Source organism: Lithobates pipiens, unplaced genomic scaffold (assembly GCF_037356315.1).
Source record: "Lithobates pipiens isolate NorthernLeopardFrog02 unplaced genomic scaffold, aLitPip1_a1.2 Scaffold_1, whole genome shotgun sequence".
NCBI lineage: Eukaryota > Metazoa > Chordata > Amphibia > Anura > Ranidae > Lithobates > Lithobates pipiens.
This window is the reverse complement of record NW_027507685.1, coordinates 58,091,533-58,379,890: the sequence shown is the minus strand read 5'-3', so window position 1 is coordinate 58,379,890 and position 288,358 is coordinate 58,091,533. Positions and strand designations below refer to the sequence as shown.

Below are 288,358 nucleotides of genomic sequence, written 5' to 3'. Positions count from 1 at the left end.
GGGATGTAAATGGCTGACAGGGCCGGAATGTGTCGTTCTTCCCACCGAAGTATGTGAGCGACCTCCCGAGCAGCGGCTGAACTTCTTGTTCCCCCTTGGTGATTTATATATGCCACAGCCGTGGCGTTGTCTGACTGAATCCTGGTCGGAAGCCCTTGAAGATTCATCGACCAAGTGTGGAGGCACAGCCTGATCGCTCTCAATTCGAGCAGATTGATCGGCAACTTGGATTCCTCCCGCGACCAGAGGCACTGAGCCGACTGAATCCTCATCACTCCGCCCCAGTCGGACAGACTGGCGTCCGTAGTGATCACCGTCCAGTTCAGAGGAAGGAACGATTTTCCGGACTGAATCACCGGGGACCTCAACCACCAGATCAGGGAGTCCCTGACTGGTTGGCTCACCTGGATCTGCCGATCCAGGGACAACGGAGATTTGTCCCATTTTGTCAATATCTCCTTCTCCAGGACTCTGGTGTGGAACTGGGCATAAGGTACTGCCTCGAAGGAGGCCACCATGAGTCCCAGCACTCGCATGCAAAAGTGGAGCTACGACCACTTGCGGTTCATCAGTAGATTGACCGCAGACCTGAGAGTCAGCAATTTGTCTGAGGAGAGAAAAACCCTCGCTTCCCTGGAGTCCAACAGTAACCCCAGGTACTCTAGACGCTGAGTTGGTACAACCACCGACTTCTTTAGGTTCAACAGCCACCCAAATTCTTGCAGGGTCTGCATGGTGATCGCCACATCCTCCTCTAATTCTGAGGCAGAAAATGCTCTCAGGAGGAGATCGTCTAGGTAACCCACGATCGCGATCCCGCGCTGCCTCAGCAACGCCAGTACTGGAGCCAGTACTTTGGTAAAGACTCGGGGGCTGATGCCAGGCCAAAAGGAAGAGCACAAACTGGTAGTGGGCTTACCCTACTGCCAAACGCAGAAATTTCTGATGCTGAAGGCAAATGGGTATGTGCAGGTAAGCATCCTGGAGGTCCAAGGATGCCAGGAAGTCCCCTTGATGGAGTGCAGCGACTACTGAGCGAACTGATTCCATTCTGAACCTCTGCACCTTTATAAAGTGATTGAGGGCTTTTAAGTCCAACATTGGACTACCCCTTCCTTCTTGGGAACCACAAACAGATTTGAGTAGAACCCCTGGAAGCGTTCCGATTCCGGAACTGGTACAATCACCCCCTGATTCAGCAAGTCCCTTACTGCCCTTAGCAGAGCCTCCTGGCAAACTGCGGACACGGGTATGCTGGAGGGGAAGAATCTGGTTGAACGCCAAGAGAGAAACTATCTTGTAACCGTTGGAAATCAGATCGCAAACCCATTGGTCGGAGAACCGGGAGGTCCACCTGGTTGTAAACTCCTGAAGACGACCCCCCACCCAAACCTTCATGCGGTTGCACTTTTGTTCGCAGGCTTGTTAGGCTTGCGGTTCCAGGGATGCTTCTGGCTGTCCGTGAACGTTTTGCCAAAGCACCGGGCAGAGGAAAGAGCCGTTTGTGAGTGGAAAAGGAGGGCCCTTGCCTACGCCGTGGCGCCTTAGCCTTCCTGGCCTGTGGGAGTAGTGTACTCTTATCACCCGGGGCATTTTTAATAATGGTATCCAATGAAGCTCCAAAGAGCCGGTTGCCAAGGAAGGGAAGATCCGTCAGGGCTTTCTTGGATGCCTGGTCAGCAGCTGCTGCTCTCCCAATTCACGGTGAAAAAGTTTTGCCCACTCCGTCAGTGTCTGAGACACCAGTGCGGATGCGAGTACTGGTCGCACAGCTGACCCCACAACCATAAACAAGGAATGAGCCACTGCCTCAGCCTTCCTGTCTGTGGGATCCTTGAATGCAGGAGTCCCCTTTAACCTGGACACGAGGAGCCGACCATTTTTTGAGAAGGCTTTCCTCAAAGGGGGTAACGCACCGCCAAGTTTTTGGGGACCGAAAAGGCCTGTTGCGGGCGACCCCATTCCCTCTAGATTAATTTGTCAAAATAAGTCAAATACGGGAACACCTTAGGTGAACGTGCTGGCTTGTGGGACCCAAAAGGGACCGGTACATCAGCAGAGGGATCCGCTGGCTCCTGAATCTTCAGGGTATCACGCACAGCTGTGATAAGTGCTTTGTCGTGCCCGGTCCCAGGCGGGGAATCATCCTCACTGTCCGAACGGTCCTGGTCAGCCTCGTCTGATAGGTCAGAGCAGGGGTCACCAGCCGCAGCAGGGCCCGAGTCTGCATCAGAGCTCTCCCCAGAGGACGGGGAGTAGGGGCCTCTTATGTGCACCTTTCCTTCCACCCGCCGCCTCTATCTTAGCAACAGGGTGTCCATGCGCACCGCGCTATGCACAGGTGACCCGGTTGCTATAGCCTGGATTTCGGGGGAAGAAGCAACAGTTTCTGAAGCCATGCTGACCCTAGCCTGTCTGCTACCTGCAAGGGGACTTAGGACAATGAAAGGTCCCACCCTCCTGCTGCCGCCACGTGGGGGAGGGGTACTTAGTGCCAGACTCACCACCCTGGGGTGTTCTGTGAATGTCACTAGCACTGCCTGTAGTCCCTAGGAGGTTACCCAGATGCAGAGTGGAGAAAACTGTGTCGGCAGCAGCTGTCTATAATACTGGTGAAACATTCTGCAGAGCTTGCTCCAGCATTCAGAAAAGAGCCATCCAGCATCCTGTACACACATAAAACAGCCTGGGAGAGCACATGTAAAGCTGTCACAAGAGAACTGCGGTGAAAAAAGCGCTTGGGCTTCAGAAAAATGGCTGCCAATGCAACTAATGGGAGAAACCCATAGAAGATGGCTGCTGAGGTTTACAAGGGAAACTTGCGCCGACAACACCAGGTTCAAATCCCATGGGGGTAACGGAGGACGCACCGGAGGGACTACATGTTGTACCCCCTGAACAAAGATACTCACTAATGAGTGAGATGCCAGGGGTCGCTGAAAAAAGACAGTCAGGGCTGAAATTTGCCCCTTAATGGTGCTCAACGATTTCTGGTCCACTCCATGGTGAAGAAACAACAGGATCCTGGATATAGAAAAGGAGCGCGGATGCCACCCTTTCTCCTCACACATGGAGATGTAGGCCTTTCAGGTATGATGGTATATCTTCCGTGAAGATTTCAGCGCCCTCAGCATCGTTGGAATCACGAGTCCGACATACCACGGTTCCTCAGCACCTGGCTCTCAATAGCCATGCCGTTAAAGCCAGCAATGGTAAAGCAGGGTGAAAGATTGGACCTTGAGATAGGAGGTCCTCCCTCAGTGGCAGTTGCCAGGGAGCGTCTGCCACCAGATGCACCAGGTCTGCGTACCAGGGCCACTGAGGCCAATCTGGGGCAACCAGGATTACTGGAATCCCCTCGGCTTCCACTCTGTGAAGCAGACGTGGCAACAGTTTCAGTGGAGGAAAGGCGTAGATCAGCTGGTACTGATCCCACGGATCCACCAGCGCATCAGACGCGTCTGCCCATGGATCTTTTGTCCTGGACACGAATCTCGGCACTCTTCCGATTGAGATGGGAGGCCAAGAGATCTACATCTGATGTGCCACACTTCAGGCACAGCAGCCTGAATATCTCCGGATTCAACTCCCATTCCCCTAGGTCCAGCATCTGACGACTCAGATAGTCCGCCTGCCAATTTTCCACCCACGGGATGTAAATGGCTGACAGGGCCGGAATGTGTCGTTCTTCCCACCGAAGTATGTGAGCGACCTCCCGAGCAGCGGCTGAACTTCTTGTTCCCCCTTGGTGATTTATATATTCCACAGCCGTGGCGTTGTCTGACTGAATTCCACTTTTGTTCGCAGGCTTGTTAGGCTTGCGGTTCCAGGGATGCTTCTGGCTGTCCGTGAACGTTTTGCCAAAGCACCGGGCAGAGGAAAGAGCCGTTTGTGAGTGGAAAAGGAGGGCCCTTGCCTACGCCGTGGCGCCTTAGCCTTCCTGGCCTGTGGGAGTAGTGTACTCTTATCACCCGGGGCATTTTTAATAATGGTATCCAATGAAGCTCCAAAGAGCCGGTTGCCAAGGAGGGGAAGATCTGTCAGGGCTTTCTTGGATGCCTGGTCAGCAGCTGCTGCTCTCCCAATTCACGGTGAAAAAGTTTTGCCCACTCCGTCAGTGTCTGAGACACCAGTGCGGATGCGAGTACTGGTCGCACAGCTGACCCCACAACCATAAACAAGGAATGAGCCACTGCCTCAGCCTTCCTGTCTGTGGGATCCTTGAATGCAGGAGTCTCCTTTAACCTGGACACGAGGAGCCGACCATTTTTTGAGAAGGCTTTCCTCAAAGGGGGTAACGCACCGCCAAGTTTTTGGGGACCGAAAAGGCCTGTTGCGGGCGACCCCATTCCCTCTAGATTAATTTGTCAAAATAAGTCAAATATGGGAACACCTTAGGTGAACGTGCTGGCTTGTGGGACCCAAAAGGGACCGGTACATCAGCAGAGGGATCCGCTGGCTCCTGAATCTTCAGGGTATCACGCACAGCTGTGATAAGTGCTTTGTCGCGCCCGGTCCCAGGCGGGGAATCATCCTCACTGTCCGAACGGTCCTGGTCAGCCTCGTCTGATAGGTCAGAGCAGGGGTCACCAGCCGCAGCAGGGCCCGAGTCTGCATCAGAGCTCTCCCCAGAGGACGGGGAGTAGGGGCCTCTTATGTGCACCTTTCCTTCCACCCGCCGCCTCTATCTTAGCAACAGGGTGTCCATGCGCACCGCGCTATGCACAGGTGACCCGGTTGCTATAGCCTGGCTTTCGGGGGAAGAAGCAACAGTTTCTGAAGCCATGCTGACCCTAGCCTGTCTGCTACCTGCAAGGGGACTTAGGACAATGAAAGGTCCCACCCTCCTGCTGCCGCCGCGTAGGGGAGGGGTACTTAGTGCCAGACTCACCACCCTGGGGTGTTCTGTGAATGTCACTAGCACTGCCTGTAGTCCCTAGGAGGTTACCCAGATGCAGAGTGGAGAAAACTGTGTCGGCAGCAGCTGTCTATAATACTGGTGAAACATTCTGCAGAGCTTGCTCCAGCATTCAGAAAAGAGCCATCCAGCATCCTGTACACACATAAAACAGCCTGGGAGAGCACATGTAAAGCTGTCACAAGAGAACTGCGGTGAAAAAAGCGCTTGGGCTTCAGAAAAATGGCTGCCAATGCAACTAATGGGAGAAACCCATAGAAGATGGCTGCTGAGGCTCACAAGGGAAACTTGCCTTTCCCACAGTCAAGATGACCGCCGGACAGTGCCATGCGGTGACAGGACAAACCCAGAACAATGCTGCCTGCCTACAGCCAGAACACCTCCACAGACACTTTTTGGGACCCCCCAGACCGGGACCAGGACCAACGCTAGCCGCACCCCGTCCCTCAGGTGAGAGACCCAGCAAACCCCCTACACACACACAGTCCCCGCAGCGCATGCAGCCACCCCCCTCAGAGGGGGGAAGGAGGGGAGATAGGGACTAGGGAGAGAAGATAAGGAGGTGAGGTGGCCCCCGAATTGACCCCCCCAGGAAATTCCCAGCTGCTCACACCACGAAGCAGGGAGAGCCATACTTACCAGTCCTGAATAGCTGGGAGACATTCCATCACAGACCTACTCCTGCGCAGTTACAGGGTAGCTGTTGGCCCGGTATACTGTGATCCAGACATCAGTAGCCCGGTCATATGTATACCCCGGAGCATTGAAGCTCACCGACCACCTCTGGAGCTGAGGCATGTTGTGGCCTGCCGAGCCTTAGCTGCGGTCTGCACACGCTCGATGGCCGGACTGGGGAGACTACAAGGATAATCATTAACCAGCCTGTCACCCAGCTGGCAGTTGATAGATGATCCCAGGATCTTTCATCTTGCGCTAAAAACATCAAACCTGCAGCAAAAACATGGACCAAAGGGGCCCGCAGGGTTCCTAGGTCATTCTCCTTACTAGGCAAAATAAAAACTGAATCTGCTGGGAGCAGTGGGGAGGGTTGTTAGCACAGGGTCCGCCCCCCCCCCAGGACGGGACTAAAAGTTCTGTGTATTGTATAACAATTTTGCCTAGTTCTCCTAATGGCAGGCTAAACAACCCATTTGGTTACAAAGAGGAGCTGTGTCGGTCGGTGAATATAAGAGAAATAAACGTATATTCCAGTTCCAGTCTAAATTTGGAGAAGGGGAGAAAGTGGGTCGCATGCTTTCCCTCTTGGTTAGAGCGAATACTCCCCCCTCAACGGACCCAGTAGTTAGAACTCTACAGGGAGGAATCTCTTCTGATCCTATTGATATAATGCATACACTCAGAGAATACTGTGAATCACTATATAAATCTCCTAAGGGAATGGAGAGGGGGGAAATGGAGGAGTTCTTCCAGAAAATAAGAATGCCCACCCTCTGCGAAAAGAACAAAACGATTATGGATGCACCAATAACTATTGATGAGGTGCGGAGGGCAGTAGCTGAGATGCCAAATCATAAGTCACCAGGTCTGGATGGGTTGCCCATTGAGATATACAAACGCTATGGTGAGGTTCTCCACCCAGAGTTGTTGAAGATGCTGAGTTGGGCACTAATCAATGGGAGACTCCCAGCTTCGATGTCAGAAGCTACCATTGTTGTTGTACTCAAGGAAGGGAAAGGTTATATGCAACCCTCTTCATATCGCCCGATATCACTACTATGTGCAGATATAAAAACATTGGCCAAAATATTAGCAACCTGGTTTAACAAATTTATCCAGAATCTCATCCATCCCGACCATTCGGGATTTATACTGAATAGGTCCACTAGCATCAATATTCAACGAGTTTTTATGAACATCCAGACCCCAACGGATAATGGCGGCTCCAGGGTTCTTGTGGGCCCTTGATGCAGCTAAGGCTTTTGATAGCCTTGAGTGGGATTACCTACTGGAGGTGCTTATGAGATTTGGCTTTGGGCCAAACTTCATTAGCTGGGTGAAGATACTCTACACTGATCCCAAGGCTAAAATAAAAATAAACAACGAATACTCCGACCAGTTTCAATTGGATAGAGGCACGAGGCAGGGGTGTCCCCTGTCTCCTTTACTGTTTTCTCTGGCAATGGAGCCATTAGCCATAATGGTTAGATCCAATTTGGAAATGAAGAGTTTTCAGAGGGGCCTAGAAGAAGATAGGATAGCATTGTTCGCGGATGATGTCCTCTTTTTCCTTGGGGATGCTCAAACATCCCTAGAAATTGTGACACGAATAATCGGAGAGTTTGGTTGACTCTCCGGTTTAGTTATCAATTGGGACAAATCTGCCCTACTTCCGATAGACCCATTTGATTGCCAGATCCCATTGAAAGTTCCTAATTTAAAAGTTGTGGATAAATTAAAATACCTGGGGATCGGGATTTCTAGTGATATAAATGCATATCTTAACCAAACTTTAGCCCCCTTATTAATCAAGTTGAAACATAAGTGTGATATATGGAGCCGACTCCCATTGCCTATTTCAGGACGCTGCAGCCTAGGTAAGATGATATGGTTGCCCCAGCTATTATCTTTTCCACAACTCTCCAGTTTGGATAAACCAGAAATGGTTCAAGAGAATAGACTCCCTGTTAAAGGACCTAATTTGGAAAAAGGGACAATCTAGAATCAGTCTCCAAATGCTGCAGCTGCCTCTTAACGAAGGGGGTATGGCGGTTCCGCATCCAAGACTGTATTTTTTGGCATCCCAGCTACAGCACCTTGTAGGGAACGCAACATTGAGGGGTGACGACGCCAGTGGCAAGATGATGTTAATGGGGTCACCACACAAAACCTTGATCGAGGCCCTAGAGGCCGAATCGTTTAAAACTTCGAGGTCCCCAACGATAACATGAACTATGAAAACCTGGCAGACATCAAAGGCCATATTGGGTTACCAAGGAATATCAGAGTTTGCACCCCTCTGGAATAATAAAAAATATCCAGAAATAAGTAAAATAATGAGATCCCAGCAATGGGAAAACCAGGGTATCAATCGAATATGCCAATTATACGTGGGCACCAGCATGAAACAAGAATATGATTTATCTAATAAATCATTTTATAAATATCTTCAAATTAGATATGCGATCCAGACCCAGTTTAGATCCCAAACTGTTGAGTGGTCCCAGATTTCCCCATTGGTACATATGATGAATCGGGATTCAACCAAAGGGTTGATATCCTGCTTATAAAATAGACTGCAAGATAGAAAAACAGATCGCATGGGCACTGTCAAAAGGAAGGAGAGCTGGGAGAGAGACGTAGGGCCATTAACTACAGGAGAGTGGGATCGGATCCTTACCCAAGGGACTCTGGTTTCCATTTCCCCCTCACACAAGGTATCCCATCTGTTCTTGATTCATAGAGTATACCATACTCCCAAAAAATTTTTTACATTTGGATGGTGGATGAATGAACAATGCCCCAGGTGTGGGGCAACTGGGGATTTTATCCACATGATATGGAAATGCCCAAAACTATTCCGGTACTGGGTAGAGATTATCTATAATCTAAATAACATCTTCAATATTGGAATAGAGGCGACGGTTAAGACTTGTATACTGGGTCTAATAGAGGGAAGAAATGTAAACCGTAATATTACTGAAGCAGTGCTAAGATGTCTATTCCAGGTGAGAAAATTGATCACCCAATATTGGCAAGCACAAAATCCCCCCTCAGTAGAGAACTGGTTCACGACTGTTAATTTAGTAGTAAGAAATGAGCGGGTGTTTTACATTAGACAAGGTAACCAAAGTAAGTTCAAGAGAATGTGGGGACAGTGGTTGGATAACCTGGGGTTACCTTTATAGAAAGCGAGGGGTAACTTCCCTCCCCTTCCCCCGTTCGATACCTAATAGGTTTCTTTATCTTTATGGGAAATGTTTCCTTTTTTTTTTTCTTTTTTCTATTTTGTTTTGGGTGCTTTCTCCTCTTTTTTTTTCTCTCTCTTTTCTTATCTTTCTTTCCGATTCTTTTGCTTACTCAGTGCTGACATTAAACAATTTTAGTCAAAGTGGTGTGCTGAGGCTAGGGAGGGTGGGGGGTGATGCTTATATTAAACAAGAGACAATGGAATAGCAGCTATAAGAATAGGATTTTTTTTATCTTTCTTTTTTAGATTTCTTAACCAATATGATGTATTACTCTTACTATGGTTTGGATATTTGGAAAATGTAAACGCTATGTATGAATAAAAGGAAAAAATAAAGCAACCTTAAGTATGCTATCCAGTTCTGGGCACCAGTCCTCAGGAAGGATGTGCTAGAAATAGAGCGAGTACAGAGAAGGGAAACAAAACTAATAAAGGGATTGGAGGACATTAGTTATGAAGAAAGGTTACGAGCACTGAACGTATTCTCTCTGGAAAAGAGATGCTTGAGAGGGAATATGATTTCAATTTACAAATAGCGTACTGGTGACCACACAATAGGGATAAAACTTTTCAGCGGAAGGGTGTTTAATATGACACGTGGCCACTCATTAAAATGAGAAGAATAGAGGTTTAACCTTAAACCGCGTAGAGGGTTCTTTACTGTAAGAGCGGCAAGGATGTGGAATTCCCTTCCACAGGTGGTGGTTTTAGTGGGAGGAATCGATAGTTTCAAAAACTATTAGATAAGAACCTGAACGACCACAACATACAGGAATATACAATATAATACTGACATAAAATCACATACATAGGTCGGACTTGATGGACTTGTGTCTTTTTTCAACCCCACCTACTATGTATCTATGTATATTATGTTACAAGCTAATCAGTTGTCCAAAATTATTTTAACAGGTTTTTTTTTTCCCAAAACATGTCTCTGTGGTCAAAATTAAAAATCATATATATTAATTTCCACCCTAAATTTCAGTTATTTCTAGTCTACTTTTAATCTGTGCCCTCTGTATATACACTGCCATGCCACACATTTCACAGAGCCTGCTGTCTGAGCTATAGATGCTGACCGGAGGAGTTTCCTGAGGCACAGTCAGTACAGTAATCACAGCTTCCTTGTAAACTGAAAGCAAATCAGAGGAATGAGAGACCACAAAGCATGCAGGGAATGTAGGAAGTTGCTGAAATATATTGGCAGCAGAACAGCAGCAATCAGAAAATGAAAGAAGATTTCTCGAGTAAGCTGATTTTTGATTGTCAAAAATAACTGTATTGCATAATTGCCAGCATTTCAAAAATGTTTTTCGGGACCCCTTCTTTTTCAATGTCCAAAAAGCCACTGTCAGCTGAGCATGTACTTTAATTATGGGTAGATCATTCATTTAATGTGTGCTTTGCTCTACAAGAAGGTTATTCATGTGCTTCCATCAGGCATCTGACATCAATGAAATAATTAATAATGTCCACCCACCAGGGATCTGCTACCAATAAAAGGGTTAATTATGTACAGCCAGCAAGAATCTGCTAGCTATAAAATAATGAATCATTGCTGGCTGCTGTACATTCTGGACAACTATGCAATAGTCTAGTAAGATCCCTGTGGTGGCTAGAGACATCATGTCTCTAGCCACCACAGGGATATTCCTGGCTTAGACCCGGTTCACACAGGGGCGACTCATCAGGCGACTTAGCCACCTGACAAGTCACGTCCCATTCTGTGCAATGGAACCGTTAGAAAAAGGTTCCTGTACAACTTTTGGGGCGACTTGCATTGACTTCTATACAGAAGTCATTTTGCAAGCCGCCACTAAAGTCGGATCCCGGTTGCCTGAGGCAGTCGCGCTGCAAGTCGGAGTGACCTTCTTTCACCGCATTGTATATAGCCACCAGGTGAGGGGCCAGCACAGCAGCCAGTTTGCGGTAATATAAAGCGGTAAAGCCATCTGGGCCCGGACGCTTCCCCACCTTCAGCTCCTTAATGCATTGCAGGACCTCCGAGACCTGTATGTCACGGTCCATAAGTGACATTTGGATATCAGATAAAGAGGGCAAGGATAAGTCCCTGAGGAAAGCGTCCAGGTCCAGAGTCAGGGCTTGAGCCAGGGCAGAATAAAGCTTGGCCAAACGGTGGCGAAATTCCTCCAAGACTAATCGGGGATTACCCGTCAAAGTGTTATGGCGGGTTTGCCCTCGCATACCACTTCTGACAAGCCCAACGGAGGGTGCGTTCTGCATCATCCGTTAGGCATAAGTCCAAATCTAAGCGAGCCTTGTTTAGTAGCCTACGGTTTGCTGCAGAGGGGGAGTGCTTGAAGGCCTTGGAGAGAGCCTCCAAACTGTCCCCAAGTTTGCGGCGGGTCTGAATCCTCTCCCTCTTCCTCTGGGACGCTATACGAATGACCTGCCCCCTAAGGACCACCTTATAGGCCTCCCAAAGCGTCACTGGGGAGGATACCAATCCAGCGTTCATCTTAAAATAGTCCACAGAGGCCTCGTGGAGGCTCTTGAGTATCGGTTCCAGGGAAAGATGAGAGTCGTTCATGACCCAAGGGGCACCCTGTGGTTTGTCAGAGAGGGAGTGGCATATAGTCAACACTGGATCATGGTCAGACCAGGGAACCGTCAAGATAGAGACAGAGGCTACGATAGGAAGATGTTTACGTAGCAAAAACATATGATCAATCCTGGAATGGGAATGATGAGGGTGGGAATAGTGAGTATAATCCCTTCCGATAGGGTGGTGTTCCCGCCAGACATCAATGAGATCGTGGTTTTGTAGAGCCTGTGAAAAATTTTTAGCTGATGGAGAAGGGGATTTATGGGCCGTCGGATAATTATCCATAGAGGGGTTTAATGTCACATTTGAATCGCCCGCCAACAGGAGGACCCCTTTCTGGTGGGCCCTCAACAGGGAGCAGACATGGGTCAGAAAGGGGCTCGGATTAGTATTCAGGGCATAGTCACTCATAATTGTGATCTCGTTATCCTGGATGGTGCCCTGAAGCAAGAGATACCTGCCATCGGGGTCAGCTAGCTGCTTACTACAAACAAATGGGAGTGACTTATGAATAGCAATAAGGACCCCCTTCTGCTTGGTGGGGCCATTCGCTAAGTAAACTTGGGGATAATGCGCAGAGAAATACTTAGGGGAGGAAGAGGAAGAGAAGTGGGTTTCCTGTAGACATGCTATGCCAATTTTAAGATGTTTGAGGTATTTGAATATTTTAACCCGTTTCTGGGGGGAGTTCATACCCTGAACATTCAGGGAAAGCCAATGAAGCGCCATCACGGCGGCAGTATGTAACAGCGTGTCTCCTGTTCCCACACCCCAGGGAGCGAAGGGAAAAGGGGAGGGGAAGGGGGGAGGGGGGGAGGAGGGGAAGGAGAAGAAGTAAAAAGGAGAGAGAAAAGAATAGAAATAAGAAGAGCATAGAAAGAAACACAAGCTCGAAAAGGCGAGCTCAAAGATGTATAACAACATGGGCTAAATGGCCCACTTAAGGGTGTGAACATGGCTAAGAAACCAGTCTCAGCCAGGTATACACACATCTGGGGGAGCAGTGGTCCGTCAGAACCACCGGCCTGTATTAAACACATTGAAACAGTATAGTTAAGTAAACATAGAATAGAACTAACATAAACATGGAACGTAAACCTAATTGAGTGCAACAAAAACACGGTAACAATTTTGGGTAAACCACTTATACAATGGCGCGGACGCAAGGGCCCGCCGAAGCCCCCAGAGAAGGCAGCCAAAGCCACCAACTCCAGGAGGTCGGGCGCACCCCCGCAGCCGAGCCACAACATCCCCCCCACTCCACCCAACACCCCAACCGGGACGGGAGGGAGAGGGGTCCAGATTGCGGTGGAACCAACACCCCACCAAACCAACAGTGGGGGAGGAGCCCCCCGTCAGCCGCCCCCGCCCCTCCCAGTGTTTAGTTCTTCCCCAAAATCCCACCCGGATGGAGCCACCAAGGAAAATGGGATACAAAAAATCAAAAAGAAAAGGGGGAAAGGTCCAGCTGGTGGGTGTCCAGGTGTCAGTGTCACTCCCGGCCGCCTGTAGAACAACAAGGTGGCCTGCACAAGGGTGTTCCCACACGGGCTAAAGTAACAATCCAGTAATGAGTAACAGTCTGATGGGGGGGAGCCCTGGGGCATTGCACCAGTACTCCGTGTTGAGAACAGCGAAGGGAAAAACGTAAAGATTGTACCAGTACCAAAAAAAAGGCAGAAATTATGAAGTACCATCACAACATGGGAGCAGGTGGACAACAAGTGAAATAGGCCAACATAAAGGGGGGGGGGGGCCGACCTCTTCATCATTACCTGACGGCTGGAATCTTTGGGCTTGCAAGTCCCGAAGTGCCTGGGATCCAGACTGGGACTGCTGAGAGGTCTGCAACGACTGGCGGGGTGGTCTGGGGGGTCCCAACCTGGAGGATGCAAGTGGAGCCTCAGGAGGGACGAAGGGATCTGCAGCTGAAGGTCCAGGAAATGACGTTTCATATCCAAAGGAGATGAAGCCTGGAATTGTCGACCCTGATGGGAAAAGGTGAGTTTGAATGGGAACCCCCACCTGTACTTAATGCCCTGTGACTTGAGGACCTGGAGGTAGGGCTTGAGGCTTCGGTGTCTGGCAATGGTGGCCGGAGCGAGGTCCGCAAATAACTGGAGGGGGTTACCTTGGAAGGAGAGGGTCTGCTGTTCTATAATCAGTGCATTTTTATAGCACTGATCACTGTATAATTGTCAATGGTCCCAAAAATGTATCAAAAGTGTCCGATCTGTCCGCCATAATATTGCACTCCCGATAAAAATCGCAGATCACCACCATTACTAGAATACGCTAAAACATTTGCGCAAACCAATCAATATATGCTTATTGCGATTTTTTAATACCAAAAATATGTAGAAGAATACATATCGGCCTAACCTAAGGAAAAAAATAGCATTTTTTTTTTTTAATTGGGGATATAGCAAAAAGTACAAAATATTGGGGATTATTTACTAAAGGTAAATCCACTTTGCACTACAAGTGCACTTGGAGGTGCAGTCATTGTAGATCTGAGGGGGGCATGCATGGAAAATAAAAAACACAATTTTTGCTTGCACATGATTGGATGACAAAATCAGCAGAGCTTCACCTCATTTCAGAGCTTCCCCTCAGATCCACAGAGATCTACAGTGACTGCACTTTCAAGTGCACATCCAAGTGCACTTTCAGTGCACTTGTAGTGCAAAGTGTATTTGCCTTTAGTAAATCAACGCTATTGTGTTTTTTTTCAAAATTTTATTGTTTTTAGCACAAAAAATAAAAACTGCAGAGATGATCATATACCACCAAAAGAAAGCTTTATTTGTGGGAAAAAAGGACGCCAATTTTGTTAGGGTACAGCGTCGCATGACCGTTGTCAGTTAAAGCAACGCAGTGCTGTATCACAAAAAATGGTCTGGTCATTGAACAGCCAAATCTTCTGGTGCTGAAGTGGTTAAATATAAATTCATCAGGGATTCATCTTTATCTTAAAACAAAACTCTTGGTTAAAGTATAATACATGGGATAATATTTTGTCCATGTGTTTCCAGTGAGTAATTTGAGCTTGCTAGATCTGGTTGTCAGAGAGAAAGGTCACGTGTTCAAATCGACACCTTGTTATTTTCATAGTCTGTTGAGCCACTAAGAAGCCGTTTACAAAGCGGTTAAAAGTGTTGAGACATTGGTAGTTTGTAACAAAAGCTTGTGATTGTGGTTATCTTTTTAGCATCTGTAATACCCATATTGTTGATATTTGAATTTATTTTCTGTTTTTCACCAGTTATATTTTGATATTATTTTGCACTGAATTTTAGTCTTCAATTTAGCATGGAAAACTAATTTGAGTTAATTGTTGATTTGTGGAAACAAGTGGAAATCTCCTTAATCACATATTTTTGCTTATTTTCATAAATATAAAAATGTTTAATATTTCAGTACAAACATTTGCAGCACTACTCACACAGGAGCCATTGGAATACTGACCAGGTCTTCCCTACGAGCTTCACCCCGCAGCCAGGTACACAATTACAGCCACACTTTTATTTAATAACCAGTTTAGGGGGTGTTTTTATTTTTGGAGAACTTGGATAGGGTTGAGGAAATTGAGTGGCATTCTCCAAAAACAAACTACTGTATGTACAGGTTGAGGACAGTGAACTCCTTTCTACTAATTGGAAGCAAAAGTCCTTTGCTTGTAACAGAAGCAAATAACAGTCAACTTCTTTGTTTTAGAGCAATAACAGCAAAGTACCTTCACAAGGTATTAGATAAACTAAGCTCTTCAGGACACCAGCCGATGTTCCCTTTAGACATACATACAGCTGACTCTCTAGCAAATGAAGGGTGGCAACAGCCCAAAAGTCTCCAAGATCTCTCAGCAGTCTGTACTCACAAAATGTCCAGGGAAAGCTGGTTATAAACTATCCAACAAACACTGCGCTATTCTTATAAACAAATACAGAGCAAAAACCAAAAAAAAAGCTGCTAACACACCATGAGGATAAAAAGTGCAACGTTATAAATTCTATATAAAAGTGTAGCGCTTTAGAAACCAGGCATGTTATACCATCCTTACATAAAATGATATATACTTATATGTGAAAACTTGTGCATATATATTCAATAAATATTAACAACGTGAAATAGTGCGATGACATATAAAGTCTTACTGTAAATCACATATAAATATTAATTGCTGTATATATATATATATATATATATAGCTATAAAGTGATTTTAATAAAGAAAAGAAAAAAATTCAAGCAAAAGAGAAGTCCAAAAAAGAGAAAAATCCAAAAACAATACAGATGCAGAGTCGCTTGTATATAATGTCTGTGTAGAGTCTACAAGTGTGCAGAAAAAACCATACACCTTCTTTATATATAAAAAGTCATGCAGGCACCACGTGGTATTCCCTTCACCAAGCGAAATGGATGCTTACCGAATTTATTGGATCCACACAAATTTACATTTGGAGGATCACAAAAGCTCATATGTTTGTATGCAGATTCCTTCAGCAGTGCATTTTCCTAGGGGATTTCAAATGTAATTATTCCGTTCTTGTACTGGGAAGTAAATTATCTCCAGCCATACACATCCATAAGAGTAGTTGAACACATATAAAGGAAAACAGGGACCAAAATAGTGTAATTCCGTTTTATAAAAGAAATTTTATAAAAAAGTATTAAACTCGCATGTGTACAACAGGTTAAGCGCTTTTTAGTAAAAAACACGGCTGCAGTGGAGTCTCGACACGTTTCGTCCTAGAAGACGTCATCTGGGGTACTACTCCACCGCAGCCCACTTACTTATATATCCAGACCCCCAATTAGGCGCAAATTCGGTCCATCCGTGTCACCGCATCTTACTTCCGGTAAAAAACATGGCCGCCGGCGTGCGTTCCACGCCTCGTTATGATGTTATTCCTTAAGGACGGAACTCATCATAAAAATGTTATGTTGTATATTAGCCCCTAATTGGTAGCAATACTGGACCACCTTTAAAATACTTAACCTTCTAACTTATTGGACGCATATCCACTCAAGAAGCTTCACAGGGCCACACCGCATCGGGAAGCCGAAAAACCACTTCCGGGTTGTGTCCTGGGTTGTATCCAATAGAGAAAGAAGAAGGGGAGCCTGGCGCGAACGTTATTGCGCCTGCTCTAACAATCATCTAGCCAATCGGTGCCTAGATACGGCGCCGGTCAGCAAAAGAGTCATCTTCCACCGACGGAAGTGAGGCAAATATAATTACATCACTTCCGGAGTCCGTGGAATGCAAATAAACGTAAAATGGAACGCACCGCCTAAAGGGAATATTATTCAGACTAAACAAATATATTTCATCGCGGAAGTGACACGGATACAGTCACGTCACTTCCGGAGGTCAATGAACCGCACTCGAACACACGGTGGAACGCATATGTCACAGGAGACCTCCCTACGGATGGATGCATATATTGTGAAGAGTGCTTATGTAAGCAAACACTCATCTAATCTAAATCTTCAACCAAAGGGGGAAATAAACTTTTTAAAAGAAACCACAAAAATTATGTTATATTTAAAAGGAATATGTCACTCCCAATCTCTATACAGGGGATTGAGACCCATTTTAACCTTCATATATTGTCAAAAGGTGACTAATATATGTTGTACTGGAAACTTTATTAGACATGCATGCCTATTTAAACTGTAGGGTAGCAGCTCAAACAGAGCCGGTCCCCCATAGTTATGATATTTCAAATTCAACATCGTTCTCATTTTATTGATTCAGGCTATATTTAAATCTAACGCACATGGGCAACCAAGTATGCAACCACGCCCCAATCCCAGACGTGACAACATACATGGACTTACCCGATACGTTGACACACAGGATGGACGAAATCATAACCCAAAAGGTGTTAACAAAGTAACAGCAACAAATACAGGGTGAATTACAGTACTAGCCTAAAAATTTAATACAACAGAGAAAATACAATAAATCCATTCAAACCTGAATGTCCCTACATTACCCATCATTGATAAACGCATTAATATCCCACTCCACGTTCAATCCGAACGGGGAGTGGGATTTAATCGTATATATCCAGTAGGTCTCTAGTCTGGAAACGCCTCTGGTCATGGCAACCCCCCTCCATGGTGGTGTATATTTATCAATGACCAGAAACTGCGTTCCTGTAGGATCACTGTTATCACACTCTTTATAGTGTCTCGGGACTGTATGTTTAGGATCCCTACCTTTTATCAGAGCTATATGTTCTCCTACTCTGATTGCAAATGTTCTAGTTGTCCTCCCCACATACTGCTTGCCACATGGGCACGTAATTAGGTACACCACGTATTTAGTGTCGCAAGTGCAAAATGGTTTGATAGTGTGTGTCCTATTGGTAGTTGTTGATATGAATTCGGTCATTTTATGTCTCCCAGATGTATTGTATCAACATACGATACATTTCTTGCAAGGGTAAAATCCTGTCATGTTGTGAAAAAATGTCAGACGACTAGGTGGGTCCAAGACATTGGGGGCGATATGGCTCTGTAGAGATGGAGCTCCCCTAAAGAGCACCTTAGCCCGTTCAGGCAATCTGGAGCCTAAGATGGAATCGCTCTTTAACACCCCCCAATGCTTATTTATAATGGTCTTGATCTGTTTGTGTTGTAATGAAAAAGATGTATATCTATAGGTGTCATCAGATTCACGTTGTGATCTATCTGCAACAAGGTTTTCCCTATTGGTATCAATGGCCTTCTGTATTTCACCATTTAGGATTTTAACATCATATCCTTTATCCTGAAATTTTTGTTTAAGGATTCCTGCCTGTATTTTAAATGTATTTAGATCTGTACAATTCCTTCGTAAACGTAAAAATTGACTACGTGGGACCAAATTTAACCAGGATTTATGATGACAACTATCAAGAGAAATAAAACTATTGCGATCCGTCGATTTAAAGTGTGTTTTAAACACAAATTTGTTGTTCACTATTTCTATCTCCAGATCTAAAAAGTTAATCCTAGAGGCACTCATCTCAAAAGACAGCGAGATACCTCTATCATTATGGTTCAAAACTTCAAAGAATTCTCTCAAAGAGTCTGATGTGCCATTCCACAGGAGGAGGATGTCGTCTATATACCTTGCCCACAGAACCAATGAAGGGTTCTGTTGGGCATAGACGACATCCTCCTCCCATTTGGCCATGAATAAATTTGCAAGGCTGGGGGAAAATTTAGCCCCCATTTCCACGCCTCTTTGTTGTAAATAATAATTCTCGTTAAACCAGAAATAGTTATGCTCCGTGGCAAATTCAAGGAGTTCAATAAGATAGTCGCGTTGGAATGGTGCTAGAGAATCCTCAAGGTTTAAAAAATGTCTGACAGCCTCTATGCCTCTCCCATGTGGTATGCAGGTGTAGAGAGAAGCCACGTCCGCTGTAGCGATGATACATTGTTCATGGAGTATTACATTTTCAAGTCTCCTAATTGTAGCACCAGTGTCCTTGAGGTATGAGGGTTTTTTTTTAATAAGGGGCTGTAAGTAGAGGTCTATGTAGCGGCCTATACGTGAAGTGATAGAATTAATGCCGCTAACTATAGGCCTACCGGGAGGGTTAACTACATCCTTGTGGATTTTTGGCAGGTAATATATTGTAGGGATCCTTGGGGCAATAGGAATCAAAAAAGATTTTTCTTTATTGTTCAGGATTTTTAAATCATGCCCTTTCTTAACGAGATCTTTAAGTTGTCTTTTGTATATACTCGTAGGATTATTAGAGAGTCGTTTGTAAGTACTTGGTTCATCCAGGATTCTATGCATTTCGACCTCATACTGTTCTTTGTCTAAGATGACAATCCCCCAATGTCTTGGACCCACCTAGTCGTCCGACATTTTTTCACAACATGACGGGATTTTACCCTTGCAAGAAATGTATTGTATGTCGATACAATACATCTGGGAGAAATAAAACGACCGAATTCATATCAACAACTACCAATAGGACACACACTATCAAACCATTTTGCACTTGCGACACTAAATACGTGGTGTACCTAATTACTTGCCCATGTGGCAAGCAGTATGTGGGGAGGACAACTAGAACATTTGCAATCAGAGTAGGAGAACATATAGCTCTGATAAAAGGTAGGGATCCTAAACATACAGTCCCGAGACACTATAAAGAGTGTCATAACAGTGACCCTACAGGAACGCAGTTTCTGGTCATTGATAAATATACACCACCATGGAGGGGGGGTGCCATGACCAGAGGCGTTTCCAGACTAGAGACCTACTGGATATATACGATTAAATCCCACTCCCCGTTCGTATTGAACGTGGAGTGGGATATTAATGCGTTTATCAATGATGGGTAATGTAGGGACATTCAGGTTTGAATGGATTTATTGTATTTTCTCTGTTGTATTTAATTTTTAGGCTAGTACTGTAATTCGCCCTGTATTTGTTGCTGTTACTTTGTTACCACCTTTTGGGTTATGATTTCGTCCATCCTGTGTGTCAACGTATCGGGTAAGTCCATGTATGTTGTCACGTCCGGGATTGGGGCATGGTTGCATACTTGGTTGCCCATGTACGTTAGATTTAAATATAGCCTGAATCAATAAAATGAGAACGATGTTGAATTTGAAATATCATAACTATGGGGGACCGGCTCTGTTTGAGCTGCTACCCTACAGTTTAAATAGGCATGTATGTCTAATAAAGTTTCCAGTACAACATATATTAGCCACCTTTTGACAATATATGAAGGTTAAAATGGGGCTCAATCCCCTGTATAGAGATTGGGAGTGACATATTCCTTTTAAATATAACATAATTTTTGTGGTTTCTTTTAAAAAGTTTATTTCCCCCTTTGGTTGAAGATTTAAATTAGATGAGTGTTTGCTTACATAAGCACTCTTCACAATATATGCATCTATCCATAGGGAGGTCTCCTGTGACATATGCGTTCCACCGTGTGTTCGAGTGTGGTTCATTGACCTCCGGAAGTGACGTGACTGTATCCGTGTCACTTCCGCGATGAAAAATATTTGTTTAGTCTGAATAATATTCCCTTTAGGCGGTGCGTTCCATTTTACGTTTATTTGCATTCCACGGACTCCGGAAGTGATGTAATTATATTTGCCTCACTTCCGTCGGTGGAAGATTCTTGACTCTTTTGCTGACCGGCGCCGTATCTAGGCACCGATTGGCTAGATGATTGTTAGAGCAGGCGCAATAACGTTCGCGCCAGGCTCCCCTTCTTCTTTCTCTATTGGATACAACCCAGGACACAACCCGGAAGTGGTTTTTCGGCTTCCCGATGCGGTGTGGCCCTGTGAAGCTTCTTGAGTGGATATGCGTCCAATAAGTTAGAAGGTTAAGTATTTTAAAGGTGGTCCAGTATTGCTACCAATTAGGGGCTAATATACAACATAACATTTTTATGATGAGTTCCGTCCTTAAAGAATAACATTATAACGAGGCATGGAACGCACGGCGGCGGCCATGTTTTTTACCAGAAGTAAGATGCGGTGACACGGATAGACCGAATTTGCGCCTAATTGGGGGTCTTGATATATAAGTAAGTGGGCTGCGGTGGAGTAGTACCCCAGATGACGTCTTCTAGGACGAAACGCGTCGAGACTCCACTGCAGCCGTGTTTTTTACTAAAAAGCGCTTAACCTATTGTACACATGTGAGTTTACTACTTTTTTATTAAATTTCTTTTATAAAATGGAATTACACTATTTTGATCCCTGTTTTCCTTTATATGTGTTCAACTACTCTTATGGATGTGTATGGCTGAAGATAATTTACTTCCCAGTACACGAACGGAATAATTACATTTGAAATCCCCTTGGAAAATGCACTGCTGAAGGAATCTGCATACAAACATATGAGCTTTTGTGATCCTCCAAATGTAAATTTGTGTGGATCCAATAAATTCGGTAAGCGTCCATTTCGCTTGGTGAAGGGAATACCACGTGGTGCCTGCATGACTTTTTATATATAAAGAAGGTGTATGGTTTTTTCTGCACACTTGTGGACTCTACATAAACATTATATACAAGAGACTCTGCATCTGTATTGTTTTTGGATTTTTCTCTTTTTTGGACTTCTCTTTTGCTTGAATTTTTTTTTCTTTATTAAAATCACTTTATAGCTATATATATATATATATATATATATATATACAGCAATTTACAGTAAGACTTTATATGTCATCGCACTATTTCACGTTGTTAATATTTATTGAATATATATGCACAAGTTTTCACATATAAGTATATATCATTTTATGTAAGGATGGTATAACATGCCTGGTTTCTAAAGCGCTACACTTTTATATAGAATTTATAACAGGGAAAGCTGGTTGCCTCCTTCCAACTTCCAAGCAACACCTTTGTCTAGTGATACCAGACCAGATTTTCAGCAGACAGCCCCTCAGTCAGTTCTCAGTAGCTTTAACATCTAGGCCCTCAGGTCTCCCACCCGAGGCCTCTTGAACAGCAAGCACATAGCATTACTGCCCTGGAGGGCAACAACCGCCCTTCAGGCTGGACTAATCCTCTCCAGGAAGAGACCTCAAGCCCAGTGTTCTCACAGAATATATACAGTCTCCTAACCAGAACACAGCTACAGTGAGCAGACTATGCTTTTACCTAACAATTCCAGCCACACTGGCTACAGGGTGGCAACTAAATTCACCTATCAAAACACATACTGTATTTTCTGGCGTATAAGACTACCTTTTACACTTAAAAAAAATGCCCAAAAATCGGGGGTCCTCTTATACGCCGGGTATACAGGTACACAATTCTGCTCGATGGATGTCAGCCCCCAAATGTCTGCTAATACTGTATGTGGCTTCAGCTACAAACAGTATACACCGTTGAGCCAATCCCAGCGAGCGATGTATTCTATTAATGAATACAGAGCCTGCTTGGATTGGAGTAACAACCTATGCCAATCCGAGCAGGCTACATAGAGTAGCCTGCTTGGATTGGCTTTGAGAGAGAGAGAGAGAGAGAGAGGCAAGGGCTGATGATGCTACAGCCTCTGTCAATCCAAGCAGGTGTTGTATTCATTAAAATAATACACCGCTCACCATACTTCCCTGGGTAAATCCATTCACTGATCTCCTACTACTATACATCCTGCTATTTGCCTTTGAGGTCCCAGGCACCCAAGAGGGACAGGTAAATCTGGGACATATGACGGGGGGGTTATTAAATGCATTTTGGTGGACAATTCCCATAGAATGTAACCCAAAAGTGGTATAGGTTTGGTTAGTGAAAAATTCTACTTTCCAGAGTTGTGGCATTCAATAGATCTCTGTGTTATTATTGTTTGATTTACTTTATGACATATCACAGCATGGCGGATGAGTAGTTGGCATTCTTGCTTTGTGTTTAATGGTTCTAATGTTTTTTTAAAATGGTGTTGCCTCAGAAGGGGGGTAGTCTTATCCCGTGAGTATTGTCCAAAACCTATGTTTTCACTTGAAAAATAGGGGGTCATCTTATACGCCCAGTCGCCTTATACGCCAGCAAATACAGTACTGATTCTATCTAAACCTAGCACCTATCTAGATGGGTGCTACACATTAAATAAAATAATTCGTTTCAAATTCCTTTGTTCTAAACACAATGATAGCAGGGTCTATTGAACCTCAAACTATTTGGTAAGATTTGGAAAGTAGTGATCAACACTGTTCCAGTTCAACTTCCATTTTCCCAAGAATTTGCAAGAAAGTTAACTATCAGGGTCTGCAAAGAACTTCTGATGAAGCCTTGTTGTAAACACTGGTATGGTATGCAGTTCAGAAATACACATCTGTGATCATTCTGACTGTATGGAGTTACATTCATAAAAAATGATTCCACTAATGTATAAGAACATAACAATCAAACATGTCAACATTACAAGGCGCAGAAGGCTAATAAGACATATTGGACCTCCTAAGAGAAATATACATGTGAGCTCTATAGAATTTGGTATGTAAAAATTAAAGTTCAAATCAGCAAAATAATATGCTGCTTTTCAAATTGTGAAACTTTGTCATACTCTCCAGCACATCCCTTGAAATCTTAGATGAATGTCTAATGATGTCTAATTTTCTTTTCTGTAAATATTTTCTGCACTTTTTTTCCCCTTTTATACCAGAAAATGTACTACTATTTTTAGGAAGCATTCCAGACTAAATTGAGATTTTCCAGGGTAATACTTAGGCAAAATTTGTATTTTTAAATGTTCTCTATAACATAGCAAATCTTCACTTTGAGTTCAGCTCCACTTTAAAATATATTTCCTAATAAAAAAAAAATAGGATATTTCATATTTTCTGCATCAGGTGGTAACACATCCAATTGTAAACAAAGTAGATCATGGTCTTGAGGTAGAGATGCTTGTCGTCCAGTCTGTTTAGACATAGTTTAATACTGTATTAAACCCAAAACCAAAAATGTAAATTTATTGCAGCTTACCAATTACAATTTGTAAAAAAAACTGCAGCTAACACTTTACAGTTACAGTAACCAGGGCTGGGCAAGTCAGGTGGCTGCTCTGGGCACTGTGGTATCGTGTGAAGGGTGGGGGGCACCACAAGGAGATTGGGGGGAGAGGGAATTTTTGTTTAGAATGGGAATTTGTGGAGTGGCAGGGGGTAAGAATTGTTATGGGAGGGCAAATTTGGGGGGGGGGGGGGGGTTTGTGTTAAGAGGAGGGATGAGGGAACAGAATGTATTCTAGGATGGGTGATTTTTGCTCTAAAAGTAATATGGTGGAGGAGAAATGTTTTTTAGTGGGGGGGGGAGGTTTGTGCAAGTAGGGTTGATTTGTACTATGATGGGGGATTGGAATTTGTGCTGGAAGGGGGGATTTGGAATGGGGAAATTTGTGTTTGGAGGGGAAATGTTTTCTTTTGAGGGGGGCATATGGGGGTGAGAGAGGATTCGAGCTGGGAGGAGGGAGATGGGGGGGGTAAAGATTTTTGCCGGGAGGGAATGTTTCAGCAGGGGGTGGATTTGTACTGGGAGGAGGGGAATTTATGCTTAGGGGGTGAACATGCAGATTAGTGCTTGATTTTTTGTTTTTTGGGATGGGGGGAGAGGATTTTTGCTGACTCCTAATGCTCATGCATCTTGGAGGGAGGGCGCAAATTAGCATGCTCACCCTGGGCTCTAGATGACCTTGTCCTGGCACTGATAGCAACAGTTTTGTTTCTTTTGGGATAAATGATTTACTGTACACAAATAAATAAAAGTTGATCATTGTAACTTCCCTTGTCAGTATTAATCTCAACCCTCTAGCTACTACAGCTGCAGGACAGCTTTTGTTAAAAAATAACATACTTACTAGCTGGATGATTCCAAAGTCATTGTGTTTTTTTATAAATCTCAAATTTTTTTCCAATATACAGTATACATTCAGTATACAGTATACAGTATACATTCACAACTTTCATCATCTGAGCTTACATAAATTTTATATGGTGGTATTCAAATAATGTTCATATTGAGAACCCCCTTAATTCTATAGGTGTGGATTACACCCTCTCTGTCCTTAAGCCGTTATAGGATTCCCTATCCAAATCTTTCATATTTCTCCTCATATCCTCTATTACAGTATGTCTCCCTATATAGTGGTATGTTACTGTTTACTATGTTTTTCCAATGAACTAATGAGGGAGCCTCAGCCCTTTTCCAGTTTTGCACTATTGTCTTTCTTGCATAGTAAAGTAGTAAGCCCACCTGTGTTCTTTTTGCTATAGAGACGATATCCTTCGCTATCCATCCTAGTAGGCAGATCTCCACCTTTTGATCTAATGGAACTGTTGTTGTTATAGCAATTACTCTTAACACCTCCCTCCAGAATATCACTTTCTTTGGACAAGAACAAAATATATGAATAAAATTGCCCAGAATATCAGCGGATTTGACTGAAATATCCTATGCAGTTTATACGTTGTATAATAACTGTGCATTATCTTAAATTGTATCAGCCTCACCATCTTGAAGACACTAATATCTGAAATGGAGTTCCCCAGATCTCCTCCCAGTTCTCTTCTACTAATTCTGGGACATTTCTTCTCCAGCATTCCCACAATTTACTCATATCTGATGGTATTGTCCAGGGGTCAAGTCCTGGGGAAAAAAGTTTGGGAACTCCCACCCAAGATCCACTCGCCCACCAAAAAAAAAAAAAAAATTATACGCTCATATACACGAACACTCACTTCAAAAGTGGTATTTTTCATCCAATTTTCTTATTGTGTGTATGAAGCTTAACTGTTAGTACATAAAAAAACAATCCTCAATAAACATAATTACGGTAATTCTCTGAATAATCAGCATTCATTCAATTGTGCTTCCATGCAAATGTGAACATCATGTTCTGCTCTTTATTGGGGAATGTTATTTTGTATATAGAATGTTTATGTGGTGAGTTTACACTTTTCATTGAACAGAGTTTGAATAACACAGGGTTAAACGAAAAAGGTCAGAAATTAACTGCACATTATCTGGACAGAATGCTTGGGAAGATAGTGAGGTGTTCCTGCTTAGGAAATGTATGTTAGCTTGGGGGGCTGCAAACTCTACAGGGCTCCAACACACACTCGCTGCTATTCCAACCCTTCACATAGTTCCACATAAACTTCCCTCCTGGCATTAAACTTTGCCAGGTATTGTGCTCAGCTTACCACCCCAAACAGATGTTCCTACCTCAGCTCACCTTTCTCCCTGCATGTCCTGTGAGCAGAATAGCTGTGCTTCTCCTCTGGGTTCTCTCATCATATGGCACTGAAGATAGAGGAGGGGGGGGGATTCAGCGGGACACACAGAGCAAGTATGCAGGAGACTGGAGGGGGGGGAGATGAGGAGACAGAAAATCAGGAGGGGCCGGCGGGGAGGAGCGGATCATGAGAGGTCTGACTAAATACAATCTCTTAGCAGCAGGGACCTTATCTACCCTTCAGCTAGCTGTGATTGACAGGTAGATCGAAGCGGAAGCTGTCATGGGGCCCCCTACTGGCAATGCCTGAATGGTCAGGTATGCAGCACTTACTATTGCGTGCTGTGTCGGCAGCTGCTGGTGTAGCACCTGCCACACAGCTTGCATACTTCAAAGTCTTGCAGAACACGGCTGCTAACGGGAACCGAGTTCCCGTTGTGGAAAAAGTACAGGAACTCCGTTCCCATGCGTTCACGCAGGACTTGAGCCCTGGTATTGACTTTCTAGATGGGTGTACAGAAGTGAAATTGAATTTTTTCACATTTTTTCCCGACTATGTGCTCTAGATCTGATTAATTGGAATACCCTCTGGGAACTGAGCAGATAGAGCATGTGTAAGCTGCCTGTATCGGAATATATAACTCTGATATATTCCAGCCTTGCTTCCTTTCTGCCAATTAAATGATTTTATCTTAATTTATTACAGGGGTGCCCAACCTTTTTAAGAGCGAGGGCCACTTAATCAACTTGGTAACCAGTCGCGGGCCACAATGAGCGGAGCGGGCGGATGACAGGTCACGGGCACTCTATAGGCCCTCCAATCCGCTCCACCCAGATTTTTTTTTTTTTTTTTAGAGGATCGGAGGCAGTCGGGAGTAAACAGACAAAAGTCTGTTTACATCTGCCGTTCTGTAGAAGTGAATTGAGGGTCCGATTGAGTAGGGCCAATCGTGTGAAAAGGGCTTAAGACTTTCATACTGATGTGCTGTGGTTTACCCACACCGTGGGTGCAGCTTAGTGCACCTGTGTCTATCCTGCGGGTTAACTGGAGTTTGCCATAGACTCTGCCTGTGGCAAAAGCCGGCGCTGTACAGGAAGCATCGGCTTATGAGGCTCTGCTCTGCAGCCACTTTCTTCCTCTACCACCAGCTTCATTCACAACACTGATGCTGTGGTATGACGGGTCGGCAACCTGCGATCTGGGCTTGCTAACCCGCCATTCCAGAGCAGGAGGTCACGGGCCACATCAGAGGACTCCGTGGGCCACATGTGGCCCCTGGTTGGCCACCCCTGATTTATTACCTGGGATAGCTTTTTAACCCCAAATTTAGTCCAAGCCTGAATGGAATCCGTGTGGAAGCCCTGGGATCCTCCATAATGGAGTATTTGGAGATAAACTAGAATCCAAATGTCCCTCTTTTGCTACCCCCGCTCTCCATGCCTTAACTGTTGTTCCCATCGAGGGGGTCAGGTCGTACCTGGATTTTAACCCACGAAATGGCAGTGCTTGGAGTGCTTCTACCGATCCGACCACTGAGGCTTCCAGCATTGAAGCAGGGTTATATTTATCCGGGGTTCAACCATCCCCTCACTACCACTAGCTGCGCTGCTAAATAATATCCATACAGGTCTGGGAAAGCCAGTCCCCCCTGTATCATCGGTCTCATCAGTGTAGTTAATTTAATTCTAGCTGGATTGTTATTCCACATAAATGCAGAGAAAATGCTCTGCAGCTGTAGAAAAAAACCTTTAGGCAGCCATTGTGGGGAGTTTCTAAAGAAGTATAGCAATTTGGGAGAATCTTAATTTTTATTAGGGTTATACATCCCAGCAAAGATAGGGATAATGCCTCCCAAACCCTTCATTTTTTTCTTAAACTCCTGTATTACTGGGTCTAAACTCCATGTTCAAAATTCTTCAGCCCGTCAGGATATTATTATACCAAGGTATTTAAATTCTGTTAATGGTATATTTACAGAAGCTCTTTCTCGTGCTCTTTGATCTATGGGAAATAGTATGGATTTACTCCAGTTTACTTTAAGCCCTGTAAATAATGAGAAAGTATTTAGTAATTCTAGAGCTCTCTCCAGTGATGGGCCCACATCTCTCAAACAACAACAAATCATCGGCACAGAGGGCTACCCTCTCCTCCAGCCCCACTATACGTAATCCTTGGATATTTGGAGAGATCTTAAGTGCCTCTGCCACCTGTTCTATCGCAAAGAGAGCCAGAGACAGAGGACAGCCTTGTCTCGTTCCTCTATGTAGTTGAAAAAAAGCTGAGTCTTCCTCTCAATTTAACTGCTGACATAGGTTTATCATATATAATTTGGATCCAGCTAATAAATCTTAATGGAAAGCCCATCGGTCTGAGTATTTCCCATAGGAAATGCTATTTGATAGTGCCAAAGGCCTTTTCTATATCTAGGGAGGCCACCATCCTAAATCCCTCATAAACATGATGAGTATGTATATTTGTGTATAATCTTTGTAGGTTGACATCCGCTGTTCTCCGTGGCATAAATCCTGTTTGATATGAATCTATAATAGTTTCTAATAGATGCTGTAATGTCAAAGTTAAAATTTTTGCCAGTATTTTAAAATCTATGTTTAATAATCCTATTGGCCTATATGATGAGCATAATTTTCGATCCTTCATTTCTTTATATGTAAGAGTTATATGTGCCTGTCTCATTGAATCTGGCAAGGTCCCTTTTAATAACCCATCTGCATATACCTCTGCAAGCTTTGGAGCTAATAAAGCTCAATTTTTTTTTTTATAAAATTTGACAGGAATTCCATCTGGGCCTGGCAATTTCTCCCCTGGAAACGTGTATATAATTTACATAATCTCCTCACTTGTAACCTGGCGGACCAATGCCTCTCTCTCCCTATCTGACAACCACCCAAGGGCTACCCAGTCCAAAAGGTCACTCATAATCCTTGGGCGGAAGTTGGAGGGGCGAGAGGAGGTATATAGCGAACTATAATACTCTCTAAAGGCCTCAAAGATTTCCTCTGGTTCTTTTACTGTCTCTCCCCCTATAGTCTCTATTTCTGGTATAATTGTAGCTTGATACTCTTGTTGTGCCAATCTTGCCAAAAACCTCTCACTTTTATCCTCCTGTTCAAAAATGTTTTGTCTATTCCTGTGTAGTTCTAACCTTGTTATTTCCTAGATGGAGATCTCTTTGGGAAGCCATCATTAATCAAAATTCATTATACTGGGGTCCTGCCCATATTTTCCCTTCTGAAATTCTATCTGTATTTGTAGCTCTTCTAGCCCTAGCTTTCTGTTTCTTATTAATCGCTGCAATATTTGAAATATATTGTCCTCGAAGATATGCTTTAAATGCATCCCAGACAAAATCTACTGAGGACGAGCCTGCATTATTCTCCCAGTATTCTTTTATTATAAATGTCACTTTTTTCCACTATTTCCAGATATAACACCCTCTGTGGGGCCAGTCTCCACAGTGATGCATTTGTCGGATTAGGTGTACGTATTGAAAGATATAGGGGGCAGTGGTCCAAGAGACCGCTTGGCAGATATGTAACTTCTGCAATATCTACCAATATTGTTGGATCTGCAAAGGCTAGGTCTATTAGGGATGCTGTTTTGTAGGAGGTAGAAAAGCAAGAATACGCCCTTTTTTCTGTATTTCTCGATCTCCAGATTTATGTTACCTCTGTCGCCTGTGCCAAGTTATTTAATTCGGCAGAGTGTTTCTGAGGAGGCCTTGGTCTATCCAGCCCTGCAGATAGGACTGCATTAAAATCTCCAATAAGCAGTAACTTTGCCCGAAGATTTTGAATGATTTTCTCTATTATCTCATTCAAAATACCAAAAGAAAAAGGGGGTGGAATATATACTGCCACTGTAACATCTCTTTGTTGTCTAATAGTATATGGTAAGATTACATATTTCCCTTGTGTATCTATAAAGGCCTTTTCTATTTCCCCAGGAAAGGATCTATTTACTAGGACTGATACCCCTCTAGCATAGGAGGAGTAAGTAGCATGATATGCTTTTTGTATCCAAACTTTTTTTTAAAGTTGCCAATTTCCATCCCATTTAAGTCAGTCTCCTGGATTATAATCAATTGGGGATTATATTTCCTTATGTATTGAAAGATTAATGCTCTTTTAAACTTAGAATTTAGGCCTCTAACGTTCCAGGATAATACAGAATAACAATTATTTTTACCCAGAATTTATAAGAGCATACGAGAATATTATATATTTCTGCTCTATCCTGTACCCTCTGGCTTTCCACAGAGACATCCATAGAGTACCTAAACCACATCTTTGCTAAACCTTTAAACCTAAAATCTGGACTCCCCCTTTCCCACTCACCTCCCGTCCCGCCCTATCCCCCTCCACTCCTTTCCCTAATCTACAACCCCATCTATTGATGGATGGGAGTGGAAAATAATTTCTCCCACCTCCCTCTTCACTGACTATGGTATCTCTCCTATACTCAGTACCCAACATTCTTCAACTAACCCCTATTACAACAGAAAAAGAAGAAAAAAAAGAACACAGTCACCTTCCTGTCAAATTGTGGACTCAATTCTCAAAACAGAATAAAATATTATTTCCAGTGCTATTACTCACTATATTCCCCCCCCCCCCCAAAAAAAAAACCCCAATAAAGATGTTATTTTCTGTACTATCATATCATTCATATTATTTACATTACTCATTGCTTAATAACTCCTTATCAACTCCGAAAAAAAAGGGGGAGGGAGAAAAGAACAAATTTACACCTTCCATATTATTCAATGCTATTGTATCATTTACATTACTCATTGTAACATAAACATAATTTTTCAGTGCTATCATTACTCATATTCCCCCCCCCCCCCAAAAAAAAGAAAAAAAACAGGTTGTTATTTTTCAGTGTTATCGTAACATTCATATTATTTGCATTGCTCTTTGCTTATTGACTCCTCATCAACTCCAAAAAATAAATCCACAGAGGGAAGAGGGGAAAAAATCTGTTCATCTTGTTTCCAGACACTCTGCAGCAGCACTTGCTGTTTCTGAAAACCGTGTGTGTGTGTCCCACCAATCACTCTCAGTTTACTGGGGTATAACAAGCTAAATTTAATCCCCCTTTCTCTCAGTCCTTTACAAACTTCCATATAGGCTCTTCTTTGCTGCTGAATCTCTGGGGGATAATCCGGGAAAAATTTGTATTTCTGTACTCACCGTAAAATCCTTTTCTCTGAAGTTCATTGACGGACACAGCATCTTCATCTTGACCTTTGGGTTATATCGCCACCTTCAGGAGAGGACTAGGCAGAACATGTAAAAACAGCAAAAACTGCACAATAACGCACAGGGAGTGGTCCTACTGTTTATAACCACTCACATTGCATCTAGCAGCTCAGTTTGTCAAAAAGCAGCACAAACATACATAGGAGGGGTGGGTGCTGTGTCTGTCAATGAACTTCAGAGAAAAGGATTTCATGGTGAGTACAAAAATCCTATTTTCTCTTTCGTTCATTGACAGACACAGCATCTTCATCTTGACCTTAGGGACGTCCCCAAGCAGTGTCAAAAAATGAGGGGTGGGAACAGCAAGAAAATACCACCAATAACAACCAGAGCTCCTCAACAGAGGAGTTGCAACCTTAAACAGCCGCCCGCAAAACCTTGTGGCTGAAGCAAGCATCCGAAGATGCGCTCACATCAACCTTGCAAAATTTAGTGAAAGTGTGAACAGACGACCAGGTTGCCGCCTTACACACCTGGGAAATGGACACTTGATGTCGGAAAGCCCAGGAGGCACCAATTGCCCTGGTCGAATGCTCCATGACAGGAATGGGGGGCCCCTTAAGACATAAGTTTGAACGACGATCTCTCTGATCCACCGAGAAATGGTGGCCGATGAAACCGCCAAGCCCCTCTTCGGACCAGCCACCGATACAAACAGCGAGTCCGACCTCCTAAAAGGAGCCATAGCAGACAGATACACCCACAGAGCCTGGACCATGTCCAAGGAATGCAGAGAAACATCTTTGGGGTGTGACGCCCGAGGACATAAGGATGGAAGCACAATGTCCTCATTTAGATGAAAGGTCAAAACCACCTTTGGAAGAAACTAAGGCTGCGGGAGCATCATGGCCTTATCCTTGTGGATGACCAAGTAGGGAGACTTGCATGACAAGGCCGCCAACTCAGAAACCCTCCTGGCAGATGTAGTAGCCACTAGAAAAACTACTTTCTGAGAGAGTGTCAATAAGGGGATCTCCCTAATGTTTACAAACGGTGGTTTCTGAAGTACCGAGAGCACCAGATTCAAATCCCACGGAGGCAGCGGTGGTCGAACTGGAGGGGTTACATGTCGAACCCCCTGAACAAATGTACTCACCAATGAATGAGTCGCCGAAGGTTGCTGAAAAAAGACAGCCAACGCTGACATCTGCCCCATAATGGTGCTTAAGGCAAGTTTCTATTCCCCTCCTCGCTGCAAAAACAGCAGGACCCTGGAAACTGAATATGTATGTGGACGCCACCCCATCTTCTCACAAATGGAGATGTAGGCCTTCCACCTACAATGATAAATCTTAAGAGAAGATAACTTCCGTGCCCTCAGCATAGTGGAGATTACCAAATCTGACAGACCTTGGTCCCTTAGCACCTGGCTTTCAACAGCCATGCCGTTAAAGCCAACAACTGTAAAGCAGGATGAAGTATTGGACCTTGCGGCAGAAGGTTCGCTCACACCGGCAGCCGCCAAGGAACATCTGCCACCATTTGTACTATGTCGGCGTACCAAGGACGCCAAGGCCAATCTGGGGCAATTATAATCACCGGAATTCCCTCGGCCTCCATTCTGCGAAGCAGACATGGTAGAAGTTTGAGTAGGGGAAGGCATAAATCAGCCGATAATGCCCCCATGGAGCCACCAGCGCATCTGCTGCATACACCCAGGGATCTTTTGACCTGGCCACAAACCTCTGTACCTTCTGATTGAGTCGAGAAACCAGGAGATCCACATCTGGCGTGCCCCACCTTAGGCAAAGGAGCTGAAATACATCCGGATGTAGCGACCATTTCCCTTGGTCCAGCATCTGACGACTTAAGTAGTCCGCTGGCTAGTCTTCTACGCCCGGAATGTACACAGCCGACAGAGTCATCACATGCCACTCTGCCCACTGCAGTAAGTGAGCGACCTCCAGGGCTGCAGTCGAGCTCCTTGTTCCTCCTTGATGGTTGACATATGCCACCGCTGTGGCGTTGTCCGACTGGATCCTGACCGGACGCCCCTGCAGCCTCTGTGACCATGTGGAGAGGCCCCGCCTGATCGGGATTCCAGCACATTGATCCTTTCTGCGTCCAGGGCCGACTGTATGCCCACAAACTCCCCCCCCCCTCAACCGGTCAGGCTGGCGTCTGTTGTGATCACTGTCCAATGAAGAAGGAATGACTTCCCGGACCAAAGGGCTGGAGACTTCAGCCACCAGAGCAGGGAATCCCTGACTAGCTGGCTCACCCGGATTTGACAATCCAGAGATGACAGAAATGTGTCCTCTTTGCACAGGATCTCCTTTTGCAAGACTTGGGTGTGAAATTGAGCATACGGTACCGCCTTGAAAGTGGCTACAATGAGACCCAGGGCTCGCATGCAAAAACGCAGCTATGACCACCTGCGGGACACCAACAACTTCACCGCAGCTTGAAGAGTCTGCAGCTTGTGCGAAGGGAGAAAGACTCTCTCCTCTGAGGAGTCCAGAAGCAAGCCCAGGTATTCCGGGCATTGATTCGGCACCAACACCGACTTCTGGTGGTTCAGTACCCAACCAAACTCCCAAAGAATTTGCATGGTGATTGCCACATCATCCCTTAATTCTGAGGTGGAAGCTGCTCTCAGAAGGAGGTCATCCAGGTAACCCACAATTGCGATCCCTCGCTGCCTTAGCAAAGTCAGAATTGGGGTTAACACATTGGTGCTGACGCCAGGCCAAAAGGGAGAGCTACAAATTGGTAGTGCTCGTCCCCGCCTGCAAATTGCAGAAACCTCTGATGCCTGACGCATATGTGGACATGCATGTATGCGTCATTGATGTCCAGGGATGTCAGGACATCCCCCTAATGGAGTGCAGTGACCACGGAGCGAACCGATTCCATCCTGAACCTTTGTACTTTCACAAGCTGTTGAGCAGACGGACCCCTTCATTCTTTGGGACTACAAACAGATTGGAGTAGAATCCCTGAAACCTTTGTGGCGTTGGCACAGGCACTATCACCCCGCGCAGCAGCAGGTCATGTACTGCCCCGAACAGGGCTTCCTGATGAGCTGGAAGCAGATGAAGGTTGGAAGGAAAAAAATCTGTTTGGCGGACAAGAAACTCTATCTTGTATCCTGATGAAACCAGATTGCAGACCCAATGGTCGGAAAGTAGGGAGGTCCACCGAGCTGCAAACTCCCAAAGGCGACCCCCCCACCCGAGAGCTGGGCGGGGGCAAACCTTCACGCGGCAACAGATTTGCTTGCAGGCTTGTTTGGCTTGCGAAATCAGGGACGCTTTTGTCCCTCAGCGGGCACCTTGTCAGACTGGGAACGCTTACCTGCCGACCCGGGCGGACAAAAAATCCGCTTCTGAGCAGGAGGGCCCTTGCCTACGGTGTGGCTCCTTACCTTTCCTTGACTGTGGGAGCAACGTACTCTTACCCCCAGTAACATTCTTAATGATGTCATCCAGTGAGGCTCCAAATAGCCTCTCTTCCTGGAAGGGCAAATCCGCCAGACCAGCATTTTTGCCAAATCAGGAGATGTAGCACCACAGTTGATACTAAGGCTCTAGAGAGCAAGGGGGTTGTATCTAAGGCCGCATCACAGACATAAGGCCCTGCACCAACTGGTCCGCCAGCTCCACGCAGATGGGGAAGCCTGTTTCTTCTCCAACTCATGATGCAACAATTTAGCCCATTCAGTAAGCGTCTGGGACACCAGAGCCGTGGCTATCACTGGCCGCAATGCTGACCCCACCACCGTAAACATGGACCGGGCAACCGCCTCAGCCCTCCTGTCGCCATGCCAAACGTCTCGGGACTGAAAAGGCCTGCTGCAGGCTGCCCCACTCCTTGTAAATAAAATTATCAAAATAAGTTGGGTAAGGAAACACCTTGGCCGGCTTGTGGGACCCAAAAGGGATCGACACCTCTGTAGATGCCCCCGCCGCATACTCCATCTTTAGGGTATCTCGCACCACTGTGATAAGTGCTTTCCTGCGCTGATCCGGACACAGTTATTCTCACTGTCTGAATGGCCCTGGTCCGCATGCTCTAAAATGTCAGAACAGGGGCCGCCTGCCACAGCGGGACCAGAGTCTGAATCAGAGCTTTCCCCAGAAGACAGTGGAGGGAGGGGGCATTTTTTTACCCCCCTTGCGCCCACACACCGCTTCCACCCTGGCAACAAAGGACTCCAGGGCCGCCAACAGAGTGTCCATAGGCACCGCAGGTGCCTAAGAACTGGTTGCCATAACAGGGATGTCTGGGAAAGAAGTGCCAGCTTCTTACACCATGCTGACCCACACCTGTCACCCTTGGGGGCCTAAGGCAAGTCACACAAAATGCCCACCCTCCTAGCTCCCACAGGACTCACCACCCTGAACTATTTACTGCACTGTGCTGCCGCTGTCCACTCTCCCCTGTGTCAGCTACGAGGTGTTCTGTGTGAAAAGCGCACTGCTCTAGAAGGAAACAGTCACCCAGCGCTAGATGCAAAACAAGTCGAAAATGGTCGGAAGGGAAAAAACTGGCTGTGGCTACAGGAAAATGTCCGCAGCCTCAGGAAAATGTCCGCGGCCCGCACAGCGGCCTCCCCGCATGGTGTACACACCAAAACACCCCACCATGGCCCAAGAAACAGGGAAGAGGATGAGTGGACCCCCAACACCCAGCGCAGCCCCCTGCCAGGACTCAGAGCCCCCCCTGAAGACCCCCAGCCAGGTACGTGCACCGCACCCCCATATGCCCAGTCACACAGCGACCCATAGCATGGGGAGGAGGGAAAGGGACAGGGAGAGAAGAAAGGGAGAGTGAGAGACCCCTTAGTCGACCTCCCAGGGAATGCCCAGCTGCTCCATCCTGCCGAGATAGGTGGAACCATACTTACCCCTTCTGCAGGGACTGCTGGACGCATTCACAGGAATCAAAAATGCAGAAAAAATTTAAAAATTGCAGGACCAAAAAGGTAGCCAAGTCCTTCTCCTACACTAGGCAGAAAAAACGGAGCTGCTGGATGCAGTGTGAGGGGTATAGCCAGTAGGACCACCCTCTGGGCGGTACTGTGCAGTTTTGCATGTTCTGCCTAGTCCTCTCCTGAAGGTGGTGATATAACCCTAAGGTCAAGATGAATATGCTGTGTCCGTCAATGAACTGAAGAGAAATAATAATTTGGCATTTTCATATTGTAAATCTTCCCTCATCCTGACTGCCGATAAAATACAATCTTGATCTCTGTAATTCATTATATGTATTGCAAAAGTTAGACGGGGGATGCCCCTGGTCTGAGGGAGCGGAAGGAGATTCTATACACTCTCTCCACTGCAAAGGTTGTGGACATATCTGTAAGGCCAAGAGTTCCTATTAATAGTTTCTCTGAAAATTCAATCGGATTGTCTCCTTCCACTCGTTCTGGTAGACCTATAATCCGGATGTTATTTCTTCTCAAGCGACTTATCAATTGCTCTGTCCTGCAATGCACTAAATTGTTTCTTCAATATATTCCATTCTCTATTCTCTGCTTCTAGTTTATCTTCTACCCTTGAAGCACGAGATTACATTTCTAAAAACCTTTGCTGGATTTTATTGAACTCATGTCTTATTAGACTGACATCGACCGCCAAGGTATCAATTTTTTTTGTAAGGGTTTCACTATTTGTTCGAATAGCTTCCATAATATCTTTACCAGAGGGTGTTGTCTCTACCACAAATATTTCCATCACAGTCTGAGTCTCTGTTGATATACCGCCTGTGGGGATTTTATTACGGACTTTCATGTTTTTGCCACCGCTGATGTGGGGGAGGAACAAGAGGTGATAGTCTGTGGTTTAATGTGGGGCCTATCTCCAGCATATAAATAACCTTCACGGTTTCTCAATCCTCCACCACTCAAAGAAATTAGAAAGTCCACGTCTCTCCCTTGTCCAAGCTTCCCTCTCCTTCTTCCTTACAATCCTTCTTCCCCCTTTCACTGCAGGTAGTTGAAAAAGAGATAGACAGCCCACCGTTTGTCTGCTAGCACTGTGCTGTCTTCACCTTGGCTACTAACTTCTTCTTGTGTCTTAGGGTCCTCATTCACAGGATGATTGTCTGCTCATCCAACCTGTTCAGTATGGCCAGAATTCAAGGAGCATCAGCCACAGCAGCCCTCCACTGTCTTCTCCTGCCGCTCCACTGCCTCACGTTACCGTTTGGATATCCTCTCCGATCCCCGCTGACATATGGAGCATTTGGAGCCTCCAGTGCCACCACAGAGGGAAGGCATTTAGCAGGGGTTCAGCTTGGAGAAGGCACCGGCGTCTTTTGGAAACATTGCGGAGACAAGGCCCGCCCACCACTACGTCACATGCTCACACCATCACGCTGCCCCTGAAACTGAGCTGCAGCCCAAAATCATTAATGTTTAATTCTCTGTACTTTTAATAAGTCCTGGTAAATTAGAGTTTTTATCATTTAAGTACAGGAACTGCCATTGTCCGTCTCCTACAGAAAATGCTAGTTGCCTGGCTTAGCATGAATTTGGTTAGCATTAAACAATGATTTTGTTCAGTAATGAGATGCCTATAGTTTAAGCAAACACATCAGTTAGTTTATTGTTACGCCACACACAGCGCCTAAAGGCGATTCAGTTCGCATTGTGCACTATACAAGTATTTCATTCATTCATACTTTGATTTCTGTATGCTATACACATTTACTGGTGCTCAACAACTTTAACAAATAGAGATGGGATCAGGGAATACCAAGGAACTGTTTTCAATTAACTAACCTTGTACATATGTATGCAGATTGGAAAAGTTAGAAATCTGACAGTGATTCTAATTAACAAAGGAAGAAGATCAGTATGACAGCTAGGCAATTAGTATTTTCAGAAGCAGATGTCAGGCTGTCTATTGCTCTCATGACAGTTTTAGTCTGTATAGTGTTAGGCAGGCCACAGACAGTGTGCTGACAAGGGCATTCCTTCTGCTGAGACATTGTGTTCTCTTGGCGCAGGAAGTCATCCCTGCTGGGAAAAGACCTCTATTATTGCTAAAGGCTAGCCCTTAATGATAATCGCATGTTAAATTCAGCAGGCTGATTGTACCCAAATTGATCAATCAACTTGGTACATTCAGCCTGCCCATACACGTTTTGAACCATATACGGCAGACCTTAGTTTACCTTTACAAAAGCATTGCCTGATGATGACCACAAAACAAAACATGTTGGGCCGGGCCTGGTGATGTCACATCTGCTGGAAATACTGCAGAGGCCATCTTGGATTTTTGTCTACTGGCTTTTCTCTTTATGCACATGTTTTTTCAATAAATCCTCCTTTATTCCAAATTACTACATGGATCTGAGGCGGAAAAAAATGCTTTGCTGATCATGCATATATTGTGGTACTGCTATACCTTATCATATAATAGTGAGTGTGCATATTTCTGGGTCAAATATATTGGAGTTGCTTTAACTGTAGAACCCTGGGAGCTGCTTTTTTTCTTTTCATATGGTATAAATACGGGAGAATGTGTGAGCATTTCCCAGGATGTGTTGGTGTATTTGAGACCAGGTGCATTTACCCTTTCATGTTCTATTTGACCTTTGATCTAAATAGTGGTTAAATCCATCTGGTAAGAGTCTTTTGGAAATAGTGTGGGGAGGACTGATTGCTGGGTGTTGTTTCCTGTTAACCAACCATGAGAAGCAGATTTGTCAGATTTTTTTCCAGGCCTAAAATACTTCTACGAGCACAGTACTTTAATTCTTTGTTGTATGCACAAGGACATTTGTGGACGCTTATAGTGGGTCATGTGTTTTGTTGGACTTTTGGCAAAGTTCTTCTTCACCTTTTATAAATAGATTTTTCTTTCTTGAGTTTTATGAAATTTATTTATGTATGGTGATCGTTTACCGATATATATTTATGTACTTAGAGAGGAATGTATTCTGATTTTATTTTTTGTGCTCCATTATATGTGTTGGTGAGCTCAAGCTGGTGTTGCTGGGTACTATAGGCTGTCAGGGCTGTGTGTCAGCTAGGTGTTCTTAGACATCTTAATTTAGAGATCCTATGGTCACCCCCCCCCCCCCCCCCGCATAGCACTATCCTCTGCTTCTTCCCCCTCAGTCAGTAGTGTCCTCTGTCATCCCCAGTGTTCACAACATGCAGCTGTAGGTAGCCCTCTCCTACCATACAGCGCTTGTACAACACAGAGGCGTGAGAGGCACAATCGTGCTGAATGGAGGGTAGGACCAGGAGCTGCTTTAGTTAACTTTTTATGTAAACATGCTAATGATTGGTTGCTAGGACCTGCTAGTTAACTTGCTAAGTTAACCAAAGCAGCTCCCAGGCCCGCCCTCTGTCCAGCATGGTTTTGCCTCCCATTCTGCTCTGCTAGTGAAGGGAGTACCATGCCGGAGGAGACTGGAGGAAGCATTGTCACAGCCCTGATGGTGATCGATGGGTTGTTGACCCTGGTATGAAGCACTGTCTTTTATGAACATTGTCACCAATATTTGCACATAAAGCATGTTATTTATGTGTTTTCACTTATATTATTTCCGTAAATTCATTGTGATTTGATATGATTGTTAGGACTTAGATTTTATTGTTGTTTGGGATTGTTGTAAATCAACCAAGTTTTATTAGCACACCTGTTTCACTGTATTTGTATTGGAAAGTATAGCAATCACTACAGGACTTTATAGTTACCAATAAGTCACACCTGAGATCAACAATTTTATATTTACAAAAAAATCTATATTAAAACCTGTTACTGATGCAATACAACAATACAGATTCAGACACAGTATACTGTATATACAATACACGAATGCCCCCTGCTAATCTCTCCCACCCAGTGATATATCAGTATAAATACAGCATGAGGGCTGTAGAGGCGCGATGCAATTCCTTCTCAAGATGTTTTTCAGTACTTACGCATGTTCATGAGAACAAGAATGGGAGGATCTAATAAATGTAGCATCAGATATATAGCACAGCTTTGTTAAAATCTTGCATTAGTGTTCCCACGCACCAATATCAACCCACGCAGAGGGGACCCTAAAGGATATAATTCCAGAACACGGTTTACTAAACATCTTGCTAACCTAAGATGAAGGGCTTATAAATTCAGATAACACTGTGTATAACTTCAAAAGTCTCCTGTAGTGCTGTCCACAGATGAGGGAAAATGTTGGTGGGCATGTTCTCCTGAAGAACCAGACTATGGGCTGGAGAAAAAATTGAGAATTAATTGCTTAATTTTTCCACTACCACCCTTCTGTACTGATTGCATTATATTAGTGCATCCATAGATATAAGTAAAACTCGGGATAATATTTTAATGACTGGTTGAGCGAGACATGAAAATTTATACTATGAGATATATATATATATATATTGACGGTATGCGAGGTGAGATACACAATAATAGGTACATTTCACCTCATATTCATTCCATTGTAAGGGACTAAACTGGAATCCGGCCCCGTTTTTCCAGCCACTGTGGCAGGCTGGGTTCCAGTCCGGATGTTCGGGTCCACTGGAGTCCACAGTCAACTGGACTTTAAATATCCCAGAAGAGAGCACAGCAGGGCTCTGGTTTTGAGACTCAGGAAGGAACCTGAGTGAGAGGAGCTCTGACTGTTGGACTAAAAAGGTTTGCCTTTCCATATGTTTTGTGGATGACAGGGACCAGCCCCGCACTGTATAGAGAGGAGACTTATTTCCACAGATTTGTTTAGTTAGCGTTGGACAGCAAGGATTTAATTTACTGTTCGTTTTTTACTTTACAAACCTCCTGCAAATAAACCTGGAATCCGCCAGATGTTTAAGAAAGTGCCTGTTTGCTGACAGTCATTCAGAAAAGATCTCCACAAGTTAATTTCCCCACAATATATATATATATATATATATGTATGTATGTATGAATGCATTTATTGTTGTAAGCATCAGTAACAAGATGATTTTATTATGGAATTTTGTAGCTAAACAATTGATGATATCAAATGTTAAGGAGATATTTACTGTACCTACAGGTAAGCCTTAGTTTTGGGTTACCTGTCGGTACAAATGAAAAAAGGCTTTACTACCACTTTAAAAGCTTTGTATGTTCCACAATCTGGGTGAAAGTCTGCCTTTAGTGGACCCAATTTCAAAGTTAAACTCATGGAAAATCTGCTATTTAATGAAGGCGTATTCCACCCACAGGCACAGGAATGACCCTTAACCTCAGTCTTGCATACCGTTCTCTGTGGTTTGGAGCCCAACCAGCGAGGTAAAAGGATTACAGTAGAGAACGATTGTTTTTTTTCCCATTTATCAGATGTGCCAAAAAAGTCCCATAGTGGTTACTGTTATATAGTTATTTATGTATGCCAAATGTACCGTGTGCACTGTAACAACTTGGACCTGTGATAATCAAGTTCTGAAAACATCCCTTAGTGAAAAGAAAAGGAAAATGGGACTTATTTTAATTTGTTTCTCCTGAAACACCAATTGTTGCCACTGCTTATTAAAGCTTTCACTCTTTCCGTTTTTTTTTTTTTTTAAGAACTTTTACAAAAAAAATATTTTCTGAGGTTGTGCTGGATTATTAGGAACCATGAAGGCCAAGACGTTCTTTTTGTGATTAGAGTCAGTCATGCATAGTACTGTACAACACTGAACTCCAGGGAACAGCTGAATACACAGGTGCAAAACAGTACATGCTGTCAGGAACATTGTGGCCGCCATCAGGCTAATACATCTCTGTCCACTGCCACCAAGTGGGTTATTCAGAACTAAACTCTGCACAAGCTCTTGGCTGAATGGTCTTCAGTCCTGTGTTTTTGATCCCAATACCTATTTTGATTCCATGATTAATCTATCCACCTGACTTTGCTTTCTAATGACCCATTTCTGTTTTGTTTGCTGTCTAGCTATGCTGCTGACCTTGGCCTAGATTACTGGAAACTCGAAAATGATGGTTTGATTCTCCATCAGGCCAATTGGTTACTTTAAGAGCCCCTACAACCATAAAAAAAACATGCATAATCTACCACTTCTGAAGTATAAAATCAAATCTAAGAACAGTGGTGCGACCAAAAAAAAAAAATCTGTATGCCCTTTCTGTCTCTAACTCTACATACTGTATACCAACACAAAGGGGATATATTAAGGGCACATAGCCTGTTTTACGTTTCAAGGGATTTTTTTCCTTTAGTTTAGTGAACCTCAGCTGCCTTCCATCATCCAAGTATGTGCGAACACAAAGTCTTTTTTTTTTTTTTATGCATGTGATTGGGTATTCTTTGCAAAGTGACTTTTGACCACAGTCACTAGGCTAAAGGAGAATTCCATTGCAAAGCAAACAGCTCATTTGCCTTTAGTATATTAACTCCAAAGAGTATCCCTTTCCTAAATCCCTTATTTTTTCAGAGATGTGAATTTACATATGTACCCCGCTGCTGAAATTAGACGTCATGTGACCATAAAATACAATCATTCTCTACTGTAATCCTTTTACCTCGCTGGTTGGGCTCCAAACCAAAGAGAACGGTATGCAACACTGAGGTTAAGGGTCATTCCTGTGCCTGTGGGTGGAATACGCCTTAATTAAATAGCAGATTTTCCATGAGTTTAACTTTGAAATTGGGTCCACTAAAGGCAGACTTTCACCCAGATTGTGGAACATACAAAACTTTTAAAGTGGTAGTAAAGCCTTTTTTTCATTTGTACCGACTGGTAGCCCTGAACTAAGGCTTACCTGTAGGTACAGTAAATATTTCCTTAACATGTACTGTTTAGGAGATATTCACACTGCATGCAGTCTGTGACATCATAGCACTGTGCCGTGGGCATGACTCCTGTGCCCATGCTTGGAAGTGACATAATTGCGGCTTGGCCAAACAGACTGGAGTACGCAAACCCAGAAGATCGGGTGAAGATGGAAGCCCTGTCAGCGGTGACAGGGCACCGCTGGAGGGCTTCCTTCTAAGATAAGCATTTCATAATGTGCTAGTTTACTACCGCTTTAAGGCTGCAGAAAGACATGTGTCCATCCAATTCAGTGTGTGTGTGTGTGTGTGTGTATACACTATATTACCAAAAGTATTGACACCTGCCTTTACATGCACATGAACTTTATTGGCATCCCAGTCTTAGTCCATGAGGTTCAATATTAAGTTAGCCTTCCCTTTGCCACTATAACAGCTTCAACTCTTCTGGGAAGGCTGTCCACAATGTTTAGGAGCGTGTCTATGGGAATGTTTGTTTGGCCATTCTTCCAGAAGTGCATTTGTGAGGTCAGGCACTGATGTGGAAGAGAAGGCCTGGCTCACATTTTCCCCTCTAATTCATCCCAAAGTTGTTCTGGTGGAGGGGGGATTATGGTGTGGGGTTGTTTTTCAGGGGTTGGGCTTGGCACTTGTTCCAGTGAAGTGAACTCTTAAGGCATCCACATACCAAGACATTTTGGACACTTTCATGCTCCCAGCTTTGTGGGAACAGTTTGGGGATGACCGCTGCCTGTTCCAACATGACTACGCACCAGTGCACACAGCAAGATCCATAAAGACATGGATGATCGAGTTTGGGGTGGAAGAACTTGACTGGCCTGTACAGAGTCCTGACCTCAACCTGATAGAACACCTTTGGGATGAATTAAAGCAGAGACTGCAAGCCAGGCCCCTCTAATTCACATCAGTGCTTGATTGCAGAAATGCGCTTCTGAGTGAATGGTCAAACATTCCCATAGACACACTCCTAAACCTTGTGGAAAGCCTTCCTAGAAGAGTTGAAGCTGTTATAGCTGCAAAGGGTGGGCCAACTCAATATTGAACCCTACAGACTAAGACTGGGATGCTATTAAAGTTCATGTGCGTGTAAAGGCAGGCGCCCCAATACTTTTGGTAATCTAGTGTACGTGTGTTTGATTTTTATTCTCTAACAATTCCCATAGCCCTCTATATTTTACTTCCTGAGGAAGACATCCAAAAGTTTGGTTCTGTTTTAATGAGTTGACACTCCATCTTCTGACCTCAAATTGCGATCGCATGGCCTCTGCAAGGATCTTAGTGTAAACAGTTTGTAAATTACTAGAATCACCTTTGGTATATTTGTACATTGTAATAATATCCCCTCTTACTTGCCAATTCCCCAGAGTGAATAACTGTAATCGATTTTCATAGCCGATTCTCCTTCCCCCGTATTCATTTGGTACCCTTTGCTGAACTCTTTCTGATTTAACGTCATCTTTCCTGAGGATCAGTGACAAAAACTGAACTGCATATTTAGGATGAGGCTGAACAAGAGGTAGCATGTTTGCTTTATCTCTAATGATGCTGTATCCTGAAGTTATTTCCCAGCAAAATGTGATATCATCAGCAAACACTGAAATTTAACTCCTAATTCTAACCATCAATAATAAATTGAACAGCATTGGACCCAAGAGAGAACCCTAGGGCACACTAACCACAACTTTAGACTATTGAGAGAATTAGTCATTTATCACTACTCTCTGGACCAGTTCATGTAATCAGTTTCCTATCCATGTACATACAATCTCAAGACCTTATTTTTTAGATTTACCATTTATAAGTTACAGTATCCTATGCTTTTGGAAATCACAACATGTTTTTAATATCAGGTATTTCTGGACTGCTTACATGTGGTCTTACCTAAGCCATCTGGACACCGCTGGGGGTAATCTTGGGATGACAGGGAAGCATGATTACCCAGCAGGATGTGTGTAACAGAAGAGTACATACAGTATCAGGATTCTTCATCTGGAAAAAGGATTCACAGATACCACATTGGTGGGGTATGGTTATAAGAGCCTTGCCTCAGACCTTCTGGGGATGAAGAGGTTAAAGTGTCTGCTTTCTACCAGAACATTAAAGGGCTAGCTGGTGCTGGATTGCTGCAGTATGACCACATCGTCTGCTGGAGGGCAACAACATACTTCTCATTAGACAGGGGACTGGAAGGGGGCGCCAATGTGGAGGTTGTTTGTGATTGGTATAAAATGTGAGGGCCAGCTATGGTCCCCTCTCTTCTTCCTGGAGCCCAGCCAAGATACAGGACGTTGAGGATAGACTCCCATCTCTGACTTTTACCTATAGGTAAGCTGGCTTCTAGCCCTATAGGTAGAGTAAATATCTCCTAAACATGCATCATTTAGGAGATATTTACTGTGCATGCAGCCAGTGGCATCAACGGCGCATACACTCTAAAGCTATGGCCACCTGGGCCAATCACGGGAGAACATCAATAGACACTCTCCCGGCAAAGCAAGCCCACGATGTTGCGTTCATACGGCTATAGTGCGGGTGAGAAGGGCTTAAGAATGAAAATAGCAGCTTGGCTATAACTGAGCTAAATTCCCTAAGGGCGAGCAGGTGTAAGCTATCTGGACCTGGTGACTTGTTCACATTAAGATTTTCAAGTCCCCTTTCCATTTTTTTCATTCAACCACAGGGGTAGATAGCAATAATATTAATGTTAAGACCATCAAACCTACCTTTTTCATGTGTAAAATCCGAAGAAAAAAATCATTTAATACACCTCTGGCTTTTTCTTTTTTCATTTGTGGTCAGCTTCCTATGTTCATCCATTATGGGGCTTATCTATTCTTTCATAAACTTTTTCGAACCTTTTTGTTTGTGATTTGTTTTATTGCTGTGACAATGTGTTTCTCTTATTCTGTTTATTCAGCCACTGATTGCTCCTTTGCCTTTCTTATTGCATTCATTGTAAATCTGGAATGCGGAGGGTGTCCCTTCTACTTTTTAAAGGTTTGTTTTTATTTTATTTTTTTCTTTCTCATTCATTTGGTTTTGCACACTACAATTTAGTCACATACAGTAAGTTTTAACATTATTCTTTCATGCTAATTACCCAATGGAACACAGTGACTAATGAATTTGTTTAACCACTTGCTTACTGGGCACTTAAACCCCCCTCATGCCCAGACCAATTTTCAGCTTTCAGCGCTGATGCACTTTGAATGACAATTGCGCGGGCATACAACACTGTACCCAAATGAAATTTTTATCATTTTTTCCCACAAATAGAGCTTTCTTTTGGTGGTATTTAATTACAGCTGGGAGTTTTATTTTTTGCTAAACAAACAAAAAAAGATGCAAAAAAATAAAAAATAATTATGTTTAATAGTTTGTTCTAAAATTTTGCAAACAGGTCATTTTTCTCCTTCATTGAAGTGTGCTGATGAGGCGGCACTGATAGGCATAGTTAAGGCGGCACTAATAGGCACAGATAAGGCAGCACCAATGGGCACAGATAAGATGGCACGGATGGGTGGCACTGCTGGGCACTGGTAGATGACACTGATGGGCAGATATGTGGCACTGGGGTGCAGCACCTTTGTTGAGGCAGATTGTGGGCACTGCTGGGTGGCACTGTGGGCACTGCTGGGTGGCACTGTGGGCACTGCTGGGTGGCACTATGGGCACTGCTGGGTGGCACTGACAGGGGGGGACACATTTTTTATTGATGTGGCACTGGCAGGAGGCAGGTGGGCACTGGCAGGTGGGCACTGGCAGGGCTGGCCGTGATCGGGACTGATGTCCCGATCACGGCTGCCGGTAATCGGCTTTTTTTTTTCCCCTCGCGCTGTCAGCGCGAGGAGGAATAATAGCCGATTACCGGCTCCGTTGTATCACATGATCAGCTGTCATTGGCTGACAGCTGATCACGTGATAAGGAGTCGGTATCGACCCCTTGCTCGGATCGGTGATCAGGCGAGTCTCAGACTCGCCGATCACAGAGCGCACCGCGCGCACCCCTGAGGGGGCACGCAGGCCGCTCATGCACAGGACGACGTCAATAGACGTAGTCCTGGCAAAGGAGATCTGCGCTGTAGCCGTCATTCAGCTATAGCGCTGGTCTCAAGTGGTTAATCATTAAAACACTACCACTCACCTTGTGTGATTCTTGTTGTAAATATTTGGTCCTATTGAGTGTCATGCAGTAAGGATTGCAGGCTAACTCTTTAGAATTTTAGCGTTCATACCAACATGCTCCTCTTTCCTGTAACGTATAGCAAATGTGAATACTCCATGATTACCATTACCCACGTTGTCTCTAACTTGCATATCTGTAATAGGTTCCAATTTGTTTGGAATTAAGTGATCCAAGAGAGCATTTTTGAAATTTGAATGTATTGCAGGACAATTTCAATTTCCAAGAAAATATTCATTTCCATTTGTCCAGTCAATATCAGAATAGTTAAAATTACCCACGCTTTCCCACCATTTCAATCTGTGAAAGGAGCAGAGACTCCTCCTCAGCCTTTATGTTAGAGGGTCTATAACATACCCCTACAAGTAATTTACTATTTGTTCCACTCTTAAGCCACAAAGACTCTGCACATCAGTTCTCATTCGTGATATCTCTCAAACTCACTTTCAGATCATTCTTCACATACACATACTACACCGTGTCTTCTGCCAATCCTGTCCATCAGAGAGATTACCCCTCATTATTTGCAGCCCAGTCATGTGAACTGTCCAAACAGATTTCTGAGATTCCTACAAAGTCAAAGTGCTCCTTTGAATAACAGTTCTAGTTCATCCATTTTGTTTGCCAAGCATCTTCAACTTGTGAACATACCTTTTATATTTTGAATTAGCATGTAATATTTTATTACTACTCATTTTGAGCAATAACTTGATGCTACTACTTTTTTTGTATTTGATTTAGATGACATAGATGGATAGAGAGATTAATTGAGCTATAGGTTCTGAATTTTCCCCAATTACCCATCCAGCCAGTTGTTGGAGTTGAGACACCAGGAAATACATTTTGGAATGTAGGACTGCTAATCCACCAGTCTTTCCTATTTATTTGTGACCTCATGAGGTGATGGAAGCACGTCCATTATTGCATGGTCAGTTTGCTTCTTCACAAAGTGTTTTGGCTCTCGAAAACTTGTAAACGCATGGTGACAAAGTCTTTATTGAAAGTAAAGGAATACTCTGTACACACAATGCAGAGCTTTCGTGGGTAAACTCTGCATTCTGCCTTCAGATCACATGACCCCCTAACCTGACATGACCTGCAGATTCCAGCTGACAGGTAAGTATTTAAATTGTACGCGTGGGGTTGTTAAAGATACTGCTTTCAATAGTTTAAATTGACCATTGTGCAAGCAGATAGAAAAAAATAATAATCAGGTCAGGGCTTATCTGTTTAAAGCATCAAAACAATTAGATTAGTAGGACAGCCAAGCAACTAGCATTTTCAGAAGCAGAGGTCTGCAAATATTTTTCTACTAGTCATTGTTTTTTTGGGAAACTAACTAAAGAAAAACACAATATTCATTTTGAACATGCATACAATTTTTTTTATTTTTTTTGCAGTTAACGTACTTGTGTTCCATGTAAGTTTTTGGCAGTCTCTCTTAGGAAATCCACAATAAAAAGAAAAACACTTCCAAAGAACTGTCAGGATATCAGAATGGTTTCCTCTAAAAATGGAAAAAAACAATAACACTAAAAATCCTTGCATCATGCAGATTCTGACTTCCCACTGAACATTTAGTTTGGAACTCGTCCATTATTTTTCAATGTCTGAGTGATCTCCTTCATGTACTCTGGATCAAAAGAAACTATGCAAGCATAGAAATTGGTAACGGTCAACTATTTGTCACACTTAAGACAAAAATGCTCGATTCACTAAACTAGAAAAATTATTATTTGCAATATTGACCACATGCTTTAGCAATGATAGTGAAAAATAATCACAGAAGCTGTAAATATTTATGAGATTGAATGAGACAGTTATAGTTATGGAGTTGAAGTTGTTTTAAGTATGCATCTAATATTGAATTAGAAAACTAAAATAGACTTTGAGAACATTAACTTTTGCGTCAAACACAAGTCAAAATTTTCCGAAAAAGTGTTCCGAAAAATGATCAGTTTGTGCAAATAAAGTATCACTTCCTCCAACCATACACTGTAAACCCTTAGTTAACCCCAAGTTGTCAATTTCTCCCCCTTATTTTGTTGCTTTGCCATTTCTTCCAAATTTTCATTTATTTTGTTACTTAATTTGTTTAGGGATATTTAATTGTCTGCAAATGTGGGAGACTATTTTATTTGGAAAAAGTATTTGATCCCCTGCTAATTTTGTATGTTTGCCCACTGACAAAGAAATGATCAGTCTATATTTTTAATGGTAGGTTTATTTTAACAGTGAAATACAGAATAACAAAATTATCCAGAAAAATGCATTTCAAAAAAGTTATATGTTGATTTGCATTTTAATGAGTGAAATAAGTATTTGACTCCTTCACAAAACATGACTTGGCTGTGTGTTTTGGGTCATTGTCATGCTGGAAGACCCAGCCACAACCCATTTCCAATGCCCTGGCTAAGGGAAGGATGTCTCACCCAAGATTTGACAGAACATGGCCCCATCCATCATTCCTTTGATGCAGTGAAGTTGTCATGGCCCCTTAGCAGAAACCCCCCCAAAAACATAATGATTTGCACCTCCATGTTAGACAGTGGAGATGGCATTCTTGGGGTCATAGGCAGCATTGCTCCTTCAAACATGGAGAGTTGAGTTGATGTCAAGAGCTTGATTTTGGTCTCATCCGACCACAACACTTTCACCCAGTTCTCCTCTGAATCATTCAGATGTTAGCAAACTTTAGACGGGCCTGTACATGTGCTTTCTTGAGCAGGGGGACCTTGCAGGAGCAGCAGGTTTTCAGTCTTTCATGACGTAGGGGGTTACCAATTGTTTTATTGGTGACTATGGTTCCAGCTGCCTTGAGATCATTGACAAGATTCTGCCATGTAGTTCTGTGCTGATCACCTCACCATTCTCATGATCATTGAAACTCCATGAGGTGAGGTCTTGCATGGAAATCAAATACCAAAAAGAAATACCACGCTAAATCTAAAGAGAAAAAAAAAGTGATCAATAAGTATAAACAGCAGCGACAGAACTCTGAGATATCTTCACAGTAAACAAATATAAATAACACAGTCACACTTGTTCAAATTGTGCATCAGCAAAGCCAAGGAACAATATACAAAATGTGTTGAAACAAGTAATGCGGGGCCATACAAATCGACCAAACACATTTTCGAAAAACAGACATTCGGCCGTTAGAGCAAACAATAGTGCCATCATGTAATGACTGATAAATCGTTCAGTGGACATAAATTAGTAAATTTTTTATATGTTTTTTTTACATATACCTACTACAAACAGTTCGGACAGGAAACGCATTAACCTTTCAATTTATTGTTCATTCGGCAGAACATTTTCAAACTTGTCCTTTATTTTTTTTCAGCTCAAAAACGTCCCAACGATTATTGATTTTGTACCCATTAACTGGCCGAAAAAGGAAGGAACTGACCAAATTTCAGCCGATTTTTCGTATAGTGTATGGCCAGCATTAGTATTAAGACACAAATATGTGTGACAATATGGCAAGTGTCTCTGTAGAGTAAAAGTGACAGTGAAATCTTGAATCGGAAGTGCGGGTGATTTGTAATTTTTGTTTGCCGGCAAACGTTCAATTTAACGTGGAACTTTTTTATACTACATGCTTTTTAAGCAACAATGACCCGTTTTTATGTTAATACACTATTGGAGCATTTTTTCTACATACATACTTTACAGTACTGAGCTAATGGAGACCCCTAGATGAGATTCGGTTGCATGCTTTACATCGAGGAGGATCTCTAGCAAGTGTAAGGGAGCTCTGGGATGAGGCGAACCATCCGACCCTGCAGAGGGCTATATCTGCAAGAGCATATTACCTCGCTCATAAGGAAGTCCAAAGCTTCTGGTAAGAGTTCCCACTCGAAAACTTATTTTTCCCTCGGTGGTGGTGGAAAACTTTGGAAAATATTCTGTTGGAACAAGAGTTTATTTGTGGATTCAAGATTTCACTGTCACTTTTACTCTACAGAGACACTTACCATATTGTCACACATATTTGTGTCTTAATACTAACTTGTTTCAACGCATTTTGTATATTGTTCCTGGGCTTTGCTGAGGCTCACTCTGAACAAGCGCAACTGTGTAATTTATATTTAGATCTTGCATGGAGCCCCAGACTTGACAGTTAGTTTGCATTTCTTCCATTTGCAAATAATCGCACCAACTGCTGTCACTCTCTCACCAAACTGCTTGGCGATGGTCTTGTAGCCCATTCCAGCCTTGTGTAGGTCTACAATCTTGTTCCCGACATCCTTGGACAGCTCTTTGGTCTTGGCCATGGTAGAGAGATTGGAATCTGATTGAGTGCTTCTGTGGACAGGTGTCTTTTATATAGGTAACAAGCTCCTAATCTCAGCCCTTTACCTGCATAGAAGATACCTAGGAGCCAGAAATCTTCCTGCTTTATAGGGGATCAAATACTTATTTCACTCATTAAAATGCAAATCAATTTATAACTCTTTTTATATGTGTTTTTCTGGATATTTGTGTTATTATTCTGTCTCTCACTGGTAAAATAAACCATTAAAATTATAGACTGATAATTTCCTTGTTAGTGGACAAATGTACAAAATCAGCAGGGGATCAAATACGGTTTTCCCCTCACTGTAACTTCACCATGCATTCTGATAAAGGTATGCATAATTTTAGTGTCATTATAAATGGTACATATTTTAGAATAAAACATGCACTTATGGTAGTTAACACTAGTTGTAAATAAAACTCAATTTTAGTGTCCTTATATAAACAGGACAAATTATACAATATTATGCATTTTTCTAAAAAGTAACATTTGTTTATAAAATGACAGTGGACCATGAACAGTGCTTTTTTTAATTTGCTTGTTTTATCTATATTGCAAAGAAAATAAAACAATTTTTGAAAGACAACATTGCCAAGAGCAAGCCTTACTAGTATCAAAAATAATATACAATATGTATTTATTATAATTACTATTAACTAAAGACAAAGCTATTGTCAAATCTATAGACTTATAACTGAAATGTAAAAATTGCTCTGGACCATAAGGGGATATACAGTTAAAGGGACTGAAGTGGTTTTGCCAGGTTTAAAGCTTCAGCATACTAGTCTAGCAGTATTATTTATGAATATGTGCTAAATAAGAGCCATTGGTTTCCAGAACTACAGTAACTATTTTACGGTCATTCCCCAACTACCAACATACAATTTAGGCAAACATTTAGCACATTTGTATATTATTTCCTATTAAGAGTCAGAACTACATAAGTACCATAAGAAATATGATACATTATTGTTTCATTTTAACATTTTGTTTGTTTTAGGGAACACAACTTATTAAAGGAAACTGAACATGAAAATGCTAGTTGCCTGTTGTCAATAGAACAGGCCCTAACTGCAATTATTGTTCTTGTTCCTTATATTCTTTATTCTTGAATACTTGTTTGGAGCTCAGTGAAACCGAACTAAATGATCAACATGATTGCCAGGTAATTTGCATTTTCAGAAAGACATCTGCAAAAGCATTTCTCTTAAATCAGGTTTTGTATAATTGAATCTCCAACTTGCTGTAGCAGCATAACAAAGACTCCTTACAACTTTGTTAATGAAAGTTGTATTTTATTCATAGAATATATACAGCTTTAGGCAAGTTATTCATGCAAGATCAGTAAAAAAAAACTATTTACAGTTGCAGAAAAAAAAAAAGAAACAGCTCTGAAGACTAACATAGAAAATCTGGAAGCATTCACAAAAAATGGCAGTTTTTTTTTTTTTATGAAAAAGTTCAAGATTTAAAAGTATTTACATGTTCATTATGTTGTCGGTATTTCAAATATTTACATAAACAAATTGAACAAAAATCTGCCAACAGTGATCAAATTAAAAAGAAAGTTAATGCAGACACCATCCTAAACCGAAATTAAGCGGGGTACACACTAAGTTTTTTTTCGTTCAACCCGGCGGGCTGAACAAAACAAAAACCTTACAGATCACTCTACAAACACAATTGATGTTCATGTGGCAACCCCCCCCCCCCCACTTAGCCTTTTGAATTCTGACGGGGCCTGCCTCCCCACCAGAACTCACTGATCATTGTTTACAGCCATTGGCTATTAGCACGGATCAGATGCTGGTTTTCCAACATGCTCATTTGACAGAAGTTGGTCGTGAGACTGGCTTCGGTCAGACTGGGACCTATACACACGGGCCAAAATGTGACCAGTCGCCCAGCGTGTACACAGCCCTATTCTCAAATAACAGGCATGCAGGAATGGAAGAGCAATAGATAAGACTGACATTAGTAAAATAATTGTTTAACTACTTATCCTTTCTAAAAAGATGCTGTTCCATGCTGCTATCAGTGTTGGACATGTGTGAAGTCCTAATATTTTTGTCACATGATCTCTAGTGAAGGGGAGGATTGGTCAATTCGAACTCTGATGCTTTCATTCAAAGGACACCATATTCCTAACTCTATCCAGGCCTTCTAATATGTGGCCAGCACCAAAGGCAACAAGCATTTTGTTTAGGAAAAGCATTTCAGCCCGTCTACTAGTTCAAATAAATCCACCCTAGAAAGACTGCTAACACAATATCTTAATAAGTCCATTTTAAGTCAGCACACTGAATGCTATTCCAGAATTTCCCTCTCTAGTTTCAAGTAATAAATATAAAATGGAAAAGCTCTGTCTTATCAGACACCTTAAAAAGAAAACTTAGTGAAAATAATTTCCTTCAACAAATATGCTGTAATCATAGCAATTCTTTGAGATTGTTATTGATTTGAAATTCACTGGTAGAAGTGTTCTACATGTTCTCTTGCAACATCTACAAAATTCTTTCATGTACACAAAGATGATTTTTGCCATATATAGGTATATAGTATACCTACTTAGCAGCTGGGAAAAGTGACTTGTTTTGTTTAGTCCATATTATTCTTGGTCATGTTAAAAAATACATGACATATCAAAGTGTTACTAAACCCTCAACAGTAAAATCAGTCAATATATGCAGTAAAGTATGTCTGTTATACTCACTGTGGAACCTAAGGGGTTAATCCTCTGCATCTTTTAAACCTGTGTAAAAAATCTGTTTGATCCTGTCCTCTCTGATCCTCTACTACTTCAAATGTCCCCTATCCATCCCCTGATACTACAGAGCCTTTGCATTCACTCTTCCCATGCTCAGTTCGGTGTGTATTGCTAGATATATATATATATATATTTTTTTCCTCAGGAGGGGGTGCCTGTGATCAGCACAGGCCAAATCAGCACTGTCCAGACAGAGGGTCAGGGGTCCTGCAGCCTCATAGGACAGTCAGAGTAGAATGAAAGCTCCTCCTACAAGCTTTAATATGACACTGATTGAAGTCACAAGACTGCTAAATACGGCTTATGACAAAAAGGTACTATTTTGCAGTTTATATTTACTAAAATGATTGCATGTCCTGTGTACTGTGGGAGACCAGATATAGTGAATGCAAGGGTTTAGTAACACCTTAAGAGTTTACAGGTCAACTTTGAAAGCTGCAGTGTTAAAGTATGAAAAGAATAGTTATGTCTTCTGCAATATTATGTTTTTTGCTGGCCATAAAGTACTAGTTTCCTGCACCCTGCTTTACATATATTTAGATTGTCTTTTTCATCCCATTTACAGGTTTTGAAGTGTATCCAGAGCTTCCAAGCATAGACTCTTGTGTAAGAGAAGAATTACAAAGAAAAACACACATAGGCCAAATCAGAGTAACAGTTTGAATACAAAGTGCTTCTCAATCTCCATCCCGCATGAAATCTACAGTGGCGTTTCCCAAGGATTTGCTGTCAAGCCATATAAGGCACCAAGCTCACTTTGAAGAACTTTAAACATAATCACTTCCATAATTTCAGTTTTAAAGATGTTTAGATCTCTCAAACTAGTAACAAATATGTCTCAATTTTTCAACTAAATTTGCATACCACTTAAACCCACATCCAGAGTAATTTTGTCAAGAGGATGCATGGCCACATAACGGCTATATTTTTTGATTCTTTCAGATGTGTATGCCTGTAAGGACCATGCAGTGCAGAACATTTAAATGCACATGCTTAATTATTGATATACTCACACCCTCCAGTCAGAATTTTCCTGCCTCTACATAGTCTTCTAATCTCCTCACCAGAGATCAGGTTTTCCAGCACAGAAAATAAATACAAAAAAAAAATAGAATTCAATTATTACAGGGCTAATAACCCACTAGGGTACCACTCGTCTCCAGTATGTCACGTTAGTCAATAGTAAAAGCAGGTGCAACCACTCTTCATATTTAACCAGGCTAAGCACAGACACCTATTTATTCTGGGTATCTTGTTCTGGACAGCAGTTAATTTTTTTACTAATAGCTTTGGAAACAGACAAAATTATAAAAAGTTTATTTAAGAAGATCCAAAGAGTCTCATTCTGTCATAAGAAAAACAAGGAAGAAAGCAAGGAGGAAGCCAATTTAGAGCAGAGTTCCTTTTTACCTTATCTTAGGAAAAATATTAGGAGACAATATGATCACGGATTGTGAAGATCAGGCACTGCAGGGAATTCTGAAAGGGGTGTCCTCATCCTTCATCGAAATTGTTCTATATGAATAAATAAGGTCTGTGCAACTGTTAACTGATTATGGTAAAAAGAAAACAAGTCTTTATGTAGGAACTGCAGGTACATAATCACTAAAGCTATAAAGACTACATGGCAGTTCTGTGATGCAAGCATTGATATGCAGGCATCACATTCCTATTGCCTGATCCCTCAGTTTATGGACAACCAAATTCTAATTGTGGACAAAGACAGGCAGATAGCAGAGAATTATGGGCAGTGAAACTTCTTCACTTAAAAGTCCTGAGTTTTCAGGTCTTCCTGTGATATTCTCACGCATGTGGCCAACAAAATATAGAAAAGATAAAGAATAACACTTGCAAGTTGGAAAATCTGCATGGAAAAGATGAATAGTGGTGGTACATTCTCATCAACTTCTATGGAAATTTGACAGGATGCAAGCCCTGCAAGAGGTGTGATTTATTAACACTTAATTAAAATATTGGCAGGTGTGTAGTCACCTTATTGCTACAGGCACCTGGCACATCTGTCTAGTCACAGAACATAGGCAAGTACTTGTCATTGTCAAAAGCTTTGTTAAACAGATGTCCTTTGAACAGAAACTTTCCATTGTTGAGGGTTCCTTACTTTTGCAGAATTACTAAAAATAGATGACAAACATTTCAAAAGAATTTCACCAATAAGGAAGTGCTTAAGACAATGGAGCACAAAAGATTACATAAAGCAAATTCCCGTCATCTCAACTAAAAGAACATTCTCTATCTTCCAAATGTTGTGGTCAGGTCAGTGCAGTTCAATCTTGCAAAAATGAAGCCCACATACAATACTGCACTGCAGTACACCATCAAGGGTGTAACACTATCTATAATAGACCATGCAACTATTTTATAGGGCGCAGGACAGTAAGGCTCCTTGCATGACATGAATGTATATAAAATAGTTTTGAAGCAGATTGCTAAGAAGTTATGCGCCATGGAAAAAAAATAAAAATAATGACCTCCAGGTAGTTGCCCACGCATGTGCAGAGTATTGGCTATGGTCCTAGATCTTCTCTGCCTAAATTCTGTCCATAAATAGGTTATTCTCAAACTCTGTTAGATTGGTTATCCACAATGACACTCAACACCTTGGATGAAGGTAGTCATAAAAGACATGAAAGTAAGAAACTTTCATATACCGTATTTATCGGCGTATAACACGCACAGGTGTATAACACGCACATTCATTTTAAGAGGGAAGTTTCAGGAAAAACTTAAATTTGTGTATTGGCGTATAACACGCACATGCCATTTTTCCTGATTTTCATGGTGAAAAAGTGTTATATGCCAATAAATACAGTAAATGCTTCTATTGGCAACCCGCAATATGGCCATTTGGTACATGTTTATCACTTCAATTGCCGAGGTGGTTATATTGATAATACAGTTTTAAAGTATGAAGTGGGTATGAAACAATACTAAATTTGTCATGTGTTTCGATAAACTATTATAAACACTATTTAAAAGCACAATATTCACTATCGCTAAAATGCCTTCACACTATTTTTTATCTGAATAAAGTCAAAAGAAAGGCAGCCTTAGGCATAAACAGAACACATAGGTTTGTAATACATGAGAAAAAGCTTTCAAAGATTGCAAGCAGTGTTGTAGTCATGCAGAGCCAAACGATGTGGTGGAGTTCCAGAAGTGTAGCAATTTCTGTGCTTGAATTAACATTTCAAAACTCTCACCCTTCTGCTGGCCCCTGTTGAAAGTCTCATGGCCTCCACAGGTTGCTAATTGACTCAGGTAGGTAGCCCATGACCTCCTTTTCATAGAGCAAACACTTAAAGGGTTAGTTCAACTTTACCAAAAAACTGCCTATGCAGATAAGGAGCATCTGTAGATAACACACTGTGCAGCTTGACGAACGTGGAATAATACCTTGTTATAGGTGTAGGCCATTTTTGTACTTGGTGACCTGAAAGCTTCCAGGACATTGCTAAGCGAGGTCCAGCTATTACTGTTACTTTGACCATCACAGGAGTGAGCTCTCAAATTCTTAGCTCAGAACTACAGTATTGGGGGTAAGAAAGTGTGCATAACTTAGTTTGAATCAGAGAAAGCACTCGTTCCTGTGATGGGGAAGGTGAACAGTATTAGGTAGGCCTCTACCCGACCCAAGGTCCGGGGAATTTTCAGGTTAAATCTCATGAGGTATGTAAATGACCTACAACTATAGCAAGGGTATTATTCAATTTCGGTCAAAGTTGCACAAACTTGTTTTCATCTACAGATGTCCCTTCTCTGCACAAGCAGTTTTTTGGTAAAGGTGAACTAACCCTTGAAAGAAACTGCATGGGAATATTATATGGAAGAAACTGAATAACACAACCACTTAACTGCAGCACACACACAAAAAAAAAAAAGTAATTCTGCAGTTACATGTGTACACTTGTTTCTTTCTTCCTTTGAGCAAAGTTTCTACAAAAAGTAATAAAATAAGTAATGAAAAAAAAACAAAAAACAAAGAACTAAAATAGCCTGCTGTATCATTAAAAGAAAATACATTTTACCCGGAATCATACTATAACAAGATGTTATTTTTTTTTATGTTTGCCAAAATACAGAGCTTCAATGTTTATACAGAGGTAGTAAAAGCAGCTTTCACCTTGGCTGTGCTAAAGGGCATTGTATAAAATACTGCAGGAAAAGTGGATACCAACTTCAAACAACTGCCTGCATTTATGATTTGACCTGCAATAGAACGAGGACACATAGATTCATCACATTACACTCCATTCATTGTCCTCCAGTTTTTACAGGGCCCTTTGTTTTTCAATATGGCTTTAAAAGTAATAAAAGTAACTGCTTATTATAAAAAAGTGTATGTGTGATATACAAAACAGGATTTGATAAATGATGAAAGTTCGTTGCAATGTTGTAACATGAGAAATTTCTTCAAACATACACTTTGGATGCTACAGATCCTAGACCGTTTTTGCTTATTACCACAAGGTCACCAGGAGAATTGCTTGAATCACTCTCAAAAGCTTACGACTCTCTCTCAGTCCTTAGTATGTGTGTAAATATCTAACGGCACAAACACAAGGATCAATTTACTAGGAACACCTGCTAATTTGTGCAAGTATATAATCACTCAATCAGGTGGCAGCAGCAAAATGCATAGTCATGCGGATACGGGTAAGGAGCTTCAGGTAATGTTCACATCAAAACATCAGGATAGGAAAAAATATGTGATCCCAATGTTTTTGACACAGCTTGATTGTTGGTGTCAGATGGACTGGTTAGAGTATTTCTATAACTGCTGATCTTCCGAGATGTTTACCCACAACAGTTTGTAGAATTTACACAGAATGGCACAAAAGATAAATATCCACGGAGTAGTAATTTTGTGAACAGAAATTCCTTGTTGATGAGAGGTCAGAATTAAAATACAGACTGGTTTGCGTTGACAGAACAAAATGTAGCCTGATCTGATGAATCTTGACGCACAGATGGTAGGCCAGTCACTGGATCTGAATTCAATAGAACACTTTTGGGAGGTGGCAGAAGTGAGGATTCACAGCATAAATGTGCAGCTGACAAACCCATAGAAATTGTGCGATGCAATCATGTTACTATTTATCAGAATCTCAAAAGAATATTTGTGGAATCCATGCCATGACAAACTGAGACATGTTTCAAATCTGATCAAGAAAATTATACAGCCTATTAAAACATTTTCAGATTAACGCTGCAGAAAAACAGTCAAACGAAAAACCTCTTAACGCCCTCCTTTTCCCTACATTGGAAGACATGAACTGGGCTTGCTGTATAAACCAAGACTACAGTAGGCAACGGTAGATGGCCATGTGATCTATGATGTCAGGAAAACAAGCACTGTTGGTAACTAAGGATTTGTGTTATACAACACCTCCAAAACCTAGAGGATCCTACCCTGGCCAATAAGATGTCCGATTGAAGTAGATACAGAAACAGCGAAGAAAACCAGAATGCATTGGAAACTAGAACTTTTATCTTCTATCAACAAACTGCCAAAAGGAAAGCACAGAGGATCCCTATGCAGACTTTTGAAAATGCTACTTGTTGGGGTAGTTCTGCTGAAATACTGGTTTCATTATCTTGGGTCACTGACCCAGAACAAATACTCTGATCAGGAAAGTCAAAAGTCCTTTTCTTTGTACTCTTTCCTGGACACCAACTTAAAATGGGGAAGCAGGGGGGTCATTGTGACAGTCAGGCAAAAAGTATTTTCAGCAGTAATTACCAAAAGCAGTATGTATGCTTCTCTCATAACAAGTTTATTTCTCCTTTCAGAGATATAAGTCCACTACCTGTCCTTCCATCCCTGTCCCCAAACACCTAGCTCCATGTCAGGACTCCAGTGCAGCCTCCAGCTTTCCTCCCTTCTGGCTATCACAGGAGAAACTGAGGGCGGCTGGGCCATAGGCTGCTGCTGCCGCCAGTCAGACTTCTGTGAGGAGGGATTGGGGTAGTGGTTTACCAGGGCTGTATGTGTCCAAGGACACACACAGCCTGACTCGGCACCCAACAGGAGCATGCACCTGTAGGAGGGAGGAGCTGATAGCGCAGGTGGGGTCTGCCAGAAGAGAACATAAATCTTTCTGTGCAATATCACGTCATGGACCAGGTAAAGTATAACCTCCTCTTAAAAAAAAAAAAAAATTGCCTTTAGTTTTACAATGATGAACATTTTACAAAACCACTGTAATTTTGTAATACCCCATTGACAGCATAGGATATTTTCTGGAAACGTGATCTTAGCCTTTAACCTCTTTCTACAAATATATTACTAAGGAAGGGGATAGGCACGCAAAAGGTTTCTGGGTGTTAAGACATTGGACTGCACAATATCTGCTCTGGCTTTGGAGAGGAAGTGATAACGACTCACTGTATATTTAGTGACTTTATCTGCTCCTTATTTGAACACAATATCCTGCTCCAAGTAGAGCATAGTTGTTTACTTATATTTAAGGCTTTTGACTCAGAGATGCATCAGCTGTAACCCCAGCATTGCTTTACTGCTGTAATTCTTATTCTCTGGTCCAATCCAAAACCAGGAGATAATCTTCATACATATACAGCCAGAGACACTGAACGGAGAAGTGAAAGGAAAGAAGAACCCCAACAAGTTTTTAGAAAGGACTATGCTGCACGGATACTATAAAATCAATTGCAATGCATTTTGGCAATGGTGGCTGATTGAGCCTCTGATAAGAAAGGAAGAGACTGCTGCAAATGAAAACCATCAGATCCCATTCTTCTTTTAATTTTTCTAAAGCAAGGGAGAGAAAGATAGCAGGTTCCTAGCTAACATTTTTTTTCTTTGGGGTACTTTAAAAAATGTGACTCAATGCATTTTTTTTTCTCTTACACAGCAGATTCCACCTAGGGTTGAACGTACAAATAAGCAAGAATGTCACTCTTCAATGCACACTGATTGTTGAGTATTTATATAAAAAGATCTTTACTTTCAATAATGAAATGCAATAAGAATGTTTACCCGAGCAAATCAAAGATCCAGTCTTCAAACATAGTCTTAGCTTAAATTCAAAACTAAATAAAAAAATATTTACAATGGAAATCCAGTGCTCAGTCCGCAAAGTAAATCCCACATTACAAAGTAACCTAAAAAATGAACAAAAAACATAATATGTGAAACCCTGTTAAATTCTTGACATTACAAAACTGACATTGGGAAGTCTCAGTTCACTTTGTGGAAATTTGGACTCTATAAAGGTCAGTTACACAGGCACTTCACATGTAAACAGTCTACAACAGAAGAAGAAGAAAAAAAAAAAACAAACATATTTTGGCACCAACTCAGATTATAAAAATACTTAAAAAATTACAAATATATACATATATAAAACCCAGAGAAATTAGGTCAGTTTCCTTTTTTTGCAGTCACTAAAATCACAAAATTAAAATACCCAAGATGCCAAAAAATAAAAAACAAAAGAAATAATAATACATATATATAAATTACCATAAGTGCAATAAATAATACCTCAAAACAAATCATTGTTAAACTGATTTCACTGGTGAAAAATAAACTACAAGGACTAAATTGGATTATTTACATTGTTCTACAGCACTATATTAAAAGAAATCAAAAAAGAATCTGTCAGTTTCAGTCAGAGCAGCCCTTTATATTATGCATAGTGCACTGACTGGGCGGAAATAAGGAGTTGTCTGTATATAAGAAAACAAGCTTTATATCCACCTTTCTGGCAGGGGTGTGTGAAACATTTGCTCTATTGAAGAGCTCTGAGTGTTGCTGGTATTGGACATGTCCTGGAGTTTCTGGTTGCATGTCCTCCACCAAGTGCCTGCATTTCTCTCATCAGCTCCTATGTTACTACAGAATTTAACACACCGCCCCAGGAAAGGTAAGTATTGGAGCTGTTTCTTTTACAGGCTAGCTTCATCCCCCATGCTTCTAGACATATTTTATACAATACAACTTCAAGGTTAAGCTGATAAATTCTAACACATCCCCTTGGATGAGGACACTGGTCCAAAAACTGCTGTGCATTTGCTTGACTGCAAAGGGCATTATGCTCTATACAAGGGAATATTATGGCCAGAACTAACAGGTTCACTTTAAGGTGGCTTTTCATGGTGTTAAAACTGTGTATTTATGAATATGTCACATATTCATAAACACACAAACATGCAGAAAAAGACACCTCTTACAGATGCATTTCACAGACAGAAATATTTTAAAATATGTTAAATGTCTAAAAATATACCACTGCGGTTCACTAGAAATAGTGATAATACAGCAGGTGTGCACAATTCCCTTTTAGGGCTAACATAGCTTCGGAGTTGCGGATCTCAGAACAGTCCAGACTTCAGGCTTGAGATTAAGTCCTAAGTGTCCGTACTAGATTTGGGATTAAACTGAAGAAAGTTGTGAAGCTCTCAGCAGTGGAAGTTCTAGCAGTGCTTGAACTGTGATTCCAACTTTTACTAATCCCCTTTCTTCTAAGATGTGGTGGGGTAAACACAGCTTGTCCTGAAAAACAAACAAAAGACAAAAAATGTACTATGAAATCTCAAGTGTCCATGCCAGAAACAGGGTGGGCATACAAAGGCTAAATTTTAAAAGTAATTCAAATAAGTATTTAAAAACTTTGCCGCCTTAGGGTACAGTGTTGTGTTCTATTGTAAGAACCCCTGCCCCCCTCCCTTCACCACCACCCAACAAGCGCTGTTGGAGTAGGGACTGGACAAGGAATAGAATTGGCCCACATACAATCCAATGAGAGTACCAAACAAACTTCCAAGGGTACAAGGTAGTTTAATGTTCAAACTGATTCATAGCAGAATAATGCCAATGTGTTCATCAGTGCTTAAAGGCTAAGTTCAACTTTTTTTTTTCTAATTTCCAGCCCTCCTATGTACTTATATAGCATTAATGTACTTATTTAGCAAAAATAAAACAGCTTTCCATTTATTGTACACATGCTTACCTCACTTCTCTTCATAGCTGTTTAAAAACACTTAGTGGTGTGAAAAAGTGTTTGCCCCCTTCCTCATTTCCTGTTCCTTTGCATGTTTGTCACACTTAAGTGTTTCGGAACATCAAACCAATTTAAACAATAGTCAAGGACAACACAAGTAAACACAAAATGCAATTTGTAAATGAAGGTGTTTATTATTAAAGGTGAAAAAAAATCCAAACCATCATGGCCCAGTAAAACAGCATCAACGGGAATACTGACGTCAGTTCCGGTCGTTTGGAACGCACGCCACCAACGACGGTTTCATACGATCTGTTCCATGCTTAATGCTTGCTTTAATCCCTCTTTTTGTAAGTACCCATCTTGTGTTTAAATAAATAAATTTTTGATGGTACTTCACTATTCGTTCCTTTTTTACTTCTGGGTACGTGTCTATCTGGCTCTAACTCTTCATTGAGGAACCCTGGATTCTGGGTTCATCTCATATATTTTTTCACATATATTTTTTCACTTTCATTTAGTGTGTTTGAAAAATTGCTGTGCAAATACTGCGTGAAAAAAAAAGTTGAAACAACCGCCATTTTATTCCCTAGGGTCTCTGATAAAAAACACATAATTTTTGGGGTTTATGAGTAATTTTCTAGTAAAATAAAAATGATTTTTACATGTAGGAGAGGCATGCCAGAATTGGCCCGGAATGGAAGTGGTTAAACTCCCCTATGTTGGGGACATTTTTAGGAGTTTATTTGCTGTTTTCTGAACATCCTAAAATCACGTTCAGGAGAGTAAATTTTGACTACAAAAAATGCTGAATGCTGTTAAACTCCGATAAACGTGCATAAATGCTAGTTGCAGTTTAGCACTTCTGCATTTATTTCCTCAGGACAAACAGCGTTACAAGAAACCAGCATCCATGAGGCCTGTTATCACCAAAAGTGAAAGTAAAAGAAAATTTCAAATTTTGGGTTGTTCCTAGAACAAGTTCTATTTCTAGTTAACCTAGTGACACACAGGCCCGGAAGTAAAGGGAAATCTCTCCAATGGGACACAGGTGGCAAAAAAAAAAAAAAAAAAACTTAAAGTGGTTATAACCCTCCTCTACTCTATGCAAAATGGAATAAAAATAAAAAACATTTTGCCTTTAATTCTACTAAATTCTGATAGTGCTGAAATGAACTCAGGTGAGCAGATAACACAGCATTGCTATTTACTGTTTGGAAAGTGTCAGGAGAGCAGGTTACGCCAGTGTTGGTGAATACAGAAAATTCACTAACACTGGCGTACCCTGCCCTCCTGAAACTTTCCAAGCAGTAAAATCAACAGTGCCATTTTATTTGGTATCTGTTCACCGGAGTCTATTTGACCCTAGTCAGAGTTCCATGATGAAGGGGGGAATGTATTCTGTCCACAAAACACATTGGCTTTGTTTTACTATGAATTAATTGCATCATTAACCACTACAATACAGGGCACTTTCACCCCCTTCCTTCCCAGCCCAATTTTCAGCTTTCAGCGCTCTCGCACTTTCAATGACAATTGCGCGGTCATGCTACACTGTACCCAAATTACATTTTTATCATTTTGTTCACACAAATAGAGCTTTATTTTGGTGGTATTTATTCACGACTCCATTTTTATTTTTTGTGATATAAGCGCAAAAAAAAGCGAAAATTTTGAAAAAAAAACACAATATTTTCTTCTTTCTATTTTAGAAGAAATCCAATGAAATCAAATTTTGTCGTAAATTTAAGCCAAAATGTATTCTGCTACATGTTTTTGGTAAAAAAAATTCCGTTAAGTGTATAATAATTGGTTTGTGTGATCAGGGACATATGTACGCAAATGATCATGTACAGATGTGAGCAGGTGATCACGTACATATGTGTGCAGATAATTATTGGGACATGTGATTTTAGTGGGACATATGTGGGGGACATGTGTTTTTATTATTTGGGGACGTCTTTTTATTATTTGGGGACATGTGTGTATTACACTAGACTAGTGATCAGTGAGTAAAAAGCTGTAAAAACAGCTCATACTCACTGATCACCAGCCGGATGCAGCGATCTGCTCTCCTGTCCTCAGCGACGACTTCCGTGTGAGGAGAGGAGAGCCGATTGCCTAGCAACCGGCTGTTTGTTTACATCACATGAAGGCTGTGATTAGACATGGCCGTCATGTGATCAGGAGGGCCAAATCACAGAGCCCTCCTGCCGATCCGAGATTCGCCGTATCCGGGTGACACGAGCGCATCGGGATCGCGCCGCTGCGCGGGCACGCGCGCGATCCCCCTCCTTCTGATGGACGTTCCTGAACGTCCAGTCAGAAGGAGGCGGCTCCCACCCGGCAGTATATGTACATTGGCCGGGTGGGAAGTGGTTAAATGAGCTTGGACCCTTGCCCAGTTTGGCACTCTGATTAGATTGTACTATGTGGATTCTCAACTCTGGGCCCTTTCCCATCTTCCTGAGGGTGATCCTGTTTTGTGTAGCGCTGCCAACCACAGCCAGTGTTCCCAGTGACAATTTCAGTGACCTTTAGAAAATCCAAATCCAGCACCCTGTTTGTGCTTGAAATTAGAATTGAAACTGACCACTCAGACTTAAGCACTGCACCCTGGGAGGTGCTCACATACTAGAGCTCATACAAACATGTAAGCACCCAACAATTATCAAGGGCTCCAAAAGAGCATCAAAGTGTCATGAAAGCATTGTGTACCAGAGGGTGGGCAGAGGGTTCTTTTAATAGAATCTGTCACTTTGCCCGAATGAGTAAAGTGACAGAATCCTTGGGTTAAAGCATAAAAAACAGAAAGGGTTATTATAAAAGTTTACCATAGTGTTAAAAACAAAATTGACTGGTCAGGTTCCCAAACTTGAAAACCAAAATTAGTCTACAGGACAGTAGCCTTTATCAGGACAACTGCAATGTAGAAAGTCCAAATTTAGACTGCTATAACACAATGTCACAATGACCAACCAAAAAAAAGCAGAGCTTTATAACGCTGGGCCTTCTGAATAGTGTATTCGTTTGCACAACATAACTGCACATTATGGGAGATTTATCTGGCAAAGTGCAAAATCCAATCCTGAAAGAAAACTTCACACTCTGTAAGAAATTTGTTAATTTGAGAAGAATTTTCCATTCTGTTACAAACGTTTTTGACACCACTAATGATCAGAACATCAAACGAACATTCTAAAAACAAAAAATTTCTGATGAAATTCTTTTAGCGTTAGACCAGCTTTAGATCCAAGGTCAGTCTGCAGAAAAATTTGAACCCTAATTTTTTATGGCAAGTCAGGAACTCTTTAAAGGGAATCTTTAAAAAAAAAAAAAAAAAAAAAAAAAAAAAAAAAAGAAGAGGGAGAGAAGAGGGTGGGGGGCTATAAAAAAAATAAACAAACTTGTTATTTTACTTCATACCTCTTGTTTTTTTTTTTTTACTGCAGAAAATGACCCCACTATCCTTCAGATGCGATCTTAAGGCATGTTGAATAGCCTAAAACAGATATGTGATAACACTCCAGTGCAGTGAAAAAGTGCTTTTTTTTTTTTGCTGGATTTGGGCTATTCAGTATTCCACAAGATCTTACTGGAAGAATGGTGACATTACACTCATCTAGGAGCTACAGGAGAAAGTGGGGGGTCATTTCTTTTGTAATTGTAATTCAGCATTTTGGCACAGGGAGGGAAAAACCTTGGGAAATAAGAAAAAGGTATGCATTTTTGTGCAAGCTCCGATTTAAACTAAAAAAACAAAACAAAAAGAAAACCACAAAAAGTAACAAAAATAAAGATCAGAGTGATAGAGATCAGCTAAACTGGCCAAACTCTACAAACACTATAGAAAGTCTCACACATTTAAAATTAACCTCTTGCCACCCATGTAATGCATATACAGTTGTGCTCATAAGTGTACACACCCTGACAGAATTTATGATTTCTTGGCCATTTTTCTGAGAATATAAATGATAACACAAACCTTTCTTTCACTGATGGTTAGTGTTTGGCTGAAGCCATTTATTATCAATCAACTGTGTTTACTATTTTAAAATCATAAGCACAACAGAAACTATCCAAATGACACTGATCAAAAATGTACATAACCCAGCTCTTAATACCATGTATTGCTCCCTTTAACATCAATGACAGCTTGAACACTTTTGTGGTATTTGTGGATGAGGCTCTTTATCTTCACAGATGGTAAAGCTGCCCATTCCCCTTGGCAAAAAGCCTCCAGTTCCTGTAAATTCTTGGGCTGTCTGGCATGAACTGCACGTTTGAGATCTCCCCAGAGTGACTCAATGATATTGAGGTCAGGAGACTGAGATGGGCACTCCAGAACCTTCACTTTATTCTGCTGTAGCCAATGACAGGTCAACTTTTGGATCATTGTCATGTTGGAATGTCCAAGTACGTCCCATGTGCAGCTTCCTGGTTGATGAATCCAAATGTTGACCAAATTTCCTGTGCCTTTGTAGCTCACACATCCCCAAAACATAAGCGATCCACCTCTGTGTTTTACAGTAGGAATGGTGTACCTTTCATCATAGGCCTTGTTGACTCCTCTCCAATTGTAGCATTTATGGTTGTGGCCAAAAAACTAAATTTTAGTCTCATCACTCCAAATGACGTTGTGCCAGAAGGTTTGAGGCTTGTCTCTGTGCTGTTTGGTGTATTGTAAGTGGGATACTTTGTGGCATTTGGGTAGTAATGGCTTTCTTTTGGCAACTCGACCACGCAGCCCATCTTTCTTCAGTGCTTCCTTATTGTGCATCTCGAAACAGCCACACCATATTTAGCCCTGCGTTTCACCTGAAGATATTTGTGGGTTTTTCTTTGCATCCAGAACAATTTTCCTGGCAGTTGTGGCTGAAATTTTAGTCTACCTGACCGTGGTTTGGTTTCAACAGAACCCCTCATTTTCCACTTCTTGATTAGAGTTTGAACACTGCTCATTGACATTCTCAATTACTTGGATATCTTTTTAAATCCCTTTCCAGTTTTATACAGTTCAACTACCTTTTCCCACAGATCCTTTGACAATTCGTTTGCTTTCCCCATGACTCCAAATTCAGAAACGTCAGTGCAGCACTGGATAAAATATGCAAGGGTCTGTCAGGAGACCAGAAACTCATTGACCTTTTATACACACACACTAATTCCAAGTAAACAGATGACAGGTGAGGATGGTCACCTTTAATAGCCATTCAAACCCATTTGTGTCAACTTGTGTGCATGTTGTCAGGCCAAAATCACCAGTGTATGTAAACTGTTGATCAGGGTCATGTTGGTAGTTTCTGCTGTGATTATGATTTAAAAAGAGCAAACAAAACTGATTCATAATAAATGGCTTCAGCCAAACACTAACCATGAGTGAACCATGAGTGAAAGAAATGTTTTTGCGTTATCATTCATATTCTCTGAAAAATGGGCAAGAAATCATAAATTCTGCCAGGGTATGTAAAATTATGAGCACAACTGTATGTGTCCAAGAACAGCTGAGGTTTCTGTATTAAGAGCGTGCACACTGCACAATCCCAGTGTAGTGGCCAAGCCCTCATTGACCGCACTTGGTCTCTTGATACGGGAGGCAGCAGGACAGTCTCCCGATCAGGTATACCTTGTGACATCTAATCATAAACCCACATAAAGGGATGCCAGAGATGGGAAGAGAGGAGTGAAATTGACTAAAAACTAGTTAACATGCTAAAAGTCGAGCTGCTGAAATGATTATAACACTCCACTGACAGTAAAACTGATAAACAATATGTATTTGTAACCCAAGTATGAAAACGAGACTCACCTGTGGAACTCCAAGTTTTTTACATGCCTCCAGAAAGTTTTCCACATTGCGCCTGCATTTTGCCATGCTGAGTTTAGGCTAAAACACATACAATGACCACATACCATTAATTAGCAAATACATAATACTGATTCCAACAAACACACAGAGAAAACATAAAAGAACAATAACCAACCGTCTTAAGAAGGCGGAGACAGGGGAACTGACCACAAAATCAGTTTCATTGATCCATGCTACACAGTGTAAATGGACAAATCTACTGTCATGGCAATTGTATTTTCACAGCAATCCTTGCCAGCTCTCAACGTACCAGAACAGTGCCTGCATCCGATTGGATGCAGGCATTGTTCATAAAAAAAAATAAAAAATCAAAGGAGCTGGGTGGAAAATGGTCAATCCAGGGATGCTGGAGGGGCTGAAGGCCACCCAGAGCTAATTTGGTCACTTCATCAGGAACTGAATGAAAGTTGCTCCATCTATATGGCCAGGTTTGAAATCCACAATCAAGAGATTTCTATCCACACTGACGGAGCCCGATTCCTGCAGGACTTTAAAGAGACACTGTCAACTTGCCCACTCATGTCAAAAAGATAGAATTTGTTTTGAATCCACCCACTAGCTCTGTTATTCTCACCTTCCTAGTTTTTTTGCAACAAGCCCCTGGCACCCCTCAAGTCACAGCCACAGCAAAACAGCTTTGAAGTTTACAAAGAGCAATGTAATTGATTGACAATGTCTAGGCCTAACAAATAATAGCTAGTACCAAGCATTGCATCATGGGAGTTGATCTTATTATTTGTTTACTCATTTCTTATTTGTTAAGAAATTTCCTCAAGCTGCACCTATTACAAGCATAAAAGAAGTTGATTTGATTGTACTGCATTCCTGTTTTTCAATAGCATTTCGTGTTTAAAAGACGTGTTTCTTCATTTATTTATTACCAGTATTCAGGCCTGCAATCTGCCACAGCTTGTAATCCATGTCAGTTTTCTCTGTTCTTGCATCATTTAAAACACAGATACACCTAAGATGTGGTCAGGTAAATGTTTAATACTGGCAGAGTTGCTTTTGTGCAGGAAAATGGATTTTTGATCCTATCAATTTGCTATAATACGTCTCACAACATCTAACATTTAGTTCATTTTACACCCCATAAATCTCCCTAATTACAGTACAAGTACTACCTGTTCTCAAGTATAAAAGGCAGACATTTACTACGGATGTCAAGTCTAGTAAACTCTTGGACAACTGCCACTAGTAAGCCTCCTTTTGCATCAAGGAACAGCTCACATAAAACATTCAACATAGACAAGATTGTAGTGCATCCAGAAAGTATTCACAGAGCTTCTCATTTTCCACATTTTGTTATGTTACAGCCTTATTCCAAAATGGATTCAATTCATTATTTTCCTCAAAATTCTACAAACAATACCTCATAATGACAACGTGAAAGACGTTTAAAAACCTTTGCAAATTTATAAAAATAAATAATCACATGTACATAAGTATTCACAGCCTTTGCCATGACACTCAAAATTTAGCTCAGGTGCATCCCTTTTCCACTGATCATCCTTGAGACGTTTCTACAACTTGATTGGAGTTCACCTGGGATAAATTCAGTTGATTGGACATGATTTGGAAAGGCACACATCTGTCTATATAAGGTCCTACAATTAACAGTGCATGTCAGAGCACAAACCAAGCCATGACGTCCAAGGAATTGCCTGTAGACCTCAGAGACAGGATTGTATGAAGGCACAGATCTGGGGAAGAGTACAGAAAAATATCTGCAGCACTGAAGGCAAAATGAGCACAGTGGCCTCTGTCATCTGTAAATGGAAGAAGATTGGAACCACCAAGACTCGTCCTAGAGCGAGCCACCTGGCCAAATGAGTGATCGGGGGAGAAGGGCCTTAGTCAGGGAGGTGACCAAGAACCTTCCAGAAGAACAATCTCTGCAGCACTCCCCCAATTAGGCCTGTATGGTAGAGTGGCCAGACAGAAGCCACTCCCCAGTAAAAGGCACATGACAGCCCATCTGGAGTTTGCCAAAAGGCACCTGAAGGACAAAATTGTCTGGTCTGATGAAACAAAGATTTAACTCTTTGGCCTGAATGGCAAGAGTCATCTATGGAGGAAATCAGGCAACGATCATCGCCTGGCCAAAACCATCCCTACAGTGAAGCATGGTGGTGGTAGCATCATGCTGTGTGGATGTTTTCAGTGGGCAGGAACTGCGAGACTAGTCAGGATTGAAATATGAATGCAAACTTCTTTCACATTGTCATTATGGGGTACACTGTAGAATTTTGAGGAAAATAATGAATTTAATGGAATAAGGCTGTAACATAAGAAAATCTGGAAAAAGTGAAGTGCCGTGAATACGTTCCAGATGCACTGTATATATACACACACACTGTATATGCACATATACATAATTAGCACTTCATATACAGTCTGCAATGACAATCACCAATCTGCATCTAGCTAGCATCTTCTAACGCTGTCAAAAAAGGTGTCCCTATCCCGGCAACTAAGACCACAGCAGTATCAAGGGCAAAACAGAAGGGACCCTGCAATGAATTCTGCAATCATATTTGAAATGTATACAATTTACCCAGGAAGGATTGTTTTGGACATAGAAATCAAAGCTATTCAGATCCAATGTAAAACGTTTTTTGAAAAAGAATTGCTCCTTTGAAACACGTTACCAACCCCTTGCACCGCTCCCTCCTTTCAGTATCACATAGGGGTTGCCTTGGGCTTTGGTGGCTTTTTAAATTATATGCTGGCTTGGGAAGAAAAAGCTACTGACACATCAATGACAGCTTTGCACTGTCCACATGCAATTCTTGTGCTGAATGTCAAGAATCCTACATGTAAGTGTGCTGTAAGGTGACCAGATTTTTTTAAATGAAATCCGGGGACATTATATATATATATATATATATATATATATATATATATATATATATATATATATATATATATTTTTTTTTTATTGGCAAATGGCAAACCATTTTATAAGCATATTTTACTCAAATGATTTATGCAGTGTATTAGGTATGTGTTTATGTAATGACCATATGATATATACGTTATTTCCCACATTTTGTCCACGAGATATAAAAAAATATATACTTCTTACAATTTTTGGGGATATGGACTACCAAATAAGAAGATAAGATAGAGAAAAAACATTATAATGCATATTTTGTATTTCAGTCTTACCAAAGAAGTGCAGAGGTGCGCTATGTACTGAGTGCAGAGTTCAGGGGTGCACCCATAGATGGTTCGAATCCATAGGTGTGTGCAGCCTGTTGCATTAGCGTGTGCATCCCAAACCAAAGCTCAAACACACATGCGCGTGTATATTATATATACACATATACATTTTTTTCTTTCCGCATTCACATGCCACAGATGCAATTACACCTCCTGTTGCAGGCAGTGTGACAGGAGTGGGTAATAGTAACATTGGGGGGAGGCAATGTGACAGGAGGGGTCAGCGTAACATGGGGGGTCAGTAACATTGGGGGGAAGCAGTGTGACAGGAGGGGGTCAGAGTAACATGGGGTGGCAGTGTGAAAGGAGGGGGTCAATGTGACAGGAGGGGTCATGGTAACATGGGGCAGTGCAACAGGAGGGGGTCAAAGTAACATGGAGTGGACTCTACTCTCCCACACATGCAGGGCACTTTGTCTTATGCTGGAGCCAGCCCCGACTGCCAATCATCTCACACAACACACAGTGATCAGAGATTTCTCAGAACTACTGTTGCTGGCCTACTGCAGGATCTGTTCCCGGTCAGCTGTGGATAAACTACATGCTGATCAGCCAATCGTGGAGCTCCCATCTCCGAACCAGGGCCAATGCGCCCCAATTCTACAGTTACACCCCAACACCCCCAAATATTTCAGTAACTGACTTTTTGATTGGACCGACTGGTTCCTCTATATCAGTGTCCATTTTGACAAGCTTTTCATTTTAAGGCTACTGCTCCTTTAAGATCATGTTTCCCCAGAATATCTGAAACTATTTACCAGTAAGACTTTGTTAAAGCTTCATTCATAAAGTTAAACATGTAATTGAAAGCTTATACTAAACTCCATGAAGAAATGTCTGCTTTCAGGGGGAATTCAAAACCCTGTAAACTGTTTATTCTGCATTCATCAGTTGCAGATTTAATGATCTGTGACAGAAGGTTTGTTTTCTTCCAGTAACTGAACCAACGAACCTTTGCACAGCCACAGGTCTGATGCTTTCTTTCAAAATGTTGCTTTATAATCAGTTTTCCAAATAACTAATTTACTGGGTAAAGCTGTGAAGGCTTTATGCATGTAATGTTTTTCTGGGATGTACTACACTATTTTTCTTCCACATTCATTGGAATAAAAAGACAGACCACCATTGCTATGAACCACATGAGACCCATAAAAGAGAAAGAATGCATGACATATTTTTAGTGACTGCACACAGATATATCATTGAGAGGATTATTGATAGTAAAGTCTGTAAAAGTTTCCTGACATCATAGAAGTCAAGCCCGAAGTTGCAAAGTAAAACTAGGACACACAGGAGGAGAGATTTACGAGGGTATACCAGCACCCCAGCGTCTTTAACAAATCAGATGCCTAAAATGTATCAGTGGTGAGGTGCTGATACCCTGTGATGCCCGCACAGGCATCACACATCAGCAAAGATGCCATCACTGGCTGCCTACCTCCGTTCCCACCCACCTCACTCAGCTTACATACAGTTGATGTTGACGCAACAGAATATAGCAGGTGGTGCATGAATGCTGTACTTGGGGAGGTAAATTTGTTCCCCCCACCCTTGGACTACAGCCAGGCTTGGACTTGCAGCTGAGCATCTCTTACCCTGCACACAGCTAATCTGTTTCTTTTTCAGACACATCCTCGATCGGCACAGCCTGTGGCTGGCGGTAGCAGTCCTTAATTGTTAAATCCTCAGCCTGCAACAGCCAGCTACACACTGTGCATATATAGATTGCATCTGCAAAGGAATCAGATCTTAGCTGTGTGAAATTTCAAGAGGTGTCGCTTTGTCAGCGGTGACACCATCCTCTGCCCTGCTGATGCACCCCTCTTTACGCACACCCCCTGTGCCCCACTAATGCACACCCCCCTCTGTCCCACTGATGCCTGTCTCTGACCTGCTGACCAAGTCATCTGCCCTGCAGAACCATGCCGTGGTGACCCCAGTCCTCTGCCCTACTAACTCCTGCCCCTTGCACTGCTGACTCCTATCCTCTGCCTTGCTGACATTTTCTACTACATCCCCAAATCAGACAGGCTAGATCTGGTACTGGTGTTGAGTCAGACACTTCAAGAAGCCTGCTCTTATTTTGGACTGGTAATTAACCAGCTATTGGGAACTACCAATTCAGAGGTGCAAAAATTGGACTGATCTGAGGTGTGAAGGTGTAGAAACTAGGGTGAAGATGCAGGAATTACTGTGATCTGAGGTGTGAAGGTGCAAGAATTAGGGCTGATCTGAGATGTGAAGGTGCAGGAAATGGGGTGATGTGAAGGTGCAGGAATTGGGGTGGTCTGAGGTGTCAAGGTGCAGGAACTGGGGTGGTCTGAGATGTGAAGGTGCAGGAATCGGGGCAGATCCAAGATGTGAAGGTTCAGGGATCAGGGCTGGTCTGAGATATGAAGGTGCAGGAGTTGGTGCTGATCTGAGGTGTGAAGATGCAGGGTGTTGGCGCTTATGTGAGCTGTGAAGGTGCAGGAATCGGAGCAGATCCAAGATATGAAGGTTCAGGAATCAGGGCTGATCTGAGGTATGAAGGTGCAGAAGTTGGTGCTGATCTGAGGTGTGAAGATGCAGGGTGTTGGCGCTTATCTGAGGTGTGAAGGATCAGGAGGTGGAGCTGATCTGAGGTGTGAAGGATCAGAAGTTGGAGCTGATCTGAGGTGTGAAGGTGCAGGAAATGGGGTCATCTGAAGTCTATAGTGCAGGAATTGGGCCGATTTGATGTGTGAAGGCTCAAACCTGAATATTAATTGTGAACTATTATTTATGTCATTTACAGCTTTTAGTTTATCCAAATTCCTTTTCATGACTAAGTGTTGGAAACTGGCCTCTTCCTATGTAGAAGACACTCTCAATTTCTTTTAAAAATAATTTTTCAGCACACTATTATGCTCAAAAGGTTGCCTACCCCTGCATGTGCAGTAGGGAACCGACTAGGTCAGTAGTCAAGGCCCCATGCATGAATAACTTGGCTTGAAGTCCAAGGGATTCAAGGACACAGGAATCAACCTGAATACTAACCAATATGCCTGAACATCAGAGCTATTAAAAGTAGAAATTTAAGTGCATTGTAGGTCAGGAACATGAGTATGTTTATTTTACTACATGTGCTGTTATGAACGGACATGAAATGCTAATTTAGTCTGGGTAGTCTGCATGAAATGCCTCGCACTTTGGATCCACTGGTTCTGTGTGTAATATTGAACAATGTTTTATGCAATCAGTAATAGACCGGTAAATCTAGTTTTCATTTGTAAATTCAACAACAAATCGACAAGATGAATTAAGCCGGCCATAGTTTGAATCTTGCCTGGTTCAGCAGCCTGCCTGTCAGATTTTTACATGTGATTATTGCCTGTGTTGATGGAGGAAATCAAGCTATTTTCCCATGGTTGCAAGAAAGAAAATTGCTCTGTCTATGGCCCGTTTCGGAATTTGTTTGGATGTGTGAATGCCAAGCCACAGTAGTTCACAACTCCTCTCACACAACAAAGTTGAAGGTGATGTGAAAAACTGCTTTGCCATCTAAATTCAGTTTCAAAATACAACAAAAAACAAACAACTGTTGCAACCAGTCATGATTCTTTTTTTTTTTTTTTTTTTACTTCTATTTATTATGCAGCAACACACATGCTTTACATTGGTTCCAAAACAATTTGAACTAGATATCCCTAGAATGGGCTAAATTTTATGCAGGCTCCAACAGACAACTTAATTTTACTTATTTAGCATTGCATTTACACAGAAGAATTAGAAAAGGCCTGCCCTGCTACATCGTGCAAACATCAAACATTTGTACCTATAGACACTTGCGAGTCATGAGTGGATTGTCTACAGCAGGTTCTAACTGCTGCAGTCTAGCTAAACACAGGCTATGTCCCCATAATGATACTCCTGCAATCCCCTACACAGTCTGGAAGAGGGATGAGCAGTAGTTTGAGCAAATTAGAGCTCTATTGATGCTTCTCTCTAATCACAGACTGAAGGGCAGCCTGGGTACCAAGTTGCATTACTTAAAGTAGTTGTAAACTTGAGATATAAAATAGGAGCAAAGCATATCACTTTACACCAGGGCTCTCAAACTAGCGGCCCTCCAGCTGTTGCGGAACTACAAGTCTCATCATTTCACTGCCTGTGGGTGTCATGCTTGTAACTGTCAGCCTTGCAATGGCTTATGTGACTTGTAGTTTTGCAACAGCTAGAGGGGCGTCAGTTTGAGACCTCTGCTCTATAGTGTGTACTTGTCTCAATCCAGAGCACTAAGGCTGCAATCACACTTCGGCGTTTTGAAGAGCGGGCAGATTTGCCTGAGATTTGAAAGTGGCAATGTGTGAATGACAAATCCCGGGACATTTGAGATGCAATTCATCTGAATGACAACTAAAATTGCGGTGCGGATCTGGTGCGATAAATCGCAGCAACCTGCAGCATGTGAAACATGACGCCCCCCAAAAAGTTGAGGCGCTACTTTTGGGCGACATGCTTCACAAGATGCAGGTTGCCGCGACTGCAGCACCATTTAACGCGCGACAAACCCGCAATAAGATTTTAGGTGTCATTCAAATGAATTGCATCTCAAGTGTGAGTCCTGACTATGGGAATTGTAGTTCCTGAACAACTGAAGGGCCATAGTTTGGAGACCCCTGATCTAAACCATTTCATTGTAGCTGTATGTTTAGGGTCGTCCTGTTGGAAGGTGAACCTCCGCCCCAGACTCCATTTTTTTTTTTTGCAGATTAACATGTTTTCTTCTAAGATTGCCCTGTATTTGGCTCCATCCATGTTCCCATCAACTCTGACTAACTTCCCTGTCCCTGCTGAAATAAAGCATCCCCAATACATGATGCTACCACCACCATGTTTCACGGTGGGGATGGTGTGTCCAGGGTGATGTGCAGTGTTAGTTTTCCCACACACAGAGCGTTTTGATTTTAGGCCAAAAAGTTAAATTTTGGTCACATCTGACCAGAGCACATTCTTCCACATTTGTTGTGCCCCCCATGGGGCTTCTCGCAAACTACAAACAAAACTTCTTATGGCTTTCTTTCAACAATGGCTTTCTTCCTGCCACTCTTCCATAAAGGCCAGATTTGTGGAGTGCGCGACTAACCGTTGTCCTGTGGACAGATTCTCCCACCTGAGCTGTAGATTTCGTCAGCTCCTCCAGAGTTACCATGGGCCTTTTGGCTGCTTCTCTCATTAATGCTCTCCTTGCCCGGCCTGTCAGTTCAGGTGGGTGGCCATGTTGTAGGTTGGCAATTGTGCCATACTCTTTGCATTTTCAGGTGATGGATTGAACAGTGCTCCGTGAGATGTTCAAAAGCTTGGGACATTTTCTTTTATAACCTAACCCTGCTTTAACCTTCTCCACAACTTTATCCCTGACCTGCCTGGTGTGTTCCTTGGCCTTCATGATGCTGTCTGTTCACTAAAGTTCTCTAACAAACCCATGAGGGCTTCACAGAACAGCTGTATTTATACTGAGAATAAATTATACACAGGCGGACTCTATTTAATAATTAGGTGACTTCTAAAGGCAATTGGCTCCACTAGATTTACGTTACGGGTATCAGAGTAAAGGAGACTGAATACAAATGCATACCACACTTTTCAAATATTTGTAAAAACTTTTAAAAATCATTGATCATTTTCCTTCCACTTCACAATTGTGTGCCCCTTTGGGGTAGCCCATCAAATAAAATCCCAATAAAATACATTTAGGTTTTTGGTTGTAACATGTCAAAATGTGGAAAAATTCAAGGGGTATGAATATTTTTTCAAGGCACTGTAAAAATACTCTTGGCAGGTAAACAAGTCTCCTTTATATAATTCAACTTTGTACTTAGCAGTTCGCCTACAGTTCAGCTTTAGAGTCATAGATTTGTGCTTATACAAAGTCCAATCCCTTTTTTCCCAAACTCTCCCAGTGTCATGAGTGGTTCGGAAGCTGCAGTAGCATTTCATAGAAAAGTATATGAACTACTGCTTTTACAGTATCTCACAAAAGTGAGTACACCCTCACATTTTTGTAAATATTTTATTATATCTTTTCATGTGACAACACTGAAGAAATGACACTTTGCTACAATGTACAGTAGTGAGTGTACAGCTTGTATAACAGTGTAAATTTGCTGTCCTCTCAAAACAACTCAACACACAGCCATTAATGTCTAAACTGCTGGCAACAAAAGTGAGTACACCCCCTACTCACTTTTGAGAGATACTGTATATAAAGGAGCCAGATATTTAGTATATATTTAGTATATGCGGTGCATTAATTAGCATTATATTAGTGGTCCTACAAAGAAGTGTGTAAAAATATAGTATGGTCTACTGACAGTCTCCAACAGATACGAACATTTAGGAACATCGATTTACAGGCAACCGTGCCAACTCCTGTGCAAGTGGACCATTCACGTATTTATATAAACAGGATATCTTACCACTGCTGGTGATGGAACATGAATGCTGCCAACTGAACGGGGTCGTATATGGTTAGCAAGATGGCACAACACAACACCATCCATAAGCGCTCCTCCAATGTCATCTGGTAAAATAACCTTAAGCCTGGACTCAAGATTCTGTGAAAACAGTGTAATGATATTCTTCTGTTACTCAGGACTGTATTAAGGGCAATTCTAGAAAATGTACACAATGAAAACACATACAATGCAAATAACTTTTCATCTATGAAGTAGAACTAAACAATAATAAAAACAGTAATGTTCATTCAAATTCCCCCTTTAGTGAAACAGCATATGAACGTTTTTAATAACCATATTTAGTAGAGCAAATATAACGTATATTACCTACATGCATGTTCACTACCTTCCATTATTCTGCAACTAGCGAGAGTGGAGCCAACCGTGAATCCGATATCCATCATTTCCATATTTTAATCCAGTTATTGGATTCCCCCTATTGCAATCAATTTGTTGTTCTTTCAAAATGTTTTCATTTACCTGAAGACGCCAGTCCTCAATTAAAGGTGCATTCGGAGATATCCACTTTAAAGCAATAAACTTACGTGCAATAAACAATAGTCTAGTAACTAATATCATCACCTCCCTGGGAAAGAAGCCATCCTCGTCAAAATATCCCAGTAGACATGTTATAGGGGTCTTGTCAATATGTGTAGTACATGTAGCATTGATTGTATTAACCACCTCTCGCAAATATCTAGCCAATTTTGGACAATTCCACATCATGTGTATTAAATCAGCTGCAGACTTTTGACATCTAGGACACTCCTGAGAATCGCGTCTGCCCCACTTAAATAATTTAACTGGTGTTCTGTATAAACTATTATAAATAGTTGCGTCAGGCATTGAGCCAGTGATAAGGATACTAGGGGTACCCTTCTTAAGATAATTTGCCAATTTTCGTCTGAGATGTCCCCTATGTCTCTCTCCCAGCCTGTTCTACCCGGGCTAACATCGTTATCCTGATATAGTCTCATCAGTTGACCATATAAAGAAGAGATCAAGCCCTTTTGTTCCTTCTCCCTTGCTAATGATGTTATAAGTGGGGTAGGTTTTATCACTATCTTTTCCCTTCTAAACTGAGTTTGAATCGCATGCCGTATTTGTAAATATTTATAGAAGTGACTAGAAGGCAATTGAAAGGATTCTTGCAAGTCCTGAAAGGAGCGCAGAACATTATATGTAAACATCTGTTCTATATATTGAAGACCCTTAGAGTGCCACCTTTCAAATCCCTCCAATTTATATAATTCTTTGTATTGCTTATTCCCCCAAAGCGGGGAGTAATTAGAAACTCCTTCAAATTTCGTTATACTCATTTCCTTCCAGACTCTATTAATGAGTGTCAGCGTTAGACCCCCTACAGGTGTTACCCAGGGCTCCGGATTCCAACTGAGCCACAAGATTATATCGAAAACTATTATTTAGCAATAAAACCTGTATAGGGTCTTCCCAATTTCTTTCTCCCCAGCCTACAAAATGCTGAAGCTGGGAGGCTATGAAATAGAGTCTTGGCTGTGGTACTGCTAATCCACGCCAATCCCTTGCCCTCTGAAGAATTGATAACTTAATTCTCTGGGTTTTTCCTTTGCATAATAGTCTACTAAATATTGATTCTGTTTTTTTTTTAACCATTTTAAAGTTATCCATATTGGTGAATTATGGAGTATATATAGTATATATAACAATTGAGGGGTCCAGATCATTTTTATGAGATTTGTACAGCCTACCACCGATAATGGCAATTTGGTCCACGCCATGCTCTTAAGTTGGAATTTGTTAAGAGTAGGGGACAAGTTATCCATTAAATAATTTTCTATTCTAGAATTTATCATTATTCCCAAGTATTTTAGATGATGACACCATTTTAACTTGGGGGTCTCTCTTAACCTGGGCAGACTAAGATTGTCTAAGGGAAGTAGTACAGATTTATTCCAATTAATAATGTATCCAGAAAACACTCCAAATTTTTTTATTAGTGACATTAAGGAGCTTAAAGAACCTTCTGTATCCCCAAGAAACAGTAATGCATGATCAGCATACAAGGAGATTTTTTCAATCTTCGTTCCTCTAATAAATCCGCAAATAGGTTCCGCCTGTCAAACGGCCTCGGCCAGTGGTTCAAGGGCCAATGTGAATAGTAAAGGAGACAGGGGACACCCAGTCTTGTTCCTCTGTATAGTGGGAAAAATTCTAAAACCGATCCACCTTATAAACTTGTCCCCCAGGCCAAACAAACCCAACACCTCCCACAGATATGTCCACTCAACACCGTCGAAAGCTTTTGCAGCGTTGAGTGACAAAATCGATCTCGTCCCAGTCTTATCAGTTGGTATTTGCATATTCAAATAAAGCCTCCTTATATTAATAGCTGTAGACCTTGTTGGGATAAAGACACATTGGTCACGATGAATAAATCCCTGCATATGTCTACTTAGTCTTTTAGCCAGGACCCTGGCTAGAATCTTAGCGTCCAAGTTCAACAATGATATCGGGCGGTAAGATTCCGGAGCCAAAGGGTCCTTTCCAGGTTTTGGTAATACAATAATACAAGCATCCCTCAGATTTTGGAAGCCTGAATGATTCCAAAGCCTGGTTAAGGACATTCAATGATTTTGGAAGCAAAACCTCACCATATTGTTTATATACTTCTAAAGGTAACCAGTCAATACCCGGGGCTTTATCATTTAGACTTTCTTCCACTGCCTTAATCAACTCCTCCAATGTAAGAGGAGCTCCCAGTTCTTGTTTATCGTTTTCAGAAAGAGAGGGGAGTTTTAAAGGTTCTAAAAATTCTCTAAGTCTTGTCTTGGAACAGTTAACTTTGTTTTGATATAAATTACTATAAAAATTAACAAAGGATCGCATTATTTCCTTCTGGTCATAAGTAATATCTCCCTCCACTGTACCAATAGCGGAAATAATTTTACTATCTTCTTGGGATTTTGCTTAGCGCCTTTTCACTATGGTGCATTACTAGGCTGTTTTATGATGCTCAGACATGCTTATGCAAGCTGGCCTGTAGCTTATAGCAGGGACAAGCACCCCGGGAGACAACTGTTCTCCTGGAAAAAGGGCTGGTGCTAGTCAGTAAAATAAAACAAAAAGAAGAGGCGCCCTTTAAGCATAGGAGTATGGGACAAATTAATGACTTATGTTTTCTTCAGCTGTCTATCGGAACCTGCTTCTGTTTCCACTAGGCGGCTGTCCTTAGTGAATGGACTTTTAGTGTTTTAAGCAATTTGTTTGTTACATGGACTATTCACTAGAGCTTGATTAACCTCCTTATATGCACCTTACCTATAGGTATATCGCTGTATAATTTGTGTTTGGTCAGTCAGTAAATAAATGCAGAGATGGGGCGTTCTTTTCACAAAAACAAAAATAAAAAAAAATATCAACTTACCTGTAAATTCCATATCTTGAAGTACAAATACAGGACAGAGGCCGGATATTCATGGAGACAGAGTTATAAGCTGCTACCCTCAAGTGACTGGACACTGGCAAAGCTTTTGTTTATGCCCCAAAACTCTGCCCCCTCTGAGACCTCAGTTTTTTTTTTTTAGCAAGCAATGCAGAGTAATACAGGAGGGAGGTACACCGAGATATGGAATTCCCCAGGTAAGTCAAAATTCCTTTTATCTTAATTGTACAGTAGAGTAGTGTTTTTGAACTTCTTTCCAGTCAGGGCACCCTTAAAAATATTTTTAGTCTCGAGGCACGCCAGCCTAAGGCTTGATTCACATTACTGTGTGTTGGGGAACACACACAAAATTGTGTGCATTCCCGGCATGCAGACTTATAGGTAAGCAAGGTACATTTTCAGTGTGGCGCAATTTTAAAATAGGACTCGTTTCCCTGCGTTTCTGTGGGTAGGACAGCCCACTGAAATTAATGGGCTGCCCTACACGCAGCCACAGAAATGTGAACAAAGGTACAGTAAAACCACGTGGTTGGGCTGTTTTTACCATCCCCAACTGCTCCCCCTTTAGCTGCAGAAGCAGCAGCCAAGGTCATACACATGCTGTGGTCATGGTAGGAAGTATACTCCCAGGTGAATGGGGCTGCACTGCAAGCACACTGCAACAGTAATCATTACACACGGTGGCGGCACGATGATGCTGCATTTAGGGCATTACAACAGGCGTTGAGAAGGCACTGTAATTAAATATCCCATGACATTCAATATAATATGTACTGTATGATATTTACAGAGCTAAACAAAACCTAAATATTATTTATGTAAATAACCATTAAATCCTATTCAATTTTTCTGCTGTACTTGTGCATAAATCTTTTATACTAAAATTCTTCCATGTACAAGTACTCATAAATAAACCTAGTATGTGCAAAAATGCAAACAGATCCTATACATCTCACGCTTGTGCAATTCCTGTCCATAAATATTGTGTCCTAAACTTTCCATATACAGTACTCCTATGTAAACCTAATATGTACAAAAATGCAACTATAAAGTGCAACTCTAGCATAAATTGTGAAAAATACTGCAAAAAGCAGCATAATCAGGTGCAAATAGGCTAAAAAGTGTCTAGAGTAAATTTTGTTTGTCAGAACGGCCTATAAAGCCCCATACACACTATCAGTTTTTCCTTCAGATTTACCAAAACCATATAATATGTATGCAATCAGGCAGGCCCTTGCACTACATGGTTTTGGTAAACCTGAAGGAAAAACTCAGCAGGAAAACTGATAGTGTGTATGGGGCATAAGTCTCACTTCGATGTCATATATCTTCCAGCAAAATAAAGTGTTAATATAATTAAGTCCCATATAGTGTCCACTCTTTCAATTTCAACCCACACGGTAACTCCTCCAGTCAGCTGTTCAAAAAACAAACAAGAATGTAGGACTCTTAATGAAAATGGGTCATTATCGTTTTTTTCTATATAACTCCAGGAAACAGGACCTCAATGAGCATTCCATGTACACAGAATTAGAGACACGTGGAAGCCATAGCATATAGAAGTTAATCATTAAATCCACTTTAAAAAATAATATTCCATAATAGTCCATCTGGGCCAGTTCGGTGCAATGAAAAATCACTTTTTTGTTTTCTCTTCTTCTATTCTGCAACACATTTAGGGAAGAATCTGCACTGGATGAAAGGCATATTTATTGCATTAGTCACAATACAGTCCAGGGAATTAACAGGGCTAAAGGATCTCTGGTCTTGGACACAAATAGAGGTAACTTATTGTTTACCCTGGAGGCCAGGATGTCCACATCTGGAGTTCCTCATTTCTGGCACAAGAGATCTAAGATGTAAGGATGGGGGGACTACTTCCCCTTTCCCAGGTGGTGACAGTTGAGAAAATCTGCCTGCCAATTGTCCTTTCCCGAAATATGAACAGAGATTGCTGTACAATGGTTCTCAGCTTGGGAGAGAATCATGCTTACTTCCTGCTTCACACCTGAAACCCCCTTATGGTTGATACAAGCCACAGTTGTAGCTTTGTACAGCTGCAGTCTGAAGAAGGGTATTCCAGTCACACATAGCTAGTTTTATTTCTCTGAGCTCCAGGATATCGATGGGGAGTTTTGGCTTCAGTTGGTTTGCGGGAGACTGGAACACTCCCCTCAGCCACCATCCAATGTTAGAGATAGAAATCCACCAAGTTAGGGAGTTCTTTGCTTGAGTGGAGAGAAGCATGGGAAGATCAAGAGAGGGAGTGTGTTTGTTTCAGGCTAACAGAAAGTTATGCTGAAGAGGCCTCATGTTGAACTGAGCAAAAGGAAGAGTCTCGAATGAGACTAACATGAGACCTAGGACCCTCACTAAGATTTACACAGATAGGTAAACTTATTGTTTAAAATAAAAAAATAAAAACAGATGTCCAACTTCAGAGGGCATATGAGCATGACATCTATTAGGCCCCTGTCACATAGTTGGTCCCATCAGGTTAGTACGTTTTTCAGGCGGAGATGATCGGACTGTCCATGCCCCACTATGGACTGACCGATGTAAACAGACTTGTGTTTGTTTACACCTGCCTAGCTAAAATATAATCCACAAAAAAAAATAAATGGAAGGGGTTTCCATCCTCCGTCTAGGAGAATCAGAGCAGAGGGCATTCGGGTGTAAACGGACAGTGGAGTCAGTTTACACCCAACTATTCAGAGAGGGCTCTTTCTAGGTCTAGTCCGCATAAAGTGAATGGACACGGACCTGTCATCCACCTGCTCTGCTCTGATCAGCAGGGGATCAGTGGACAGATGCCCTGCTAACCAAAACAGAGTCTGCTCCATGTGAAAGGAGCCTTGCAGGCTGCTTCAGTTGTCTACAATTTTTGCCACATGATTCTGCATATCTGGGACATTAATGAGAGCCAGTTTTAAAATTTGCACCATGAATTCTTCTATGACACTATCTCGGAATACAGGATCATGTTGATTGCTTCAAGCAATTTGACATATGTAGATTGTAGCAATAGCTGGTTACAGAGCTGAGCCTGCTAGAGCAAAGAGTTTTTAAGAACATCTCAAATGTTGCGTCTGCAGAATCCTTAAAGGAAGGAATATTTTCTAAAGGCACAGTAACATTTTAAGACAGACAGCAGGGTCCACTACGGGAACAGTCCACATTTTACTGAATTCATTTTCCACTGGATAGAGCTCAGCAGTGATTTTTAGAGGAAATAAAGTCTTTTTTGCGCACAGTATAGGTGAGAAAGCATTTTGGTGAAGCCAGGGTATCAGATGTATAGGAGCCTGAGAGTATGAAATCTTTCATAGCATCATCCAGCACTAACTCTAGGTGGTCCTATTTAGTCTCCTATTTCTACTGCTCCTGGAGTATGTAGATTCACTTTCAACTCACGCAGAGAAGGTGGAGATGGGGAAGTAAGCTGTAATGGTTTCTGAAAGTCTCACATAGTTGCAGAGAAATCTGCCTTGGTCATTGAATGCCTGAATTACAGCTAGAATTAGGTGCAGAAACCAGTGTTAAAATAGAGTCCTGCTCTGGTGCAAGGGAAGAATTGTCACTTTGAGCAGTTTAAGCATTTTGCAAATCTTCAAAAGAGCAAAGGTTTGCCTGAATTTTTGCCACGATATCCTTGCGCCTGGTTTCTCTGTTGCCATCAGTTAGGCTGTCATTCTGTGAGGTACTCATGGATAGGGTATGAAAAGCCTTTTCTGAAGAAGGATACATAGGAACCCAGGTGTTGACTGTCCTGTAGTGAAACCCATGGCAAAAGAGAAGAAGGAAGTGATTGAGTACTTTATAGGGGTTCTGGGTGGAAATGGTGGTAAAAATGTGACCATCTACACAAGACCAAGCTTTCAATCGTGATTTTTTTTTTTTAACACCATTTGTTTGATTTCTGTGATCTGACTTCATGTTAGAGGGTGACTACGTCCATACTCCATGAACACACTTGGAGTGTGTGAATGTATCCAGGATTGTTGTCATTGATTTGTATAGGCTTCCTATCCACAACTGAAGGCAAACATCTGGCTGTACCTGCAGTTTTTTTTATTTTTATAACCGATTGTGAAAAAGTAAAATTTCCTACAACAAACAAAACAATGCCATAATATATACAGTTCAATGGTAAAAAGTCTTGCACAACATATGTTTTCATTTTGCATGGTTTAGTACTATGAGATTACAGACAAGCTGTGCCTTACAGAGCAGGTCATGAAATGTTCTAAAGAGAACTATTACTTTAAAAAAACAAACAAACATAAGCCTTTTAAAATGCTGAAGTAACTTGACACTTTTTTTAATCATTTGGAGGAACTGCAATTGACAGATTGTATTTTCTCAAGTTCTCAAGAAGCATTACCTCATCCAGGGAAAAAACAAATAATCATTTTTAACCACTAGCTGCCCAAGCCAATTCTGACAAAAAATCAGCATGTTGTTTTTTGCTAGAAAATTACTTTGAACCAAACATTATATATTTTTTAAGCAGAGGTTTTAAAGAATAAAATGGAGGGTGTTACAATTTATGTCACACGGCAGTTGCACAGCTGTTTTTCAAACACAACTTTTTGGAAAAAATACACTTTAACCACTTCAGCCCCAGAAGGTTTTACCCCCTTAATGACCAGGCCATTTTTGCGATACGGCATTGCGTTACTTTAACTTTGCTAAAAATATGCACGGTTACTGTACTAATGACACTGGCAGGGAAGGGGCGATCAAAGGGTTAAGTGTGTCCCTGCGAGGTGCTGGCTAACTGTGGGTAGATGGACTAACTGGGTGAACACAGAAATCAGTGTTTATGCTTAGCAGGAACAGAAGATCTGTGTCCTCCTGTCAGAACAGCGATCTGTCTTGTTTACCTAGGCAAATCACTGTTCTGCCTCTCTGGGGAATGATTGCATTTGGCTCGCAGACATCAGGTACGCCGGACCCGCCAATTGGCTCCCCCTTTGTCCAACGGGCACGCGCGCCCACAGTATATATTGCACGAAATGACGTACAGGTACGTGTATATATGCGGTAGGCCGTCTGTAACCACTTTCCGACCTGCTCCTGCTGATATACGTCGGCAGGAAGGTATGTACAGGCAGACCAACGTACCTGTACATTGCCCTTTAAGAAGCGGTTTGCGGGCGCGCGCGTGCCGTGACCTCCGTGAGTGTGTTTGCGGGTCCCGTGGACTCGATGTCCATGGGCACACCCGCGATCATTTCACGGAGAGGAAGAACAGGGAAATGCTGATGTAAACAAGCCTTTCGCCATCCTGCCTAGTGACAGGACACTGATCATAGCTCCCTGTAATCAGGAGCAGGGATCAGTGTAGTATCACACATAGCGCCCCCCCCCCCCCCCCATCCCACAGTTAGAATCACTGTGGCGGAGCAGCCAGATCCACCAAGAAGATGGACGCTCCGGACTACAGGGGACAGCGGCGACTTCGCTGGCTCCTGTGTCAGGTAAGCCACACATAATGGACTACTATGCGATGCATAGTAGTCCATTATGCTTTACCTTTGCAGGGAATCAAAGAGGGAGTAAACTCATCAGGGTTTACTTCCTCTTTAATGGTGCTTAATGCCAAATTCTGGTCTACTCCTTGCTGTAGAAACAGGATCCTGAATATAGAAAAGGAGCGCGGACGCCACCCTTTTTCCTCACACATGGAGATGTAAGCCTTCCAGGCACGATGATATATCTTTCAAGAAGATTTCCGTGCTCTCAGCATAGTTGGAAACACAGAGTCTGAAAGACCTCTGTTCCTCAACACCTGGCTCCCAATAGCAATGCTGTTAAAACCAGCTATGGTAATGCAGGATGGAGAATCGGACCTTGAGACAGAAGGTCCTCTCGTAACCGCAGTCGCCATGGGGCGTTCGACACCAGGCGCACTAAGTCTGCATACCAGGGATGCTGGGGCCAATCTGGGGTAATCTGTATTACTGGAATCCGCTCGGTCTCCACTCTGTGGAGCAGATGTGGTAGCAGTTTCAGCGGAGGAAAGGCATAGATCAAGCTGGTACTGATCCCACGGAGCCACCAGTGCATTTGCCCAAGGATCTCTTGTCCTGGACACAAATTATGGCACCTTCCGATTGAGACGGGAGGCCAGAAGATCCACATCTGGTGTGCCCCATCGCAGGCACAGTAGCCTGAACACCTCCAGATGCAACGTCCATTCTCCTGGGTCCAGCACCTGGTGACTTAATCCGCCTGCCAGTTCTCCACTCCCGGGATGTAAATGGCCGATAGGGCCGGTATGTGTCACTCTGCCCACGGAAGGATGTGGGCGGCCTCCCGTGTAGCGGCCGAGCTTCTTGTTCCTTCTTGGTGATTGACGTATGTCACCGTCGTGGCGTTGTCTGTCTGGATCCTGATCGGACGCCCTCGAAGTCTTATCGACCATATGGAAAGGCATAACCTGATCACTCTCAGCTCAAGCACATTGATCGGCAACTTGGATTCCTCCACTGACCAGAGGCCCTGGGTCGACTGAACTCCCATTACTCCACCCCAGCCGGTTAGGCTGGCGTCAGTTGTGATCGTCGTCCATTTCAGAGGTAGGAATGGCTTCCCGGACGGATGTGCCGGGGACCTCAGCCACCAGAGCAGGGATCCCTGACTAACTGGCTCACCTGAATCTGCCGATCCCGGGACAACGGAGATTTGTCCCATTTTGTCAAAAGCTCCTTCTGCAGGACTCTGGTGTGAAACTGGGCTTACGGTACTGCCTCGAAGGAGGCCACCATGAGTCCCAGGACTCGCATGCAGAAGAGTAGCGAAGACCACCTGCGGTTCATCAGCAGTTTTACTGCAGCTCTGAGAGACTGCAGCTTGTCTGAAGGGAGAAATACTCGCACTTTCATAGAGACCAGCAGTAAGCCTAGGCACTCCAAACGCTGAGTCGGTACAATCACTGACTTTTTTAGGTTCAACAGCAACCCAAACATCCTCCTCCAACTCTGAGGCGGAAGATGCTCTCACGAGGAGATTGTCTAGGTAACCCACGATAGCGATCCCGCGTTGTGGCAGCAATGCCAAAACAGGAGCCAATATCTTGGTATTCTGATGCTGAAGGCAGAAGGCATATGGGTATGTGCAGGTATGCATCCTGGATGTCCAAAGACGCTAGGGAGTCCACTTGATGGAGTGCAGCGACTACTGAGCGAACTGATTCCATTCTCAACTTCTGTACTTTTACCAAGTAATTGAGGGCTTTTAGGTCCAAAATTGGACGTACCCCTTCCTTTTTGGGGACTACAAACAGAATTGAGCAGAACCCCTGGAAGCGTTCCAACTCCGGAACAGGTACTATCACCCCACGACTCAGCAGGTCCTTTATCGCTCCCAATAGGGCCTCGCGGCGAGCCGGGAGCACGGGTATGCTGGAGGGGAAGAATCTGTTTTGTGGCCAAGAGAGGAACTCTATCTTGTAGCCTGAGGAAATCGGATTGCAGACCCATTGGTCGGACAGCCGAGAAGACCACCGGGCTGAAAACTCCCGAAGGCGACCCCCCCCACCCGTGTTGCAGTCGGAGGAAAACCTTGCCAAGCAGCCATACCATGCATTAGCACTTTTGCTTGCAGGCTTGCGGTTCCAGGGACGCTTTTGTCCTTCAGTAGTCCTGTCGGGCTGGGGACACTTACCCGAAGCCCCGGGCGGACGAAAAAGCCGTTTGTGAGTGGAAAAGGAAGGCCCTTGCCTACGGCGTGGCTCCTTAGCTTTCCTCGCTTGTGGGAGTAGCGTACTCTTACCACCTGGGGCATTTTTAATAATGTCATCTAATGAGGCTCCAAAGAGCCGTTCGCCAAGAAAGGGTAGATCCGTCAGGGCTTTCTTAGATGCCCCAACACCACTGCCAACACTGAAGCCCTGGATAACAGAGGAAGGGTATCCAGGGCTGCGTCACAAACGTACTTAAGGCCTTGCACTAACTGGTTTTCTAGTTCCACGCAGACAGGGGAAGCCTGTTGCTCCCCCAATTCATGGTTCAAAAGTTTCGCCCACTCAGTAAGTGTGTGTGACACAAGTGCGGATGCCAGTACTGGTCACATTGCTGACCCCACAACCGTAAACAAGTAACGAGCCACTGCCTCGGCCTTCCTGTCCGTGGGATCCTTAAAGGCAGGAGTCCCCTCTACCAGGATGCTGGTTACTTTGTTTAACCTGGATACTGGGGGGTCCATGACCAGAGGAGCCGACCATTTTTTGAGAAGGCTCTCCTCAAAGGGGTAACGCACCGCCATGTATTTGGGACCGAGAAGGTCCGTTGCGGTCGACCCCATTCCTTGTATATAAACTTAACAAAATAAGTCAGATACGGAAACACCTTAGGTGTACGGGCTGGCTTACAGGAACCAAAAGGGACTGCTACGAGGGATCTGCTGGCTCCTGAATTTTCAGAGAATCACACACAGCTGTGATAGTGCCCCAATAAGCGCTTGTCGCGCATGGACTCGGACAGGGACTCATCCTCACTGTCTGATCGGTCCCGGTCAGCGTCATCTCAAACAACAGAACAGGGGACACCAACCTCAGCAGGGCCAGGAGTCTGTGTCAGAGCTCTCCCTGGAGGACGGGGGGGGGGGGAGCAGGGGCTGTTTTTTACCACCTTGGTGCCCACGCACCGCCTCCATCTTGGCAACAAACTAATTAAGGACCACGGACAAAGCGTCCAGAGGCACTGCACTGTCTGCAGGTGAACCGGTTGCAATTGCCTGGATTTCAGGGGAAAACACCAGTTTCTGAAGCCATGCTGACCCTACCCTGTCTGCCACCTGTAGGGACTTAGAAGAGTGATGATCCCACCCTCCTAACTGCTGCTGGCTGAGGGGCTCTTCCCGCAGGACTCACCACCCTGACCAAGTTCTGCGCCGTCCACCTAGGTGTGCCTGTGTCAGCTCCCAGATGCATAAGAGATCAAACCTCGCTGTGCTGAACGGTTCTGAATAGCACTGAAGCTGAAAAACGTGTTCAGGCTTCAAGAAAATGGCCGCCGAGCGTCCAGTATAAAGGACATAATCTAAGAGAAAACGGCCCCCGGACTACAGGAAAATGGAGACAGAGCATGCTGCTCCCTGTCACACCAAAAATGGCTGCTGAGTACTGTATGCCATGAGGGACAGTGAAAAACAGGAAGAGAAGTGGCGGTGAAACAGCGCTACAGCGATCAGCAGACACAGCCTCTAGACACCTCAGGGAGACCTACACACATCCAGGGAACAGCTATCCAGCAGAGTCCCCCCCAGATGAGAGCCCCCCAGAGAGCCCCTGTCTATGACACACACACTGCTCAGCAGCCCATGCAGCATCCCCCACAGGGAAGGGGGGAGGGAAGATAGGGACAGGGAGAGAAGAGAGGGAGGTGAGGGACCCCAAATCGACCTCCCAGGGAATGCCCAGCTGCACAGCCCCACCGAGGCAGGGAGAGCTGTACTTACCAGTCCTGACGAGCTGGGAGACATTCCATCACAGACCCACTCTCCAATCAGTACGGGGTGGCTGCTGGCCCGGCACACTGTGATGCAGACATCAGTAGCGCGGCCCTATGTGTGCCCCGGTGCATTACTCCCACCAGCCGCATCTGGAGCTGGGGGCATGTCGTGGCCGACCAGCGCAAAGCTCTGGTCTGCACACGCTCGCTGGCCAGGGTGGTGAGACTACAAGGATAAGAGTATCCAGCCTGTCACCCAGCCAGCTGTTGATAGCAGATCACAGGATCTTTAATCTCAAAAAGCAAAACTTCTGCAGAAAAATCCACGGACCAATGAGCCCATAGGGTTCCTAGGTCCTTCTCCTTCACTAGGCAGAAAAATATTGAGGCTGCAGTAGCAGGCTGAGGGGTTGTTACCTAAGGGACTGCCCCTTGGGCGGAACTAGAAAGTTCTAGTTTTATTATAACATGTTAACATGTTCTGCCTAGTTCTCTGCTGAAGGTGGCGCAACAACCCAATGGTCTAAGAAAGGAGCTGTGCCAGTCGGTGAACGTAAGAGGAAAAAATTTTTTTATATATTTTTGGGGGATATTTATTATAGCAAAAAGTAAAAAAAAAGAATTTTTTTCAAAATTGACGCTTTTTTTGTTTATAGCGCAAGAAATAAAAACCGCAGAGGTGATCAAATACCACCAAAAGAAAGCGCTATTTGTAGGGGAAAAAGGAAGTCAATTTTGTTTGGGAGCCACGTCGCGCGACCGTGCAATTGTCAGTTAAAGCGACGCAGTGCCGAATCGTAAAAAAAAACGCTCTGGTCTTTTGCCAGCCAAATGGAGGTTAAGTGGTTCATTTTAGTGAACACAAACACAATATAATACCCACTTTTCTGTAAAATAGAAAGGATGAAACTACGCTGAGGAAATAGATACCAAACATGGCAAAGTTTAGAAAAACACAGGAGGGCTGGCCAAAAAATTATTGGTCTGGCTCATTTGCGGCGATAGCTCACGTGTGCTGCGATTGCTGCTTACATGTGCTTGCGGGACTGCTGTGCGGGTTCACCTTTATGCATTAGCACGGGGGGATGGGGCTGTTTTAAAAAAAAAAAATGTGTTTCATTTTATTTCTTTTATTTTTACGCTGTACCTTTAAGGTTTTTTTTTTATCACAAGGGATGAATAACATATCTATTTTTAAACTGATCTTTTGTAAAAATGTGTTCTCCCTGAGAAATTTTTTATTTCTTAAGTCAAAATTTAACGTGTATGTAAACCCAAAACTTTTCTTTGTTCTAGAAAGAGCATGTTAAATCACTATCAAGAATTACTGCGGTCCATGTCCCTGATAAGATTGATAATAAAAAGTAACAGGAAATTTTCCCAAGAGACACCTATTCTGGTGGCAACTGTCTAATAGCTTCCCATATAAGACTCAAATTTCATTTGATCGGAGACATTGGTGGTCATGTCGACTGTCCCAAGTATTCAGTCAGCTGCGGATTTTGGGCCTTCTTAAATACCAGACCTGGTAGAGGAGATTCCTTAATCTTTTGTGCTTTTCCTACTACCGTATGATTTCCTACTTCAGAACGATATCGATCACAAACCATTTTCATACATTCATACTATTATGATTAAAAAAATAATTCTAGAGTTGAATATATGGCAGACCCTGGTTGTTCAAATGAATTATGCAGTAATGTTTGTAACCCCACTAAAGCCCAGTACACACTATCAGAAAACGGCCAAAAAATTCCGCTTTTGAAGCAATCGTCTGATGATCTGTTCTTTAGTACACGGCTTTCGAAAGCCAATCAGGACAGTTCATCTGAAATTATCCAAAGGGACAACCATGAAATTTTTCACTTAATCAGTACAGTTTATGTCCAAAATTTTATTCTGTCGTACGAGAATTTTTGCAAGTTGAGTAACCTCTTAATTTTTGGTTACGAGACTAGCATGCAAAAACAAAAAAAAAAAAAAGAGACAGACGATCATTTATCCGATATTCTCATTGTGTGTACAAGGCTTAAGAGTCTCCTTTTTACTTCCCAGAAAAATAAAAGTGTCTTGTTTCTTTCATATTAAGTCACTCCCACAGCCAGCACTATATTCTGAACACATACATTACGCAGCTGGTTTATCTGCTCTCTCTCTTCTCTCAGATGTTCCATCTTCCTTCTCATAGTGAAGCCTGGATCTGCAGATCCATAGTCTTGTCGGGAGGAACGGCTAAAAGCTGCAAGGAAAACACCAATTAATACTCTCAAGGAACAGGTAAGGTATGCAATGAACTTTGAAATGACGGTTAGAGCAGAACTGGTCATCTTAGGTAAAAAAAGTGGAAAAATGGAAACCTGCTAAAAAAATCTTATATAACAAAGTGGGGTCAATAGCGCTACCTCAAAAAGTGCACATAAATATAAAATGTCCCTCAAAGACCTTCCCCAATACAGCCTCCCTATAGATACTCTTAACCAGAAGGAAGAGAAAAGGGGGGGGGGGGGGGGAGGGGTGTAGGAGAGGTAAGGAGGAGGGGGGGGGGAGTAGTTTACAAAGGATCCCCAATCCCAGAGGGAGTCCTTCAATTTTATTTTATATATATATATGCTGACTATATGCCAAAATATACTATTATACTCAATTTGTGCACCTTGCATATAGAAGCAGTGTCACATATAGATTATGCTCACCCTGTGCATATATGTAATTGTTAACAAACAATATTGGTGCCTTACAAAAAAAGGGAATATATTATATATATATATATATACACACACACACACACACACATTAATATATATATATATATATATATATATATATATATATATATATATATGAAGATGCACAAAGTGAAATAAAATAAAAATTGGGCAATGGAATATTTAGGCAAAGAGACTCCTAATTGCCCACATAGTTGAATCACATCCCTATGTCAAATTGTGCTCCACATAACACATGCATGTGCTGTGCATCCAGCCCTAAGCCGTGTACATTTGAAAATATCAGAGTGAATAAATATAATGATAATATTAATAAATATTAGAAAATTTAGTGTCTGGGACTCCTTAATATCATAAACAACAAAATTGTGACTATATGTAACGTGTGTACTTAAATAAATAAAATGTCCGTATATTCTTAAATCAAGTTATGCCGCGTACACACGATCAGACTATCCATCGGACTTAGTCTGGCGGACAAACCGCAGGAAAGTCCGCCAAATTTCCGAACGAGTGGACCTGCCCACACCCCAGACTTTTCCGGCGGACTATGGCGGGAGTCCGCCATACTTCTGAAATGAACGGATTGCTCACACACGGAGGAAAGTCCGTTCATTTTGAACGCAGCTCCAGGTAGCCGGGACTAGCGAAGGAAGTCAATGTCGCCGCCTTCGGCGGTGAGATTGACACCTCGCTGGCCCCGTCACCTGGTATGGACTTAAAGGGGAAGCCCTACGCCGAAAAAAATGCGTGGGGGTCCCCCCAAGGTCCATATAAGACCCTTATTCGAGCACGCAACCTGGCCGGTCAGGAGAGGGGTGGGGACGAGCGAGTGGGCCCCCCTGAGCCGTACCAGGCTGCCTGCCCTCAACATGGGGTGGTGCTTTGGGGGAAGGGGGGCCGCGCAGCCCCCCACCCCAAAGCACCTTGTCCCCATGTTGATGAGGACAAGGGCCTCTTCCCAACAACCCTGGCCATTGGTTGTCTGGGTCTGTGGACGGGGGCTTATCAGAATCAGGGAGCCCCCTTTAACAAGAGGGCCCCCGGATAGCGACCCCCCACCCTATGTGAATGAGTATGGGGTACAAAGTACCCATACCCATTCACCTGTGAAAAAAATGTAAATAAAACACAACACACAAGGGTTAAAAATAATTTATTGCACAGCTCCGGGGGTCTTCTTCCGTCTTGGGGGGGTCTTCTCGGCAGACTCCTCCGCTATCTTCTGCTAGCTCTTTTACTAGCGGAGGAGCCCGGCTTTCTTCTCTTCGCCTGCGCCCGGGGGTCTTGTCCCCCCCTTTGGTTCTTGTCCCCCCTTTTGGCCCTTGTCCTCATCAACATGGGGACAAGGTGCTTTGGGGTGGGGGGGCCATGTGGCCCCCCTTCCCCAAAGCACCCCCCCATGTTGAGGGCACATGGCCTGGTACGGCTGGGGGGGGGGCGCGCTCGCTCGTCCCCACCCCCTTTCCTGACCGGCCAGGAAGCGTGCTCGGTTAAGGGTCTGATATGGACCTGGGGGTCGTTTTCTCGGCGTAGGGCTTCCCCTTTAAGTCCATACCAGGTGACGGGGCCAGCAACGTGTCAATGTCGCCACTGAAGGTGGCGACATTGACTTCCTTCGCTAGTCCCGTCTACCTGGAGCCGCGCTCAAAATGAACAGACTTTTCTCTGTGCGGGAAAGTCTGTTCATTTCAAAAGTACGGCGGACTAGCACACACGGCCATATTGTCCGCTGGAATGAGAGTCTGGGTAAAAAAAAGTCTGCAGGAGCCCAGACACCGCCGGATAGTTTGATCGTGTGTACGCGGCATACCTGTGCAGAAAAAAGTCCAGAGATCATAAACGAAGGTGACTTTAGTGCTTGGGAGAAATTTCCAGTCACTTCAGTGTTCCCCCTCAAGGGTCCCTACTCACAGATCCTCGCACCCCTGCAGGGGTAATGGGCATGTAATTCCACCGTTTCCAGCTGGACCTGCTCGGCTCCTGCAGCTATCTCCACTCCGCACACCTCCATGGGTCTTTTCCTTACCAAAGGGCCCCCCTTCTTTTTCCTTTTTTGGTGTTTAAATATATATAAAAAGGTATACTCGAATGGAGTCCTCAAAAGAGATAAAAAATGGCTCCCATGGTGTAGTAGTAATAAAAAGTTCAAAAAATAATTTATTAAAACAAGATAATAAAAATATATATAATAAAAAATAAAGCTGTGCAACCATCTATTTGCCAGCAGCCATCTCATAGGCTAATACATCCAGAAATAAAAATATATGTCTCCGCCGTTTGTAAAACGAACAGCCTCAAACCGGTGTAGTTTCAAATAGAGCGCTCGATCTGTGGATCAACAGCATGCGCTCCAGCTGCGTTCCACCCAATCGAGCATCCGGAAGTGACGTAGTGTGCGTGGCTCAGTTGTACGCGTTTCGTCATTGATGTCCTCATCGGCGGTCAATGATGAAACGCGTACGACCCCTGGAGGTGTGCGGAGTGGAGATAGCAGCTGCAGGAGCCAAGCAGGTCCAACTGGAAACAGTGGAATTACATGCCCATTACCCCTGCAGGGGTGCAAGGATCTGGTGAGTAGGGACCCTTGAGGGAGAGCACTGAAGTCACTGGAAATTTCTCCCAAGCACTAAAGTCACCTTAGTTTACGATCTCCGGATTTTGCTGGACTTTTTTCTGCACACCAACTTGATTTAAGAATATACGGACATTTTATTTAAATACACAGGTTACATATAGTCACAATTTTGTTGTTTATGATATTAAGGATACTTTACTTCACAGACACTAAATTTTCAAATTTTTATTATTAATATTATCATTATATTAATTCACTCGGATATTTTCAGATGTACACGGCTTAGGACTAGATGCACAGTACATGCATGTGTTATGTGGAGCACAATTTGACATAGGGATGTGATTCAACTATGTGGGCACTTAGTCTCTTTGCCTAAATATTCCTTTGCCCAATTTTTATTTTATTTCACATATACCGTATTTGCCGGCGTATAAGACGACCCCCTATTTTTCAAGTGAAAACATAGGTTTTGGGCAATACTCGCGGTATAAGACTAGCCCCCTTCAGAGGCAACACCATTTAAAAAAAACATTAGAACCACAAAAAAACACAAAGCAAGAATGCCAACTACTCATCCGCCATGCTGTGATATGTTATAAAGTAAATCAAACAATAATAACACAAACAGAGATCTATTGAATGCCACAACTCTGGAAAGTAGAATTTTTCACTAACCAAACCTATACCACTTTTGGGTTACATTCTATGGGAATTGTCCAACAAAATGCATTTAATAAACCTCCCGTTATATGTCCCAGATTTACCTGTCCCTCTTGGGTGCCTGGGACCTCAAAGGCAAACAGCAGGATGTATAGTAGTAGATAAGTGAATGGATTTACCTAGGGAAGTATGGTGAGCGCTGTATTATTTTAATGAATACAACGCCTGCTTGGATTGGCAGAGGCTGTAGCATCATCAGCCCTTGCATCTCTCTCTCTCTCTCTCAAAGCCAATCCGAGCAGGCTACTCTATGTAGCCTGCTCGGATTGACAGAGGTTGTTACTCCAATCCAAGCAGGCTCTGTATTCATTAATAGAATACATCGCTCGCCGGGATTGGCTCAACGGCGTATACTGTTTGTAGCTGAAGCCACATACAGTATTAGCAGACATTTGGGGGCTGACATCCATCGGGCAGCGTTGTATACCCAGCGTATAAGACGACCCCTGATTTTTGGGCATTTTTTTTAAGTGTAAAAGGTAGTCTTATACGCCAGAAAATACAGTATATTATATATATATATATATATATATATATATATATATATATATATACACACATACATACATACATACATATATACACACACACACACATACATATACATATACACACACACAGATATACACCCTTTTTTTTGTAATGCACCAATATTGTTTGTTAACAATTACATATATGCACAGGGTGAGCATAATCTATATGCGACACAGTTTCTATATGCAAGGTGCACAAATTCAGTATAATAGTATATTTTGGCATATAGTCAATATATATTATATATATATATATATATATATATATTATATATATATATCTATCAAGGGGGCCGAAAGTATTCGGCCCCCTTGAACTTTTCAACCTTTTGCCACATTTCAGGCTTCAAAACATAAAGATATAACATTTTTATTTTTTGTGAAGAATCACCAACAAGTGGGACACAATTGTGAAGTGGAACGAAATCTATTGGATTTTTTAAACTTTTTTAACTAATAAAAAAATGAAAAGTGGGGTGTGCAAAATTATTCGGCCCCCTTGCGTTAATACTTTGTAGAGCCACCTTTTGCTGTGATTACAGCTGCAAGTCGCTTGGGGTATGTCTCTATCAGTTTCGCACATCGAGAGACTGAAATTCTTGCCCATTCTTCCTTGCAAAACAGCTCGAGCTCAGCGAGGTTGGATGGAGAGCGTTTGTGAACAGCAGTTTTCAGCTCTTTCCACAGATTCTCGATTGGATTCAGGTCTGGACTTTGACTTGGCCATTCTAACACCTGGATACGTTTATTTGTGAACCATTCCTTTGTAGATTTTGCTGTATGTTTGGGATCATTGTCTTGTTGGAAGATAAATCTCCGTCCCAGTTTAAGGTCTTTTGCAGACTCCAACAGGTTTTCATCCAGAATGGTCCTGTATTTGGCTGCATCCATCTTCCCCTCAATTTTAACCATCTTCCCTATCCCTGCTGAAGAAAAGCAGGCCCAAACCATGATGCTGCCACCACCATGTTTGACAGTGGGGATGGTGTGTTGAGGTTGATGAGCTGTGTTGCTTTTACGCCAAACATATCGTTTTGCATTGTGGGCAAAAAGTTTGATTTTGGCTTCATCTGACCAGAGTACCTTCTTCCACATGTTTGGTGTGTCTCCCAGGTGGCTTGTGGCAAACTTTAGACGAGACTTTTTATGGATATCTTTGAGAAATGGCTTTCTTCTTGCCACTCTTCCATAAAGGCCAGATTTGTGCAGTGTACGACTGATTGTTGTCCTATGGACAGACTCTCCCACCTCAGCTGTAGTTCTCTGCAGTTCATCCAGAGTGATCATGGGCCTCTTGGCTGCATCTCTGATCAGTCTTCTCCTTGTTTGAGCTGAAAGTTTAGAGGGACGGCCAGGTCTTGGTAGATTTGCAGTGGTCGGATACTCCTTTCATTTCAAAATGATCGCTTGCACAGTGCTCCTTGGGATGTTTAAAGCTTGGGAAATCTTTTTGTATCAAAATCCGGCTTTAAACTTTTCCACAACAGTATTACGGACCTGCCTGGTGTGTTCCTTAGTCTTCATGATGCTCTCTGCGCTTTCAACAGAACCCTGAGACTATCACAGAGCAGGTGCATTTATACAGAGACTTGATTACACACAGGTGGATTCTATTTATCACCATCAGACATTTAGGACAACATTGGATCATTCAGAGATCCTCGCTGAACTTCTGGAGTGAGTTTGCTGCACTGAAAGTAAAGGGGCCGAATAATTTTGCACACACCACTTTTCAGTTTTTCATTTGCTAAAGACGTTTAAAATATCCAATAGATTTCGTTCCACTTCACAATTGTGTCCCACTTTTTGGTGATTCTTCACAAAAAATTAAAATTTTATATCTTTATGTTTGAAGCCTGAAATGTGGCAAAAGGTTGAAAAGTTCAAGGGGGCCGAATACTTTCGCAAGGCACTGTATATATACATATACACACTGATAGGGTAAATTGAAGGACACCCTCTGGGATTGGGGATCGTTTGTAAACTACTCCCTTCCCCCTTACCTCTCCTACACCCCTCTCCCCCCCCTTTTCTCTTCCTTCTGGTTAAGAGTATATATAGGGAGGCTGTATTGGGGAATGTCTTTGAGGGAAATTTTATATTTATGTGCACTTTTTGAGGTAGCGCCATTGACCCCACTTTGTTATATAATATTCTATATCTATAGTCCCCTAGGGGACTGTTAGTTTGAGGGGAGGCAGCAACCGTCATAGTTACCCTTAATGCGGCTTTGTGCAGTATATAAGAATTTGCTGCTAAAAAATCTGTTACTTCCTTTTCAGTGTAAAGTTACCATCACTGCTGCATTTGAAAAAGAAGGGCAGATCTGTCCTTTACAAACCAGTGTATATTTTTTGCAACAGAGAATATTTCAAACTCCTTATAGAACAAGTAGTTCTACTGTGGGTCACTATGAAAGACTTTGCATTGGCCTGGCGCTAGGATCTTGCAATCCAGACTTTAAAATAGAGGACACACCAGCAGCGAAGATTGTTCCTGTACTGCTCCACTATGGCCGCTAAAGCAATTAGGAACTGTTGGACAGCAGTTCAATAATATGCCTACTATGAGGTGGTGCAAATCGGTTTCTTTTTGCTGGTGGGTTGTAAGGCTTCATGCACACTGCTGCTGGTAAACAGACTTAGGAGCAGTTGGGTGTTTTTTTTCAGCTGCCCCTGAACTCTCCTCTGTTATCTTATCAGTACATGTACACAGGGTTGTTTATAGTCATTTCTAGGTGGTTAAATTTAGAAGCAATTTTTTTGAAAGCAAAAAAAAAAGTGTTCAGGACGGATGTTTAGAGGCATTTGAAACACCAAATGTCTAACAGCAGTAAAAAAAAAAGGCAGTAATTTGCGTTTAACCGCGTTTCATTTACAGGTATTTTTAATGGAGATAAAAAGGAAAATACTTCTAAAAACACAAACGCGGCATGTAAATGCAGCAAAACTGATTTTATTAAACATTGGTTACGATCTGTCAAGTTATATCATTCAGGAGAGGTTTTAAAACGTCCCATGTACATTAAGCTTAACAGTTTCTGAATGCTGTTGCTCATAAGATATTTTTCAAAACAGACACAAGAAGAAACTGGCATGTCAATAGAAAGCCAAGTCAATACATGTACTTAAGGTGGCACTAGTATTGCACCAGTTATACATTTGGTTGGCAAAAAAGAAACATGCCATCATGCTGGCTTTATTCTACAGGTTTCAACTCTGTTCTTTTACATGTGGGGGGTGGTACAGCTCTGGTCTTATTTCCATGCCTGCTCAACTGTAAGCACTGTAGCCCCCCCCCCCCCCCCCTTTGAAAACATACAAAATATACAACCCAAAGCTCAGATTTTAGCATTGTCTGGAGCAGAGGAGGTTGAAATGTTTGAATTTTTGGGTGCTTACATCTGAGAGAGCACACAGTACAGTGGGAGCTGTACTTTTCCTCACATGTAAAAACAAATTTGACAGCGGTAGAATAAAGCCATCATGATGGGAAATTACTTACTTCCAAAGGAATGTATTCATGCCTAAATATTGGTGCATTTTGCTTTAAAAAAAAAAAACTTACTAGCCAGTTGTGATTTAAAAATAAAAAATAAAAAAGCCAATCTATGAATGTGTTCCCCATATACCTTAATGACAGTCATCCAGAGAGGATTTTGGAAAATTTTCACTTGCATCAATCATTTGTGGATATACAGTATGTGCCTTCAAAATTTAGCACAAGATATAGCACCTATAGAAGTGTAAAAATCCACACTTTAGAGATGCAGATTTAAAGCCAGATGCAAGAAGTCCATGTCAGATTATAGAGATGATAGGGCTAAACTACAAGACCAACTGTATCATTTCAGAGTGGTTTAACCATTTACCAAGAACAAACCTGTGTACAGCTCAGCCAACAAAAAGTTAAATTGTTCCATAAAATAAGATTTCAAACAGCAGCTTGAAACTTCATTAGATTTGACCAGGGGTCTTCTTGTAGAATTGTTCCCCTCCAATCTCACTAGCTGCATTCCAGATGGCGTTCTATACGGTTTGATTGTTTCAAAAAATTCCAGCTGTTCCAATAGTTTCGATGTTATCTGTGTTGTATAACACTTCAAATATTAACAGAAGTGGTTGCACTACCATCAAAAGTTTAAGTGTGTGCTTTATGATGCAAGAGTCTGGACTAAGCATACATACACGTCCTTCTTTCTAAGGAGTCACTAGCAATGTAGGTAAGACTCTTAAAATGTTTTGCAATATTTCTTGAAAAATAAAATTTCATCCTCAAACGTTGTATTCCAAGGTCTTTTAGCCCTCAGCCCTAGAATTGTTATGATAAATGGAAAAAGACAGTATGATTCAAATACTTAAAGTAGTTGTAATCCAAAATCCGCAAAACACCATTCTTTTACATAGTTTAGTAGATAATGTTGTTATAACCTAAATTACATTAGGGGGGATTCAATAGTGCTGCTTCGCCACTTTTGTGGAGTTATTCTCTTTAGTTAATGTATTGCACCAAATTCATGAAGCATTTGCACCACTTTTGGTTTGGACAGCGACTCATGCACCAAATTCAGGCAGTTCTAACATGTACCACTTTTAGATTGTGTCGTGTTTAATGCGCCACTTTAACATTGTGTCACACTGAATGCGCCAACTGTAAAAGTAGAGCTAATTAAGACCAACTCTCTTTTGGTGTACAGAGAGAAAAACTCGCTTTAGAAAGATTTTGCCAAAGTGTCTCGAGTGCATTCTAAAAATGGCATAGAATGAACTGAAGAACCACTTTTAGACTGCATGAGAGACACTGCCGCAAAATCTGCACTCCAGGAATTGTGTGCACCTCTCAAAAATTGATCCCCATTTGGTTGCAGCCCTCATATCTCCCAATCTGTAGGCATTGCATAGCACCGAAGCTATGCACAGAATATCTCTCTCTGTATCCTCTGCTGTCTATCCTTTCTCTGTATTGTCTGCGGTCTCTCCCCTCCCTCTGTATTCTCTGTGGTCTCTCCTCTCTCCAACTCTGTATTCTGTAGCCCCCAACCCCTTTCCTGTTGTATCTCCTTTTTCTCTCTGTATGCTCTGCTCTCTCTCCTCTCTGTATCTTCTGCTGTCTCTCCTCTCTCTCTCTGTATTCTCTGTCTCTCCTCTCTGTATTCTCTGCTGTCTCTCAGCTTTCTGTATTATCATCTCTCTCTCTCTCTTTCCATATTTTCTGCTGTCTGTCCTGTCCCTTTACTCTCTGCTGTGTCTCTCTGTATTCTCTGTTGTCTCTTCCCTCTCTCCCCACCTCCCTTGTGACATACAGCTACCATTAACTTTCTAACTCTAAGCTGCAGCACATTCACTCCAGCTCCAATAACACAGACACAGAGCAGCAGGGACATGCTACTGACAAATGCCAGAAAACCCCTGGTCCTGGCTATAAATCTGTTCAGTTTGTTGATGAACCTGGTGCTCAGGATATCCATATATGGTTTCCTCTACCTTTAACAGGGCCAAACATCTAAAGGCTGTGGCTTAGGAAGTACACCCGCCAATTGTTCATGACAGAAAAATACGGATGAAAACAGATGGAATGGAAAATTTCCATTCAGAAAAGTACCAAATTTGGCAGCTTGACTTCTGGTGTCCTCTTGATGTTTACATAGGCCTATGCTATGGTATTGTCCAACTGCACCCTGACTGGATGACTATACAGAAGGAGGGTTCAGAGGGCTAGAAGGTTAATTTTATGGCTCTCAACTCCAGAGGGTTGATGCACAGTCCCGATTTGTGAGCACTAGGTCCCCTTAACAGAGTTGTAAACCCCCCTTTCCTAGTTGGTAAGGCTGGAATCTGTTGTCATCACTTTCCAGTGCATGTGAAGGAATGACTTTCCTGACTTCAGGGCAGATTTGAAGATCCACCATGCCAAAGAGAGGTCGGTCTGGCTGGATAGAAGCATTTGACAGTACATGGAGTGGAATTACTTGTGCTACAATGTGGAGGCTGCTGAGTTGAAGTGATCTGGAGTGAAAAGGAACTGCCTCAAATCAAGCTACCATTACGTTTAGAACCCTCATGCAGAAGGGAACTGAAAGGTGCCCTTGGATCTGCATTGGAACCTTACAGGAGCCAATCTTTTATAAAGGAAAGAAAATTCTATCTTGGACTGTGTCCAAGATTAGACCCAGGTACTCCAGATGGTGTGAGGACTATAGGGCAGATTTTGGAAACCAGCAGAAGGGTCTGAAGGAACTGAACCAGCCTTTGGACATTGGCAGACAAAGTTGTGACTGAGGAGCTCTTGAGTGGGAGGTTGCCTAAATACCCAGTGATATTAATGCTCTGGGTCTGCAGAAGAGCAGGAAGTGGAGCGGCACTTTTGTGAACATTCAGGGGGTATAGTACTCCAAATTGGAAGCATTGCTTTCACACAGCAAAAGGTCAGAAAGCCTTGATGTGATGGTAAAATGTAGGTATAATGTATATGTAGATAGACATCTTGCATGTCTACCTATGCAAGAAATTCCCCTTAACACAATTCTGTGCAGTAAAAATGATTGATAAAGATATTGGGTTGTTCATCCCTTTGTGGTAAGCCTTGTGTGACATAAGGTGGAGGAGCTTTTTTCACTTTCTGTGACACTGTTGTTAGTATTGTATACAATATCTTTTTTGCATATTGATTCATCTTCAGTTTTATCTTTATCAATTGTTTTCACTTCACTGAATTGCGTTATGATGATATCTCTCTCTCTATATAATATATTATATATATATATATATATATGCAGCACTGTTTTTTTCTGTGCTCTAAAATCACTTGTATCTAGTGTGCTAGCTGCTTTTCTTTTAGAATGGACCATAAGTGTGATTCCACTTTTAGTTTTTGGGGAAATTGCCATTGCCTGAGAGAAGCAATGACAGAGCTTGCCAATTCCATAAGAAATTGTGGCACACAAAGTAATCTGTTCAGCCATTTTAAAGGATAGGTTCACTTTAGGAACATGTTACAGGTTCCACCTGTGTAAAAATTCTGTGTCTAAACTGTCAAATAATTTCAGAATAATGTTCCTCAATGTAAAATTGCAAGACTTTAAATATATTATTATCTACTATACACAATATCAAAAGATTACGAGAATCTGAAATTCGCTGTGCACCAGGGACAAGGCAGAAGGGCAATATTGGATGCCCATGATCTTCGCGCTCTCAGACGTCACTGCATTAACCACTTAAGGACCGCCGCATGCCATTGTATGTCATCACAATGGCATGTACAGGCACAAGCACGTACATGTACGTGCTTGCCTTCCAGCGGGTGGGGGGTCCGATCGGACCCCCTCCCGCTGGATGTGGGGGTCCGTTTCGCTTCAGCAGCGATCCGGGATGAGGGGATGGCCGTTGGTTTCTGGCCATCCCCTCTCGATCGCTCCTGGCGAATGAGAAGCTTCCTCCCTCTGTGTATAGTAAACACAGGCAGGAAGGAAGTGATGTCATTCTCCTCGGGGCGGTCTTATTGACCGGACTACGAGGAGAAGTGAAAGTAAGTGTGCACCAACACTACACTAACACATAGGTACACAAACCCCCCCCCCCCCCCCCCGATCCCGCTCCCCCCCCCCAGTCACAGTGTCACTGATTGCAGTGATCATTTATTTACTGATCACTGCATTCAGTGTCAGTTGTAACAGTAAAAACTGTCAGGGCAGTTAGTGTTAGGTCCAGGGTAGCCCTCTACCACCCCCCAATAAAGATTTAACCCCCTGATTGCCCCTAGAGTTAACCCTTTCACCCCTTTTGCCAGTGTCACTAAGCAATCATTTTTCTGATCGCTGCATTAGTGTCGCTAGGTAGCTAGTTATTTTTTTAGGTTCACCGCCAGGTTTTTATAGCGCTAGGTACCCCGATATACTACCCAATAATGGTTTTAACCCCCTGACTGCCCCTAGTTAACCCTTTCACCCCCTTTTGCCAGTGTCACTAAGCAATCATTTTTCTGATCGCTGCATTAGTGTCGCTAGGTAGCTAGTTATTTTTTTAGGTTCACCGCCAGGTTTTTATAGCGCTAGGTACCCCGATATACTACCCAATAATGGTTTTAACCCCCTGATTGCCCCTAGTTAACCCTTTCACCCCCTTTTGCCAGTGTCACTAAGCGATCGTTTTTCTGATCGCTGCATTAGTGTCACTGGTGCCGCTAAGTAGCTAGTTATTTTTTTAGGTTCACTGCCAGGTTTTTATAGCGCTAGGTACCCCCATATACTGCCCAATAACGGTTTTAACCCTCTGATTACCCCTAGTTAACCCTTTCACCCCCTTTTGCCAGTGTCACTAAGCGATCATTTTTCCGATTGCTGCATTAGTGTCGCTAGGTAGCTAGTTATTTTTTTTAGGTTCACTGCCAGGTTTTTATAGCGCTAGGTACCCCCATATACTACCCAATAATGGTTTTAACCCCCTGATTGCCCCTAGTTAACCCTTTCACCAGCGATCACAGTACAAGTGTCACTGGTGACGCTGGTTAGCCAGTTCGTTATTTAGGTTCCCCGTCAGGTTTTTATATAGAGCCAGGGACCCCCATATACTACCTAATAAAAATTTGAACCCCCTGATTAGCCCTAGTTAACCCTTTCACCAGTGATCACCGTATAAGTGTTACGGGTGACTCTGGTTAGTTTGCTTTTTATAGCATCAGGGCACCCACCATTACCCAATAAAAGTTTAACCCCCTGATCACCCGGCGGGTGATATCAGTTATGTTTTAGGGTCAGGGTCTGCGTCGCCCCAGCCAGCGCTAGGTTAGTGCCAGTACCGCTAACACCCACGCGCAAAGCATAAACCTCCTGTAGTGGTATAGAATCTGAACAGATCAATATCTGATCTGATCAGATCGATACTAGCGTCCCCAGCAGTTTAGGGTTCCAAAAAAACGCATTGTTAGAAGGATCAGATACCTACTAGCACCTGCGTTGCGCCCCTCCGCCCAGCCCACCCAAGTGCAGTATCGATTGATCACTGTCACTTACAAAACACTAAACACATAACTGCTGCGATCGCAGAGTCAGGCCTAATCCCTGCGATCGCTAACAGTTTTTTTGGTAGCGTTTTATATTTAAATCCGGAAGGCAGTGCTTGGTTTTCGGGGTCCCGTACGTGGCTAGGCTCCCAAAAAGTCCCCCACATGTGGTATCCCTGTACTCGGGAGAAGCAGCAGAATTTATTTTGGGGTGTAATTTGACTTATGCCCATAGCATGTGTGAGCAATATATCATTTAGTGACAACTTTGTGCAAAAAAAAAAAACAATTTTAATATTCCTGCAACTTGTGGCAAAGTATAAAATATTTCATGGACTCAACATGCCTCTCAGTAAATAGCTTGGGGTATCTACTTTCCAAAATGGGGTCATTTGGGGGGGGGGGGGTTGTGTTATTTTGGCATTTTATGGCCTTCGAAACTGTGATAGGTAGTAAGGAGTGAAATCAAAAATTTGCACCCTTAGAAACCCTGAAGGCAGTGATTGGATTTCGGGGTGCCGTACGCGGCTAGACTCCCAAAAAGTCCCACATATGTGGTATCCCCGTACTCAGGAGAAGCAGCAGAATATATTTTGGGGTACAATTCCACATATAACTATGGCATGTGTGAGCAATATATCATTTAGTGACAACTTTTTGTAAACTTTTTTTTTGTGTCATTCAATCGCTTGGGACAAAAAAAAAATATTCAATGGGCTCAACATGCCCCTCAGCAATTTCCTTGGGGTGACTACTTTCCAAAATGGGGTAATTTGGGGGGGGGGGTTTGTACTGCCCTGCCATTTTAGCACCTCAAGAAATGAGATGGGCAGTCGTAAATTAAAAGCTGTGCAAATTCCAGAAAATGTACTCTAGTTTGTAGACGCTATAACTTTTGCGCAAACCAATAAATATACGCTTATTGACATTTTTTTTACTAAAGACGTGTGGCTGAATAAATTTTGCCCTAAATCTATGACTAAAATTGAGTTTATTCGATTTTTCTTATAACAAAAAGTAGAAAATATATTTTTTTCTCAAAAATTTTGGTCTTTTTCCATTTATATCGCAAAAAATAAAAATCGCAGAGGCAATCAAATACCATCAAAAGAAAGCTCGATTTGTGGGAAGAAAAGGACGCAAATTTCGTTTGGGTACAACATTGCATGACCGCGCAATTACCAGTTAAAGCAGTGCAGTGCGAAATTGTAAAAAGACCTCTGGTCCTTAGGCTGAAAATTGGTCCGGGGCTGAAGTGGTTAAAAAAAAGGCATGATTCTGTGATAGACATCCCCACATGGGCTCAGGAAAATTTCCAAAAATCACTGTCTGTAAACACCATTCACCATGCTTTGTGGACTTGGGGGTCCCATTGGCTTGCGACAAAAGGAAGTACTAAGCTATATTATGTGAAAAAGCAGCCATATCTAACCATTAGCTGGAAATGCCACCATCTTCTCTGGGCCAAAGCTTGTTTTGTAATTGGGGTGTTAAGTGTGAATAAAAACCCCAGAACCTTTCCAATGAAGGGACTGGTAGCACCACTCCTTGTAATGGAGGTTGGTGTAGACTGACAAAAATATAGGATTTTTATTGTCATACTTAACCTGTAAAATCCTTTTCTTTGAGTAAATCATGGGACAAAGAGGCTAATATTCATTACCTACTGGGTTATACACCATCTCTAGGTGAATGCACACTGGTAGACAAAGTCTTAGATAGGAAGTGATCCCCTATATAACCCCTCCCATACAGAAGTACATCAGTTTTGTAGCAAGCACTGAATCCACAAAAAAAGAGGGGAGGGTTCTCTGTGTCCCATGATGTACACAAAGAAAAGGATTTTGCAGGTAAGTATGGCGGAAACAAATCCTATTTTCTTTTTCATACATCCTGGGACACAGAGTTATGCCGTGTACACACGTAGCAGACTACCCGGCGGACTTAGTCTGGCGGACTGTCCGCCGGACTTTCCGAACGAGCTACCTGCCCACACATGGTACTTTTGCGGCGGACTAAGTATGGCGTACTATGTCCGCCAGACTATCTGCTGTACTTTTGAAATGAACTGACTCGCACACACACACACACACACACACACACACACACACACACACACACACACACACGAAAGTCCGGTCATTTTGAGCGTGGCTCCAGGTAGCCGGGACCAGTGAAGGAAGCGTCGCTGGCCCCGTCACCTGGTATGGACTTAAAGGGGAATCCCTACACCGAAAAATCGGCATGGGGTCCCCCCCTAGGTCCATATCAGACCCTTATCTGAGCACGCTACCCGGCCGGCGAGGAAAGGGGGTGGGGACGAGCGAGTGCCCCCCTCCTCCTGAGCTGTACCAGGCCGCGTGTCCTCAACATGGGGGGTGCCTTTGGGAAGGGGGGGCCGTGCGACAAGACCCCCGAAGTCGGAAGGGTGGCGAAGAAGAAAGCCGAGCTCCTCCGCTAGTAAAAGAGCTAGCAGAAGATATCGGAGGAGTCCGGCGAGAAGACCCTTGAAGACGGAAGAAGACCTCCGGAGCTGTGCAATAAACTATTTTAACCCTTGTGTGTTGTGGTTTTTTTTTTTTTTACTTTTTTTCACAGGTGAATGGGTAGGGGTACATTGTACCCCATACTCATTCACGTAGGGTGAGGGGCCAGGATCCGGGGGCCCCCTTATTAAAAGGGGGCTCATGGATTCCGATAAGCCCCCCGCCCGCAGACCCCAACAACCAACGGCCAGGGTTGTCAGAAAGAGGCCCTTGACCTCATCAACATGGGGACAAGGTGCTTTGGGGTTGGGGGGCCGCGCAGCCCCCCCTTCCCCAAGGCACCCCCCATGTTGAGGGCACGTGGCCTGATACGGCTCAGTAGGGGGGCGCGCTCGCTCGTCCCCACCCCCTTTCCTGGCCGGCCGGGTAGCGTGCTCGGATAAGGGTCTGATATGGACCCAGGGGGCCTGGTCCTTAAGTGGTTAAAGGCTTCAACAGCAAAACACAGCACTCAAGGAATATCTGTCTTATTTTCAAGCCCTGTACATTATCCATCGGACAAGTTAAATTCTTGTTTAAGGAAAAGGCTGCTGCATCTACGGCATGAGAGGAGAGAGGCGGGCTGGACCTAGCAGTCACATGAGCGGCATATACAGTTATACACATACTAAGACATGGAGGTATGAAGCTGCATATATTTTAAAATGCACATACAGCAGTGGGCACTTAACGAATTATGACTCTGCATTGATTACCACACAGGTATTTAACAGCAGTATGTAGTATATAATATGTTTAATTCAAAGAAAGAGTTCCAGTAAATTTTTTGTTTATTAAAAGTCAGCAGCTACAAAAAAAGTGCATCTTCTGACTTTTAATAAAAAGACACTCACATGTCCCACAATCCAGCGATGTGGCTACCCAAACCTTCCATTCTCTCCCCTGGCTGTCCACGGCGCTGGCAATACTACTGTGGGCATCTGGCTGTGACAGCTTGCAGCTTCACAGCCAGGTGTGCAGGTCTCACTGTGCTGTCCTGCATAGCTGGGCAATCTTCTGGGACCTGTGATGTGTCCCAGAAAAATGCAGGCGGCCCAAGCGGTAGTGTTAGCGCGTCAGTAATCCTAATGCATCGCGGGAATCGAATGGAATCATTGACCAGATAATTGTAATCGAATCGAATCGAATCGTGAGACCAATGAAGATCCGCACCCCTACTGTACAGCACCCTGCAGGAATGCGTTAGCGCTGTGGTGTCCAGGATGACTGTGGTGTTCCTGAGACTAAATTGGGGTACACACTAAGAAAATCAGGTAAACACTTGTCCAATTTTCTTTGTTGCTTGACATCAAATTGGAACTGAAAGAAAATGCGTACAACAAAGGCATTGTTGTGTATTGTTTCTGATAACAAGCAGTCTTTCTTTTCTGGTTATTCTTGTACGAAAGCGGTACACATTAAAACAAAAATTGTTTGTTCTGTACCTGTACAAGAACATATTTTGGAGTTTTTCTTATTGTGTATGAGCCGAAAACATTAGCGCCAAGAACAACATGGAGCAATTCCCAATTCCTGTACTTATGTATCCACATTGTGTGTTAAGCACTACATGATGTAAATTAATAGCCAGAAAATGGTTTAGGGGGTCCAGGCTTTGCCCATCACAGTGGGCAAACCACCCAAAGGGGTCTTCAATGTCTGGAACCATAGAGATGGGACAAAGTCAGACCTGCATAGCACCCTGCGACTAACTACAACTGTTACAGTTCATGTCATGGAGAGTGCTTAAAGCAGGATCCAGTGCCCAAAGCAAGTCTCACAGAATGGATGAGATTATATGAGTGTGCACCAGGGGAATCTCTTGCAAGTTTTTTTGCCAGTGTCCTGAAGATAGCCTGCATATAACCCATGGTCTATGACATAGTTAGTCTGTTTGAAAAAAGACACAAGTCCATCTAGTTCAACCAATAAAATACAAAAAACAAAAACAAAAAATTACAATCCTATACCTAGTTGATCCAGAGGAGAGCAAAAAAATAAAAAAACAGCAAAGCATGATCTAATTTGCTCCCACAGAGGAAACATTCCTTCACCACTACAAGACCTGCCCTGTACGATTAGGTGATACCATTTTTAGCTGTAAACTTCTTGCCATTACCCACCACCAAAAAATAAAATGATCCTACTCCTGATCACTGACCGACAGAATAGCCAAACAGTGCATGCATCTCACTGGATGCATCAATTTTAAGCCTAGAACTTTCCGCGTAGCTCCTTTGCAAGAGTCGATTCAGAAAATCGAGCTTTGAGCTAAATGGTGCTGACAGAGCCACCCATGGATCAAATTTCGGCTGATTCGATCGATCAAGGCATATTCTCTACTTTGATTTCAGGTTCAATAGTTCAGAGAATCTGGTTTAAAACTTTTTTTTTTTTTATTTCAAAAGTATTCAAACATCGAATTCTATACACCAATCATTTGGTTCTCATAGCTTTGGATTTGGATGCTTCCAGTTAAGAATCTCTCCCTCATTTGGAAGTTGTTTAAATCTGACCAATCAATTATGGTAAATGCAAAATGTTATTTTTGAGGTAAAAGTACAGTTTACACACACTGTCATTGTTGTTTAACCTGTAGGTTGTGCTGTGGATAAAATCTGAAATGACAACTTACTTTGTAGGAAAATGGCAATTGGACTGCAAAATCGTCTTATTTGGCACCCTATCCTCACCAGCCAAATGTTTTTACTAAAAGAAAAAAAACTTCAGTTTTTGAGAATGCTTACCTGATCTCGGCTTTAATCCAAATGGCGTTGGAGAGCTACTGTGTGACCGTTCACAGTCCTAAAATGGAAATAAACATTAGCGTTATGATGAACCAGATATTCTTCAAAAATAAATTGACATCTTCCTAGATCATGTACTGATGGGTCTATGCAAATGATAGATGATTCATTTGTTATACAATGAACAACAAAAAAAAGGCAACACAGGAATTGTATATTCAATTTTTCCAATTAACAGGCAACTCAGACTTTTCAGCTTTCAGAGACTCTTGGGAAGTGGAATTGCAAGCTGGCACCTCAAATCTCTTGGGGACTCCAGTGATAAGAATTGACTTTCAGCCTACTGCTGCCGTCAAGCCATTACGTTGGCTCTCGCACAAGGTAGAACAAATTCCTGGATTTCAGAAGAAATGACTAAGGGGAAAGTTTGCCACTGGAGTCTTCAAGAGATCAGAATTTGGCTTTTGCCTCTCTATCAATTTTGGGTTGAAGTGGCCTTTACAGTGCCAGTGCTTGCACCCATGATCCATTTTAGTCTGTTCATCACAAGTTGAATTGGAGGCCGGTTGGTGTTGTTCAAATGGAAAATTAAAAGGATAATATTTTCTCTGAAAACATCTCGACTTGCTTAGTCTATCCTATCAAAGCTCAGTGAGCTGAACAGGCAGACCTCTCTGTCCACTATATGCTGAGATCAGTGAAAATCCACCATGATCACCAAAATCACTGAAACATGTCAAAAAAATGTCTAGCAAAAAAAAATTAAATAAATAAAAACATGAAACATAAAACATTTTAAATGGTTGGCTCATCAAAATTATTATTTAAGTTGCGAGTAGCTGCCAGTGGATTCACACACTAGATTAATGTACATATTTCAGGATTGAAATACCATACCATGTTCCCAGCTATGACCTCCCAATAGAGCACAACAGAATGAGGTGTTACTCTAACATTTAAAGTATAACTAAAGGAAAAACTTTTTTTTACATTTTGGAGAGAGGGGAGAGTAATTGGGACCCCTTCAGTTTTTATTGCCGTCTGCGCCCCCATTAGGCAGATTCATCTTCTCTGTTTGTCCTGTTTACCATTAGGACTGAAAGTGGAAGCAAAAGAAAATCCCAAAATTTGGTTTGTTCCCAGAAAAGTAATAGAGGGAAAATCTGCCACTTGGGACACTAGTTCTGGTGACCTAGGATCCCCAAGAGATCTCTTTAACCACTTGCCGACCAGCTCACGCCGATATAAGTCGGCAAAGTGGCACAGGTGTGCAAAACAACGCAACCGCACATCCCTGGATCATCGGCGGCTAGCAGGAGTGTGCCCGCGGACTCCATGTCCACTGGTGGCCTGCGATCGTGACACGGAGAGGCAGAATGGGGAGATGCCTATGTAAACAAGGCATTTCCCTGTTCTGCCTAGCAAAATGAAAGGGATCTACTGCTCCCAGTGATCGAGAGCAGTGATCTTTGTCATGTTCTAGTGTGCCCATCCCCCCTACAGTTAGAACGTGCCCAGGGAATGCAGTTAATGCCTTGAGTGCCCCCTAGAGTTTAACCCCTTCCCTGCCAGTGACATTTAAACAGTATTCAGTGCATTTTATAGCACTGATCACTGTGTAAGTGCCAATGGTCCCAAAACAGTGTCAAAAGTGTCTGATCTGTCCACCGCAATGAGGTGATCAAACATCACCAAAAGAAAGCTCTATTTGTGGGGGGGGGGGGGGGGGGGAAGGACATCAATTTTGTTAGGGTACAGCGTTGCACGACTGCGCAATTGTCGTTAAAGTGATGCAGTGCCGTATTGAAAAAAAGGGCTTGGTCAGGAAGGGGGTAAATCCTTCTGGGGCTGAAGTGGTTAAATAGCAGGGATTTCCTCTTGCTTCCTGTTTTGGCTATGGGACAGGAAGTGAAGGTAGACCCCCCCTAGTGGGACAAAGATGGCAAAAAATAAACCTTACAGGGGTTATAACCCTCCCTTACAAAAAATAAATAAACTTTTGCCTATAGTTCTACTTTAAAATGTTAACTTTTTTGTTATATGAAGAAAGCAGCAGGTGCAGAGCCTCCATGGAAGCCAAAGCAGGAGAACACCCGGTGTGCAATTTATCCCTCCAGCAGTGATTCGTAACTAAAATTTTGGTTTGGTGGACCAGACCCAGAAATAAAAGAAAACCAAAACATAACATGTTGTACCTCTGATGACACTGGAGATGAAGGTGACACATTTGCACTATCACTGTTTTGCTAAAATGAAATGAAAAAAAAAATAAAAATAAAATAGTTATCAGACTGTAGTTATTCTACATTGCATGTGTAGTCCATACAGTGAACTATGTGACTGTTCTGTCTGCAATTCAGTTTTTAAGCTATTCTGGAATTACTGCTTTAGGAATATTCATCACACAATAGTATATTCTAATAATACAACTTGGTTTTAACAAAAGGAAACATTATATCAAACCAGCGACCTCTCTCCGAATATCATATGTAACCTTTTTAATCGTGTATTGGCGTAGTAAACACATATAAAACTGCCAAGTGATGCGTTTACCATTTTAAATAAATAAATAAATAATATAGCTATAAATACCGTAGGTAAAGTATATTTGTAACTATCTAAATGTACATATTTGATGATTGAATCGCTGTTTTTAATGTATTTATTATACAAAGTCATGGTTTTGGCAGTATTAGGGGTTACCTATACTATAAATTATAATTTAACAGATTTGTTTTTTTTTAACACAGTAATATTCTTAGCCAATGATGTCCCCTTTTTATACAGTAACCTGAAACCATGCCTAGTTTTTTTATAGTGTACATATTGCACATTAATTTATACAAGCATCATATATCCAGCTGCGCCAATTTATATGATTTGAAGGCCCTAAACCGCCCCTAAAAGGCAAATGTGAATTTAGATGCCACAGAGAAATCACACAATTATAGAAAAGCATTCCAATCTTTATTACAAAGTTAAAAAAAAGAGTAATAAAGACATTTAAAATAAATATTCTGTATATGCAAGTATCTAGTACAGTGTTTCTCAACTGCAGTCCCCAAGGTGCCCCAACAGGTCATGTTTTCAGGCTCTCCATTATTTTGCACAAGTGATTTGATCAGCTTCACTGCCTTAGTAATTACCTTAGCCATTTCATCTGAGGGAAATACTGAAAACATGACCTGTTGGGGCGCCTTGAGGACTGGAGTTGAGAAACACTAATTTAGTACACGGTATCTTGGGGTGAAGCATTCTGCGAAAGACTCGCTTCCTCAGAGCCCATGCCCCTTACATATACAGCAAGTCATTTCATTCTCTTTCAAAAGAGTGCATCTTACCACAAGAAAATTGGCAGGATAATCATTTAAAATCACAAAATATTCATAAGACAAGGGAAGAACCTTAATATGCAACAGGATCCCATCTTGTTAGTTCCCAAACTTCACACAATAAGTTTGAGTGCCTAGTGATAAGATGTAAATGGAGACCCCCCATATATCCAGAGCATCATATTAGGCCTGCATGCTCCTCCCGGTTGTAAATGCATCCATCTGTAACATATTGCCCATGGCGTCTCTGCAGAGTGATTTATATAAATGTCCTGGTGATTGACGTCCTGGGAAGTGAGTCTTCCCCGAAACACGTTGATCCCATATAATAGATACTTGCATAAACAGAAGATTTCTTTAAAACATCTTTGTCCTACTGTTTTTTGATTTTTTTTTTTACTTTGTAATAAAGACTGGAATGATCCTATATAATTCTGTGATTTCTATGTGGCACATATAAATTCCTATTTGCCTGTTCCCACCTTTTATTGGCAGCATTAGGCCTTCAATTTGCGTTTCGATTAAGGATGGTGTCCACTAAGAAAAAGTTTTCTGACGACAGGGTGGTTTCACCTAGCTTTGCCAACTTATATGATTCTCTAGTTGTATAACATGGTTCATGTAAAATGTGACATGCATTGCAGGTTGATGAATGATTAATATTTATGGAACAAAAAGACAAATAGGTAACTGTGGAAATATAATATTACTGCAAATTAAAAGTTCTGGGCATCATACTAGTAAATTTAAATGCACACACAAACATATATGCAGTCAATTCCTAAATAAAAAAAGCCTTAGTGGAAAATGATGTTTGATAAAGGATGCATCAGTGATCGAGTATACTGTAATTTATTTTCCTTGGTGTCTGGCAAAAGTAGTCTTCTTAGAAGTTTAAAGTAAAGCCGTTGGCCATTTAGAATTTTTAAAATGAAACCATTTACCCACAACAAAATGCCCGCTAATAATTTTGAAAACCACCTCTATGCACCTCCCTGAGCCCAGGGTGTACAAATAAAGGAGACCGGAGCCTTGTAGTGCCTGGTGTTAGGCAAGACACTTGCTACTAAAAGTTTTAAAAGACTACATAAGCCCTGGTTCGCAGTGGTGTGATTTCAGATGCGACTTCAGTTGCAAAGAATTTAATGACAATGGAAATCACATTGTTCTCCAATGATTTACTCTTGTACTATGAAAATTGCTCTGCATGGCCTGACAGGGTAAAATTCAGGATCCAAGCAGTCAACAGCCAACTGAGAATCTGCACTGTATTCTGGGAGACTTGCTAGAACTCCTACTTCATTTATGAACACTGCACCTTTTCCATTAGGAGCACAGAAGGATGTTCTGACATCTGAAAGTATTTAGAGGTTAGGGGCACCTCTCAGTCACATCCTTTCCTTCCCTCTTTTGTACTCACAGCAATTATAAAAAACAAACAAAAACAAAGAAAACAAAGAAAACTGGATTCTTGTGCTCTTAATAAAATTCTTTCCTTGGAGTACATTGAGGGACAAAAGAAACAATTCACCTTCAGGGAGTTACACGTCACCTACCCCCCCTACAATCAGCATGCCTCTGTTTTGTAGCAAAGCTATACCAACAGCATGATCATGAGTACAGAAGAGTGGGACCTATGCCCTCAATGGACTCCAAAGTAAGAATTTTACAGCGAGCACAAAAAATAAATAAATAAATTTGTGTCTATTAACCACTTACTGCCCAGGCTAATTCTGACATTTCTCACACACATGTAAAAAACAACAGTGCATTTTTTTATATAGAAAATGAGCACTCCCAAACCATATATATTTTCTGTAAGCCAATTTATTCTGGAGAATAAATTGGTGGGTGTTGCAATTCTGTAGGTCACATGACATTTGTGCAGTGGTTTATTAAAAGCTAATTTTTAGGAAAATGTGTGTTAATAAATTTAGTGCACACAAACACAATAAAACCAAATTTTTTGGGCAAAATAGACAAGATGACGTTATGCCAAGTAAATAGATAACGAACATGTCAAGCTTTAAAAAAGGTACACATCTATGGAATAGTGACAACTACTACATTCAATTATCCATAGGCAACACTTTAAAAGCCTATACAGGTTACAATTTTAGAGTTAAACAGTAGATCTAATGCTACAGTTATTGTTCTCACTCACATGTGTGGTGCGACCTTTTAAAAAAAAAAAAAAAATTGTAATATTCCTGCAACTTGTGGTAAAATATAAAATATTTCATGGACTCAACATGCCTCTCAGTAAATAGCTTGGGTTGTCTACTTTCCAAAACGGGGTCATTTGGGGGGGGTTTTGTGCTATTTTGGCATTTTATGGCCTTTGAAACTGTGATAGGTAGTGAGGAGTGAAATCAAAAATGTACACCCTTAGAAATCCTGAAGGCAGTGATTGGTTTTCGGGGTGCCGTATGCGGCTACGTTCCCAAAAAGTCCCACGTATGTGGTATCCCTGCACTCAGGAGAAGCTGCAGAATATATTTTGGGGTGCAATTCCACATATAACTATGGCATGTGTGAGCAATATATCATTTAGTGACAACTTTTTGTAAACTTTTTTTTTGTGTCATTATTCAATCACTTGGGACAAAAAAAAATATTCAATGGGCTCAACATGCCCCTCAGCAATTTCCTTGGGGTGTCTACTTTCCAAAATGGGGTCATTTGGGGGGGGGGGGGTTTGTACTGCCCTGCCATTTTAGCACCTCAAGAATTGAGATAGGCAGTCATAAATTAAAAGATGTGTAAATTCCAGAAAATGTACTCTAGTTTGTAGACGCTATAACTTTTGCGCAAACCAATAAATATAAGCTTATTGACATTTTTTTTACTAAAGACATGTGGCTGAATACATTTTGGCCTAAATGTATGACTAAAATTTAGTTTATTCGATTTTTCTTATAACAAAAAGTAGAAAATATCTTTTTTTTCTCAAAATTTTCGGTCTTTTTCCATTTACAGTTAGGGCCATAAATATTTGGACAGTGACACAATTTTCGCAAGTTGGGCTCTGCATGCCACCGCATTGGATTTGAAATGAAACCTCTACAACAGAATTCAAGTGCAGATTGTAACGTTTAATTTGAAGGGTTGAACAAAAATACCTGATAGAAAATGTAGGAATTGTACACATTTCTTTACAAACACTCCACATTTTAGGAGCTCAAAAGTAATTGGACAAATAAACATAACCCAAACAAAATATTTATTTATTCAATATTTTGTTGCAAATCCTTTGGAGGCAATCACTGCCTTAAAGGGGTTGTAAAGGTAATTTTTTTATTTTCTACATAGGTTCCTTTGAGCTAGTGCATTGTTGGTTCACTTACCTTTTCCTTTGATTTCCCTTCTAAATGTTTTTTTGCTTTGTCTGAATATCTCACTTCCTGTTTCTCCTCAGTAAACTTCTCACCATCATTCGAGCTGGTGGTTAGTCAGCCAGAACAGCTTACTGAACAGCTTACTGAGGAGGAACAGGAAGTGAGAAATTCAGACAAAGAAAACAAAGAAAAAAAAACATTTAGAAGGGAAATCGAAGGAAAAGATAAGTGAACCAACAATGCACTAGCTTAAAGGAACCTATGTAGAAAATAAAAAATTTACCTTTACAACCCCTTTAAGTCTGGAACCCATGGACATCACCAAACGCTGGGTTTCCTCCTTCTTAATGCTTTGCCAGGCCTTTCCAGCCGCAGCCTTCAGGTCTTGCTTGTTTGTGGGTCTTTCCGTCTTAAGTCTGTAATTGAGCAAGTGAAATGCATGCTCAATTGGGTTAAGATCTGGTGATTGACTTGGCCATTGCAGAATGTTCCACTTTTTTGCACTCATGAACTCCTGGGTAGCTTTGGCTGTATGCTTGGGGTCATTGTCCATCTGTACTATGAAGCGCCGTCCGATCAACTTTGCACCATTTGGCTGAATCTGGGCTGAAAGTATATCCCGGTACACTTCAGAATTCATCCGGCTACTCTTGTCTGCTGTTATGTCATCAATAAACACAAGTGACCCAGTGCCATTGAAAGCCATGCATGCCCATGCCATCACGTTGCCTCCACCATGTTTTACAGAGGATGTGGTGTGCCTTGGACCATGTGCCGTTCCCTTTCTTCTCCAAACTTTTTTCTTCCCATCATTCTGGTACAGGTTGATCTTTGTCTCATCTGTCCATAGAATACTTTTCCAGAACTGAGCTGGCTTCTTGAGGTGTTTTTGGGCAAATTTAACTCTGGCCTGTCTATTTTTGGAATTGATGAATGGTTTGCATCTACATGTGAACCCTTTGTATTTACTTTCATGGAGTCTTCTCTTTACTGTTGACTCAGAGACAGATACACCTACTTCCCTGAGAGTGTTCTGGACTTCAGTAGATGTTGTGAACGGGTTCTTCTTCACCAAAGAAAGTATGCGGCGATCATCCACCACTGTTGTCTTCCGTGGACGCCCAGCCCTTTTTGAGTTCCCAAGCTCACCAATCAAGTCCTTTTTTCTCAGAATGTACCCGACTGTTGATTTTGCTACTCCAAGCATGTCTGCTATCTCTCTGATGGATTTTTTCTTTTTTTTCAGCCTCAGGATGTTCTGCTTCACCTCAATTGAGAGTTCCTTTGACCGCATGTTGTCTGGTCACAGCAACAGCTTCCAAATGCAAAACCACACACCTGGAATCAACCCCAGACCTTTTAACTACTTCATTGATTACAGGTTAACGAGGGAGACGCCTTCAGAGTTAATTGCAGCCCTTAGAGTCCATTGTCCAATTACTTTTGGTCCCTTGAAAAAGAGGAGGCTATGCATTACAGAGCTATGATGTCTAAACCCTTTCTCCGATTTGGATGTGGAAACTCTCATATTGCAGCTGGGAGTGTGCACTTTCAGCCCATATTATATATATAATTGTATTTCTGAACATGTTTTTGTAAACAGCTAAAATAACAAAACTTGTGTCACTGTCCAAATATTTACGGCCCTAACTGTATATCGCAAAAAATAAAAATCGCAGAGGCAATCAAATGCCATCAAAAGAAAGCTCTATTTGTGGGAAGAAAAGGACGCAAATTTTGTTTGGGTACAACATTGCATGACCACACAATTACCAGTTAAAACAGTGCAGTGCGAAATTGTAAAAAGACCTCTGGTCCTTAGGCTGACAATTGGTCCGGGGCGTAAGTGGTTAAATTCATTTTTTGACACTCTCTAATTTTTTTTTTTTATTGAACCTTATTGATATCACAAGGGGTGAACAAAATCCCTTGTGGTGGCATGAGTGGTAACAGGCCCTCTTTATGGAGAGATCTGGGGTCTATTAAAGGACAAGACAACAGAAAACTGAGGACTACCTGCTGCTCAATGAGCCATCTGAAGGACAAATCAACTAAAGCTGGCATGAGATGAAGCCTGAATGTCCACCTGCTAGAACAGAAGAAGACCAGGTGGCAGCCCTGCAAAGCGATTTGAAAAAGTCCTGTGTAGCGAAATGTGCATCAGAGAGTAGAGGTCAGCACTTGTTTGCAGGAATCTGTGTGCTTCAGAACACACTGTTGTTCTTGGTCTTAAGAGGTGACACAGAGACACTGAACTGTGTGCACAGCTGCAAAGCATTCTGACAATATTATGCTTGTTCTAACTGGTGCAAATCTGAGCACCATCAAATATCAGAGGAAACTTGAACCTGTGACACTGAGGATTTATCAAGCTAAACATTTTGTTTCAGAGAGACTTCCTTTTATAAATTTCACTAAAAAGACTGTCCGTAAATTCAGCACAGCCCTAACAGCACTTTTCTGGTGGCACTTTCTCAAAGCGGAGTCCCACCCAAAAATGGAAGTTCCGCTTTAAGGACTTCTCACCTCCTTTAATGCCACATCTGGCATGCAATTTTTTTTGGGAGGGCGGGGGAGTGGGTACCTAGTTTTGATGGGTACCCAGCTCCCACTTCCACTCAGGCCGCTTAGAGACTCAAGCAGAAGTTCTCCTCTCCCTTTCTGCAATCTTCTGGGACACGTCACAGGTCCCAGAAGATTACCCGGCTATTGAAGAGGCGCAGCGCAACTTGCACACGCGCAGTCGGCTGTAAAGCCGCAAACTGTCACAGCCGGGTGCCCATACCTGTAATGCCAGTGCCAGGGAGAGAAGTGAGGGTTTGAGTGGACACATTGCAGGATCATAGGACAGGTGAGTGCGTGTTTATTTAAATTCAGCAGCTACACTTTTTGTAACTGCTGACTTTAAACACAAGAAGGACTGGAATGCTTTAAGAACGATCTACACCTATTTCTGGTAAGCATTTCTCGATAATGTTAACAACATGTGTAGCAAATTCAGGTAGTTTGTACTACAACCACTTTAGGAACCTGTTACTATGGCAGCAACAAATTCTTACAGAATTACTGCCAGCTCCCAGATTAGGAAACTGATCATAATTAACCACTTGAGATCCGCGCTATTGCCAAATGACGGCATTAGCGCGGATCTACTTTTCCGGGACTACGTCTATTGACGTCGTCCCGGTTACGAGCGGCCTGCGCGCCCCCTGAGGGGCGCGCGCGGCGCGCTCTGTGATCGGCGAGTCCACGAGACTCGCCTGATCACCGATCCGTGCAAGGGGTCGATCCCGACCCCTTATCACGTGATCAGCTGTCAGCCAATGACAGCTGATCATGTGACAGAACGGAGCCGGTAATCGGCTATTATTCCTCCTCGCGCTGACAGCGCGAGGAGAGAAAAAAAAAGCCGATCACCGGCGGCCGTGATCGGGACATCAGTCCCGATCACGGCCAGCAATACAGCTGACCTACTGCCTCCTGCCAGTGCCCACCTGCCCACCGCAGTGCCATCCTGAATGAAAGTAAGTGCCTCCCATCAGTGCCACCCAGCAGTGCCCATAGTGCCCACAGCGCCACCCACAGCGCCACCCACAATGCCACCCACAGTGCCATCCAGCAGTGCCACCAACAGTGCCACCCACAGTGCTCACAATCTTCCTTAAAGGTGCTGCACCCCAGTGCCGCCCATCAGTGCCCAGCAGTGCCGCCCATCAGTGCCCAGCAGTGCCGCCCATCAGTGCCCAGCAGTGCCACCTATCAGAGCCACCTATCAGTGCCCATCAGTCCCATCTATCAGTGGTACCTATCAGTGCCCATCCGTGCCACCCATCCGTGCCACTTATCCGTGCCACCCATCCATGCCATCTTATCTGTGCCCATCTTTGCCCATCAGTGCCGCCTTATCTGTGCCGATCGGTGCCGCCTTATCTGTGCCTATTAGTGCCGCCTTAACTATGCCTATCAGTGCCCACCAGTGCAGCCTATCAGTGCCCACCAATGCAGCCCATCAGTGCCCACCAATGCAGCCCATCAGTGCCCACCAATGCAGCCCATCAGTGCCCACCAATGCAGCCCATCAGTGCCCACCAATGCAGCCATCAGTGCCGCCTAATCAGCGCACTTCAATGAAGGAGAAAAATGACCCGTTTGCAAAATTGTATAACAAACTATTAAAACATGATTTTTTTTTTTTTTGCATCTTTTTTTGTTTGTTTAGCAAAAAATAAAACTCCGAGCTGTAACTAAATACCACCAAAAGAAAGCTCTATTTGTGGGAAAAAAATGATAAAAATTTCATTTGGGTACAGTGTTGTATGACCGCGCAATTGTCATTCAAAGTGCGACAGCGCTGAAAGCTGAAAATTGGTCTGGGACTGAGGGGGGTTTAAGTGCCCAGTAAGCAAGTGGTTAAGACCAACACTGACCTGGTTTACATAAGTAAGCAGTATTCAGAATGAGCTGGCCTGTGCTGGTAAGTACTCATGTATGTGACAGCTTCCCGCACAGTACCCCCCCGGTCCCATTTAATTTAGCTAAATGTAAGGGTATACAAGTGATTCCCTTATGCCCATGTTTGTGAAATTACTCGTCCCTGAGTGGGCAGAGCCTGATGGGGAAGAGAGAGATGGGGAAGAGAGAGACTAGTTCCCCATCAGTTCCATTTACTGGTGTAAAACTACTGAATGGTCATGCCACAAGAACTGGTGCAATGACACCCTGGTCCAGAAGATATGCTAATCTGAGATGCAAGCTTTCAAAATGTCCTCAAATACCCCCTACTCTGGAAAAAGATGCCCCTTCATGCAGAGGAAGAATGGCATAAAACTTGCAGGCAGACTGGGAGCCAAGCTTAAGAGGTCTGGATGTGGTTTCTGAGTAACTGCAAGGGATGGACCTTTCCAGACTGAAACTTAGGCTTTTTCTGCTGAGTAAGATGGAAACACTTCTAGTAGTGTTCTTGAAAAATGGATTAAGGGTAGAACCAAAGAAATTTTGTCCCTTAAAGGCGATACAGATCAGGTGCCTCTAAAAACCTAGGTTCCGCAGTACAGCACTACAGCCAAAATCTCCTCCGCATGTGTGCATATAGAAGACCCACATGGGATACGCGACAGAGAGCTTCCAGCAGACTGTCGCAGCTGAAGCTTACAGCTAGAACCATTTGCTCTAAATGTTTCTATAAATCAAGATCAATGGCAGCAGTGGTACGTGCTCTTTTACAGGACTTTGCCCATGCAGCCAAGGCTTGGCAGAATAAGATTACAGCAAAGATGGGGTAAAAAGAATGATCTGTCAGTAAGAACAGAGCTCTAGAAACAGCTTTTACCCCTTTATCGGCTGAGTCCTTAAAAACATGTGCAATCTGTAGCAATACTGTAGTTTTGTTAAGGTGGGATCCTGTTGAATCCACAGTGTGGGGTAGACTCCTTCTTTACAAGGTACCCTTCAAACAGGTACAAGACTAATAAGCGCTTGGAGGGAACAAACATGTTCACATGGGTGTTTTCATTTCCGTAAAGAAAGGCTTGGAACAGTGGGTGCCACGGAAAAGACTTGGTTATCTTAGGGCCTCTAAAGGACCCAAGACTGGAAGCAGCATTAGTAGAAGCAACACGCTGATAGTCTAGTTTCAGAATAGTGCACACTACATCAGTAAAAGCCAAAATACTATCTCTTAATTTTGCAGTAAAAGCAGAAGACTACAACTCCTCTAGAAGAAGCTTGTCAGAAGACACTGATACCACTAAAGCCTCATACACACGATAGGACTTTGTAGGACTTTGTACAAACTTTCCCTTGGATTTTTGTACAAAGGGCGTCGGCCTTGAACTTGTATTGCATACACACAGCAGGACTTTTTCAGCCAACTTTCACCAAATCACGTGGTTTTTCTGCTCTTTACCACCACCTTTGGTCAACTTCTGTATTGTTGTCTGATCTTTTGCATTGGTTCTGAGCATGCCTGTTTGTACTTTGTACAAAAGTCCTATGGTTTTCTGTACACACGATCAGACTTTGCTCCATCGGACTTTTGTTGCCAGAAAGTTTGTCTGTTCGCACAGCCAACAAAAGTACGATGAAAACCAAAAAAGTTTGTCCGATGGAGCGTACACACGGTCGGATGTTGCTCCAAAACAGCTCATTTGCATGTTTGTTGTCAAAAAGTCTGATCGTGTGTATGGGCCTTTAGGCTGCAAGAAGTTCATGGAAAAACTCTGCAGGGTGGGCATTTGTGACCTCTATGGCCAGAGGCAGTCAATACAGGCGGTCCCCTGGTTACAAACAAGATAGGGTCTGTAGGTTTGTTCTTAAGTTGAATCTGTTTGTAACTCGGAAAACAGGTACATTTTTTAAGTGAAGCTCCAGTCAAAAGAAATATTATTAAGCTTTTTAGATTGCATAGGGAAGGGTTAACCCCCCCGTAATGTTTGTTTTGTTGTCTGTGCTCCTAATCAGAAGAAGATTTCACCTCACTTTCTGTCCCAATGACTATTGGATTTTGAAAATTTGGGGTTTTTGTGGAAACAAGCCTTGGTGTTAAAGCATTAGTGGAGGTACCTTTTTCCTAAAACTCTTAAAGGAGAAAATTTCCTTTCTTACCAACTACCCCTTGATACACAGAGCGATAATGCTTACCTCTGTGTTTGCCTGACAGATGTTTGCCCAGAGCCCTAGATTGACCAGAGAACTCCTGTTTCCAGCTGCACACACTCTTTCATACATCTCACATTACATATCCACATACACACCTATGAATACAGCTTATGCAAGCTATTAAGCAAAGGGACATGTGACTTTTTATCAACGTATGGGTGATGTTTATGTGCGGTCAAACAAAGCTAAATAGAAAAACTGTAGTCCAGTGACACCAGGAACAAAATTATTTCATATTCATCACAGATTTCCTTAGGTGACAGTTCATAGATTTGCTTTGTTAAATGAGCGGCTAGGCAGCACAGTGTAATATTGATTATAGACAGAAGCACAGAGCAATTAGGCACTTAATGAATATATTTGCATATCCTCGGTAACGCCAAGCAAGGTAGATGGAATAGAAGAGACCAGGCAGGAGCAAAGCAAAAGCAGAGTGTCAGGTGTACTTTTGTGTCTGCATTAGTAGCATTCTCATGCCGGTCTCTCCACACCGCTTACCACTGCCTGCTTACAAAGGTAGGAGTAAAAGGGGGGGGGGGCAAACAAGGGCAAAGCAAAAGCAGAGCGTCAGGTGTATTTTTATATCTGTATTTACAGCGTTCTCATATCAGTCTCTCAGCACTGCTTACAAAGACATCCGTCCTTTAAATCAGGCCGTCCATCATCTAGGTAAGTAGCCAAGTGCCAGAACTACTCTGTATTAGGTGATGGTATTCCAAACTTAGGGCAGCCGTCCATTCAAACATCCCGCCATTAATCCTCCACAGGCTGCCGTCGTTCAATCCGCACTCCGAGACCTAAGTAAATGAGATCCCAGTACTCAGTCCCATACCTACTCAGGGAATGAGTCTTCAGAGACAGGGCAAGTGCTGAGGCAAGGCCCATGTTCAGGACCAGGACCTTGAAAGAATCCCGGGGATAACTGATTACCAGGATCTGAAAAGTGCCTTATGGGGAACCCAATGCCCAAAGGTCACTTTTAGGCTATCCCCGCATTGTTAAGTCCAGAGGGGTCTGGATGCAGCACTCCAAAAGCAAGGCTGTGGATGTGGATAGCTGCAACTGAGGAGACCAACTTCCCCACTGATGTAGAAAAGAGTTGATTCAAATAATAAAAATAACTTAATCATTTAAATAGCAGAGTTGAAGAAAGGAAAGGATGTCCATCTTCTAGGGCAATACAAAATCTGAGGCGTGCTACTAGTAAGAGGGGTTCTACTGGGCTGGCCTAAATTTTATTTTTATTTTTTGTTTGTCAGTGTCCAATCTGCCTTCAGGTGAAAGGTGAATGACCATGTTTCTCATGTTTCTCAATGGACCAAAAAAATATAAAAAAAAAATAAAAAGATATATAAACACTGGGCCAATTCTGACATTTTTCTCCTCATGTAAAAATCATATTTTTGCTAGTAAATTACTCAGAGCCCCCAAACATTAAATTATTTTAAGCAGAGGCACCTTAATAGATTTTAGGGCACACAAACACAATAGAATACCTATTTTGGTAAAATATAAAATATGACGTTACACCGAGTAAATAGAAATCGAACATGTCATGTTTTAAAATTCAGTACATCCGTGGAATGATCCCAAACAACAGTATCTAAAAATCTCCATAGGCACTGCTTTAAAAGCTGTTTAGAGGTACACAGGAGCTAGAATTACTGCTCTTACTCTGACATTTGCAGATACCTCACACGTGCAGTGCGAATGTTGTTTACATATATGCGGGGGACTTACGTATGCACCTTAATTTTTTTATATTTCATTGTTTAACTTTTTTTTTTACACAGTCTCCAATTTATTTTTTTGGACAACTTTATTGCCATCACAAGGGATGAACAACATCCTTTGTGATAGCATGGGCAGTGACAGGAACTCTTTACTGGGACATCTTGGGTCTATTAGGCCCCAGATCTCTCCCCGGGGACCTCCCTCCCATCGCATGAGATCAGCCCCCCGCCGCATTTAACAATTGGATTTTTATTAGAATTTAAAGCGGGAGTCCACCGGGACTCCGCATTTTTTTTATTTTTTTTTAAAGCCAGCAGCTACAAATACTGCAGCTGCTGACTTTTCAAAATAGTGACACTTACCTGTCCAGAGCGCCCGCGATGTCGGCACCCGAAGCCGATCTGTAGATCGTTTCTCGGGTGCTGCCGCCGCCATCTTGGGTATGGGAATCAGGAAATGGAGCCTTTCGGCTTCATTTCCCGGTTCCCTACTGCGCATGCGCGAGCCGCGCTGCGCAATAAGGACGGTCCCCGCTGCCTCTGGGATCTGTGTGTTTTCCCAGCAGGCAGCGGGGCACTTTCGGAAAGGGGCGGGACTTGCGAAAAGGGGCGTAATATACGCCCCTTTCCGCAGAGAGCTATTCCGGAAGTGGGTGCAGATACCTGTACTGTACAGGTATCTGTACCCCCCTCCCCCCTGAAAGGTGCAAATTGTGGCGCCGGAGGGGGGGAGGGTTCCGATGAGCGGAGGTCCACTTTAGGGTGGACCTCCGCTTTAAACAAAAGCAGAATACCATATTAGTTGAAACAATTTGGGTACATATGCTTAAGTTACAAAATCTATAAAGAATTAACAAAACGTTAGTCACTAATACCAAAACATATATTATGTAATGTAGTAATTCTCACTCTTCCCAAGTGGTTATGGCTACAATCCGCCAGGAACCGCAAATGGGTATAGGCAACAGGAAACCCAATGAAGACAAATAACAGAAAAGGATTTAAGGAGAAGAGGGGAAAGAAAAAAAAAAAAAAGAAGAGGAAGAATTGCTGTTGAACATTAATAATATTGCTTTTCTTAGATCGACATGTCAGGACCACCGCATTTAAAAACAATCCAGTGGCCATTTAGCCACTAGGATTTCTTTTACATTTAAAAGCATCACCGGCAGAAAAAAAACCCCAAAAAACAAAGGAAATCAGGAGGATGCCTGTAACTGCAGGCATCATCACGGTATCACCACTCAAAGTCCAGGACGTCCTATGGGCAGGAACTGGTTGAGCATTATTAGGTTTGATACTCCTGGGATTGGTCATGGGCCAAGTAATATATTTTATAAGGTTTAAATATATTTACATAGTAAAGCTTTATTTATACTTGGAAATCAGTATACACTACGTGTGACCAAAAAGTACCTAATAAATCCTTTTCTAGGAATCATCCAGGCCAGCTTTGTGAGAAGCTCCTCTCACTTAGAAAAAGTAAAACACATCATCCAACATTATAAAAAAGAACAACATATCTTTGAGCCTCAGTAACATAACAGTACAAATTAAACAACAGGTAAACATTCATATAACCACAAAATGCTAAATAGAAATCTCTAAAAATAATAGGAGCATAGGAATGGGAAGATAGACAGCACTGGAAGATTCCTAGCAAATTAGTTACCAGGTATTTAACTATTTAATCAAGTCATTTTCTTGCAGGACTTATTCCATAAGGCTTACTCCTGACAGGAGAGTATGGCCATATGGATATTTTGAAACACCATATAAAAATTGAACAAGGTGGTAGCTCTGCAGAGGTGTTAATGCAAACCATTCTTATGTCCATACTGAAGTCAAAGACTTGTAAAATGACTTTTAAATACACCGAAAGGTTCTACCTTTATAACTATGTAGAGCAGCCTTTCTCAAAGTGTTTAGCTCCAAGGGACCCCTGAAGTAAATTACAGGTTTCAGGGATCCTTTATCAAAATCATGTTATCTGTGAGCAATAGGGAAATGGCTAAAAACACCAATTGCTGTAATGCAACATGGCGCACAGAGTGCCACTGGTCTTTGGCTCTAACGGGAGGCCAGTCAGCCACAGCAAGTATGGAGACGTTGCTTTGTCTTTGGATGCATTTGAGAATAGGGAGGAAATTATCAATTCCTAAGCCCCAACTTAGGGTAAACTATTGTAAGAACCACACAGACTGGGAAAAAAACAGTATCATATGGTTTCATGATAACTAAAGCATGCCACTGCAACTCCTGAAGTGCCCAAATAAATACTTGTCGCATGGCCTAAACCAGGGGGTCGCTAAACTTTTCACCCTGTATATTTTACAAATTCTCGGGTCAAATAAAAACTGATTATTTATAAACGAATCAGAGGCAGCGATAAAGAATATAATTTGACAGGCTGCCCACACCTAAATGCCAGAGCCTCATGAATTGGAGCTAAACTTCAAGTGTGCACAAGCCTTTACATCTGTGTTCCTGTCAGACAACCCCCCCCCCCCCTCCTGTACATTTGGTCCCCATCAGATTTTCTCCACACATGTGTTCCCCTTAGAGTTTCCCCACACATTTGTGTCCCCCATCAGAGCTCCCTGTTAATTTGTCTGCCCTTCAAAGCCCCTCACAAATTGGTGTCAGGCACATTGTATGAAAAATGACAGCGGTAAAAGGACAATGATGCCAACAGTGGAGCAGGAGTTGGGAGGTGCGGCAGGTGTGCAATGAAGTACTTTACTGGTTGCCAGGAAACCGGCGGTACTAGAAACCAACACAGTGAGGCGCTGGTTTAGGCAGGCTTTGTCGGGTTGTGGGAGCTGCACTGCATTCCGACAGAGGTGAGTTTGCAGCGCAGGTCCTGCAACCCCACATAGTTTGAGCAGAGAATGACCTTGCAGTGAGAGTTTCAGTTTGCACTTAAGTTGTCAACAGGGGAACCCCACTGACAGCTGAATGAGTCATCAGTTGTTAAGGACGTGGCAGACCCTTGTCGACTGGAAGTATCCTATGAGGAGTCTTGCATTGTCTGTACAGAATGGCATTTCAAAAGGGCTCTTTAAAAATAAAGGTCTGTAAAGCTAGCTGCTCCCAGCCCCCCCCCCCCCTCCCCCCTTTCCCATTGACTAGTTAGTAGAGGAAGTAATAAAGAATTCAGGAAAAACCTATGCTTAAAAAGGAAAAAAATATCTCAGGTTGTGAAATGTAACTGACCCTGGCCTCGGTCTTTTCCTTTAGGGAACAAAGTTTTGGGACTTTCCAATTTTTCTTCCTAGAAGGCAGGTAACGTCAGACAGCAACAGCAGCACATATTGAGCCATGTACAGCATTGCCATAACAATGCATAGTTAAAAATAAACTGCATATAAGCGATATACAAGGACAATCAGATGGTACATTCTTGCATATGCAAGATCTCTGTCCTTGTCACATCTGAAAGCAAATGTCAGATGACCTGCATGGTATTTGAAGCCTGAGCCCCTTCAGGACCATAGGGCTCAATGCAATATTGGTGTGAGTAGAGGTATATTATAGATGTACCACTTAAAGCAGAGCTCCAACCAACAATCACACCACTGCAACATTTTCCAGGTTTTTTTGGGGGGGGGGGGGTATCTGATTTTGACAGGTACCCACTTCCACTGCCCGGTAAGATGGCTGTACACCGATCTACGTAATTTGCGCCCCCTCCACACAATTTTTGAATATAGTACTGTAACAAACCAAGTCAGGTATAAGGTTCAGAGTGACAACAAGTAATGCTATATCTACAGGCTGAAACACTGGCCATAACCCCACACATAACATACAGACCACACATCCTTATCCAAAGGGACCTAGCGTTGGTATAGCCTCATGTATTGTGCCATAACTTGAAGACCATCTCTACCGTAGGAAAGACAACAAAAGCACATTCACTCTGAGCTTGTAAGAGGCACACAAACATTCACAGGAACTAACACAAAAAAAGAAGACCTCCTCTTCCCAACGGTACCCCACAATGTGCCATAGGTGAAGGTAAGCACGAGGTACGCCATGCTTACCTTGGAGCTCACCTGCATGACAGGTTCTGCAGGGCAGGTAATGTGTTGATTCTGACATGGTCAGCTGCATATTGCTCCATTTGCCTCCAAATGTATAGCCCCAGCTCTGGCCCCTCTGCCAGCTATCCCCAAACTATGTATGGTGGAAATTCAAAGATGTACATATCTCTGCTGTTTCCCTGGTCTCAGCTGAGACTAAAAAAATATGTTTGCAGTGCTGTGTTCTTGCGCAGCTCACCCTCTGACCAGACATACATCATCCCGGATCAAAACTAAGGCCTAAAACTCCATATTGCAAGCCACGCAGATGTGCCACCATTATTTCAGACACTGCATGAGCCGCGCGAGTGCCTATACCACAACCTCAGGTCAGAGAAAAATAGAGTTTGCTGGGAAATTACTATAGGGGGATCTGCTCCAAATGCACCACAGCTGGAGGATGACTACCACTTCCCCGGTGGGAGGGAAGCCTTGGGCTTACAATAAAAAAAAAAAAAAAAACACATGAGGAGAATGTATAAAAATATACATTTTTTCCCCACTACGTACCTTGTCTAGGCATACCACCCGTATATAAAAAAAAAAGCATGGTAGTAAGCTGGACATAGAGATCCCTGCAACTAGCACGTTGGCCTGAAAGATTTGTGTAAAACAAACATCTGATGGTTCTTGTTGGTCCGGAGCAAACACATTGAACTGAGGCTCAGGGGTACATTGTTCTTTTTTATAATGGTGGACAATGTGTTTCCAGATGGGAGGAGCCTTCTCTCAATGCTGCCCTGAAAGATTATTTGAGAAAAATGTTTCCTTGCTAAGCATTAAGGTTACAACCATAAATGTCTCACCTCATCATTGTCATTTCCACCTGAGCACTTACGAGAAGACTTGTACTGTAAATATAAACAGAATAAAAAAAAGAATAAGGTGTCTGATGCTTTTGTACCCGTTTTTTTTCTGAAAAATAATATAACATTAAAATACAGTGCCATGAAAAAGTATTCACACCCCTTAAAATTTTCCACTTTTTGTCATGTTATAAGTAACAACGTACAAAGTGCCACATAAATTGTAAAGTGAAGTGGAAGTGAAATGAAAAATAGTTTTCCAAATTTTTTACAAATATAGATCTGAAAAGTGTGGCGTGTATTTGCATTCAGTCCCTTTACTCTGATACCCGTAACTAAAATCTAGCGGAACCAATTGTCTTCAGGAGTCACCTAATTAGTAAATAGAGTCTACCTGTGTGTAATTTAATCTCAGTATAAATACAGCTGTTCTGTGAAATCTTTAGAGGTTTCAGGAACCTTCGTGAACAAACAGCATCATAAAGGCCAAGGAACATACCAGACAGGTCAGGGATAACATTGTGGGGAGAAGTTTAAATCAAGGTTAGGTTATAAAAAATATCCCAAGCTCTGAACATCTCATCGAGCAAAGTTCAATCCATCATCCAAAAATGAAAAGAGAACGGCACAACTGCAAACCTACCAAGACATGGCCATCCACCTAAAATGGACAGGTCGGGCAAGGAGACCATAAAATCAGAGAAGCAGCCAAAGATGATCTTGGTTTTACTTTGCACAGAAGAACTCAAGCTTCCTCCCTAGCTAAGCCCTGGCACATATTGCATCCACAACAGAGTGCCGTTTTGGCCACCAAGTCTGACAGGTTTGATTCAAAACACTCCTGTACTAAAAGCAAAGCATAAAGGATGATAAAGTGGCAGCAAAGGTCAAAAGCTCCACCCGAAATGCCTAATGCATGCTTTAATAAAATAGTTTGAGCCTATCTTATACTGCTTTGGGGGAAGTGGGGTTGATTCAGAGTCCTTGTTGGGTAGGAGTTGACATTTTCTTACACAGTACCAAGAGAATTCCTGGGGTTACAGAGTACTCCGATTTGTGAGGGTACCTATGGGGTCTTGGCTGTTCACCCATGTAAATCTTCATACCTTTTCTTCACCACATATGTAGGTTAAATGAGGAGTTGGTAAACCCAACATTGTAATAATTCTAGCACTGTAGTGAAGTAAACATTCAGATACTTATATGCCAATTTCTTACTTGTGGTTACAGAACTTTTGTTCAACAATATTTTATTCAGTGACAGTTTATTATTTCATATCTAAATTTTACTGAAAATCTTAAGAGACTACTAGATTAAAACACATTATTGCTGACGTGCATCTTTAAAATATTATGATGTTGTATACTGCTTAATCTGTTTCAATTTTACCTTTGTGATATGTTCAAAATGTAATACAAATTATTTGAATTAAGATTATACAGCACACACAAAACATACTTGTAAAAAGGCAAAAATGGCAGTTTTCAACTTTCACTCCAGTGCCATCTTGAGGAAGATTATAGTTACAGCATACTCATCAACATTATTCTATCACATTAAAGTAATTTTCTCACATTTAAAAAAAAAAAAAAAAAAAAAAATCGATATAAAATAAAAAATAAAAAAACATATCAATTAACTATGGAAGTAGCCCTTCTACTTTCAAATAATGTTGAGATCTCCATCTCCAACATTAAACGGGTACCTTTTCAAAGGACTCCACAAAAGGAAAGTGGGGCTAGGAAAAGCATAGTGTGAAAATGTTTATTAACCACTCAAGCCCCGGACCATTTTGCTGGCAAAAGATCAGAGCACTTTTTGTGATTCGCACTGCATCAATTTAACTGACAATTGCACGGTCGTGCAACATGGCTCCAAAACAAAATTGAGGTTCTTTTTTCTCCACAAATAGAGCTTTCTTTTGGGGGTATTTGATCACCTCTGAAGTTTTTTTTTTGCGCTATAAACAAAAAAACAAAAAAAACTGACAATTTTGAAAAAAAAACATTTTTTTTTTTTTTTTTACTTTTTGCTATAATAAATATCCCCCCAAAAAAAATATTTAAAAAAAAAATTTTTTCCCTCAGTTTAGGCCAATATGTATTCTTCTACATATTTTTGTTAAAAAAATAAAAATAAAATAGCGAAAAGCGTTTGATTGGTTTGCGCTAAAGTTATAGCGTCTACAAAATAGGGGTTCGTTTTATGGCATTTTTATTAATATATATATTTTTTTTTTACTAGTAATGGTGGCGATCAGCGATTTTTATTGTGACTGCGACATTGTGGCGGACAGATTGGACACTTTTGGTGCTATTTTGGGACCATTCACATTTATACAGCAATCGGTGTGATTAAAAATGCATTGATTACTGTGTAAATGTGACTGTCAGTGAAGGGGTTAACCACTAAGTGTCGCTGTAGGGGTTAAGTATGTCCTAGGGATTGATTCCAACTGTGGGGGGGAGGGCTATGTGTGACACGACACTGATCACTGCTTCCGATTACAGGGAGCTGTGATCGGTGTCACTAGGCAGAACGGGGAAATGCTTGTTTACATCAGCATTTCCCCGTTCTTCCTCTCCGTGAGAAGATCGCCGGCATCCCCGTGGACAATGAGTCCGTGGGACCCGCGATCACACTCACGGAGCTCGCGGAGGGTGAGCGCAAACCTCCTCCTAAAGGGCAACGTACAGGTACGTTAATATGCCTGTACATGCACTTCTGCCGATGTATATCGGTGTGAGACGGTCGGCAAGTGGTTAAACAATTCTATTCTCTCAAAAACCTAAATTGCTTTTATAAAGGTCATTTATGATTGCTGCTAGGGCTGACCAGTTTTTTGCTTGGTTCACTTCTTGGTGACTCACTGCCCTGGAAAAAATAGAATTTTGATTTACCTGTAAATTCCATAACTTGGAGTACAGTACAGTACAGGACACAGGATCTGCAGTCAAAGAAAATGTGTTGCATGCTGCTACCTTCAAGAGGTTGGACACTGGCAAATGCTTTGCTGAGAAAAGCCCACGGTGCATCCTCATACCTCCAGTTTACTCCGTGGGACCCCCCGGTTTTTTATAAAGCAATAAGGAGAAACAGAATAGGGAGGAAGGGGGAGGACCTGTGTCCTGTACACTATTCCAAGAAATGGAATTTACAGGTAATCCAAACTTCTCATTATCTCAATTCTACAGTACACAGGATCTTTAATAATAGACCATGGGACATCCTCAAGGAATAAACTGAGGGGAGAGCAATAACATAGCGACTATGGCATGCAGGCCCACAAGAAAACAAGGGTCAATGGACCAGAAACACTCAACCTGAAGTCCATATTGGCTGAAACCTGCATTGGCCTGGAGGTTTACCCAGTAAAATTATGAAATGTTATGAACAGAGAACCCGGTGGCTGCTCTGCAAACTTGCAAAATGAATGCTTGGTGCTGAAAGGTCCAATAAATCTGGTAAAGATGGCTCTGATGGGGGAGGGGAAGAAGTATCCTTTCTTTTAGGGCATAAACCCTGGAAATTAGCTGCCCGAGTCACCTAGCTATGGTGAACTAGGAAGCGGAATAACTCTTCATGGGACCCTCAGGGAGGTCAAAAAGATAATCAGTTTTTTGGAGGGAAGATGTTGAAGCATGGTAAACCCTAGCTGCTCTAAACACATCCACACAATGGAGCGAAATCTCCTTACTGTTCTTCAGGATAGGACATTGGGAAGTGAGGATAAAATCCTCAGTGAGGTGAATAGAAGGGATGAAGAGATCACCCTGGTGTGGAGGGAGTGTCTAGGTCCCAGGATCACTTTATCTAGATAACAAAAAAAGTTATTTTCCATAAATAGTCGCTAACTGGGAAACACACCTGGCAGAGGTAATGTGCAACAAATTGGCCACTTTGCTGGTGAGATGTTCCAATGAGATATTCTGGATTGATTCAAAGAGGTCTTGTGTGTGAAGCCATGGGTCTTTGAAATAGAAAACAAAGAAAAGGGACCTGTACCTTTAGAGTACTAAGAGCCAGAAGCTCCTCTAAACCAAGCAGGAGGAAGGCCAAGTTGCATGGCACACAATATTCCTGAGAGTTGAAAGTGTCTGCTTTTGCACCAGACAAAAAAGGTCTTCCAAGTGCAATGGCAAACCTTACAAGTCTACCATTGTCGGCCCGTAAAAAGAGGAAAAGAACCTCCAGCATTTATTGGGAATCCATAGAACAGAATAGTTCTTCGGAATCCCTGCACCCACTCCAGACACTTGCAGCTGACATGGATGGCACCGCCACCTCCTGCTTCATGCGGACACCATGTATCCACAACAGATGAAGAAAAGCCTCTATCTGAAAATTTCAGTCAGGATCTCATTCTCCCCCAACCACAGCCCCTCCGCTGTCTGCTGCCACTGCTACTCCCATGACATCTGCAAACGGTCCTGATAAACAGGATGGATCAACCCCACCACTTTACATGTCTGCCGACATGCAAGCACTTTTCCAACTGCTTGCAACTAAATCAGATCTGCAGCTTCTACCTACTAAATAAGCTCTAAGGAGAAGTGGGCACAGAGGCTAGAGGGCTTTTTCTATGGCAGAGTTAGATGACAACTTGTCAGAGTCTAGAGTGACGGCTGTGGAGTTATCTATCATGCACAAGACTCCTATAACTGCACTTTAGCAAATTTGCTCCGGCCATTTGCAACAACCTGCTCACTTAAAAATATAAGTTGAAGACTAAGAGAATAAAAAGCCATTACAACAACATCAGATTATGAGGAATCCCTGAGACTGATATCAAGACTTCTGTCATCGCCATTCTGAACATAGTCTTAGGTAAGGAAATCAAAGAACATTTAGAGCTGGATAGAGTCCATCATAGCTTCATAGTTATAGTTTCATAGTTAGTAAGGTTGAATAAAGACAGCAGTCCATCCAGTTCAACCTGAGTGTCTACAACCCCTATCCCTGTACATTACACACTCACATTGACCCCTACCCTCAAGGAGCCTACAATCCACGGTCCCCATTCATATACTAGGGCCAATTTTGGACTGAAGCCAATTAACCTACCTGCATGTCTTTGGTTTGTGAGAGGAAACCAGAGTACCCGGCAGAAACAGGGAGAACATGCAAACTCCAGGCATGTAGAGCCGTGGTTGGGATTCGAACCAGTGACCCTTCTTACTGCTAGGTGAGAGTGCTAACCACTACACCACTGTGCTGCCCTATCGGGTCGGTGGACAGCAAATCACGTGTGATGAACCCCCACAAGATCTGCGATGAGGGATACATTGTTATGTGGAAAAAGAAGAAATTATACACTGTGTATGGGTTTAGTGAAATTTGATGGCGTTCATATTCAGATTCTTCTGGATTTATCCAGGAACACCCTTAGGCTTCATGTACACTGCTGCTGGTAAACTGACATTTAGGAGCAGTGGGGCATGTTTTTTTAGCTGCCCCTGAACTCTCCTCTATATTATCTTATCAGTACATGTACACAGGGTTGTTTATAGTCGTTTCTAGGCAGTTGAGTTTAGAAGCATTTTTTGGAAAGCAAAAATATGCATTCAGGACAGATGTTCAGAGGTATTTGAAACGCCAAATGCCTGTAACAGCTTGTAAACACGTGTAAACGCGGTAACTCATGTTTAGCCGTGTTTTGTTTACAGGCATAGATGCATTTTTCACTATTTAAAAAAAAACAAACAAAAAAACCGCCTTAATGCAAACGCGCCTAAATGCAGCATGCGCACGCGGAAAAACAGACGTTTTTAAACGTTGGTATACTATCAAGTTAAATCGCTCAGGAGAAGTTTTAAAATGTCCCGTGTACATTAAGCTTTACTTATAGTAGAGGAGAAAGCTGACCTTAAAGTTGATCCACCAAAATGATGCCTTACTGATGGGGTTACAGTAAGGGAAAAAAGTATTTTATCCTCTACTGATTTTGTACATTTGCCCATTGACAAAGAAATGATCAGTCTATAATGTCAATGGTAGGTTTATTTTAATAGTGAGAGACAGAACAACAAAAAAAATAACCCAGAAGTAAGGTTATTTGAGTAAATAAGGATTTGACCCCTTCACAAAACATCACGTAGTACTTGGTACCCTTAGAAACAAAAGAGGGGAAACGGCGCTATTCAAATACCTATCCTCTAAGCAGCAGCTCAAATCATTATACCTACGACAGTCAAAATTGTATACAGTGGGGAGCTGCGCTAAAGATACACTAAATATATAAAAAATGGTTGTTCAGTGAGAACAAAAATTCAAAAGAAAAAAGTGAATGCAACACTTTCACTCAGAGGAGTGAAAATAATGTAGTAAAGTGTATAAGAAAATTGATTCTTCATGCAAATAAATACATAATCCAAAAACATTAATTAAATAGAAAAAATAAAAAAATAATCATAAAAATATCAATCAAAATTAATCAATATGTGAAAGAAACACCACAAAATGTGCTACCACAATATTATCATAAATAAATAAGTGAATAAATTCAAGTGAATAATAATACATAAATAACAAATAAACTCATCAAGTGTATAAATACAAGTATGAAAAATGAAAATGTCATGAATAAATTTCATTCAATGTGTATATAGCCAGAAAAGCAGTCCATACAAGTCCCATAGAAAGTGAATCAGTTGGTCCAATGTGTAATGAAAAATAACACCCAAATCGTGTAACCAGGATTCTGCTGAAGCACCTCCACCAATGAAACTCTACAAGATGAGATCTCGCATGGAGCCCCAGACGGAGGGGCCGACTGTTGTGTCATTCTCTCACCAAGCTGCTTGGCGATGTCTTGTCACTCACTCCAGCCTTGTGAAGGTCTACAATTTTGTCCCTGACATCCTTGGACAGCTCTTTGGTCTTGGCCATGGTGGAGAGTAAGGATGAGCTCAGACGTGTTCGCAAGGGCCACGTGCACAGCCCGCCAGGAAGTTGGCGCAGCACTGCACTAATCACAGGCAGTGAGACAATGCCCGATCTCTGCAGCCACGCATCGGGGCAATGTCTCACTGCCTGTGATTAGCGCAGAGCTGTGCTGACTTCCTGGCGGGCTGTGCACGTGGCCCATGCGATGAGCTCATCCTTAGTGGAGAGATTGGAATCTGATTGATTGCTTCTGTGGACAGGTGTCTTTTATACAGGTAACAAGCTGAGATTAGGAGCACTCCCTTTAAGAGAGTGTGCCTAATCTCATCTTGTTACCTGTATAGAAGACACAATATTGCTGATTGATAGGGGATCAAATACTTATTTCACTCATTAAAATGTAAATCAATTTAAACTTTTTTAAATTAGTTTTTCTGGATTTTCTTGTTGCTTTCTGTCTCTCACTGTTAAAAATAAACCTACCATTAAAATTATAGACTGATCATGTCTTTGTCAGTGGGCAAACACACAAAATCAGCAGGGGATCAAATACTTTTTTCCCCCCTCACTGTATTTCCTACATGCTCTGATCCACAAAGAAAACAAGACCTTGAGAGCCCATTCACACAGGGGCAACACGACTTGTAGGCGACTTGATCAGGCTACTTGGACACGACTTGACAGCGGTGACTTGGGACGACTTCAAAACGACTTGTGATGACTTCAAGCGCGACTTGGGACGACTTACAAGTCGCCCCAGGCCAGGCGACTTTTGCCGCGGCCAAGCAGAGAATGAGCTCAAGGGGAAACTCCACGGCAAATTTCTGAAAAAAATTTGGCGTGGGTTCCCCCTCCGAGAGCATACCAGGCCCTTAGGTCTGGTATGGATTCCAAGGGGAACCCCCTACGCCGAAAAAAACGGCGTGGGGGTCCCCCCCAGATCCACACCAGACCCTTATCCGAGCACGCTACCCGGCCGGCCAGGAAAGGGGGTGGGGACGAGCGGGCGCCCCCCCCCCTCCTGAGCCGTACCAGGCCGCGTGCCCTCAACATGGGGGGGTGCCTTGGGGGAGGGGGGGCGTGCGGCCCCCCCACCCCAAAGCACCTTGTCCCCATGTTGATGAGGACAAGGGCCTCTTCCCGACAACCCTGGCCGTTGGTTGTCGGGGTCTGCGGGCGGGGGGCTTATCGGAATCCGGGAGCCCCCTTTAATAAGGGGGCCCCCGGATACCGGCCCCCCACCCTATGTGAATGAGTATGGGGTACAATGTACCCCTACCCATTCACCTGTGAAATAAAGTACAATAAAACACACAACACAGAGAAAAAGTATTTTATTGCACAGCCGGGGGTCTTCCGTCTTCGGGGGTCTTCTCGCCGGACTCCTCCGCTATGTGTGTGTAGCTCTTTTGCCAGCGGAGGAGTCCGGCTTTCTTCCTCCCCGCCGCCGGCCTCTTCTCCCGACTTCGGGGGTCTTGTCCCCCTCTTCGGTTCTTCTGCCGGGCCACCGCGCCTGGTCCGGTGGCCCGGTCTTCTGTCGCCGTCTTCCGTTCTTCTGTCGCCGCCTTCGGTTCTTCTGCCGGGCCACCGCGCCTTCTTATAGCTCTTTTACAGGCGGTGGCCCGGTCTTCCGTCGCCGCCGCCGCCGCCGCCGCCGCCGCCGCCTTCCGTTCTTCTCCTTCTTCTTCTCCTGGAGATGTTGACTCGACGAGCTCTCCGGCCACAATGCCAGGGACGCGCTCCGCTGCCTCTTATATAGGGACAATGGGGCGGTGTCACATGGGTTGATGTCACATGGGTTGGTCACATGGGTTGATGTCACATGGTAAGGGGGCGGGGTCACCATGTGACATCAACCCATGTGACCAACCCATGTGACATCAACCCATGTGACACCGCCCCATTGTCCCTATATAAGAGGCAGCGGAGCGCGTCCCTGGCATTGTGGCCGGAGAGCTCGTCGAGTCAACATCTCCAGGAGAAGAAGAAGGAGAAGAACGGAAGGCGGCGGCGGCGACGGAAGACCGGGCCACCGCCTGTAAAAGAGCTATAAGAAGGCGCGGTGGCCCGGCAGAAGAACCGAAGGCGGCGACAGAAGAACGGAAGACGGCGACAGAAGACCGGGCCACCGGACCAGGCGCGGTGGCCCGGCAGAAGAGCCGAAGAGGGGGACAAGACCCCCGAAGTCGGGAGAAGAGGCCGGCGGCGGGGAGGAAGAAAGCCGGACTCCTCCGCTGGCAAAAGAGCTACACACACATAGCGGAGGAGTCCGGCGAGAAGACCCCCGAAGACGGAAGACCCCCGGCTGTGCAATAAAATACTTTTTCTCTGTGTTGTGTGTTTTATTGTACTTTATTTCACAGGTGAATGGGTAGGGGTACATTGTACCCCATACTCATTCACATAGGGTGGGGGGCCGGTATCCGGGGGCCCCCTTATTAAAGGGGGCTCCCGGATTCCGATAAGCCCCCCGCCCGCAGACCCCGACAACCAACGGCCAGGGTTGTCGGGAAGAGGCCCTTGTCCTCATCAACATGGGGACAAGGTGCTTTGGGGTGGGGGGGGCCGCACGCCCCCCCTCCCCCAAGGCACCCCCCCATGTTGAGGGCACGCGGCCTGGTACGGCTCAGGAGGGGGGGGGGCCGCCCGCTCGTCCCCACCCCCTTTCCTGGCCGGCCGGGTAGCGTGCTCGGATAAGGGTCTGGTGTGGATCTGGGGGGGACCCCCACGCCGTTTTTTCGGCGTAGGGGGTTCCCCTTGGAATCCATACCAGACCTAAGGGCCTGGTATGCTCTCGGAGGGGGAACCCACGCCAATTTTTTTTCAGAAATTTGCCGTGGAGTTCCCTCTTGAGAGCTGATAATTCTGTCAAAGTCGCCTCCGTATAGACGGAGATCCGACTTGTAGGCGACCTCCATTGAAATCAATGGGTACCGGTCGCCTACAAGTCGGATAGAAGTAGTACAGGAACCTTTTTTGAAGTCGGAGCGACTTCAGTAGCGTGCATTAACACGGCTCTCATTCACTTACATTGCTTTTTAAATGTTGTCCGACCTGAGGCGACCTGAGGCGACTAGGGGCGACCTGAAGTCGGATCAGGAGTTGCCCCTGTGTGAATGGGCTCTCACACTATACCATCCAGATTTCCTTCAAGCTCTATTTAAAATGATTGTAAAGTCTTGCTTTAAAAAAATAAATAAAATAAAAATAACAAACATGTTATACTTGCCTCTTCTGTGCAGTTGCTTTTAAACAGAGCAGCCCGGATCCTCCTCTTCCCTCTTCCCCAAAAAGGGTCCCTCTTTGCTGCTCCTGGCCCCTCCCTTCTGATGAGTGCCTCCATAGACCAGCAGCTTGCTATGGGGCACCGGAGCAGAGTTCGTGTTCTGTGTATCCATTCAGACATGGAGCCCTAACCCGGCCTCACACCCTCCCCTCCCGTTTGTCTAACTGACTTTGATTGACAGCCATGGGAGCCAATGGCACCACGGCTGTGCCCCAGCCAATCAGGCGAAGAGTCCCGGATGGCCAAGGGAGAGAGATGAGGCTCAGGGTAAGTATTAGAAAGTGCTGGGGGGCCTGCTACACACAAAAGTTTTTTTTTTATCTTAATGCATAGAGTGCATTAAGATAAAAAAAACTTTTGCCTTACAACTCTTTACGTTTCTAAACACCACACCCATCCAAGTGCCGAATTAGCATTCCTTGAATGTAGAGAACTTCCAGCGACCTCCTCATCCATTGCCTCAACGCTCCAGAAGCCAATGGACCCAGTCATCATCCACATTACCCAGATCTTCAGAGATCGGATTTACTTACCTCGTCCTTTGCAGCAGTAATGATGTTCTACTTGATATTACATTACACGATGGGATTGTTTCTAATCCATGCACATGCAGGACCTGGCTTGTGGAATATACCACAACAAATAGGGACTGGTCAAAGGCAAGTGTCAGTCATCCAGAGGGGAACACCTTTAACCACTTCCCGACCGCCGCACGACGATGTACGTCGACAGAATGGCACGGGCAGGCATATGGGCGTACCTGTACGTCCCTGCCTTCCCGCGGGTGGGGGGCCCAATCGGGCCCCCCCCCCCCCGGTGCCAGCGGCAGTCGTTATCCGTGCAGGAGCGATCCGGGATGAGGGGGCGGCCATTCATTCATGGCCACCCCCTCGCGATCGCTCCTGACGAATGGGAGTGAAGCATTGCATCACTTCCTCTCCTGTAATGTAAACACAGGAGAGGAAGTGATGTAATCTCTCCTCCGTGTCGGTATTTTTCGTTCCGGCACCGAGGAGAGAGGATCGGTGAGTTGCACCAACACGACACTTCACAGTAGAACATGCCAGGCACACTCACACCCCCCCTTTACCCCCGATCACCCCCCCAATTACCCCTGCCCCCCCCAGTCACAGTGACACCAATGCATTTTTTTTTTTTTTTTTTTGCATTGGTGTCATTTGTGACTGTAATAACTGTTAGGGCAGTTAGGGTTAGCCCCCTTTAGTTCTAATGTACCCCCCTAACCCCCCCCCAATAAAGGTTTAACCCCGTGATCACCCCCCGTCGCCAGTGTCACTAAGGCTGGGTTCACATTGCAGCGGTTTATGAGAACGGATGTGATTCGCACCGCACTGCAGTGCAAATCACATCCGATCTCTGCGATTCGAGTTCAGCCATTCGCCGCACCCGAAATTCGCACGGGTCCCTTTTTTTTGGTCCGCAGCAGAATCGGATCGCATGGGTGTTCACACCATTCGATCCGAGTTTGCAGATCGCACTGCAATATGCGAACTGATCTGGGGGTGTCATTAACATTTCACTGACACTCCCAGGAGTTCGCATAGGGCAGTGTGAACTGCCGCCGGGAGGCATGCGATGCGGGAACCCGCCGCGGATTCGTTGCGTTCCCGCATCACTCCAGTGTGAACCCAGCCTAATAAGCGATCGTTTTTCTGATCGCTGTATTAGTGTCACAGGTGACGCTAGTTAGGCAGGTAGGTATTTAGGTTCGCCGCAGCTTTTTATAGCGCCAGGGACCCCCATATACTACCGCATAAAGCCCCCTGATTGCCCCCTAGTTAACCCTTTCACCAGTGATCACCATATAACTGTTACAGGTGACGCTGGTTGGTTAGTTATTTTTTTATAGTTTCAGGGCACCCGCCATTTATTACCTAGTCTCACTAGTGTACCCCTAAATTTAGGGGTGTCTACTTTCCAAAATGGGGTCATTTGGGGGGGGTTTGTGCCATCTTGGCATTTTATGGCCTTCAAAACTGTAACGCCCTTAGAAAGCCTGAAGGCGGTGCTTGGTTTTCGGGGCCCCGTACGCGGCTAGGCTCCCAAAAAGTCCCACATATGTGGTATCCCCATACTCAGGAGAAGCAGCAAAATTTATTTTGGGGTGTCATTTCACATATGCCCATGGCATGCGTGAGCAATATATCATTTAGTGACAACTTTGTGAAAAAATAAAAAAATAAAAAGTTTGTAATTTTCCCGCAACTTGTGGCAAAATATAAAATATTCCATGGACTCAACATGCCTCTCAGCAAATAACTTGGGGTGTCTACTTTCTAAAATGGGGTCATTTGTGGGGGTTTTGTGCCATCTTGGCATTTTATGGCCTTCAAAACTGTAATAGGTAGTGAGAAGTGAAATCAAAAATTTACGCCCTTAGAAAGCCTGATGGCGGTGCTTGGTTTTCGGGGCCCCGTACGCGGCTAGGCTCCCAAAAAGTCCCACATATGTGGTATCCCCGTACTCAGGAGAAGCAGCAGAATTCATTTTGGGGTGTCATTTCACATATGCCCATAGCATGTGTGAGCAATATATCATTTAGTGACAACTTTGTGTAAAAAAAAAAACAAAAAAAAAAAAGTTTGTAATTTTCCCGCAACTTGTGGCAAAATATAAAATATTCCATGGACTCAACATGCCTCTCAGCAAATAGCTTGGGGTGTCTACTTTCTAAAATTGGGTCATTTGTGGGGGTTTTGTGCCATCTTGGCATTTTATGGCCTTCAAAACTGTAATAGGTAGTGAGAAGTTAAATCAAAAATTTACGCCCTTAGAAAGCCTGAAGGCGGTGCTTGGTTTTCGGGGCCCCGTACGCGGCTAGGCTCCCAAAAAGTCCCACATATGTGGTATCCCCATACTCAGGAGAAGCAGCAGAATTTATTTTGGGGTGTCATTTCACATATGCCCATGGCATGCGTGAGCAATATATCATTTAGTGACAACTTTGTGAAAAAATAAAAAAATAAAAAGTTTGTAATTTTCCCGCAACTTGTGGCAAAATATAAAATATTCCATGGACTCAACATGCCTCTCAGCAAATAACTTGGGGTGTCTACTTTCTAAAATGGGGTCATTTGTGGGGGTTTTGTGCCATCTTGGCATTTTATGGCCTTCAAAACTGTAATAGGTAGTGAGAAGTGAAATCAAAAATTTACGCCCTTAGAAAGCCTGAAGGCGGTGCTTGGTTTTCGGGGCCCCGTACGCAGCTAGGCTCCCAAAAAGTCCCACATATGTGGTATCCCCGTACTCAGGAGAAGCAGCAGAATTTATTTTGGGGTGTCATTTCACATATGCCCATAGCATGTGTGAGCAATATATCATTTAATGACAACTTTGTGTAAAAAAAAAAAAAAAAAAAAAAAATTTTTTGTCATTATTCAATCGCTTGAGGCAAAAAAATAAAATATTCAATGGGCTCAACATGCCTCTTATCAATTTCCTTAGGGGGTCTACTTTCCAAAATGGGGTCATTTGGGGGGGTTTTGTACTGCCCTGCCATTTTAGCACCTCAAGAAATGAGATAGGCAGTCGTAAACTAAAAGCTGCGTAAATTCCAGAAAACGTACCTTAGTTTGTAGATGTGACAACTTTTGCGCAAACCAATAAATATACAGTTATTGACTTTTTTTTCACCAAAGACATGTGGCTGAATACATTTTGGCCTAAATGTATGACTAAAATTGAGTTTATTGGATTTTTCTAATAACAAAAAGTAGAAAATATAATTTTTTTTCAAAATTTGCAGTCTTTTTACATTTATATCGCAAAAAATAAAAATCGCAGAGTCAGTCAAATACCTTTAAAAGAAAGCTCTATTTGTGGGAAGAAAAGGACGCAAATTTTGTTTGGGTACAACATTGCATGACCGCGCAATTACCAGTTAAAGCAGCGCAGTGCGAAATTGTAAAAAGACCTCTGGTCATTTACCAGCAAAATGGTCCGGTCTGAAAGTGGTTAAGCACTTATGATCTCCTTTGTGAGATCTTCTGGTCATGTAAGCAGCCTGATTGCCCTGAGAAGCACAGTTGTGATACAGAAGCAATTTCATATAAACCTTCAGCGCAGAGCACTTTCCGTGCACTTGGATGCACTTTATTTAGATTTTTATTCTATTTGTTTATGAATTATTGGTTTACTAATTATATTTATTCACTTGTGAAATTTTTTTGCACTTTATGGGATGGAATGTTTATTAAGTATATTTTCATACATGAATTACACTATATTTTGTTATTAACTTGGTAGTGGATATATGATATTGGAAGGTATCAAATAATATTATTTACATTTTTGGTTCACATGTGACACTTTCAAGTGACAGCGTAATATTTTTATAGAATTTGTGGTGGTCCAGTATTCAGGACTATTTAGTGCAGCAGTCTCGCCTTATAATGTGGCCAAGTGCAAGTGCCATAAATTCAAATTAATTTAACTAAATTTCATAGCATGCATGCAATAGCATTGTAGATTCCCTTGGGAGGTGTATACATCTTTGTAGAAACTGAGAAAAAAAAAAAAAAAGAGAAAACTTGAAGATATGGGGCATGTAGATGAGGGTATAAGCCTGAATTTAAATGCAGGTCCTGTCCCCTTCTGGAAACTAAACTTGTGATTCTAGGGTGTTAAGGGGTGTAAGGCTGTTAAAAACTATATATATTTTATCTCGCTTTATATACATATAACACACACATATCTATATATAAATATACGGTAAAGGATTTGTAGGCCAATGCTGCCACCTAGTGACATGACTGTTAAACTGCAGCTGAGGTTAATAGGAAAATGAGGTTTGGGGAGATACTAGGCCAAATCTCATGTCATGGAATTGTGGGTTCTATAAAAAGGATTAAACTGCGGGAGTTAGGTGTCATTTAGGCTTCATGTACACTGCTGCTGGTAAATAGATGTTTAGGAGCAGTTAGGTATTTTTTTCCAACTGCCCCAGAACTCTCCTCTATGTTACCTTATGTACACAGGGTCGTTTATAGTCATTTCTAGGCAGCTGAGTTTAGAAGCATTGTTTGGAAAGCAAAAAAAACAAGTTCAAGACGGATGTTCAGAGGCATTTGAAACGGCAAATGCCTGTAACAGCTCGTAAACGCAGTAACTTACGTTTAGCTGAGTTTCGTTCACAGGCGTTGGAGATACATTTTTTACTATTTAAAGAAAAAAAAATGCCTCTAAAATACAATCGCAGCTAAAGGTGACATGTAAACGCAGGAAAACAGATGTTTTTAAAATGTCAGTCACTATTTGTCAAGTCAAATCATTCAGAAGAGGGTTTAAAAAGTCCCGTGTACATTAAAGTAGTTAAGCCACTAACTGATCGTTATATCATCACCTCTGCCACATAAAAAGCTGAGTACTGGTGCCTGTGCGTTATAAAAAAAATAAAAAAAAAGCTGATTTCTACCCGATTTAACAGCGTCTTCCAGCAATCACATGACTCCAGGCTCTCAGCTCTCCCCATTTGATAGCTCCAGTGGGAGGGGCAGAGATTTTCCCTGCTGACGTCAGCTGGGGAGGAGAGCAGCAGGGAGCCTGGAGTCATCTGAAGGCATGTCGCTGGAAGACACTGTTAAATTAGGTAGAAATCAGCTTTTATTTCAAAAAGCACAGGCACTAGAACACAGCCTTTTATCTGACAGAGGGGATGATATAATAATCAGTTAGTTTTGAAGCAGTGGGGAGAGGAGCAGAGCAGAGCTAGTGAGATCTGACAGGCAGGTATGGGAGGGGGGAGGAGGACAGAGGGAGACAAAGGGAGAGCTGCAGATAGCAGCATATGACAGAGACAAAGTACACTGACAATGGTCTCAGGGCTCGGCAGCCCTGATATATCGTGGTCAGTGTACAGAGGGGAGGGCAGAAACTGTCAGGATCAGGTCCAGGACCAGGTATTTCAGGTGATAGAGGGGGCCAAAATACACAGCACAAGCACTGTGCTGTATAAAATGCAAAAAAACCCCATAAAAAATAGATCAACAAACACTTTAAGCCCAACAGTGATGCTGAATAATAATTGAATCAGTCTAAATAAATTAATTTACAGGATAACTGCACTGCCACTGTAAAAAGCAACCAACTGTATGTGAAATACAGTAAAAAAAAAAAAAAAAAAAAAAAAAGCAAAACAAATAGGACTGAAACAAGAATAAAACAACAAAAAATTATCCAATTGTTAATTCATAGTAGAAATTCATGGGCAGACGTGCTAACACCATACATTTAAAAGTCTTACCTGTAAAAAGACTTAGATAGGCAAATTAATTATAGAGGTATTGTCAATTTAACCAATGCTAATAAATTTGGTCCTGGCAAACTTCAGTGCCATCTGGTCAAGAAAGGGTTAAAGTGAGTGTCAATTTAATGATTTTTTCCAGCATACAAACAGAAAAACTGGAGGTTGCTTTTAAGGACTTTGAGACTGCTGGAAAGCTTTGTAAAAACTTGCTTTACAAATGGCTCTATAAAAATTGTTCAGAAGCCAAAGCCATAGGAATCCACATGGACTGCTTTTCAAGGGCAGTGATAACTTGATCAGCTCCATATGGAAGTGCAATAATTAATACAGAAACAAAAAATAGCACGTTAACAGAGCAAAAATACCAAGAAAAATGCATACAAGTTTTAATAAAAAGCAACATGTGAAGGACACTGTATTTTATATTCAAATACCTTGAAATATTCCTTCCTTGTCTGCTTAGACCTTCGCCTTTCCTCTGTCTGCCACACAGAACTCTCTGCTACTGACCAGCCTCGTTCATGACTCCTTTCCTTTTCTCCTCCCTGCAGAAATAGCCAAGAAAAGGGATATTAATGAGAAACGGACTATGCAAAGTAAATCTATTTAGCCCACGTGTGGCTTCCCAAAGTAAACAGTTTCTAGTCACAGAGGCTGTAATGGAGCCGATGTACAAAAAAACAAAAAACGAGAAAAAGAACCACTACGCACAGCAGCCAATCAGATTCCTTCCCTTTATAAAGTATTAAACCTGAATATTTGATATGGGCAACTACTTTAGGTTTTCTCCAGATTTCATTTACAAGCCTAACACGTTTTAATATTTGTCCAATTAATAAAATAATAATAAAAAATAAAAAAACAGTCACACCTGAAAAGCAAATACACTTTTTTGGCTGCCAATTTGCTCCCAAGAAGTGTAAAATACAAATATACATCTGCAGCCAAAGTTAGGCACAGCACACAGATGTGTTAAACCCTTGGAGTTAAACTTTGGAAAAAGGATTTAAAAGTTTCACCGAGTGACACAAGGCCAGCTTGCTCTTGCAATATAGAAGGTGTAGTCAATGTTTCCATATTTCTCGTGCCCCTGAATCACACATTCAAATTTAAAACTCCATGTTACTAATTTTGGAAGTCTGAAGAACCTTAAAGAACTCTTTATCAAAACAATTGTTTATAGAGAAAATACAACAAAATCATTTAAAAAAACAGCAGGTAATAACAATAGTCATGCAAGAGAGGGTCAGACATGATGTAATCAAAATGTTATCTGCAGTCACAAGCTTAACAGAAACTGAAGTAAAGAAATGGGGCTTCTGACCACAACAACCCCATTTCAAACGTTTGTTTTTCCATTCTCCTAATATTGCCACTAACTGTATTAATTACAGTAATTAAAATACAATATCTTATCTCTGTAATCCTCAGACATGCATATGAACAAAGCATATCCCTCTCTAGTGTGCACTTCTCACTTTTGCACACAAAGGGATTAACTAAAGCTGGAGAGTGCAAACTTATGGTGCGTACACACGATCGGAATTCCGGCCAGCAAAAGACCGATAAGAGCCTTTCATCGGAAAATGCGACCGCGTGTATGCTCCAGCGGAATTTAGCTGCCCAAATTCCTGCCAGCAAAAATTTGAGAGCATGTTCTCAATTTTCCCGTCCGAGAAACTTGCTATCAGAAATTCCAATCGTGTGTATGCAATTCAGACACGCCAAAACTCAGGCATGCTCAGATTGGACTACGAGGCGGATGCTATTGGCTACTGGGTATTGAATTTCCTTTTTCTAGTCCCGTCGTACATGTTGTATGTCACTGCGTTCTTGATGGTTGGAATTTGGTGTGACTGTGTGTATGCAAGACAGGTTGAGCGAAATCCTGTGGGAATTCCGTTGGGAAAATCATCAGAACTTTTTCCAACCATAATTCTGATTGCGTGTATGCGGCATTAGGCTCACTTCTACATAGAAACCAATGATCTTCCATGTTTTATTGCTAAAGCTTAATTGAACAAGCTGTAGTTAGAAGCCGATTGGTTTCTATGCAGAAGCTAGCCAGATTTTGTACTCTCCAGCTTTAGTAAATAAACCCCTGTCATTTCTGGTTGTTGCTTTGTTACTCTGCTATCAGCATTAATCATTTCTGACATGTTTTTCTGACACCAAGAGAAAAAAGGTGACAGGGAGGGACCTCCTGATGATTGACAGCCTGTGTCAATTACCTCCAATCAGCTCCCCTCACTAAGCTCTGCAGAGTGTAATTTCTGCTCTCCACCCATTTGTTTTTCTCTGAACTCAGACAAGCTTGGAAATTCTTGACTTTAAGTGGATGTAGAGAAGATTGCAGGTAAACAGGTACAAGATATGCAAGAGGATTCGTTTTATCTCTTTGTATCACCTGAGGCCAGTCACTTCACTGGGTATATGTAAGGGTTTACAACCACTTTAAGCTACCCACTACAAGCTAAATAGGATTATGTTGGACTTATGTTGGCAGGTTCCCCAATGTGGCTTATTTGTAGCAATCACAAAGGTATGGTCCTGAATAAGCCACACTGGGGAACCTGCCAGCCTGAATGAGCTTAAGCTACACAAAACAAGCCATATAGTAATGTTTCTGGACAGCAAACATTCAGGGTGTTTGGGAATCAAATGTATGTATCAAGTATTTCCTTACCGGCCAGCTGCATGGTGATAATTGTGAGTGATCTCCAGATGGGCCACTAAAAAGAGCACACAATACATCACATAAGTACCAGAAAAACTGTACAACTAGAAATCCCTGCCTACCAGTGTAAACTAGATGATAGATCTGACATTTGAGTATCCACATAAGGTATGGAGAATAAGTATTCCCTCGCCTCCTGTGCCCTCAGTACATTTGAAGTCTAACAAAAAGACAATAAAGACAATAAAGATCTGAGCTACAGCTTGACATGGGAAAGGTTTCCAGCATCACCGAAAGGACTTGCAGACCAGGAACTCTACTAGAACTGAGCAGCCTAGACTTGCATTCTCTGATTGCCAATTTGAAAAAGCAGTCAGAATGCAGTATCAAGCACTTTAATTGAAATGCAGCACGAGTACGCTTTTTACAGTTTTCAACTACTTCACAAAAAACAAACAAAAAAAAGCCAAAATCAAACTGCATTGGTGTGAACCGAGCCCAAGCGTGATACAGACAACAAACAACTGACAGGCATTATCATTTCCCTCCATTCATTCTAAAACTAAAAAAGGTTTGTCCTCAATTATGTTTTAAAGATCCATGGGTCTCAGTACACTTTCTGTGAGCAGAAAGCAGGGCTGAGCCAGGCTGTGCATGTCAATAGACGCACACAGCCTGGCTCAGGATTGAGCCCGTAGGTGTGCTCCCATAGCAAGCAGCTTGCCATAAGGGCTGCTATGTGCGAAACCAGTATAATAGGTTCTGTATTTTAATTTAAAAAAAAAAAAAAAAAAAATTACCTTTACAAATGCTTTAAAGCAGAGTTCCAACTTAAAAAAAAAAAAAGTTAAAAGTTAAAAGTCACAAAAGTCAGGAGCTACAAATACTGCAGCTGCTGTCATTTAAAAACCGGATGCTTACCTGTCTCAGGGTCCAGCAATGTGGGGGAATGAAGCCCCGCTCGTCTCCCCCTCCCCTCTGCAGCGCCGGCCTTGTCACTGTGGATGCCCGGCTGTGGCTTCACAGCTAGGCACACACTGTGCATGCGCAAGCTGCGCTGTGACTGGCTGGGCAATCATCTGGAACCTGTGGCGTGTCCCAGATGATTGTCGAGAGGGAGGCGGGAGAGGCAAACTTACTTCCGGTGCCGCAGTGCCCCAGGAGGAAGTGGGAGATGGAACCCCCCCTCAAAAAAATGACATGCCAAATATGGCATGTCAGGGGATCACTTTCCCTTAATTTTTGGGTGGAACTCCTCTTTAAGTACACTCCAAAGTCCACATAGAAATCTTTTTTGTCACTTCAGACATTCATTCACCAATTCTCACCCCCTTTTTCTGTTTGTTTTAATTGTATACATTTTCTATTATACAGTGTCATTCACCCTGAGATCATATTCTTCACATTTCTCAACACTACCCATTATATTCTTTTTTCCAACCATACGCTGATCTTATTTTTTATTCCCACAGTTCACCAATCCCAGCATCTTCTATTTTCAAATTTTCTACTCATTATGTTTTAGGTCTATTTTCTAACTCAGCCTAGCTTAGTTCTGTCAACATTCCTCACACGTTTGATCACCTTATTTCTGTTCTGAAGTCATAAATACACTGCACTCTTCTCTTTATGCGCTTTTCTTCCATAACCAGTACATTCAAGTGTATATGGGTCAGGTTCACCTTTAGGAACATGTTACACTCATATGTAGGCTGTACCATGTCCCTAAGCCTACTTCCCCGTGACAGTGTGCAGGGGTTCCTCTATCCCGCAGCTGCTGTCACATTTAAATCTGTGCATGATCTGTAAATTAACTACCGTAACTACAAGTCCCATCCATCATCACAGCAGACAGACTTGTAGTTTTATAGTATTTATAATAGAAGAAATTACCGGCAACCCAAATCATCTTCTTCAAAGGATTTTATTTGGCACAATAGCATTGTACAAGCCACATAAATCTAACATGTTTCGGCCAAAGCCTTCCTTACAGCCAAAGTTATCATTAAAATCAAACTTTTATAACAAAATGGTTTGATTTTAAATGCTGTTAACTTATGCTATGAGGAAGGTTTCGGCCGAAACGCATTAGCATCATGCGGATTGTACACTGCTATTGTGCCAAATAAAATCCTTATATGAAGAAGCTTTGGGTTGCCGGCGATTTCTTCTATTATGGACCCACAGTGAACTACACAGCCAGTGCACCAATGCAGCTCATAAACCTCCATATAGCAGAAGAGTTTGGGTGAGTCTTTTCCTTGGACTAGTACATTTATCGGTGAATTGCCCCGCACTGTGCTGGAAAAAAAAAAAAAACTATGGCCTGTACTTTTTTCAGCAGACACAACCGCAACACAGTGGTGTGAACCAGCTACATAGGAGACAAGGCATTTTGCACTGTTAATTGGTGGGACTGTGCTAGAATAACCACCCAACGCAGTCCCACCACAACAGGTGTTAATAGGCACTTATAGTGTGCCTCAGCGCACTTGTAGTCCATTGATACTTCCCCTCCAGCTTTTTAACTGAAAGCCTGTATAGAGGTAGGAATAGAAAGCTGGAGGAAGTGTCTGCAGGAGCCCCACACTGCATCCAATGATCACAGGTGCAATGCTTTACACTACAGGCTCCTGTTAAAAAAAAAAAATAATAATAATAATATTTACAGATCATTGGTACCATGGGTAAACACACCAAATTCATCAAGAGTAATTCAACGGTCTTAAAATTATCTTTTTCTATGTATAACTTGACATCCATTGCATTTACTATGTTATATCTATGCTTACTCTTTGTACTACATTTATGTACCAAATAAAAATCGTTTGTAAACAAAAAAAAAATAAAAAAAAAATTCTCTTATTGCCAATATGCCTGTCCCAAGTGCCTGTCTTTTGTGATGTTGTAACAAAATACTTTTCCCCATTTTTTATTTATTTTTTGGCAACTCTTTCTACCAAGACCATTCAAGTTCTGGTAATTGAAGGCATCTTCTCATATCAATTTTCGGTTACTTTTATTATACGGTTCCCGGCGATGTATGTCAGCGGAATGGCACACTGGGCCTGTAAGTCCCTTTAAATTTGTCGCCATGGCATAGCGTGCACGTGATTCGAGTCGCAGGTCCTGCAGACTCGATGTCCATGGGGATACCAGTGATGACCTCACGGAGAGGAAGAACGGGGAGATGCTAATGTAAACAAGCATCTCCCCGTTCTGCCTAGTGACAGTGTCACTGATCTCTGCTCCCTGTGATTGGGAGCAGAGATTATTGACGTGTCACGCGTAGCCACTCCCCCCCCCCAACCCCCACAGTTAGAAACACTCCCCAGGACATACTTAACTCTTACACTGCCCCCTAGTGGTTAACCCCTTCACTGACAATGTAATTTACACAGCAATCAGTGCATTTGTATAGCACTGATTGCTGTATAAATGACCATGGTGTCAAAAAATGTTCGATGTGTCCGCCATAATGTCGTAGTCATGACAAAAAAAAAAAAAAATCGCTGATCGCCGCCATTACTAGATAAAAAAGAATATTGATAAAAATACCATAAGATTTCGTTCCACTTCACAATTGTGTCCCACTTGTTGGTGATTCTTCGCAAAAAATAAAAATGTTATATCTTTATGTTTTGAAGCCTGAAATGTGGCAAAAGTTTGAAAAGTTCAAGGGGGCTGAATACTTTCGCAAGGCACTGTATACGTATGTGTAAAATATTATATATATATATATATATATATATATATATATATATACACACACACACACACACACACACACATATATATATACACACACTTGTATGAAAAAGTTTAGGGGCCCTGACAATTTCCATGATTGTCATTTATAAATATTTGGGCGTTTGGATCAGCAATTTCATTTTGATCAAACTGAAGGACATATAAGTAATATTTCAGTAGTGAAATGAGGTTTATTGGATTAACAGAAAATGTGCAATATGCATCAAAATGAAATTAGACAGGTGCATAAATTTGGGCACCCCAATGGAAAAATCACATCAGTGTTTAGTAGAGCCTCCTTTAGCAGAAATAACAGCAATAATGCAAACAAAAAATTCATATAGAGCTGGATTCCATCAAAGAAAGTCCCATGGGAGAAAAGAGTGCTTGGAAATGACGATCATACACCTGATGACGTGACACCCATCACCATAATCAAAAATGGAGGCTTGCATCAGAAAGCCAGCGACACCTCTTACTCAGAGAGGTCAAACAGCACTTGGTTGATCTCTGATCCGCTGAGAAGGAAATCTGGACGTGGCTCTCCTATGGCTGTGGATGGTATACATAAGGAGGTTCACAGCAACTCAGGATACAGGAAGTTTCAAGCAGCGATCACGCCTGTGTACGTGACTATACCGGCGAACGTTTCGTCATAAAGGAAATCATCAGGGGTACGAAAACATGCCTAATGCTGCTCTTTAAATAGTCCCACAGACAAGGAGGCATTGCCCCATAGGACCTTTACATCCATTGGTAAACCAAACATGTCTCACCATAGTTAAATGAAAGCATGACATGTGCAACCATTGGTAAAAGCGCATTCCCAATAATCAAGGCAAACAGTTGTTCCCAATCAACAAAAAAAAAAAAGGGGGGGAAATTAAATGTGCAGCGCCATCTTGTGGATCATAACAAAATCCCTATAAAGGCTAGAGCGTGGTCGTGTTTTTCTGGGTGGACGTCTTCCCAGAATCTTGTTCCCGGGAACATAACATGATTTTACAGTAAGTCAAAAATCACATTTTCTCTTTCGTTCATTGACAGACACAGCACTTCATTAGTCAGAACCATAGGGACTCCCCAAAAGCAGCACCAAACATGAGGGGTGGGACAATGAAAAATCCCAAGGCTCACACAAGAACCAACCAGGTAAAAGGAGCCCAACCTGAACAATACCCCTTCAAGAGGGAATAGACCTTCTAAACAGCAGCCCGCAAAACCTTGCGGTCAAAAGAGGCATCCGCAAATGCCAACACATCCACTTTGTAGAACGTTGTGAAAGTGTACACCGACGACCTTGCAAACTTGCGCAACTGATGCCTGATGACAGAAGGCCCAAGAAGCACTAGGCACCTGAGAAGAATGAGCCATTACAGGGAAAAAGAGGAACCCGATCCCTCACAGAATAGGCCAGAGTCATCTGTCTTATCCATCCAGAAATGGTCACAGAAGAAGCAGACAGCCCCTTTCTTGGCCCGTCCATGATCACAGCAAGTCTGACCACCAAAAAGACTCAGTGGCTGTCAAATACACCCGAATCCGCCAAACTGCATCCAGGGTAGATAAAGCAAATTTATTAGGATGTGTCAACCAGGGACACAAGGAACATAGCACAATATCCTTATTCAAAGGGAAATCCTAAGAAGGAAGGATGGAAACGGGCGAAGAACCCTCTTAACCTCGTGTAACACTGGGTAAGGTGTATGAGAAGATAACGCTACCATTTCTGACACCCTGCGAGCAGAAGTGAAAGCCACCAAGAGGCCACCTTCCAAGACAGAGTAAGCAGTGGAATCTCCCAAATATTTTGAAAGAGGCTTCTGTAGAACCAAAAATCACACTTCAGATCCCACAGCGGTAGAAGAGACCGCACCAGTGGAAACAGACCTTGAACCCCTCGAATAAAAAAAAAAAGGGTACGCAACAGGGAGTGTGAGACCAGGGGACACCGAAGAACACCACCCAGGCTGACACCTGGCCCTTGATGGTACTTGAGGCCCATTCCTGCTCAACCCTCAGTGTAGGGAGATCGGAATTGGAGCCACCAAGAAAGAACGGGGATGAATGCCGATGACTCACACCAGGATAAATACTCTTTCCACATCCAGGAGGTAGAACCTCCTAGAGGTGGACTCCCTAGCCATCAGCAGCATCGGAACTGCAGCACCTGGCTCATCATAGCCAGGCCATTAAAACCAGCAAATCTAAAGCAGGATGGAAGAACGGCCCTTGGGACAGTAGATGAGAGGCAGTTGTCAAAGAACATCGGCGACCAGGCGCACCTGAACGGCGTACCCAGACCAACGGGACCCATCCGGAGCAAATAGAATGACAGGAATCCTTGTGGCCGTGATGCTGCGCAAAAGTCACAGCAGAAGCTGGATAGGAGGAAAGGCGTAGAGCAAACGTTACTGGCTTCATGGGCCACCAGAGCGAGAGTTGCCCACCAGAGGATCCCATGACCTTGCAAGAAACCTTAGTACCGTTCTGTTCAGCCAGTAGGCAAACAGATCTACCCCATCGGAGACATATCCGATGAAACACAGCTGGGGGAGGGGCCCACCTGTGGTCCAATCCTACCCGACTGAAGCATCCGCCTGTCAGAATTCCACTCCTGGAATGCGTACATCAGAGAGGGCCAGAACGAGACTTTCTGCCCACCAGATACTAGCAACTGCCAGGGCTGCCAACACCCTATTTGGCCCACCCTGGTGATTGACATAAGCCACCGCCATTGCATTTTCCAACTGGATCCATACATGGAGCCCCCAAAGTCGATCCATCCATGATCCAGACATAGTCTGATCACTCAAAGTGCCAGAATATTGCTCGGTAGTCTGGATTCCACCAGCATCTAACAACAAGAGCTCAGTCCTAGGACACCACCCCACCCACGCAGACGGTGGTTACCTCTCAATACAATACAGGGGTATTCTGTTCCCCCTCCAGGTATGTCAGCTGGATCTTTAGAAGCCAGAGATTCCTCTATTGGAATCATAGTTGCCTTGAGCAGCCTAGAGATAGGGGGTCCACTACTGGTGGAGCAGTCCACTTCTGAAGGAGGGACTCCTCAAAGGGTCACCTCACAGTAAGCGTTTTTGGAAGCACAAGGGGGCACTGTGGACACTCCTAGTCTTCATGGACAAACCTAACAAAACAAGAGGGAGAAGGCAACCCTTTCACTGTGCAAGATAGCTTATGGGTGCCAAAGTGGAACCGGCCCTCTGCCGCAGCCACCGCTGCATCCTCCCATCTTGAAAAGTTCCCGCACAGATATAATAAGTGCGCCAACCAGCGCCTTTTCGTGCACCACTGCAGTTGTGGATTAATCATCCTCACTCCCTGGCAGGACAGGGAGCATGGCCACCAACCCCGCAAGGTGGGCCACGTCTGTGGCGGCAGAGCCAGATATAGGATCGTTCAAGACAGAGGAGGTAGTGGAGGGCGGGGGTGACATTTACTAGGCTATATGCCTAAGCGCCACCACAAAACTCAGGAGGGGCTGCCAACTGAGACCCCCACTGCCCGAGGGCCCTCACAGGGGGGCGCCGACCAAGGCCCCACATAGGGGGGGCGCTGACCGAGGCCTCACACAGGGGGCGCCGACGGATGCCACCCACGCGAGGCCCCACTTAGGCCCCTGGGCAAGGCCTCTCACAGGGAGCGTCAGGAGCACCCATGCCGGGCCCACCTAAAGGACCCCCAAAAAGATTGCCCTCAGAGCCCCCACAGCCCGCCCCTATGGTAAAAGGCAGCCACGAGGCGTAGCAGGCCGCAAAAGCCGCAGCCTAAATTTTCGGGCGCCTGCCACGAGTTTGCATGGCCGTGGGGGGACCAGACCAATCCGAGCCGCTGAACGGAGGGCAGACACCCAAAAAACGGAAATCAGCGGCTTCTGCCACCTGCCCCGGGTCCACCCACCTAGCACCCGGTCGATAGGCCACAAAGCTGCGCCCTAAATTATGAGAGGTCCGCCGGAGGTGGTCCCCCGATCGCGGATGTCCGGTCACCCGCCTCCTAGGCCCAAGGAATACTGCCCCCAGTAGTGTGCCGGGTTGTTATCTTGATCACGTCATATGACGTCCGATCAGGATAACGAAACCATTTTGCTACCATCATACTGCTATATGGCGGGCGGCAAGTGGTTAATGAACTAAAAAAAATAAAAAATAAACAGTAACGTTAGCTCATTTTTTGTATAATGCGAAAGATAAGGTTACACCACAGGAATCATGAGAGAATCGCGATCTTTCTTCTAAGCAAAAAAAGTGTGATTCTCATTTTAGCCAGAATCGCTCAGCTATAATATTAGATGTATTTTTTCTTTTTTTTATACATTCCTCTACATTTGTTTTGTAGTGCTGATTTGGGAGGGGAGCAATACAAACCCCTCCCAACACGTTGGCTGTCCGATATAATTGTTTTATTATTTTATGAATCATTTAGGTTTTAAATGCAGGATCTGTTTTGCATGTGGTCATTGAGGATTTTTTTTTCCATCAAGTTAAATATACCGTTTTTGTTTTTAGGATGGGGCTTCAAAAGCATACTGTGAGGCGCTCTTGGAAATTCACCTGGAAGATGAATGACTGTTTCTATAAAGGCCAAACCCGAAGGCTTTCCCTCTGATGCATTATCTGAGAAATTAATAAAGATCACAGCACCCTCAGGAGCAAGAGTTTTGATGTGGTAAATTAACACAGTTATCCCCAGTGGCTACAAAAGATTAAAATGTTCTCTTTCGTTGGAACGACACATCACGTCTATGGCTAGACATTTACTGAAAGCCACTCTTAATAAAATAAAAAGTAGAGTACAAACAACATTATAGTAAAGATGAAAAAATATGGATGAAAGTTATGGTGCTACAGAAGACTTTTATACTTGCACATATATAATGACATCATAAATAATAACATTTTAAAGAATAAACATTGTGTAGCTTTGCAAAATAAGTAAAACACTCAGTCACTTAAGCACTGATCAACAAATATATTAGGCTAGGTTCACATCTGTGCGTCTTTAGTGCATCTGCGGAAGCACAGAAATGCACTACAATTCATTTAAAATTATTTCCTATGGGTCTCATTCACTGCTATGTAATTTCCTGCACTGAAAAGATGCAGAGACTTTTTTCCCCCATGCACATACAAGCATTTTGGTGTATTTTCGGTATGGTTTTAAGGTTAACAACCAGTCCTCTTATAAAAAAAAAAAAAAGTATAATGCACGAAAAGGCATGAAAACGCACTTGAACATGCACAAAAAACATGCCACAAAAATGCATCAACCACACATATACATATGTGAACCTAGCCTTGGACTGATACGAACTTTAATGTGCTTTGGTGGAGTGGTGAGTCAATCATTAAGTCTATTAAACAGGAATATGCAGTGTGTGGAGATGTATAGGGATATCAAATCTATAAAATTAGCTTTATTCAATAAAACACTAGCATGTTTAACTACTTTCTATATAGGGATGTGTTTGCTTACCCTTTCTTAAAGTGTTTGTCCAGTCAAAACTTATTTTCTTAATTTTGGAAAGTGGGGAAGGATTTGAAGACAGGTCTGATTTTATTGGCAATCCAGGGCTTCATTACAGAGATTTGCCCTCACTTCCTGTACTACTGCTGACAAAACGTTATCAAAGTAAGGGGAACGCTCTACAGCAACACCGACAAGAGATCAAAATGATTTTGCTTTCTTTAGTAGAGTTGGTGACGACTAGACCCCTACACAGTTTAATTTTCATTTCCGTCTGTATTGCAGATTTTCCCTTGTTACCTGACTGGTGAAACCATTGTTAGCAGGACAGAAAGTAAGGGTAAGACAGTAGTAAATGTTCAGTGTTATCTTTCGTACTCTATCCAAAAACTAGAAACTTGTTTTTGACATAACATACACAATGTTTTTTTACCTTGAAAAGCCAACAACTATCTATTGGCCCGTAGATTTGACTTTATATATATCTGGTCTTGTGGCTTTACAGTCTTAAAAGGAGAAGTACAGTCAAAGCTGGTTTGGCTGTACTCCTCCTGTGGATCACAGCAGTGCAGTTCGTTCTGTACTCCTGTGACCTGTTTTCAGCAAACAGCGGTTTAAAGCCTGCTGTCGGCTGACATCAGAGTCGGTCTAGGCACAGGAAAGATCGCAACTAAATGGTCGGGATGCTCCCACATGCCCGGACCATCACATGACTCAGACTCTCAGTGAGCCACTAAGAGCCTGAGCCAATCACTACCAGTCCCTGCACAACACAGCGCTCCAGTGATCGCTAAAAGGACAGAGCAGACACCAGTGATTGACAGTCACCAGCTCTCCGCTCAGGGAGCTGTGAGACCCGAGCGATTACCTGTGTTTGAGCTCTGAAGTTAGAGTCGGTTGGGGACAGATGCTGCATCCACCTAGGCAAGTATGTTTCTAAAATAAAAACATTTCCCCTACTTTTTTTAATGCAAGTGGATTAGCATTAAATCACAGAGACAAACGTAGTTCAGGGTTAAAGGAACAGAGAGGGAGAGGCTTGAGAAATGTAACAGGGTACCCGTAACATGGTATATTTTGGGATTCTCCCTGGATTTGGGTGAAACTCTGCAGCGTGCTGTAGTGGTTAACAAACCTCTGTTCCGACCTGGAAGCCTGGGAAGGTGCAGTTAGAATGGAAATGTTTTAGAGACTCTAGATCAGGGGTGCCCAACCAGTGGCCCGTGGAGTTTTCTGGCATGGCCCGCAACCTCCTGCTCTGGGATGGCTGGTTGGCAAGCCCAGAGGCCAGGTTGTCGGTCCGGCATCCCAGAGTGTCAGTGTGTTGTAAATGAGGGCAGTGGTAGAGGAAGCAAAGGGCTGCGGAGCAGAGAGGCGTAAGCCAATGCTTCCTGTATATCACCACCACCTGTCACAGGCGAAGTGATGCCAAATGCATTCTGCCTGGGACAGCAACAGTTGGCAATACCTGAATGGAAGACTGTTATTAAAGGTAAGTTTATTACTAAAATCAGTGTATATATGGCACATCTGTTCTGCAGAGGTTTTGGGGTGCTTTCAAACTGATTTGCAGGTGCAGCGCAGTGGTTACCTGCACCAAGCCATAGACTTCTGTTATTACCTGTGCTTTGGTGCGCCGCAGTGCATCAGTTTGAAGACAGCCTTAGACCCCATTCACGCTATTGGTCAGACCCAATCGGACTCTCCATTCACCTCTATGGAGCAGCAGATGTAAAAGGACTTGTGTTCATTTACACCTGCCTACCTCGAATCTGATCCTATATAAAAAAAAACAGGAGATCTGTCCAATTCTATTTGGGCAGAACGGATCGAATGGGCCCAAAGAGTAGAGTGGAGTGTATTCGTGCACAGCGGACACGGACCTGTCATCTGCCTGCTCATTGTGCTCTGCGACCAGTTACCAAGTCGTTTAAGTGGCCCTTGCTATAAAAGTTTGGGCCCCCCCTGCTCTAGATAATAGACTTCCAAGGAACACAAATCAATTTAAAAAAACGATATTATATATATATATATATACGTATTTTCTTCCAATTCCCCCCCCCCCCCCCCCCCCCGCGCTAGCAGCCGAGAAAGGGTTAAAACCACCGCAAAGTGCTGCTGCAGAAGCGCTATGCCGGTGGTATAGCCGAGCTGCTACATCAATTTCAACGGGCAGAAGCAGTGTATACACCGCTCCAAAGATGCTGCTAGCAGGACTTTTTTTTACCATCCTGCCAGCGCAACTAGAGACACAGCAGCGGCTCTTTCAGGGCACTTTGTAGGTGCTATTTTGAGCGCTGTATCGCATGCAAAGCGCCCCAGTGTGAAAGGGGTCTAAATGTGTCTTAACATTACAGGAGTGAAATCAAACAGTTTTCACATCCTAGAAAAATAGAAGGATGTGGGGTTGCTAACTCAAAGTTTTTCAGCTGGGCTTCCAAGGGGGTCCAAATGGTCTACAGGTATGACATTTAAATAAATCAACATTTTACAAAGCTGCACAGTGTTGTAAACTCGAATGATGTCCCTCCATTGCAAAAATAATTTTCTGAAAAAGGTGGACTTGGCCTTTAATAAAAAATAAAAATACTTTAACTGGAATGCTAATCCATAAAAAAGTATTATAACAGTTAATTACTTAAGTGTGTCCTTTATAATAAATTTCACTCATAGGTGGGTGTAGTTTAGCCTTGACGTCATAAAAGTCTAGCACTTGGTAACTAAACCATGATCTAAAGGATGTCCATAAGAGGCCCTTCTTAATAAGGTAACAGTTTAAATCCTGTAAAGGATTTGAGAAAGAATGGAGAGGGGAATTTTAGTGGTGCCAAGAAAGATAGTCATTACAGAGAATACATAAAAAAAGATTAACATTTTATTTGGTACAAAAGTTAAAGACAAAAATTGCATACCAATAGTCTGACATCGTAGATCACAGGCACCCCAGGAGTCCCACAGAATGGAAGCAGGACGTGAAGGCTCTATACGCCCCCCACACGACAGGTGTCTGACATCACCGATCGTGAGCGGACAAAGAAAGCCCTCGCGCCCGCCTAGGCGCCATAGGCCTAAAAGGGTCCTAGTGCCGCGTGGGAAGACATATACGTCACGTGATATGTGAAATCACGTGACATAAGTCAAATCGATGGGGAGAGCTGTCCATCGTTCCCTGTGGTTGCTTTGGTGATTCAATCCCCTCATATGATCCCAGTGTATGCGCTGCTGTTGGCTGTATGGACACCCTAAGGCAGTATTTTTATTGAATACTAGCTCTTTTTTGCCCTCGTTCCTGCTGTGGTCCTTCTATTACATCCTGGCCAATTGGCTCACACCAGCAGCCTTTTCGGTGGGTGTGATTAGCTGACACACCGGCCTATCACCGATGGACAGCTCTCCCCATCGATTTGACTTATGTCACATTATTTCACATATCACGTGACATGTAGGCCTATGGTGCCGAGACAGGCATATGCGTGAGGGCTTTCGCTGTGCGCTCATGCTCGGTGATGTCAGACACCGATCGTGTGGGGGTCGTATAAAGCCTGAACGTCCTGATTCCATCCTGTGAGACTCCAGGGGAGCCTATGATCTACGATGTCAGACTATTGGTATGTCATTTCGCAAATCCCTCTCGCTGGCCCCTCTCTCTTTTTTTGCCTGCTCTTGCATCTTTTATATCTGTACATCATCTTGCTTTACAGGTGGTTTTATCTCTCCAACTAAAAAACCTTAATCAGCTCTGTAGGCTTTATATATCACCATTACCCTATTCGTGTGATTACACACCTGATTTTGGGGCATGGTGTTTGGATTGCTTAGGTGAGTTTTCTGTTTGTGCCTTTATGGTGTTTTTACTTTATTGACTAGTCTCCTTAGTGCATTTGAGTCATACACTAATGGTTTTTCCTTTATCTCCTCATTTTCTCCCTTTCCCAACAGCTCTCTATATAAAAAAAAGTTTATGGTGATAGTTTCACCGACATTCTCTGGCCAACATCGACACAACTTGGCGCCGCTGCAATTATAGTGATTTTAATTTCACATAAGAATAAGTAATGAGGCTATGTTAGCCCTTTGTTTGGGATATAATTTATCCCAATGATTTTTTTTTTTCTTGTATCCTACTGATATAATCTTATTTTTCAACTTGATAGGCCTTTGTTAGCCCCCTGCAGCCACAATTGTTGCAGTGCCTTTTTTTTGATTCTCTGGGGGCTCTCGATCCCATATCCGCCATCAGGGATAACGGGGTAGGTATTGGGATGTATGGGGTTCACCAGTAATGAGGAGGTGCTTATAGCCATGCCATGCTTTCAGTATCAATTATATTCTTATACATATCTAGCACTATCAATATGTAATTTTGTTGTGTTTTCTTTATCTTTTTTATTTTAGAATCTACACATTTGTACAGGTTAATAACACAATTTCTCCTGAAGAAGCCAATGTTTTGGCAAAACAAGTAGGGACTTATGTAACTCAACAACAACATGTAACTCAAAATCAACATTCTGGCCTGTTTCCTTTTTATGTACATTTTCCTGTCTTGTAATTGTTCACGGACCTATGTATGCCATTTTTGTCTTAACTTTTGTACCAAATAAAATTGAAATCTTTTTATTTATTCTCTGTAACGAGTATCTTTCTTGGCACCGCTAAAATCCCCCTTCTCCATTCTTTCTCAAATCCTTTATTAATATTTGGGATGAGGTGCCTTACAGTCTGAGGAATTTCCAGCCATACTCCATTTTTTCTTATTATCTTAAATCTTGCAGTGCCTCCTCTTAGGAAGGACTTTTGAATGTAAAAGTTAGGAAATGCAAAATGTATGCCTTTTACTCTAGTGCCAAGTGAACATGGCACTGCGCTGCATTTGTGACCAGATCAGCTCAGCTCAGCTCAGCTCTGCTCGACTGTTGCTGTAGCTCTGATGTGACAGGTGGCAGGCTTGATTAGAAGCTAGCGGCATGTCAGGTTGCAATCTACCTGTCAGATGGCCGTGATCGACAGGTTGCCAACCCCCCCGTGTACCAGCTCTGGAGCTGCTTTCCTTTACCTGGCTTCAGTACCTTGCAAGTCACCAAATGAAACAAGCATGCAGAACATAATAATTGTATATTATTTAGCTCCTTCTTTAAAAAATTGGTTGCTGGGCTGCATCTAACCCGAATACCGTCTGTCTCTAAAAAAAAAAAAAAAAAAAATCACACCAATTTTGTGCAAACCTATTCCTGTTTCTCGTCTGTGCCTTGTCAGTACGAGAATAAGCGCAAAAAAAAAAGAAAACAAAATCACCAGGAACGAAAAGGCACTTTTACAATGTTCAAAGAGCAGGCAAGTGATACCGAAAACTGAAAAGGGTCACAGGTGTCATTGGCCTAGTCACATGTCAGAGGATGGTGAATCACAAGGAAGGATGAACAGATTTACAAATATTTTGGCTAGTAAATAATTTTCATACATGTATTTCAACTATGCATTTAAGAATCTGACAGGAGTTTTCCTTTACACTTCGTTAAAAGCAAGAAAAGTTGTATTTCTCAAAGTCACAGGCCCCAATAAATCTCAAATGGGATACCTTGAAGCCCGCCCAGCGGCTCTCGTCCTCTGGAAGAGCTTTTCACTGAATGAAGTTCTATAACTTAATGGTCTCCGTCTGTAGCCATATTTCAAACATGCCAACCAAACCCAAAGATGTAGTAAAGAAGAAGAGAGACCAGAAAGCGAAGGAAATGTTAGTTTTGCAGAAAGAAGAAAAAGAGAAGAGATAGATTAAAATTAAAAAAGATTTCATTTAATGAAAGAGAGATTAAAATAGAAATGTTAAACAAATGTGTGTTTCAAATGATGCTGCACTGCATGCTAAGTGCCTACGCTAAATGGTTCTAGAAAGAGACTCAAAGAATACGTGCACTCTTGTATATATAAAAACAAAGAACATACAGTGGATATAAAAAGTCTCCAAACCCCTGTTAAAATGTCAGGATTCTGTGATGTAAAAAAAAAAAAAATATATGAGACAAAGATATAATTTCAGAACTTTTTCCACCTTTAATGTGACCTATATACTGTACAACTCACTTGAAAAACAAAACTGAAATATTTTTTTTTGGGGGGGGGGGGGGGTAAAAAAAAACTCAGCTGTCCTAGTAGGTCTTTCCTGACATTTTCTTAGTCGCAACCTACAGCAAAAGCCATGGTACGCAGAGAGCTTCCAAAGCATCAAAGGGATCTCATTGTTAAAAGGTATCAGTCAGAAGGGTACAAAAGAATTTCCAAGGCATTAGGTACTAGCAAGCACAACATTTCTGTGACTATACGCTTAATTTCCTCTAGATGGCACACGTGTGCTTACTTGTTCATTTATTTCCCCTATCCTGCATTATTATATGCGAACTTCCTGTAAGTTTTTCTTACAACTGAACATCTACAACTTATGTGTGTGTAAAGTAAGCTATACACCAAGAATCTTGAAGATACAAGCCCCCTCTCTTAGCTCACAAGCAGACTAAAGTGTTATGTAAATTTATTTCTGTCTAGTTATTAGTCATGTTTGCTCTTTATTCAGTTCCACGGTGCTGATGTAAATGTCTGCGTAAGAACTTGATCTGATATGTACATTAAAGAACCTCAGCCTTCTCATTGTGACTAAGGGCGGCATAGTAGAACACTTTTGCCTACTTCTGAAGGCCATAGAACAACACTTTTCTGCGCCTGTGAAGGCTATGAAACCGTGAAGCTGCACACAGAAATTGGTTAGCAATGTAGAACACTTCGCTGTGTCTGAAGGCCATGAAACAGTAAAGCTGCACGCAGAAATCGGCTAGCAAGGAAAGTCATACATTTGATAAGGGAAGTACAACATTGGAAACTATCGCAATTAATTGACTGAGGCAGCTAGTAGCAAGAAAAGGCTGAACAAGCAAGCACCTTTAATACAGAACAGATTAACATCTGACACAAGTGAAAATACAGTGCTGGCCAATAGAGACATCAGTTCTATTGCGCAAGATGTTGTCAATACAGACCAAGCCAACCCACCACAGCAAGCAGAAATAGCAGCACAAATGCAATAGCCCGAGGTGAGCTCAGATAATACACAGTCCCCAGATATTAGAAGAAGTCAACGTACACGCACTCACTGAAAGTGGTAAAGCACTGCAAGATGTTAAGGTAAAGTCTCTAATAAACAAAAAATATAAAAGATGGAAATATATCAATGGTTTGAAAAAAGCCCTTAAGAAAAGTGATAATGCAGAATTGATTAAGTTGTGCGCACAATCAATGGCACTCAGTCAGAAGTTCACCATATTTATGGTCACATAAGAAGCATCACAATCCCCCCTGAAATTCTGAGGAAAAAATTACACTTGTCTTGCAATCACCAATACTGCAAATGCAAAGGTTCAACACTTTCTCAACGAAGATCCAGAAGACATAACCTGGCCTGAGTCAGTGTTTAAAACTACTCCAGCATCCAGCAACTAGTCCAGCATCATTTCAGCAACCTCCAGTAAGTTAAAGTGGATGTAAACCCACTCTCATCATTTCTAAATTACTTCCATAGTGCTGATCTATAAGGATATACATGCCTCCTGCATGCATCCATATCTGTCAAATATATTTAGCTGTTTGGAGCCCTGCAATACTCCAGATTCTGTAGACAGGTCTTTTGTCCAGGGCTCAGTGGGTGGAGTCATGATGTCAGTAGACTCCCTGCCCACATCTACACTCCCCTTGGCCAGGCATCAATATTTCTTACACTGAACTTCTGTTGGTCTATGTGCCATAATCACTAGCATCCAGTCAAAACCCAGGAAAGTCACTAAATGACTTCAGCATGCACAATGATGCTGAGGTGTGGAGCAGCCAATCCTGGAAGAGCTGGAGAAGAAAGGAGAAGGGAATGTGAAGTACACAGAATGCCTCTCTAACACTTCTGCATGAGAGGCAATCACCGGGCACTCACAGCAAGGGGGAAGAACCTATTTCTCTGTGTTTCCATTTTTATCTTACTGAAGAAAGATAAGAGGATTGCTCAGAGCTGCATTAAAGGTTTGTAGCAAGTCTGGGCCCAGATTAAATTACATCCTCTGCTGTAATAGATATGAGCCTTAAAGTGGTTGTAAACCCTTACAAACCACTTTGACCTACAGGTAAGACTAGATTAAGGCTTACCTGTAGGTCCAAGAAATATCTCCTAAACCTATACGGTATGCGGTACGATATTTACCTGAAGACAGCCATTGGGCAAGCTGCAGATCGCGGCGATATGCTGCGAGTGTCGGCTCCCGTGCGCATGTGTGGGAGTGACGTCATCACTGCTCCGGCGAATCAGAGCACCGGAGCAGCGAGACCCACCAAGAAGATGGATGCTTGGAACTACAGGGGACAGCAGTGACTTCACTGGCTCCTGTGTCAGGTAAGTGACACATAATGGGCTACTATGCGATGCATAGTAGTCCATTATGCTTTACCTTTGCAGGGAATCAAAGAGGAAGTAAACCCATCAGGGTTTAGGTTCCTCTTTAATTAAAAAAAATATTTTAGGGTTAACATTGACTTTAAGGTCTGTTTCCAAGATGTCCAGTTAGTATTCTCACGAGTCATTGCAGAAAAAACAAGCAGCAGCTGAAGTAGCAGCCGCACAACAGGTGATTAAAATAATAAAGACACAACCATCAATATGAAAAAGGAATCAGAAAACTTCAGGCAGAGAAGGTTAGGTTAACAGCAGAGAAAAACACGCAAGAAAAAGGGAAATAGAAGCAGAGAATGCAAGAAAAAAGAGGGCAATTTTTATCAGAAAGCACCAGTAGAAAAATTAAGTTGGGAGAGAAGAAGAAAGAAGTGTAGCAATTGAAGTGTATGCTAGAAGCATCAAAAGCGAGGATGAAGAACAACGTTCTACTCCTTTTCCTCAACGAACACAGAAAAGTCATGTTTCTCAACCAAGTGCTCCTTCTCTTTCTCAGCCAGTCCTGCTCACTAAAGTCACAGCTCCTATAACAAACCCCTTGTTATCCCTCAAAGGGTTCCATTCACCCAAGATCCTGTCCCTCAGTCAGCTATATTTTACTATCTCCCATAAGGTTCTAATTACCTTGTGAAAGCACTCACTGAAGCAATTACGACCAATAGGATTCCAGAACCTGTTTTCTTTGGAGGCCCTGTGAATTATAATGATGGGAAGAGGTCTTTTCAGGTATTTGACCAGAAGAACTTGCCAACCCAAAAAAAGCTTTTCTTTTTTACGCAAGTATGTAAGTGGCCCAGCAAAGAGAGCCACTGAAGGACACTTCTTGCCTGGAACAGAAGCCGCTTATCGAGCTGCTTCGGACATACTTGATGACAGATTAGGTAATCCATTTGTAATAGGAAAATCCTATTGTGACAAAATACAAGCATGGCATAAGATTGGCACCAAGTACAGTAAAGATCTCCATGAGTTTGTAGACTTCCTAAGCAGCGCTGAGTCAGCCATGCCTAAGGTTTACAAGTTCTAAACGAGTACATTGAAAATCAAAGGATAGCAGCCAAGCTACCAGAGTGGTTGAGTTCATGTTGGAACAGAGCTGTCACAAAGTTCCAAGATGAATATAGAACATTCCCCGATTTCAGGTACTTTGTCAAATTCCTCAACAAAGAAGCTAGAATTGCATGCAACCAGATTACCTTGCTTCAAGCAATAAAGCCAACAGAAGAAGAAAGATCCAAGCAAACAGATCAAGATCATTTTAAGTCACAACGTAATCAGTTCAAGTGCAAAAACCTTTAATACTAGTTCTAGTGAAAAGACTAGCATCATTTGTGACTTTTGTAAGAGACATGGCCACACTCTTAATAAGCGTCACAAACTTATGGAAAGACCAGTGGAATAAAGAGTAAAGTTTGTACAGGCAAAGAATTTGTGCTTTGGCTGCATTAAAAACGGTCACAGCTCCAAAAATTGCACCTCCAGAAGTGTGTGTGATAAAATGTGAAAAAAGTGTCACCCAACATCAAGATGAGAATAAAGATCAAGAACAAAGAGTCAGAATCAATCCAGAGCAGACCAGGGCCAATCATTGACCTGCATAAAGAACAGCCGATTCACAGAAGACGCAAGAATCTATGCAAGTGACTTCCAACAGTTTTCCAAAAAAGAAGTAACACTCATAATACTTCATCAATTATTCCATTATATGTTTCAACAATAACTGAACCAAGGAAATAAATTCTAGTGTACGCTTTGCTCGACACCCAGAGTGACACGACTCATCCTAAAAGATACAGCTGAAATGCTCGATATTAAAAAAGAGACAGTCAAACTCAAGATTTCTACCATAACTTCTAAAACAAGGTTGTGTCCAGCCAGAAATGGATTGGTCTACAAGTAAGAGACAAGTCTAAAATAAAAATTGGACTTGAACTAACTTATACCAGAGACCCCATATACCCACATGTGACGATGCAAGGAACTGGCCCCATCTAGAACACCTAGCAGATAAAACGTTTCATGAACTTGACTGTGAAGTAGGCTTAATAATTGGCTATAACTAGGGGTGCTGAAATTAATTGTTGCATCGATGCACCACGATTTGGGTGCCCCCAATGCGGCATCAATGCATACAACCGGAAAATCGATTGCCGGGTGATGTCATCCCGACTTGCCCCGCCCCTCCCGGTAGAGCGCTCTGAGCGTATTGTTAAAATGACTGCGTTTTAATAAATGCCGTGTTACAATGAATGAAGTGCCTCGCTATATGTGCTTTTAAACAAAAATATGGAACTTCATACCGAATTTCACAGTACAATACATCCCGCTCATGTGACTGCCCTGCCCGGTCCAGCCCGCCTCTCTCATCTCATGTCCCTCCTGATGGAGAGCGGGGCACTTCATTCATTGTTACACTGCATTTATTAAAACACAGTCAATTTAACAACAGTGGGGACTGATGCGAGTGTGCAATGTACAGGGATAGGGACAATCGTAGACGCTCACTCAGGTTGAACTGGATGGACTGGTGTCTTTATTCAAACTAACTATGAAACTATGAGACCAGTGAAGAGGCGCACCTCTAGCTATAACTGTCCTTAAGTCTTACTACCCAGAGAGGTTCTCAGTGGTAATGAAGAGATTGATAAGCCTGATAATTGATATTGATAAGCCTGATGGTTGATAATTAAAAAAAAAAACTATTAGATAAGCACCTGAACGACCACAACATACAGGGATATACAATGCTATACTAACATCACACACATAGGTTGGACTTGAGTCTTTTTTTCAACCCCGGTTACTATGTAGGAGTGGACAAATATTGTCAAATCAAGGACTGCTATGCTGATAGACTCATACTCAAAAAGACTGAATGCTGTAATAAAATCAAACGGTGCTTCAACAAAGTATTAGTTTAAGGGTGTGCACACTTATGCAACCATATTATTTTTTTTTATTTTTTTACTTCCCTACACCGAAAAGATTTCAGTTTGTTGTTCAACTTGTAGAGTTGTACAGTTTATAGGTCACATTAAAAAGGAGGAAAATTTTCTGAAATGATTTATCTTTGTCTAATTTTTTTACGTCACAGAAATGTGACATATTAACAGGGGTGTGTAGACTTTTTATATCCACTGTATGTTGCTCCTCATAAGTGAAAATCAAATGCCCTAAAAAAAAATTACTTCTATATCGCACACACCTACTGTGAAGTATTAGAAAGCATGTACAGTTTTTCAGAACTGTACGAAAGAAAAAATACTTGGAAACGGGAAACCTTTAGATTGGCCAATCACAATCTAGCCAAAGACATATGCACATCTAAAGCAATTATGCTGAGCCCTTATCAGCCAATCACAAGCTAGTTTAGTAGTAATTCACATGTCAAACCTACTTTCTTCTATAAAATATCATATGTCCGCAGACTCTAAAGAAACAAATATTTAAATGATATTTTATAGGAGCAAAAAAAAAAAAAAAAACTGTACTTATTCACTGAGGTCCACAAAAGGTCCAAATGCAAGTCACTCCAGGCTTGTCCACGAACACTGTATACATACCTGTTGTGCTTTTCTTGCTGTAGTAACTGTGCTGCTATTTTCCTCAGATCTGTAACTTCTTTTATTTCATCTTCTTCCTCCGCCTCTACTAAAAGCTGCTCTTTTTGAAGCCTGAAGGGAAACCAAAAGCTCAAAGCTTAACAAATTTGCATACTCCTATGATTATCATCATCTTGTCTTATTAAAAGGAAATGTGTCTCTCTGAGATGGGGGTGCTTGGGGAAGAAAGGGATGTTTCTCCTCAGTTCTGGTTCTGACTACTATCAGAGAGAAAGAAGGGATTTCCAATAAACAGGGAAACAAACATCAATAAAAAGACTGACAGAGGTGTTGACTGGTACAACCTAACCAACAACTAAAAAAAAAAAAAAAAAAAATATAATAATAATAATAATAATAATAATAATAATAATAATAATAATAATAATAAAATATATATATATATATATATATATATTTTTTTTTTTTTGTGCTCACCGTAAAATCCTTTTCTCTGTAATTCACCGACCAACACAGCTCCTTTCTTAGACCATTTGGGTTGTATACCTTTCCCTTTAGGAGGCACTAGGCAAAGTTGTTACACAACACTCAGAACTTTCTGTTCTGCCCAGGGGGGCGGTCCCCTAGGTATCAACCCTCCACCCTGCTTTGCAGTAATCAGTACATCAACAAGTAGTATAACCTAAAGATAAAAAGGAGGGGCGGGTGCTGTGTCGGTCTGTGAATTACAGAGAAAAGGATTTTACAGTGAGTACAAAAAATCCTATTTCCTCTTATATTCACTGACCGACACAGCTCCTCTCTTAGACCATTGGGACATCCCCAAGCAGTGCCAAACAAGGGGTGGGAAAAACAGCAAAACCTCATCCACCATGGCAAGTGGGAACTAGTAAAACTGTACCCAAAGACATGCAGGTAGGTTAATTAGCTTCTGTCCAAAATTGGCCCTAGTATATGAATGGGGACCTTGGATTGTGGGCTCCTTGAGGGTAGAGACCGATGTGAGTGTGCAATGTACAGGGATAGGGACAATTGTAGACACTCACTCAGGTTGAACTGGATGGACTGGTGTCTTTATTCAACCTTACAAACTATGAAACTATTAAAACAATAGTGTGTGGAAACCTCCACCACAAAAACAGAGTGCCCTCAACAGGAGTGACTACCCACAACCGCACAAAAAAAAAAAAAAAAAAAAAAAAAAAAAAAAACTGCGGACGTAATGCAACAGTGCATTCTAAAAAGGTGCTGTGTTTTTATAGAAAAAAACGAAAAAATATTGCATATTCAATTGCAACTATACAGCCGCCTGCAAAAACTTTGCGGCCAAACAGGCATCAGCCGATGCACTGACGTCTACCTTGCAGAACTTGGTAAACGCGTGGACAGACGACCAGGCCGCCGTCTTACACACCTGAGCGACAGATGCTTGGTGTCGGAAGGCCCAAAACTTTCCAATTGCCCTTGTGGAATGGGCTGTAACCAGAAAGAGGGGCACCTGCCCCTTTAAGGCATAGGCTTGTACTACAATATGTCTGATTCACCTGGAAATGGTGGCCGATGAGACCGCCATGCCTTTCTTGGGACCAGCTACCGAGACAAATATAGAGTCTGACTTCCGAAAGGGAGCAGTGGTAGACAAATACACTTTCAGAGCCCGAACCACGTCCAGAGCGTGAAGGTCCACCTCCTTAGGGTGTTTCGGCCTAGGACAGAGAGATGGTAACACAATGTCCTCATTAATGTGAAAAGCCAAGACCACCTTCGGTAGAAAGGACAGTTGCGTACGCAACACCACCTTATCCTTATGGATAACCAGATAAGGCGACTTGCAAGACAAGGCCACCAGTTCAGAAACCCTCCTGGCCGAGGTGATGGCCACTAGAAAGACCACCTTCTGGGAAAGAGTCAACAGGAGAAACTCCCCGATATTTTCAAGCAGCGGATTTTGAAGCGCAGATAACAACAGGTTCAAATCCCATGGGGGTAACGGTGGACACACCGGAGGGACTACAGGATGAACCCCCTGAACAAAGGTACTCACTATGAGTGAGACGCCAGGGGTCGCTAAAAAAATAAATAAAAAAAAAATAAAAAAAGACAGCCAAGGCTGAAATTTTTGCCACTTAATAGTGCTTAACGCCATTTTCTGGTCTACACCTTGCTGAAAAAAAACAGCAGGATCCTGGATATGGAAAAAAAAGAGCGGAGATGCCAACCTTTCTCCGCACACATGGGGATGTAGGCCGTACAGGAATGATGATATATCTTTCGAGAATAAAAATTTCCGTACTCTCAACATAGTTGGGTTCACAGGGTCCGACAGACCCCAGTTCCTCAACACCTGGCTCTCAATAGCCGTGCCGTTAAAGCCGGCGATGGTAAAGCAGGATGGAGAATCGAACCTTGAGACAGAAGGTCCTCTCATAATGGCAGTCACCAAAGAGCATCTACCACCATACACACCAGGTCCGCGTACCAGGGACGCTGAGTCCAAACTGGGACCACCAGTATTACTGGGATCCCCTCGGCTTCCACTCTGCAAATCAGATGTGGTAACAGCTTCAGTGAAGGAAAAGCATAGTACTGATTCCACTGAGCCACCAGCGCGTCTGACGCATCTGCCCATGGATCTCTTATCCTGGACACGAATCTTGGCACCCTCCAATTGAGATGGGGGCCAAAAGATCCACGTCTGGTGTGCACCACCTCAGGCACAGTAACCTGAATATCTCCGGATGCAATGTCCATTCTCCTGGGTCCAGCATCTGGCGACTTTGACAGTCCGCCTGCCAGTTCTCAACTCCACGGGAATGTAAATGGCCGACAAAACCAGTACATGTCACTGCGACCTCCCGCGCTGCGACTGAGCTGACCCCCCCCCCCCAGTGATTGACGTATGCCAATGCAGTGACGTTGTCTGACTGGATCCTGATTTGATGTCCTTGCAGTCTCATTGACCATGTGGAGAGGCACAGCCTGATCGCTCTCAGTTCGAGCAGATCGATCGGCAACTTGGATTCTTCCGTCGACCAGAGGTCCTGAGCCGACTGAACCCTCATTACTCCACCCCAGCCGAAAAGGCTGGTGTCCTGTGTGATCACTGTCCACTTTAGAAGTAGGAATGATTTTCCGGCCTGAATCACCAGATCAGTGATTCTCTGACTGACTGGCTCACCTGAATCTGACGACCCAGGGACAACTGAGATCTGTCCCATTTTGACAAGATCTCCTTCTGCAGGACTAGAACTGGGCAAACGGTACAGCCCCAAAAGGAGACCACCAAGAGCTCCAGGACTCGCATGCAAAAGCAAAGCGACGACACCTGTGGTTCATCCGAAGTTTTACCATGGATCTAAGAGTCTGCAGCTTGTCTGAAGGGAGAAAAACTCTCGCTTCCATTGAGTCTAGCAACAAGCCTAGGTACTCCAATGCTGAGTTGGTACAATCACCGAGTTCTTTAGGTTCAACAGCCACCCAAATTCTCACAGAGTCTGCATGGTGATCGCCACATCCTCCTCTAATTCTGAGGCGGAAGATGCTCTCAGGAGGAGATCGTCTAGATATCGCACGATCGCGGCCCCACGTTGCCGTAGCAACGCCAAAACCGGAGCCAAAACCTTGGTAAAGACTCGGGAGGCTGATGCCAGACCAAAAGGGAGAGCCACAAACTGGTAGTGGGCTTCCCAGACTGCAAATCGCAGAAACTTCTGCTGTCACAGGCATACGGGTATGTGCAGGTACGCATCCTGGAAGTTCAAGGGCACCAGGGAGTACCTTTGATGGAGTGCAGCAACTACTGGGCGAACTGATTCCATTCTGAACCTCTGCACTTTAACAAGTGATAGAGGGCTTTTAGGTCTAAGATTGGACGTACCCCTTCCTTCTTGGGAACTACAAGCATATTTGAGTAGAATCCCTGGAAACGTTCCGATTCCGGAACCGGTACAACCACCCTGCGACTCAGCAGGTCCCTTACTGCCCCAAGAGGGCCTCCAGGCGAGCCGGGGATACAGGTATGCTGGAGAGGAAGAATCTGTTTGACGACCAAGAGAGAAACTCTATCTTGTAGCCTAAGGAAATCAGATCGCAGGTCCATTGGTCGAAAACCGAGGGGACCACCGGGCTGCAAACTCCCAAAGACAATCCCCAGCCCGAGACATGGGTGGAGACAAACCTTCATGCGGTAGCACTTATAGTCGCAGGCTTGTTAGGCTTGCGGTTCCAGGGACGTTTTTTTCCCTCCGTGGTCGTCCTGACGGGCTGGGGACGTTATACCGAAGCTCCAGGCGGACTGAAAAGCAGTTAGTGAACGGAAAAAGGGGCCCTTGCCTACCGTGTGGCTCCTTAGCCTTCCTGGCCTGTGGGAGAAGTGTACTCTACCACCGGTGGCATTTTTACTGACGCCATCCAAAGAGGCTCTAAAGAGCCAGTCGCCAAGGAGGGGAAGATGTGTCAGGGCTTTTTTAGATGCCTGGTCAACATATTAGCCAAATCAGGCACCTCAGCACCACAGCTGACACTGAAGCCTTAGATACAGAGGGAGGGTATCCAGGGCCGCGTCACAACGTACTTAAGGCCTTGCACTAGTTGGTCTGCTAATTTTGCACAGACAGGAGAAGCCTCAGTCAGTGTCTGTGACACAAGTGCGGATGCCAATACTGGTCGCACAGCGGACCCCACAACCGTAAACAAGAAACGAGCCACTGCCTCGGCCTTCCTGTCCGCGGGATCCTTAAATGCAGGAGTTCCCACTACCGGGATCATGGTTACTTATTTAACCTGGATACTGGAGGTCCACGACCGGAGGAGCCGACCACTGGTGAGAAGGCTTTCCTCAAAAGGGTAACGCACCTCCACGTGTCTAGGGACCAAAAAGGTCAGTTGCGTGCGACCCCACTCCCTGTAAGTGAACTTGCAAATAAGTCAGATACGGGAACACCATAGGTGAACATGGTGGCTTGCGGGACCCAAAAGGGACCGGTACATCAGCAGGGGGACCTGCTGGCTCCTGAATCTTCAGGGTATCACCCACGCAGTGCCTAGAAAAGGAATCACATAGAAAATGGCCGTTGAAGCCCAGACAGTCAGCCGGCTCTACCCACACTTAAAATGGCCTCCAAACATCGCCGTGAGGTAGATATAAAAAAAAACCTGCAAAGCCACAGCGCTGCACTATTCCCAGCAGACCCTCACAGGCACCTTCCAGGGGCATACCATACAGGTCCCAGGACCACCGCCATTCAGCCAACCCCCCTATGTCAGGTGAGAGCCCACAGAGAGCCCCTATATAGGCGCACACACACACACACAGCTCAGCAGTCACATGCAGCATTCCCCCCTGAGAGGGGGGAGGGAGGGAAGATAGGGACAGGGGAGAGAAGATAGAGAGGTGAGGGGGGCCTCCGAATCGACCTCCCAGGGAATGCCCAGCTGCTCAGCCCCATCAGAACAGGGAGAGCTGTACTTACCAGTCCTGAAGAGCTGGGAGACATTCCATTGTAGATCTACTCCTGATCAGTACAGGGTAGCTACTGGCCTTGGCATACTGTGACGCAGACATCAGTAGCCCGGTCATATGTATGCCCCGGAAAATAAAAGCTCACAATCACCTCTGGAGCTGAGGTATGTCGTGGCCTGCCGAGCCGTAGCTGCGACCTGCACACGCTCGATGGCCGGACTGGGGAGACTACAAGGATAAGTTAACCAGCCTGTCACCCAGCCGGTTGTTGATAGAAGATCACAGGATCATTCATCTTGCGCAAAAAGCCAAGCCTCTGCATAAAAAAAAACATGGACCTATGGGCCCTCTGGGTTCCTAGGTCTGTCGCCTTCACTAGGAAAAATAAAAACTGATTACTGCGAGGCAGGGTGGAGGGTTGATACCTAGGGGACCACCCCCTGGGCGGAACTGAAAGTTCTGAGTGTTGTGTTACAACTTTGCCTAGTGTCTCCTAAAGGGAAATGTATACAACCAAATGGTCTAAGAGAGGAGCTGTGTCGGTCAGTGAATATAAGAGAAAAAAGGTTTGGCTTGAGTTGAGCTTTCATATTATTAAAAATGACATTTCCAATTCAAATTGCAGTAAATTTTCTCAAAACCCAACAAAATTCATATGCATATCTGTAAACAGAATTCCAGAGAAATCGAATCTGTTTTGACTGGTTCATTGATTTTACTGCAAAGCCTCCACTTGCTGCGTGTACAAATACATGCGGCTTTACGGATGCAGATCTTTAGTGCGGGTCAGGCACTAATGATCGGGAACCGGGAAGCCTGGTTCCCAATTACCTGATTGGCTATCATAGTGATCAGCCACTGTGCAGCCCATCCCTGTGTTTTTTTGTTGTTTTTTTCTGCTCCTAAAGTGGATCTTCACCCTCTCAGTCAACACAGACTATTTTTAATCCTTATGCTGCTAGCATTGGTTGTCTGAAACTTTTTTATTTTTACATTTCTTTGGTTACTTTCTGTTTTCCAGGCCTAGGCAAATTATGTCATACATCCGAGGAGTCTTCAGGAGGGGTTTTCTTAGCAAAGCACACCTCAGCTAAGAGCAGATGGATTCCAGGAAGTAAAAGCTAAATGAATCTTCTGCTCTTACTCAAGGTGGCCCGTATGGGGGGGGGGGGGGGGGGTAATGTGATTTTTTTAGCATTATTAAAGTATGAAACATGAATGGATGAGCAAGTCTGCTTTGAATATTAAAAATAAAATTAAACAGCACTTTGGTTTGTGGTGCCAAGATGCAATGAGGTTCCACTTTAAATGGAGAGGTAGATTCTATTTTTCTCCTGTAGTAGGAGAAAGGTACAAACAAAAGCAATACATTATATATATATATATATATATATATATATATATATATATATATATATATATATATAGTCAGGGTTTGATCTAGATCAATAGGTCAGGGTCAGTGTATTTTAGGTAGGATTTAAAAAAAATAAAAAAAACATTTATCAGTAGGAGTATCCATGTCAATATGTTTTATGTAGGGGAAAGAAAGTGTGCACAACTGTTTCTGGCCCCTATGACGAGTGCAAACAACTATATAAATCCTGTATAATAACATACAAATATGTGGTATTGCTGCAATCGTCAGTAGGAGAACCTATCTTTGGTAGGTTATGGTAACAGCAAGAGATATACAGCTACATATAAAAAAAAAAAAAATGATATTTAATAAAAACCAAAATCAGAAGATAGCCATTAGCATTTACCACCAAATGAAAGCCCAATTTGTCCTGAAAAAAACAAGGTACAATCCACCAAGATGCACTAAGTAGTTGTGATGATATGCTATGCAAAGTTGCAAAACTGTGTTCAGGCAGGATTTGAAGGAGTTTAATAAAATAAATAAAATGATTACAAGCTATTATAGCTTCCTTTCAACAGTTTTAGGTCTGTCCTCAGAAGCCGTATAAAACGAAATCATAAGGTTGTAGTTCTGTTTATATGCTGCGGTTACAACTTATAAGTTTAAGGCACTTAATGAAGAAAGCATAATCGGTGACTCTGAAAATTAGAGGATAAGTTCACCTTTGTTCACTTTTTTTTTCTCTAAATTCCCGCTCCCCATGTACCAATAGGGCATTCATGTACTTTTTGTGCAAAAATATCAACGCTTTCCATTAATTCTAGATACACTTACTCTACTTGTCCTCATCCATGTTTCCAGACGTATGCATTAGTAATGTCTTACTTCCTAGACAGACTATATTTTATGACACAGGAAGGAGTTGACCAGCTGACCTCATTAGCACACACTCTACATCATCCACCCACCCATTCCCAGCTGCACGTTTTTTTAAATGAAATGCAATCAGTGATCACCCTTCTTACTAAATACACAATATGCAACCAGTCTGCATAGTGTATGGCCATCTTTATACAAGTACATAGAAGGGAGTGGACAGAAACACTCAGCTGTCAAGCCCATGTACATGCATCTTTTTTTTTTTTTGCGAGGTGGAGAGGCGTTTTGGAGCATTTTCACTCATCATGCATAGGGCAGCCCATCCACCTGAATGGGCTGCCCTACACACAGCAGTCGCCCCAAAGAAGCTTCATAACTATTGAAGCTTGGTGCGTTTTTTTATTGCACTTTTTGGTGCAGCACATTTCTGAAATGCAAGGAAATACACAGATGTGAATGGAGCCTTATTGTTCTTGAGTTACACAACAATTCCACTTTCAGGCCCCATTCACATGTAGCATAGTGGCAGCGCATATTTTGTGGCTCATTTTTTCTGTGACATGCAGTCTGTGAATTTCAATTGGCTGCACTACATGTGGTTAATGGGCTGTCCTATGTGTGATGAGTGAAAATGCTCCAAAATGCCTCCCTACCTCGTTAAAGAGAAAAAAAAAAAAAAAAAAAGACGCATGTGGGGATGTGCGTTCCCACTATGCAGAGATGTGAGCAAAGCTTGACAGACGAGTGTTTCTGTGCAGTACCTCATATGTACTTGTATAAAGATGCGATACACTATGCAATCTGATTGTATATTGTGTATTTAGTGAGAAGGGTGATCGCTGATTGCATTTCATTTAAAAAACATGCAGCTGGAAGTGGGTGGGTAGATGATGCAGAGTGTGTGCTAATGAGGTTGGCTGGTCATCTCCTTCTTGTGTCATAACCTATAGTCTGACCAGGAGGCAAGACATTACTAATGAATACGTCTGGAAAAATGGATGGGTACAAGTAGAGTAAGTGTATGTAGAATTGATGGAAAGGTTTGATATTTTTGCACAAAAGGTACATGAATGTTCTATTGGTGCACAGGGGAGCTGGAATTTAGAAAAAAAAAGAAAAAGAAAAAAGTGAACAAAGGTGAACTTATCCTTTAAGCTGCAAAGAAGGTTATAAGGGAAGGTCAGAAGAACTATTCATTAGTGATCACCTGTAAAGCTGCAGCTTCTAAACTACTGCCCCGGAATTAACTAAAATTATCTCTACCTTTGCTCTTCTTCCCATTCTTCATTCTCATCTGCCTTTTCCGACTTGTCACAAAGTTTTCCACGTTCCTAAAAACCCAAATGGCAAAAATCTTAGGATTGGGCATTTTATAAGAGTAACAGCAATGCATATCAACACTTTGAATGTTACCTTAATATAAGAAACAAAAGGACCACTAAGTTGTACATCACCATGATCTGACAGGGTAGCATCTTCACCATTGTGATCATATTCATAGCCATCCTGATCCTGACCTGTTAGGATGATGGAGAGAGTAAAGTTACTTATTGGCTTTTATTTTGCAGCTTCATTTTTTCTGCTATAATCTTGGCAGCTAACTTGATGAAAAACACAAGCCTTCACCCCACTGACAATACACAAGAGTTTATTCACAAATGAGAAAAACTTTCTACATAAAAAGACCGCTTTTTTTTTTTTTTTAGACATGGCTTTTTTTGGTTGGGAGTTTCAATGCTACAGTCCTCATCCACGTAGCAGTCAAATACTTAGCAGCACAATCACCACTTATTGGTCCGGATTTATCAAGCAGCAATATAAATTAAGTGCTTAAGTCATGCTAGAATCGTTTTTAACCAATGTTATTGGATGTCACTTTAGCAGTCTTAAGCTCAATTTATAGCACAACTCTGGGATATCAAAGCAACCCTCCAACCTCTCCATACCAACTCTCTCCACATCTCGCCTACTCCCAATATTGGGGGGGGGGGGGGGTATCAAAAAGCCCATTTTATTTACCCAAAGCTATATGACGATCCTCCTCTCAACTGCTGTTTACTTCCTGGCATCCTTCTTAGGGCGTTCACATCACTGCTTGCATGATGTGGACACCTCCTATTGGTGGAGGCGACACTTACAGAGACCAGGTCCTCTCTCATAGCCTCCAGTGACAGAAAAGCTCACAGGTGTGAGAGTCACTTAAAGTGATATTTCAGTTATTTATACCAGTGTTTCTCAACCTTTTTTTCAGTGACGGCCCCTTTTAAAATTATGGACAGTCTTGAGGCACTCCCATTCTAAAATGTAAAAAAAACTATTCTAATAGCTTTACATAATGCAGCAACATCACTACACGTAGCACACCCAACGTTTGAGGCAATTTATTCTTCCAAAGCAAACACACTTTTGCACAATAGTGCTGACTAGTATTCCAATGCTTCTCTTCTTCCTCAATTTCTCCCAATCAGTCAGCTAATGTGACCCCAGTGCTGAGGGAGGCAACACACATCCTCCTTATTAATTGATGACATCACTGGTTGTTAGGATGCCAGTGTCTAAAAAGTCGTAATGGTGTATAAGGAAAACCTGTGAGACTTTGTGTAATTAAAAGGCAAGCTTGATCCACCTGCTGGCTTGTATACAATTTTTTACCAATTTCTAGGGATTTTGCCAAGGCAGCCCTGAATAAACCTCAAGTCACCCCAGGGTGCCTGGGCATCCTGGTTGAAAAAGGCTGACTTATACTATAATATTTGTACTAATAGCATTGCAGGATCAAGAAGGAACTGTAAAATACAAGGGTATAACAGAAAACCAGTTCAATAACCGATTTAATAATTCCACTGTCCAAAAATTGTAACCTTGGATGCACTATTTTCTGTCTTCCCCATAATTATTCTGTCAGTAACAAACTTTGCCAAAATAGGGTTACCTTTTTGGGACTCCTGTTTATTCCCCATTATGTGATTGTCATTTTTCAGAGCCTGGTCTCTTGATTCTGATACCTGAGAATGAAGGCTGATTGTATCATCGTCTGAAGGCTGAAAAGAGAGGAAGCTTGGATCACTGAGGAATACCTTGATTAACCAGTCTCCCACCAAACCCACTGCAACCAGTTTACAAAGGGTAGCAGAAAAAGATCTGTTGCCTTAACACCTAATAATCACCAAACAAAAATGTTAAATACATATAAGCGATAAACTATTTCTAAACTTGAACTGGCTTCATATAGAGTTTATAGAAACTTACTTCTGTCGTTGAAAGACGTTTATCCCCATTATCACTTCCAATCCCAGAGTCAGGACCATGATTTTTACTTGGATAAAAGTCTTCAATGCTGCAACAAGACATACAGACATTTGTAATAAACGAATGAAACATATTTTAAAAGAATGTAGCCATTTTCTACATTGCAATGTAAACACATTACTACCCATAAGAAATTTACACTTTTACACAGTAAAATGTATACTGGATATTAAATGAACAAATCTTCAACTTTATAATAAACACTATGGCCACGTACACACGGGCGGACTGTTCGCCCAACCTTGTTCGGCAAACAGTTTCATCAAACAGTCCGCTCAAAATTTGCATGAGCGGACTTGCCCACACACGAGCGGACTGTTTGACGAACAAGGTTGGGCAAACAGTTCGCTCAACTTTTGAAATGAACGGACTCGCCCACGTAAGGCGGAGGCAAATCCGCCCATTTCGAGCGCGTGTACAGGTAGGCGGGGCCCGCGAAGGAGACGTCGCGGGCTCCGCCGCCTGGAATGGGCTTAAAGGGGAACCCCAACGCCGAAAAAAATCGGCGTGGGGGTTCCCCCCAAGTCCACACCAGACCCTTGTCCGAGCACGCTACCCGGCCGGCCAGGAAAGGGGGGCGAGCGAGCGCGCCCCCCCTCCTGAGCCGTACCAGGCCGCGTGCCCTCAACATGGGGGGTGCCTTGGGGAAGGGGGGGCCGCGCGGCCCCCCCACCCCAAAGCACCTTGTCCCCATGTTGATGAGGACAAGGGCCTCTTCCCGACAACCCTGGCCGTTGGTTGTCGGGGTCTGCGGGCGGGGGGCTTATCGGAATCCGCCGGGAGCCCCCTTTAAGAAGGGGGCCCCCGGATACCGGCCCCCCACCCTATGTGAATGAGTATGGGGTACAATGTACCCCTACCCATTCACCTGTGAAATAAAGTACAATAAAAAACACAACACAGAGAAAAAATATTTTATTGCACAGCTCCGGGGGTCTTCGGGGGTCTTCTCGCCGGACTCCTCCGCTATGTGTGTGTAGCTCTTTTGCTAGCGGAGGAGTCCGGCTTTCTTCCTCCCCGCCGCCGGCCTCTTCTCCCGACTTCGGGGGTCTTGTCCCCCTCTTCGGTTCTTCTGCCGGGCCACCGCGCCTGGTCCGGTGGCCCGGTCTTCTGTCGCCGTCTTCCGTTCTTCTGTCGCCGCCTTCGGTTCTTCTGCCGGGCCACCGCGCCTTCTTGTAGCTCTTTTACAGGCGGTGGCCCGGTCTTCTGTCGCCGCTGTCGTCGCCGCCGCCGCCGCCTTCCGTTCTTGTTGTTCTTCTTGTTCTTCTTCTTCTTCTTCTCCTGGAGATGTTGACTCGACGAGCTCTCCGGCCGGAATGCCAGGGACACGCTCCGCTGCCACTTATATAGTGACAATGGGGCGGTGTCACATGGTATATGTCACATGGGTTGGTCACATGGGTTGATGTCACATGGGGACTATGACATCGTAAGGGGGCGGGGTCACCATGTGACCAACCCATGTGACATATACCATGTGACACCGCCCCATTGTCACTATATAAAAGTGACCGCACAGCGCGGCTCTGGCATTCCGGCCGGAGAGCTCGTCGAGTCAACATCTCCAGGAGAAGAAGAAAAACAAGAAGAAGAACAAGAACGGAAGGCGGCGGCGGCGGCGACGACAGCGGCGACAGAAGACCGGGCCACCGCCTGTAAAAGAGCTACAAGAAGGCGCGGTGGCCCGGCAGAAGAACCGAAGGCGGCGACAGAAGAACGGAAGACGGCGACAGAAGACCGGGCCACCGGACCAGGCGCGGTGGCCCGGCAGAAGAACCGAAGAGGGGGACAAGACCCCCGAAGTCGGGAGAAGAGGCCGGCGGCGGGGAGGAAGAAAGCCGGACTCCTCCGCTAGCAAAAGAGCTACACACACATAGCGGAGGAGTCCGGCGAGAAGACCCCCGAAGACCCCCGGAGCTGTGCAATAAAATATTTTTTCTCTGTGTTGTGTTTTTTATTGTACTTTATTTCACAGGTGAATGGGTAGGGGTACATTGTACCCCATACTCATTCACATAGGGTGGGAGGCCGGTATCCGGGGCCCCCTTCTTAAAGGGGGCTCCCGGATTCCGATAAGCCCCCCGCCCGCAGACCCCGACAACCAACGGCCAGGGTTGTCGGGAAGAGGCCCTTGTCCTCATCAACATGGGGACAAGGTGCTTTGGGGTGGGGGGGCCGCGCGGCCCCCCCTTCCCCAAGGCACCCCCCATGTTGAGGGCACGCGGCCTGGTACGGCTCAGGAGGGGGGGCGCGCTCGCTCGCCCCCCTTTCCTGGCCGGCCGGGTAGCGTGCTCGGACAAGGGTCTGGTGTGGACTTGGGGGGAACCCCCACGCCGATTTTTTTCGGCGTTGGGGTTCCCCTTTAAGCCCATTCCAGGCGGCGGAGCCCGCGACGTCTCCTTCGCGGGCCCCGCCTACCTGTACACGCGCTCGAAATGGGCGGACTTTCCGAGCGGGAACAGTCCGCTCATTTCGAAAGTACAGCGGACAAGCCCACACACGGGCGGACTGTTCGCTCAAACACAGTTTCAGCGGACAGTTTTTCGGAATTTCCGAAAGACTTTGTCCGTCCAACTGTCCGCTGAAACTGTCCGCTGAAAGCCCACACACGAGCGGACTGTCCGCCCAAACACTGTTCAGCGGACAAGGTTGGGCGAACAGTCCGCCCGTGTGTACGCGGCCTATGAGTTCAAGTACACCAACAGATGGAACGCAGCCACTGGCAGTTGGTGAGAAGGATGCAGTGCATACATGTGCAATGCAAAGTACCTTTTTGCTGTATAGTATAGGGGTACCCAGGACAAATACAGTCTGTAGTCGCAGCAAAGTTATTTTCCTGGCAAGGGCATAGATCTAGGCATGGGGACAGAGAATGTTTAACCACTTCAGCCCTGGAAGATTTGGCTGCTCAATGACCAGGCCATTTTTCGATATGGCACTGGGTCTAACTGACAATTGTACGGACGTGCAACGCTGTACTGAAACAAAATCTACGTCCTTTTTTCCCCACAAATAGAGCTTTATTTTGGTGGTATTTGATTACATCTGCGGCTTTTATTTTTTGCACTATAAATAAAAGACCAACAATTTTGAAAAAAAAAAACACAATATCTTACTTTTTGCTATAATAAATATCCCAAATTCCCCTAGTGGCCAAAAGGCAAAGCGACGCAAGGTAACGTTGTTTTGCCCAGGGGAGCGAACCTGCCGCAGAACAACTGCGGCGGCTGTGCGGTAAGGGGTTAAAGGGCTTCTATCTTGCACTGCTGGCAGATGTTACTTAGTTACAGAGTAGGTGAGGTTGAAAAAACACTCAAGTCCATCAAGTTCAACCTATGTGTGTGTGATTATATGTCAGTATTACATTGTATATCCCTGTATGTTGTGGTCATTCAGGTGCTTATCTAATAGTTTTTTTAAACTATCAATGCTCCCCATTGAGACCACCACCTGTGGAAGGGAATTCCACATCCTTGCCGCTCTTACAGTAAAGAACCCTGTACGTAGTGTTTAAGGTTCAACCTCTTTTCTTTTAATTTTAATGAGTGACCACGTGTCTTGTTTAGGGCTGAAACAACTAATCGATTAATCGACAACTAATCGATTACTAATTTTCATAATCGATTAATCGGCCAGTAACAAAATGGGGTTAAATTTAATGAGTCTGATATTTACTAGATTGACCCTTCAATAGTATATCTGTCCTCTAATAGTATATACACTATATCATTCCTCTAATAGTATATACAGTATATCTCTCCTCTAATAGTATATACCAGGGATATGCAATTAGCGGACCTCCAGCTGTTGCAGAACTACAAGTCCTATGAGGCATAGCAAGACTCTGACAGCCACAAGCATGACACCCAGAGGCAGAGGCATGATGGGACTTGTAGTTTTGCAACAGCTGGAGGTCCACTAATTGCAGATTCCTGGTATATACAATACATCTCTCCTCTAATAGTATATCTCTCCTCTAATAGTATATAGCCTCTAATGGTATATACAGTATATCTCTTTTAATAGTACCGGTATATACAATATATCTCTCCTCTAATAGTATATACAGTATATATCCCCTCTAATATATACAGTATATCTCTTCTGTCTGTTATTCTCAGAGTGGATTAGATATTTTGCTCCCTAACCATATAGTTGGTTATTTATATTTACCACTGCATTGAGATATTTAAGAATAAATGGTCTTTTTTTTAAACTTTACATATTAACTAAATTATACACTGCGCTTTTTTTTCTTTTAAAGTTGTAACCGATTAATCGAAACAATAATCAGCCAGCTAATCGATTATGAAAATAATCGTTAGTTGCAGCCCTAGTCTTGTTAAACTCCCTTCAGTGAAAAAGTTGTATCCCTATTGTGGGGTCACCAATACGGTATTTGTAAATTTAAATCATATCCCCTCTCAAGCGTCTCTTCTCCAGAGAGAATAAGTTCAGTGCTCGCAACCTTCCTTCATAACTAATGTCTTCCAGACCCTTTATTAGCTTTGTTGCCCTTCTTTGTACTCGCTCCATTTCCAGTACATCCTTCCTGAGGACTGGTGCTCAGAATTGGACAGCATACTCTAGGTGCGGCCGGACCAGAGTCTTGTAGGGTGGGAGAATTATCGCTTTATCCCTGGAGTTAATCCCTTTTTTAATGCATGCCAAATATTCTGTTTGCTTTGGTAGCAGTAGCTTGGCATTGCATGCCATTGGTGAGCCCATCATCTACTAGGACCCCCCAGGTCCTTTTCCATCCTAGATTTCCCCAGAGGTTCTCCCCCTAGTGTATAGATGACATTCATATTTTTGTCACCCACAGGCTTTTACTACATTAAACCTCATTGGCTATGTAGTTGCCCACCCCATTCATTTGTTCAGATCTTCTTGCAAGGTTTCCACATCTGCGGAGAAGTTATTGCCCTGCTTAGCTTAGTATTTTTCGCAAAATACAAACATTGAACTGTTTACCCCATCCTCCAAGTCGTTTATGAACAAATTAAATAGGACTGGTCCTGTACAGGCATATAACTCATGGTAAAGACCGTGTCAACTAAGGGAAAAAAACTTAGGTAAAAATAATTTCAAATATATATACTTGTAAAACCTACATAAAATTACTTTACCCCACAAAAAGAAATCTGAGCATGGTAGAATGTTGTAGGTTTTCACAAGCCTGCTAACCTTAAAGTGTTACTAAACCCACAATAGTAAAATCAGTTTGTATATGCAGTAAAGCATGCTTGCTATACTCACTGATACCTAAGGGGTCAATCTTTGTGTAAAAAAGGCTGTTTGATCCCATCTGCTCTGATCCTCCACTTCATCCACTGTCCCCAATCTGCTTATAGAACAGGGTCTTGGGGGCAAAATGCACATGTTCAGTTTGGTGGGTATTGCTAGAGAGTTTTTTCTTGTGAGAATGTGATCAGCACAGGGCCATTCAGCACTGTCCAGACAGAGAATCGGACGTCCTGCAGTCTCATATGACAATCAGGGGAGAATGAAAACTCCTACAAACTTTAACCAGAGACTGATGGAAGTCACAAGACTGCTCTAACTGCTGATGAGAAAATATTAAAAAGGATTTAGCAGTTTAGATTTACTAATAACTAAAATTGCATGTTTATGTTCTGTGTACTGTGGGAGACTAGATATAGTGAATGCAGGGTCCTGGGTTTAGCAACACTTCAAATGTTTTCAGGCACTAAATTATAGATGGTGACAAGGAAGCAAGATGAAGAACAGAGTTCAGGGTGGACCTCAGTCAGTGAGTAGGTAAACAAAACAAAGCAGCAACAGAAACACTAGTCTCCCCCTGCTGAATAGCCCAGAGAACTCATGGTTTGTTTTGCCATCACATCCAGTACATGTAAAACCACACGCACAGCTTTAAGATTCTCATGTTTCAGCAAAAATCACAAAAAACAGGTATACAAGTCAGTCGCAAACTCCAGACAGCAGGAAGGATTCCTTTTTAGATAGTCCCTGTGTATTCTGAGCTTAATTAGGATGTGCACCCTGCAGATGGAATTCCTCGAATCCCCCCATCCAAGATAAAAATTTTGAGACTTTCAGGTGAAAGCAATGTATAGGCGTGCTGGAACCATTCGTTCCATACAGTGAGGATTTATTTTTTCATAATCTGTTCGTAAACTGAAATGTGTGAATTGCACAAATCATTTCTTCCAAGGTTGCAGCTTTACTTTATAATGGAAATCAAGTGAACCTGCCATAGGTTTAGTTAACATCTGATGGAAATAGCCAGTCAATGTGGTTCAGCCCTCTACTTGTTGACTGGGCCAAAAGAAACCAAATATAACAGATGTTGAATTTAGAAATGTATATGCCTGGTATTCATTACATTGCAGTCATCAAATAAACATTGGTATGGCGTACCTGTCTGTGAGAGGTTGTGAAGGCAGTCTTTTCACTAATGATGGCAAGTCCAATGAATCGGGCTTCTTTTCTGTCCTACAGCATGCGTGAATATTCAAAAACTTGAATATATGTACCTTTCCCTTCAGACAAATCTGTATTAAATCGAAAGAAATGAATACTACTACATCAATACAAACCACTAGAAGCAGGTGTATTAATAAATACATGATATAAAATACAAAGCACAGCGTAATGGGCAAGACAAATAAAACAAGGCAATGGCAGAGAGAACTTTTTCTCTGGGCTGTATTTCTAAATGTAAAAACAGTGCAGTGCTAATAATTATAAATATATAACAGACGTATTTAGACAAGGTGCAAACAACAAAATAAAGAATGAAAAAAAATGGTGGACATCATAGACTATAGTACTGGTTTTGTTTTCAGGTTGTACTGGATATTTATGAATGCAGCTAGCCCTATTTAAGAATCTATTTTTTACTTTAATGGCTATAGAAAACATGTATTGTGCAAGGTAAATGCATGTGCAAGAGTGATGCTTTTGCTTGTCACAGCTTGCAACATCCCTGCACACAATCCAAAAAAAGGCTCTGCTTCTTGTCAAGTCCACACGAACATTCACCTCAAGACATGCTACAGCATCTGCTAGAGTCCAGAATCATATCCACTGATAGTGGTCATACTCATAGCCACACATAGTGGTCACATACCCCCTCATAGAGTGGTGACACTATAATAATATACAACGGATGCAGGACATGTCCTAAAAGTCCATATTCAGAATTGGGAACCTGTGAAACCAAGTTTTTTTTCTTTGGTTTTGCTTGCAAGATATTTTTATATAGTGTTACCTTAGAAATACTAGTATGACGGCAAAAATGTATATACGTCTGTACATTTATCCCAAGTACTTGTACTGGTTGACATAACGGAGATTAAACAGATAATTAGAATCTTGGTAAACATTACAATTCACTTGGGTCTGAACTTTATGTTACCCACAGGTGACACTTTATGTTACCCACAGGTGACACATCTGTATAATATCATATAATATAATATTGGCAGCTTTTATGTACCGTATATACTCGAGTATAGGCCGACCCGAATATAAGCCGAGGCCCCCAATTTACCCCCAAAAAAACTGGCAAACTTATTGACTCGTGTATAAGCCGAGGGTGAGACATGCCTGTCCATCCCTGTGTGTGTGTCCGTCCATCCCTGTGTGTCCGTCCATCCCTGTGTGTCCGTCCATCCCTGTGTGTCCGTCCATCCATCCCTGTGTGTGTGTGTGTCCATCCATCCATCCATCCCTGTGTGTGTGTGTCTCCATCCATCCATCCCTGTGTGTGTGTGTCTCCATCCATCCATCCATCCATCCCTGTGTGTGTGTGTGTCTCCATCCATCCATCCATCCCTGTGTGTGTGTGTATCCATCCATCCCTGTGTGTGTGTGTGTCTCCATCCATCCATCCATCCGTGTGTGTGTGTCTCCATCCGTGTGTGTGTGTGTGTGTGTGTGTGTGTGTGTGTGTGTGTGTGTGTGTGTGTGTGTGTGTGTGTGTGTCCAGCCACCATACACAGCAGGATCGCAAAAAACGCAGTGCGGAAATGAATAGGGTTTGCAGTGTTGCTGCATGGAGTTGCATGGCAATATAGTGTGAACCAGGGCTGAGGACCCATTCACTTGGCAGGGAAAGGGAATAGTTGAGTCGCAGATTTATTCCCGCTGGCCACCCACACAGAGAAGACCATCCAGCAGCCACTTTGCGTCATAGCCACGACAAAAATCCCATCATGTTTAGTGGGCAGTACAGGTGTGTGTGTGTGTGTGTGTGTGTGTGTGTGTGTGTGTGTGTGTGTGTGTGTGTGCGTGTGTGTGTGTGTGTGTCCAGCCTACCTGTGTCCCGAGCCTCCGTCCCGTGTCGTGCCTTGCCTTCGTCCCGTCCCGTCCCGTCCCGTCCCGTGCCGTGCCTTGCCTTGCCTTGCCTTGCCTCCGTCCCGTGCCCTCTTCGTCGGCGGCCATTGTAAAATTCAAAAGCCGCGCCTCCTCCTTCGCCTGTGATAGGCGGAACACTGAATTTCCCAGCAGCCTGTGTTCCGCCTATCACGGACGTCGTATCATCCTCGTCCGTAGTACGAGGATGAGACGATGCCCGTGATAGGCGGAACACAGGCTGCTGGGAAATTCAGTGTTCCGCCTATCACAGGCGAAGGCGGAGCCGGAGGCGCGGCTTTTGAATCATAGAATGGCCGCTGTCTGTCTGCTCGACACGCTGATCGAGCAGGCAGACAGCGATGACTCGAGTATAAGCCGAGGGGGGCACTTTCAGCCTCAAAAAAGAGGCTGAAAATCTCGGCTTATACTCGAGTATATACGGTATATGGCAAGCTGTAATAGGCCAATCACAAATGGGACATATGTTTAGCCTGTGTGATAAAGAGTCTAGGGATTTTTTCCAGTAGACTTTAGGTCTCATGCACATAGGACATTTTGCAAATTCTCCTAGAAGTCTTTTCTTCCTGCCAACTGGGTTTTGGCAGACATTTGAAGGAGTGTGCACTGCGTTTAGGGGTGTTTACAGGCATCGAGTGCTTGGGTGCCAATTAATTTCATTGGCCAGAATAATAATTTATGGGCTGCCAATTAAGGTGAGGTGAAAGGGTGCGCACAAATCATTTTCCAGTTACAGGTGGTCCCCAGGTTACAAACAAGAGAGGGTCTGTAGGTTTGTTCTTAAAGTGAATTAGTTAAAATAACAGTTAAATACAAGTCATACAGGCACAGAGATGTAAATCATTGCTATCAAGGATCTCTCATGTTACCTTTTAACAGGTTGAACCACAAATAGTGTAAAAAGAACAAAAAGAAAACCAGAAAAGAAAATGTATGTAAAAAGAAAAGTAAGAGTATTGATGTACATAGAACAGAATGCATCTGCTAGGTGTGCCAAGTAAAGAGAAGCCGACTATATATAGTCCAAAAAGTTAATAGAAACCTCATAAGTATTGGTATGTTGACATGGGAAGCCTCAACCTATCTGCTCATTGAGATTAGGGGCTAAGAGGTCTCCAAGCCCAGCACATATTTGGCGAGTTGACCAACTTCCTCATTTATGGTCGAAGATGGGCACAGTGTCTAGGAGAGTGTGATGCACTCTCTCCAACAATCTGATGGATTCCATACGTAGGAGCACCTGTGACCATGTTACAGAGGGCCGTCGCCGGTTGAGGGCGATGGCCCATTGGATAGCAATGAAGAGTGTATGCACTAGCTTCTGTTGAGGGGGGTGGGAGACCCATGGGAGCTCAGCAAAAATAGGGCACATTTGAAACATCAAGGTCACTAGTATTCCAGTTAACTGAAGTATGAGCGAGGAGGTTTTTTTTGTCATAAAGGTTTCAACACAGTGCAGCTCCAGACTATGTTCAGGAGAGTACCCCTGTCTTGACATCCTCTAAAGCAGGTGTGTAAAGCGGGTGTGTAGTTTAACTACCGCCCCTTTGAATGAGACTGAGTGTGTGCATTTATGCATGTTAGAGACCATATCCTGCCAGTCCTCCACTGAAAACTCCTGGGCTGTCTTGGTCTCCCAGCCTAACATAGTATTTATAGGTGTTCAAATAAGCAGAAGGAGCAGGGATTCTAAGGTTACAAGCCCCTGTGCAATTCAGATGTGGAATAATAGGCCCATGTTGAAGGCAAGAGGGAACTTTGGTTTTCCTAGGAAAGAGGCCAGGCTAGGTTAATTAGAGAGCAATTTAAATTTCTCCTTGTAAAGACCAGAGATAAAGGGACTGACCCACAACACCATTAAGCGGAGCAACATCTCTTTTGGGGAAACCGAGCGTGACCAGAGGAGACCTGGGAGGTAGTAAGGGATAACTGAAATCTGCTAGAATTGTAACCACGGTATTGATGCAGGGGAGGCGTGCCATTGTGCCATTTGGATGAGGCGAGATGCCAGGAAGTATTTCCATAGATCCGGACATCCCAAGCCACCTCTAGATTGGGTTCTGTACATCAGCAAATGGCTCATTCAAGGCTTTTTGTTTTGCCATATGAATTTAAGCAGCTGTCTGAATAGTCATTATCGTGGAACGGGGTAGAGTTTGGGGAGAATTGACATCTTTAACGCTTGGATTCGGCCTAAAAAAGGAAATTCGGCAGGAGGGAACAGATACATTTTTGTCACTCCAGCCCAAAAAAATATTTTTATGTTTTTTTGGATAGCATAGGGAAGGGTTAACACCCTGTAACATTTTTTGCTGTGTGTGCCCCTGTTCAGAAGATTTCACCTCACATTCTGTCTCTGGCAATTGTATTTTGAAAATTAGGATTGGTGATAAAGCTTCAGTCGAGATACCTTTTTCCCATAACTCTTGCAGGAGAGAATTTCCCTTACTAGGGGTAGATTTCCTCTCACTTCCTGTTGTCTCCCTCTGTATGCAAGTAGAAATCATTAAGTTGGATGTTTATAACCCGGGGACTGCCTGTATTAGGTAGCAAATCAAAGAGCAGGTAGATATGCTTTTTAGTTGTACATAATGACCTTTGCCTATAAAAAGCCTACAAAGCAGAATATTGTTTTGTCCCTGGGTAACTTGAGTGTATTAGGAAAGTTCCATTCATAATTTAAATCAGAATATCTTGTCAACATTTATTTAAATAAAAAATAAGCACATACATACTTCACTTACAAAATTATTATTTTAAATTGATAGGCTTTAAAAATGGTTATATTACAGCAAAAGTTAATTAATGGCCTGAACACTCACCTGTGCTGGAGGGATCTGCATAGGATTATTGTCCAATATTAATACTTCAAGCTGACTCAGCTTCCTGTAACTAACAGGGATTTCTGTAATCTTATTACATGAAAAATCCAGCTTTACCAAAGGAAGTGAAGATAACTCTAAGGGAATACAAAAGGAAGAGATGTACGGTTAGCATCAAGCTAACATAATATTTAGAAAGGAAAAAGAAAATTGTAAAAAAACAAAAAAAAAAAAAAAAAAACACAGGCCTATAAAAGAGAATAACAGTTATCACTGGTTAAAAAAGAAAAGTCAAACAATGCTCTGTAATCACACCTCCCCTGAGGAGGGGGCTTTGCCATCTGACAGCTGATCAGTAATGTAGAGCACTGGTTAAATCTTAATAGCTGCAGCAAACACACATTTGTGAAACTGTAGATGCACAAGATGCCATTTTGCAAAGTGTTAGTGATAGGGATGCACCGAAATTTTGGCCGCCGAAACATATATCGGCCAAAAATGCCCTTTTCGGCAATTTGCCGAAAGGAAAAAACGGCCGATAATTGAGCCGAAAATGGGACGGGGCCTGGGGGCGGAACTCCGCCGCCGCCGCCCCGCCCATGGTGCCGCCCATGATGGGGGTGAATAGCGCAGGACTGATGCAGCCAGCGATGCCCCTCTGCAGTGAAGAGAGTCGTCTGGTTGAATAGAGCGCCGGGAACATCATAGCTTTAATTTCAATAGCTGTGTGTTCCCCGTCGCGCGCCGTCACACACAGCCCCTCCCCCTTGTCCGGGGAACTTTGATAGACAGATCACCTGTCTAGATTGGACAGGTGATCTGTCTATCAAAGTGCCTGGACAAGGGGGAGGGGCTGTGTGTGACGGCACGCGACGGGGAACACACAGCTATTGAAATTAAAGCTGTGATGTTCCCGGCGCTCTATTCACCAGACGGCTCTTTTCACTGCAGAGGGGCATCGCTGGCTGCATCAGTGGGGAGCATCGCTGGCTGCATCAGTGGGGGGCATCGCTGGCTGCATCAGTGGGGGGCATCGCTGGCTGCATCAGTGGGGGGCATCGCTGGCTGCATCAGTGGGGGGCATCGCTGGCTGCATCAGTGGGGGGCATCGCTGGCTGCATCAGTGGGGGGCATCGCTGGCTGCATCAGTGGGGGGCATAGCTGGTGGCATCAGTGGGGGCAACACTGGCTGCATCACTGGGGGCAACACTGGCTGCACTTATCTCTTTTATTATGACGCCAGTCTCTGACCACCTCCTGTACCATGTCGCCAGTCTCTGACCACCTCCTGTACCATGTCGTCAGTCTCTGACCACCTCCTGTACCATGTCCCCAGCCTCTGACCACCTCCTGTACCATGTCCCCAGCCTCTGACCACCTCCTGTACCATGTCCCCAGTCTCTGACCACCTCCTGTACCATGTCCCCAGTCTCTGACCACCTCCTGTACCATGTCCCCAGTCTCTGACCACCTCCTGTACCATGTCCCCAGTCTCTGACCACCTCCTGTACCATGTCCCCAGTCTCTGACCACCTCCTGTACCATGTCCCCAGTCTCTGACCACCTCCTGTACCATGTCCCCAGTCTCTGACCATCTCCTGTATAAAAATATTTTTTAAAAACAGTCATTTTCGGTATCGGTGCTGTTTTGGTATCGGTTTCGGTTTTCGGCCTAGTGTATTTTTCATTTTCGGTATCGGTTTCGGCACCAAAAAACCCATTCGGTGCATCCCTAGTTAGTGATGTGTTATAACCAATTTATTGGCATTACAAATAATATTAAAAAAAACAGGACTAATTTCATTTTATGCATGCATAAAACTGTTTAAAGTATAACTATAGGAATGTTTTATTTTATTTTGGATACCACAAGGGAGGATTATAACCCCTGTCGGTTTCTTTTTTGCTATCTGTGTCCCATTGGGGAGGTTTACCTTCACTTTCTGGACATTAGCCAAAACAAGAAGTGAGAGGAAATCTTGCAAATTAGGGGAATTCCTTTGGGAGAAAGTGTCATGGCTGACTGCAAGCATTTCTCATCAACTTCAGTGGAATATGAAAAAAGCCTCAAGACAGCATGAGCACCCTCTAATTAAAAGTCCAACTTTTTAACCTTTAACCCTTTGTTATTACAGATAGTTCTCAAAGCTAGTCTACCATTGATGTGATAATATCTGCCAGCACAGTACAGATAGGGTTAAAGTGTAACTAAACTGCAGTCCTGACGAGCTGGGGGACATTCCATCACAGACCCACTCTCCGATCAGTACGGGGTGGCTGCTGGCCCGGCACACTGTGACGCAGACATCAGTAGCCCGGTCATACGTGTGCCCCAGAGCATTGCGCTCACCAGCCACCCCTGAAGCCTAGGGGGCATGTCATGGCCTACCTAGCACGGAGCTCTGGTCTGCACACGCTCGCTGGCCAGGCTGGGGAGGCTACAAGGATAAGGGCATCCAGCTTGTCACCCAGCCAGCTGTTGATAGCAGATCACAGGATCTTAATCTTGTGCAAAAGGCAAACTTCTTCAGAAAAAAAATCCACGGACCGATGGGCCCTTCTCCTTCACTAGGCAGAAAAAAAAAAACTGAGGCTGCAGTATGCAGGCTGGGGGGGTTGTTACTGAAGGGACCACCCCTTGGGCAGAACTAGAAAGTTCTGTTTTTTTGTACATGTTAACATGTTCTGCCTAGTCCTCTCCTGAAGGTGGCATAACAACCTAATGGTCTAAGTAAAGAAGCAGTGTCAGTCAGTGAACGTAAGAGAAATCACTTCGAAAAAAAAACACCCCCAAGCTTTTACAGCCATGACCATCTTGAGTAAGGGCAGATGACTCATGTAACATTTATTTTCTGGAATCCATATGCCCTTAACTCAAGCATACATATATAAACTACGTATCCGTGATAAAATAGACATTTTGGAGTAGCAGATTTTTTTTCTTGCTGAGCTCCCTAAAAAAAACACCCAAAAAAGGTAAGCTGCACTTTTTAAATATTTTCTTTTAAAATATATACTTTGTGAATGGGGACATGTAGCAAATATAAAAAGTAGAACTTACACCAATTTGGAAAATTTGTTAAACTCTTTAAAGTAGAATTCCAGGCTTTAACAAACTAGTCTTAAAATGCTTCCTCCAACTCCTATTCTGATTACCTGTGTAAGAAACATCTGCATACTTACCAATTTTCATCCCATTCGCATCACATCATCTTCCCTGCATCAGTCAGCATTGGCTCCAGGAGAGAAGAAAACACAACACAATGGCTGGTTATACCTGGAAGTGGTGACATCCCCTATAGGCTTACTATGGCCCATCAGTTGTTGCCTCTCCCTACTCTCCCCTGCAGTGGCTCCTGGCTGATACAGGGGAGTTAAGCTTGTGACCTGACCGGAGGAGACTGAAAAAAGGTAAGCATACCGATCTGTCTTTCACAGGTTAGTTAGAATTGGTGTTAGGAGGGAGGAATTGTTTTTAAGACTAGTTAGGTGAAGACTAAAATTCTATTTTGGAGATTATTGAAGTTTAAATTGAAGTTTAAAGCCAGGGAACAGATCATCAAGTCCCAATGTGAGTGGGAATTCTCATTCATGGTCTTTAGAAAAAAAAGTCAGTTATACCTTAAGTACATTCTTTTGCTGCAGCACAATTCATTTGAACGCACACAATCATCATATCCAGCTATTCATACACTACCATTTGTTAACAATAGGTTCTGCTTTTATCTCAAACACAGCAACACTTTTCCCTTTCTATCACTTTATTCTGGTCATATGTTACATATTCGTCCACTTAACATGAACTATTTCCCACAATGCTGTTCTTTCCCAGTTCAGGTTGCCTTGCTTTTACTTTTTCCTAATGCATGCATTTAACTCAGCAGCCCTTGCTTGATTTCTACACAAATAAAAGTGGATGGTAGAAAGGAACATGGCTATCTGAACTTTTCACAATTTAAGGTTGTTTATGCATCAAACAGTGGTGTTTGAATGATTGAGTCTACAGTCTTTACATCAGAAGACAGACATTTCCATGCCCACATGAACACACTACAAGGCATTTCCATTGGTGCAACTTGTGGACAAAGCACTTTTTCAAAGCGACAACAAAGCTTACCATCTGGCAATACTTGCAGATTGTTTCTTCTCAAATTAAGTTCTCTGAGTGAATGGAGTTTTCCTACTTGTGAAGGAAGAACTTGTATTTCATTACAGCTGACATCCTGAGAAATGCATGTAACCAAATCAAGATTAAACCACAAGAACTATGAATCACAACAGGAATAAAAAAGAAAACATGTAAACATAACGCTCACCAGCTCCATTAAATCTCTTAATTTCCCAACCTCCTCAGGAATAGAAACCAGTTTATTATTACTAACGACCAAAACTTTCAGTGGCAAGTCAAAGAGATATTTTGGCAATGTTGATAAGAGATTTCGACTGAAAAAGAAAAAAGTCACGTTCAGGAAGAACACGAAGTAGAGCTAGTGAATTAAAAATGGTAAAAAAATAAAAAAAAAAGGTAAAATTTCAGAGCAACTGGGAACACTGGATGCTTTCGTGAAAATAGCTCACTTACCTGATATTTAAATACGTTAACATTTGAAGATGTTTAATGGTTTCTGGAATGCACTTGATGCAGTTGTGATATAAATTTAAGGTTTCAAGCGGTGCAAACAGACAAACATCATGTGGAATTTCTGAAAATCTGTTCTTAGAGAGGTCTAAAAAAGAAAAACATTAAGTGGGTTAATATGTATAATGTGATACACTGCATTACAATAACACACATTACCACAACTCACAAGTTTGATAGAGGCCTGAATTTGGCCCATCTGTGTGTGCGCGTATGTATATTTGTGTTTCCCCGAAAGTAAGACAGTGTCTTACTTTCTTTTTATCCCCAAAAGCCCCACTATGTCTTACTTTCGGGGTATGTCTTATATTGGAAAAAAATTGTCGAATTTTTTGTTTTAACCATAAAATTAACATTTATTAACAACCTGAACAGTATTGTATTCACCACAAAACAGTTTTATAAAAGGAAGTGTCAAGAATGTCTTGTTACAACATTGCATAACATGTAAAACAGTGAAAAATGGTAAGAACGAACAGTGGAAAACATTACTGCTGCTCCCGCGGCCTCCACATCCCTCCGCTCATCCCGCTCTAAACGTCCGCATCCCGCAGTTAAAGGGGCACTGACAGCTAAAAAAACTGTGTAAAATGTGTTTTTTTAGTGTATATGCATTTTACCTTCTGTGACGGGCGGGGGGGGGGGGAGGTTTCTTTGGAGTAGGGACGTGCCCGAGTAAATTTGCATACGGTAGGCGCGTCCTAAGCCGTCAAACAGCTCATGTGGGCACAGCAAAATGCAAACCTGTACCTACACCTGTATCTAACCCAGTGTGATACAGTACCACCTGCTGTATTTAAGGCCTCATGCACACGAGACGCAGATGAAACCTCTGTTAAAAAAAAGCTGAAACGCGCGTTTAGAAACGCGCGTTTTGCCGCGTTTGCATGCCGCGTTTAGACGCGTTTGCGTTTAAACGCGTTTATAAAGATAACATCATGTAGACCCTCCCCAAGCTCTCAAAGCATTTTTTTTAACTATTTCTGCTATTTTGATCAGAGTGAGCAGCAGCAGCATAGAGAGCAGTTGTACACTTGCATTTGCCGTGTCACTTGCCACGGCACCTGCCACAAGTTGTGGATTGTCCACTTGCCACGTCACTTGCCACAAGTTGTGGATTGTCCACTTGCCACGTCACTTGCCACATCACCTGCCACGTCACTTGCCACGAGATGTGGATTGTCCACTTTCCACGTCATCTGCCATGCCACCTGCCACAAGCTGTGGATTGTCCACTTGCCACGTCACCAGCCACATCACCTGCCACAAGTTGTGGATTGTCCACTTGCCACGTGACTTGCCACATCACCTGCCACGTCACTTGCCACATCACCTGCCACAAGTTGTGGATTGTCTACTTGCCGCGTCACTTGCCACATCACCTGCCACGTCACTTGCCATGTCACCTGCCACAAGTTGTGGATTGTTCACTTGCCATATCACTTGCCACGTCACCTGCCACGTCACTTGCCACGTCACCTGCCACAAGTTTTGGATTGTCCACTTGCCACGTCACTTGCCACGTCAGCTGCCACGTCACTTGCCACGAGATGTGGATTGTCCACTTTCCACGTCATCTGCCATGCCACCTGCCACAAGCTGTGGATTGTCCACTTGCCACGTCACCAGCCACATCACCTGCCACAAGTTGTGGATTGTCCACTTGCCACGTGACTTGCCACATTACCTGCCACGTCACTTGCCACATCACCTGCCACAAGTTGTGGATTGTCTACTTGCCGCGTCACTTGCCACATCACCTGCCACGTCACTTGCCACGTCACCTGCCACAAGTTGTGGATTGTTCACTTGCCACGTCACCTGCCACGTCACCTGCCACAAGTTGTGGATTGTCCACTTGCCACGTCACTTGCCACAAGCTGTGGATTGTCCACTTGCCACATCACTTGCCACGTCACCTGCCACATCACTTGCCACGTCACCTGCCACAAGTTTTGGATTGTCCACTTGCCACGTCACTTGCCACGTCAGCTGCCACGTCACTTGCCACATCACCTGCCACGTCACCTGCCACAAGTTGTGGATTGTCCACTTGCCACGTCACTTGCCACATCACCTGCCACGTCACTTGCCACGAGATGTGGATTGTCCACTTTCCATGTCACTTGCCACGTCACCTGCCACGTCACTTGCCACGTCAGCTGCCACGTCACTTGCCACAAGATGTGGATTGTCCACTTGTCACATCACCTGCCACATCACTTGCCACATCACCTGCCACGTCACCTGCCACAAGTTGTGGATTGTCCACTTGCCACGTCACTTGCCACAAGATGTGGATTGCCCACTTTCCACGTCACCTGCCATGCCATCTGCCACAAGTTGTGGATTGTCCACTTACCACGTCACCAGCCACATCACCTGCCACAAGTTGTGGATTGTCCACTTGCCACACCACTTTCCACGTCACCTGCCACAAGATGTGGATTGTCCACTTGCCACGTCACCAGCCACATCACCTGCCACAAGTTGTGGATTGTCCACTTGCCACGTCCCCTGCCACGTCACCTGCCACAAGTGGATTGTCCACTTGCCACATCACTTGCCCCATCACCTGCCACAAGTTTTGGATTGTCCACTTGCCATGTCACCTGACACAAGTTGTGGATTGTCCACTCGCCACGTCACTTGCCACATCACCTGCCACAAGTGGATTGTCCACTTGCCACGTCCCCTGCCACAAGTGGATTGTCCACTTGCCACGTCACTTGCCACGTCACCTGCCACAAGTTATGGATTGTCCACTTGCCACGTCACATGCCAGTCACCTGCCACAAGTTGTTAATTTTCCACTTGCCACGTCACCTGCCAAGTCACTTGCCGCGTCACCTGCCAGGTCACTTGCCACGTCACCTGCCACAAGTTGTGGATTGTCCACTTTCCACGTCACTTGCCACTTCACCTGCCACGTCACTTGCCACAAGTTGTGGATTGTCCACTTGCCACATCACTTGCCACCTGCCATGTCACTTGCCACAAGTTGTGGATTGTCCACTTGCCACGTCACTTGCCACAAGTTGTGGATTGTCCACTTGCAATTGCAATTGTTTAAAAAAAAATTCTAATGGTTTTTCATCATTTGCAATCATTTTTGAGATTTTTAATGTAAAAAAAAAAGGTCACCTTTAAAAACGCATATAAACGCAAACGCGGCTAAACGCGGGTGCCGCGTTTAGCCGCGTTTTGCGTCTGAAACGCAGAAATTTTTGTTTCTGAACGCATTTTTTTGCTTCTGGAAAAACGAAATTAAACGCAACTGCATATAAACGGAAAAAAACAAGACTGTGTGCATGGACACATAGGATAACATTGAATGAGTTCAGGTGCAGTTGAAAAAACTGTCCAACTGCATCTGAACGCGCGTTTAACTGCGTCTCGTGTGCATGAGGCCTAATCCAGTGCGACACCTGCTGATACCCACTGGGTTACATACAGCAGATGATACCCCAGTATGCCAGTGTGCATGTTTTACTGATGTATGATTAATACTGTGTGCATTACCGTATTTTAAGCAGGAGGCGGCAGTGACAAGTGCAGGGGACGGCGCAGTGACGTATGGAGAGGGGGACGGCTCAGACGTGGGCAGGAGGCGGCGCTCATTAAGATCAGAGGGAAATGGCAGACGCGGCGACGTATGGAGAGGGGGACGGTGTGGACGTGGGCAGGAGGCAGCGCGCAGCTAGATGAGAGGGAGGCGGCAATACCCCCGTGTTTCCCCGAAAGTAAGACATATGTCTTACTTTCGGGGTACGGCTTATATTAGCCGACCCCTCTGAAACTCCCGATACGTCTTACAATCGGGGGTGTCTTACTATCGGGGAAACACGGTATATTATATATATATATATATATATATATATATATATATATATATATATATACACATACATATACACATACATACACACACACACACACACACACTGGTCAGGCCGGGCAGTAAATCAAATTCTGAAATCTATCATTTACAAATCTGATTATAAGAATGGGAAGACGGAGGTCTGTGATTTTGGTTGCTCCCAGTCTCAAAAAAACAAAAGGAAAAAAAAAAAGATGGTGGTCATTTTAAATTGTGTTAATATTTGTACAAATATTACTGATACAGCATATCTCCATTTCTGCTCCATTCATTACACAAGGGTAGAAGGCAGGGTCTTAACCACTTAAAGCGGGGTTCCACCCTAAAGTGGAACCTCCGCTGTTCGGAACCCTCCCCCCCTCCGGTGTCACATTTGGCACCTTTCAGGGGGGAGGGGGGTGGAGATACCTGTCAAAGACAGGTATTTACACCCACTTCTGGGCATAGACTCCCGTGGGAGTCTACGCCATTTCCTGTCCTGCTGCGCTGTCTGCTGGGACACACACGGGTCTCAGAGACAGCGCGGACAATTGCTATTGCGCTGCGCGACTCATGCATGCGCAGTAGGGAACTGGGAAGTGAAGCCGATTCGCTTCACTTCCTGATTCCCTCACCTAGAATGGTGGCGGCAGCAGCCGAGAGCCGAGCGATCGATCTCGGCATCGCTGGAACCCAGGACAGGTGAGTGTCCATTTATTAAAAGTCAGCAGCTGTAGTATTTATAGCTGCTGGCTTTTAATATTTTTTTTTGTAGGTGGAATCCCTCTTTAAGGACTGAGACAATTTTTCATACGTGTTATTTACAAGTTAAAATTGTTTTGTTTTGTTTTTGCTAGAAAATTACTTAGAAGCCCCAAACATTATACATTTTTTTTCTAACACCCTAGAGCAGGCATGTCCAAAGTCCGGCCCGCGGTCCGGTTTTGAACGGCCCGCCTGGTAATCTAAACATATATATTTTTTGTAGCCCCCGACGATCTCCCAGCGCCGGGGCCACAAAAGATATATAGTCTGGCTGCATTGGAGATAGGAGGCTGTACGAGCGCTGTGCACACAGGAGTATTTCCTGTTTACACTGCAGCCTCTGTAATAGGAAGTCCCATCTCCGCCATTGGACGACTGTTCTGTCCATCAAAGGAGGCGGGACTTTCTCTTAAAGAGGCCGCTGTGAAAACGGGAGATTCTCCTGTTCTTTGGAGCTCGTTCAGCCCCCTCCATGTCCCCTCCAAGGCTGCACTGATGGCAATGGTAAGTACATTCCTGGCTAATAGTGAGTGAAATCCTGGCAATGGTGGCTGCATTCCTGGCAATAGTAAGTGAAATCCTGGCAATGGTGGGTGCATTCCTGGCAATAGTAAGTGAAATCCTGGCTAATGGTGGCTGCATTCCTGGCAATAGTATGTGAAATCCTGGCAATGGTGGCTGCATTCCTGGCAATAGTATGTGAAATCCTGCCAATGGTGGCTGCATTTCTGGCAATAGTATGTGAAATCCTGGCAATGGTGGCTGCATTCCTGGCAATAGTGAGTGAAATCCTGGCAATGGTGGCTGCATTCCTGGCAATAGTATGTGAAATCCTGGGAATGGTGGCTGCATTCCTGGCAATAGTATGTGAAATCCTGGCAATGGTGGCTGCATTTCTGGCAATAGTGAGTGAAATTCTGGCAATGGTGGCTGCATTCCTGGCAATAGTATGTGAAATCCTGGCAATGGTGGCTGCATTCCTGGCTAATAGTGAGTGAAATCCTGGCAATGGTGGCTGCATTCCTGGCAATAGTGAGTGAAATTCTGGCTAATGGTGGCTGCATTCCTGGCAATAGTATGTGAAATCCTGGCAATGGTGGCTGCATTCCTGGCAATAGTGAGTGAAATCCTGGCAATGGTGGCTACAATCCTGGCAATAGTATGTGAAATCCTGGCAATGGTGGCTGTATTCCTGGCAATAGTAAGTGAAATCCTGGCAATGGTAGCTGCAATCCTGGCTAATAGTGAGTGAAATCCTGGCAATGGTGGCTGCATTCCTGGCAATAGTATGTGAAATCCTGGCAATGGTGGCTGCATTCCTGGCAATAGTATGTGAAATCCTGGCAATGGTGGGTGCATTCCTGGCAATAGTAAGTGAAATCCTGGCAATGGTAGCTGCATTCCTGGCTAATAGTGAGTGAAATCCTGGCAATGGTGGCTGCATTCCTGGCAATAGTGAGTGAAATCCTAGCAATGGTGGCTGCATTCCTGGCAATAGTGAGTGAAATCCTGGCTAATGGTGGCTGCATTCCTGGCAATAGTGAGTGAAATCCTGGCAATGGTGGCTGAAATCCTGGCAATGGTGGCTGAAATCCTGGCTAATGATGGCTGCATTCCTGGCTAATGGTGGGTGCATTCCTGGCAATGGTGGGAGCGCAGATGGGCACTGACCCTTATTTTGCTTCAGAGTTTTTTATTTAAAATTTTAAGTTTTTTTTCCTGAAACTTCCCTCTTATTCGCCAATAAATACAGTATATCCAAAAAACACGCCAGAGCTCATCTCTTCAACACACACAGCCACAAAGGCAAGAGAATTCTTGTTGGGCCGTGTATTAGTGTTCGTACGAACACACTTAGACCGATTTTTAATGGTTCAAAGAATGTCAGGCAAAATGGTCGGCCCTCGTGCATGTTCACTTCATCAAATCTGGCCCTCTTTGAAAAAAGTTTGGACACCCCTGCCCTAGAGAATAAAATGGCGGCCGTTGCAATACTTTCTGTCACACCGTATTTGCGCAGTGGTCTTACAAGTGTACTTTGATTGGAAAACATACACTTTTTTGAATTAAAAAATTAAGACAACAGTAAAGTTAGCCAAATTATTTTTATATTGTGAAAGATAATGTTACGCTGAGTAAATTGATACCAAACATGTCACGCTTCAAAATTGCACCCGCTCGTAGAATGGCGACAAACTTTTAACCCTTAAAAATCTCCATAGGCAATGTTTAGAAAAATTCTACAGGTTGCATGTTTTGAGTTACAGAGACGGCCCAGGGCTAGAATTATTGCTTTTGCTCTACCGATCATGGCAATACCTCACATGTGTGGTTTGAACATCATTTTCATATGCGGGCGCTTTTACCTTTTTATTTATTTTTACCTTTTATTTTTTTATACTGTTTTTAAAAAAATAAATAAAAAATTGTGTCACCTTTATTCCTATGACAAGGAATATAAACATCCCTTGTAATAGAAAAAAGCATGACAGCACCTCTTAAAGCGGGGTTCCACCTTAAAGTGGAACCTCCGCTGATCGGAACCCTCCCCCCCCCTCCGGTGTCACAATTAGCACCTTTCAGGGGGGGTGGAGATACCTGTCAAAGACAGGTATTTACACCCACTTCCGGGCATAGACTCCCGTGGGAGTCTACGCCATTTCCTGTCCTGCCGCGCTGTCTGCTGGGACACACACGGGTCCCAGTGACAGCGCGGAGATTTCCTATTGCGCGGCGCAACTCGCGCATGTGCAGTAGGGAACCGGGAAGTGAAGCCGATTCGCTTCACTTCCTGATTCCCTCACCTAGAATGGTGGCGGCAGCAGCCGAGGGCCGAGCGATCGATCGGCCTCAGCTGCCGGCATCGCTGGACCCCGGGACAGGTGAGTGTCCATTTATTAAAAGTCAGCAGCTGTAGTATTTATAGCTGCTGGCTTTTAATATTTTTTTTTTTGGTGGAATCCCTCTTTAAATATGAGATCTGGGGTCAAAAAGACATTTCATATTTACACTAAAATGTCAAAAAATAAATAAATATGCGATGTGAGGAAGTGATGTTTTGATGATGCTTCTGCCCTGCAATGTCATGGAGACGGGTGGGGGCCCCTCTCCCGCCGCCGCTAAAAGTGATCTTGCGGGGGAATCCGTTTCATTGCCTTAGTAATTACCACAGCCATTTCATCTGAGGGAAATACTGAAAACCTGTTGGGGCACCTTGAGGACTGGAGCTGAGAAACACGGGCCTAGGCAATCTTTATGTAGATCAACAATTCTTTTTTGCAGATCCTAAGAGAGTTCTTTGCCATGAGGTGCCATGTTGAACTTCCAGTGACCAGTATGAGAGAGTGAGAGCGATAACACCAAATTTAACACACCTACTCCCTATTCACACCCGAGACCTTGTAACACTAACAAGTCACATGACACCAGGAAAGAAAACTGGCTAATTTTCACCACTCACTTTCTGAAAATATGTAGCAAAATACATATTGATCTAATCTGATGAAAAAATTTGACTTTTTAAAATGTTTGGATTGGGGATGTTTTATAGCAGAAGGTAAAAAACATTGCCTTCTTTTGTTTATAGCGCAAAAAATAAAAACCAGAGGTGATCAAATACCACAAAAAGAAAGCACTATTTGTGGGGAAAAAAAAGGACATCAATTTTATTTGGGTACAGCTTCGCAATTGTCAATTAAACCAACAAAGCCGGTATTACAAAAATTGGCCTGTTCAGTAACTGGGTAAAACCTTCCACGCCTCACGTGGTTAATGACATCCCAGTCTTAGTCCGCAGGGTTCAATATTGTGTTGGCCCACCCTTTAACAGTTTCAACTTTTCTGGGAAGGCTGTCCACAAGGTTTGAGTGTGTGTCTTTGGGAATGTTTGACCATCCTTCCAGAAGTGCATTTGTGAGGTCAGCCACTGATGTTGGACGAGAAGGCCTGGCTCGCACTCTCCGCTCTAATTCATCCCAAATGTGTTCTGTCAGGTTGAGGTCAGGACTCTGCAGGCCAGTCAAGTTCCTCCAACCCAAACTCGCTCATCCATGTCTTTATGGATATTGATTTGTGCACCGGTCCAAATCATTTGGTGTGGGGGGGGGGGGGGATTATGGTGTGGGGTTGTTTTTCAGGGGTTGGGCTTGGCCCCCTATTTCCTGTGAAGGGAATTCTTAAGGCGTCAGCATACCAAGACATTTTGGACAATATTATGCTCCCAAATTTGTGGGAACAGTTTGGGGATGACCCCTTCCTGTTCCAACATGACTGCACACCAGTGCGCAGACAAGGTGCATAAAGACATGGATGAACACGTTTGGGGTGAAGGAACTTGACTGGCCTGCACTGACCTCAACCTGATAGAACACCTTTGGGATGAATTAGAGCAGAAACTGCAAGGCAGACCTTTCGGTCCAACATCAGTGCCTGACCTCACACATTTTCTTCTGGAAAAATGGTCAAATATTCCCATAGACACACTCCTAAACCTTGTGGACAGCCTTCCCAGAAGAGTTGAAAGGTAAATGGTTGGCCAACTAAATATTGAACCCACGGACTAAGACTGGGATGCCATTACAATTCATGTGCGTGTAAGGCAGGAGTCCAAATGCTTTTGAGATTTTATATGATAGATATATATATTATACACATACTATATATGCTGTAACATGGGGGACCATTAGCTCTCGTAGCAGATGCCTTTTCAGTAAGTTCACAGCAAACAGGAACTTTAGTTTAAAGCGGTTTTGTACAGAAAATTGCAAGTTCATCTTATTCAAATGGCTTTGGAACATAGATGCAGTTATGACCATTGAAATAAAATAATATGCAGTAGTTACCTTTTTATTTTTAATGTTTATGTCGACTTCCGGGCTCTCCTCCCGTGGGAGTAGGCGTGTTTATCGGCTTCGCAATGGTCCCTGGGAACTTTTTTAGCTATTTCCCAGGAATCAGTGGGGGACACAGTCATGCCGAAATCTCGTGAGATTTCGGAAGGAGGACGCCGGTCACGTGACGAGGGCATGTCCGAAATTGCCATTTTGAAAGTGGGCAAGCAGCTCTATCTGCCATTACCACTATAGCACATGAAGCAAGAGGAAGGAAAACAAAGAGGACACTCAATGAGCATGTGCGAGATGGAGCGGTGGATGCTGGGAGCTCAGCATCATCGCATCCAGGAAGTAAATGCCTGTGGGCTTCAAACGCCCACAGTGAAAATGGAAACTGCCGGACTGTTTTTTTTAAAGTTTTCCTTAGCAATGAAATCGTCACGCCGGGGGTTAAAAAGACGCCGATCGTGACTGCAAAGACACCGTAGGAATTGCCCACCAGTGACACAGGTAAAAAAAAAAAAAAAATGGCAGCGGAATCCTGCTTTAAGGGCATGGTAGCCCACTTTTCTTTAAAAGAACAAAATAAAGTTCATACGTGCACTTCTTCTCCCAAAAACAATACATGAAAAATGCCAAGCCACCTGGCTCTCTTCAGCAGTACTGCCACCTAAGCTTTACACTTCAGCCCTCTTGGCCATATAACAGGGTTCCTGTACCTCTTTTCAGCTTCCTTGCTGCTCAGGCCTTCCACTTCAGGCTCCCATCTGTCTGCTCTGATCCTCAGACTTGGGTCCCTGGCTTTCACTAGAGCACACCTGCACTCTCCGGACTCCTGGAGACCTCCCGTCTCTCTGGGTGGAGCCTAGAACCCTAATCTAATCCTAACTCTGCTATAAGCCCAGGACCCACCTGCTCAATCAACCAGCCAGACTCCTGGCTGTTCCAAAAACCAGTCCCAGGATTGGAGATTCCATCCCACCCATAACGCTATGGAATCTCCAGGCTGCAGGTCCCCAAGTGGATTTTACAAACTTTGGAGGAAACTGATAAAACAGATTCCTCCACATTAAATACTCCTGGAGCCCCTCAACCTGCCTATTTGAGAACCCTGGGTGACAATTACTAGGACAGGGAACTGTACTGTCACAACGCATATACACAAGCAAATTTTATTGGCTTTCCTTATAATGTGCTAATCAGTTCTCATTTATCTTTCCAACATCAAGAAGACACCACCAAGACAACTGTGTTTATTTAGGGATTGTTAACAATAACCGCCATAATTTATCATGACAGTGATGTGACCATGGCTGTGTGCAAAACTCAAGCTATAACACGAGTAAAGAAAAGAATTCCAGAAATAAAATTGCTGAAGAAGGTAGAGAAAAGTTGACAAAACATGTTAGGAACTTGCAATCAGCCACGGAAAATCAATTTATTCAGCAGTCCAATCACTCCAGCCTTGTCCCATACACATTCCAAAACAGTGAAAAGCCAAAGTTGACACATTCCCCTTCGTATCAGTTCAGTGAAACACTGGAGCTAATGTGGGCGGAGAGCCCTGCACCTTTGGGGGTGGGGGGGTGGATTTATGGTTGTACATTGGCCCGGTGTCCTATCACATAATGTCGTACATCGGATAGTGTCCGCTGTGTACTGCGCATGCGCAGTACACAGAAAAACCACATTACGAAAATAGCCAAAGATGAACGGCGCCTGCACCGTGAGTCCAGGTTTTAGCCCCACCATCCAAGTGGACATAGAGCTAGAATAAAAAGAGCCGAGCGCAGCGAGGCTGTGCCCAAAGCATGGCGAGTGAAGCGAGCCCGCGAGGTGCCCTCTCATATGTGCAGCCCTATGTCGACCTGGATGGTGGGGCTTGCACCTCGACTCACGGCGCAGGCGCCGTTCATCTTCAGAGATTTTCCGATCTCTTTCTGCTCCGTACTGCGCAAGCGCTACGCCTGCGCAGCACGGGGCGGACACTTCTAGATGGCCGGACGCAATATGTCAGAACACAGCATGTTACACACTGCCAAACCTTGCACCCTATGTGTCACACACTCCTGAAAAAAGACAGTTTTTAGGGTGGAACTTGAAACATGTTCCTGCAACCTCTCCCAGATCCCCCTTCTAATTGTGACAACAGACAAGGGGTATTTCTCCCCGCACCCACTGTCATTGTTTGAAAATAATGCAGCCATGCGGGGCTCCTCCCACATGGCCTTGTCGTTCATCCGCAGAGTTTTGTGAATGAATGAATTACAGGTACCGACAGACTTTGCAGTTAATGGCTTGCAGTTCTCAATGAACTACCAGGGTGTCGGTGAGCGCTCTAGTAGTTCATTGATTCTTCCTGTGATTCAGTAACTACCTGCCAATATGGGGTTCAGGCAGACAGCTACACAGATAGTGTGCAGGATCATGAGATTGCACTTGTGATCTGCTGATCGGGGATGCAATGCTTTACAGGCTCCTAAAATAAATAAATGCACTTTTATTTTTTACCTGCAGAAAATGTGCATTTATAAATTTTTGTCTTAGAAAGGTGAATGAATCATTTAACCACTGTGCTCTGTGCTGTATTTTACATTACATACAGCACTTCTGACCAAGGTATTTGTTTCAATAGGTGCTGGTTGCTAAGTCACTGATTGGTTTATGAAGTGCTTTTTTAACCACTTTGTGATATATTTTTTTTCATACGTTACAATCTGTATTTATTGCTGAAAAATTACTTTGAACCCCCATATATTATATATTTTCTGAAAGCAGAGGTCCTGGCGATGATGGCTGCTGCAATTTTTTTTTTATGTAAACATGGTATTTGCACAGGTGTTGACGAATAAGGAAAAAATACACTAAAATTAATTTTGATAAAAGCAAACAAAATCTAAAGCCCAATTTTTGGTAACATATAAAAGATGGTGTTGAGCAAATAGATACCAAACATGTCAAGACTCAAAAACACATGCACCCGAGATTGTTGCTCTTATTCCGATGTTTGCACTGATACCTTGCGTGTGGTGCAATTGCAGTTTACATGTGCATGTGGAACCTACGAGCACGTCTGCATTTGCATGTTGGGTTTTTTTCCCCCCCATTTAACCTTACGGCTATTACAAAGAGTGCTAACAAGCTCTCATGACAGTTTAGGGCAGGTGACAGCTGCAGCAATGATCTTGGTGTGACCACTTGCTATTAGGATATATATATATATATATATATATGTGTTCGGTGGTTAGCAAGCAGTCAAGATAGGTTCAAAAGCATATGTAATGGAAGAGTTTACTTTTTAACTAAATTATTGTGCTGTGTGTTGTCAGACTCTAGCGTGTGGCATAGTAATTAAAGCGTATATGTATTATGAGTACTTAAAGGGGTTGCAAACCCTCGTGTTTTTTTCACTTTAATGCAGCCTATGCATTAAGGTGAAAAAACTTCTAACACTGACTGGCCCCCCAGCCCCCCTTGTTTTACTCACCTGACCACCTTCGATCCCTCAGCGGAGACGCACTATACCTCTCTGCCTGGGGTTCTCGGCTCTTCATTGGATAGACTGATAGCAGCGCAGCCATTGGCTCTCGCTGCTGTCAATCAAATCCAATGACGCAGGCACCGAGTCCTACATTCAACATCTATGGATGCCGAATGCTGGACTCAGGAACACGCCCGCAAAGTACCCCCCCCCCCCCCCGGTAGAGTGCTACTCCTAGGGGCTTATACGATGCAAGGAGAAGCAGATGGCGCCGCTGGGGGACCCCAGAAGTGGAGGATCGGGGCCACTCTGTGCAAAACAAACTGCACAGTGGAGGCAAGTATGACATACTTGTTATTTTAAAAATGAAATAAAACACAAAGCTTTACAATCACTTTTAGTGCAGTAGCTTTGTATGCCGTGTATAGAGCAAGCAAGTCCCGGATTTCCTTAACCACTTCCGGACCGCCCACCGCCGTTATACGTTGGTACTTTGAAGAGTAATATCGTAATGGCAGCAGCTGTCAAAACCCTGGTATCCTCTTCTTCAGCAGGGGGGTCCGCTTCAAGATAAAAATGGTCTCTGTGGCGGATTTGCCGCAAGATCACTTTTATATCGGCGATGGGAGAGGGGCCCCCCCCCTCCCGCCGCGCTCCGTGCCCTCCACCAGATCTCCTCTCTTGTGCGACATGGAGACGAGTGAGGGGAAGATAGCCCCCACCCATCGCCATATCAATGTGGGGTGGAAGCGATGTCAAAACATCACTTCTGCCCATAGCTCTTAAAGGGACATTTTTTTTTTTGTATTGCATTGTAGTGTAAATATGAGATCTGAGGTCTTTTTTGACCCCGGAGCTCATATTTAAGAGGTCTTGTCATACTTTTTTTCTATTACAAGTGATGTTTACATTCCTTCTAATAGGAATAAAAGTGACACTTTTATTTATTTTATTTTAAAGAACAGTGTAAAAATATAAAAGGTAAAATAAATAAGAAAAAAAATGTGGACGGGGCACGTTTACATTTTTTTGTAGCTTGCATGCGGAAGCGAAAGCATACATGAGTAGCACCCGCATATGAAAACCACACATGTGAGGTATCGGTAGAGCGAGAGCAATCATTCCTAGCCCTAGACCTCCTCTGTAACTCAAAACATGCAACCTGCAAAATTTTTTAAGCGTCGCCTATGGAGATTTTTTTTAAGGGTAAAAGTTTGTCACCATTTCACGGGCGCAATTTTGAAGCGCGACATGTTGGGTATTAATTTACTCAGCATAACATTATCTTTCACAATATAAAAAATAAAATAAAAAACTTTACTTTTGTCTTATTTTAATGCAAAAATGTATTTTTTCCCAAAAACGTGCGCTTGTAAGACCGCTTGCATAAAAACGGCACATAATTGTCAGCCAACAAACACGAACATAGTGATGTACTACATGGTTTTTCAGCTCTTTAGCGCCACCCTTTGGGCTGCTTCTACTAATTTTGTGTTAGTAGAAGTTTGGTGAGTGTTGATTCGTGCTTTTCATTTCACCCTTTTAAGTTAAAGTGGAAGTAAACTCCCCTAACGTTTTCAGCGAAGGAAGCCGCCATCTTTGCCTCTGTTTAATCAACAACTGCTATGGAGTTATAGCTTTGACCCAAGTCCAGTCCGGGTACAGGAGGAGGTACTTGGACCAAAAATTGGTTGCTTTATTAAATCGTGACCAATTATGTCATATGCAATTATTGCGGGAGCTGGAGAATAATCCGGATGATTTTCGGAATTATCTCCGGATGACGGACCCCTGCTTTCACCAACTCTTGGCATTGTTGACCCCCTATATTAAGAAGCAGGACACATGCATGAGGCTTTTATTTTATTTTCTGGTTGAATAATGATTTGAATTGGTATATTTTCTATATTTTTGGATACATATAATGCACTTTTTGGTTAAGTTCTATTGGCAGATGGCATGTCTAATTTTAATTATCTTTTTTTAATGCACAGTAAAAAAAAAATTTAATGCACAGTAAAAAAATTGTGGAGAATAATTTTACTTCAAATGAAAGTTTGGGAGTAGGCAGTTACATTTTAAAAAATACAATGTAAAATTAACAAGGGACACCAACATAGCATAATAGTTATTCTCGATAGCACTAGAAAAGAAAGCCTTTGAAAAATTTGTTTGCTATAACTCCATAAGTATCACCAGCAAAGCAGCTTCATTATTATCCCATTAAATAAAGAAGAGAATGTGCATTGCATTTCGAGATTTCATAATTTGCCACGTCACGGATGTTAATTCTCCATTACAAGCGATAGTTTACAAGACCGACCGCTTTCAGCTCGTCCTTGCTTCAGAGCATGCGTGTTTGTACTTAGGACCTTTGTCCGACAGACTTGTGAACACACGCTCAGAAAAGCCGACAGACATTTGTCCGTGGAAAATTTTAAAGCCTGCCATCGAATATTTGTCCACGGAAAATATGACAATTGACCGATGGAGAGTACAATCGGATTTTCCAACAGCCTGTCATCACACAATTTCCGTTGGAAAATCCGATCATGTGTACAAGGCTTTAGGCTCCGTTCACACCTATGCAGGTACAATGAAGTCCTCACATTTCTGTGAATTTCCACATCATGTTTAGAACAGCCCATTCATGTCAGTGAGCTGCTCTACATGCCAGAAAAATGCAAAAGTAGTCCCTGACTGTATCTTGTGACATGTGCCCGACTGTACTGACACACCATCCATTAATAGGGCCAACATTAAATGTTTTTTCCCACACAAGCCTTATCCTATTGGACATACCACCAGATACAGTTATATATTTTTTTTCCTACGACCCGAATCTGTCTGTTTCAAAAGGGACCAAAGTTAATAAATCCACCTTAACGGCTTATTCTTGGCTATACTTGGTTGTAAGCCTCGCATACACTGGGTACTTACAGGTTCAGAACATATTGGGAAAATGCTCTTAACACCACATGCCAAAATTAGCAATGGGAGTGAAGATGGACAAAAAGTTAGAGGGGTTTTAAATGTAGCTGATGGGGGGGGGGGTCCAGAGGTAGGGATAGTCAGCGCAAAACATATTCCAGAGGGTAGTATTGGGGGCATTAGTGGTAGGTTGACTAAAGCACATAAACCCAAAGTACAGTAACAAGTCCTAGTTGCAATCTTGGAACACCCAATAAGGATAGTTTGAGACCGGTCTAAACTACGCGACATGTTCACCAATGCCAGGAGCCTGGCGGACAAGATGGGTGAACTGTTGTACAAGGAGGATTTGGATTTTGTGGGAATTGGATGGCAACCATTCAAGTGTATAGCCTTTAATCGCAGGAATAGGAGAGGGTAAAAAGGGGGAGGGATATGCCTGTATATCAAGAATAAAGTACAAGTATATGTGAGCGATAACATCATTAAAGGAGCTAGAGAGGAGGTGGAATCCTTATGGCTAGAGCTCCAAAGGGATGAAGCTAAGGGGAAAATAATACTGGGAGTATGCTATAGGCCCCCTAACCTGAGGGAGGAGGTGGAGACGGATCTCCTACCACAATTTGGATTAGCAGCAAGGATGGGAAGTGCTATCATAATGGGGGATTTTAATTATCCAGACTGGGCTGAGGGAACCACGCATTCGTCTAAGGCTCACCAGTTCCTAAATGTCTTGCAATACAATTTCATGGGTCAGTTGGTAGACGTCCCTACTAGAAATAAAGCACTGCTGGATCACCAACAATACAGACCTGATCACGGATGTGGAAATACGTGTCAATTTAGGAAATAGTGATCACAGGTCAATTGACTTCAGTACAAATCACACACATAGGAAACATAAGGGGAATACAAAGGCACTGAATTTCAAAAGAGCCAACTTCCCTAAACTACGAACCTTGCTAGAAGGCATAAATTGGGATAAAATATTAGGAACAAAGAACACAGAGGAGAGATGGGTTTGCTTTAAGAGCATATTAAATAAAGGCATTAGCCAATGCAACCCATTGGGTAATACATTTAAAAGAGCGAACAAAAATCCTGGATGGCTTAACACCAATGTAAATATGCATATAAACGCAAAGGAGAAGGCCTTCAAAAAATACAAGGTTGAGGGATCATCATCAGCATTCAGACTTTATAAAGAACGCAACAAGAAATGTAAGGGTGCAATTAGGACGGCTAAGATAGAACACGAAATACACAGAGCGGAGGAGAGCAAAAATCAAAAAATCCCAAGAAATTCTTTAAGTAAGCAAACAGTAAAGAATGCAGGACAGACCATATTGGCCCCATAAAGAATGAGGAAGGACATCTTTTTACCAAGGATGGGGAGACAGCGAAATTATTGAATTTATTCTTCTCCTCAGTCTTCAAGAGGGAGTCGAGGGGCTTCAGTAACCAAAACATCAGTGTTTATCAACATTACAGGAAGCACCTCCATGGTTAACAGAGGACAGAATTAAAATTAGACTTAGTGAACTCAGCCAAGTAATTGCCAGACCATCGTAACTAATTTTTACTGACAGTCTACTGACTGGAATGGCACCAGCCGATTGCAGAAAAGCCAATGTAGCACCAATATTTAAAAAGGTTCCAAAATACATCCCTGGGAATTACAGACCAGTTAGCCTAACATCAATAGTATGCAAGCTCTTGGAGGGCATGATAATGTACTATATACAAGATTTTAGTAATGAGAATGGTTTCATTAGCAGTAATCAGCATAGATTCATGAAGAATCGTTCTTGCTAAACCAATCTATTAACCTTCTATGGGAGGTGAATAGGCCCGTAAACGTGGTGTATCTGGATTTTGCAAAAGCATTAGACACAGTTCCCTATAAACATTTATTCTACAAAATAAGGTCCGCTGGAATGGACCATAGGGTGAGTACATGGATTGAAAACTGGCTACAAGAGCGACTTCAGAGGGTGGTGATAAATAGGGAGTACTCGGAATGGTCAGGGATGGGTAGCGAGGTCCCCCAGGGTTCTGTGCTGGGATCAATACTATTTAAATTGTTCATAGTTCAATCTCTGTATTTGCGGATGATACTAAGCTAAGCAGGGCAATAACTTCTCCGCAGGATGTGGAAACTTTGCAAGTAGATCTGAACAAATTAATGGAGTGGGCAACTACATGGCAATTGAGGTTTAATGTGGAAAATGTAAAATAATGCATTTGGGTGGCAAAAATATGAATGCAATCTATACACTGTGGGGGGGGGGGGGGGTAGAACCTCTGGGGGAATCTAGGATGGAAAAGGACCTGGGGGTCCTAATAGATGATAGCAGCAGCTTGGCATTGCATGCCATTGCTGAGCCTAACAAAGCAAACAGAATATTGTAATGCATTAAAAAAGGGGATTAACTCTAGAGATAATAAAACGATAATTCTCTCGTTCTACAAGACTCTGGTCCAGCCACACCTGGAGCATGCTGTCCAGTTCTGGGCACTAGTCCTCAGGATACCCCACATTAGATTAACTAATACATGACTGGAGGTTACTTTATGTCTTTGTGGTTACTTCCTCTGGAGACTATTGATCATTGTGGTACGACGTACACAACGTTGCCCAATGTCTGACTATAGTCTATATCGTAATTTATTTCATTTCTTTTTTTTTTACTATTCTTCATCTTTATTTCTGTCTTTTAGACGACACTTTGGCCTAAAATACCTGAAGTACAATGCGCGGGCGCGCCGTAATGGCTGCTTAAGCTAGGTGCTCCGCATCACCTCTACCCCGCGATAGCCCTAAGCGCCGCTACACCGATCAAATTGACCGGATTCCACCTTCTCGGCACAGGGGAACGTAGCGTGACCGTTCCTAGATGCCGGGCCCCGCCGCCAGACGAGACCTGGGACCGGACTTCCACAGGGCCGGAGCGAACGGGTGTACCAAGATGGCCGCCGGACAATCTGTTACACAGCCACACGCGGCCTCCGGAGAAAAGAAGCCAGAACACAGGCAGGTGATCGCCCCGGCTACTCTCTCATACTCCCAGGTCGCCCAGGGAGCCCAACACCTTCTTCAAACGCCCTCCCCAGCCTCCACAGAGTCTCTCCTGGGCCACCATGCGGCAGACAGTGCCCTGACTCCTCTAGGGCCTACCTCCCCGAATCTCCTGGAAGCCCACTCTCCATATCTCCCTGACCAGGACTCATTATCACAGCAGGGAGACCTGTTCCACAAACTCTCCACACTCCTGGAAAGAGGCCTAGCTAACACGGCAGCCCAGATCACGGGAGATATGAAATCGGACTTTGCAAACTTAGGCTCCAGAATGGAAGCCATCGAGAACAAGCTAGACATTACTGTTTCCCGCACTAACCAAAATGCTGCCCATATCCAGACCCTTCAGGAGCAATTAGATGTGGCCCTATCAAGGATCGATGACCTGGAAAATAGATCCAGAAGATATAACCTCAGAATTCGAGGCCTACCTGAGTCCTACACGGATGTTTCCGCAACAATTCAGGATTTTTTTAAGGAGTTAATTCCGAACATCCCGTCCCATCGCTTGGAGTTAGATAGGGCCCACAGGACCCTCGGTTCCATGAGGAAAGATGGTTCCCCGAGAGACATTCTCGTCAAACCACACTTCTATGCTGTGAAGGAGGAGATTCTGAAGCAGTCCAGACTGCAACCACAGATAACCTTCCAGGGTCACCAACTCCAGATCTTCGCAGACCTGTCTCCGGTTACTATTCAGAAGAGGAGAGCCCTGAAGCCTCTGCTTACAGTCCTATCTAATCAGGAGATCAAATACCGTTGGGCCTTTCCTTTTGCTGTCAGATTCAACTACAACGGGCATCCCTACGCCTTCTCCAGTCTCCCAGAAGGTGAAAAGCTTCTTCTCCATCTTAAACTCATCTCTCATGAGGCGCCCATGGAAGTAACGGCTAATTATGCTGCATCTGCCAAGCGTCCGCAACCATCAAGCCCGGTCTCTCCAGTCTGGATCCCTGGGAAGAACAAGAAATCAAGAGAGGGAAGACCCCCATAATGTGACTCTCTTCATTTTTTGATCCACCTGTTTGCTCCTGGATTTGTTTTGGATCGAATGCCTGGGTTAGGTTTTCCCGTCTAAGAGGGGGTTGGGATTCCCCTCTAGTTAACCTACCCCAGTGAGATCCCTTTCTCAGGTTTATTTTTCTTTTACATTTGACTTGCTATCCGGCAGTTGGGGTCGGGATTACCCCCTACTTTGTCCCCTTTTTTCTTTTATCCAAAGGCAATCTTTATGGCATCACATTTTTTTGTGTCTGCGTCCCCTAGAGCTCCCCCCAGGACAATTTTCTGAGAGACTTAGTGTCTTTTGGAATGGTGATCTATTCACCATTTATAGCTGGGGGCTCGGGGGCGTGGCAGGCTGTCTGGGGAAGGGGGGTGAGGCCCCTATATCTCCGGGGATCACCCCCCCCTCGGTCATCTGATCAGGTTACATCTGTTTCCTCAGTCCTGATGCCTGGTTAGAGACTTTAGCCGGGTCGTTCACATGTTCTCTTTGTTGGTAATGTTTAGGATTTCTAGTTTAACCTCGCTTATCCTTACAGGCCCGCTTCCACCTATTCTTGAGAGGGAGGGGGGAATGGGACCGGTTTATTATCAACTTATTGTCTTAACTCTATGAATACTAGTCTTATTATTCTTTTGTTAGCATATACTTGACCATTATCAATCCTGTTTAACTTAGTTATAGTGCTGTACCGGGATTATCCCGGAGGGAATTTTTCTATTCATTTAACTGGTTATTAGTTCAGTAAGGGGTAGAGGTGACCCCCTTGCGCCTCAACCCTCACCACAGAGACAAGTCCTTGTCTCTGCGTGTCAGGGAGTCGGCTCTGGAATACAGACGCCGACGTTTATTACTCTGCGGACCCTAGGGGTACTCTCCCCTGGGCTACGTAGATCTCCTTGGAAGATGTCTTACTTTCTTGCTTTTATTTCTCTCTTTCTCCCCTTTTCCCTCCCCTCCCCCCTTTGGAGCCAGGTGATAGGAAGTTCGCGTCAGAGGATCCAGTTCTCAGGCAGGATCACCCCACCGCCATTTACCAGACCTGCGTGGAAGAAGCTCGTTATGGGTAAGAGATATCCACTTTTGCAGCCTTTCACCACCGAGGTTCTATGACAAACTCAGATAACACTAAGAGGCCTCTTAGAATTGCCTCTCACAATGTACAGGGCCTTAATTCCCCCAGTAAGAGGAAACTAGCATTTGAGCATTATCGCTCTCTTAACTTAGATATTATCCTCCTACAGGAAACACATTTTCCAATCCGGTACAGCCCCAAATTTCTTCACCCACGATACCCAAATTTTTACTTAGCGAACGCCGAGAATAAAACCAGAGGGGTGGGAGTCCTTTTCGCTAAATCTTGTAGATTTGAGCATTCTTCCACCGTCAGAGACCCCGAGGGTAGATACATATTGGTCAAGGGCCTAATTGAGGGAGTCCTTTACACCATAGTTTCATATTATGCCCCGAACAAGGGTCAATCCAAATTTTTTCAAGACCTTCTAAGGATTCTCCGGCCCCTCACTGAGGGCAGGGTAATTTTTGGGGGAGACTCTAATGTTGCTTTTGATCAAGGGCTCGATAAATCCAGACCGCAAGGATCTCAACTCACACGTCCCACTAAGGCTAGCCTATCTATTGCTAAGAAACTACATGAATATGGCCTGATAGATACCTGGAGGGAGTTGCACCCAACCAAGAGAGATTTCACCCACTATTCTTCCCCACATCAATCCTATGCTAGAATTGATCATATCCTGGTCCCGCCGGGGTTGATCCCTTCTATACACAAAGCATCGATTACTGATGTTTCCTGGTCAGACCACTCAATAGTCAGCGTCTCAATACACAAGGTAGTGACAAGGGTAGCGGGGTTCCATTGGAGGCTTAATGAATCTCTTTTGAACGATCCTAGCTCATCAAAAGACATTGAAGACGCCTTGAAAGAATACTTCCTTCTTAATGCGGTGGGAGGAATCTCACCAGAGACTCTATGGGCTGCCCACAAAGTCGTGATTAGGGGTAAAATCATAGCCATAGCTTCACGCATTAAGAGGGAACGTACGTTCTTCATTAAAAACCTTGAAACCAAATTCAAAACACTACAATCCCAACACAAACAAGACCCGTCGAGGGCCCTGGCAGACTTGGTTGACGCTTCCAGATTAGAGTTAAACTTAGCTTTGACTGCCAGAACAGAAAAAGAAATCCGGTGGAGCAGTGCCAAATTTCATTGCCAGAAGGATAAGATTGGCTCCATGCTGGCAGCCAAATTATCGCCCAAGACTCATACCAATACTTTCCCCAAAATTAGAACTGCAGGACAAGCCCCCTCTGCCAACCCCACTAAAATACTTAGAGCGTTTCAGGATTACTATGCCAAGCTCTACAGCTCGACATCAGGGGATGACCGGCATGTAGATGAGACCTTACTGAGGGACTTGCCCATCCCAACACTCTCAAAGGACCACAGAGAACTCATGGAAGCCGAAATCTCAGAGGAGGAGATTAAGGATGTTATAAAATCTCTTAAAACAGGGTCAGCCCCAGGACCGGATGGTCTCTCCTCGCCATACTATAAGACCTTTGTTGACATCCTGGTGCCACATCTGGCTAAATTTTTCAATTCATTAACCAAAGGATCCCCCCTGGACCCCCAGTTGAACTCCGCGTACATCTCGGTCATCCCTAAACCGAATAAGAACTGGGAAGAAGTAGAGAACTATAGACCCATATCCTTAATCAATAATGACTTAAAGATTCTCACAAAAATCCTTTCCAATAGGCTAGCCTCCTTTATTAGTAGATATGTACATAAAGACCAGGTGGGATTCATCCCGGGACGTCAAGGGCCGGATCTAACCCGTAGAGCTATTGATATAGTGTCGATCCTCCAATCCAACTGGGAAGGAAATCCCAAACAAGAGGGCATGCTTTTATCCATGGACTTACATAAAGCCTTCGATTCTTTAAAGTGGCCTTATATTTTTTCACTCCTGGAACGCTGGGGGTTTGGTGATAGGTTTATGGGCATTCTACATTCCTTATATTCCACACCCTCGGCATCAATTCGTCTTTTGGGTCACTACTCACAATCACTAAACATAGCGAGGGGTACCAGACAAGGGTGTCCGCTCTCCCCTTTGATATTTGCTATAGCTATTGAGACTCTGGCCATAGGAATCCGCACCGACCCCAATATACAAGGGGTTTCCTGTGGATCTCAGACACATAAATGCGGTCTATTCGCAGATGATGTGCTCCTTTTCATTACATCCCCTATCACATCCCTTCCAAATCTATGCAAGCTCCTAGACACCTTCTCAAGGGCGTCAGGTCTCAGGGTTAATTACTCGAAATCTCATGCCCTTAATGTTTCGCTTCCCCAGTCCATGGTTGACACCTTACGAAGCAGTTTTAAATTTGAATGGAAAGACAACTTCCTAGACTACCTGGGGATCAAACTGACTCCCAAGGTGGAACAACTTTATGCGGCCAACTTCCCTCCTACCTACAAGAAATTAGAAGCAGACTTGCGAAATTGGGCCCAGGGGAACCTCTCTTGGTTGGGTAAAATTCATTCACTCAAAATGACACTTCTCCCCAGGCTACTATATTTATTCAGGGCAGTTCCGATCAACGTCCGGTCGGACCACCTGCAATCCCTTCAGAAAAAGATGTTGCGCTTCATTTGGGGCAAAAAGGGACACCGGCTGCCTTGTAACACGTTATACAGACTTAGGAGAAAGGGAGGTTTGGGTGTTCCTAAACTGTCTTGGTACTTCCAAGCGGCCAGACTAGCTCAATTGTCCACAATTTACTCTAGACTTGAGAAACCTGACTGGTTGAATATAGAGAGACAAGCTGTTCCTACGTATACCCTAGATTACCTACTCTGGATCCCTCACAAGGAGCGGCCTCCCATCCTCTCTCCAATATTATCTCAATCTCTAGCTCTCTGGGACCGAATGAAACTGAACTCTTCCTTAGTCTCCAACTCCCACCCCCTGGCTCACATTTTTAACAACCGCAATTTCCCACCTGGGTCAGACATTAAAGCATTTAAATGGTGGTTGGATAAGGGGCTGTACCGGATTGGCCACTTTTTCACAGCTTCAGGCCCCATCACCCTAGCATACTGCAAAAAGAAACTGGAGATTCCGAATTCGGAACTCTTTAGATTTTCTCAAATTCTACATTTCCTTAAGGGGCTTTGGAAAGAAAAACCGGCTCCCCCTAGCTTTACTGATTATGAGGCATGGTGTGGACAAGCCACGGACCAAAGGGGTGGAATCTCGGTGATTTACCAGGCTCTAGCTCAGAATAGCAATAAGGCCTCCTACATGGAAGCCTGGGAAAGGGACCTCTCGCTTCAATGGGATCTGGAGTCTTGGTACTCCTCTTTTGACAAAGCCTATAAAGGGGTTAGGTATATATCACTAATAGAGGCTAATATTAAGGTGATAACTAGATGGTATCTGACACCGTCCAGGTTGGCCCACATGTTCCCCTCAACCAGTCCCCTCTGTTTCAGGGGCTGCGAGTTGACGGGAAGTATGTCCCACATTTGGTGGGAATGTGTAAAGCTTAGGTCCTTTTGGAAGCAGATGTTCAACTTAATCTTTAAGGTGACGGGCATACAGGTACCTAGAACCCCGGTGGTAGCTCTTCTTAATGGTCCTATCCCGCAGACTGGCAAATCCACTAGAGTGTTAATCCACTATATGTTGCTAGGGGCCAAGATTACCATAGCGAAAGCTTGGAAACAGCCCAAAGTTTCGATCCAAGCTGTTAAACGTAAGATTTCATGGATCATGACACAAGAAAAAGTCACGAGTAGTCTACTAAACTACAAGGAGAAGTTTGAGGTTATTTGGGAACCTTGGGCAAAACACGTGGGCATCTCCCTCATTGTGGGAGTCCCACCGCTTAGGACCAGCTAAATAACAATAGTCCAGTTTTGCTCCTCTCACCTGGCTCAATGTTTCTCCCTCTTTTCCCGTCCGCCCCGCGGGTCGTAATGTCTGCATCCCTTGAAGACGCCCTTTTCAGTTTATACTTTTACTACAGAACTGCCCGAGCTCCAATTGCTCCCCCTGGCTCCCCCCGTCTCCCCCGCTCCTTTCCCCTTTGTTCTCCCTATCTAAATGCCTCAATTCTTTCCTTTCCTTTATTTCTTTCTTTCTCTTTATTCTTTTACAAGAGTAGGCGATGGTGGTGCCACACTGGAGCCAAATCATCTAGGTTGACCCAGAAGGGACCCAGGATAAATTCCAATTTCTTAATTGTCTGAATTGGTGGGTCTCCCCTGATAGCTTTAAGATGCTCCTTATAATTCCTTGCCGCCCTGTGCCTTTCGCAGATTTGCAGTGGGAATAGGGTCTAGCGGGGATTCGGGGGGGCGACGGCCCAACACAGCGAGCTCCCATTAGGGGTGTTGGGCAGTTCTCCCTGGCTCCCAGATTCCCGCCCCTCTGCTTTCCCCCTTTTTTCTTGCTAAATTATAGCAATATAGATAGAATACATGTTTTTCCTTGTAATTACTGGCTATAAGTACAGATTTTCTACTGCTTAATCTCTCGGAGGACCGTAAGGTTTTTGTATGTATCGAAGATGTCCAGTAGTGTGACTACTTTGGTCTTTACTTCTGTTCTGTTGTGGGCACCTGAAATGTTTCTGTATTTTTTTGTACTTTGTACTTTGAAAATAAAAATCTTTGAAATTAAAAAAAAAAAAAAAAAAAAAAATACCTGAAGTACATGCATCTTTGCTACAAAAAAAGAAGTGTAAATATGTTCTCTGTATTCAAACAATATAACATGAAGACCTTAATGAAATATTTCTGGGACGTCAAGCAAAGTCTTAAATTAGTTTTCTGAAGACAAGCAAATTCTGGAATACAATTCAATTAACACTATACTCCCCAATGCAGTTCTCAAGCAAGAGAAATAAGCTTTTCTGCCACTGGGGGCACTGCAGAGGAAAGGCTCCAGTTTAGTTTTCTTGTGGGTTCCATCTGGATGATTGCTGGGATACAGTAGATGTTAGTTTCTGTCCTCTCAGGCCTTAAAGGGATTGTAAAGGCAGAAGGTTTTTAACCTTAATGCATTATATGGAATAAGATAAAAAGCCTCCTGTGTGCAGCAGCCCCCCTCAGCCCACCTAACACTTGCCTGAGGTCCCTGTCCAGCGATGTCCAGGAGTGTCTCAGCCTTCCGAGATTCTCCCTCCTGATTGTCTGAGACACAGCGGAGGCGCCACTGGCTCCCGCTGCTGTCAAAGTCAGCTAGCCAATCGGGGGAGAGGAGGAGGCAGGGCTCCGTGTCTGAATGGACACAGGAGCCCATGTGACTCAACTTGGGTGCCCCCATAGCAAGCTGCTTGCTGTGGGACACTGAACAGGAGGGAGGGGCCAGGATCACAGAAGAGGGAACAGAAAAGAGGAGGATCTGGGCTGATGTGCAAATCTACTGCAACAGAGCAGGTAAGTATAACATGTTTATTATTTTATAGGGAATAAAATAGCCTTTACAGATCACTTTAATTGACAAGTAAGAGTGTACATTTGTCTGTCAACTTAATTTATCTTTATAACCTTTAAATGATTCCTCTGAATGTTCTCCACCATCACAGCATAATGTTTCCCTATAGCCTGCTCAGTAAAAAGTTTTTTCTTTTTCTCCTCTCAGTAAGACCCCTTTCACACTGGGGCAGTGAGGACGGTAGCAGTAACCAGTCGCTAGTTTTAGCTATGCTTTATTGCTGTTATGGCGGCACTCTTAACCCCCAGATGGGGTTAAAAAAGGTGTTAAAACGCTGCTTTCAAAGTGTTTTTACGGGGGTTTTGAAAGTGGTACCCATTTATTTCAATGGCCATGACATTTTTTTTTTTTTTTCAGTCCTGCAAGCACACCACCCAGTGTGAAAGCACTTGGACTTTTACACTGGGGAGGCTTGAGATGCGCTTTTCAGTCGCTATTTTTAGCACCATAATGCCTGAGAAGCACCCCAGTGTGAAAGGGGTCTAAAATGGTGAGACCAACATCTAGAGCATGGAAACATTTCCACAGTGCAATTTCTGCTGCAAGCAAAGCTGCAATTTGCAAATATTTTGAGAAGAAAAATTATTTTCCAAATGCTACAAGGATGAAAAAACACATCCTTGCATGTCAGAAGTGCCCTAAAGACATTCAAAAATACTTTATTGAATGAAATGAGAACCAAAATGAAAATGTGGGTACCTTTTCCCTCCCAAGCTCTCATTCCAGAAACAATCTTTTTGCTGCTTCTGACGTTTTTATTCACCAGCATAAGGCCTCATGCACATGAGATGCAGGTGAAAACTCTGCTCAAAAAAAGCTGAAACGCACGTGTAGAAACGCGCGTTTTGCCGCGTTTAGCTGTGTTTAGCCGCGTTTGCGTTTATAAAGATAAAATCATGTAGACCCTCCCCAAGCTCTCAAAGCATGTTTTTTTTAACTATTTCTGCTATTTTGATCAGAGTGAGCAGCAGCAGCATAGAGAGCAGTTGTACACTTGCATTTGCCTCTCTTTCTGTGGTATATATTTTGAAATGGATCCCATATTGAATATATGTCAGGAAATGCTCCTGATGTTGCTCTTGATGAGACAGCAACGTCGTCGCAAATTTCATGAGAGGTCCAGAGTCAGAGCTCATCGATATTGGACCCATTCGTTGATGGGACAGCAAATGTCCGTTGGATATTTCACAAACATGTATGTGCAGCTGCGTACCTACCCCAACGTTTTTTTTCATTTTAGCCGGATGTCCATGGTCACATTTGATCTGCTCTTAGAAAAAGTACGACCTGGTCTGACATTCATGGACACCAATATGAGAAACAGTGTGTCACCAAAGGAACGTCTGTTGGTAACGATCAGGTATGTGTATTTATATATTTATAAAATATATTTATCTATAGATGTACAGATTAATTTTTTTCTCTGTCCTTTATTTTTTTTTAAATAATGTCTATTTATAGCAAATTATCCAATTTTTTAAAATAGCTAAAATTTTCTTGTGCCAATTTTTAAAATGTTTTCATTATTTCTAATATAAAACAATATTAAAATAGTTATTTTTTTTTTAATCTTAAAATATTTTTTAATTCATTTTTCTAGTTTCAAATTGTTCTATTTAAAAGCAAATCTATGTTAATTAGATTTTTTATAATCGTTTTAAATTTATTTGGGCAATTTTCTAATATATTTTTATTGTGAAATATGTATTGATTAATATATTTTAATTCTTTCCTGCTGTATATGGTAGCATATATGGTAGCATAATATTTTTTTTAATATTTTTTAATGCCTTATTAAAATATCCAGAATCCTAACCCTAACCATTCATCCTAACCCTAACCACTAACCCTACCCCTAAACAATAACCCTAACACTAACCACTAACCCTAACCGCTAACCCTATCCCTTACACTAACCCTAATCCAACCCTTAATCCTAAACAATAACTCTAACCGATAACCACTTGCCATAACACCAAACCTAATGACAAAATTACATTGCCGCAGATGGTCACAGTTGACTTTGAAGCCATGTATCTCTGATGCAGAAAAGTGCATGACATTTTGTGACCCGACTTTGGGGCCCCCTATCTCGGGGTCACTTAGTGATAGGAACCTCAAATTTGGGTATGTTGTAGTGCTAGTTCCACAGTGTCTGCATGCTGAATTTGGGGTCCCTGGCAATAAGTGGCCCCAAGATATGGGCCCCCAAATTTGGGTCACAAAATGTCATTCTCAGATCATATTTTTCAGGTCCAAAAAATTGGGTTCCTTTAAAAAACGCAAACGCGGCTAAACGCGGGTGCCACGTTTAGCGTCTGAAACGCGAAAATTTTTGCATCTGAACCCATTTTTTTGCTTCTGGAAAAAACGAGGTTAAACGCAACTGCATAAAAACGGCCAAAAACGAGACTGTGTGCATGGACACATAGGATAACATTGAATGAGTTCAGGGGCAGTTGAAAAAAGTGTCCAACTGCATCTGAACACACGTTTAACAGCGTCTCGTGTGCATGAGGCCTTAGGATGTGTTGCAAACCACAGCCTCCCAAAAATAAACAATCCCTTAATTTCTAGATAAAATGACACATGAAAATCAGGAGAATATTCATCAAGCTCTTGCAAAAGCAGTATATGCTTCTGGATCAGCATTGCCAATAACTGAAAATGCCTATTGGCAGGAAGCTTTTACATTATTATGTGGGAAAGAGGGGTGGTTACCTGTTCTTATGTACAGGTGAAAAGTTCTGAGAATACATAATCCATGTTATTCCATTTGTATGAAAAAAATACAATTTTAAAAAGCAAGTTTAGTTTATTTACTGAAACGGCTGTGCTTTTATTTCAAGCATAAAACTTTTTATATACACTGCATTTTACCTTCCCAGCGTAACAAAATGACTCAATTTGTAAAACAACACTACTCCAATTTTTCCAGAAATTTTACATCTCTAGTGCTGCCGTCTCCTCTTAGTTTAGGTCCCTATGACCACTGCCATTGAGAAAAGGACTTAAGGGCGAGTTGCCAAACAGGAACACACGCAGACATAAAAACAGACACTGGTTGTAATAATATTTAAAACCAACATGTTTTGTAAGGCCTCTTGCACACCGCAGCTTGAAGAAGCTCAGTACAGCAATTTTTTATTACTCGTCTAAAATGCAGCCCATTGTTTACAATACATCTGTACACAAAGGCAAGTAAACAAACGTATTCGTGAGTAAAAAAATTAATAAAAATAAATAAAAATAGAAAAATCTGTATTCCAGGTCAGTATTTTGTGCCAGTGCACACAAATAACAGGATATGAGCATAAAATGCTAATGGGTTTTTGCTAGGAATGTATTGTGCACACAAATGCGTGAACACACATATACACGCAAATGCGCACAAAAATGCCTGAAATTACGTCCAGTAAAGCATATGCTCAAACATCAGTAACATGGGCAAGGAGCCTAAAGGGGCCATATGAAGCCTAAAGGGGCCTAATTCCTGCATGTCTCAGGAGACATAATCTGCCTAATTTTATCTCCAGTGCCTTGAAAAAGGACCCCCATGCCGTTTTTTCAGCGTAGGGGGTTCCCCTTAAAATCCATACCAGACCTAAGGGCCTGGTATGCTCTTGGAGGGGAACCCATGCCGATTTTTTATTTAAAATTTGGCGTGGGGTTCCCCCTCGAGAGCTAATTATTCTGTGATTGGCCACCGCCAAAGTTACCTGGCCTGGGGGCGACTTGAAGTCGTGTTGTAAGTCGTCCCAAGTCACGTTGAAGTCGCCCCAAGCGTTATTCATACTCAAGTCATGTCCAAGTTGCCTCCCAAATTCGTGCTGCAAGTCGCGTTGCCCCTGTGTGAATGGACTTACGTTTTTGGTTTTAAACATTACAAAATGTAGAAAATTTCAAGGAGTATGAATACCTTTTCAAGGCACTTTATCTACAATTCTTTGACATTTTTGCTTTGAATTTTCTCAGGTGCTTCTGTGTTTGTTTTTAAAATGACAGCTCATCGCTGAAGAGCTCAAATTAATGGCATTTGTTTATACTGTAAAGCACAGAACAGATGACACAGCAGCCAGGGAAGATGCTCATTTCTCAGCTGTAGAGCACGATTCCCAAGACTTTACAAAATAAACCTTTTCATTTTGGAATGCTCACTTGCACACATTACCTATGAAGGCTGAAACATACATTACAAAAAGGTAATTGAAAGTGATATCAAAAGACGTTCTTTTAAATTAAAATAAAAAATAGGATATACTTACCTGCTTGTGATCAGATTGCACAGAGCAGTCCTTTACCCTTTTTTGGTGGTGCCCCATCAATGCTCACTGCTCCTTATTCTGGAAGCTGTGTGCTATGGGGGGCACCCGTGGGTGCCGTGCCAGATAGTTTGACCTCCTAATGCTGAGGTCGAACAGCAATTGTGAATAAAACCATGAAACAATGTCACCAGGCAGCCATAAGGATGAATGTCATCACAACACAACACTCAAGTGTCAGATCGCCTCCAGAGTTTAATCAAGCTCTCAATCCTTCCCGGGTGAGGTCTCCAGTGACCCCACCGATCACAACAGTGTTATGGACCCAAATGACAAGGAGGAAATTACAACAGCTATAGTGCATTAGCTTTTATCAAAATGCTTTATTTCATTAACCGCTTCAATACCCGCCTATAGTACAATGACGTCTGCAGATCGGATCTCCCATACTGGACTTGTGTCATAGGATGTCCTCAGCACATGCCATTGCTCGTGATGGAGCAGGAACATGGATCTGTGTGTATAAACACACAGATCCATGTCCTGTGAGGGGAGAGAAGAGAGATCGTGGGTTCCTAATATATTGGAACACTGATCGGTCTCCTCCCCCAGTCAGTCCCATCCCCCCCCCCCCAGTTAGAATCACTGCCTAGGTAACATTTAACCCCTTGATCTCCCCCTAGTGTTAACTCCTTCCCTGCCAGTGACATTTATACAGTAATCAGTGTCTATTTATAGGACTGATCGCTGTATAAATGTCAATGGTCCCAAAATAGTGTCAAAAGTTTCTGCCGCAATGTCGCAGTCATGATAAAAATATATCTAATATATCTCTCTCTCTCTCTCTCTAGCTATATATTCCATCTCTCGCAGATCACCGTCATTATTAGTATAAAATTATTATATATATATAATGCCATAAATCAATAACCTATTTTGTAGGCGCTATCAATTTTGCGCAAACTAATATACGCTTATTGTGATTTTTTTTTTTTTTACCAAAAATATGTAGAATATATAAATCGGCCTAAACGGAGGAAATTTTTTTTTTTTTTAAATTGTCACCCTTTGTTTATAGCGCAAAAAATAAAAACTGCAGGAGATGATCAAATACCATCAAAAGAAAGCTCTATTTGTGGAGAAAAAAAGGTTTAATTTGAGTACAGAGTTGCATGACATGTGTGAGCTACAAAGGCACAGGAAATGTGGTCAACATTGATGGCAAGATGAATGCAGTATGTTATCAAAAAATACTGGAGGAACATTTGCATTCACCAACCAGAAAGCTGCGCATGGGACGTACTTGGACATTCCAACATGACAATGATCCAAAACACAAGGCCAAGTCGACCTGTCATTGGCTACAGCAGAATAAAGTGAAGGTTCTGGAGTGGTCCTCTCAGTCTCCTGACCTCAATATCATTGAGCCACTCTGGGGAGATCTCAAATGTGTAGTTCATGCAAAACAGCCCAAGAATTTACAGGAACTGGAGGACTATTTGCCAAGAGGAATGGGCAACTTCACCATCTGAGAAGATAAAGAGCCTCATCCACAAATACCACAAAAGACTTCAAGCTGTCATTGGTGTTAAAGGGGACAATACATGGCATTAACAACTGGGGTAAACTTTTGATCAGGGCTATATGGGTAGTTTTTTGTCATTATAATTTAAAAAGAGTAAACAAAGTTGATAGATAATAAATGGCTTCATCCAAACACTAACCATGAGTGAAAGAAAAGTGTTTGTGTTATCATTTATATTCTCTGAAAAATGGCCAAGAAATCAAAATTATGCCAGGGTATGTAAACTTATGAGCACAACTGTATAATATATCAACTAGAGGAACAGATGGAAATGGTGTAGAACTTGACTTTTGTCAGACTTAGATCATGCTCATGACTGAGTTCTGTAGGATTCTTGCACTACTACTACTGCAGAAAAGGCTATACAATGCGAGGTTGGAAACGATCAGGTCTCCACCAGATATACCAAAGCTCAAAGATTACTTCTACTGAGACTTTCCAGATGAGATCCCCAGCATGACTGCCCTATATACTAGAGGGCTCGACAAACCCCAGGCACTAGGTTGCATTGGCGACTAGAATAAGCGACCTGGCGCCCGAGCTACTCTGCAGGAGGTGTCTTGTCTCTGTGCGGCCTTCTGGAGCAAGACGTTTAGATCAGGGAACTGGCGCCCTCTTGTGGTGGCTGTGACAAGCAGTCACTAAGGGCGCTGAGTGCTTCCCTGCCTGTTCTCACTGCCCGCCCATCTCCTTCCCAAGAGGAGAAGAGATTGAAGTTGTTGAGGGCTTCATCTGGTGCCCTTTGCTTAACGGTGAGTGGACAGGGAGTGTGGGGCAGCTATTTGAAATAGCCTCAGTTCCATTTACATTTTTTTTTCATTTCCTGCCATGCCACAGCCACACAGCTGAAGGCCCCTTTCACACAGGTGAACTGATCAGGTCTGCCTCTCAGTTTTTTAGGTGGACCTGATCGGACCCTTCACTCTCCTTTATGGAGAGGAAGATGTGAGCAGACAGATGTCCGCTGACACCCGCCGCCATCCGATCCCTTCCGCCAAAAACAGACGGATGGTAGTCCTATTTTTCAACCGTCTGGCAGGTCGGATGGAAACAGACAGGTGGTCCATTTCCATCTGACTTCCCCATAGAGGAGAGCACGCTGTGTCTGTGTCCGCAGGACCTGTCATTCGCCTGCTCAGTGGGGATTAGCGGAGAGATCCCCACTGAGCAAATGGATTCTGCTTAGCGGAGGCACTCGTGTGAAAGGGGCCTAAGGTGGCATGAGTTACTAGATCACAGGATCTCCTATCGCCCCCCCCACCTATCTGCACTGTCCTTCCCTAGTGAGCTGCTGCCCATCACACCATCAAGCCAAGCAAACACAGGCTGAATGTTGGGCAACAAATCAGCAGCCGAAAAACTCCTAACTTTTTTAGCTGGCTCCTAGATTCCAAGCAAATTTGTCAAGCCTTGATCTACTAGATTCCAAACCAGCAGGCCGGGACCTTAACCACTTGCTTACAGGGCACTTAAACACCTTCCTTCCCAGACCAATTTTCAGCTTTCGGTGCTCTCACAATTTGAATGACAATTACTCAGTCATGCAACACTGTACCCAAATGAATTTTTTGTCCTTTTTTTCCCACAAATAGAGCTTTCTTTTGGTGGTATTTGATCACCTCTGGGGTTTTTATTTTTTGCGCTATAAATGAAAAAAGACCGAAAATTTTGAAAAAAAACGCATCTTTCTTTGTTTCTGTGACAGAATTATGCAAATTATTAATTTTTCTCCATAAATTTTGGTCACAATTTATACTGCTACATGTCTTTGGTAAAAATAACCCAAATTAGTGGATATTATTTGGTCTTTGTGAAAGTTAGAGAGTCTACAAGCTGTGGTGCGAATCGCACAAAATTGATCACATCTGATGTACTGGTGGACTATCTCGCTTCTTGTGACCCGAACAAGCCAGGAAAGTACAAATACCCCCCAAATGACCCCTTTTTGGAAAGTAGACATTCCAAGGTATTTAGTAAGAGGTATAGTGAGCTTTTTGATGTTGTCATTTTTTTCCCACAATTCTTTGCAAAATTAAGATTTTTCATTTTTTTTTTTTTCTCCACAAAATTGTCATTGTAATAGGTTATTTCTCTCACGTGGCATGTGTATACCACAAATGACACCCCCCAAAAAATTCTGCTACTCCTCCTGAGTATTACAATACCACATGTGTGGGACTTTTTCACAGCCTGGCCACATAGAGAGGCCCAACATGCAGGTAGCGCCATCATGTGTTCTAGGAACATAAGTTACACATCTAACTTGTTGACTATTTATTACACTTTTGAAGCACCAGGTCAATGACACGTGACACTGATGACAGATGGCACTGATACGTGGCAATGATGACAGGTGGCACTGATGACAGATGGCACTAATATGTGGCACTGATGACAGATGGCACTAATATGTGGCACTGATGACGCGTGGCACTTATACGTGGCACTGATGACACGTGGCACTAATACGTGGCACTGATGACACGTGGCACTGAAACGTGGCACCGATGACAGATGGCACTAATACGTGGCACTAATATGTGCCACCGATGACAGATGGCACTAATACATGGCACCGATGACGCGTGACACTGATGACAGATGGCACTGATAAGTGGCATTGATGACACGTGACACTAACAGATGGCACGTGACACTGACAGGTGGCACTGATGACAAATGGCACTGATACGTGGCACTGATGACAGATGGCACTATGTGGCACTGATGACACGTGGCACTGACGGCAGGTGGCACTGACGGCAGGTGGCACTGGGGTGGATGGCACTAGGGGCAGGTAGCACTGGGGTGGATGGCACTAGGGGCAGGTAGCACTGGGGTGGATGGCACTGGGGGCAGGTAGCACTGGGGTGGATGGCACTGGGGGCAGGTAGCACTGGGGTGGATGGCACTGGGGCAGATGGCACTGCTGGGGCGGATGGCACTGCTGGGGGCGGATGGCACTTTTTATTTCATTTTTTTAATTTATTTTTTTTCCACAATCAGAACGGCTGCCGCTGCAGCCGTTCATCTCTCCCCTCTCGCACTGTCTGTGCGAGGAAGGAGAGCGGCGCTGCGAGATGATCTCATATGTTTACATATGAGATCATCTCCCATTGGACATGCCGATCACGCTGTAAACGGCCGCTGTGATTGGCCGTTTACAGCGATCTGCGTTTGCCTGTCCCCGGGGGACACGGCGAACACAGAACTTCCGCGATGCGCGCCCGCGGCGGCGCGCATTGCGGAAGTAAACATCAGGCCGTCCAGGGACGACCGCCCGGACGAACGCGCCTGCTCTACGGCCGTCATTCGGCTATAGGGCGGGCGCGAGGAGGTTAAATGAGGCATCACAACAAACTGTTTTCAGATATGATTGGTTAGAACTAAGCTAAAGTCTACTGAGAAACATCTCAAAGGTCCCTAAACAAAGGCAAACTACCTAGTCAACTTTGAAAATGAACCCCAAAAACACAAAAAGGTAGAGGACATCAGATATCTCCAATGCGTCTAAAACAGATGAGTTTTTAATTAACCCATAAAATGCAGCACAAAGAAATATGGAATTTGACGATAACATGGCTTGAAGCCAGGACCGTACATCCACATAATAGTTTGGTGTATTTCCTCAAAATTTCTTAGACAAGTAACAGCACATTATAGATATAAATACATCTTGTGCACAATAATGTATAAACCCTAATGATTTCTCCAGCATGTACTGCAACGTACAGCAATGAGAGATATATGAAGAGTATATTTCTGCTTTATATACACTGGTGGGCATGACAGCTTCTAAAGTAAACCATTACAGACTTTCAAAACTGATAATCAGCTTAATTTTTTCCCAGTGTTTATGCAAGATAACAGAGTAGATGTAGAGTTGCATGTACGTCATCAGCACAGATCAGAGACTGGCAAGCAAAAACTCCATAAAGCGAAAAAATAACTACCCGTGTTTGTTTTCTGGAATTGGATACACAATTAAAAAACAGGCTGGATGAACACAACATTGAAATCCCGCTCGCTCACTTGAAGCAGCACGATAGTAGTACTACTTCAGGTGCTACTTGTCTATGTAAGTTGTACCGAAATGTGCAAAAAAGTAGTGCAAGAACTAGTTTCAAAATCGGTGTGACTGATCAAGTTGGAGTTGCACCGATTTGACAGCTTCCTTTGTGGACAATAGGGTGCGACTCGTCATGCAATTTGAACTACAACTGCTTCCCCCTGTATGATTAGGGCACCGAGCTATAACTATACATACATACATACACACACACACAAAAGTGCAAACATACCCCCAGTGTCTACTCTAAGGCCCCGTTCACATATGCGGACCGTTCAGATCCACCTGTCAGTTTTCAGGCAGATCTGAACGATCGGTCCATACAGTTCTATGGAGCGTCAGATGTAAGCTGTGACATGTCCGCTGACATCTGATCCACCCCGATCTGATCCGCTTTGCAAAATCCAGACAGATGGATGTCCTATTTTCCATCCGTCTGGCGGACTGGATGAAAACAGACAGGCGGTCTGCAATCATCCGATCCTCCCATAGAGGAGAGCGGTCTCTCAGACAGGTCCCTCCCTGCACAGAGTACAGAGACGGACTTGTAATTCGTCGGCTCAGTGGGGATCAACGGAGCGATCCCCGCTGAGCAAGCAGAGGAGTAAAAACGGACAGCCCCGCGTGAAAGGGGCCTAAGATGAATGGAGAGCTGAACTAAAAATAAATAAATATGTCTGGCAGTAATTGTTACTCTGATACAATGAATTTGAGAACATACTATATTATACATTTTTTATTATTCTCACACACACACAAAAACATGAAAGAGGAACTGCAGTCTGTTCACATAATTTGTAATAAAAACATCTTAGCCATTCCGAAGCTTCCTTCCAACCACTATGCATATTTTATTATTTATTTATTATTGTTTCTGTACTTGCCAAATATGCTGTAGAAATCTCCCTCCACGGAGTCTGGCTGAAACCATTTTAACTAGGGGTGCAACGGATCAAAAAACTCACGGATCGGATCGTTCCTCGGATCAGAGTCATGGATTGGATCATTTTTCAGATCAGCAAATAATAATTGAATTTGCAAAAACCTGTGAAAATGTCACCACCATATATTTCCCACTGCAATATACATCTCCCCCACTGTAATATCCACGTCATCAACCCCATGTAATATTGGCTGAGCATGGATGGCTATGGCTGGGCATTGGCAGAGTAAGTATTGCAGAGTAAGTATTGCAGAGTACTGGCAGGGTATGTATTGCAGAGTATTGGCAGGGTATGTATTGCAGAGTATTGGCAGGGTATGTATTGCAGAGTATTGGCAGGGTATTGCTGGAATGGCTGTGGCTGCCTTCAGATTTCTCCCTTCCACTGTACAGATCAGTAGAGAAAGGGGAGAGAGGAACCGGCGTCATCAGGACGCCGGTTTGTTTACAGGTGATCGCTCCATCATTTGACAGAGTGATCACATTGTAAACGCCGACGGGTGTACCAAGATGGCCACCGCTCCGGAACTAGGCCGAAGCCGCTGCCTTTCCTAAGGCCGAGACCGCGGAGCGCTCCGCAGGTCACGGCGTGTGCCGATCAGAGAAGGGGGACCCATTCGGATCGTGGATTGGTGCCGATCCGTTGCACCCCTAATTTTAACTGTGGGTGACTGAAGCGGTTGCCTGTTCACTTCCTGAATTTACACACGAGAGGCACACCTCCAGCTCTGCAGCCATCATTGGCCCTCTTATGAGTCTGGACTTTAAGTGGTTATACCAGAATGATGCCTGCAGGTTTAGGTATCATTCTTTTCAGCCAGCAGTCAGCTTTCATGTAAAAGCAATCCTAGCGGCTAAAGTGAGAGGAATGTCGTTCCCCCCTCCGTTTGCCAATTTTAGCAGTAGACCTCCTCTGTAAGGCTGGGTTCACACTGCTGCGGGGGGAGATCCGGATGTGATTCGCACAGCAAATCACATCCGATCTCCGTAGCGCTGCGAGTTCAGCCATACAGATAGTATGGCTGAACTCGCAGCGGTCCCGCAGCAAACTCGCACGGGACCCTTTTTTGGGTCCGCAACGGAATCGGATCGCATGGGGGTTCACACCATGCGATCCGATTCCTGTGCGAGTCGGCAGATCGCACTGCGATATGCCGACGGATCTGGGGGTGTCATTAACATAACATTGACACCCCCAGCCGTCCGCATAGGGCAGTGTGAACTGCCGGCGGGAGGTATGCGATGCGGGAAAACGCCGCGGATTCGCGGCGTTCCCGCATCGCAGCAATGTGAACCTAGCCTTAATCTAAAGTGGTAACCTGTAAAGGCTTTTAAAAATGTAGTTTGTCACTGCTGTACGGTTGTGCGCAATTTTAAAGCATGTCGTGTTTGGTATCTATGTACTCGGCGTAAGATCATCTTTTATATTCTACCAAACATTTGGGCAATATAGTGTGTTTTAGTGCATTAAAATGAAAAAAAATATATATATTTTTTTTCCAAACAAAATGGCATGTGAAAAAAAAAAAAAAATGCAACACCCATTTTAATCTGGAGGGCGTTTGCTTAAAAAATATAATGTTTGGGGGTGCAAAGTAATTTTCTAACGAAAGAAAAATATTTTTTCATGTAAAAAAAGTGTCAGAGGGCTTTGTCTTCAAATGGTTAGAAGATTAGGTGATGTGTGGCATAAGCTTCTAATCTTGTGCATAAAATACCAGGTCTAAACCCCCCCCCCCCCCAAATTAACCCTTTACAGGAAGTAGACACCCCAAGCTATTTGCCGATAGGCATGTTGAGTTTATGGAATATTTTATTTTTTTATCACAAAGTTGTCACTGAATGATATATATATATATTGCTCAAACATGCCATGGGCATATGTGAAATTATACCCCACAATACATTCTGCTGCTTCTCCTGAGTACGGGGATACCACATGTGAGACTTTTTGGGAGCCGTAAAAGACCCCGAAAACCAATCACCGCTTCCAGGCTATGGCGTACATTTTTGATTTCACTCTTCACTACCTTACACAGTTTCGGAGGCCATGAAATGCCCAAATAGCAACCCGCCCCCCCCCCCCCTCCAAATTATCCCATTTTGTAAAGTAGACACCCCAAGCTATTTGCTGAGAGTCATGGTGAGTATTTTGCAGCTCTCATTTGTTTTTGAAAATTAAGAAAGAAAAAGAGGAAAAGTTTTATACATTTTTGTCAAAACTTTGTGACAAAAAGTGAGATCTGCAAAATACTCAACATGCCTCTCAGCAAATAGCGTGGGGTGTCTACTTTACAAAATTGGATCATTTTGGAGGGGTTTTGTTCTATCTGGGCATTTCATGTCCTCTGAAACTGTGTAAAGGCAGTGAAGTGTGAAATCAACAATTTACAACCTTAGAAAACCTCGGAATTGGTTTTCGGGGGTCCTGTACGCGGCTAGCCTCCCAAAAAGTCCCACACATGTGGTATCCCCGTACTCAGGAAAAGCAGCAGAATGTATTTTGGGGTGCCATTTCACATATGCCCATAGAATGTTTGAGCAATATATCATTTCAGTGACAACTTTGTGTAAATTTGTATTTATTTTTGTCATTTTTCAATCACTTGGGACAAAAAATTAAATATTCAATGTACTCAACAAGCCTCTCAGCAAATTCCTTGGGGTGTTTGCTTTCCAAAATGGGGTAATTTGGGGGAGGGGGTGGGTTGTACTGCCCTGTCGTTTTAGCACCTTAAGCAGTCAAACTAAAAGCTGCATAAATTCCAGAAAATGTACTCTAGTTTGTAGACGCTATAACTTTTACGCAAACCAATAAATATATGCTTATTGATTTTTTTTTTTTTTTTTTTTTTTACCTGAGGTATGTGGCTGAATGCTTTTTGGCCTAAATGTATGACTAAAATTTAAGCATGAGCTCAGGCGTGTTCGCATGGTCCACGTGCAGAGCCCACCAGGAAGTCGGCGCAGCGCTGCGCTAATCACAGGCAGTGAGACATTGCTGATCTCTGCAGCCGCACATCGGGCAATGTCTCACTGCCTGTGATTAGCGCAGCGCTGCGCCGACTTCCTGGCGGGCTCTGCACGTGGACCATGCGAACACGCCTGAGCTCATCCTTACTAAAATTTAATTTATTGTATTTTTCTTTTAGGACAAAAAGTAGAACTTTTTTTTTTTTCTGACTTTTTTCATTTATTTTCGCAAAAAAAATAAAAACCACAGAAGGGGGTCAAATACCACCAAAAGAAAGCATTGCATGACGGCGCAATTACCAGTTAAAGCAGCACAGTGTCAAAAAGTGCTCTGGTCAGGAAGAGGGTAAAACCTTCCGGGGCTGAAGTGGTTAAAGAAAAATTTAAATCTTAGATTTACAAACACTTTAAGAAAAAAAAAAAAAACACTCCTCCAAAATGTTTTTGTTTTGTTTCTGTGATCGGACTTCCTATCAGAGGGTTTTGTTCTCCAGGCCACAGTGTGTAGAAACTAAGCCACCTTCTCTTGCTCCCTTCTGAAATGGACTATTGGCTTTGGGATTTGTAATTTGCATAGAGCAGTGTACATGACTGCAACCAACATACCCTACTCCTTCCAAACACAAAAAGGAGGAGAGGTTCAGGAGCTTACAGAGGATGTTACCAGGAGGCAGAAAGAAAAAAAAGAATTTCATGAAAAACAGGGCTGTAGATGTACATGGATTATTTTTGAAGAATAAAGATATCGTTTGATGTTAAATGTATAGGTTTGCAAACTCTAAAGCCCTGTACACATGGCCGGACTTTCCGAAATGTGCAATCGGCTCTTGTCGGGAAATACGATGGTGTGTGGGCTCCATCGGACTTATTCCATCTGAATTTCCGACACACAAAGTTTGAGAGCTGGATCTAAAATTTTCCAACAACAAAATCCGATCGTTTCAATTCCAATCGTGTGTAAACAATTCAGACGGACAAAGTGACACGCACGTTCAGAATAAATTACGAGACAAAATCTATTGGCTACTGCCCTCTTTATGGTCCCGTTGTACGTCACCGTGTTCTGAACGATTGGATTTTCTGACAACTTTGTGCGACCGTGTGTATGCAAGTTTGGGCCAAAATCCGATGGATTTTGTCGTTGGAATGTCCGACCGTGTGTACAGGGCATAACACTTCATTTATCTACAGCAACTGAAACTAATTGATTAATCGACAACTACCGTATATACTCGAGTATAGGCCGACCCGAATATAAGCCGAGGCCCCCAATTTACCCCCAAAAAACTGGAAAAAATTATTGACTCGTGTATAAGCCGAGGGTGAGACATGCCTGTCCATCCCTGTGTGTCCGTCCATCCCTGTGGGTCCATCCATCCCTGTGTGTGTGTCCATCCATCCGTGTGTGTGTGTGTGTGTGTGTGTGTGTCCATGCATCCGTGTGTGTGTGTGTGTGTGTGTGTGTGTGTGTCCATGCATCCGTGTGTGTGTGTGTGTGTCCGTGTGTGTGTGTGTGTGTGTGTGTGTGTGTGTGTGTGTGTGTGTGTGTGTGTGTGTCCGTGCAGCCTACCTGTGTCCAGCCTGCCTGTGTCCGTCCAGCCTGCGTCCCGTCCAGCCTGCGTCCCGTCCAGCCTGCGTCCCGTCCAGCCTGCGTCCCGTCCAGCCTGCGTCCCGTCCAGCCTGCGTCCCGTCCAGCCTGCGTCCCGTCCAGCCTGCGTCCCGTCCAGCCTGCGTCCCGTCCCGTCCCGGCCCGGCCCGGCCCGGCCCGGCCCGTCCCGAGCCGAGCCTCCGTCCTTCAGCTCTTCGTCGGCGGCCATTCTAGGATTCAAAAGCTGCGCCTCCGTCGGTGATAGGCGGAACACTCAATTTCCCACTGACTGCTGGGAAATTGAGTGTTCCGCCTATCGGATGTCCGTGATAGGCGGAACACTCAATTTCCCAGCAGCCTGTGTTCCGCCTATCACGGACATCGTCTCATCCTCGTCCGTAGTACGAGGATGAGACGATGTCCGTGATAGGCGGAACACAGGCTGCTGGGAAATTCAGTGTTCCGCCTATCACAGGCGAAGGCGGAGGCGCGGCGTTTGAATGTTAGAATGGCCGCTGTCTGTCTGCTCGATACGCTGATCGAGCAGGCAGACAGCGATGACTCGAGTATAAGCCGAGGGGGGCACTTTCAGCCTCAAAAAAGAGGCTGAAAATCTCGGCTTATACTCGAGTATATACGGTAATTGATTATGAAATTAATCTATTACTATTTTCATAATCGATTAATCGGCCAGTAACATAATGGGGTTAAAAAAAAAAAAAACTAAAATGAGCCCTTTATAGTACAAAAATAGCAAATAATCGCTACTGTAAATACCACTTTCACAGTTCTACAGTTTAAAAAAAATGAACCCCTTACAGTAGTGATTATCTGCTTTTTGTTGTAGCATAAAAGGGCTACTTTTAGTTTTTTTAACCCCATTATGTTACTAAACATCTTAGACCTGGTTCACATCTATGTGTTTTTTGGTGCTTTTTGCAGAAACACACTGCAGTTCATTCACATGGTTTCCTATGGGACACATTCACATCTATGCTTTTTTCAGCCACTGTGTATTTGGAAACGGTCAGGGACTTATTTTTTAACACAAAACAATGCTTTTTTTGGTTCAATGTACTTGAATGGAGAAGCTGCAGAAAAGCATGTAATGGGTTTTGCAGCAAATTGTGTTTTTTAATCTGCCCAACAAATTAGCCAAAAAAAAAAAAAAAAAAAAATGCAAAAAACTCAAATCACAGCAAAATTACGTGCGCAAAAATCAAAACTCACAGCAACAAATCAACAAATCAACAAATCAAAAGCAAACTGCATACCGAGGCTTATGCTGGCCATACGGATCAATTTTCAGACGAAAAATTTTTGTACATTCGCTGAAAGAATGTCGTTTTGAAATTTTCACTTGTTTTTAACATTCTGTTTTTAAAATGAAAAACCACATACACTGTCTGAAAATTCCTTTCACCAAGCAGTTTTCTATTTCCAAATTTTCCCATCACTGTGGTTGAAAATGAACATCGATTTGACCCAACTAACGATTAGAAAATCGAACAAATGTTCTTCAAAAATGACATTTTTTTGGAGGGAAGATCTCCTCTAATAGTATATACACAGTATATCTCTTCTGTCTGTTGTTCTCAGAGTGGATTAGAGATTTTTCTCTCTAACCATATAGTTGGTTATTTATATTTACCACTGCATAGAGATATTTAAGAATAAATAGCTTTTTTTTTTTTTTTTTTTTTTAGATATTAACTAAATTATACACCACTTTTTTTTAAGGTTATTAACCGATTAATTGATTAATTGAAACAATAAAATCGACCAACTAATCAATTATGAAAATAATCGTTAGTTGCAGCCCTAGTCTTGTGGTTTCACATTTTCAAAAAAAAATAAAAAATTAATAATAAAATACATTTTTATCTCTGAATTTTGTACATAAGATGATGATTTTTACAACAATGCTTTCTACACTCAAAGTGAAATAGGGTAGAACTATAAATATATATATATATATATATATATATATATAAAAATATATCAAAACATACTGCTGTATAAAAAAAAAATCCCTGAATCATCCGACACACAAGATAAAAATAACAATGTTCAGTGGTAGAAATTTCAACTCATTCAAATTCCACAACGAGACATCACAAAGACCATAAATAAGCCATGCCTCAAGCTACAAAGCACCTCTCATAGACCAGCAAACATGAAAAAGATTGTAAAAGGGGGATGGATAATGACTGCTCATCCCGCAACCACCCATGAAAGACACTCAGCCCTGTTTCTGCATATATAATTAACATGATAATTTTTTTTCTGCATTTAACGAGCACCAGATCTTTAACATTAACTCAAAATAAGAACTGCTGGCCAGAACAATCCCACATGTTTGGCTTGTTCTATTATAACCATTTTCAAAACCATACATTTAGAAATAGGATACAGTCAGTAAACACAATGAAACGCTCCAAACCACAACGCTTACTAATTTAAGCTTGGCACGTCCTATTTATTACTGGCTTCTCTGTTTTTTCTTCCTCTGGATCACCAGCAATTCATTCATAGATAGTGATCCAATAAAATGAACAATGGTGCGGCCAGCATATTGCGTTGCACAGGACAGCACTGTGTGAAATCAGGGGCCCAAGTACACAGAACATAACATCACATCATCATTTGTCAAGTGCTGGAGCAGCAGATAAAATTCTCATTCCTTTGCAGATACAAGATAGGACAACAAAAGAAATGAACCCCTTGTTCCAGTTCTAGCATACAACCAACACATGCCTGAAGGGATAGATGACTGAATATCCAACATACCTCCTTGCCTACACACTATATGTAATGCAACCAAGCAAAAAAGGAACGATGCAAGAACAGCAAAGGCTGCTAGGCCAAGAGTTTAGTGGCAAAAACATGCAGACTCATGAAGTAACCACAAAACCAGATGAACAAAAAAGGTATATACACACCTTTTGTTCAGCCCTCACATTTCTGAAAATATTTTATTCTTTTCATGTGATGACACATTGCTACAATGTAAAGTAGTGAGTGTACAGCTTGTATAACAGTGTCAATTTGCTGTCCCCCTCAAAATAACGCAACACACAGCCAATAATGTCTAAACCACTGGCAACAAAAGTGAGTACACCCCTAAGTGAAAATGTCCAAATTGGGCCCAAAGTGTCAATATTTTGTGTGGCCACCATTATTTTCCAGCTTTGCCTTAACCCTCTTGGGCATGGAGATTCACTGGCTGCCACTGGAATCCTACTCCACAATGACATCACCGAGCTGGTGCATGTTAGAGACCTTGCTCTCCTCTCCAACCTTCCATTTGAGGATGTCCCACAGAAGCTCAATAAGGTTTAGGTCTGAAGACATGCTTGGCCAGTCCATCGCCCTCAGCTTCTTTCGCAAGGCAATGGTCGTCTTGGAGGTGTGTTTGGGGTCGTTATGTTGGAATGTTGCCCTGTGGCCCAGTTTCTGAAGGGAGGAGATCGTGCTCTGCTCCAGTATGTCACAGTACATGTTGGCATTCATGGTCCCCTCAATGACCTGCATCTCCCCAGTGCTGGCAGCACTTGTGCAGCCCCAGATCATGACACTCCCACCACCATGCTTGACTGTAGGCGAGACACACTTATCTTTGTACTCCTCACCTGGTTGCCGCCACACACGCTTGACACCATCTGAAACAAATACGTTTATCTTGGTTTCATTAGACCACAGGACATGGTTCCAGTAATACATGTTCTTAGTCTGCTTGTCTTCAGCAAACTGTTTGCAGGCTTTCTTGTGCATCATCTTTAGAAGAGGTTTCCTTCTCGGATGATAGCCTTGCAGACCAATTTGATGCAGTGTGCGGAGTATGGTCCGAGCACTGACAGGCTGACTCCCCACCCCTTCAACCTCTGCAGAAATGCTCGCAGCACTCATACATCTATTTCATAAAGACAACCTCTGGATATGACGCTGAGCACGTGCACTCAACTTCTTTGGTCGATCATGGCGAGGTCTGTTCTGAGTGGAACCTGTCCTGTTAAACTGCTATATGGTCTTGGCCACCATGCTGCAGCTCAGTTTCAGGGTCTTGGCAATCTTCTTATAGCCTAGGCCTTCTTTATGTAGAGCAACAATTCATTTTTTTTAGATCCTCTGAGTTTTTTGCCATGAGGCGGCACAGTGGTGTAGTGGGTAACACTCTCGCCTAGCAGTAAAAAGGGTCGCTGGTTTGAATCCTAACCACCACACTACCTGCCTGGAGTTTGCATGTTCTCCCTGTGCCTGCGTGTGTTTCCTCCGGGTAGTCCGGTTTCCTCCCACACTTCAAAGACATGGTTAATTGGCTTCTGTCCAAAAATTGGCTCTAGTGTATGAATGTAAGTTGGGCTCTGTGAGGGTAGGGACTGATGTGAAGGTGTACTCACTCAGGTTGAACTGGCATCTTTATTCAACCTTACTAACTATGTAACTATGAGGTGCCATGTTGAACTTCCAGTGACCAGTATGAGTGAGTGAGTGCTAAAACACAAAGCGTAATACACCAGCTCCCCATTCACACCGGAGATCCTGTAACACCAACAAGTCACATGATGCCGGGGAGGGAAAATGGCTAATTTGGCCCAATTTGGACATTTTTACTTAGTGGTGTACTCGCTTTTGTTGCCAGCGGTTTAGACATTAATGGCTGTGTGATGAGTTATTCTGAATTCTGAAGGGACAGCAAATTTACACTGTTATACAAGCTGTACACTCACCACTTTACATTGTAGCAAAGTGTCATTTCTTTAGTGTTGTCACATGAAAAGATATAATAAAATATTTACAAAAATGTGAGGGGTGTACTTACTTTCGTGGGATATATATCTATATCACACACACACACACACACAGACACACACACTAACCACTTGCTGACCGCAGTGTGTGTAAAAATGCATTGGGCAGTATTGTTAATTTCTGCCTAGAGTACAGCTTTAAAGTGATTGTAAAGTCTTGTTTTTCTTTTTAAACAAAAATAACAAATATGTAATTGGTCTTGCACAGAGCAGGTAGTTGTCTCACACTTAAAGCGGGGTTCCACCCTAAAGTGGAGCTTCCGCTCATTGGAACCCTCCCCCCCTCCGGCGCCACAATTGGCACCTTTCAAGGGGAAGGGTAGTGCAGGTATCTGTATAGTACAGGTATCTGCACCCACTTCCGGCATAGATATCCGCAGAATCTGTGGATATTTACGCCCCTTTCCGCAGGTCCCCCACTGTCTGCTGGGAAACACACGGATCCCAGAGACAGCGGGGACCATCCTTATTGTGCAGCGCGACTCGCGCATCCGCAGTAGGGAACCGGGAAATGAAGCCGCAAGGCTCCACTTCCCGATTCCCATACCCAAGATGGCAGCGACAGCACCCGAGAGACGATCAAGAGATCGGCTTCGGGTGCCGACATCGCGGGCGTGCTGGGCGGGTAAGTGTCCTTATTTTAAAAGTCAGCAGTTGCAGTATTTGTAGCTGCTGGCTTTTTTTTTTTTTTTTTTTAAACGGCGGAACTCCCGCTTTAAAAATTCACTACATTGAGAAGAACACATTGGAGTTGATTTACTAAAGGCAAGTAGACCATGGACTCTGCATGTGCATTTTCTTCAGAGCTTAGTAAATGAGGAGAAGCTTTACTACAAACAATACCCAAAGACATGCCAGAAAAAAAAGAAAAGCAGCATTTCTGTTCGCACGTGATTGGATGATAGAAGTCAGCAGAGCTTCTTATTTACTAATCTCTGGAGCAACTGCATTTGCAAAGTGCACAGTCCATTTGCCTTTAGTAAATGTAGTCTACACTGCTCTGTCAGCTGTGCAGAGCAGGTAAAATAGTTTGGGTCCGATATGAACAAACTCCCCAGAAGTGAGGAAAGACGGCTCACACCCCTTCGGATTTGTGAAGTGGGGGTGCAGTTTAGCTGGTCCTCACTATAGATCGGACTGTAGTGCATCTATAACATATGTTTCCTATGTGGTTGGTAGTCCTTCTCCATACAGCAGCCAGGGGTGTACACCGAGACTTGATAATCCTTATTAACCAATGAAATTTTACCCAAGTGTCAGAGGAGCAAGAGTTAAGCATGACTTTGCTATGGGCTATTCAACTTTTTTTTTTTTTTACTATAAATCCTGTATACCTGTACATACACATTATATAATTGGAATCTCACAGGATAAATGCTTGGAAGTTATAAAGAGAAAGCCAAAGAGATTCCCCGAGCACCACTATATGAACGCTAAAGTGGAACTAAACCCTCCTACGCTTTGCAGCCAAGGAAGCTGACACCTTATGTTCCACCCACATTGTTTTTGTTGGCAGTTTTTTTTAAAGGCACCCGTTCTGCTGGTATGAATTTGATTATCTAAAGCATGTTAATAGTAAATCTGCCCTTCTACACTTTTTTTTTTTTAACTAACCTTTTTTTCCCCCTGCTAAGCGCTTTCATCTTGATTGTGGGCATTTGAAGCCCACTAGGACTGTGTTCTGGGATAAGGTGCTGCTGGCTACCCAGCATGTACCTCTCAATCTCACGCATGTACATTACACAAAAGGCATAGCACAAGGATTGTATCTGGTCGCCATTGCAACGGATTGCATCAGAGGAAGTGGTGCTTAGATCCGCCTTGCTTTGCGGAATTTCCTGTTTGAAAAGATCACCATGCAGTGATACCCACTGACTCCTGGGAATGATAACATCTCCCAGGAGAAGCGCCGCAGGAAATTACATACATTTCCGCGGCCGCTCAAGGAGGAAGAAAACACCATACACTCTAGCAACAAGGTATAGAGAGTTGGGGGGGGGGATAGTCAAATGTTGTTTAACTTGTGGGAATGTAGCCATTGATGCAAAGTTTAAATTATGGGTGGAATTCCGCTTTAATGTCCGTTTGATCTGCAATGGCCATGGTGCTCCAATTGATCACCTTTAAAAACAACCATTTTATGGTTTGGCCATCCAGTTGAAAGCCAACATAGGCACACTAGTAAGTGTTCTCATTTAAGGCATGCTTCGAACTTAAAGCAGAACTCAACACTTCCTAGCGCTGGTCTTCGGCCATCTTGATTGGCTGGTGTTGGATGATGTCACTACTGCGCATGCATGGTAGATATTCATCCCCGCACACTAGCACGGTGTACATTCCACAGAGGATAGTAAACAAGCTAGGTATCTAGTCTTTACATGTCTCTTCTGCAATAAACAGTCTGCCTGCTGTTCACATTTTTATTTTTTTGGCTTTACTTTCACTTCTGTTTTTTGAGAAAACTTAAATCAGCAGATTTAGTTTTGTTTTAAGTAGATTGTGATATGGCTAAGCAGACGTCTTCCTTGAGACAGGCCAGGGAAATATGCAATTATAGCAATATAATGGCACACAGTACTTGCACACACACTGCAAATGCAATAAAAATACATGAAAAAATATGATGGAAAATTTTGAAGCAATTATCCTTGTAGATGTTCAACATAAGGGTGCTCCAAGGGCAGACCACCTGAATTTGTTTTGGAGACCACCTAATTTAATTCAAGAACAGAGGTTCTAAAAGCACACAAAACACAGATAAGCAATTCTCCAGCTAGAGAGCTTGACTGAACATGAGAAACAGGCACAATACAAGGCTAATGCCATTTGGAAAGAAATAGGATCATGCTTTCCCAACAAGCAACCAGCAGGAAGCAGCTGGCAACCTTAAAGTATGTACAGTACACTCAAGAGGGCAAAATGAAACAATATAACATATCTAGACTGAGGAGAGAATACTTGAAACAATTCATTTCCCTGAGTGGGAGAAGGAGGAGGGAATTCCCTGAATGAGCAGAATGTCTGTGGACTCCAAGCAGAGGTACCTCGGGAGTAGAAAGAGACCTGCATGTGCATTAAAAAAACTGACTAAATATTAGATTCCGGAGCCAACAAGGACCATTACAGTAGGTCGTCACACAAAGAATGACTGGTAAAGATAGACACTAGCCAGAATATTCATCTGGACAAGTCTTAGTGCTCTCTTCATGTCTGATCATATACTAAACTAACTACAATAATAATGAAGCCAACACTGATGTGTAAAATAACCAGCTCATACAGAACAGATTGATCTTAAAGATGGCTGTTGAGTCAAATGCACAGTAGCATTGGGAGAATCATTCCTCACTACTACAACCCCATGCACACTATGCAGGTCCTGTGTGCAAAACCCAACACTTTCCTCCACCTGGCTTACCATGTACAGCCTCCAATACAATTGAATGTATATACGAGTCAATGCTCTGGTCAGCACCGGTGGCTTCTGCATTAGTGTACACACACACACACACACACACACACACACACACACGCCCATTTGGGAAGAAGCATTGTATTTGAGTGGACAGATAATTTGGCAGCTGTACTCAGCACCAGAAAGCACCGCTGATTTTACTGCTGCTTAGCATCCATGTACATGAGGTGGACTACTGCAATATATGTTATGTTGTGCATCGAGAAAGAAACTAAATCTGGCTACAAGAGATTTTTCATTAGGCTGCAGCCCAGTGACCTGAAGCTATGCATTTCCCACTGTACACCGCTCTCAAAGTAATGTATGAACTGTCTGTATCATAAGTAGATTTGCAAGAAACATCCATACACACCCCGATTTTTACTAACATGACAGATCTGAGCATCCCTCAAGATAACACATCCATTTAAAGAACACCCTGATTCATTGAAAAAAAGCACAGGCTACTACCGTGAATTTCTGTATCACCAGATGCCTTCCGGATATGAAGGATTATACGTAACAAGATAAACCAATATATGTTTAAAAAAATAATTTAGAGTTGAGCTTTAACTGCAAAGCCGCTGTCCAGTGAAGGTCTACATTGGCTGATGAGGCTCACTTGGTGCAGGTAGGTGGCCTCTGGGGAGGGTTAGGCCTGGATAGCAGGGGGAAACTAGTTCTAAAAAGCAGCACAGGAGAGGGTTTGGATAACAAAGGTAAGAGAAGTTATCTTGCATTATCTACGTTTGGCCAGACCACTTACTAGTAAACATTGAAATCTGCTGACAGGTTTATATTGCACCCATATTACACAGGCAATATTGGCAAGACATTCAAACAGCATGCCTACTCAATGATTTTTACAGTGGTCATTATTATACAGGGACATGATGAAATGACTATATACCAATCAGCATAAGAAATATCGCTGCATAAACAAAAGCAAAACAGCGTTATAACAACACATGGAAACATATAGATAATGTTGATAATATAACATTACTCACCCCAGGACAAGATTGCACTTTGCTGCTCCACTATGCTAAACCACAATGCTTAAAGTGTAAGTCCACCCCAACACTAAAATCCCTGCATCTACAGACATCCACAATCCAACACTAACCCATCATCTAACCCTGTAAAGAAGATATCAGTATACATACCTTTTTTGAAGCTAATCCGATCTCCAGAAGACACAGCCACAAAGGCTGTGAAATGAATGGGGTTCGGGGGCATCACCCATAGACTTACTATGGGGCTTCCGTTGTTGGCTGTGTCCTCTGCACCCACCTCCACAGCAGCTGACAGCTCAGCGTGGGATCTTCTTTACAGGGCTAGATAGGTTAGTGTTAGATAATGGGTGTCTGTAGAAGCAGGGATTTTAGTTACACAGTAGGCGAGGTTGAATAAAGACACAAGTCCATCAAGTCCAACCTATGTGTGTGATTTTATGTCAGTATTACATTGTATATCCCTGTGTGTTGTGGTCATTCAGGGGCTTATCTAATGAAACCACCAATGCCCCCTACTGAGACCACTGCCTGTGGAACACCGCCTAGTGTTAGGGTGGACTTCTACTTTAAAGCGGAGGTCCACCCTAAAGTGGACCTTCCGCTCATCGGAACCCTCCCCCCCTCCGGCGCCACAATTGGCACCTTTCAGGGGGGAGGGGGGGTGCAGGTACCTGTGCAGTACAGGTATCTGCACCCACTTCCGGGATAGCTCTCTGCGGAAAGGAAAGTCCCCCGCTGCCTGCTGGGAAACACACAGATCCCAGAGGCAGCGGGTCCATCCTTAAGTAAGTGTCACTATTTTAAAAGTCAGCAGCTGCAGTATTTGAAGCTGCTGGCTTTAAAAAAAAAAAAAAAAAAACTCCCGCTTTAAGACCCCTTTCCCACTGGAGGCGTTTTCAAGCGCTTTAGCGCTAAAAATATTGCCTGTAAAGCGCCTGAAAAATGCCTCATCTGCAGTCCTGCAAGCAGCATCTTTGGGGTGCTTTAAGAGCGGTGTATGCACCGATCCTAAAGCGCCCTTGCCCATTGAAATCATTGGACAGCGGCGAAGCACCTGCAGAGCAATATGGCAGCGGCGCTTTGCGGGCGATTTTATCCCTTTATTCGCCCGCTAGCATGGGGTTTACCCCGCTATCAGCCGAAAAGCACCTCTAAAACGACGGTAAAGCGCTGCTAATGCAGCCGTGCTGTCAGTGTGAAAGGGCTCTAACTCTAGTCCATCAGTCGCTTATGTGGTCTTTCCCTCCATCAATGTCAGCTTTGACATTTCCTGCATAAACTGCCAAATTCTGTTTTATTTCCTTGTTTGCCTACACTGGAGTAAACAACTTCACCTCCTTATCAATGTCTGACATTGGAGAGGCACCAATAAAGACATGACTCTCAGAGTCTAGCAAGATGGTTCTTCACAGAAGAACAGCATGACTTGACAAGTTTTAGTTATACAATAGAAATCTTCTACTCCTTAGGCCGGCCATAGACCATTTCAATCTTGGGCAAGTTCAGCAGGAACCATTCAAGATTCAAACCGTGTATGGGCAGGCTGAATGTACCAAGTTGATCGAGTGATCGACTTTGGTACAACCAGCCTGACAGATTTTACATACGATTATCGTTAGCAACTGTGTGTGTGTGTGTGTGTGTGTGTGTGTGTGTGTGTGTGTGTGTGTGTGTGTGTGTGTGTGTGTGTGTGTGTGTGTGTGTGTACACACACAGTGAAACTGAAAAATATATATCAGGAGTGGACTAATTTGGCAAGGAATCACACGCGTGCTCCCTTTATAACATATACATACACACGCGTGCTCCCTTTATAACATATACATACACACGCGTGCTCCCTTTATAACGCAGCGCCAGATAGTGATCACCTCTGTGCTCCCACCACCTATTCAAGCTGCCTCTTGCCTCGTCTGGAGACCCCCATGAAGGTAGGTCAGCACAAGCCTTCCCAGAACACTGGGTGTAATCACTGCAGAAGCTCTCCAGGAGATAACTAACATACCTCAGGATCAGGCTTCATCACACTTCTCACCCTCAGAGCTCAGCCAAGGATAGATCAAATAAAAGTTATCATGGTGTAGTAGTATATCAAACTAAGAGACTATTTTATTTAAAAATAAATTGTAATGTACTCACAAGGAGAGTGCACTAAATAAAACAGGTAGGTATCACAATATCCTTTTACATGGAAACATCCATCCAGGGGAGAGTTTTAAAATGGCCACTTGTCTCCTGACGGACAGACTTGCATCACGTGGCTCCACGCCCTGACACATTTTGTGACGTGGTACAGTGACTTCTTCATAGGGAAAAAGTCACTCCATATATGGCCAGCTTTAGAAGTGAAGTACTAGTGATGTGAAAGAACTGATGGAGCGGCTTTAAAGGGCTTGTAAAGGTTTGTTATTTTCTAAATAGGTTCCTTTAAGCTAGTGCATTGTTGGTTCGCTTACCTTTTACTTCGATTTACCTTCTAAATGTTTTTATTCTTTCTTTTCTTTGTCTGAATTTCTCACTTCCTGTTCCTCCTCAGTAAGCTGTTCTGGCTGACTAAACAGCACTCAGATGATGGTGTGAAGTTTACCGAGGAGAAACAGGAAGTGAGAAATTCAGACAAAGAAAAAAAAAACATTTAGAAGGGAAATTGAAGGAAAAGGTTAGTGAGCCAACAATGCTTAAAGGAACCTATTTAGAAAATAAAAAAACTAAGATTTACAACCCCTTTAAGAACTCATTCCCACATATTGCAGTGACTGGTGTTTTTCCACACTGGATAAACATTAGTCACTGCCAGGGCACATAGAAAACAATTGTTTTCCAAGTGCCCCATTGACACTGCAGTGTGGTAAAACACAGACATGTAGCATCTTATGGCAGCGCACAGGCAAGTGCTGAATGACACTGCACAACTACACAGCACTTGGCACTACTGTGCAGAGACGTGAAATGTCACTCAGTGCACTTCAAAAAGTGCAAAATTTACAGCTGCCTGCACACAAAACTGGAACCCTAAAACATCGCCCAAGATAGGTCAACTATCCAACAGTTCAACACAGCAGAGCTCTCCTTTTCCATTACTTAAAAATGCAAATTCTCCATAAAACTTGTTCCAGAAATCCTTTACAATAAAAAGAAGCCATCAGGACAGAAATGTAAAAGCCATCTGACTTGTAAACTCTCACCACCAAGTCAATGACCTCGAACACTTACAAAGCCAGTAAAGTTTTGGAACACCAAGTAATGGAGGAGAGTTACGAACGTCAGTCCGGAAATTCCACCTTTAAAAACTAGCCAGCATCAGCAGCCCCCCTATTTCTAGAATGACAAGTACACGGTAATGAGGGCGGTGAGGTATTTGCACGGCTCCTCATTCTCGTCAACAAAAGGAATGATTTTGCGTTTTCACACTATAAGAGGCTTTCTATTTATGTATTGCTCCATGGGTTCAGGGGCTTCTATAAAAGTGGCCTATACTTATATTCTATGTAATCTACAAAAAATAAAATCAACAGCTTCTGAGACCTAGGATCAGACCTTATAAAAACAAAAAACATACCACCCCCACCCCCACCGATTAAAAATACTCATTACACAGACTGCACTCTGCAGTGCCCCATCTAATTATCAATATGTTCATCTCAGTTTGGTCCACACCACCAAAGACACCATGCAGACCTGAAAGTGGCAAACACATAGTCTAGGCCAAAGGTAGTCAATTTAGAAGTTACAACAGACCTTTCCTGGAACCCAATACATCAACTCAGGGGCCACGCATGATATTCAGAGTGTTCAATTTTAGAGAAGACTGTAGACATACATGTTGTAGATGATAGAGATTAACCACACGCAACAGATCACTGCCATTACAGATTTTTTACAAATCACTACTGATTTCTGGGGCCAATAAAGTACCAAAGGGCCACAAGCTGCCCATCAGGACTATAAGAATACCTTTAAGTGACCGCACTAATTGGAGCCTAGGGCCTCAAATTCAGACGTCTCCAGTGTTAGCATGTTGCCATGCCCCTTATTGTTAATGACACCACAACACATTAACCCAAAACACCTCCAAAGCACCAATCACAACACACAGTAATGCAACCCACGTGTTGTGGTCGGTTAAAGCGGGAGTCCGCCGTTAGTTTTTTTTTTTTTAAAAGCCAGCAGCTACAAATACTGCAGCAATACTTTTAAAATAATGACACTTACCCGCCCAGCGCGCCCGCGATGTCGGCACCCGAAGCCGATCTCTCAATCGTCTCTCCGGTGCTGCCGCCGCCATCTTGGGTATGGGAATCAGGAAGTGGAGCCTTGCGGCTTCATTTCCCGGTTCCCTACTGCGCATGCGCGAGTCACGCTGTGCAATAAGGATGGTCCCCGCTGTCTGTGGGATCCGTGTGTTTCCCAGCAGGCAGCGGGGGACCTTCGGAAAGGGGAGTAGATTCTGCAGAAAGGGGCGTAGCTTCTGCAGAATCTACGCCGGAAGTGGGTGCAGATACCTGTACTGTACAGGTACCTGCACTCCCCTCCCCTCTGAAAGGTGCCAATTGTGGCGCCGGAGGATGGGGAGGGTTCCAATGAGCGGAAGCTCCACTTTAGGGTGGACCTCGGCTTTAAGTGAGAAATTGGTGCAGATTTTTATCCTTTCTGGTGAGTTTTTAGACCAGGGATATGCAATTAGTGAACCTCCAGCTGTTGCAGAACTACAAGTCCCATGAGGCATAGCAAGACTCTAACAGCCACAAGCATGACTCCCAGAGGCAAAGGCATGATGGGACTTGTAGTTTTGCAACAGCTGGAGATCCGCTAATTGCACATCCCTGTTTTAGACCATCCATTTGACGTTTGTGTGACAAATATGCATTAACTCAACACATTAACTGAACAGGTCTTGTTTGTTTATTTGTGGTTTTGGTTTGTGTTTATTACCTTAGTAAACAGATTTTCAAAAAAATAAAAAAAACGAGTCTGAGCCTTCATTCACACCATTGTGCATCATTCTGAATGGCACCCCAACACACCTTGACAATGGAAATGTGATTTAGCACAATGCACAGTAACACACTACCATGCACTGTGGTGCAAGGCTTAAAGTGATTGTAAAGTCTCATTTCTTTTTAGTATAAAATTAATAAACATGTTATACTTACCTGCTCTGTTGTAGTGGATTTGCACAGAGCAGTTCAGATCCTTCTCTTCTGGGGTCCCTCTTCTATGCTTCTGGCCCCTCCCTCCTGTTGGGTGCCCCCACTGTAAGCAGCTTGCTATGGGGGCACCTGAGCAGAGTCACAGTTCCCTCTGTCCATTCAGACAGGGAGCCCCGACCTGGCCCCACCTCCTCTTTCCCCCCGATTGCCTAGTTGACTTTGACAGCAGTGGAAGCCAATGGCGCACCTGCTGTGTCTCAGCCAATTGGGAGGGAGAATCTCATGACGGCTGAGACACCCGTGGACATTGCTGGACAGAGAGGAAGCTCAGGTAAGTATTAGGGGACTGATGCATATAGAAGGCTTTTTATCTTAATGCAAACTGAAAAAAAAAAAAAAAAAAAAAAAGAAACTTGACTTTACAATCCCTTTAACAAAAAAAGAATGTTGGTGCCTTAGGTAGCCAGTTAATATGCATGTCAACATGTAACAGCGCAACAGTGTGAATGGGACCTGACAGGGACTTTAGTCTCACAGAGCACTGCGTTGTTGTAAGCCAAAAAGAGTGCCCTCTGCATCAATGCTCAGGTTTTTCATGGGGCCTTGTTAGCACATTCTAGTGGCAAGTAAACACCACAAGAGCTGGATCTATAACACTGGGCTGTGTATGCAACACAATGGGGGTTGTTTACCTTTATAGACCAAGTGACAGGTTTGCTTTAGGCCCCTTGTAGGGGGGCGTCTAGCTGCTGTGGGCACATCCCAGCATTTTAGTACAGCGTCCAGCCCCCCTGTCACAGTCTACAGTAGGCTGTGGCTGGACAGAGCTGAAAGCTGTACTGAGTGGGCATTTGTCCCTGAGCTCATAGGGCCCTAAAAACTAAGAACACCGGAATTCATACACAGTACCTGGACAACGCAGTGTGGAAGGGCCCTAAAGTCCTAAATGTAATAAAGAGCTATGAAATGAGTCAGATCTGTGGACTAGTAGAGAGGACATTGAACACGGGGCTTGGAGGAGATGTCCCAGAGATCCTAACCCTACACCTCTGTACAGGCCCAGGCCCTCCCCTGGTAGGCTGAGCGGGTGAGAAGGGCTGGTTACAAGAATGTTGGTGTGATGCTGGAGAACAGATTGGAAAAGTGTTGGAGGAATAGTTGGAAGGATGTCCATGGAAGGTGGGAGGGATGTTGGGAAGATGTTACAGGGGTGCTGGAGGGAGGTTGGAGGGATGATAGAGAGATGTTACAGGGGAGCTGGGGATAGTTGAAAGTAAAGTTGGAAAGTGATTGGAGGGATGCTGGAGGAAAAGTTGGGAGGATGTAGGAGGAGCGCTGGAGGGATGCCATAGGAAACTTGGCTGATGTCAGAGGATGGGCGATGTTAGGAGGTATGATAAGGGAGAAGTGACAGAAGGACGATGATGATGGAGGGATGATGACAGAAGGATGACGATGGAGGGATGATGATGATGGAGGAATGATCACAGAAGGATGATGATGGAGGGTTGATGACAGAGAGACGATGATGGAGAGATGATGACAGAAAGATGATGACAGAAAGATGATGATGGAGAGATGATGACAGAAAGATGATGATGGAGAGATGACAGAAGGATGATGATGGAAAGATGATAATAAAGGAGGGATGATGATGGAGGGATGATGACAGAAGGATGATGATGGAAAGATGACAGAAGGATGATGATGGAAAGATGACAGAAGGATGATGATGGAAAGATGACAGAAGGATGATGATGGAAAGATGACAGAAGGATGATGATGGAAAGATGACAGAAGGATGATGATGGAAAGATGACAGAAGGATGATGATGGAAAGATGACAGAAGTAGGGATGATGACAGAAGGAGGGATGATGATGATGGAGGGATGATAACAGAAGGATGATGATGATGGAGGGATGACAGAAGGATGATGATGGAAAGATGACAGAAGGATGATGATGGAAAGATGACAGAAGGATGATGACAGAAGGATGATGATGGAGGGATGACAGAAGGATGATGATGGAAAGATGACAGAAGGATGATGATGGAAAGATGACAGAAGGATGATGATGGAAAGATGACAGAAGGATGATGATGGAAAGATGACAGAAGTAGGGATGATGGAAAGATGACAGAAGTAGGGATGATGGAAAGATGACAGAAGTAGGGATGATGGAAAGATGACAGAAGTAGGGATGATGGAAAGATGACAGAAGTAGGGATGATGGAAAGATGACAGAAGTAGGGATGATGGAAAGATGACAGAAGTAGGGATGATGGAAAGATGACAGAAGAAGGGATGATGACAGAAGGAAGGATGATGATGATGGAGGGATGATAACAGAAGGATGATGATGATGGAGGGATGATAATGGAGAGATGATGATGATGATGGAGGGATGATGATGATGGAGGGATGATGATGATGGAGGGATGATGATGATGGAGGGATGATGATGATGGAGGGATGATGATGATGGAGGGATGATGATGATGGAGGGATGATGATGATGGAGGGATGATGATGATGGAGGGATGATGATGATGGAGGGATGATGATGATGGAGGGATGATGATGTACTCGGATCGGTCGGAGGGTGACTGACAATGGCCGCACCTGCTTGTGTGGTGTCCGTCAGATCGTAGCCGCTGCCCGGGAAGTCCCTCAGCTTCCTCCCGCTCAGGTTGAGGATGCCGGAGGTGAGCGCCTCCTCCAGGGCCCGGTCCAGGCTCCTCGCCGTGTTCTGGTGAATGGTGCCCGTGCTCCAGTGCGGTCCATGGGGGAAGCTGGGCACCCCTGATATTACCCCCGGGAACATACCGCCCGCCGTGCCCAGCAATACCCCTGCACCAGGCACCGCCCCTCCTGGGCCAGGACCACCTCCTCCCTGTCCACCGGGGACCCCCACAACGGCCACGGCCGCTGTCTGACTCGCCGCCATTTCTGCCAGGGTATAGCCCTGCTAGAATGACTCCGTTAGCAAGTGCTCGGCTCTGTGCGCATGCTCTGCTGAGCGAGGGGCCGTACCAAAAGCCGGGGAGGAGGGGTGGGCGGCTCGGAAACCTGCACGGGGGACAAACCAAAACAAAGCTGCAACTCTGAGAGGAGTGAGCCAATGCCGGTGGACGGGGGGGGCGTGCCAACCTGCTCTGTACACTGAGGGGGCCACTCCATGCCTCACACTGAGTTGTTCATAATAAAAGACACTGATATTGAATGGAGAAGTGGAACTTTCTTGTTTGCCATAGAGAATATGACACTCACTGCTGGTGAACCATTGTGCATGCACCTGGATCATTCACCTTCAGCAAATGTGGTTGGTAGATGTCAGATTCTCAGCACACATTGCACACACCATAAAGTGTCCTTATATACAGCGATAGAGCCAACCTCTACCCCTAAGATAGGAAAGCACCAAAAAACTGTTGTGTTCAGCAGGCATGAGCGCCCACCACATGCAGCCGGTTCAAGGGAATGGGGCGCACGCACACAGTGGTACAGGCATTAAGGAGTTAAAACAGGAGGTGAGGATCACTTTTCAGAAGGTGAGATATATATAAACAAGCCTTATAAGTATATCAAGGTGCATCAACATTCACTGTTGGGGTACAAATAAAGGCAAAAAGACAAAACCAGACAGTAGTGGTGGCTGGTGCTCCAAATTTTTCGGGGGCGCAAACTAACTAAAAAACTCTGAAAAAAAACATCAATTGGAGCCACTGTGCCCATCAATTGCAACCTCACTGCGCCCATTAATTGCAACCACTGCGCCCATTAATTGCAGCAATTGTGCCCATCAATAGCAGCTTTTGTGCTCATCCATTGCAGCCACTGTGCACATCAATTGCAACCTCACTTTGCCCATTAATTGTAACCACTGTGCCCATTAATTGCAGCCATTGTGCCAATCAACAGCAGCCTTTGTGCTCATCCATTGCAGCCACTGTGCCCATCAATTGCAACCTCACTGTCTCCATCCGTTGCAGCCACTGTAACCATCAATTGCAGCCCATCATAAATCCCCTCTTTTGCATTCAATTAGGGATGGAGGCACGCAGTCCCTACATTACAGTTAGATTCAATAATAAATGGCCTGTATATTTAATTGTAGCTGGCCCAATTATATCAATCCTTAGTTTGTTGTTGGTACATAGACATATTGTACTCTGTGCTTGTAAGGGATCAGACACCTATTAGGATGGCCGCTCCCTATATTATATTTCTTATTATCTAGATTTACAGTCTTCTCACGCGCTGTGTAGTTAGTACCACATTGTCTGAATCCGTGAGCCGTTGACTCACATTTTTCTGGGAGCTGTAATGCAGTCTGGGGGGGCTCCCCCTACCCCTTCTGGGGCAGGGAGAGGTCTCTGCATTGTGGATCGACTTGACGTTCCATACAACGTGCGTGGTCACTCAACGAGCTCTGCCGTGCCGACAGTTTTTTCCATCTGTAGTACGTGTGAGGGGGTTTGGCACCAAATGGCAGGCAACATGGCCGCTTGGACATTGGCACCTCCTCCCTTCCTATGCACGCTCAGCGTGGCGCTTGGGGGTGTGAGCCGTGTGCGCCCTTATAGGCTCCATCTGAGGTGGCAGATCTGTCCTGTTGGCATTTCCAGACCATTCTCACCACATTTCATCACCACTCCCCAGGTTCCAGCACCAGGTATCTCATCATTCATAGCCCCATACTGCACATTGACACTAGTCCCAAATGGGTTCCCATTCACATAGTTTGTGTTTCTGGTTTTATACCAATTATTATCACATTTTCACACTCCCCAATCCTCCCGGTTTGGGATTCACTAACACCACCATGGTTACATGAATTTTTCTGTCCTCAAACGGAGAGGATTCTGTCATACATGTAAATACACACATTTATATATTTTTCTTGGCAGTCCCTCAAGACAATCACAGGAAACATTCATGGTCACGTCCCGGAAAATGTCCTGCCGGGATTTCTGCATCCCCGGATGTCACCTTGCATGGGCCATGCATACGCTTCACGCAACCACATTTACCGGAAATGATGCCCCTCCCAAGGGAGGTTCCAGCCATTGGTGTCACACTTTCTATACACAGTGATTTTGTGAGTACTCTATATCTAATGGGGTTTCCTTCCCTTTTTGGCTTTTTCTTTCAAAAGACAGTTATCTAAGAATTTTTACATTTCATTACAGATGTAAACATGTTTGCTGCTGAAGAGTGGATAAAATTCCATGAAACGCGTCAAGCTTTTGCACTTATCATGTTTAAATCTATCACGTGTTTATAATCATCTTAAATTAGAATCACGTACCTTGTGTAATTATGTATGTTTTTTTGTAAATTATGGTATTTATTCCTAAAATTGATGGGAAGTCAAGAGGTATTATACCCAAAATCATTCCACATGGATATGTATCATTCATGCTTTTAAATGTATGTTTATAGAAAATGATTGCAATAATAATCAGTACCATGTATTATTATTTAATCTGACACATATAAATACCAATTTTTGACTTTTTCATATTGACTGCATGCCTCATTCATAGTCCCACTTTCTTCTTCTTCTCTTTCTCATCAATTTCAGCCACTGTGCCCATCCATTGCAGCCACTGTGCCCATCCATTGCAGCCACTGTGCCCATCAATAGCTGCCACTATGCCCATCCATTGCAGCCAATGTGCCCATCAATAGCAGCCACTGTGCCCATCCATTGCAGCCACTGTGCCCATCAATAGCTGCCACTATGCCCATCCATTGCAGCCAATGTGCCCATCAATAGCAGCCACTGTGCCCATAAAAACAGCCACTGTGCCCATCCATTGTAGCCACTCTGCCCATCAAGAGCAGCCACTGTGCCCATCCATTGCAGCCAGTGTGACCCCCCTGGTGGCATTTAACCAGCACCCCCTGCCTTACCAGCACTTACCCCATCTTGGTGGTGAGACAGGCAGCGGGTGATGGCGGCGAGCTTTAGGATGGGGCAGCGGGTCAGGCAGAGGCGAGCTGTGGGTCAGTCGGCGGCTCCTGTGTCCTCCATGCTTCTCCCGTGCGTCTCTTTTTTCTTCCTGCTAAGCGTACAATAGGATCGCCTGTCTTTTCAGCCAGTCAGGTGAGGGGTATCAGATGTGCGCTCCATGATTGGCGGAGGGGGGTTCAGTGTTAGAAAAGTGAATATTAATTTGCTTTTCTAACATATCTGGGTGGGCTCCGAGTGCAATGCTCTGTGCTCCAAGTCCACCTTATTTTGAATCCTATTACAGCTTATGGCTCTAATCAGGAGCTTAAAAAAAAAACCCGCCGCTGTAATGCTATGCATGAATCTATCCATGATACATAGAGTGGGCGGCGCCTGTGCTCCCTTAATGGACGGGCTGCCAGTGAGAGAAAATTCCCAGCTCAACTTACCAACCAGTCTGCTGACCAACCAAATTAATCTGTCCAACGGGTTTAGTTAGTAAACATTTGCAAATGCAGGCATAAGCTGCAAGGCACCCTGTGTATAGCTTGCAGTCCTACCACTACTAAGTTTATGAGTGTATCCACAGTGGGAGCACATGCATTCTAATGGATGGATGAGGGGCAGGTGGGCCAGGAGGCCGCCTAGTCCTCCTTAAAGGCACAGGGGCACACTGTAAACCCAGCACATAGCACAATAGCAGCAAAGGTGTCCAGCCTGTCCCCTTGCAGCTTATGCATGTTTTTGCAAATGTGTGCTAACTAAACCCTTGTTTTTAACGTAGACTGTTGGACAGGTTAATTCAGTTGGTTAGCAGACTGGTTGGTGGTGAGTTGAGTTGGGAATTTTCTCTGGTTTTGTCTTTCATGCGTTGCCCATCAGTGTGCTCCTTGCTGCAAAAGGCCAGTTATAGGTGGGGTGGGGGGGCTTTTCTTTGTTACAACTAAAGGCAAAACCTTATTTTTTCATTTAATATAAAATAGGAGTGGGTTAGACGAACCCCTGTAAGTTTTTTTTTGCCATCTGTGTCGCATTGGGGAGACTGCCCTTCACATCCTGTTCCATATGGGAAGAGAGAGGAAATCCCTGTTAGCTATCAAAACTAGTGTCCCCATTGGAAAATTTCCCCTCTATAAGCACCCATTGACACCTGTGCGTTTTATGTGTGGTGTGCTAAAAAAAAGTTCTACAGAGTTCAATGGTAGTGTAAACATGTGCAAATGACACCTTGAGTGTCTATTCACACAGGGGCAACACAACTTCCAGCGAGATTTTGGGAGGCAACTTGGACATGACTTGAGTATGAATCACAGCACGACTTGAGGCAACTTACAAGGCAAGTTGCCTCCAGGACAGGGGACTTTGCCAGTGGCCAATCACATAATAATCAGCTCTGTGGGAGGGAGGGGACTGTAGTTCCTCTTTAAACGCAATGCAACACACCACATGCAAATGTGAACCGGTATTTACTGTTCTGCTGATCACTAAGGATGGGATTTTCTTTCACTTTCCTTTTAACTAATAATGGTAAACAAGACAAATACAGTATATATATATATATATATCAAAAATACTGATTTAAACTTGTAAACAAAAAGATCCAGAATGGCCTGGTCTTAAAGTCGTTGATGCTTTACATAAGCTTTTCCTGCAAGAGGCCAGCATGAAGTGATCTAGTAGGACTTAATTTTATTATTAAAGTTCCACTTTAACCGCTTCAGCCCGGAAGGCTTTACCCCCTTCCTAACCAGAGCACTTTTTACCATTTGGCACTGTGCTGCTTTAACTGGTAATTGCGCGGTCATGCAATGCTGCACCCAAACTAAATTAGTGTCCTTTTTTTCCCACAAAGAGAGATTTCTTTCGGTGGTATTTGATCACCTCTGCAGTTTTTATTTTTTGCAATATAAACAAAAAAAGACCAAAAATTTTGAAAAAAAATTATATTTTCTAATTTTTGCTATAAAAAATACAATAAACTCAATTTTTGTCATACATTTAGGTCAAAAAGCATTCCGCACATGTCTCGGGTAACAAAAAAAATCCAATAAGCCTATATTTATTGGTTTGAGCAAAAGTTATAGCGTCAAAAACTAGGGTACATTTGCTGTAATTTATGTAGCTTTTAGTTTATGACTGCCTATCTCATTTCTTGAGGTGCTAATATGGCAGGGCAGTACAAAGCCCCCCAAATGACCCCATTTTGGAAAGTAAACACCCCAAGGAATTTTCTGAGAGGCTGGTTGAGCACATTGAATATTTAATTTTTTTGTCACAAGTGATCGAAAAATTACAAAAAAATAAATACATTTTTACACAAAATTGTCACTGAAATGATATATTGCTCAAACATGTCATGGGGCATATGTGAAATTACACCCCAAAATACATTCTGATGCTTCTTATCCTGAGTATGGAGATAAAACATGTGTAGGACTTTTTGGTAGCCTAGCCGCGTACAGGACCCCAAAAACCAATCACCACCTTCAGGATTTCTAAGGGTGTACATTTTTGATTTCACTCCTCACTACCTATAACAGTTTCGGAGGCCATGAAATGCCCAGATAGCACAAAACCCCCCCAAATGACCCCATTTTGAAAAGTAGAGCTTTTTGCTGAGAGGTATGGTGAGTATTTTGCAGATCTCGCTTTTTGTCACAAAGTTTTGAAAATTGGAAAAAGAACAAAAATAAATGTTTCTTTTCTTTCTTCATTTAAAAAAAAAAAAATGAGAGCTGCAAAATACTCACTATGCCTCTTAGCAAATACCTTGGGGTGTCTATTTTCCAAAATTGGGTCATTAGTTTTGTGCTATCTGGACATTTCAGGTCCTCCATAACTGTGATAGGTAGTGAGGAGTAAACTCACAATTTTACCCCTTTAAAAAGCCTGAAGGGGGTGATTGGTTTTTGGGGTCCTGTACGTGGCTAGGCTCCCAAAAAGTCTCACACATGTGGTATCCCCATATTCAGGAGAAGCAGAAGAATGTATTTTGGGTGGTAATTCCACATATAACCATGCCATGTTTGAATAATATATAATTTAGTGGCAACTTTGTGTAAAAGAAAAACATTTTAATTTTCCCAAAAATTGTGGCAAAATATAAAATATTCTATGGACACAACATGCCTCTCAGCAAATAACATGAAGTGTCTACTTCCAAAATGGGGCCATGGCATGTTTGAGTAATATATCATTTAGTGACAACTTTGTGCAGCATTGTATAACTGGCAGAAATAACAGTCACTTTGGGGGTCTCTTTTGACTTCTTTCCTTTCTTCATCCTCTTATCCCCATGTCCGTTTCTTCTCCCGGTGTCCGGCCTCTTCTCCAGAAGAGGCCGAAGAGAGCAGAGAAGTCGGAAGAGACCCCCAAAGTTGGAAGAAGACCCCCCGGAGCTGCCTAATAAATTACTTTAAAAACCTGTGTAGTGTGTTTTTTTATTGACACTTTTTTTCCCTCAGGTGAATGGGTAGGGGTACGATGTACCCCATACTCATTCACATAGGGTGGGGGGTGGAATCTGGGGGCCCCCTTATTAAAGGGGGCTCCCGTATTCCAATAAGCCCCCCGCCCGCAGACCCCGACAACCAACGGCCAGGGTTGTCAGGAAGAGGCCCTTGTCCTCATCAACATGGGTGCCCCCCTTCCCCAAAGCACCCACCCCTCATGTTGAGGGCATGCAGCCTGGTACAGTTAAGGAAGGGGGGGTCGCTCGCTCGTCCCCTATTATATTGTGCGTGGTACCTCTGCGCTTGGCCCAACTGAAAAAATGTAAAGGGAGGATGGAGTACTGCTGCATGCACTGGTTAAGGGTAAAACTCCTACCCTAATGGGATAAAAATGTATATGTATATGATGGTGTGATCTTCCTCCTCTGCTGCTTCTTCCAGCAATGTTTTCTCTCTACACTCTCTCTAGAGAGAAAACATTGCTGGAAGAAGCAGCAGAGGAGGAAGATCACACCATCCCTCACTGTTACAAGAGTGGAGATCCAATCGATATAGAATTTGAGGTTAAAGCAGAAGAAGAAGAGAGGTATGTGAGGGATGATCAGCAGTCTATGGAGGAGGATGGAATAACGGGGACATTTATAAAGGAGGACACTCCTACAGAGATCAGTACAGTACCATCTCTTGTACTTTGTGAGGTACACCTGCCCTAAGACATCGGGTATAAGAAGTGAGGAAACCCCTATTGCGGCCAATATATGTTGATACACGCTGTAACCTTACAGCTGTAAGATAAGGGGACATCTATCCATTTATCCCACAGAGGGAAAAGAAGGAGTGTGGCACTGAATTGCCTGCATGATTTGCACAGCACACTACGTTGGAATGCCTTTTGCCTGAATGCTGCGTCAGCAACCTTTGCACTCATTTCACTATTTAGACTGTTTTACTTTTTGATTCATTGTTCGGATTAAGTGGCACTAAGCACTTTATTTAACGGATCTGTTTTTGAGTTTCAATAATTAGTTTTGATTATTTATTCATTATATACATATATGGTGTGTGCACTAGTCACTTTACTGGTTCATGTTTTTTTGCACCACTAAGTTTTAGCTCGCTCGTCCCCACCCCCTTTCCTGACCGGCCAGGCTGCGTTTTTGGATAAGGGTCTGGTATGGATTTTGGGGGGACCCCCACATCGTTTTTTCTGCGTAGGGGGTTCCCCTTAAAATCAATACCAGACCTAAGGAAATGGTATGCTCTTAGAGGGAGAACCCATGCTGTTTTTTTATTTAAAATTTAGCATGGAGTTCCCCCTCGAGAGCTGATTATTCTGTGATTGGCCACGGCCAAAGTCGTCTGGCCTGGGGGTGACTTAAAGTCGTGTTGATGTCGCCCCAAGTCGCGCTGTGATTCATACTTAAGTCATGTCCAAGTTGCCTCCCAAAGTCGCACTGGAAATCGCGTTGCCCCTGTGTGAACCGGCTCTAAAGCCCTCAAAGGTTTTTTAGAGAACCTTAGTGAACAAACAGCATCATGAAGGCCAATGACCACACCAAACAGGTCAGGGATAAAATTGTGGAGAAGTTTAAAGCAGGGTTAGGTTATAAAAAATATCCCAAGCTTTGAACATCTCATAGAGCAATCCAGCAGCCGAAAATGGAAAGAGTATGGCACAACTACAAACCTACCAAGACATGGCCTTCCACCTAAACTGACAGGCCAGACAAGGAGAGCATTAATCAAAGAAGCAGCCAAGAGGCCCATGGTAACTCTGGTGGAGCTGCAGAGATTCAGAGCTCAGGTGGGAGAATCAATGGCAAGAAGAAAGCCATTGTTGAAAGAAACCCATGAGAAGTCCAGTTTGCAGTTTGCGAGAAGCCATGTGGGGGACACAGCAAACATGTGGAAGAAGGTGCTCTGGTCAGATGAGACCAAAATGCCACTTTTTGGTCTAAAAGCAAAACTCTATGTGTGGAGGAAAACTGGGACTGCACATTACCCTGAACACACCATCTGTGTAACATGGTGGTGGCAGCATCATGTTGTGGGGATGTTTTTCTTCAGTAGGGACAGGGAAGCTGGTCAGGGTTGATGTGAAGATGGATGTAGCCAAATAAAGGGCAATCTTAAAAGAAAACCTGTTAGATTCTGAAAATGACTTGAGACGGAGGTTCACCTTCCAGCAGGACAATGACCCTAAAAGTACAGCCAGAGCTACAATGGAATGGTTTAGATCAAAGCTTATTCATGTGTTAGAATGGCCCAGTCAAAGTCCAGACCTGAATACAATTGAGAATCTGTGGCAAGACTTGAAAATTGCTGTTCACAGATGCTCTCCATCCAACGTGAGAGAGCTTGAGCTATTTTGCAAAAAAGAAAGGGCACAAATGTCACTCTCTATATTTGTAAAGTTGGTAGAAACATCCCCAAAAAGACTTGCAACTGTAATTGCAGAGAAAGGTGGTTTTACAAAGTATTGACTCAGGGGGCTGAATACAAATGTATGTCACACTTTTCACATATTTAGTTGTAAAAAATGTTGAAAACCATTTATCATTTTCCTTCCACTTCATAATTATGTGCCACGTTGTGTTGGTCTATCACATAAAATCCCAATACAATACATTTACGTTTTTGGTTGTAACACGACAAAATGTTGAAAACTTCAAGGGGTACGAATACTTTTTCAAGGCAACACTGGAACTGAAGAAGAATAAAGAACTCTTTGTTGAAAACTCACACAGAATTTATAGTACACCAGATCAGGTGAGCCTGATCACATTATCGTACGCAAAGGCAACTGTATACAGGGATATAATTAACATGAGCTAATTAACTAGTCACCTAAACCAGCCTAGGTGACTCAATGCCCACCCAGACAATGTTGTAAATATTCAGACAGAGAGAAACAAGTGGTGACCCAATAAAAAATTAACAATGGGAGAGGCATGCTTAGCAGAAACACATAACACCTTAATAAATAGACAATAGCAGGAGACCACCAGCACCAGATGGCCTGCTGATTATATTAACATCTGCTAGGAGTCTCACAGTCTGAAGCAGTCATTGTTGGTAATGGGGCATCTAGGCACTAAACATGGATCCCGGGCCAAGATTCCCAGAGTCTGTGTATTTTGGGGAGACTTAAACTTGAATCAGAAACAAGGCCACTCCAAGGGTCCTCCAGGCACCCACCTCCCAGACAGTAGTGTTCCCTTGCAGGGCTGGTGCAAGGATTTTTGACACCCTAGGAGAAACCTCATTTTGCTACCCCCATTGGGTTCAACCCTCACTCCACCCCCTTTGCCAGGCCCATGTGACAGTAGGCGCTACTATACAGGAGGCATCGGCTCTGCTTCCTCAGTATTATTGGCAGCAATAATATCCTCAGCGTTAGTGTAAGTGGTGGCAGTCATAGGCCCCAGTATTGCTGTCAGTGGCAACAATATAAACACACAGCATTGATGTTAGTGGAAGCGATAGTAGTTCCCAGGACTGTTGTCAGTTCCAGAGTTCCAGCATTAGTATCAGTGGCAGCAGTCATAGTCCACAGTATTATGCCGCGTACACACGGGCGGATTGTATGGCGTACTTAGTCCGTTGAAACACATTTCAGCGGACAATCCGCTCGTGTGTGGGCTTCAGCTGACTTTTTCAGCGTGCAGTCCGGAGTACTAAGAATTTCGTTTTTTTTTAAATTCTGTCCATCGTACTTTGGTTTCAGCGGACAGTACGGTCGTCAGTATGCTAGTTCGATGGACTAAGAATGGCGCATGCCCAGAAAGGATTTACACGGCGGAAGGGTGCTTTGCTGTGTCTTGGACTTCCTATTTCTAGTCCTGTCGTACGTGCTGTACACGTCATCGCGCAATCTTTCGACGGACTGTTTGTGCAATCGTGTGTGGTCAAGTCAGTGGAAAGTACGACGGACTGTCCGTCGGATTGTATGACGGACTAAGTACGCCATACAATCCGCTCGTGTGTACGCGGCATTAGTGTCAGTGCCTGCAATGATAGCCCCCCAGTGTTGGTGTCAATAGAAGCAATAATAGCTCTTGGCATTGGTGTCAGGGGCAGCAATAAAAAACGCCAGCACTGGTGTCAGTGCCTGCAATAACAGCCTCAAACATTGGTGTCAGTGCCTGCAATAACAGCCTCAAACATTGGTGTCAGTGCCTGCAATAATAGCGCCCAGCAGTGGTGTCAGTGGCAGCAATAATAGCTCCAAACATTGACGTCAGTGATAGCAATAATAGCCCCCTCTCCCTGTGGATATACAAAAATAGGATGGCACCATTCCCATATTAGATGCGAAAATCAAAAAGTCAATTCACACAGTTGGTGTGCTTCGTCTAAACCATTCGGAATGCAATCACCAACATAATAATATACAAAAAGACATATAACATGATCACTTAACATAATTTATTACAGGGGGAAACGTTTAAACCGGGGGGGGGGGGGGAGGAGGAGTGGAATTTGAACTACTGTCAGAAACCATGAAATTAGACCGAGACAGAAGTACAGTTAAATTACACTTGTTTAATAATAAAAGTAAATAGAACAATTGTAGTCAAAACAGCCAGAGTTTAGGAACCAGAACGGATAGTCAGACAAGCCAAACGTCAGGGAGCCAGAGATGAACTTAGGAAAACATCAAACAGTATCTGGAGCCAGAAGGGATGTCAGCCAAGCAAGTCTTTTAACAGGAATGCTCTGTGATATTGACCAAGGCGAAAGCAGAGATCCTCTGGGCTGGACGGCTTAAGTAGGCAGGACTGACGAGCAGGATATCATCAACAGCTGGGTACCTGTGAAGAGATAGGAGTTGGCAATTATCCGACAGCTGTGCGGCCAGCTCAGAGAAGGAAGGGCTGAGCCCAGCCCTGTCACCCACTTTCTGAGTGACTTCATTTGGATTTTTTACCTAGTTTTGTAGGGAAATGTCTGGAAGTATATATGTGTATACTATACATGTTTTATATTTTATACATCTCATAAAATCATGTGTCTCGTGGGCATTTTAGTCCAAGCTCATTGTAATTATTAGATCTACCATATTGCATAGCATCATATGGCGTGTCATGTCGTGCGATGACCTGTGTGTATGTTTTTTCCTCCTACAAAGGAGATTGCTGTATCTAATGTTATTTGTTTCTGTTTTTTGTTTTTTTTCTTAAAGCGGGAGTCCACCGGGACTCCGCGTTTTTTTTTTTTTTTTAAAGCCAGCAGCTACAAATACTGCAGCTGCTGACTTTTAAAATAGTGACACTTACCTGTCCAGCGCGCCCGCGATGTCGGCACCCGAAGCCGATCTCTAGGTTGCCTGTCGGGTCCTGCCGCCGCCATCTTGGGTATGGGAATCAGGAAATGGAGCCTTTCGGCTTCATTTCCCGGTTCCCTACTGCGCATGCGCGAATCGCGCTGCGCAATAAGGACGCTCCCCGCTGCCTCTGGGATCTGTGTGTTTCCCAGCAGGCAGCGGGGCACTTGCGGGGCACTTGCGGGAAGGGGCGGGCACTTGCGGAAAGGGGCGTACGTTACACCCCTTTCCGCAGAGAGCTATCCCGGAAGTGGGTGCAGTTACCTGGATTATCCAGGTAACTGCACCCCCCTCCCCCCTGAAAGGTGCCGATTGTGGCACCGGAGGGGGGGAGGGTTCCGATGAGCGGAGGTCCACTTTAGGGTGGACCTCCGCTTTAATGATTTTTGAATATTGCTTTTGATATGATGTATTGTATTGTGGTAATTGTTTATCATTAATATTTTTTATACAACAAATATTTTAGTAGCATTACCCAAGCCACTCATCTGGAAAAATGTTTTCCATTTTTTGAGCAAAGAACGGAACACAGGGATCCAATCACCAGAAGAATCACATCTGTTTCAAATTTGTTTTGAATCAATTATATTAAGTGATCATGTGATATGTCTTTTTGTATATTATTGTGTTGGTGATTGCATTCTGAATGCTTTAGACGAAGCATGCCAACCGTGGGAAAAGTGTCACCTTTTTCCTCTGCCTTTGCCTATGTCATTGCTTTTTGTCTCATGATTTTATCTCCTCAATAAACTTTTCTATTTTTGCATCTAATATGGGAGTGCTGCCATCCCATTCAATTGTGTTTAATTTGTTCATAAACGATGATGAGGATGGGGTAAACAGTTCAATCTCTGTATTTGCGGACGATACTAAGCTAAGCAGGGCAATCGCTTCTCTGCAGGATGTGGAAAGTGGAAACCTTGCAAGAAGATCTGAACAAATGAATGGGGTGGGCAACTACATGGCAAATGAGGTTTAATGTAGAAAAATGCAAAATAATGCATTTGGGTGCCAAAAATATGAATGTAATCTATACACGGGGGGAGGGGGGGGGGTAGAACCTCTGGGGGAATCTAGGATGGAAAAGGACCTGGGGGTCCTAGTAGATGCCAAGCTACTGCTAACAAAGCAAACAGAATATTGGCATGCATTAAAAAGGGGATTAACTCCAGAGATAAAATGATAATTCTCCCGCACTGCAAGACTCTGGTCCGGCCTCACCTGGAGTATGCTGTTCAGTTCTGGGCACCAGAGATGGCCAACAAAGCTAATAAAGGGTATGGTGGATATTAGTTATGAAGAAAGGTTACAAGCACTGAACTTGTTCCCTCTGGAAAAGGGACACCTGAGAGAGGATATGATTTAAATTTACAAATGCCATACTGGTGACCCCACAATAGGGATAAAACATTTCCACGGAAGGGAGTTTAATAAGACTCGTGACCACTCATTAAAATTAGAAGAAAAAAGGTTTAACCTTAAACTGCGTAGAGGGTTCTTTACTGTAAGACCGGCAAGGATGTGGAGTTCCTTACCACAGGCAGTGGTTTCAGTGGGGAGCATTGGTAGTTTCAAAAAACTGTTAGATATGCACCTGAATGACCACAACATACAGGGATATACAATGTAGCACTGACTTGTGTCTTTTTTCAACCTCATCTACTACGTATCTATGTATAAGTGTGGATAGGGCAGACACAGGAGAAGAGGACGGGATGAGGAGCAGAAGCTCTCTGGCCTATCCTGTCTGGCTGTGCGGGGGGGGGGGGGGGGGAGAGATCTGTCAGAACTGGCTCTGTGGAGCGGCTCTCTGGCTGTGATCCGGAGCTTTCCGTGAGCTGCTATCACCCGATAACTTGGTCTCACTCATTTTCGCTCACTGTAGCAGGGTGAGCGGACGTAGGACTGTGCTGATGGCAGGGATCTCTGCTGTTAGAAGAGGCTTGGATTCTTTCCTAAATGTACATAATATAACTGGGTACTAACATTTATAGGTCACGTTGATCCAGGGAAAATCTGATTGCCTCTCAGGGGATCAGGAAGGAATTTTTTTCTCCTGCTGTAGCAAATTGGAGCATACTTTGCTGCATTTTTTCGCCTTCCTCTAGATCACCTGTGGTCGCAAAGTAACATTACATCTCTCATTAGCATCTAAAGACATTGGTATCACCAACATCTACGCCCCTAACTCCCCTGACAGTGCATTTTTTCCAGGACATGGTGGCCTGGATTTTAAACGCACCTGAGACTCTCAATCTAGTCGGAGGAGATTTTAACTCCATCATGCGCCCATCAGAAGACCGGACAAGCCAGTACTCCCAAACAACCTACGACACTGACTTTACAAATACAGACATGACATCCCTTGCCCGAGCTGTCTCGTCAATGAACTTAAGAGATATTTGGCACCTAACTCACCCGACCGACCGAGAGTTCACTTCCTTTTCACCCCCCACAAATCTTTCTCACGAATAGATGACTTTTTTTATATCCCAGGCCCTTCTATCGTTGATCAGGGACTCAGAGATAAGTGACGCAGTGATCTCAGATCACAGCCCAATTACTATCCGCTTAACAAATATTAAACCGACCTCACCAATACCCATTTGGCGATTCCCATCATACTTGACCGAAAACTAAGACTTTCGTCAGATGTTGTATACTAGCTGGGAAGAATACACCTCCACAAATAAAGTACACATTTCTAACCAGAACCTCTTCTGGGAGGCTGGTAAAGCCTCCCTCAGAGATAAGATCATATTATATGTGACACAATATAAAAGGCACTCTAGACAGCAGTATTTACAAGCTAGCGAAAAGCTACGATTAATGCACCTTAATTTGACACGCAATTGCACCTTGGATAACATTATTGCCCGGCAACTTGCAAAACTAAACTTTGATCTTTGGGCGGAAACAACAGGAAACGGCCAACAATTCTTTTTACACCCTCCGATTGCATAAATACGGCAAGAAAGCAGGGAAACTCTTATCCCGTCTTTGTGTGGGTTTCAAACGTCTTACCTACATCTCTGCCTTGGAGAATACCGCTGGCTCCCTTGTCACCACCCTTGCAGATGTCAGCAAAGTACTTACTGAATACTATACGTCTCTCTATTCTGAAGACCCCATAGACCAGTCAATAGCGGAAAACCTGCTATCCAAGGTGCACTTGCCCCAACTTACAACCAAACATTTAGAGACACTCAATGCTCCCATCACAATAGAAGATATCTGGTCTATGATTAAATCTTTAGCCCCATCGAAGGCCGCAGGCCCCAATGGCTATACTGCTGTGTTTTATAAGTTAACCAGTGACTTCATCCCCGACACCTTGAAACAAGTATTCACCGCCATCTGGGAGGAGGGCCCATACCTTCCTACGGCATTCAGGCACACATCAAATTGATCACCAAAAAAGGGAAAGACCCATTACACCCAGGCTCATACAGACCAATATCCTTAATAAATGTGGATATAAAAATGTTATCTAAAGTAATAGCCTCGCGCTTAGCCACCATCCTCCCCTTCCTGCTCCACCCAGCTCAATCAGGATTTGTCTCAGGGAGGTCAGCAACTTTAAACATTCGTAAAGTTTTGATGGTGTTAGAACATGCCAAACTGCACCCTGACCTAGACACCACCATAATATCAATTGACACCGAAAAGGCCTTTGATAATATCAGCTTTACCTGGCTATTTAAGGTGATGAATGCATTTGGCTTCTCAGGTCCAGTTATGCATTTGCTACACCAGATGTACACGGCTCCAACAGCCCGACTAGTTACTCCACACTTCATCTTGAACACTATACCACTTACTAAAGGAACAAGAGAGGGGTGCCCCCTTTCCCCCCTGCTCTTCAATATAGAGATTGAACCCTTATCCATAATTCTAAATTCACCTGCTGGTATCACTATCAGGGACCAAACAGTCCGATCCGCTATATTCGCAGATGATATACTACTTTTCTCGTCCAACCCCCCTTCAGACTTTGACACGCTATTTGCGGCCTTTCGACTCAGCTCTGGTTTCAGAACTAACTATGATAAAAGCAAAGTTCTTACACTAAACCCCCAGAAATCTCATACCTGGTTGATGTCTTCACCGTTTACACTAGCATCACACTACATCACATATTTAGGAATACACATAGGTCAAGATAGATAATAGAAAGAGGTATTCCTGCACCAACTCAAATGTAAATATCTAGCGTACTGCTGCACCCACTGAGGGAAATATCTGAACCCAAAGGAAATATAAAATAAAGGAATAGTGGTGCGCTGTACATACAAATGAAATACTAAAACAATCACAATAAAATATGGTGTATACGGCAGGCAATGGTGTAGAAATAACACAGCAGGCCCAAAGAACTAGTGGGGTAAAAATAGTAAAATTAATAACGTGCAATAAAGTGCTTATCTGCCAAGTAAACGTATAGTGGAAAGGATTGTAAAATCATACATAAGAGAAAAATAAATAAACGTGTGTCCATAAGAATTATATGTGGCCTAGGGCAATGGGCCCAGGCTGATGCAAAGCAAGTGCTGGCAATGATCAATCTTTGATCTATAGAATGGAGTGCTTATCTCACAAGTGCAAAATCCAAAAAGAAAAGAACACGTGTCTAATATATATATATATATATATATATATATATATATATATATATATATATATATATATATATATATATATATATATATAAAATAAACATTCATAAAGCAACATAGATTAAAGTGTCCATAAAAATATCATTCAACAAAGATTTTTTTGTGGTGCACTATATAGTCTCTATCCTGCCTACAGCCAGCATTAGCGCCCCCTTTGAAAGAAAGCCCTGGAAGCCCTGGAGGCAAGCACATTGGCTGCTAAGTTCCAAGCTAGCCATCCGGATCCATCTTCGGTCGCTCTTAAAGGGGACGATAACGCTGGCTGCAGGCAGGATAGAGACACCAGCAAGGACCTGGGCTATCACCCTAGGTTTTCTAAAGGGGACGGTCACCAAGGACACAAAAGATATATAGTTTCATGCTGTTACCTTATAGCAGTAAGATAAGGGGACACCCATACACCTAATTAAGCGCAAAGGATTGCACCGGCATCCACTACTAGCAGCACTGTTCCGAAAAGGGGTTACCAGCACCAGCACTTTATGTTTTGGATCTATACAACCACTATATAGTGCACCACAAAAAATCTTTGTTGGATGATATTTTTATGGACACTTTAATCTATGTTGCTTTATTAATGTTTATTCTATATATATGATTAGACACCTGTTATTTTCTTTTTGGATTTTGCATTTGGGAGATAAGCACTCCATTCTATAGATCAAAGATTGATCATTGCCAGCACTTGCTTTGCACTATCAGCCTAGGCCCATTGCCCTAGGCCACATATAATTTTTATGGACACATGTTTATTTACTTTTCTGTTACGTATGATTTTACAATCCTTTCCACTATACGTTTACTTATAACGTATAGTGGAAAGCATAAGCACTTTATTGCACGTTATTCATTTTACTATTTTTAGCCCACTAGTTCTTTGGGCCTTCTGTGTTATTTCTACACCACATAGGTCGAGAGCCTTCCTCATTATACACCCTTAACTACCAAGACCCTCAGACCCTCTATTCTATATCTAACCTTTACTCTCATCTCATCATCTATCAAGCAAACAAATACCACCTTGCCCCATTCTAAAAATGGTCCCCAATAGTCAACGATGCTGTCCTACCAGAAAAAGTATTATTCAGCTATCGCCAAATTCACAAACTCATTATCTCAGAAAAGTGAAGGGAAACTAATTTCAAAATTATCCATAAAACCTACTACCCATACCGTACCAACAACCTGGATCCTTCACAAGCGCAATGCCCATGGTGCTCCGCGAATCGACCTACCTTATTGCACCGCTTGTGGGAATGCTCGATAATCTCCACTTTCTGGGACTCAGTACTAAATTACTTACTGGAAGTTACCAAAACAAGACTGCCTAAAGACCCACTTGTCTGTCCGTTTGGATGTGACCCACCGATACCTCCTTTGACACAAACAAAATCATCCACCCTTGCTCAATGGTCCCACATCTGTTTACTGGCAGCTCGTAGGACCATCATGAACCATTGGATTGACTTGACTCCACCTTCCATACAAGGTGTAAAGCAAGCTATACTCTCCCTATTTCACATTGAAAAATTGGACACCATGGTTCTACACTTCCGACCTACCGCCCGCTATTTTACCAGATGGAGGAAGTACATAGAACACACGTTCAACTCAGAGGACATACTGTATCTTCTATCATCTCCCCATTTAGATACACTGATTGGTATCTAAAACATGACCTTGCTAACACGCTGGGGAAACTCAAATTAATGACCCCACCCACCACCTTTCATCCTCAACAGCCACGTACCCCCCCTCCCCCGTGGCAAACCAATAACTTCAGAATGGCGTTTTCCACCTATCTATCTAGACCATTGAGATAATTTTGCAACTATATCTACTGCTTCATGTTTTTGTGTCTGTTATAGACTCTATCATGGAAGCTTCCACTCCTGAGGGTCCCACAGTATACTTTGTTCTAAGCGGTCACTATCCTTTGAATCCTGTGAATTTAAATTGTTTCATTTTGCACAGGTAAACACCCCCCCCTTTTTTTAATTTTCTTTTCTCTCCCCCTTCTTTCCCTTACCTCCCCTCTATTTACATTAATATTTAGGCTAATCAAAGACTGTTGTATATTAGACATATAAAACTTTCTATCTTATGATTATCAACTCAATTGAACAGTGTACCGTGAAAATATCAATAAAAATATGTTTAAAAAAAAATTGTGTATAGGGATTGTATTTTATTTTTTTTATATTTTGGTTGAACTGGATGGACTTGTGTCTTTTTTTTTTCAACCTGAGTAACTGTAATGTAACTATATAAGAGGCGGTTCTCTAAATTAGGTAAACTAGGCGGCGGCGAGGCCCTTGTGAGTGCGAAGCCTAAGGCGACCACCTAATTTGGCTAATTAGAGAGTCGCCTCTCAGCAACTGCTGGCTTCAGCTCTGGATTGTCTTCAGCTTTGGTTCCCCTGAGTCTAATCCATGTCTGCTAACCTTGTTCCTGACCTGGCTACATCTGACACCTCTCTCGGATCACCCCTGCCTACTATATCTGCTTCTTGCTTATGTTACTGACCCCGGCTTTGATTTATGACAATGTCTCCACCTCCTAATTTGGTACCCCACCGCCAGCACGTCACCAACTTCTGCCTGTTCCTGACCTTGCAACTGGTCCTGATTCAGCACCTGCATGTCTGGCTCCCACTGAACAAGGCTTGTGACCAGACTTTACACCACCACTGAAACAACTCTCCAAGCTACAGCTCACTCCTACAGCTTTCAGGCACCTGCACCCTTCCACTGCCCTAGCAGTCTCTGTCTCTACTACCAGGGGTGCTTGGATAGGAATTGTGCAAGAGGCCATCCTCATTCTTCTTCCAAGGGACTAAAGTTACTGGTGCCATAGGGGCACACACATACACAGGGCAATGTATATGTAGTATATGAGCGGAGTAGTCTGATTTGGGAATCGTGCCACTGAACAATGAATTGGGTACAGTGTTCATGGTTGGTGTCGGTGCCAACAGCAGGAGAAGGACTCTAGGACCAAGCATCTGTCAGGGCACCAAAACAGGAGAAGGGCTCGAGGACCCAGGGTGTCCACCAGCACTTCACATGGGCCTTTATAAGGAAGCTTGTCAGTGGTTGAAGTTTCTGATTGATCTTCAGCTTGTAACCTGTATTCCTGTGACTCTTGCTCCTGTGATCCTTCGTTACCAACATGGCTTGTTCCTGACCTGTCTCCTGCCTGCCTCTAGTCCTTGACCTTGGCTTGCCTTCAGATATCCTCTGCCTGCTTCCTATGTCTGACCTCGGCTTCTCCTCCTGACCTCGTCTGCTTTGTTAACCACCTGGCTCCTGACCCTGGCTTGCACCGACTATCCTGCTGTCTCAGTGATTCTCCAAGCCTATCACATCCCTCAGCCGCTACCTGCCTGCAGTCCCTGCTCTGCACATCAGCAGTATCTCTGAGTCCTCCTGCATCCGCCTGTCTCACCTCCAGCAAACTTAGCTGCAAAGTAAGCCCTCTTTCCATTGGCCTCTAGCCACCAGAACATGATATAATCAATTAGCCATTATGTTTGGGGCTGAGAGGTGCCTTGCAGGATATTTCTTTCTAACAACTGCGGTCTACTACTGCTTTAAAGAGGAACTTCAGTTTGTTGTTTTGATTTATAAACGTCAGCAGCTACTTTTATAAATCAGCTTCTTCCCAGTGCCTGGGGTCCAGACCTGAACAGACCTGAACAAGGACAAAAAATTATATGAGAGACTTCCTGCATAATTTGGACACTTTCCTATGCGGTATCTTATTGGACTCCCTCACCCAGATGTGGACTCACACCAATTGGAGGCGACTCAGTTGGGACAGCCATCTTGGGGACAATGTGACCCTTATAGATTTGGTAGAATTGTAATATTGAATGCTGTTTCTTCTTTTCTACTTTCTTTTCTTCTTTCTTTTTAAATACTTTTTCTTTCCCCTCTGCGCTCTTTCACTTTTTCTCTAATTGATCTTCCCCGCAAGTTTAATGTTTATTATGGTACTTAAGTTACCACATTTGTTCAATTTTTTTTTACCCTTTTCTATTTTTGTACCCCTCATTGCTTGTTTTTATAATCTTGGAAGAAAAAGTGAATAAAAAATATATTGAACCTAAAAAATTCTATGAGCTTTGTCTTGTCTAACCTCTTCCCTCCGAGCCCCCACATTCCTGTAATAGAGTCTGCTCTCCTGAGGGGGGTGGGAGGGTTTGGCAGTCATCTGACCATTGTGATTGGCTGTCACATTTGTCACATGATCTGGAGCTGGTCCCATTGGCTACCAATCATTAGAACGAACCAAGAGCTGTCTTTGGCTGGGAGCACATAAGAAATGCAACTGTTGACACATACGTGTGGCATGTTGATGTTGGAGCACACCCCTCTGCCACTGCACTTGTTTAAAATGGATGGCAACAAGATAAATTAAGTAAAAAAAAAACACTTCTATGAGGTTCCGCCCTGCCTGAATAAAGTTTAAAAAAAATGTAAGTAATAATCTTCTAGGAGTCTGTGTCCCCCTTTAATAAAGATTGATGACATTGCAGAGTACACTGGTGTGAATGTGCCCTCACTAAGCGGGGGGGGGGTCAGTGGTTTCCCCCATCTCTTTGAAGTTGACCTACCACCCGTCTATGAGAACAGTCAGCCTGAATCAATATTGGAAAGCAACACCCGGCCTGTACAGAGGATAGGGGCCGAACCCCGCAATTTAAGGGGCCAAAATACCCAGACACAAAAGCAGCAACAGGGATAAAGGGTGCTGAGCCATCATTAATGTCTCACCAAGAAATCAATCTGACTCGTACAAGAAGAGAGAGTCCTGAGGGGGAGCAGACATACTTTCCCGGCACATACACCCTGACCGACACCACTTCCCCCCCTGGCACACACCCTGACTGACACCGCTTCCCCCTGTCACATACACTCTGACTGACATGGCTTCACCCCCGACACATACACCCTGACTGACACCGCTCCCCCTGGCACATACAGTGCCTTCTGTAGAAATTTTCTACATTTTGTCATATTAAAATCAAGAATGTAAATGTATTTTATTGGGATTTTATGTGATAGACCAACACAAAGTGGCACATAATTGTGAAGTGGAAGGAAAATGATAAATGGCTTTCAAATTGTTTTACAAATATGTGAAAAGTGTGGTGTGCATTTGTATTCAGACCCCTAAGTCAATACTTTGTAGTACCACTCAGGGGCGGACAGACTTCTCATGGGGCCACACAGTATACACATACACACACACACACACACACACACACAGTATACATACACACATAGTATACAATCACAGTACACACACATGCACACATACTGTATACATACACACACAGACACACAATATACACACACAGTATACATACACAGTATACAATCACAGTACACACACATACACACACGCAGTATACACACACATATACACACACACACACACACACACACACACACACACACACACACACACACACACACACACACAGTATACATATACACAAAGTACACATACAGTATACACAGACATGCACACAGTATATATACACAGACACACAGTATACACACAGTATACACACAGTATAAACTTACACACCAGCACTTTCCATCTAGAAATCATCCTGATAGAACACACTGCTGCTGCCCCCATCTCCTGGCATGCAGGTACTTGTAGCGCCCCAGCAGCTCACAGACGCATTAGGTGGTAATACAGGAGAGGAGGGGACTGTGTACTGGTGGGCAGGCAATGAGTAAGGAGATGTAGCAAAGATTGGGGGAGACATTCAGAAAGTCCTTCCTCTAGGAGCAGTGCACTTACACGGAACAGTTATCTAATAGCCTCAGAGACAGGAGGAGCCATGCTATAGGAAACACATCCTCCCCCCTGCTCACCAGTGTAAGCCACTGACAAGAATGCATTTAGCTGGGGCAAGTTAGCGTACCTTCTATCAGGCAGCAGTGTGTGCCCACACTGCAGGCTGTGTCCCCTCCTCTCTCTCCTCTCCTCCAGCAGTCGGCATCTCCTCCGCTACAGACAAATAAGCCGCACTGGAGAAGGGGGCGTGTGCTGCGTGTTTCTATTGGCTGATGAGGTACTGGAGAGGCGGGGCAGCTATAATCTCGGGAAAAGGATGTCGTAAGGGACATTTCAGGGACAGATGTAAAAAAGAAAAACACACATTTTTACATACTCTCCCTGGTTTTACTGAGGCTGGCAACCCTGATGGGGCCCCTAGTGGCAGTGCCCAAGTGCCCGAATGGTCAGTCCGCCCCTGGTACCACCATTCGCTGCAATTACAGCTGTAAGTCTTTTTGTATAGGTCTCTACAAGCTTTCCACATCTAGAGAGTGACCCTATTGCCAATTCTTCTTTGCAAAATAGCTCGAGCTCTGTCAGATTGGATGGAGAGCTTCTGTGAACAGCAATTTTCAAGTCTTGCCACAGATTGGATTTAGGTCTGGACTTTGACTGGACCAGTCCAAACCTTTGATCTAAACCATTCCATTGTAGCCCGGGCTGTATGTTTAGGGTCGTTGTCCTGCTGGAAGGTGAACCTCCACCCCAGTCTTAAGTCTTTTGCAGACTCTAACAGGGTTTCTTCTAAGATTGTCCTGTATTTGGCTCTATCCATCTTCCCATCAACTCTGACCAGCTTCCCTGTCCCTGCTGAAGAAAAGCATCCCCACAACATGATGCTTCCAACGCCATGTTTCATGGTGGGGATGGTATGTTCAGGGTGATGCGTAGTGTTAGTTCTTTGATACAAATAGCGTTTTGCTTTTGGGCCAAAAAGTTCCATTTTGGTCTCATCTGATTAGGACTTCTTATGGCTTTCTTTCAACAATGGCTTTCTTCTTGCCACTCTTCTATAAAGGCCAGATTTGTGGAGTGCACGACTAATAGTTGTCCTGTGGACAGATTCTCCCACCTGAGCTGTAGATCTCTGCAGCTCCTCCAGAGTTATCATGGTCCTCTTGGCTGCTTCTCTGATAAATTCTCTCTTTGCCCGGCCTGTCAGTTTAGCTGGATGGCCATGTGTTGGTAGGTTTGCAGTTGTGTCATACTTTTTCCATTTTTGGATGATGGATTGAACAGTGCTCTGTGAGAAGTTCAAAGCTTGGGCTATTTTTTTATAACCTAATCCTGCTTTAATCTTCTCCACAACTTTATCCCTGACCTGTCTGGTGTATTCCTTGGCCTTCATGATGCTGTTTGTTCGCTAAGATTCTCTAAAAAAAGCACATACACTCTGACTGACACCGCTTCCCCCTGGCACATACAACCTGACTGACACCGCTTCCCACTGGCACATATACCCTGACAGACACCACTTCCCCTACCCAGCACATACACCCTGACAGACACCACTTCCCCCCCCCCTCACATACACCCTGACAGACACCACTTCCCCCCAGCACATACACCCTGACAGACACCGCTTCCCCCCGCACATACACCCTGACAGACACCGCTTCCCCCGGCACATACACCTTGACAGACACCGCTTCCCCGGGACATACACCCTGACCGATTCCGCTTCCCCGGGACATACACCCTGACTGACACAGCTTCCCCCACACATACACTCTGACTGGCATGACTCCCTCCCAGGGACCCCAGACATGTCCAGCCATGGCCTTCCACAGGAGGTGATACACAAGATTCCCATCATTCACCAGGGAGGAATTCACAGCATGCTGTGGGTGAAATTGGATGCCATCAGCTGTGATCCACAGAGCTGATAATCTACTCTCCTAAAATGAATACCAACTGGGGACTCAGCAAAAATTTCCAACTCACCAGATGCCATCATTCACCTCAGAGCGCTCCAATTTCTGATTGTACCATATCCAGGAAATCCCAAATTCTCCAGATTATGTGACACCTCTTCCCTCATCCTTCAATGGCGAGAGGTTTCCTCACACGGGTCTGACACCAGCGGCTTTGATGTCTGCTGTGTATTTCTATACAAGATTCAACAAAATATCTCTTTAGTCATCTCTGCACTATATGAACATTTCCTTTTCCTCCCTTCTGTCCATTTTCTGCCTTCTGTTTCTGTAACCATCTACTGCACACTCATAGTGGATATACTGCGAGGTTACCGTCACCTATCCACACCTCATGTACTTCCTGTGTACTACAGCCATCAGATAGAGGGGGGATGGGAGGAGGTTTAATGGCTCAGTGCACCTTCTCCAGAGCATAACCATTTTAACATTGGATGCAGTGGAAAAAAGTTTTACCTGTACTTCTATGTTAATTTTAAGGTAATTGAATTGAAGGTCATTCTGATCCGCTGCCTGGGCATAAAACTCCCAGTTAGATACCGCAACATGTGGCATTTTTTTATTTTTTTATTTAATCTTTATTACGTTTTTTATTTATTTTTCCCTATACAAATCATTACAACCTTATTTAAACCATAACAGCATTATATTGTCTTTACAAATATCATATACATTACAGGACACACGTTTGTTTAGTCCCCAAAACTCAACATATATTAAAAACAAAGAGAGAGCGTCTTAAAGAGGACACAACATTACTATAACCAGAGACAATCGGACCAAAAAAAAGACAGTCCATCAATATGACGCACCAGGAGGAGAGCAGGAGTGATGGCCCACCCCCACTTCCTCCTTTTATCTACATTTATAAATTTGGTACTTCTTAAGCCCCATACACACTATCAGATTGTCTGCTGATTTTCTCCATCAGATTTACCAAAATCATATAATATGAGGTCAAACCTTAGGGGTTTCAATGTGTATGCAATCAGGCAGGCCCTTGTACTACATGGTTTTGGTAAACCTGAAGGAAAAAATCAGCAGACACTCTGATAGTGTGTATGGGGCTTAACTTATTCCTGAAGTCCCCCTCTACTCCAGATTCTCCTCCATTGTTCCTGTGATATTGCTCCTATATCCCGTTCCCATTTTAATTTTACTGAATCTTATTTCCCCTCCCCATTAACCTCTTTACTTATTTGCCCGTATATTCCTGAAATCAGGCCCTTGAGAGTGCCTATCTGGGCTATACGCTGCACGAGAGGAATTTCTTCCCATTGCAAAGGTTGGTTTCTAAATTGAACTTTCAGGGCATGGCTCACCTGGAGATAAGTATAATATGTATTCTGAGATATATTAAATTCCTTTTTCAACACATCACATTTTTAAAGAGTATTACCCACATATAGTTGCCTCAATCTTTTTATACCGTTTTTCCCATTCCTTATTTTTTCCTATCGGGAGGATTTCCTGCAGATTGCTGTTATTCCAAATGGGGGTATATGTATTAAAGCTGTTATATTTCATCAACTTTCATCAACTTTTTAACTGTTTTCCATATTCTAGATATCATTATACTTGTTGGATACTTATAGCAGAAGGAGTCGGCCTCCAATACCTCTGCTATTGTATCGTACAGTGCTCCTGTAAACAACATTTTTCCATTAGGGGTTCCACTATTAAGATCGCCACAACCCATTAGGTGTTGCAATTGTGAGGCTATATGATAATACTTGGGATTGGGCAGTGAAACCCAGCTTCCCCCTTTGGGAGCTGCAGTGTTCACAAACGTATCCTAGCTTGCCCCCCTTTCCATATTAGTTCCCTAAATAAACTTTCTATTTTATTAAACCATTTTTTAGGTATCCACACTGGGGCATTATGCAGTATGTACAGTAGTTGAAGTAGCCACAGCATTTTTATCAAACTGCATCTGCCTGTTGCTGATAATGGTAGCCGTTTCCAAATGTAAATTTTTTTTTTCCCATTTGTACAAAAGGGGGACAAGGTTTTTGTTTATATATTGATTGGGATCTTTTGTTATTATTATCCCCAAATATTTCAATGTGTCTACAACCGCCAGTTGGGGCTTCTCAGATATTGTCACTTCCCTAGTTGTATCTATCGGGAATAAATCAGACTTCACCCAGTTTATTTCCAACCCAGTGAAATTACCAAACGCTTCCACGATACTCATTGCCCTTAGCAATGAACGGCCTGTGTCTCCCAGGAACAGTAGGATATCATCCGCGTATAACGCTATTCTTTCCTCTCCCGAGTTTCTCTGAAAGCCTATTATTTCCAGACTTTTTCTTATGGAGATAGCCAGGGGCTCCATTGCCAGGGCAAAGAGCAAGGCGGACAATGGGCACCCTTGTCTTGTTCCACTTTCCAGTTCTATCTTATCTGACATTACATTATTAATTTTTAATCTTGCAGTAGGCTTATCATAAAGCATCCTGATCCATCCGATCATTATGGGGCCAAATCCAAATTTCTCCAGTACTCGCCAAATATATCCCCATTCTACAGTATCAAAGGCTTTAGTCACATCCAGATCCCTGGTTTTCTGTTGGGGTTTGTAAATTTAAAAATGCTCTCCTAATATCTGTACTGGTGGATCTATTAGACATGAACCCAGCTTGATCAGGGTGGACAAGTTTAGAGATTCATTTATTTAACCTAGCTGCAAGAACTTTAGCTAAAATGTTTGCGTCTGAGCATAGGAGGGATATTGGCCTATATGCCGCAACATCCAGTGGGTCCTTCCCTTCTTTATGGAGCACAATAATAATTGCTTCCAGCATTGAAGAGGGTAGATGACCCACCTCAAACGCCCCCCTCAAAGTTTTTAAAAGTTTGGGGATCAGTGTCTCCCCATAATATTTGTATGTTTCAACTGGCAAACCATCAGGGCCAGGGGATTTTTGGTTTGCCATACCGGCTACCGCCTGTTGGAATTCCGCAAGTGAGATCGGTGTTTCTAGTTCATCCCTTTCCTCTTGTGTTATTGTAGGTATCTCCAGGTTCCCCAAGAAATCCTCCATTTTGTCCACCCCACCTTTTTTTGGCAGTATACAGATCCTTATAATATTCCTTAAAAGCTTGTGCTATTTTTATAGGGTTTGATATTATTTCCCCTCCCATGACCCTAATGGCGGTAATAGTAGATGCTGGAGAGCTGGACTTTACCAATTGCGCCAACATCTTCCACACAGATTCACCCTCCATAAAGGAGGCCTGACGCTGTAGGAGACATTTTGTTTCCACCCTCTGCATGCAAATCAACTTATATTCTTGTTGTTTATCTAACCAGGCCATTTTTCTCCCTGGCGATGGATCAGATATATAGTTGTTGTTCTCGGCCGTAACTACCTCCCTCCTACTGCTTTCCTCTCGGGCCCCCACAGCCTTGTTATATTTAGCCACCTGTTGCATTAAAATACCCCGAAGAAATGCTTTTAGGGTGTCCCAGATTATCCCTGTCGTTGCTGTACCTGCATTGAGTACTATAAATTCTCGTATTTTAGGAGGGGTCCCATCTGAATCTTTGATTAATTCGAACCAATATGGGTTTGTTTTCCACTCCTTCTGCGTTGTTTCCTCCCCCATTTTTAACATAATCATTAACGGAGAATGATCTGATTCTCTTGGCCAGTACATTACTTTTTCCATAATCTGTAGCATTCTATCATTACCCAATGCCATGTCTATCCTGGAGAGCATGGAATATGAAGCTGAGTAGCAAGAATATTGCTGAACGCCTGGATTCCACGCTCTCCAGAGATCAAACAATCCCACCTCCTCTAAGAACTGACTCAACCTTCCCTTCTCCTTATACTACAATATTCCAAACCGGGAATCCAGCTTACTGTCCAGGACTTCATTGAAATCTCCCACTACTATAATTGGAATATCTTGCTTATCCAGCAGAAACTCATTTAATCTAAGCATAACATCTATTTTAAATGGCGGAGGGATATAAACGTTTGCCGCTACAATCGCTCTATTATTAATTAGACAGTAAAGAAAAAAATATCGGCCTAATTCATCCATTCTGGATTGCCTGCAGTAAAAATTCACCCCAGTCCTCACCAACACACTTACACCCCTACTATAAGCACTGTGGGTTGAATGGTACTGGCTTTGGTATTTTTTTTCCCACTGAGCTTGTTGAACTGAGTCCTTCCTTAGGTGTGTTTCCTGCAGGCAAACCAGTTCCACACCACATCTCTCTAATGTGAAGAATACTACTGCTTTTTTACCCACTGTGCCCAACCCTCTTACATTCCATGAGCCAATTTTTAGTATTTTATTTTGCACCTAAGTGCATACTTTATAGTGTATACCCCCTCCCAGTACGTACCTATTTATTACCAAATTAGTGTCTTCATCCATCCTAGTTTTCACTTCTAAATTCTTGAATCATATCTAATGTTATATCTTTGTTCCCCTCAGTTTTTTCACGTATATTACAAAAACCCATTTTTCCCATATTTACTCCGTGTTTCCTATTTAATATTACCTCTTGCTTCCACTCCTTATTATTTGTAGTAGTGCCATTATTTAACCCACGCTTCCCCATAATTAAACCTTGAGCCAAATTGATATTCCCACCCCCTCCCCATCCCCCTACACTATTCACTGCCACTCCCCTCCCACCCCTCCCCCACCTTGATAGGTACCCCCCTAAGGGGCTTACAGTTTTCCCATACCACTTGTTCCACCCTTCCCCTCACACATTCACTCCCTTCCATCAACTCCCATCCACCTATTGTGTGAAGCCCCCCCCCCCCGCCCATATTTCAAAACAGTGCAACTTATACATTTTCTATCCCTTTTCCACCCACCCTATCAAGATGTCCACAGTTGTTCCATGTTTTCTTCCATCCACTTCTCCATCCTATCCGGTGATTCAAAAATCTAGGTACCACCCAGAGCCGTTACTCGTAACCTTG

The 288,358-nt window shown here is 43.2% G+C and overlaps 1 protein-coding gene and 1 long non-coding RNA gene across 7 annotated transcripts; one reads left to right on the top strand and one right to left on the bottom strand.

The window, feature by feature from the left end:
- Positions 1 to 61,151: 61,151 nt before the first annotated feature.
- LRCH2 (leucine rich repeats and calponin homology domain containing 2) lies at positions 61,152 to 259,190 on the bottom strand. 3 transcript variants are annotated; one of them, XM_077448439.1, is made up of 21 exons: positions 258,817 to 259,190; positions 199,789 to 199,933; positions 199,523 to 199,649; positions 199,324 to 199,429; positions 195,207 to 195,343; positions 190,426 to 190,559; positions 183,964 to 184,051; positions 183,647 to 183,755; positions 182,128 to 182,231; positions 181,978 to 182,045; positions 173,012 to 173,122; positions 166,548 to 166,625; positions 151,739 to 151,784; positions 149,487 to 149,597; positions 132,616 to 132,660; positions 114,860 to 114,910; positions 112,665 to 112,722; positions 93,959 to 94,071; positions 78,912 to 79,049; positions 69,187 to 69,264; positions 61,152 to 62,929 (listed from the first exon to the last, which is right to left on the bottom strand). In XM_077448439.1, the coding sequence occupies exons 1-21, from the start codon at positions 259,139 to 259,141 to the stop codon at positions 62,810 to 62,812; spliced, it is 2,292 nt and encodes a 763-aa protein (XP_077304565.1). In that variant the 5' UTR covers positions 259,142 to 259,190; the 3' UTR covers positions 61,152 to 62,809. The 3 variants fall into 3 exon arrangements, with proteins under 3 accessions (XP_077304565.1, XP_077304636.1, XP_077304725.1); XM_077448510.1 differs by lacking the exon at positions 114,860 to 114,910; XM_077448599.1 differs by lacking the exon at positions 166,548 to 166,625.
- LOC143924385 (uncharacterized) lies at positions 93,961 to 184,096 on the top strand. 4 transcript variants are annotated; one of them, XR_013261872.1, is made up of 4 exons: positions 93,961 to 94,109; positions 160,012 to 160,171; positions 161,255 to 161,303; positions 183,696 to 184,096. It is a non-coding gene; the product is annotated as an uncharacterized LOC143924385 (long non-coding RNA). The 4 variants fall into 4 exon arrangements; XR_013261862.1 differs by having other exon boundaries at positions 161,255 to 161,309; XR_013261866.1 differs by lacking the exon at positions 183,696 to 184,096 and adding an exon at positions 164,671 to 166,554 and having other exon boundaries at positions 161,255 to 161,309.
- Positions 259,191 to 288,358: the final 29,168 nt, after the last annotated feature.

Excerpts from the sequence above, each read along its gene's own strand:
- LRCH2 (XM_077448439.1), bottom strand. The coding sequence starts at position 259,141 with ATGGCGGCGAGTCAGACAGCGGCCGTGGCCGTTGTGGGGGTCCCCGGT. Across the intron at positions 190,560-195,206 it reads TGCAGATCCCTCCAGCACAG|ATTTGTCTGAAGGGAAAGGT; the intron begins GTGAGTGTTCAG and ends GATTTAATACAG. Across the intron at positions 62,930-69,186 it reads AAAAACTTGGAGTTCCACAG|GACAAGCTGTGTTTACCCCA; the intron begins GTGAGTCTCGTT and ends TTTGTTTTTCAG.